At 41.0% G+C, this 288,358-nt stretch overlaps 2 protein-coding genes across 2 annotated transcripts; one reads left to right on the forward strand and one right to left on the reverse strand.

Moving 5' to 3' along the window:
* Positions 1 to 62,938: 62,938 nt before the first annotated feature.
* On the reverse strand, positions 62,939 to 157,543 carry LOC136872800 (uncharacterized). Its single transcript, XM_068227427.1, has 5 exons — positions 157,417 to 157,543; positions 149,880 to 150,019; positions 109,083 to 109,290; positions 93,558 to 93,785; positions 62,939 to 63,902 (listed from the first exon to the last, which is right to left on the reverse strand). Exons 1-5 carry the CDS (start codon positions 157,541 to 157,543, stop codon positions 63,748 to 63,750), a joined length of 858 nt encoding a protein of 285 aa, XP_068083528.1. The 3' UTR covers positions 62,939 to 63,747.
* A 71,910-nt stretch (positions 157,544 to 229,453) lies between these two features.
* On the forward strand, positions 229,454 to 238,773 carry LOC136872796 (hemolymph lipopolysaccharide-binding protein). The gene is made up of 3 exons (XM_068227542.1): positions 229,454 to 229,575; positions 231,917 to 232,144; positions 238,316 to 238,773. Exons 1-3 carry the CDS (start codon positions 229,467 to 229,469, stop codon positions 238,471 to 238,473), a joined length of 495 nt encoding a protein of 164 aa, XP_068083643.1. The 5' UTR covers positions 229,454 to 229,466; the 3' UTR covers positions 238,474 to 238,773.
* The last annotated feature ends 49,585 nt before the right edge of the window (positions 238,774 to 288,358 follow it).

The raw sequence follows: 288,358 nt of genomic DNA on the forward strand, positions 1-288,358 counted from the left end.
TTAAAAGAACTGAAGAATACCAGTGAAAAGTAACACTTTTCCATGAAGATAATTTTGTAGAGATCATAAGCAGTGTGACGTTCTTGAGCACTCTTGCTGCCAATATGTTAGATCTTGAGGTTAAAAAGGTTCTTGAAGGATGCAGCATAATTTACAATTATTGCTAGGCAAGGAATACACTTGTTTCTAGGCAACGAATAACATGATTTTGTTTTCGGTACTTCTAAAGTTGGATAGTGATATACATAACAATTCCTAGAGTATATTGTAAGAAAGGAACTTATCAGTATTGATATTGATTTATGAGATCTATAGAAAAATGAAAATTTGTTAGAATATGTTTGTGGGTTACTGTAGTCACGTCCTAGTTTGTGAACCATGGGCAACAGCTGAGTGGCCTAGTAAGTGGTCCTGAGAGTCGGGATACCAGTTGCTATGGATTGGGAGTGGGCATCTCGGACATATTCTGAGTCGTGGCCCTCTTTGTGCTCAGGCGGCTAGGACTATACAATTCACCGGTGGTCCATAACCCGTTAGAGGAGAGATCCTCACTTGGACTATGCGCAAGTAGGGCAGCATCCTGCTTCATGAATTTACCGAGCTCAGAACACTTTAAGCAAGCCTCGCACCTATGGGAGTAATGGAGTCCCACTCCCATTTGACAGGCGAGGGACTCCTTGGAAACAACTTGGCGAACGAAATGGAATTCGATGGGGAGCTATCAAAATTAATGGGGCTTATGGAAGAAAGAAGGTAGAACTTGCTGAGTCAGCAAAGGGGATGCATCTGGATGTGCTAGGAGTAAGTGATATTCGGGTAAGGGGAGATAAGGAGGAAGAGATAGGAGATTAGAAAGTGTACTTGACGGGTGTTAGAAAGGGAAGGGCAGAGTCTGGGGTAGGGCTCTTTATCAGGAAAACCATTGCACGCAACATAGTTTCTGTTAGGCACGTAAGTGAGCGAATGATGTGGGTAGATTTGTCAGTAGGAGGAATTAGGACAATAAATGTGTCCGTGTATTCACCATGTGAGGGTGCAGATGAGGATGAAGTTGACGAGTTTTAATGAAGCATTGAGTGACATCGTGGTCAGGGTCAACAGCAAGAATAGAATAGTGCTAATGGGCGATTTCAATGCGAGAGTTGGGAATAGAACTAAAGGATACGAAAGGGTGATTGGTAAATGTGGGGAAGATATGGAAGCTAATGGGAATGGGAAGCGTTTGCTGGACTTCTGTGCTAGTATGGGTTTAGCTGTTACGAATACATTCTTCAAGCATAAGGCTATTCACCGCTACACATGGGAGGCTAGGGGTACCAGATCCATAATAGACTATATCTTAACAGACTTTGAATTCAGGAAATCTTTTAGGAATGTACGAGTTTTTCGGGGATTTTACGATGATACAGACCATTATCTGATCTGTAGTGAAGTAAGTATCTCTAGGCCTAGGGTAGAGAAAGTGAAATATGTCTGCAAACGAATAACGGTAGAAAATCTCCAGGACGAGGAAATTAGACAGAAGTACATGGATATGATTAGTGAGAAGTTTCGAACAGTAGACAGTAAGCAGGTTCAGGATATAGAAAGTGAATGGGTGGCATACAGGGATGCTGTAGTAGAAACAGCAAGGGAATGCCTAGGAACAACTGTGTGTAAAGATGGTAAAAGGCGAACATCTTGGTGGAATGATGAAGTGAGAGCAGCCTGTAAACGTAAAAAGAAGACTTATCAGAAATGGCTCCAAACAAGGGCCGAGGCAGACAGGGATTTGTACGTAGATGAAAGAAACAGAGCGAAACAAATAGTTGTTGAATCCAAAAAGAAGTCATGGGAAGATTTTGGTAATAACCTGGAAAGGCTAGGTCAAGCAGCAGGGAAACCTTTCTGGACAGTAATAAAGAATCTTAGGAAGGGAGGGAAAAAGGAAATGAACAGTGTTTTGAGTAATTCAGGTGAACTCATAACAGATCCCAGGGAATCACTGGAGAGGTGGAGGGAATATTTTGAACATCTTCTCAATGTAAAAGGAAATCATCATGGTGGTGTTGCAAACAGTCAAGCTCTTGGGGAGGAGGAAAATGATGTTGGTGAAATTATGCTTGAGGAAGTGGAAAGGATAGTAAATAAACTCCATTGTCATAAGGCAGCAGGAATAGATGAAATATAGTGGGAAGGCAGGGATGAAATGGCTTCATAGAGTAGTCAAATTAGCGTGGAGTGTTGGTAAGGTACCTTCAGATTGGACAAAAGCAGTAATTGCACCTATCTATAAGCAAGGGAACAGGAAGGATTGCAACAACTATCGAGGTATCTCATTGATTTGTATACCAGGCAAAGTATTCACAGGTATCTTGGAAGGGAGGGTGCGATCAGTCGTTGAGAGGAAGTTGGATGGAAACCAGTGTGGTTTCAGACCACAGAGAGGCTGTCAGGATCAGATTTTCAGTATGCGCCAGGTAACTGAAAAATGCTACGAGAGGAATAGGCAGTTGTGTTTATGTTTCGTAGATCTAGAGAAAGCATATGACAGGGTACCGAGGGAAAAGATGTTACCTATACTGGGGGACTATGGAATTAAAGGTAGATTATTAAAATCAATCAAAGGAATTTATGTTGACAATTGGGCTTCAGTGAGAATTGATGGCAGAATGAGTTCTTGGTTCAGGGTACTTAGAGGAGTTAGACAAGGCTGTAATCTTTCACCTTTGCTGTTTGTAGTTTACATGGATCATATGCTGAAAGGTATAAAATGACAGGGAGGGATTCAGTTAGGTGGAAATGTAGTAAGCAGCCTGGCCTATGCTGACTTGGTCTTAATGGCAGACTGTGCCGAAAGCCTCCAGTCTAACATCTTGGAACTTGAAAATAGGTGCAATGAGTATGGTATGAAAATTAACCTCTCGAAGACTAAATTGATGTCAGTAGATAAGAAATCCAACAGAATTGAATGTCAGATTGGTGATACAAAGCTAGAACAGGTCGATAATTTCAAGTATTTAGGTTATGTGTTTTCCCAGGATGGTAATATAGTATGTGAGATTGAATCAAGGTGTAGTAAAGCTAATGCAGTGAGCTCGCAGTTGCGATCAGCAGTTTTCTGTAAGAAGGAAGTCAGCTCCCAGACGAAACTATCTTTACATTGGTGTGTTTTCAGACCAACTTTGCTTTATGGGAGCGAAAGCTGGGTGGACTCAGGATATCTTATTCATAAGTTAGAAGTAACAGACATGAAAGTAGCAAGAATGATTGCTGGTACAAATAGGTGGGAACAATGGCAGGAGGGAACTCGGAATGAGGAGATAAAGGCTAATTTAGGAATGAACTCGATGGATGAAGCTGTATGCATAAACCGGCTTCGGTGGTGGGGTCATGTGAGGCGAATGGAGGAGGATAGGTTACCTAGGAGAATAATGGTTTCTGTTATGGAGGGTAAGAGAAGTAGAGGGAGACCAAGACGACGATGGTTAGACTCTGTTTCTAACGATTTAAAGATAAGAGGTATAGAAGTAAATGAGGCCACAACACTAGTTGCAAATCGAGGATTGTGGCGACGTTTAGTAAATTCTCAGAGGCTTGCAGACTGAACGCTGAAAGGCATAACAGTCTATAATGATAATGTAATGTCAGAAATAAAAATAAAAACAGTGAAAAATGGTAAGATAAATAATACTATGAGGCTCACATTGTTTAGCTTGCAATGAAGTATAAGAGGAAGGAAGAACAGAAATTGAGCACATGTGGGGGATAGGAGGGGGGGAGGATAGGGAGTAGGGGAGTTGTTTAAGGTGGATCAGGGAGTGTTGTGGTAGGGGCAAGTAGCGCGAGAAGGTGTAGTGTATAACGAGTTGCAGGAATGTGAGCGACTGATAGGGGACTTGAACAATGTAGTGAGATGGACAGCAGACAATGGTAATAATGTAAATGGGATGAAAATTCAAGTTGTAAGTTTCACAGTCCTCCGAGTTTTAATTATTGTGCTGTTGGGGTGATAGTATTTCATTGGGAACAATCTAGGTACCTAGGTGTTAAGATAAGGAATGATCTTCATTGGGGTAATCATATTAACGGGGTTGTTAAGAAAGGTTACAGGTCTCTTCACATGGTTATGAGAGTATTTAGGGGTTGTAGTAAGAATGTAAAGGAGAGGGAAGTCTCTGGTAATCACCAATACTACTTGATAGGAGAATTGAAAAAATCAAAGGAAAGCAGAATGATTTGTTCTGGGTGATTTCCGATAAAGGAGTAGTGTTACTTAAATGTTCCAAACATTGGGCTGGAAAGACTTGGGAGTAAGAAGACGAGATTCTCGGCAATGTGGTACGTTTCGAGCTGTCAGTGGTGAGTTGGCTTCGAATGACATAAGTAGGAGAATAATCTTGAGTGGAGCTTTCAAAAGTAATAAAGATCATAATATGAAGATAAAGTTGGAATTCAAGGGGAGAGATTGGGCAAATATTCGTTCATAGGACGAGGAGTAGGGGGTTGGAATAAATTATGACGGGAAGAATTCGATAAATTTCGAAGTTCGTTGAAATTATTTGAGAAAATGCTAGGTACAAAATTATAAATAAATGTAAATGTGAGCCAAACAAATCATAGGGAATCTGCCACTTGGGCGAACGCCCTAAATACAGATCATTGATGGCTAAACAAGTCCATAACAAAAGAAATGCAGTGCAGTCGAACGACGACAGGTGATGAATTAAATAATACCTACGTAAGGAAATGAAGTGTTAAAGGAATTAGTAAAATAACTAACGATAGCAGAAGTAAGGATGACACAAAATGCAGTGTTTATACATAACAGGATGTAAAGGAAGACAAAGAGGAATTGGGAAGAGGATTCATAATCCAAGAAAAGAAAATCAAAACCCTGAAATTTGCTGTTGATATTGTTATTGTATCTCAGTTTGCAGACGATCTAGAAAATTTGCTGGAAGGTATGAACAGAGATCTGGTGAATTAGTGCAAGATGAAAATAATTAAGTCCTGAACAAACCTAACTGAGCGCAGTTGAACGAAGTTAAAAGAAATATTAGATTACGAAGTGAAGTCTTAAAGGAAAAAGATGAATGTTTCATTTGCTAGTTTGCTTTTACGTCGCACAGACACAGACGATGGGACAGGAAAGGCCTAGGAATTGGAAGGAAGCGGTCGTGGCCTTAATTAAGGTACAGCCTTGGTATTTCCCAGGTGTGAAAATGGGATACCACAGAAAACCCTCTTCAGGGCTACCGACAGTGGAGCTCGAACCCACTATCTCCCGATTACTGGATACTGGTGGCACTTACGCGACTGCAGCTATCGAGCTCGGTGATGAATGTTTCTACTTGGGAAGTAGAATAAGCAACGATAACAGAAGTAAGGAAGAAATAAAATGCAGACTGGCACAACCAAAGAAGGTCTTTCGTATGAAAAAGAAATTTGATCACTTCGAACATTGATACAGGAAGTACAAATACTTTTTCAAGACGTTCGTCTGAAGCGTGCCATTGTATGGAGGATAAATAGCTAATAAAGAAAGGGATTACAAGCTTCCGATAGGTGGTGTTATACAAGATGGAGAGATCTAATCACTAATGAAGATATAAGTTACTAAAGCCATTCGATGAGAGGAGATCGACCTGGCTAAAGATGACGAATAGATAGAAGGATAGAGCACATGTTAAGACACTCAGGTATTGTTTAGTTGTTTTTTGGGGAAATGGTAGACGGTAAGAACGGTATGAGTAGCCCAAGTAGATTAGAGTGGATGCAGGATGTAGTAGTGACATAGAAATGAAAACCTTAGCACAGGATTCCGTGGCATTGAGATGCGCATCAAAATAGGCTATAGACTGAAGACTCAAACATCAACAATATATAGTTTCGCATGTGATCTTCTATGCAGTTAAATCAATTTTGGTGAAACTGCACTTAGTCGTAGTTAAAATTAAGCTGATAATCCACTGTAGCTATCGTTGCAGACCGTATTTCGTCCACCAACGTTTTCATCGCAAATCGTGTTCATTCGACGGATACATACTCTTACGTTGAAGAGAGCGGGATGTTGACACTTTGAAGATTAGGCGCCAGTCTCTAACAACAACACTGGACAGCCTTACGTGTAATATTGCCTCAAGATGGAGCACGATATTAGTTTAGGGGAACATTCTGAAGGGAACCGAAAGAGGCAGAAGAAAGAAGAAAACGCACGGCAGCTAAAATCCGAGGTAAGGTGTATGAGGTGCAGAAGCCATGGCAATTGGTTTTAAGATAGAGGTCTATAGCAGTGAACTGCTTTATTAGACACGTTATTTCAAGCCTAGGTCTTATGAAGTATTAAATGGCAATAATAATAATAATAATAATAATAATAATAATAATAATAATAATAATAATAATAATAATAATAATAATAATAATGTTATTTGCTTTACGTCCCACTAACTTCGGTGACGCCGAGGTGCCGGAATTTAGTCCCGCAGGAGTTCTTTTACGTGCCAGTAAATCTATCGACACGGGGCTGTCGTATTTGAACACCTTCAAATACCACCGGACTGAGCCAGGATCGAACCTGCCAAGTTGGGGTTGGAAGGCCAGCGCCTTAACCGTCTGAGCCACTGTATTCAAATGGAGACGCAATGTTCACACTCCTCATTCCAGTATTGGTATTTGTTTTACTGAAATTGTTACAAAGACACTTGCATGAGCACATTTGGATCCGGACCGAGGGATAAACAAAACGTGAAGTTTGTCAAAGGTGAGAGTGAACCGTTAACAACGACCGTGTAAATTTGTAACTTAAAAAAACTTCTAAGCCTAAATTATGATACGATTATATAGGAATTTGACAAATTACATGTCTCACTATTGCGTCAACTGAATAACCTTATTGTGTGAATCAAACCGTGTATTGTCCAGAACGTTTTTACAATTTTCATGAAAAATAATTTTGAGGTGTTTTAATTTTCAGTGGATTCTTGATACACGCCTGACAAAGTTGCACTTCCCTTTGAGCAGAATAGCAGAATTCCGTTGTTTGGTAGCAATCAGTTTTTTATATTTCCTGTCAAATTCTGTTCTGTGGACATAGCACTCTTTACAACAGTACTCCTCATATGATACTGAAGGACATATTAATAGACTAAAATGACTAGACTGTTATAGAATACCATTCGCCCAGTGATTTACACGCATGGAATTTGCGTATATCCATAGGCTTGAACACTATCTGAAATTAATCAAATTGTGTCCAGTAGAACGTGCAGACACAATCTCTACTGGGAACGAGACATTTTGTAGCTAAAATGGATTCTGATTTTTCTGTGTACTGTGCAACGATGTAGTTGAGTAATCGAGTGCAAGAATGATATAAATTTTACAGGAAGAAGGTTGTGGTGTTATGGCTTGAAGTTTACCATTGCTGAAATATTGAAAAAATATATTTCAGTGTCTATAACTGCAATGTAGCACGGATAGAAGCAATTATCAATCTTGGACTGTGTAATAATTGAGGCATTTTTGAAAACCAGGGTTTTTCAAATTAAGAGAGTATAACTTGTAACTAATTAGGTACTTTTTTCGTATCGCACATGTTTAGGATGAGTGTGAAAATTTTGTTTTTTGAAGGCGAATATTTGAGATTCCCGAGGCAATTTTACTTATCAGTTTCCAATAAATTCCGATGAGCCGAAAATATTTCTGGTTTTTCACTGGCGGGGGAAAAACAATCTGGCTGAGGGGCGGTATTCGACTCCCGTCAGAGAAGAAACCCCCTCTTCAATGAGGCAGTGGAGTTTAATTTTGTGTCGGAAGACTATTGGTGGAGTTGTGTGGGGGGGGGGGGTGAAACTTCCTTCTTAAGAAAAAGCCTCTTTCAGCGGTTATATTTTGAGTGCAATTGGTGAGAACGAGGTATTAAATTTGGAAAAGGCCGAAAATCAGTTACGATTTCCCGTCAAAACAGGTCATAAGTGAGCCAAAGGAATCTTGTAACGTGTGTTCGGCGTCTTGGTTCGTATGACCCGTTTTAAGAGTAGAATGTCAGGGTCAATTTAATAGCTTAGGGGTATTATAGTTTTGGTAATCTTAACAAATTTTTTAATCTGAGATCTAATCTGGATCTCATATTTCTGGAGTTGTGTGTCCGAAACAAGATGAAAATAAATCCCACTAAAACTAAGGCAATTATTTTCACCAAGAGTCGGCCTAGATTTGGTTAACTTACTATTAAAATTGCCTCTGTGTCTCGGACAAACGAAATTAAACATATCGGATTAACTATGGACAGAAATGTGTCCTGGAGATACAATAAAGATTAAGCCGTAACACGTGCCTCGGCTTGGATGAAAGCTCTTGAACCTCTGCTGGGAAATAAATATATATATCTACAATTACTAATAAAAACATTTACCTAGCATGTATTAAGCCCATGCTGCTATATGGTTGCTAAACTCCACTTTAAAAATGTCAAGTTTTCAAAATAAGACACTTAGAATGATGACCAAAACACCAATACTGAAATCTAACAGGAAGAGATGAACCGAACTTCGTATTTCGGCTATTAGATCTCTAATTAACAAAATAGTTAAGATGAAGACTTTGCGTTTTTGTATTCCATGCTTGGAGTTACTGCAGCAGGCATCCAACTGGTAAGTCTGCACCAATGACCTCCCCATGCTCCTAGAAGAACTCGTAGCTACAATACTACCTGTAGGTGCTACTGCAGTACTGGCTGGCATTTCTTCCTCAGGCCATTTGATAGTGCTCAGTGTTCTGAGAAGGACAGCTCTAGTTGCATCACACTTCTCACTCAAGAGTTCGACCATCAAGGAAACCCCGTTCCTGCCAGATTCATCAGATTGTACGTCCGCCTGGAACAATTGTGAACAGTACAGTGCTATTACACTACAATACCTTACCAGAAAAGAAGAAGTAGATACACCGCTCCCCCTTCATATATCTGAGAGTGATGTTGAGAAAATACTAATCAGTTATATTTATATACGCGGTCCCTCGCCTGACAAATTTTCCTTGTAAAACATTCCATAGTGGGAGAAACAATTTGTTAATTATTCTCAGTGGATTAAGGAGTGAACGTTTTCAGACACATCGGTCACTAGCGAAGAAGTTAATGGGTTGAAATGTGGATCCCGTGGGGTTTATAAATGATAAGTATACAGTGGTAAGTCAAGAAAGAAGAGTACTTAAGAAACCATGTCAATTTATTCGAAGATAAAATTATATCACCTGGAGAAAATGGAGGTTTCTAGCCTTTTACTGGGAGCTCCACGTGCCGTACCAAGGTTTCTTGAACGTAATCAAATTTATACAATGACCACACAATACCAAGTTTCTCCGGCTTACCCTCCTGTCTTACAAATTAAGTTGTAGTGGCAGTGGTAAAGAAATCATGTCATATCTTGAATCACCATCTCAGTACAAAAGTTTGAGTACGATTTGCTACAGCTGTTAGTGAGTATACTGAGTTCTATGGTGCTACATTCGTTGGAAGGCTGTTTTGTAAAACAAAAATTGGTAGGAATAAAAGTCAACATTTTTACTGATTTATTTATTGGATGCAGTAGATGGAGGGCCATTTTACACTAATAATATAACAAATTGAAATAATTATAAAAAGATAGCAATTGGTATAAACAACAATATCAAGTATCAATAGTCAATTAACAACAATAATAATGTAACAACAATGGCAACCATAAGTAGCAAGGGTCGGTTACAGAGTTAGCAGGAAGGAAGGGCGGAAGGAATGGGAAACCTAGAGACGACTTCAAAAGGAAGCTTTTAGTTTTGTGTTTGCAGGATGTGAATGGTGTGAATATGCCGATATCGGGTAGTTAGTAAGCAAGAGCTGACAGACGGTAGAAGACAGAGCGTTGTTGTAAGTTTAGTGCGGATGGGATACATCATGAGTTGCGTGTTGGGTGGGAGAGAACGTGTATAGGAAAGTACGTTGGAATGTATTGCATTTAGTACAGCCATTCATTATTTTATGTAGGAAACAGAGGTCGTAAAAGTGCAAACGGCTTCTCAGGTCAAGTAGTTCAAGATGTTAGATGCAGTTGTGTTCTCAAAAACAGGATTGCGAGTCATACCAATGAAAAAATAAAAAATCATATTTAGGTGAAGTATATTTGCGATAGCAAATAAGGACCAAATCCAAACCCAAGCCCCATTGCACTACAGCCATTGAATGGCCTTAGCCTACCAAGCGACCGCTGCTCAGCCCGAAGGCCTGCAGATTACGAGGTGTCGTGTGGTCAGCACGACGAATCCTCTCGGCCGTTATTCTTGGCTTTCTAGACCGGGGCCGCCATCTCACCGTCAGATAGCTCCTCAATTCGAATCACGTAGGCTGAGTGGACCTCGAACCAGCCCTCAGGTCCAGGTAAAAATCCCTGACCTGGCCGGGAATCGACCCGGGTCCTCCGAGTAAGGGGCAGGCACGCCACCCCTACACCACGGGGCCGGCTATAAGGACCAAATAGGGGAACAAAAGTCAATAATATTTTAAGAATGGTCTTCACAAATTAACTAGCAAAGTCGACTTACTTGAAACTAAACAAGACGAAACCAAAAAGCATGTTAGATCCAACTAGATAACGCGCACACACAGATCATTCGCATAAGCCGCGATGTTGCCGAAGTCAAACAAGTCCTCGAAAAAGAAGTTCAGGAAGTAAAAGTTACAATTATTGGACAGGTCAGGACCATTAAGGTTGATCTTCAGGGAGAAATTGAGACACTCAGTAATAAAGTATCTCAAATCGAAAAGGATAGAGCAGTGCCAAATTTTCAAGGTACTAGCGGAGAAACTCCTAACATTTCTCCTATCATAAGAATGTCAGATGACAAACACGCCATGTTCTCTGGGAAAGAGGAGTATACCGCGAAGGAATTTCTCCTTAATGTTGAAGAAATGTTTTGGAAAATCAAGTCAGACCTGACAGCAAGTTACGAATAGCTTCCCTACTTTTAGAGGGAAGAGTGCTAATGTGGTACTCAGCGTTCAGATTTAATATTAAGACGTACGATGACTTCAAAGAAGCATTAATGAAGAGATTCTGGAACTCGGAAATTCAGCATTTAATCAAGCTGCAACTATATTAAAGAAAGTACAGTACGGATATCAATTCCTCACGTTACTCAGAATTTTCATTCCTCAATTAAGGAAAATGCAGATCTTCGATCCGCCTCTACCCGAGCATGAGTTAATTCAGGTAGTGGCGCTTCAATTTCAGCACATGTTCAAGAAATTCTCGTACTAGCTAATGTTCAAGATTTAGAGCAGCTTGACGATGTTCTGATGAAATTACACAGTGCTCACACGCAGAACCCAACGAAGACTAATAAATTGAAGGATGTCACGAATATCCACATGGAAATAAAGTCACAGCCGAGGTCGAACCCCGAACCTCGCGAAGAAATGGAACAGAGAAGAGATCCGCCCTCTCACTTCCGAAGATTTAAGGCGCGTACACACTTGTGAGCATGTTGCGAGCCGAGTGGCTCATGAGCTGCTCACACTACCATGCTCTCAAATGTGTGCGGGGTACTGAGAGTAAAGCGAGCATGTTGTGAGCCGCTCACTGCAAGCCGACTGGAGTCGGTTTTCTAGGCGAGCAAAAGGGATGCTCGCGCTCAGTGTGGACGGCCAAGGAACGTCCTAGCAAGTGTGTACGGCAAAGTGAGCGTGGCGGCCTGGTCGGATGAAGATGTGCGTACGCTAATAGACACTTATCGGACACATTCTGTTTTATGGGTCCCGAAAAATGACGATCACCTGACAAAGAATGTGAAAGAGGATGCATGGCGGGATATTAGTACAACAATTGGACAACCCGCGGATGAATGTAAGAAGAAAATTATTTCTTTGTTGGGATAACACCGGAGGAAAAGGAGCAAAGAGAAAAGCAGTCGCACCGCTGGAAGATGTTAGCTATCGTATTTAAATAAAATGAAGCTTCAACTTCCTTTTTGTACTTGATGTATTCATTTATTATCTTTTTTAAGTAACAATTGTTGTAAACAAGTAATGATATAATAAACAATAAATATCAAAAGTGGACACATATTGCAATTCAATAGGTAGTATTTATACAATACCGTATTCAATCATACATATTTTGCACGATTTTTTAAAAGGAGCTACGGAAATTTACAAAACCTATGGTTTGCGTATGAAGCTTTGGTTCCTCAGTGAAAGTAATAAACCAAGACAGACGCAAAACACAGGAAGTATTTTTCCTTTTCTTTATCTTTTTCAAGCGTACGTATTTTGCTATGGCAGAGCTCTATCTTTCGTGCACTAGTCAGCTATTTCGTCTCTAATATTGTTTACGTAAGCAGAAGATCTCCTAGGAATATTTCGTAGCTGTCTCATGGAAGTCATCTCTTCATTGCGTCTCCATGTTCCGTCAATAATCTCCCCGTTCGCTTCATGGTCTAGTGAACCGGGTGTTGTGTGTAAGTTAGGGGAATGAATCCTCAGGTAATTATGCAAAACTACTACAGACATAACAATGATTTCGGCTTTAGGGGGCTCCAAAAGCATTCGTTTTCTTAAAACTCGAAACACTGAACTTGATATACAAAGGCTATTTTCCACTACTCTTCGAGCTTTGCTCAATCGATAGTTGAAGATTCTCTAGTAAGTTCCAGAGGTATGATCTCCCGGGTATGGCTTCATAACATTTTTGCTGAATGCAAATGCACTGTCACCTACGAAAAAGTATGGCAACTTCATTTGACGACCCGGAAGTTCCTCTGGTAATGGCAGACATCTTTGCATGGAATTCACAGTCTGATGCTGCAAGGAAATGGCGAGCAAATGGCTCAAGAAGTGCTCGCGAGCCGCTCGGATATTTATTTTCCATGAGCGACTCATGAGCCGCTCGGCTCCCAAGATGCTCGCAAATGTGTACGCGCCTTTAGAAGACACCCATATGTGCGTAGAACACCCAATGAGCTTAAGCAGACTTGGAAAAGTGCCCAATAAATAAACTAACCCAGACCGAGGTACACAAAGGGCAGAAATTGAAAGAAGGTGGAGGGACACTCGTGACTATATCCAGCGTAGAAATCAATACGAAGGATTACTAGGTGCCGCTTCACTGGAGTACCAAGAAAACACTGGTAGACGGAATGAGACGTCCGGGCCAAATCTTGATTCGAAGGGCGTGATAAAAATTTTGAATTTCCCAGCAATAATATTGCCTGAGAAACCGACGTGGAGAAGAAATCTTTTGCATCACGAATATTAAGTATTTTCACTACTATATGAAGATCCTACAATTATAAACCCAAGGATACAACCCAGTGTCGCAGATGTTAATGTCACGATAGGCTCAAGCTTCATTAGTCTGCGATAGATTGATTAATGATTTAAAGAAGGCAGAGGATGTACGGTTAATGGCAGTCGCTCAAGTTAAGTTTAAGGGGATTGTACGTGAGAAATTTTTCAAATGTAAGACACAGGAGTTCTTGATATTTGAAATTGGAAGTGTCCACTTTGAACATGTATTTCTCGTAATCACACAGATGAGATTTGACGCTGTTGGGGGACTGATTTTCTGGTCAAGTATGGTAGTATCATTGACTATCTTGCCAACACCTTGAAATTTTTCAATATTTACTCTGTAGAGTTACAGCTGCTCAATAGTGAGGATGTGAAGTACTAGGATCTAGATGCCCCTATAATTGATGCCGAAGACTATATGAGCTATGCTCCGCCTGTCGAAGAAGATGGAGACCAGATGAAGAGGGACTAGTCGAGGGCCGGGAAGCGCCCATCATCTAAGGTGAGTTTGACTTGGGTAATACTGACTTCATGTTTTCTGCCAATGTAACTGAAAGCCCAGAGTTTTATTCCCAGGTGGCAGAGGCGACCCAGATGTTATTTAAAGAACATTCAAACGTCTTCAATGACAAGCCTGGTGTGATTGAAAATTTTCAGTATCACCTGAATGTCAGGGATACCTCACCTTATAGAAAATGACCTTATCCTGCCCCGAAAAGCACTGGACGGAAACTAGGACTGTAATCCGGCTGATGGAAAATGATGGCATTATTTGAAATGTTCTACTCCTTATTTGAAACCTCTGGAAATTGCACGGAAACTGGAAGGAATCTACAATGCAGCTAACTTAAAGAATTATTACCATCAGGAACATTAAGCAAAAGGAAACCCCGATCGGATTTCCTTTTTCATGGAGAGAGGGGAAATGTACCAGGAATGCTTGCCCGAGACAGAGTCGTACTACGCGCCAAGTGCTAACATCCAGCAACGTGGAGCTTGTGACGTCACGTTCTTCAGAGCACGGTCAAGGTCAAAATATGTCGGCCGGGAGAACATTCCAAATATTCTATTATTAATAACTTTGTTTGGATTAACGTACGAGTAAATGAACAATGCCGTCGTGTGGACCAACTTTTTGTGATCATCATTCCCAAGTTTGAAAGAAATCCATCGAAGATTAAGATAGATATTTAATGAAAGAGAATAACCTCAATTCTCCAGGATTTAGTATAAAAGGGAGGCATATTTGCTTGTAAAATCAGTCTAATTTGTACCACAGTCGAGGCCGCACGGTCGGCTGATGGTTATTCCCCGCCGCCGTGATGTAAGTCACCAGTTCGATTCGCGAAAAGAGTTTTAAAGACCGCGTGACAAACTCTAACTCTACAACGCCTCGATCGGACTTAGAAATTTCAACACCGTTTGCGTGTGATAGTGAAAGTTCCACTACAAATTAAGACGTGTTAATCTAGGTGCATTTCAAGTGATTAACTGTTTATGTGATTAGCACAAGAGCAATTAGAAATTGTATATTTTCTCTCACGAGTACGATTCCCTTTACCAAGTGATTTAACATATTTCAGTGTTTCAATTTAAAGGGTGATAGAATTTTCCTGTCAATGAAACGTCAAACTGAACATCCACATTATCAAGTGATTAAACACAACCGAGTGTTTGACATTCAAAAGGTGATGGAATTTTTCTAACGTCAAAGTGTGCATCTACTTTACCAAGTGTTTGAATTCAAAAGGTGATAGGATTTTTCTGACAGTAAAACGTCAAACTCTACGTCTACTTAACCAAGTGACTTGCATAGCTAACGGATTTAAGCATTACAATCGAACATAGATTTTTCCCCAAAGTGAATAACGCTCTCGGTAGGACTTGGTCACGACTTTGCGGTTTAATAAACTTTGTTTTACGTGTAAAAACACTTCTTGCTTCTTAGGATAGGACTTGTATCTCTGAATACGTCGAACTCAGAACAGTTCTCGAACAGGCTGTGTTTTCGTTTCAATGTTATTATTTGTGAACGGGGCTAAATTCACAAGATCGAATTCTTTATTTACGATTTATTACTAGTGATTAATTCAAATAACTGTGTAAACTTGAAAGAAATCACAAGTGAAGTACTTTATATTCCTATGTTAATCTTCAGCCGATGTTGTTAATACACTGACTGACAGAGCAAATGCAACACCAAGAAGAAGTGGTCAAAACTTTATGCCAATTGCAGGGTAGACTGACGTCACTGAGGTATGCTCATGATGTGAAATGCGCCGCTGTGCTGCGCACGTAGCGAACGATAAATGGGACACGGCGTTGGCGAATGGCCCACTTCGTACCGTGATTTCTCAGCCGACAGTCATTGTAGAACGTGTTGTCGTGTGCTACAGGACACGTGTATAGCTAAGAATGCCAGGCAGCCGTCAACGGAGGCATTTCCAGCAGACAGACGACTTTACGAGGGGTATGGTGATCGGGCTGAGAAGGGCAGGTTGGTCGCTTCGTCAAATCGCAGCCGATACCCATAGGGATGTGTCCACGGTGCAGCGCCTGTGGCGAAGATGCTTGGCGCAGGGATATGTGGCACGTGCGAGGGGTCCAGTCGCAGCCCGAGTGACTTCAGCACGCGAGGATCGGCGCATCCGCCGCCAAGCGGTGGCAGCCCCGCACGCCACGTCAACCGCCATTCTTCAGCATGCAAGACACCCTGGCTGTTCCAATATCGACCAGAACAATTTCCCGTCGATTGGTTGAAGGAGGCCTGCACTCCCGGCGCCCGCTCAGAAGACTACCATTGACTCCACAGCATAGACGTGCACGCCTGGCATGGTGCCGGGCTAGAGCGACTTGGATGAGGGAATGGCGGAACGTCGTGTTCTCCGATGAGTCACGCTTCTATTCTGTCAGTGATAGTCACCGCAGACGAGTGTGGCGTCGGCGTGGAGAAAGGTCAAATCCGGCAGTAACTGTGGAGCGCCCTACCGCTAGACAACGCGGCATCATGGTTTGGGGCGCTATTGCGTATGATTCCACGTCACCTCTAGTGCGTATTCAAGGCACGTTAAATGCCCACCGCTACGTGCAGCATGTACTGCGGCCGGTGGCACTCCCGTACCTTCAGGGGCTGCCCAATGCTCTGTTTCAGCAGGATAATGCCCGCCCACACACTGCTCGCATCTCCCAACAGGCTCTACGAGGTGTACAGATGCTTCCGTGGCCAGCGTACTCTCCGGATCTCTCACCAATCGAACACGTGTGGGATCTCATTGGAGGCCGTTTGCAAACTCTGCCCCAGCCTCGTACGGACGACCAACTGTGGCAAATGGTTGACAGAGAATGGAGAACCATCCCTCAGGACACCATCCGCACTCTTATTGACTCTGTACCTCGACGTGTTTCTGCGTGCATCGCCGCTCGCGGTGGTCCTACATCCTACTAAGTCGATGCCGTGCGCATTGTGTAACCTGCATATCGGTTTGAAATAAACATCAATTATTCGTCCGTGCCGTCTCTGTTTTTCCCCAACTTTCATCCCTTTCGAACCACTCCTCGTTGGTGTTGCATTTGCTCTGTCAGTCAGTGTATTTGACTGTGATAAAGTGACATGTTTATTATTTCTTCCTAAGTGGCTGATACATCACAGGTTCAATTCCATTTCAAGTTACAGGTTCAGGTAAATTTCCTATTTAACTCGGTCTAGTATTATCGAATGTGTAAACTTACACTTCAGTGACATTCAATGCTAATTCTCAAGTGCGATTAGATTTCAGGGACATCATTACTACTAATAACTTTGTCTGTGCAGAAGTAGAATGCCTAAGCGGGTACATTACGGGCAAAAGTGCATTGTCGCGTTCCATTTTTTTCAAGTGCTCCTAGATCTTGGAGACTTTCTAGATCTTAGAGATCTTTCAGAAATTCGAGATCTTCCAGACCTTCATGGGAAGAAGACGCAGTTGTGAATGAATATTGCAAAACCGCAGTGTACCAGTACCAGCCCAATCCTGGGAGGGCCATCACGATAAATTCTATACTGATGTGATGTTGAATTTTAACATTATTTTGTGAATAAACTTTTCAACAATTTTAGGAAAAATTCCCTCATACTTATTTATTGCTAACCTCACCTCTGTAACACTTCATATAGAGAGTGGACACACCCTGTGTCAGTCTCATGCATTGTTAGCCTACTTAAACAACATTCACTGTTACAGTACAAATGTTTGAGTACGAATTATTTGTTTATGAACTACCTTTGCATCCATGTGAACGGCACATCGAATATAAGGGGCGATCGAAAAGTTTCCATTCGACGGCCGTACAGTCCTGAATCGGGATGACAATCTGGCAAAATCGCCGAGAGCATCGTGGCACTCCTCCCACCGACGCACCAGGTTGAAACACCATGACCTGCTGCGTGAAGAAGTCCGTGACCATCTGCTGCACATCGTCCACTTCAAGCCCGTTTTGAGAGGACCGAAGGGCGTGTTAATTGAGATCAGGACTAAAGGAGGGTTCTGGAGTTTCTCACAATTTAGTTGGCGAACTTTCTGCGTAGCCTCCCAGATTGACCGGCGTTTTGTGCCGCAACGTGACCCGCACGGAACTTGGTACATCATTCCACAACGGTGGTTTTCGACAGACATGCAGCATCATACACGGACTTCATTTTCCGATGAATATCCACCGGTGTTTGTCCTTCGTCAGCCAGGAACAGAATAACAGTACATTGGTCCTGTTTGGACGCATTTGGTAATAACATTCCTACAGTTCACGTGGTCGTATTTAACGCACGCACCTCAGCGCGACACGGCTGCCACACTAATCCCTTTGCCCACATGCCTGTGCATACATACCCGCATTGGAGTCACGCAACGTTGCTTGTCCGCTGCTCACCGCCTTCAAACGGAGACGTTTTGATCACGCCTTGTATATCCTGTGGATTTCGCTATAGTGATTGATCGAAAAAGGTTAAATTTAATAAGTTTCCACTCGGCCTGCTTCATGTAGACTCTTTCAATTCATATTCAGTAGGTATTTATGGATTATAATATTTTCAGAATAATCACATTTTCACAACTCAATCCGTTATTATTTAGTTACTAACTGATCTGACAAAGTTCAATCTGTAATCCACTGTGGATAAACTAACAGGCTGTACAAACACCTACGTTTTTCATTTACCACTCATGGCCCTTTAGGGATGTCGCCGAGGTGGCAGAATCCATACCAATTGTTCATCTAGCCTTTTCTTAACTGATTTCAGCGTAGCACTTTTACATTCTCACCTCGCACATTAAAATCAATAAACAGCTCCCTCGCTCTCATCTCTGTTACTTTTTATTCTGGATCTTTTACTCTATTATTTTCCTATAACTATACGGCTTTGTTGATAGAAATCTGTCCTACATATCTGTCTACTCATTGGAAGCACTGTACTGCCATGTCCCCTCTTGCTTACTTCAACAATTGTATGCTAGAATGCGAGAGGGAGATAACCCACAAATTGTTGAAAAATGAGTTGTTGACGTATTTAGCTATTACAATTATATATTTATTACTCCCACAATACGGGGTGAGTCCTCTGCGCCTGACGTTTCTGCTTTTAGATATCCCAACGCACGTCAGTGGGATTATGGTGGGCGATTTTTCTTTGCCGTATACCAAGCTACAGTCGCCTTTAAAGCACTTACTGCGTCATTACTGCACGAATTTTGCAAAAACATGTATGCGACAGGTATTTACACAATACATCAAACTGTCAAAGGATTATGTAAAATGTACGTGCCAATTATAAGCTTTCCGTTGGTTATGAAATTATCGCTAAAAGCGATGGCATACTGATAGCTGCTAGATAGATCGTATTCACATAACAGAGTCTACAAATGGTGAGCTAATGGCATAAATTACTGCAAGTCTCCGCGTAAAGATTAATTTTCTTAAATTTTATTTCATTCAGTTTTCTTTTACTTCCGTAAGTTCAGATTTCGTAAATACGCCGTCACGATTTTCATCCTAATAAATAGTTGTTTTAATGAATATTTTCTGAAATTCTTATTAATGATCCTTAAATTCCAAGTTAGTGTGTACTTAATGGTTAGTGTCCCATCACCCCACCTCTGGGAGTATTTAATCTCTCATTACGTACTTTTATTATTATTATTGGCTGGCGCTCATGAGATCTTGTTTATGGAGAAACATTGAGAGATTATTATTTTATATTAAAAGAGAGATTGCGAGGAGGGACGTTGTTTTACACCAAGTAAGCTTTCTGATAAGCTGGAGGCGACAGTCGCCGTGGTGTAGTGGACTAACTACAAATGTGTTGACGCAAGTTGCGTTGGTAGGCGGATTCGAATCCCGCGAGGGATATATATCTTTATTCACATTTTAAACTTTGACAATCAAATAATAGGCCATTCGTGCCACATTCCATCACGTTGAATGTGTAGTGGCCGGACACTTGGGGTAGTCTAGCAGTCCTGTTCATTTCTTCGCTATGTATTCAACAGATGAGTATGTTGACATGCTCCTCATCTACGATGAAGCAAGACAGAACGCCTAGGAAGCACAGCGCCTGCACCAGGAAAGATTTCCACACAGACAGGCCAAAATCAGCCAGTCGTCTGTTGTTAGGATATTAATACCAGTTTTTCGTCCGTATCACCTGCAACTGCATCAAGAACTCCACGGACGAGATTTCGAAACTCGTGCTGATTTCTGTGCGAGGATACTGACGCAAGTGGTAAATGATCCAGCGTCTGTATTTCATATTTTACTTTCAGACGAGGCATTATTTCATAATAACGGCTCTTTGAATCGTCATAATATGCACTACTGGAGTGTTGAAAATCCCCACTGGGTAAGGCAGGCAGCATTTTAGGCACGATGGGGAATAAATGTCTGGTGTTTTATATAAAGGTGATCACCTAATTGGACCATATTTCTTTGAGGATCATTTTACAGGAGCCCGGTACCTACAGCTTCTTGGAGACCAACTACCATTGCTGCTAGAGGATGTGCCCCAGCGTGAGCGTGTAACCATGTGATATCCACATGACGGAGCTCCCACTCAAATGTGAGCAGATGTACGCAACTACCTGAATGTGACACATGGGTAGGAAAGGGAGGGGACCTGTCACGTGACCTGCTAGATTGCCCGATTTGCCACTGGACTTCTTCTTGTGAGGTTATTTGAAGGATGTAGTTGTGACGTTTGGAACATCACACCATGTACTAAATTGGCGAACTGTGTAATTAATTGGAAATATGTATATGTTTAATCAGTGGTACGTCATTTTGAATTATTATGTTTATATGTAGGGTTTTTAGTCATCCATTTCACAACATCATTTCATTTCTTTGTACTACGGCTATAACGTATTCTGAACGAACGACTTCTTGACTAAAGTATTACAACATCATTCATATTAATAGCTTGCAGTAAATTTCCAATAGCCGAGGTCAGGTGACCGGATTCACCATGCTAATTTCAGTCCATTACCAGGAAATGTACGTCATCAAGCTTGGAAGAGGCCTTACCCCTTCCATACTCTGAAGAGACAATTAAAGCCTTGTTAACGCATACTTTTCCAAGTTCGCTACATGTCGCTTGAATTGCAGGGGCAAGTTCAACCTATGTGAATGGACGTTATGAAGCAAGATGATGTATATACACCAATGGATAGAAGAAGGGATAATACATTAGATCTTACTGGACCATGTGATATGATTGATGGAGGGTGACTTTGGAGAATATATACATCAACGACAGGAGATGGAGGGAATTCTATCGGACAATTCTAATCTATTATCGGAGGAGGACTTTACGCCTTGACATCGGAGAAGGTCTTAACTGCTGAAGATCTTAACTTAGTTCACTTCGCATCTGAGTAGATAAATACACAAAATTATGCTTGTTACGATATTTTGTGGATTTGCAGAGGTGAAAGAAGGTGCTGGGTGGAATAGGTCTCAACTTACGAAATTAAAGTTAATTTAAAACTTTAACCAAGGTTATATTTTCTTTTCAAAATCAACAGATAACAACAATAGAGTAACAGGTACCAAGTAGCAGGAAAACAATTTCAGAAATTACAATAGTTACAAGATTTGGGCTTCGAGCCCCAAGATTAATTTCTGAGCTCTCAGCTCACCACCACAATGGCTAAAGGGCAGAAAACCCCTAAGTACAAGGAGCACTTGCTCCTAATTACAACGTTAAGAAAAAAGAGCAGACCCGCTCTCAAATTGACAAGCCTCTCAAAGGCTACAAAAAAAACTTCATTTCTATCTGCCCTTAAGGCACACCAAGAAACAGGGGTATTTGATACCCAAACTACAGGGCCTTTACATGAGGAAAATAAAACATCAGATTAAGTTACTGGCCCATAATACAAAATAGAACGGAGGCGAAGCTTGCACTCCTAATACACTTTTGAAACCTACTTGGCACTAGGCCGCTTATGCAAGGGCTAATCCCATACCAAGGAGGTGACACGATAAGAAAACTTTATTACATTACGAAGAGAAGAAAACCGGTTATGAAAACGTAGTCACCTCAAAACAATATGAGTGGGTGCTCGAGAGGGTTAGGCATTCTCTATCCCAATTTATAGTTAAAGTGACGACATTTTACCAAGTGTCCTATTACATTTTAAAGATAGGTTACATGAGAATAGTTTCGAACCTGCCCCGAGGGTTAAACTGCTTAGCTAGCAAGAAAGAAAGTTATTAAACGGCCATTACCTTGTGGATGAATTGCTGCCCGAAGAAAGAGGCGCTTCCCGCCCTCTGCTACATAATCACACACTAAGCAAGATGTCGATGAAGTGGCACCGAGACAAGAAAATCAGCAGTTTAAATACCCTCGAGACCTTTCAAGAATGAGTACCCACACCCCTTCAACTTTAAAAGATAGCTTAAAGCAACATATCCATATCGGAGAAGACATACGTTATTGGTCAAAAATTAATTAGAGAAATTCGGGATTGGCTAAATTCAAAACAAGCGGGTAGAAATGATTAATGTTGCCAACCCACAAACCACAGAACAAAATTTAGTAAAGACAAAACTTATGAATACAAAATGTCTTCAAAAAACAGTTCCTTCACTTCGCACTAGGGTGCACAATTATAGTTCTTAAATAGTGCCATCTAGAAGAGAATGTCCACACTTCTTGTTACAGAGCAAACAAATACAAATCGAAATAGACATAGTTCAGAACACTTAAAAATTTACAGTAGAGACATCTTCCGAGAAACCTTTGATGTAATACAGATTTTAAAGTTCAGAGTTTCTCCTGTAGAGAGGTTTCAACTGGCGGAATATTTGAATTCGCGGCGTGGAGGTGTACCGCCCGCTACAATTTTCATTGAGACCTGTTTAACTCAATGACGAGAGTTAAAGTCAACGAGAGATAGGTTTTGACTGGTGTAGGGCAGGGGAGATTTTGTTATGTATTTACAGTTAGGCTACTGTTCTGTAACACGGAAGAACACAAGTGTATTCTCTCCATGAAAGTAACCCAAGGGGGTTTTGCTATTGATATTAGGACTCATTACAAATTTATGTAAGGAGTACTGTAGGATGTGTTAAAGACAGGAAAGTCGTAGTACAACTAGTGGACTATGCACGAATCAGAAATAGGACTGGTACCAACAACGAGAGATGACGACGCCTGTACGAGAGGTCCATCAAACATCAGCTGCTACATAGATCGTATTCACATAACAGAGTCTACAAATGGTGAGCTAATGGCATAAATTACTGCAAGTCTCCGCGTAAAGATTCATTTTCTTAAATTTTACTTCATTCAGTTTTCTTTTGCTTCCGTAAGTTCAGATTTCGTAAATACGCCGTCACGTTTTTCATCCTAATAAATAGTTGTTTTAATGAATATTTTCTGAAATTCTTATTAATGATCCTTAAATTCCAAGTTAGTGTGTACTTAATGGTTAGTGTTCCGTCACCCCACCTCTGGGAGTATTTAATCTCTCATTACGTACTACTATTATTATTATTATTATTATTATTATTATTAATAATAATAATAATAAGAATAATAATAATAATAATTTTCAACTACCGTTTGCAAGCCATAAGCTTGAAGGCTGGCACCCATGAGATCTTGTTTATGGAGAAACATTGAGAGAGTATTCTTTTATATTAAAATTAAGGTGACCCTCCACGTCACATATTGTTACACATATGTACAGGCTCATGTAGGATTCGAATCCACCTACCGAATGCAGCTGTATTAGCAGCATCGCATTTAACCTATGACACACGGTGACTCCAGGGAGTAGGTTTCCAAAAAGCCAACTAGAAGCACTACTACTTCAGCTTCACAAATCCACACACGTTTTCTGTCAGTATGCGATCGCTTTTAGCGTTCATTTCATACTGTACTGAAAGCTGATTATTGGAACGTACTTTTTACATAGCCGTATGACATTTTGATGCATACGGTACTTGTTCCTGCAAATGTAATGGCGCAGTGAGTGATTAAAGGCGATTGGTGCTTGGTATACAGCAAAGGTGAATAGAGCATAACGACACCAGTGACGTTCGATGGGATGCCTAACAGCATAAAACGTCGGGCGCGGCTGACCCACCCGGTATATGAATACTAATTATAATCCACTTTTACTCTTCCACTGTACAAAAGAAAGATTTTTGGAATATCTCTTATGAGCAATTTTCAGCGCGAGAGGGAGCTAAGCCACGCGGTAACATTGCGCCAGCTAGTGGTAGCCAATAGCACACGCGCTTGCTGTCACATATCTTAGCGTTGACATCACGACTGACAGTGAAAGATCGCTGCTTAGTGTCGGTGTGACTTGAACTCCAGACACCGATAGTAAACCTTAAATGTAACAAAAAATTCATGTCGAAGTACATCTGAACCGAACTGGATTTTAAAGCAAGAAATTGATTAAAACTCGTCTGTTGTAAAAGTGACCTATTTTTAAAAGTTATGTTTCAGATTTGGCGAATTGCAGATTATATTTTTCACATAAATAATAGGCATTATAATATGATTTAATTTTTTCTATGTTCTTTGGACTATAAATAATTGTTCATGAACATAAATTGCGACTGTTAATGTGCTCAGTTTCATTCAAGAAAGACAAAGGCAAAACTCAGTTCCATGTCTGTGGGGTTAGCTCTCTCTCGCATTACAGTACTCAATAATATTGGCTATTTTTATGTCTGTTAACTCATTCGTCCGATTAGATGTATATAATTGTCACAGCCTTAGCGATATATCTAATCTTAGTGTATGATGCAGCTCTTACCATTTTTGTATGCAAGTTTCTTAATTAAAATGAACAAATTACAAGGTAGGTTGCAACTGATACACCAGATATTATTCTCTGTACCAGTCTCATACATTTGTTTCCTTCTTCATCATCTTATCCCGCTTCAGGCGGGGTCAATGTTTCTGGCAACTCTTTTCTACATTATCCTGTCCCACACATCACCGTCCCCTAATTTCTTATCCTCCAGATCTTCTTATACATTGTATTTCCACCTCCTTCTTGGTCTCCTACAGTTTCTAGTCTCATGCACAGTCGTATCCATCACTCTCCTCCCTACATAGCTTTCATCCCTTCGCATAATGTGTCCACACCATAGCAGTGTTCTCTCCTGTACTTTCTTAGATACTTCTGTCACCTTAGCTGTTTCCTGATTTTCTCATCTTTGATGCGGTTCGTTCTAGTGAAACCACTCATCCATCTTAGCATCTTCATTTCTGCAACATCCAATTTAATAATTTGTGCCACTGTTGTTGCCCAAGTCTCTGCACCATGCACCATGGCTGGTCTCACTGCTGTCTTGCAGGCTTTCCCTTTAACCCATTGTTTTTACAGAATACTCAGTGATAGGTAATTTATGGAACATTGAATAAAATCATACCCCTTAACATTCAGCTATTGCTTTTCTACGCTTCTAAGCACGAATAAATTAGTAATAAAGGCTACATAAAGCAATGAATTAAAACAATAACAAGATATGTAGGAGGATTTGCTTGAGAAATTATATCATCTACAAAAAGGAAACTAATAATTTGTAACTTAAATGCTGTATAATCATAAATATGGTATATACTCTCTGCGCACTTTTTAGCGATAGATTTGTGTACGGGTTTGAGAAGTAAGGAGGGAGCTCTTCCGGTTCCGTTAGTACTGCCAACTGAATGGAAATGAAATCTGAATTGAATCGATAACATGATCGATCGATATGAATTTTCTAAACCTTTGTTATTTTAAGCCAACAACTGTGTCACATACACATTATATAACATTATATAACATTTCTCGATGCGAATCTTATTCCTAGAGTGAATTCTATAGTTTGGCTTTGCTGTGTAAATATCAACAGTACTAGTACGTAAAGTGTACGCCAGACGTCGCACAGCGATGCATAAGCGATTCATAGTTTGTGTTTCAAAGATTGCCAGTACGAATCTCGAAGATTGCCGAGGTCGACCGCTCAGCACTAGGGTGTAAATCTATCGCTAAAATGTGCGCAGATAGTACAGGTTCCCTCATACAAACTCAGACCGAATGCACGGTGTCTGTCCTCTGAGTCACGGCAGGTGCCTCAGCCGAACTTATCTCGCGCGCGGCCGCTCTGCTTTCAATGCGTGAACAATCTTATATGAAATCTTACCTTATTAAAGGATGCTGGGAGTGTCGCACATCCTGGGCTACACAGGCATTGTATCTGGTAACTACATCCTGGCTGACGCGTTTGAGTTCTTCCACTGAAATCTTTCTGATTTCATTCGTAACAGTTTCCCCCAGTTTCTCCAATGTGTGAGGATTTTTTCTATACACTTTTTCTTTCAGTTTACCCCACAAGTAAAATTCACACACTGTTAGATCTGGAGAATGAGGGGGAAACAGACCAGCACTGATCACTCTGTCTGCAAACACTTCCGAGATTGTAAGAATGAAATCTTTTGCGGTGTGAGCACGGGCTGAATCTAGTCCAAACCAATCACTCGATTTATCTGCTCCCGTTAACTGATGGAAGAAAGGCGTCAAAATATCATCTTGGTGCCTCTCTGGATTTACTGTCGTCTCGAAAAAATAGGCGCAATTACTCGTCTACACTAACACCACACCAAACACCAAACTTCATATCATAATGAGGGACTTCGTAAACACTATTAAGATTTTCTGCGCTAAAGTAGCTTGAGTTATGACTACTCACACCACTATTTAGATGAAACTCGTACATTTACATACGAAAATTCGGTATTGCAATGATAACTGTCTCAACATATTAACAGCTGTGTTCAGACTGGCGACTCAAGCTTGTCAGGTCGAACACGTGCTGGCTGCTTGCAAGGTCAGGTACTGAGCACGCGCCTTCCCTACTGCAGCTGCCGGAGCGGAAAGCAAAAACACCGTGCATTCGGTCTGAGTTCATATGAGAGAACCCTTGCGCAGCATTTGGTATTAATAAATATTATGGTGGATTATTTTGGGTCTTAGGTACAAAACAGAATTCAGAGTCTTTAAAAAAAAGCCAGGTTGTGTTACACAGGCACTTATTTCGTGTTCCCTTATTATTAGACCTGTCAAGGCCACATTCCCTACTTCCTGGAAGGGACTGATGACTCAGACGACCGGGAAACTCCCAGATGGTCTGGAGGGCACGGGCGGCCTTTCCGTGTATTGTTCTGTTCCCCAGGTGTTCTGCAAGGTGCAGCAAGAGTGTTCCGTGCCTAGCCACATCGCGAATATTCCAATACACATCACCCGAAGTATTAAAAGGAGGCTACCCGCGTACAGTCAGTCAGTGTTTGGCTCAGAGCTGGAGTCAGTGTGTGGGGGTGTTGGCTGTCGCCAGTGTCCAGCTGGAGTCTGAACGAGGAGCTGTTGTCGAATGTGTAGCTGGACTGAGGGCGGCTGTATTAGTAGTTGACTGCCGGAAGTGAGAGTATCGTCGCGTACGTAGCGGAATATTCTGTGTACTGCCTTAGAGTACTGTGTATGTGTGTGTATTTCTGTGGCATGAGCACCGTCGTTAAGTCAGTGACTGGAGCAAGTATCGTGAGTGTGATTGGAACAGTGTTAATGGTGGTTGTTATGAGGAGTATTGTCTTGCTGTTTAACACTGTTGAGCTGTTGCACTTTAGTTGTTCACTGCTTTTTACTGTGTGAATTGCTAGACTAATTCTGGAGTCGAACCAAGGAACAGACATGTTGTGCCGTGTGACCAGTAGCCCAGTGTTCAAACCTAGATGTCTGCATGGGGCGGCTGTTTGGGGTGGCTGGACTTGGAGAAGTGAAAGCAAGGCGAGCATTTCAATCAGGATTACGTCCCTCAGAAACAGCAACGAGCCGGACTTCCTGCTGTGTGAAGAGGATAATGACTCCTAAATATTATTATGCCATCCTGAAATAAATTAGACTAGTGCTTTTACGGTGCTTTCATTGACTCTCTTTATGTACAAAATACAGTGAAGAATAATATATGCATATATATTGTGTATTTGATATTAACAGTAACGAACCATCAGGAGCACAGTATACTCACCGCTACAAGCCGATGACCAGACTCATTTCTCCAGCTGGAAACAGAGAATTTCAAACTCGGTAATCGATCACACTGCCTGGAGACGGCACTAGACTCCAGAATCATCGCAGACAGAGTTATCAAGAACAGCATACTGATACCTGTTGGTAACACCTTAAGAAATAAATTTCATAATCAATCCGTATTGTGAGCCTCAGCAAGATATAAGGTCTTAATAATTGAGTAACTGCATCTTTACAATAGAGTACAATATTATTCCTTTTTAGTTTATTTTTTAAAGAGGACATATTTACCATTACAAATATAAACACATGACATTATTAATACTAAAAACAATGACTTATCCTTAAAATGATTAAGAGTCAAGATGACTCAATCTGTTTTATGTATACACTGTTTTGAAAACAGTTAATGTTGTTAAGATATATGGATTTATTTGTCATCAGCAGGTTATTTGCCCAATTAAGGACGATTCAATAAAACTTAATATACAACAAATACATCTTCAATAAATAACACTAATTTACTAAAATTTCCTAAAATTGGTCCTAAGACCAATTACTAAATGATGAAACTCCCATGGACACACGAGCCGGCCGGACAAAAGAAAGAAAAAAGCAGGGCGGAGAAAATCTTTCATACACCAATAATATATGGATCGCACGAATTGTCGGGCTACATGACCAATATATTGAGTAGTTCCACATAGAAAAGCAAGCCCTATTTAACCAGATACATATGTATTCGGGCTTACAACTTAAGATAACATCGACCTAATTTCATGATTTCATTCCGATTTTTTTTTTTGGCTAGGGGCTTTACGTCGCACCGACACAGATAGGTCTTATGGCGACGATGGGATAGGAAAGGCATAGGAGTTGGAAGGAAGCGGCCGTGGCCTTATTTAAGGTACAGCCCCAGCATTTGCCTGGTGTGAAAATGGGAAACCACGGAAAACCATCTTCAGGGCTGCCGATAGTGGGATTCGAACCTACTATCTCCCGGATGCAAGCTCACAGCCACGCGCCTCTACCCGCACGGCCAACTCGCCCGGACATTCCGATTTTAGAAAACTCTGATCATAATATTCATTTTTATTTTTAGTATCAAAAGTCAATGGGATTTTCATTATTTAGTAATTGGTCTTAAGACAATTTTTAACAACATGAACTGTTTTTAGAATTGTGTTTACATATGACAGATTGAGCCATCTTGACTCTTGAACATTTTAATGATAAGTCAATGTTTTTTTTGTGATAAGAATATCATGCGTTTGTCATTATAATATTTTTAGGTTGAAGATATCTCACAAGGAAGATACGAAAAAAGTCCCTTATTTGAAATAAAGCAAGAAGGAATAACATTGTCCTGTATTGTAAAGGCGGAGTCACTGAATTATTAAGACCTTCTATCTTGTTGATAACATTGACGTCTTACTAGGAGGTGAGAGAATGGAACTTAAATCGTAAAGCAGAAACGTTTAGGTTATAGGAATATTACCAAGTTATACGCATCAAAAATAATTTTGAATCACCCCTGTTTGTCGTTTGGCCCGAGCTATGCAGATCGGAAGGACGACCCTTACAATGTTTATTAATATACTCGCAGCTGATCTTACCCCAACTCACAAGCAGAACACCACACACAAAATTATTTCAGCTATAATAATTTCGTGTGGCTATTTCGAGCCGAGGTCAGACTTTAAGGCAGACCCTCCGATGAGGGTGGGCGAAAACTGCGTGTGATTGTGGTGGAGGATAGTGTTATGTGTGGTGTGTGAGTTGCAGGGATTTGGGGGACGGCACAAACACCCAGCCCCCCGGGCCATTGGAATTAACCAATGTAGGTTGAAATCCCCGACCCGGCCAGGAATCGACCGCGGGATCCTCTGAAATGAAGACCAGTACGCTGACCATTCAGCCAACGAGTCGGACATTATTTCAGCTGAAGTTGTAGCACTGATGTGGAAGCATTAGAGGGGTGTGTTATTCAGTAGAGTGAGCGTCTGGTATGTGCATTTTCGACATGTGAACGCATACGCATAATCGCATTACGTCAAATATGGATGCTCAACAAGTGCTCGACGTGTGAGCCATAATCAATATTGGAATTTGCTTCACGTCTCACCGATATAGATACGTCTTATGGCGACGATGGGATAGGAAATATCAAGGACTGGGAAGGAAGCGGCCGTGGCGTTAGTTAAGGTACATCCCCAGCATTTGCCTGGTTTGAAAATGGGAAACCCCGGAAAGCCATTTTCAGGTCTGCTCACAGTTGGGTTCGAACCCACTGTACCCCGGATGCAAACTCACAGCTGCGTGCCCATAACCGCACAGCCAACTCGCCCGGTAGTTAGGAAATTATACTTCCTTGTTTTGTATTGTACCTTTGATCGTAATATGCACAAATTTTGTAGAATACTTAACGTTTGTAACACATTTATTCGACAATAGTGTATAATACCAGTAACAATGAGTCACCTCAGTTTACAACGAGTTATCTTTGCACTAAGATAAAATAGGCTTAAAATTTGTGAGTTTTGATTTATTGAAACTTTATTTAAACATTTTTATTTAATTTTGTACGTGGTCCTGGATCAGTCCGGAGGTATTTGAAGGTGATCAAATACTCCTCAGCCTCGTGTCGGTAGATTTACTGGCACGTGAAAGAATTCCTCCGGAACAAACTTCCGGCACCTTAAAGTCTCCGAAAACCATCAAGGAGAATTTAGTGTGACATAAAGACAGTAACAGTATTAATTTTCTTCGTATTATTTTCTGTGTTTTAGTAGAATACATGATTATAACCGAAGCTTCGGTATCGGTTATAGAGTACGATTCTGTAGTTACTGAAAGAAGAAACCAATTAAAGTTAAGAACGAACATCTAAGTAGTTCGTGGTTGGCAGTTCAGAAGTATATAGCCGTTAAACCAGGGAGGAATGCAAATACAATCTATTAAACGTATAGTAAGTTATTGATAGGTTTTACATTGTATTCGAGAAGGTGGGAATTTTTAATTTGAAAGGAGAGTCCGTATCATATTTGTTACCCCACTACTCTGATACAACAGAAAGTAAATCTCCGTCACAATCAGAGAGTATTGCATCACGTTAGTACCGACACACCTGGTCTATTCCCTAGACGAGGAGATTTTCTATTCTTTTCTTTTTTGTGACCATACTCATAAGTCTCCAGAAATAATTACTAACAATGGATGTTAATTAATATTTTTTCTGATTGTTTTCAGTTAAGTCTAGCCTTTTCTATAAATACTCACCAGGAAATCCAGAGATGATAACTGCAGAACATGACGAAGGCTCTCAATGTTTCATCTTATATATTGAGAACAGTGTTTCTTGGATGTTCCCCAGAGAGCGCGAGAGGGAACATCATTGGCTGAACTCCTTATCACCGTCATATGAGAGCTAGATCATAGGGTGTTCATTTTCTGAAGCAATGAGTTTCATGGTTATATGCATATACAGTATATGTACTAGGTGGATCAACTGCCCCTATCCATATAGATTTATGCGAGTAGTATAATAAGCGGGTTCGGCCGCCTCCTCCTCCTCCCGCCGCATCCTCCGCCTCCTCCTCCGCCGCCGCCGCCGCCTCCGCCGCCGCCGCCCGCGGGAAATTTGAATTTTGGCGGGAAATTTGAATTTTGGCGGGAGATTTGAATTTGTAAACAAAGCCACGTGCTTTTGGACAGCTGTCATCGCCAACAACGCAACGCTAACCTCACTGCTGCCATCTTGACGGGCCTAAACCTCACTAGTGCCAACTTAACCTCACTAGCGCGAGGTAAACAAAGCCACGTGTTTTTTGACAGCCACGTGCTTTTTGACAGACAACAACGCATCGCCAACCTCAGTACTGCCATCTTGACGGGCCTAAACCTCAGTAGTGCCAACTTAACCTCACTAGCGCGAGGTAAACAAAGCCACGTGCTTTTTGACAGCCACGTGCTTTTCAACAGATTTGTAAACAAAGCCACGTGCTTTTTGACAGACAACAACGCATCGCTAACCTCAGTACTGCCATCTTGACGGGCCTAAAACTTAGTGGTACCAACTTAACCTCACGAGCATGAGGTAAACAAAGCCACGTGCTTTTTGAGAGCCACGTGCTTTTTTGACAGCTGTCATCCGCCATCTTTAAACCACAAAGCACTGTGCTGCCCTCTATATCGCAGTAGCTGCAAAATTCGTCACCTGTCATCGGCAGTGCTACCATCTTGACGGGTCTAAACCTTAGTGCTACCAACTTAACCTCACTAGCGCGAGATAAACAAAGCCACGTGTTTTTTGACAGCTGTCATCCGCCATCTTTAATCCAGAGAGCACAGTGCTGCCCTCTTTAGCTACTTACCTTTGAAATGTGGTGGCGGATAATTTGAAAAATGCTTTTCGACAAGCAGCCATCTTTAATCCAGAGAGAACAGTGCTACCCTCTATGTGGTGGCGGCAAATTGAAAAATTCCACGTGCTCTTGTTTGGAAACAAACTCACGTGCTTTTTCGACAGCTACCATCTGCCATCTTTAATCTATAGAGCACAGTGCTGCCCTCTTTAGCTACTTACCTTTGAAATGTGGTGGCGACAAATTCCACGTGCTCTTGTTTAGTAAACAAACTCACGTACTTTTTTGTCAGCTGTCATCCGCCATCTTTAATCTATAGAGCACAGTGCTGCCCTCTTTATCGTAGTAGATGTAAATTCGTCACAGCTGTCATCCACAGTGCTGCCATCTTAACGGGCTTAAACCTTAGTGCTACCAACTTAACCTTACTAGCGCGAGATAAACAAATCTACGTGCTTTTTGACAGCTGTCATCCACCATCTTTAATCTATAGAGCACAGTGGTGCCCTCTTTAGCTACTTACCTCTGAAATGTGGTGGCGGATAATTTGAAAAATGCTTTTTGATAGCAGCCATCTTTGAGCACCGTGCTACCCTCTTTTGTGGTGGCAGGCAATTCTACGTGACAGCAGCCATCTTTAATCATGAGAGCACCGTGCTGCCCTCTATGTGGTGGCGGCAAATTCTACATGCTCTTGTTTGGAAACAAACTCACGTGCTTTTTTCTGACAGCTGTCATCCGCCATCTTGCATCACAAACCTCAGTGCTGCGCTCTTTAGCTAGATACCTTTGAAATGTGGTGGCGGCAATTTGAAAAAAATCTATGTGCTCTTGTTTAGTAAACAAAGCCACGTGCTTTTTATGACAGCTATCATCCACCATCTTTAATCAATAGAGCACGGTGCTGCTATCATGCAGGCAATTTCATCACCTGTCATCCGCTATCTTTTAATGAACAGAGCACCGTGCTGCTCTCTGTAGTAGCGGGCAATTTGAAAAGTTCTGTTAGCTGTCATCCGCCATCTTTAATCAAGAGAGCACCGTGCTGCCATCTATGTGGTGGCGGCAAATTCTACGTGCTACGCACAGCTGTCATCCACCATCTTACATCGCAAACCTCAGTGCTACACTCTATGTGGTGGCGGATAATTTAAAAAGAAAAATTCTACATCAGTCCTCTCTCGACGCTAATTGCACAAGATGGTGACTATACATGACTCCTTAAAGGTGCTTATGCAAGATGATCGCTATACATAGACGCCCTTGGGATGCTTGCGCAAGATGGCGGTTATACAAGGCTCCTTATGAGGGATGCTTGCGCGAGATGGTGGTTGCTCTTATGAGGCGGCTTAAGGATCCATGACTAGAGACGCCCTAAGGATGCTTGCGCAAGATGGCGGATGCAAGATGGCGGCTATACATAGCTCCTTATGAGACAGCCAGTACTCGATACAACATGTGATCAGAACATTGATTGATGTGTTCAGAACACTGTACTCGATACAACATGTGATTAAAACATTGTGTGGTGTGTTCAGAACACTACATAAGTAGAATCGAACGCTGTATTAGGGGATACCTTTGTTTAGATTGAAACATAACAAGACTAGAATTGAACACTGCACATTGATTGATTGATGTGTTCAGAACACAAAATAAGTAGAATCGAACACTGTACTCGATGTCGTTAACTTCAACATGTGATTAAAACATTGTCTGGTGTGTTCAGAACACTACATAAGTAGAATCGAACGCTGTACAACATGTTAGGGGATACCTTTGTTTAGATTGAAACATAACAAGACTAGAATTGAACACTGCACTCGATGTCGTTACATGCGATCAGAACAATGATTGATGTGTTCAGATCACGAAACAAGTAGAACCGAACACTGTACAACATGTTAGGGGATACCTTTGTTCTAAGAAGATCAGCTTGAAACATAACAAGACTAGAATTGAACACTGCACTCGATACAACATGTAATCAGAACATTGATTGATGCGTTCAGATCACGAAACAAGTAGAACCGAACACTGTACAACATGTTAGGGGATACCTTTGTTTAGATTGAAACTAACAAGACTAACACTTCAAATGATTTGCTTAGTACGAAAATAAAAAAATCTATACCGCGTAGCTAACTCGTTCATCACACTGCTAAGACGCTTAGTAATTGTGAATACACTCATACGAAAATCAAGAAAGCACACTGCGTAGCCAACTCGCTCGGCTCACTCGCTTAGTAATTGCAACACACACGGATAAGAATGTTCCGAGATACTTACATGTTTTTTAAGGGAGGGTGAAAGATCATAAATTATATGTACACATGTTGTCTCCTCCAAGTTGTAAGATGAAATAGACGCAGTACTGCGAGTTTCCGCTCTAGCTGGCGAACGGAAGTAGCATGATATCTCAGCAAAAAATAAAAATACGCGTGAGCTTGCAAGTCAGACACAATGATGGATACCGCGATTCAAATCCTAGTAACTTATGCCGTCGGGAAGGGTATCCGGCGAGCATCTAGCTGTAAATCCCCGATTCTCGACAGATTCTTAATCCCAGTTCTTTGACGTCAGGAAGGGCAACCGGCTGTAGTGATACAGCGATTTAAAATCTAGCTGTAAAACCCCCGATTCTCGACAGATTCTTAATCCGAGTTCTTTGACGTCAGGAAGGGCAACCGGTCGAAAACAGTAGTGTAAGAGGCTAGATACTGCCAGTTTTGCGTCAGGAAGGGCAGCTCAACAAATTCTTGCGATTTAAAATCTTAGTCGGGAAGGGCATCCGGCTGTAAAACCCCTGATTCTCGACAGATTCTTAATCCGAGTTCCTTGACGTCAGGAAGGGCAACCGGTCGAAAACAATAGCGTATGATGTGAGAAGTTAGATACTACCAGTTTTGTGTCGGGAAGGACAACTAGTCTTAAAACAAAACAGATTCTTAATCCGAGTTCTTTGACGTCAGGAAGGGTAACCGGTCGAAAACTATACTGTATGATGTAAGAGGCTAGATACTGCTAGTTTTGCGTCAGGAAGGGCAACTCAACAAATTCTTGCGATTTAAAATCCTAGTCAGGAAGGGCAGCCGGTCGTAAAACTATGGTGTGAGGCGGGGTGTGCAAGAAAGCCAGCATTAAGTAAGGGCTGTTGATAGGGGGAGCGTTAAACCTTGTGCAGGCTCCTTCGAAAATGATTTTTGAGTACAAGAGTGTTGATGGTGATTCATCTGTCGGATGGAGGCGTTAAGCTATGTGCAGGCTTCTTCTAGTCGGGGTACGCGATTCAAATCCTGGTAACTTATGCCGTCGGGAAGGGCATCTAGCTAGATCATGTTATGACGATCGCGCAGGTCCCTCGCCTAACATTTACGGCTTCCAGTTCGAACCCGCTATCTTCCGAAGTAGCGAGAATGATTGAAGAGTGTTTGAGGGTGATTCATTTGTTGGATGGAGGTGTTAAGCTGGCTTCTTCGGTAGGAGTAGGCTATGTCGGGATATCGATTTTAAATCCTAGTCAGGAGGGGCAACCGGTCGTATAAAACTATGGTGTGAGGCGGGGTGTGCAAAAAAGCTAGCAATAAGTAAGGGCTGTTGATGGGGACGTTAAACCTTGTGCAGACTCCTTCGAAAATGATTTTTTGAGTACAAGACTTGACGGTGATTCATTTGTCGGATGGAGGCAATAAGCCTTGTGCAGGCTTCTTCAGTGGGAGTAGGCTATGTCGGGATATCGATTTAATCCTAGTCAGGAAGGGCAGCCGGTCGTAAAACTATGGTGTGAGGCGGGGTGTGCAAAAAAGCCAGCATTAAGTAAGGGCTGTTGATAGGAGGCGTTAAACCATGTGCAGGCTCCTTCACCAGGAGAAGCCTACATGCCGGTACCGTGCAGGTTCTTTCGATAGGAGTAGGCACTGTGTGTGTTTTAACCTCTCCGTACAATCATGATAGTTTACGTTAGGAACTTACATAGGCTAAATGCTACACATTCTGTGGCAGAGCCGGGAATCGAACTCGGACCTCCGAGGGTAGCAGCTAATCACACTAACTACTACACCACAGAGGAGGACTATTTCAGAATATTTTACAACCTTAATTGGTACTGTGTTTTAAGAGCTTGAATGGTACTCAGCTAAGAAGACCTTCGCGAGTTACAAGCCGCTTATCAGCATGCAGTGTCCTCGTTCAAGGCCGAGCCGGAAGATACGTGTACAATTTCAGCTAACACACGCATTCCGCTGCTCGCTCTGCGCTGATACGACTTCATGGACAGTAGAACAAACCCATAGCCTACAGTATGCATGCCTCTCACCCGGTAGTCTCGGGTTCGATTCTCTTGGGAATAAAAATGTGTTTAAATCGCAAGAATTTGTTGAGTTGCCCTTCCTAACGTAAAACTAGCAGTATCTAACCTCATACACTATAGTTTTCAACCGGTTGCCCTTCCTGACGTCAAAGAACTCGGATTAAGAATCTGTTTTGTTTTAAGACTAGTTGTCCTTCCTGATGCAAAATTGGCAGTATCTAAGCTCTTACATCATACGCTATTGTTTTCGACCGGTTGCCCTTCCTGACAACTCGGATTTAGAATCTGTCGAGAATCGGGGGTTTTACAGCTAGATTTTAAATCGCAGTATCACGAACTATTGTTTTACTGCTGGATGCCCTTCCTGACTAAGATTTTAAATCGCAAGAATTTGTTTTAAGACTCAAGTCTTGTTATGTTTCTTTCGTAATCTGCAAGTCTAAACAAGCATATCGCTGCACACTCTTGCCTTCACGATGCGTGTTCGATAATTGTTTTCAACTAGTTGCCCTTCCTGACGTCAAAGAACTCGGATTAAGAATCTGTCGAGAATCGGGGGTTTTACTGCTAGATTTTAAATCGCAGTATCACGAACTATTGTTTTACTGCTGGATGCCCTTCCTGACTAAGATTTTAAATGGCAAGAATTTGTTTTAAGACTCAAGTCTTGTTATGTTTCTTTCGTAATCTGCAAGTCTAAACAAGCATATCGCTGCACACTCTTGCCTTCGCGATGCGTGTTCGATAATTGTTTTCAACCGGTTGCCCTTCCTGACGTCAAAGAACTCGGATTAAGAATCTGTCGAGAATCGGGGGTTTTACTGCTAGATTTTAAATCGCAGTATCACGAACTATTGTTTTACTGCTGGATGCCCTTCCTGACTAAGATTTTAAATCGCAAGAATTTGTTTTAAGACTCAAGTCTTGTTATGTTTCTTTCGTAATCTGCAAGTCTAAACAAGCATATCGCTGTACACTCTTGCCTTCACGATGCGTGTTCGATAATTGTTTTCAACCGGTTGCCCTTCCTGACGTCAAAGAACTCGGATTAAGAATCTGTCGAGAATCGGGGGTTTTACTGCTAGATTTTAAATCGCAGTATCACGAACTATTGTTTTACTACCGGATGCCCTTCCTGACTAAGATTTTAAATCGCAAGAATTTGTTTTAAGACTCAAGTCTTGTTATGTTTCTTTCGTAATCTGCAAGTCTAAACAAGCATATCGCTGCACACTCTTGCCTTCGCGATGCGTGTTCGATAATTGTTTTCAACCGGTTGCCCTTCCTGACGTCAAAGAACTCGGATTAAGAATCTGTCGAGAATCGGGGGTTTTACAGCTAGATTTTAAATCGCAGTATCACGAACTATTGTTTTACTGCTGGATGCCCTTCCTGACTAAGATTTTAAATCGCAAGAATTTGTTTTAAGACTCAAGTCTTGTTATGTTTCTTTCGTAATCTGCAAGTCTAAACAAGCATATCGCTGTACACTCTTGCCTTCACGATGCGTATTCGATAATTGTTTTCAACCGGTTGCCCTTCCTGACGTCAAAGAACTCGGATTAAGAATCTGTCGAGAATCGGGGGTTTTACTGCTAGATTTTAAATCGCAGTATCACGAACTATTGTTTTACTGCTGGATGCCCTTCCTGACTAAGATTTTAAATCGCAAGAATTTGTTTTAAGACTCAAGTCTTGTTATGTTTCTTTCGTAATCTGCAAGTCTAAACAAGCATATCGCTGCACACTCTTGCCTTCGCGATGCGTGTTCGATAATTGTTTTCAACCGGTTGCCCTTCCTGACGTCAAAGAACTCGGATTAAGAATCTGTCGAGAATCGGGGGATATACAGCTAGATTTTAAATCGCAGTATCACGAACTATTGTTTTACTGCTGGATGCCCTTCCTGACTAAGATTTTAAATCGCAAGAATTTGTTTTAAGACTCAAGTCTTGTTATGTTTCTTTCGTAATCTGCAAGTCTAAACAAGCATATCGCTGTACACTCTTGCCTTCACGATGCGTATTCGATAATTGTTTTCAACCGGTTGCCCTTCCTGACGTCAAAGAACTCGGATTAAGAATCTGTCGAGAATCGGGGGTTTTACAGCTAGATTTTAAATCGCAGTATCACGAACTATTGTTTTACTGCTGGATGCCCTTCCTGACTAAGATTTTAAATCGCAAGAATTTGTTTTAAGACTCAAGTCTTGTTATGTTTCTTTCGTAATCTGCAAGTCTAAACAAGCATATCGCTGCACACTCTTGCCTTCACGATGCGTGTTCGATAATTGTTTTCAAGTAGTTGCCCTTCCTGACGTCAAAGAACTCGGATTAAGAATCTGTCGAGAATCGGGGGATATACAGCTAGATGCACTTCTTATATTTTAAATCACGAACTATTGTTTTACTGCTGGATGCCCTTCCTGACTAAGATTTTAAATCGCAAGAATTTGTTTTAAGACTCAAGTCTTGTTATGTTTCTTTCGTAATCTGCAAGTCTAAACAAGCATATCGCTGCACACTCTTGCCTTCGCGATGCGTGTTCGATAATTGTTTTCAACCGGTTGCCCTTCCTGACGTCAAAGAACTCGGATTAAGAATCTGTCAAGAATCGGGGGTTTTACAGCTAGATTTTAAATCGCAGTATCACGAACTATTGTTTTACTGCTGGATGCCCTTCCTGACTAAGATTTTAAATCGCAAGAATTTGTTTTAAGACTCAAGTCTTGTTATGTTTCTTTCGTAATCTGCAAGTCTAAACAAGCATATCGCTGCACACTCTTGCCTTCACGATGCGTGTTCGATAATTGTTTTCAACTAGTTGCCCTTCCTGACGTCAAAGAACTCGGATTAAGAATCTGTCGAGAATCGGGGGATATACAGCTAGATGCACTTCTTAGATTTTAAATCACGAACTGTTGTTTTACTGCTGGATGCCCTTCCTGACTAAGATTTTAAATCGCAAGAATTTGTTTTAAGACTCAAGTCTTGTTATGTTTCTTTCGTAATCTGCAAGTCTAAACAAGCATATCGCTGCACACTCTTGCCTTCGCGATGCGTGTTCGATAATAGTTTTCAACCGGTTGCCCTTCCTGACGTCAAAGAACTCGGATTAAGAATCTGTCAAGAATCGGGGGTTTTACAGCTAGATTTTAAATCGCAGTATCACGAACTATTGTTTTACTGCTGGATGCCCTTCCTGACTAAGATTTTAAATCGCAAGAATTTGTTTTAAGACTCAAGTCTTGTTATGTTTCTTTCGTAATCTGCAAGTCTAAACAAGCATATCGCTGTACACTCTTGCCTTCACGATGCGTGTTCGATAATTGTTTTCAACCGGTTGGCCTTCCTGACGTCAAAGAACTCGGATTAATAATCTGTCGAGAATCGGGGGTTTTACTGCTAGATTTTAAATCGCAGTATCACGAACTATTGTTTTACTACCGGATGCCCTTCCTGACTAAGATTTTAAATCGCAAGAATTTGCTTTAAGACTCAAGTCTTGTTATGTTTCTTTCGTAATCTGCAAGTCTAAACAAGCATATCGCTGCACACTCTTGCCTTCGCGATGCGTGTTCGATAATTGTTTTCAACCGGTTGCCCTTCCTGACGTCAAAGAACTCGGATTAAGAATCTGTCGAGAATCGGGGGTTTTACAGCTAGATTTTAAATCGCAGTATCACGAACTATTGTTTTACTGCTGGATGCCCTTCCTGACTAAGATTTTAAATCGCAAGAATTTGTTTTAAGACTCAAGTCTTGTTATGTTTCTTTCGTAATCTGCAAGTCTAAACAAGCATATCGCTGTACACTCTTGCCTTCACGATGCGCATTCGATAATTGTTTTCAACCGGTTGCCCTTCCTGACGTCAAAGAACTCGGATTAAGAATCTGTCGAGAATCGGGGGATATACAGCTAGATGCTCGCCGGATACCCTTCCCGACGGCATAAGTTACCAGGATTTGAATCGCGGTATCCATCATTGTGTCTGACTTGCAAGCTCACGCGTATTTTTATTTTTTGCTGAGATATCATGCTACTTCCGTTCGCCAGCTAGAGCGGAAACTCGCAGTACTGCGTCTATTTCATCTTACAACTTGGAGGAGACAACATGTGTACATATAATTTATGATCTTTCAACCCCTTTAAAAAACATGTAAGTATCTCGGAACATTCTTATCCGTGTGTGTTGCAATTACTAAGCGAGTGAGCCGAGCGAGTTGGCTACGCAGTGTGCTTTCTTGATTTTCGTATGAGTGTATTCACAATTACTAAGCGTCTTAGCAGTGTGATGAACGAGTTAGCTACGCGGTATAGATTTTTTTATTTTCGTACTAAGCAAATCATTTGAAGTGTTAGTCTTGTTAGTTTCAATCTAAACAAAGGTATCCCCTAACATGTTGTACAGTGTTCGGTTCTACTTGTTTCGTGATCTGAACGCATCAATCAATGTTCTGATTACATGTTGTATCGAGTGCAGTGTTCAATTCTAGTCTTGTTATGTTTCAAGCTGATCTTCTTAGAACAAAGGTATCCCCTAACATGTTGTACAGTGTTCGGTTCTACTTGTTTCGTGATCTGAACACATCAATCATTGTTCTGATCGCATGTAACGACATCGAGTGCAGTGTTCAATTCTAGTCTTGTTATGTTTCAATCTAAACAAAGGTATCCCCTAACATGTTGTACAGCGTTCGATTCTACTTATGTAGTGTTCTGAACACACCAGACAATGTTTTAATCACATGTTGAAGTTAACGACATCGAGTACAGTGTTCGATTCTACTTATTTTGTGTTCTGAACACATCAATCAATCAATCAATGTGCAGTGTTCAATTCTAGTCTTGTTATGTTTCAATCTAAACAAAGGTATCCCCTAATACAGCGTTCGATTCTACTTATGTAGTGTTCTGAACACACCACACAATGTTTTAATCACATGTTGTATCGAGTACAGTGTTCTGAACACATCAATCAATGTTCTGATCACATGTTGTATCGAGTACTGGCTGTCTCATAAGGAGCTATGTATAGCCGCCATCTTGCATCCGCCATCTTGCGCAAGCATCCTTAGGGCGTCTCTAGTCATGGATCGTTAAGCCGCCTCATAAGAGCAACCACCATCTCGCGCAAGCATCCCTCATAAGGAGCCTTGTATAACCGCCATCTTGCGCAAGCATCCCAAGGGTGTCTATGTATAGCGATCATCTTGCATAAGCACCTTTAAGGAGTCTTGTATAGTCACCATCTTGTGCAATTAGCGTCGAGAGAGGACTGATGTAGAATTTTTTTTTTTAAATTATCCGCCACCACATAGAGTGTAGCACTGAGGTTTGCGATGTAAGATGGTGGATGACAGCTGTGCGTAGCACGTAGAATTTGCCGCCACCACATAGATGGCAGCACGGTGCTCTCTTGATTAAAGATGGCGGATGACAGCTAACAGAACTTTTCAAATTGCCCGCTACTACAGAGAGCAGCACGGTGCTCTGTTCATTAAAAGATGGCGGATGACAGGTGATGAAATTGCCTGCATGATAGCAGCACCGTGCTCTATTGATTAAAGATGGTGGATGATAGCTGTCATAAAAAGCACGTGGCTTTTTTTACTAAACAAGAGCACATAGATTTTTTTCAAATTGCCGCCACCACATTTCAAAGGTATCTAGCTAAAGAGCGCAGCACTGAGGTTTGTGATGCAAGATGGCGGATGACAGCTGTCAGAAAAAAGCACGTGAGTTTGTTTCCAAACAAGAGCATGTAGAATTTGCCGCCACCACATAGAGGGCAGCACGGTGCTCTCATGATTAAAGATGGCTGCTGTCACGTGGAATTGCCTGCCACCACAAAAGAGGGTAGCACGGTGCTCAAAGATGGCTGCTATCAAAAAGCATTTTTCAAATTATCCGCCACCACATTTCAAAGGTAAGTAGCTAAAGAGGGCACCACTGTGCTCTATAGATTAAAGATGGTGGATGACAGCTGTCAAAAAGCACGTGGATTTGTTTATCTCGCGCTAGTAAGGTTAAGTTGGTAGCACTAAGGTTTAAGCCCGTTAAGATGGCAGCACTGCGGATGACAGCTGTGACGAATTTACATCTACTACGATAAAGAGGGCAGCACTGTGCTCTATAGATTAAAGATGGCGGATGACAGCTGACAAAAAAGCACGTGAGTTTGTTTACTAAACAAGAGCACGTGGAATTTGTCGCCACCACATTTCAAAGGTAAGTAGCTAAAGAGGGCAGCACTGTGCTCTATAGATTAAAGATGGCAGATGGTAGCTGTCGAAAAAGCACGTGAGTTTGTTTCCAAACAAGAGCACGTGGAATTTTTCAATTTGCCGCCACCACATACAGGGTAGCACTGTTCTCTCTGGATTAAAGATGGCTGCTTGTCGAAAAGCATTTTTCAAATTATCCGCCACCACATTTCAAAGGTAAGTAGCTAAAGAGGGCAGCACTGTGCTCAAAGATGGCGGATGACAGCTATAAAAAAAGCACGTGGCTGTCAAAAAAGCACGTGGATTTGTTTATCTCGAGCTAGTGAGGTTAAGTTGGTACTACTGAGGTTTAGGCCCGTCAAGATGGCAGTACTGAGGTTAGCGATGCGTTGTTGTCGATGACAGCTGTCAAAAAGCACGTGGCTTTGTTTACAAATCTGTCAAAAAGCACGTGGCTGTCAAAAAGCACGTGGATTTGTTTATCTCGCACTAGTTAGGTTAAGTTGGCACTACTGAGGTTTAGGCCCGTCAAGATGGCAGTACTGAGGTTAGCGATGCGTTGTTGTCTGTCAAAAAGCACGTGGCTGTCAAAAAACACGTGGCTTTGTTTACCTCATGCTAGTTAGGTTAAGTTGGCACTAGTGAGCTTTAGGCCCGTCAAGATGGCAGCAGTGAGGTTAGCGATGCGTTGTTGTTGATGACAGCTGTCAAAAAGCACGTGGCTTTGTTTACAAATTCAAATCTCGCGCCAAAATTCAAATTTCCCGCCAAAATTCAAATTTCCCGCGGGCGGCGGAGGCGGAGGCGGCGGCGGAGGAGGCGGCGGGAGGAGGAGGAGGCGGCCGAACCCGCTTATTATACTACTTATGCGGACCGCAATTTTTTACACTTTCTGAAAACATTTATCTACACGCAATAAACACTATAAAATGTATAGGTTTGTACTTACAGCCCACACAAAAATAGGAAGATGTAGTTCCATAATATTATTAAGTGAGGAAAGCCAGGAGTGCACTCTCTGAATGATCTGATACATATATGTGTGAAAGGTGTGAGGTGATTTCCGTGGTTTACCATTTTCATACCAGGCAAATTAAGGCCATAGTCACTTCTAAGCACTCCTATCTCTTTCCTATCCCATCATCGCCATGAGACATGTAAAGCAAATTGTTAAAGGAACAAATGTAATGACCTGTAATATACACGTCTCGTGACGCGGTGCAGTATATAGTAGATGGTAAGAGATGGCGTACCAGTATTACCGTATTTACGTGAATAAACCCCGCAACCGAATAATCCCCGCACCCTATGTTTAGGAAGGCTCATTTTGAAAAAATAAAAGCCAACATTGACGCAAATAAAACCCGCAACCCCAATTTCATTCCTCAATTTTTTTAAACTATGCGGGTTTGTTCGCGTAAGTACGATATATGTGACTAGTTCGAGACCGTGGCATGGGTACTCTTTTTTCTGTTGATTTACTTTTAATATTGAAAATATTTCTTAACATACAAAGTAGGGGTCCCCATTCAACGAAAGATCGTAAAATTAAGCAATTTCCTCAATGTGCTGAAAGTTGAACGGCTGAAGGTCCCGGAAATGTTTCAAATTTTGAGTCTTGGATAGCTATACCGAATTGAAATAAATCGGAAATCACTTTCGACCTAAATGCAGTTCCGCAGAAAGAGTATAAAATCGCTTTGTTTCTTTACGCGTATTCTTTGTCATTCAAATCCTAGCCAAATTAACCTATTTACATAATTCTTTCTGTAATGAGTTCCTTAGTTCAATACCCTCAGGAAATTTTTTATTCTTGAAAAATATCCACACCGAATGCAGTTATAAGGGCTTAAGTGAAATTCCGCATTGACTGACATTAGTGCTCGTAGTGGTGATTAAGTCGAACAATGCATTGACACACATTAACGTTCGTAGTGGTTGAAAAAGGCAAACTGTTACAGGGTGCGAAATCGCAGGGGGAAGGGAGGGATTCCCCCCCCCCCACCGACGATTTTATCTCAAAGGTTCCCCGCCTTTCCAGGAGGGGATCTATCGTTATAAAATAACGGGGAAAATGTAGAAAACATGTAATTTATTACTGAAATGAATCAGTATGCACTGTAGGGTTCACTGTGCATATTTTCGTAAAAACATCAGCAATAATACAAACGACTGCCAGACCTTGAGCAAGAAAACAACGCAGCAGTGGCAATCCAGACCTGCAGCCTATTTTTCAAGTTTTACTCTGGCAAGTCCATCTGAAACCCGGGCAAAATGTAACTTACTTGAAGCTCTCCTCTCTTGTGATTGCTGTAAGTATCTCGAGCTTACACAACTCCTGTACTTCTTGAGGAACGTATATTTCCGATAATTTTCCAATAGGACATGTTCACTTTAGGAGTGTACAAGCTGACAAATTCGTTCAGTCAGCAGAGAAAGGTTCCACTATTAAAACAAATCTCGCGCGGTCTAGCGTTTCTTACGAAGAAACAGACTCTCATAAACTTCTCAGCTGAATGGAATAACTCTCTAATGTTTATCATTCTTGTTATAACAAAATTCAAACAAGAAGATTTAAACTGTACATTTTTCTGGGGGAGGGAGAAATTAACTTACAAGGGAATTTTATACCCCCTCTCTTGCCCTATGTTCCTTCTGCCCACCCCCACTACCCCACCATTTTTTTCTGATTTCGCACCCTCAACTGTTAATCATATCGACCTCATAACAATCATTAAGAAAACGATTTTAACATTTAGGAATAAATAAAGAATATATTCCCACACTTTATTATATTTTATTTACATAAAATTTGTAGCTCCTATCCCTAGGATGTTTTCAACATTTAGTTGATTACCTGTAGGGTTAGAAGTGTGGGTTTTTTAACTTACCTTATGTACATGATATTTCCTCTTGCATTCACATTTTCAGTAAAAGGAAGTGGCCCTAAGAAAGGCCGATATGTCATCAGGATCAGAGGAAGATAGGATACATTGTTAGGCGAACGAAACTGCACTAACAATGCTTAGTTACATTAGCAAGAGCTCGAAGTGCTGTCCTGCTTTATTTATGAACCTCCGGCCACGCTCCTCAATGGATAATCTGGTATTTTGTAATACAGCCGGTGTTATTGGTCTGCAGGTTTTGACGATGAAGTGTCGAAGGCGTCGGGATTTTCTAGTTTCTGGATGTTAACGGTTTATCTCAAATGCCTCCAAAGGAAGAAGTCTAATGGGTTTATATCCGGTGACATGGTGGGCCAAAAGACAGTTCCTTCTTTTCCTACACATTTTTCTGGATGTAACACATTCAGAACGGCTTTTCATTCAATGTGGTGGAGCTCCACCCTGCCTCCAGTATATGTTGGTACTAAATTGTTGTTTGTTTCACACTTAAACTGGGTCATCTGACATGCTATAATACTTCTTGGTTTAGTCTACAGATTTTCTGACGTTGCAGATGTAAAGGTTCTCAGAACCGTCTACGCTTCCTTTGTCTTAACGACTGTCGAAAACGCCTCCTCAGTGTGATCCATGTTTCTTCTTCTTCTTCTTCTACTTCTAATCCCAGCAACCTTCACCGTGTACAATCTTTCTTCTTCTGTGCAATCGTCAGAGCCAGAGTCGCTGTCTTCTGTCTCAATGTGAGCACTAACCAATTGCTTAGGAAACTAAACCTCAAAATTCTTTCTGCTCTGAGGAACGGTTTCTTTTTTGTTATAATTTGCTTTACGTCGCACCGACACAGATAGGGCTTATGGCGACGATGGATCGGAAAGGCCTAGGAGCGGGAAGGAAATGGCCTTGGCCTTAAATAAGGTACAGCCCCAGCTTTTGCCTGGTGCGAAATTGGGAAAGCACGGAAAACCATCTTCAGGGCTGCCGACAGTGGGGCTCGAACCCACTATCTCCCGCATAAAAGCTCAGAGCTGCGCGCCCGTAGCCGCACGGTCAACTCGCCCGATCAGAGGAAAGTAGCCGACCAAAAGGTAATAATACAAAGCTTCTAATGGTTTATTATGTCACCTTATTTAGTATCCTTATTACCGCTCCACGTCCCTTTCCGTAGTACCAGAATAAAGAACTCTTCCATATTCCATTCTCCTGCCTTTCTCTTACCCAAAGGTAAGGAACCTAGATATCTTCCTATCCTATCCTTCCTTCTGTCGTGGTATTTCTCATTTCTTCTTTCTGGTTCCTTCCTGTCTGTTATGTTGTAAGTGATGATTTTGTTTATGCTTTTTTTTCTAAATATGTAAAATATAGTATTGTACATTTTATATTGCGTACAGTTGTGTCCTTTGTAAATGTTTCTGTATTCCTTTATTTTGGATTAGTAACTATTGTATATATATTTATTGCCCCCTGTATTCCCGGTCGGCTCAGCCGCAGAGCGAAATTCCCAGACGTGGACCGTTCGCTGTCAGGCTTTGAATGCTTTTAAAAGGCAGGAAAAAGATAAGGACTGACGACAATCACAAAAAAAAATTAAAACAACAGGTTTGACATTTATTTAAAACTAGCACTCAAAACACAAATTTAACCAATTTTAACAAAAAATCTTCATGGATTTTTACTCAAAATGTCTTCTCTGCTAGTTGCCTGAGATATAACACCATCGTTCTCCGCTCATACAGAAACATGAATTTAACTGAAATACATAATAAATACTTATTGGCCTACATCGGGCTTAAATAGAGAAATTAAATTATGCTGGGAGAATCTCCTCTTAATAATGGTGGGATTATTGACAATTTATAAGAAAATTAAATATATATGAACTTTCCATGGCTCGAAAATTTACACCTATACCATGCTAGGCTATCCTAGGCTATCTTATACTTTCATGTGTTATTGGGATAACATCTGCATTTCCATAAAGAAACTTCATGTTTTCTGACGAAATGAATTAATTGTGGCGTCATTAATTTCACAAAAATATGTCCGAAATATTGTAACAAAGTCGTCGTTCTCGCGGATAAGTTTCATTAACATTATTACATTTATCTAGTGCCAGTTCCCCTCAACTATGCTTCAAAATATTTATAATAACATTTTACTAAAGCATGTCTATTTAAGACTTATCTCCACTAAATTACATTCTCATAATTGTTATTTCCACGAAAGTCCTTCTAAATCTCACTGAATAATACGTGTTATTAATCAATTCACATTATCTGACGCCTCAAAAATGAAATTAACAACTTTACAAATTCGGGTACCTTTGAACTCACTTATGAAGTATTACACACTTCTTCATTCGTGACTGGTACTTTAATGTTACTTTTATGTAAATTTTAAATAAAATTCACTAAAGGCTTAAATCAACACAAAATAAATCATCGTAAACAACGGTGACGATAACCTGGGCCCGACAAGTTGAACACGTGGCCAGGTCAGAACCACATTTCAATAATCAAAGAAACAAATGTAATTAACTACAACACTCATACAAATGATACACGAAATTATGTACATATATTACAAGCGGATTCTAGAATTTGGCCTTGAAATCTCCCAAATAGGTCACATGATACAGCTGACTGGTCGATTGAAAAATCAATACCGCTCCCCCGGCCTGTAAAAACCGGTTGTATGCATGCGAACACGACTGTGTAAGAATGTACTTGAAATATATCACCCTTAATAAAGGAATGATAGCCTCTTATTTCCACACACAATAAAATGTTCATTGTAGGCCAAATTTGAGAATATATATATATAAAGAAGAACGACAGAAAGAAAGGCAGAAAGAAATACAAAAGACATAACTGAACCTTCTCCAAGTGGCAAAATCTCCAGTAGAAGCGGGAGTTCATGGCGTAGACATTGCAGGCCGAGTTTGCTTATTAAGTGACCCTGAAATAAATACGGTCCGATAGGGCCATCACCCAAGATTCCTCGCCATACATTCACTCTCCATTACACTTGTGTTTGACCGAGATGAAACTGTTGTTTTGTTTCCGATCTAACCTTACCTCTGGTGGTCGCATATGATAACCACATAATAAAGTACTTTCGGAGGACCACTTAAATGATATTAAGAAAATACAGTATGTAAAAACATAAAGAGCACACAAGTCACTTATTTATTCAGTTGTACGTGAACAAAAAACACACTAGTACTGTAAGTATTTCTTGTACATATACAATTATATATTTACACATGAGGTACGCACTGACACTAAAAAACACCAGAAATATTCTTTATACTTGAAGACGTAATTGTTATTGTGCCAATGGTTTGGCTGCACTTGAAATGTTAGCACTGTTGTGCAATTACATTATTTTATGAGACTGTTGTCTCCACGTGTTACTCGCGGCATGTCTGACGCGCTTCTCTGTTCCCTAGCCAGTCACTTGCGCCAGAAAACAGTCCCGGGAGCGAAGTGCTGCTCTCTATACACAATTTCAACAAATACAAATGAAATACTACAATAATGTTAAGTTAAAACACAAATATGTTATAAAATTACTTAAATATAATTGTTAATGCGATATGTGCAGTAACATACCGGCCCACTTAAAATGTGATCATATTTTACAAATTCAATGCAGTAACAATGAAATTAAATACCCTGAAAATAAAACAAGTAATGCATTGAGGTCTGTCTCAAAAAAACTGTCAAGGCAAAGATAAATACATATGCACAAATACACAAGAAAATATTGACGACGCACTACACTGAGGTCACTAGTCAATTGGGAGTGGGCATAATTTGCACACAGGTCTCCTATAAACTCCTGCGGGTGTACGGACATCAACGACTCTCACCAACCCGTCCTTGCCTGGGAATGTTTGCCCAGTGATGCCTAATCTCCAGTCCAATGGTGGAATGTTGTCCTTCTTAATTAGGAGAACATTTTCTGTAGATACACTGGGCTGGGCTGACCTCCATGTCATGCGCTGCTGCAAGCTGCCCAGATAGTCGAATGACCACCTGTTCCAAAAATGTCCCTTCATTTTTGAAGATGATTCCACCTGGAAAGCCTTTAAGTATTTGATAAGGTTAGGTCTGGTTCAGGTATGGCCATCATGGGTTCTCCTATCAGGAAATGTCCGGGTGGAAGATAGCAGGTGGCATTTGGGTTATTGTTCAGGAGAGTGATTGGACGTGAATTTAAAATGGATTCAATCTGACAGAGAAGAGTAGCCATTTCTTCGAATGTCAAGTGAGCGTGCTTTGTAACTCTAGTAAGATGGAATTTCATAGATTAGACCCAAGCTTCCCAAAGACCTCCAAAATTTGGTGCTCGTGGAGGAATGAATTTCCAGGTAAATCCTTCTTGGATTCCAACATTATCAATCTCACGTTGGTGTTGTTCTGATTGGAATAATTCGTGAAGTTCTCGAAGTTGATTTCTGGCTCCGATGAATGATGAACCATTGTCACTGCGAAGTTGAAGTACCTTTCCTCTCCGGGCTATCATTCTACTTAAGGCAGCAATGAAGGCTTCGGTGGTTAAATTGCTTACAAGTTCCAAGTGAATGGCCTTGGTGGCTAAGCAGACAAAAAGTGCAACGTAACATTTTACTCTCGTGTTACTACGTGGAGAACCCTGTTTAATGAAGAAGGGTCCCGCAAAGTCTACACCGCTATATAGGAAAGGACGAGTGGGTTTAACTCTTTCAGCAGGCAGCTGGCCCATCAATTGCGATGAGCTCTCGGCCTTGAACCTGTAACATGTCACACATTTGCGAATGACACCTTTGACAGTTGTCCTGGCGTGAGGAATCCAATACTTCATTCTAAGTGATGCAACTAGTAGCTGTGTGCTAGCATGTAGTAATCTTAAGTGTTCGTCACGAATAATTAATTTCGTGACATGGTGATGCGCTGGTAATATAATCCGATGTTTCTGGTCATATGCTGCGTCTGCATTACGTAATCACCCGCCCACTCTGAGACACTCGTCTTTATCAAGAAATGGGGCGAGAGATTTTAACTGACTTATCTTGTCAACTTCTTTTTTCAGTTGAAGATATTGAATTTCCTTCTGAAATTCCTGGTGTTGAATATATCGTACACAGCAAAGTAGCGCATTGTTGCATTCTTCCGTGCTTAGATTTCCTGTAATCTTCGCATGAGAGTGCTGTAGATTGTAGATGAATATTTTACAGTACGCAAAGACACGTTTCATTCTTGATAAGGAGGAAAACCTTGTAGTGATGTCTTCATTATCGCAGCTGTTGATTGCACATGTAGTGGGTTTGGCTTCAAGTGCTTCTGAGGTACATTCTGCAGTACTGATTGGCCATAATTCTTGAGGCTGGCACAACCAGGATGGTCCATGCCACCAGAGGTCATGTGATTTTAATGCTTGAGGCTCGCTTCCTCGTGACAATATTTCAGCTGGGTTCTGTTGTGTAGATACATGATGCCATGTGAAGTTTTCAGCCGTGTCCTGGATTTCAGACCCCCGGTTGGCGACGAATGTTTTCCACCGTGTCGACGGTGACGAAATCCATTGTAAGACAATTGTTGAGTCTGTCCACGCATGAATAGAACTCATATCCAGGTTGAGACTCGTGAACGTTCGCTTAAGTAATCTTGCTAACAGGAGAGCGTCGCACAATTCTAAGCGTGGAATTGACAATTGTTTAAGTGGGCCGACTCTTGGTTTAGAACACATCAAATTGCATGAAATAAGCCCTTGTTCATCTGTGGCACGAATGTATACGCACGCCCCGTAAGCACGTTCAGAGGCGTCACAGAAACCATGTAATTCACAATTTACAACTTTAGTCTTACTTAAAATGTACCTGTCAATTTTTTTATTGTTAAGTTCTGGTAATTGCGAGTATATTGCATTCCAAGTGTTAAGGAGCTGACTTGGCAGGTCTTGGTCCCATTTTAATTGAAAAATCCAGAGTTGTTGCATGAAGACCTTGCATGAGAGAATAACTGGACCCAATAAGCCCAGAGGGTCAAAAATTGCAGCAATAGTTGAGAGTACACTTCTCTTGGTTGCATGGGAAACCCCTTTAACAGTTATGTCGAATTGAAACTGGTCCGTAGAAGGGTGCCAGAGTATTCCCAATGTTCTTACTGTGTCTGCATTGTCGAGTTGAAGTGGTGATTTGGTTTCTCTATTTTCTTCTGGTATTTTTGACATCACCTTACTGCTGTTAGAACACCATTTCCTAAGTTCAAATCCTCCTCTTAACAGTAATGTCTCTAATTCTTGCTGTAAGCGAATGGCTTCCGATTCAGTATTGGTTCCGGTTAGGAGGTCATCAACATGCTGCTTGTGGAAATTCCTTTGACTCGTCATCGGCTAACTGTTTCAAACACCTCACAGCGAGAAAGGGAGCACTTGCCGTTCCGTAAGTAACTGTCGTGAGTTCATAACACTGGAGTGGTTCGGTGCTAGTGTTTCTCCATAGTATTCGTTGTAGTTTCATGTCCTCGTTGTCAACATGAATTCGTCGATACATTTTTGTAATATCTGAGACAAGAGCAATCTTGTGTGATCTGAAACGTAGTACAATAGAATGCAGGTCGTCTTGTATGGTAGGACCTACGAGTAACTTGTCTTTCAAAGATACGCCACTGTCAGTTTTAGCAGACGCATCAAAGACAACACGAGTTTTAGTGCTGGTACTTGTCGGTTTGAATACGGCATGATTTGGCATGAAGTATCCTCCATCTTCAGTGCACGTGGGTACCGGTTTCATGTGCCCAAGTTTCAGATACTCATTCATGAATGCTGAATATTCTTCTCTTAATTTGGGATCACGATTAAGTTTCTTCTCAATACTGTAGAATCTCACTACTGCCTGTGGGTATGTATTTCCTAACTGCGATGAAGTCTGTTTAAGTGGCAGTCGAACTCGGAACCTTCCCGTAGCATCTCGCGTTGTGTTCTTAGTGAAGTGTTCTTCGCAATCACTTTCTTCTTTGGTGATTGGTGGCTTATTCAGTTCTTCTATTTCCCAGAATCTTTTAAGTTGTGTGTCTAATTGGTCTACCTGGATGAATAGTGATGTTGCATGTTCCCCTTGGTGTTGGTGTATGGGTGCCTGGCCAGCTACTACCCAACCCAGTTTCGTATTCTGCAATGTTGGATACCCATCACGAGTTTTCTTGCCCTCCAATATAACATTAAAGAATATGTCTGCACAGAGTAGCACATCGATCTTACTTGGAATGTGGAAATTTCTGTCGGCATATTTTATATTGGTGGGTAGATTCCATCTTGAAATGTCGATTTTTCTACTTGGCAAATTGTTTGTAATCTTTGGTAGCACTAAGCATGTGGCATCTATATTGAAAGGGCTGACCACAGATTGCAAATGAACTGTGATGCAGTGTGGGGTTTGAACTCCTGCACCGTTAATTCCAGTTACTGGTGTAACATGTTTTTGCTTCCTGAGGCGTAATACTTGAGCTAGTTCTTCGCTCACGAAATTCGTTTGAGAACCTGAATCCAAAAGACATCTAGCCTCATGCATATTACCGTGAATGTCCTTAACCTTGACTATTGGTGTTGATATCAAGACTGTAGACAGATCGGATTCCTTGACAGCGCAGTGAGTAACATCTGTTGAACCGGTTGTGTGATTAGCTACTGACTGGCGCGAGCTGTGTACCCTCTCTGTTTCCCGTGAGCTAAGCATTGGCCTGCTGCGGTCACGTCTGGTGTCATGGTGCAATAGTGAATTATGATATTTTCCGCACATCTTGCACGAGTCTGATTGGCACTGATTGACATTATGATTACTGCCCAAGCAGTTAAAGCATAATTTATAATCTCTCACAACATTATGTCTCTCATGGACATTAAGCCTTTTGAAGGACTCACACTTATATAGGTAATGTGAGCCCTTGCAGAGTACACATTGGTAATTAACACTAGCATGCACATTGCTTACTTGATGTTTGGGTGTAGTTCTAATTGACTGTTTAATCTGTTGAACTTGAGTACCTGGCTTGATAGCCTCAAGTGCTAAACATCTCTTTACTAAAAATGTCCACAACACCTCCAGAGATTCTAACTCAGAACCTGAAGTGTGTATTTCCCATGCCTTCCTAGTCGCTGGGTCTAGTCTGTTGATTAATAATTGTAACAATAATAAATCTTCAATTTAAACATCTAAGTCAAGGGCCTGTAATGCCTTCACATTGGCCTGACTTGTGTTTATAGCCTCTCTGAGAGAATTGGCATTCTCTTTCTGGATTGAATCTTGCTCTAATATCCGTTTAATGTGAATTGACGAAATTAATTTCTTGTTTTGAAAACCGTCGATTAACCTTTGCCTAACTATGCTGTAGTTTTCAGCAGATAGAGGGAGACTTTGTGCAATTGAAAGAGGTTCGTTTCTTAAACTGCTAATTAAGTAGTGAAATTTCTGTATATCGTGCAAATCTTGATTATTATGGATCATAGATACAAAGGAATCGTGAAATCCTCTCCAATCTTCATACTCGCCTCCAAATGGTTTCAGTGTAATAGTAGGTAATTTGATGTGCGCCCCATTGTAATTATTGCTTGCTGAGATATTCCCTTGACTGGAGTGTCTGCAAAGACCTGTTAATTCATGCTGGGTGATTATTCTGTCTATGTCGACCTTTATCTGATGATATGCGTCTTCAAATATTTCTCTATCTGCTTCGTATGTTTCTCCCTCCTCACTGATTTCTAGCTGGGATTGAATGTCCTCATACTTTTGTTTCAATTCCTCTAAACTTTCTCTACGAGAAATAATAGCCGCAATTCCCTGCTCAATGTTAAACCCATCTACGAAGTTTTTAATTCGTGTTACGCTGCCATTTATTACATCTCGTTTGCGTATTAGAATTTTAATACTCTCCTCTGCCATAATGAAAGGATAGGAATAAAGATATGAATTGGATCTGACCTTGTAAGGTGTGGGAAGTAGTTGTTGTCATCAAGGAGCCATCTTGACATGACTCAGGGTTGCTACTGCCAACAGTCCACAGGTTGTACGTTCCACAGCGCGGAAGATTTGACCGGCGCGGATGGTATCTCTGATATAGCGGCGTGAGTTCGCGCGTAAATCAGCCATGTGGCGAATTGCGTCATAAATTGCACCACGATACATCACACAATATTGTCGGGCTAATCCAGTCACTGTAAATGAACTATGTTTGTTGTCACATAAAATGAAAGCTCGAAGTATCCGTCCCGGAGGACCAAAATGTTTGATCGAGATGAAACTGTTTTTTTTTTTCGATCTAACCTTACCTCTGGTGGTCGCATATGATAACCACATAATAAAGTACTTTCGGAGGACCACTTAAATGATATTAAGAAAATACAGTATGTAAAAACATAAAGAGCACACAAGTCACTTATTTATTCAGTTGTACGTGAACAAAAAACACACTAGTACTGTAAGTATTTCTTGTACATATACAATTATATATTTACACATGAGGTACGCACTGACACTAAAAAACACTAGAAATATACTTTACACTTGAAGACGTAATTGTTATTGTGCCAATGGTTTGGCTGCACTTGAAATGTTAGCACTGTTGTGCAATTACATTATTTTATGAGACTGTTGTCTCCACGTGTTACTCGCGGCATGTCTGACGCGCTTCTCTGTTCCCTAGCCAGTCACTTGCGCCAGAAAACAGTCCCGGAAGCGAAGAGCTGCTCTCTATACACAATTTCAACAAATATAAATAAAATACTAAAATAATGTTAAGTTAAAACACAAATAAGTTATAAAATTACTGAAATATAATTGTGAATGCGATATGTGCAGTAACAACTTGATAGGTTGCGTTTCCCACTCATTGGGGATTGCCAGCACTCCAATATTGGCGGCTGACTGTACCAATATTGTAGAATCACGATTCAACCGAGAGTGGAATTTCCGAAAGAATTCTGCATCTTTTCCAGAACCCTTAATAGCCAGTGACATAAATTCAGTAGTGTTTCGAAAGTCCGCTCTTGGAGCTCTTGATTTAACTGTAAATGGTAGAGATTATATTTATGCACCTACTATTCGTAGTACGGAAGCCTGGCTGATATTGTCTGTGTATTCGTGTATGACTATTGCGAGCTGTGTCCATAACAGCCTCTTCATTCTCACCGGACGTTATGGTCTTCTGTCGGACAGGTGGTACCCCTGTTTTTCATAAATATCTTTAAACACGACGCAAAGCTTTTGCAGTCTGACAGGCTCCAAGCATCTCAGATATAGATTGGCCGCTCACATAACCACCTAAAATTTACTTTTTCAACAACGAAAAGTTATGTATCCTTTGTGTGTATCAATCTTTTATGTTACCTCGCTTAGGGCAGTGAAGCTCAAAGATTACTGGGTGATAACCATTTTGACTTTACCTCTAAAGTAGGCAAGAAAAACTATCATTCTCTTTTAAAATATAGCGCTAATAGTAACTGTGATTTTTTGCTGATAAACCCTTAAAGATGGATAGATACAAATACAGATTATAATCTAGAATCTGACCTGTTGTTCTGCTTATAATCTGCAGGTCTTTCATGTTATGTTAAATGAAGCAACGATGAATCAAGCTGCAGTGAATCAAGTACACCTCATTCTCATTCTCACATAATGCACATAAATGGTGTTCCGACATAAATTATCACTATTGTCCCACTCCGGTAGTGCAAAAAAAGAAGGGGAGAGGGTGAATAGGTAGGGTTGAAGGCCACTCCACTACCGAAAAGGAGGGGAGGCGGTGAAGGGGTAGTGTTGAAGACCACCCCGGTACTGAAAAGGAGGGTAAGGGGTGAAGGGATAGTGTTGAAGGCTACTCTAGTACTGAAAAGGCGGGGAGAGTGTGAAGGTGTTGTGTTGAAGTCCACTCCAGTACCGAAAAGGCGGGAAGGTGGTGAAGGGGCAGTGTTGAAGACCAACCCAGTACTGAAAAGAAGGGTAAGGGGTGAAGGGGTAGTGTTGAAGGCCACCCTAGTACTGAAACGACGGGAAGAGAGTGAAGGAGTAATGTTGAAGGCCACTCCAGTACTGAAAAGGCGGGGAGGAGTGAAGCTGTTATGTTGAAGGCCACTCCAGTACTGAAAAGGAGGGGAGAGTGTGAAGGTGTTGTGTTGAAGGCCACTCCAGTACTGTAAAGGAGGGGAGAGTGTGAAGGTGTTGTGTTGAAGGCCACTCCAGTACTGAAAAGGAGGGGAGAGTGTGAAGGTGTTGTGTTGAAGGCCACTCCAGTACTGAAAAGGAGGGGAGAGTGTGAAGGTGTTGTGTTGAAGGCCACTCCAGTACTGTAAAAGAGGGGAGAGTGTGAAGGTGTTGTGTTGAAGGCCCCTCCAGTACTGAAAAGGAGGGGAGAGTGTGAAGGTGTTGTGTTGAAGGCCACTCCAGTACTGTAAAGGAGGGGAGAGTGTGAAGGTGTTGTGTTGAAGGCCACTCCAGTACTGAAAAGGAGGGGAGAGTGTGAAGGTGTTGTGTTGAAGGCCACTCCAGTACTGTAAAGGAGGGGAGAGTGTGAAGGTGTTGTGTTGAAGGCCACTCCAGTACTGAAAAGGAGGGGAGAGTGTGAAGGTGTTGTGTTGAAGGCCACTCCAGTACTGAAAAGGAGGGGAGAGTGTGAAGGTGTTGTGTTGAAGGCCACTCCAGTACTGTAAAAGAGGGGAGAGTGTGAAGGTGTTGTGTTGAAGGCCACTCCAGTACTGAAAAGGAGGGGAGAGTGTAAAGGTGTTGTGTTGAAGGCCACTCCAGTACTGTAAAGGAGGGGAGAGTGTGAAGGTGTTGTGTTGAAGGCCACTCCAGTACTGAAAAGGAGGGGAGAGTGTGAAGGTGTTGTGTTGAAGGCCACTCCAGTACTGAAAAGGAGGGAAGGTGTTGTGTTGTGTTGTGTTGTGTTGTGTTGTGTTGTGTTGTGTTGTGTTGTGTTGTGTTGTGTTGTGTTGTGTTGTGTTGTGTTGTGCTGTGTTGTGTTGTGTTTGTTGTGTTGTGTTGTGTTTGTTGTGTTGTGTTGTGTTGAAGGCCGCTGCAGTACTGTAAACGAGGGGAAGACAGTGAATGGGAAGTGGTGAAGGCACAGTGTGTATATTACCAGTACTCTACATCCACCACCGTGTCCGTTTCAATCACAAAAAACTTATAGCTGGTTGTCTACCTGCATCAATATGTTAAGCGAGGAGGTGCTTTGTTCATATCGGGACACTATTTCTGTGCATGCGTGTACCAGCATTCAAGGTCTTTAAATTTAGGTTAGGTGAGGACAGGAAAATACGGAAAGAGAGGTTAACGCTTCGGGTGTGCATCAGATATTAACTCTGAGGCCCCTCGGACCAAGACTCTTCTCTTATATACTTACAGGTTCCTCAACCAAAAACTAAACTGATATTCAGGTTAACAGCAGATAAAATTAACGATTAGAATGAAGTACTATCGAGATATTATTACCATTTTACTTCAACGAGAAACATAATTTGTCAACGGTACAGATATAATACACACGTACATGTTACATACAGCACAGAGTTAAGAAGTTGGAAACCTTAGATTTGAGGCAGCACAAACGCCTTCTGGGTTAAACATGTAAGCAACGAGCAGGTTTTACAATTGGAACGCAGTAAAAGAAACTCAAAATCAGAAATATATTCTTGGGTCATAAACTTCGAGGCGAGGCATACAAGGTTCTGCGATGGGGAAGGTGGTTAAGATGACTATCTTCCTTTAGCAGTATTAAAACTGGACTGGTATAAAGAATATATTTACTATTTTAACAGCTCTGCTCAAGCTTATTCATCTAATGTCATTCCACGTCATTTCTCCACTGAAAGCTCGAAAAATACCACATAGTCGAGCATGTCGTCTCCTTTCTCCCAATTCTTCCCAGACCAAAGTTCGCAACATTTCTGTAACACTACTCCTTTGCGGAAACCACCCAGAACAAATCGCGCCGCTTTCCTTTGGAACTTTTCCAATTATCGTATTGAGTGGACCCAGTGTGGGTCTCATACACTGGAACCATACTCTAGTTTCAGTCTTACCGGGGACTTATACGCCCTCTCCTCTACATCCTTATTACAACCTTTAAATACTCTCATAACCATGTGAAGAGATCTATAAACTTTCTTAACTACCTCGTTAATATGATTATTATCGTCTAGGGGCTTACAGTATTCCGTATGAGGTACCATCACCCCATCAACAGTGTAGTTAAAACTGAGTGAACTTTTCTTCTTGGTGAAATTAACAACTAGGCTTTTTAATCCCATTCACCATCACAGCATTGTGTAAGTCCCCCTGCGGTCGTTCATGATCCTGCAACCCTTTCACTGCTCTATACAGTACTGGCATAACATCAGCACAAATACACCTAGCCTTGTGTCTGATTTCAGTTGTTTACTCATATCATTTATGTACATACGAAAACATAAAGGCCCAACAACGCTGCATTGCGGGACCGCCCTCTTAGTCATTACAGGATCACATAACACTTGTATGTATATGTTCAGTCCCAAGCTGGTTTGATGCTCAGTAGCTCCACCCTTAGCTGTCATAGACGGCATAGCCCTACTAGGAAAGTGAGGAGTAAGGTAGTTTCCCTTTGCTTTCCTCACTGGGCCAAAATATATTATTACATAACAGCCTGCCAAACTCACTGAAATTCATCCACCAACGGACCCCATGAGCAACATTTACTCACCATACATAGCATGGAGTGGCCGCATGAGGAATGGCTTTGCTAGCATCGCTCATACCTGTCATTTTCAAATTGTCAAAGCCAAGGATAAGACTCGGACAGATCAATGAAAGTAACAAAATTGTTGTATAACATAACCTGCAAAGGTAGATTTTTTTTCTATTTGCTTAACGTCGCACCGACAGAGATAGGTGTTGTGGCGGCGATGGGATAGGAAAAGCCTAGGAATAGGAAGGAAGCGGCCATGGCCTTAATTAAGGTACAGCCCCGGTATTTGCCTGGTGTGAAAATGGGAAACCACGGAAAACCATCTTCAGGGCTGCCGACAGTGGGGCTCGAACCCACTATCTCCCGATTACTGGATACTGGCCGCACTTAAGCGACTGCAGCTATCGAGCTCGGTAGAAAATATTTCACCAACTCTAATTGTCTGAGGTCAATTTTCTAGAAATTTAGCAATCCATTCGACCACTCTTTTGTCTACTCCAATATCCCTCAGTTTCATCAGCAATCTCCCATAATCTACCATATGTAAAAATTGATAGGTCAATAGCGAGACAGTCCATTTGACCTCCTGAATCTAAACTATCAAGATTTAGTAGAGATGTGAATTATACATTAATCTCCTGTTATTTCAGTGGAGTCTGTCATGAAACACCTGAGGATGTATTTAGTAATTCAATATACTACCAATATATAAATTGCCCTGATAAAATTATTTTTTATTTCCAATATTAGTAGGTACAGCAGTTAAGGAGAGTTGACTGCATGCATACATGATAAAGACGCATGTCGTGATTAGTTACCTTGCAGGGAGTGCTCAAAGAAGTGAAGAGGAATCCAAACAACTTTCATTAAAGATTAAATACTCTAAAACGGATTAAAATTTTAGGCACAATGTAGGCTATTTAGTTATACTTGCTGTATGTTGACCAAAGTAGTGGTGGTGGTGATAATTGTTTTTAGATGAAGTACAACTGGACAGGCATGCTCTGTTAATAATCAGTGCTAAGAAAATATAAAGGTCATGAAATCCTTGAAAATGAAAGATTCCCTAGGATTCGCTTTCTTCATACGGCCGGCGTTGGAAATTAACAAGAGTTGACCAAGGAAGGTCAAATAGGATAGATGAATTTTTTGCATTTTGCTTTACGTCGCACCGACACAGATAGGTCTTATGGCGACGATGGGACAGGAAAGGACTGGGAATGGGAAAGAAGCGGCCGTGGTTTTAAGTAAGGTACAGCCCCAGCATTTGCCTGGTGTGAAAATGGGAAATCACGGAAAACCATCTTCAGGGCTGCTGACAGTGGGGTTCGAACCCACTTTCTCCCGGATGTGAGCTCACAGCCAAGGATAGATGAAAGTGAGGAGCCTGTCACAAGTAAACGGAAGCAATGCCAGGATTCAGCTAAGGGCCGCGTGGTAGCCAACCCATGCTCCCTATTTAAGAGAGTCTGGAGTCCCTTTAACTCGCCTTTTTCGACAGGCAAGGATTATCGCAGCACCCCCATCCACAGAGGGAGACTAAAGTTACAATGTGCTATAAAGTTAAAACTAAATTAGTAAGTTCGGTAATGTGAACCAAAGCAGATTTTTCAGTCAAAATTAAATGAAAAGGATGTTGGGTGGCTAAATAATGCCAAATAATAATGAGAAATGCAATTAAGAACAGAATTCAGTCCAAATTTTCAGCCAATGGTACGATGATAAACGGGGTTGAAAGTAAGGTTGTGAGTTTCACTAATAGGAAAAGTCCTCCCCGTTTTAATTACTGCGTTGATGGGGTGAAAGATCCTTATTGAGGACCGCTGAAAGTGACTACGTATTAATGTAAGGAAAGATCTTCAGTTAATTAATCACCTAAACGAGATTGTACGTAAAGGGTACAGATCTCTGCACATAGTTGTGAGGGTAATTAATAACCATATTAATAATATTAATAATAATAAACCCACTATCGGCATCCCTGAAGATGGTTTTCCGTGGTTTCCCATTTTCACACCAGGCAAATGCTGGGGCTGTACCTTAATTAAGGCCACGGCCGCTTCCTTCCAACTCCTAAGCCCTTCCTATCCCATCGTCGCCATAAGACCTATCTGTGTCGGTGCGACGTAAAGCCCCTAGCAAAAAAAAAAAAAATAATAATAATAATAATAATAATAATAATAATAATAATAATAATAATCAATAGGTCTTCACATCTCCTTCAAAAAAATTACAATTATGACAAACAGCAAACCCCCACATAAACACCTCAAAGTCGAAGAACAAAAGATTGAATTAGTTAAGCAATTCAAATATCTCAGAGAACGGATTAGTTGAAATGATGTGGACTGCAAATCAATGGCATCCGTGAAAAATAAACCTGAAACCGGCCTTCCGACTAGCAAAAGATACATATAACAAGAAATCCCCTTCGTGGGCTACAAAATTAAATATTATAAAACAGTGATTAAACCAGTACTAAACGCAGCAGAAAATCTAAACATGAATTTCAAAGACCATATGGAGAAACTCGAGCTAAAAGAAGGAACATTTTAAGAAAGATCAGAGAAAAAAAATTTCGGGATGACAATATAATACTCATCAACAACGAAACACCCTACAAGAAAATTGAAAAATTCTCAGATACTACGCGGGAAAGAAGAGTAAATTTTTACTCTCATCTTCTAAGAATGAACTCTAATAGATCAAGCAAACGAATCTTTGACTTCCTCCGTATCCGCAAAACAATACCCAACTGGTTTGACGAAATTGAAAAAGACCTAGTAGAATTAATATTTACAGAAATTCGCTACATAATCAAACATCTAAAATATTTATTTATTGGTGCCAGGGGTACCAATATATACAAGCAAAAGATAGTGATTATATGTACTGAATATGAAAATAAACTTGAGCAAATTAATCACACACAGTTACAAATTAATCACTTGAAAAAATGAAGTATAACACATGAAGGAACATAAATAAATAAATGTACCAAGATCAACAGCTATAGTAATAACTAAAGACGAAAATATAAGGTTACAGGACAAATCTATATTGAAAACCTAACCTATTATCTAGGAAGATGGAAGGAAACAAAGATAAGAAATAATGAAGAAATGCTGAACACTACGGGAAAGAACAACACGCAGTGAAATGATTGATTCAACGGAATCCAAAGAGGGAGAAACGAAAGAGGAAGGAAATTGTATTTTAAAAAATAATAAAAACAATAATTTGTTTTAATTATTCTGGAAACGTTAGACATGTACTTTCATTCTTACTCTTACCCAGGCTAAACATGCAACACTGTAAATAAAAACTACTGATGATAATAAGATGCAAAAATATTAAAAATAATAACAGCAATTGTATTAATAAAGTAATCAAAGCTTGAGATATTAAGGAATAATCATATCATATACTGTATAATAAATTATATAATCTGTATAAAACACATAGTACATGGAGATAGAACATTTGAATAACAAGTACTAGATACAGTAATTAAATAAAATTTAAATTAAATAACATACCGAAATATCGCTTTCGATTGAGATGTAAAGGGAAGGAATAGGAATAATATGAAGAAGAATGATCTGTGAAAGGATGTCATAAGTAGATGAGTCATTCATGTTTACCTAGTAATTCGACACAGACATGTTTTAAAGGTGAGTTCATTGACATGCTTCTGACCTCTACTGTAGGCCTCCGGTCATTCTGTGTACGGGAGGGGATAAACACATGGTCCTGCAGAATCCAGTATTTTTGTCATGGTCGGTAGAGAAGAGTTTGATGCGACACGGAGATGGGCTTGTTTAGAAATTTTAAGAATATTATGGATGGATGGATGGATGGATGGATGGATGGATGGATGGATGGATGGATGGATGGATGGATGGATGGATGGATGGATGGATGGATGGATGGACGGACGGACAGAAGTGCTATTTTACCGGAATGTTTATTATGATTCAATACTGATTGTTAATGTGATATTTGCAAAGTTAGCTGAATTATTGTAATGAATGAAAAGGATTCTAAAAATTTCAAAAACCATTCAATTAAATATTAAAAGAAGAACATGGACTATTGGCATACTACAGCACTGTCACGGAATATTTTCTAGCATGCTTATATCGAAGAATGTCGAATATTTTCTTTGTTATTTCACAGACTGAACAAAGGCTTCATGGACTGGTTTCTAAAAACTGCAAGGATAACTTGCAGAGGATATAAAGTATCTTCTTTATTCACCGTAATAAGTGCGGAAAGACTAATATTGTATCTTGATGGTAAAATATTTTTTTATTGAATACATATTCCTCAGTACACATTTTCTGAAAATTCTTATATCACCAGATCATTGTGCAGTTACAGCATTTGTTCGCAGATTACATCCTTTCTTGCATCACATGCTTTGTTGGACGTACCTCTACGGGATGATGAATTCAGTATCACACAATTGTCTTGATCGTTTGGATAGTTTTGTATCCAGCCGAAGAAGTCTGTTGAGTTCATCTTCTGACCTGTAAATGGAAGTATAAATTGTTACCGTACTGTAAGGTAGCGGTGAAATTTTTCATAATTACTGTGCATGAAAGGATGGTGAGTTCCGTATAGCTGTAGCTATAAAGTGATTAAAGCATCACGGCATGGCGGAAGGAAAAGAAAAAGGAAACTACAGGAACTCATTCACTGTTTGATTTATAATATATGAATTCTGTTTCTAACACTAAGGCTGTAAAATTACATAAATTTTCACTATCTGTGGAAGCCATTTAGTTGTCTCATCGAGCGACTGTGAAAGGAATTTACGAATGTGAATTTTTCTTTCATTCTGATTCCGAAATTCCACCAATGGGAGACCATAAGGAGACGACGGGACCCCGCTGAATCTGGAAAATATTCCACTTACATGAGCCACATTTTCTATTTTAGTTCCTTAATCTAACATGACTAAGGAACTGCTGCTCTCTACAGAATGAAATTGTGTAACCCTAGGTATGTTTTCTAATTCCAGCATAGCATTCCTCTTTCTTCAGTCGATATATTCCTCATACTGCGAATAGAATTCAATGAGTTATGGAGATGAGTAAAGTCGTGTTACCGAGGTAATACGCTAACTGTCAAAAAGAGATAATGTAGTAACAATAGTTGGAGGAAAGAAGACAGAATAAGCAACAAACATTTGATGAACATTCTTCTTGCTGACTGTTTAGAGCCTAGAGAGGTGAATTCTAAGGAAAGACTATGAAACACCATTGTGGAGGGTAAGATACATGAAGGACAAGGATGGTATAGAATTTAATGTCCTGGAACTCAGAGGTGCAGAAGAATAGAAATAAGTAGCCTTGGATTAAGAAAGGAAATTTACGGGAAGCGCTTGGGTAATCAGAGAGAGATCTTCGGATAAAACTAGCTTCTTTAAATGAAATACGTAGTAGAGACATTAAGTTCGTGGACTGGTGTGGAGAGTTTAAAAAGCAGGATGTTGTCGTGACAGTCCTTCTCTAGTCCCTGCAAGGGGCAGTTGCATGCATAAAGTATAAATAGAACCACAGTCTCTGTTGTGAAGGGTAGTCGAAAGTCAGCGGCGGAACTTGAAAATGTAGTTTGAGCTACGGATACATTTTAAGTTCTGCTAAAATATTAGGCAAAACCGCTAGGAAAACGTTTGAGATGATCAAGTTGAAATCACCCAGATCACCACGATAGGAAAAAGACGGGAAAAGACTGGTCAAAGGAGTATGTGATTCTCGAACTGTTAGTGCCAGACCAAGGACTTATCGACTGCAGTAAGTACACACGTGTATACTGTGTTGCCTACCTGTATGTGCCAATCCAACAAGTTATTGAGTGTGAACCATGCTGCCTACACAGTAGGAGCCAGTACACGAACTTATTGACTGCAGTATTATATTATCACACTGGGAATTCCTTCGATTATTTCTAGAGTTAGGGGATATTTAACAAAATTCACTATTTTGTCCAACTAAATTATGGTCACTGACAACGAAAATGTCTTAAGGTGTTACTAACATTTGAAGAGAATGACTTGAAAATCCTTTCAAAGTAATGTTCTCGACTCTGAAGGATGCTATTCACAGTATAGCATTGTACTTTTCTCGTATTGATATTTTTTTTGCTAGTGGCTTTACGTTGCACCGGCACAGATAGGTCTTACGGCGACAATGGGATAGGAAAAGCGTAGGAGTTGGAAGGAAACGGCCGTGGCCTTAATTAAGGTACAGCTCCCAAATTTTCCTGGTGTGAAAATGGGAAACCACGGAAAACCATAATCAGGGCTGGCGACACTGGGATTCGAACCCACTATCTCCCGGTTGCAAGCTCACAGTCGCGCGCCCCTAAGCGCACGGCCAACTCGCCCGGTCGTATTGCCTACAACCCATCCTCCCTCTTGATACTATCTTCCTTCTCTTTCACCGAGAGTCGATATTTGAAAGTTAAGACTATGCTAAGCACAATTACTTATCTTCCTTCGCATGTCCCGGTAAAGGTCAGCTGTACAGTGTGGGGCATGGTGACCAGTGGTTCATTACAGTCTATGAATTGGTGATACAAACTCCAACACGCCGGAAAGGAAATCAGGGTCGTATATTAAATAATTGACTAACTAATAAATACATGAGTAAGTGAATAAATAAATAAATCTATAAATAAATAAATAGCTATTGTCAGAGAATATCGAATGCAAGTTCTCAATTTGGATGAGATAGCAGTGAAAACCGGCCTGCAGATATCGTTTGAAAAGACCAATTTCATGACCAACATTAATAATAGAATTTAATGCAGCCAATGGCGAAGAAATAAATACAATATCGTACATTGCTCCTTCGCTACAAAATGATGTCAACGACGTTGCTCTTTCCGTACACTCTCGAAGATGGTGTTTCTTGCACAATTTGCAAGTACAGTCATTAGTAGGGTCGTGATGTCTTGTCGCATATTTTGTGATGGAATCCATGTACAGCGAATCGCGTCATGATATGTCGCAGGTCGTAATTTCGACGTTGCCAATTTTGAGTCACCATAGCATCCGTGATGTAAAACGTGCTCCATATTTCTTTCTTCTTGTCCTGTACTTCTTTTAAGGCACTCTGATACACAGGTGTAGAATTTAATAATATCCATTCTCGAAGATCCTCTATAAAGAACCTTTCTCTCACCAGCTCATATGGGCCGATGACCTCGATGTTAGGCCCCTTTAAACAACAAGCTTTAAACAACAAGCACCAGCTCATATACCAACCGTGAGGGGGTAAATTTAGATACGCTGAGTACTCTTTTTAGATACATTGCCTTGATCTTTTCCAATTCCAGAAGATTGCTGTTAGAAAGATGGTCCCATATTAGATGTAATCCGTAACTCACAATATGCGAGATCTTCACTCTAAATAGCTTTATCGTTGTATCCACAGAGAGGTTCCTTATGTCTGAAATGTCGTGCATTGCTATTATAGCAGTTGCGACCTTGTCCTTGATGTGAAGTGTGTATGTGGTTCCTGTAGTCTGTAGCGTCATTCCGAAGTATTTAAAGGATGCGACCGTCGTTAATCTTTCGTTCCTATAATAAATTGTGTCATGTGATGGAATTCTTCCCCCTCTTCTGAATGTCATAACATTCATAACTACTGTCTTATTCGCATTCAGCTGTAGGTAGTTTCTGCCGACCCATTCCACTAATCTATTGAAGGCTGCTTGCAGATCTGCATGAGATAATGACGCAATCGCCATGTCATCCGCGTAAACATATATTTTTACATTACTGGAATTTACTGTTGTTAATGCGTCCATGGTCGCTATGTTAAACAGGATCGGACTCAGTGGGTCCCCCTGAAGCACTCCAGTCGTTTGCTCTATTGGAATAGATTTTGTCAGATTGTCATCAATCTGTACGTAGTTTTCTGCGAGTATGTTTCGTATCAGAACTATGAGATATGTATCACTTTCCAAGACATGCTCCAGTCTTTCCAACAGTAACATTCTATTGATTGAGTCAAAGGCCTTTGAAAAGTCTATGAAAGCTACATGTAATTTTCCTTTTGGGTTTCTCGTCGTTCCCTGTATGTCATCTTGTAGACACTTAACTGCTTGTAGAGTAGATCTTCCCTTGAGAAAACCAAATTGCTCCTCGGGTATTTTACAGTCCACGAGGTCAGTCAATCTATTTGCGATAAGCTTTGTCAGTATCTTGACCAGAATGCATTCTAAAGCGATACCCCGATAAGTATCGGGGTCTCCAGTATTTCCTTTCTCCTTGCAAAACATTTTTAGAGTGGCGTAACTCCATCTGTCAGGGATGGTTCCTCGTATAGAGCAATGATTCATGATGGCTGTCCAAACCGCGTTGAGCACTGTTAAGGTTTGTTTAAGATGTTCATTGAAAATATTATCTGGACCACAAGCCTTTCCATCTTTACTCTGCAGAATGGCCGCTTCTACTTCGTCCTCTGTGAACAGCTGGATATTTAAATCTGTTTCATTAGTATTTCTCCTAATCGGTCGGGAGTCCCTTGCTTGCAGTACCTTGCCAAAATGTGATGTCCTTGTTTCCATTGCCATGTGCCTCGGAAATTTCGGTTGCAGAGCCTTATATGGGTTTTCTCCTGCCTTTCCTACCAATTGGATTTCCATTTGACGCTGATACGCTTCCTTAACTATCTTCTTGTTAAATCTCCTTAATGTCGAATAATTTTGTACGTTTGTGTCAGTTTTTGTACGAGTCACTGCATCAATGGCATTTCTTCTTGCCTCATAGCAAGTAGCATTAAACCATGGTTTAGCTCTGCGTTTATGTGATATTGCTAATTCCTTTGAATTTTCTAACAATTTTTCCATTCTACGCATTACTTCGTTCAAATCTCCATGTTGTATTATGTTTAGTAGATCCGGTGCTTTTGCTACTTCCTCTACTAGACGGTCACTATTAATCGTTCAGGGATTTTTCTTTCGTTGTGGTTGGAAGTCTACATTGTTTCTTACGTCCGTGATGAAAGTCGTCTCGACTGGTAAGTGCTTTCTGATAATTACATCTTGAAGTACTATATGTTTGATGAAGTGAGGTCCCTTTATGTTTAAAAAGACAAGATCTATTGTACTGCTCCCATTATGTGAGAAGTATGTGTGTTTGTCTGGATCATTGAGAAGGGATAAACCCTCTGCTTCCAGAAAATCTAGTATGAGTTTTGTCTTTGTGGACTCACGATCTATCCTGCAGTTCATATCACCGGCTAGTATGAGAGACTCGTTCTTATTTATATTAAGGAAGGCGGTGCTTCACTCCTCTATAATAGTCCTGTCGTGGGTGTCTGGTGGAAAGTAGACCCCCATTGTGGTGCACTGTGCAGTTTTAACAACCAATACATTGTCTGTTTTATAAGTCAGTTCAAAAGGGCGATATACTTGGGCACATGTGTTGGCGACGCAAGGATTATTGGGGCGCCCAAAGGGAGGAATAACGTGCCTTATGAACCCAAGTATGACCAACATTAAAGAAGCTCCAAAATACTTAATGACAACAAAGGACAATAAGATAAATAAAGTTGTTAAATTCAAGTCCCTTGCTGAGATACTTCAGCCTAACGGGCTCGATAAAAAAGGAAACTCTAAGAGAGCCATAAAAGCACATACAACAAGAGAGCGATTTCTATTAGAACTAAACTATTACACCATCCCGTATGCCTGTATGTTTCATAATTCTTAGGATTGACAACCAGAAACAAACATTGTTATATCTAGAAAGAAAGAAAGATTTTAAGAAAAACTCTTGGATCAAAAAGATGTGCCGACAGATACCGATTGCGCACTAACAAAGATGTATATTAAACGTGCAGCAGGATTTAAGATACAATACGCAAACGAAGTGTTAAATTCGATGGAAATATTTCAAGAATGCCCAACGGCAGACTGACTAAGACTTTTTTAACTATTTGAACAAGCCCAATAGGAAAGGCAACTCTGGTGACAAATTGCTTGTTACCACCAAGAAGGACGTGCAAGGAATGAACATCATGGATCAAGACATCCACAGCAGAGCCACTTCCAGGAACAAGATACATAAATAAAAATTGTGTTCCTTACATACATCTCAGCGTTCAGTCTGCAAGCTTCTATGAAATAAACAAACATCTCCACAATATCTGTAACTAACTCTGCGGCCTCAATTTAATTCTACACCTCCTATTACTAAATCATTTAAAACTGAAAATTTACATCATCAATTTAGTGTCCCTCTTCTACCCTCAACCTCCCTGATCGAGCCCATTACTCTCCTTCTCCATTCGCCTCAGATCACCCAATCCTAAAGCCGCATTATGCGTACAACCCCGTCTATCGACTTTATTCCTAACGTGGCTTTCATCTCCTTATTTAGAGCCCCAACCTGAGTGGCTTAGACTGTTACGTCCTTTCTGAGTCCTAGTTGGTAGGTTCGTTCCTGGCTCAGTCCGGTGGTATTTGAATGTGCTGAAATATGACACCCCAGCGTCGTTAGATTTACCAGCATGAAAAAGAACTCCTGTGAGACAAAATTCCTGCAACTCGGCATCTCAGTAAACCGTAAAAGTAGTTAGTGGGGGCGTATAGTTCCCGTATTTCCTCCTGATTCATACAGAATTCTTCCAGTTAGATCATTATCGCTGGAGAAATATATATATATATATAACACGAAAATAAACATGCTGTGAAGAAAACTAGTCTAAGTCTTACCGGTACTTCTACTGCACTGAACATGTGAACACCCCTACACCACGTCGCGGACAGCCAGCAACCTCTTACAGGCCACCAATCACCCGGCTAACATTCACCCTAGCCTGCCCCTCTCCACTCCTGACTACCGAATCCAGTAGCAAAGGAGGCTATCATATAAAATTCTTGCCAGTTCAAGTCTCTGAACCTACCTCATAAATTCCAGCTGAATTGACGCTCACCGGCCTTACGGATCGCCACTAAGAGCTGGTTTACATTCGCTCTTCACGTTCGTCCCCTTGTATCTTCCAATGCTCCTACAATCTTTTCAGATAGGTATTTCTACTGGCTAAATATCTACTGTCTAAAATCGTGTGGAAGAAGAACCATTAGCATTAAATGAATCGCTGATTCCAGAAACAACACTTGTCCACAAATTGTCGATTTTGAGTTAAGGGTGCGGCACTGTTCTGTGAGGATAGCTCTATCGGTTGGTAAAGTGAAATAGCACTTGTTCCGCAATCGATATCGGAGTTTTGCACCAGCATAATTTACAAAGTGAGCACAGAAAGAGCAATTGTCGTGGAGAAGTGTTGTTTCTATACTCAGTGTTGGTAGAAGTTAAATAAGTGAGAAAGAGCTCTCGCACTGATTCTCCTGCGGCGAAGAGAGTAAACCGCATTTAGCTCATTATCGTGCAACATGTCTTCTAATGAATCAATGCGAGATTGCTGGACATTAAAACGAAAGGAGGGAGTGAGGAATGTGGAATGTCAACACGAGAAGATTAAAAGGTTATGTACTAAAGGGCAGGAGCACGAGAACTTCAGTGGGAAAATAGTGCAGAAGAAACAAATTGGTGATGATTGCAAGTACATAACTCTAACCATTATACGTTTTATGTACACTTTTGCGTTGATTAGTAATAAGAAAAATGCTGGCATTGCTAGTTCACATAGAATATTTTTCTCACTTTACAGATGTTCTCGACGGGTCATTTAAGAAAATTAATGAAAACACAAGGATAGAGATCTTCGCTCATTTTTATGAAATGCGCTCAAAGAATGCACACAACTGTTATCTCCAAGGACTGATTACTGTCGAAGGTATTGAAAGAAGACGTTCGCTAAAAGGAGAAAATGATTTTAATAACTGGCTTAGACAGCGAAATTTCAGGTATTCTGTGAATTGTAATACCGGAAAAGTGGCGTGACGAACATGAGATTAGCAAACTACCCGCACTCGGCAAGACACCTACCGTTCAGGCAGTGCGAAAAGTGGTTGAGAAATAAATGCTATTGTTGAACATATTTACTATTACCCTCAAAAAGTAACCCATTGTGGCTATCGAGAACGTCATTATTTGTACGAACAGCATAATGTGAAAACTATGTGTGAACATTTTCAAGTGAAATATGCCGACATAGCTGAAAAATACGAGTATTTTATGAAAAAATTCAGCGAGAGATTTTCACTCTGTTTCGGGCACCTGCGCCAAATGTGAAGAACTGTTAACTAAAACGAAAAATACAATGCTTAGTGACACAGTGAAACGGGTAGCTGCTGCAGAACTCGTCGTGCACAAGAGACGGGCAGCTAAGATTTATTTTCGCATTAGTGAAATTATAGAGAAATGCATTGATAATGAGGAAGTATCAGGAATTGCTATTGACTTCATGCAAAATCTATGCCTACCAACCATACTAGTTCAAGTTCGTCAACTTACTGCGAATTTCTTTAATATACACTACCTGAAGACGGTGATTCAAAATTCTACGTTTACCATGAAGGAACAGTAAAAAAAACGATTGTGGTGTGTTCATTATTATTAGATTTCATGACAAACAATATCCCAAAAAGCATTAAATATTTGCATGTCTTTTCAGATGGTTGCACACGGCAAAATAGGAATCATACCGTCGTAAGGTTTTTCCTGGCTTAGGCAGCCTCAGAGCAATTCTTCACTATTAATCCTTTTTCTATTAGTGGACATTCATTTCTACCCTATGACATGGAATAAGCGGTAGTGAAGAGAAGAATTCGCTCACTCGATAGAGTGTACCATATCAAGCAATTTGTTGAAATGATTGCAAACGCAACTTCAAACGTTAATAAGTTCCAAGTGAAGGTAATTTCACTAAGCGATATTCTTTCACTCAAAAACTGGTGGCCTAGATTTTACGAAAAGAATATCCTCCATCCGTGGAGTCCCAGTAGTATGGTGTCCAGGGATCAGAAGTAGTCATTTGTGGTGTCCAAATTCTTTGAATATGAATACAGAAGTAACACTTCTGGTACTGTGATTGGAAAGGTATTTATCCAAAGTACTGTCATGCACACTTTCCATCCTGGTATTGACTGTAACTCTTCAGTTCCATTTCCCGCAGGAAAAGCATGTAACACATGTGTGCCACTAAGTTCGGGACAAATTTCTGACATCAACGAATTAGTCAGCTATGTGGGAAACGACATGGAAAGAAATGTGATTGTAGCGGGAGATCTGAATTTGCCAGATGTCAATTGGGAAGGAAATGCGAACGACAGGAAGCATGACCAACAAATGGCAAATACGTTAATATGGGAAGGACAGCTGATTCAGAAAGTGATGGAACCAACCAGAGGGAAAAATATCCTGGATGTCGTGCTGATAAAACCAGATGAGCTCTATAGGGAAACTGAAGTAATAGATGGTATTAGTGATCATGAAGCTGTTTTTGTGGTAGTTAAAAATAAATGCGATAGAAAGGAAGGTCTTAAAAGTAGGACTGTTAGGCAGTACCGTATGGCTGATAAAGCAGGTATGAGGCAGTTTCTAAAAAGTAACTATGATCGGTGGAAAACGGTAAATAAAAATGTAAACAGACTCTGGGATGGGTTTAAAGAAATTGTTGAGGAATGCGAAAACAGGTTTGTACCTTTAAGGGTGGTAAGGAATGGTAAAGACCCACCTTATTATAATACAGAAATAAAGAGACTAAGAAGGAGGTGCAGACTGGAAAGAAATAGAGTTAGAAATGGCTGTGGAAGTAAGGAGAAATTGAAGGAACTTACTAGAAAATTGAATCTAGCAAAGAAGGCAGCTAAGGATAAAATGATGGCAAGCATAATTGGCAGTCATACAAATTTTAGTGAAAAATGGAAGTGTATGTATAGGTATTTTAAGGCAGAAACAGGTTCCAAGAAGGACATTCCAGGAATAATTAATGAACAAGGGGAGTGTGTATGTGAGGATCTTCAAAAGGCAGAAGTATTCAGTCAGCAGTATGTAAAGATTGTTGGTTACAAGGATAATGTCCAGGTAGGGGATGTGAATAATAATAAAGAAGTATTAAAATTTACCTACGATATCAATGGCATTGACAGTAAGATACAAAAGTTGAAAACTAGAAAAGCGGCTGGAATTGATCAGATTTCTGGGGATATACTAAAGACAATGGGTTGGGATATAGTACCATATCTGAAGTACTTATTTGATTATTGTTTGGTCGGAGGAGCTATACCAGATGAATAGAGAGTTGCTATAGTAGCCCCTGTGTATAAAGGAAAGGGTGATAGACATAAAGCTGAAAATTACAGGCCAGTAAGTTTGACATGCATTGTATGTAAGCTTTGGGAAGGCATTCTTTCTGATTATATTAGACATGTTTTTGAAATTAATAACTGGTTCGGTAGAAGGCAATTCGGTTTTAGGAGAGGTTATTCCACTGAAGCTCAACTTCCAGGATTCCAGCAAGATATAGCAGATATCTTGGATTCTGGAGGTCAAATGGACTGTATCGCGATTGACCTGTCTAAAGCATTTGATAGGGTGGATCATGGGAGACTACTGGCAAAAATGAGTGCAATTGGACTAGACAAAAGAGTGACTGAATGGGTTGCTATATTTCTAGAAAATAGATCTCAGAGAGTTAGAGTAGGTGAAGCTTTGTCTGACCCTGTAATAGTTGAGAGGGGAGTTCCTCAGGGCAGTGTTATCGGACCTTTATGTTTTCTTATATATATAAATGATATGAGAAAAGGAGTGGAATCGGAGGTAAGGCTTTTTGCGGATGATGTTATTCTCTATAGAGTGATAAATAAGTTACAAGATTGTGAGCAACTGCAACGTGACCTCGAAAATGTTGTGAGATGGACAGCAGGCAATGGTATGTTGATAAACGGGGCTAAAAGTCAGGTTGTGAGTTTCACAAATAGGAAAAGTCCTCTCAGTTTTAATTACTGCGTTGATGGGGTGAAATTTCCATTTGGGGATCATTGTAAGTATCTAGGTGTTAATATAAGGAAAGATCTTCATTGGGGTAATCACATAAATGGGATTGTAAATAAAGGGTACCGATCTCTACACATGGTTATGAGGGTGTTTAGGGGTTGTAGTAAGGATGTAAAGGAGAGTGCATATAAGTCTCTGGTAAGACCCCAACTAGAGTATGGTTCCAGTGTATGGGACCCTCACCAGGATTACCTGATTCAAGAACTGGAAAAAATCCAAAGAAAAGCAGCTCGATTTGTTCTGGGTGATTTCCGACAAAAGAGTAGCGTTACAAAAATGTTGCAATGTTTGGGTTGGGAAGAATTGAGAGAAAGAAGAAGAGCTGCTCGACTAAGTGGTATGTTCCGAGCTGTCAGCGGAGAGATGGCGTGGAGTGACATTAGTAGACGAATAGGTTTGAATGGCGTTTATAAAAGTAGGAAAGATCACGATATGAAGATAAAGTTGGAATTCAAGAGGACAAACTGGGGCAAATATTCATTTATAGGAAGGGGAGTTAGGGATTGGAATAACTTACCAAGGGAGATGTTCAATAAATTTCCAATTTCTTTGAAATCATTTCGGAAAAGGCTAGGAAAGCAACAGATAGGGAATCTGCCACCTGGGTGACTGCCCTAAATGCAGATCAGTATTGATTGATTGATTGATTGATTGATTGATTGATTGATTGATTGATTGATTGATTGATTGATTGATTGATTGATTGATTGATTGATTGATTGATTGATTGATTGATTGATTGATTGATTGATTGATTGATTGATTGATTGATTGATTGATAGAATTGTACATTCCAGATAATTTTCAGGCATTTTACACCACACTCTACAATTGGCCAAATGTTGAACGCGGAGATAGGGACCGTGAGTTGATCAAAGGATTGCAGCACAGGGGTCTCTTCCCGCATTGCGCTCACTTGTTTCTCTCCCTGTCCGCCTTCTGCGTGACGTCATGTGGCATGAGACACCGGTCGCCCGTCCTGCTGACACGTATTACCACTTCAGTCTAAAATGGTCATAACTTCTGAACTATTCATGCAAATAATGTCCTGACAAGGTTATTGTAATCCCTATAAAATACTGGAGGAGGTCAAACAATTTATTTTGATGTGAAACTCGAGGATAATATCGAAATATTTATTTAATTTTAAGGAGTTACATTTTTTACCGCGGACTGTAGCATAAAATCGCTTCTAGAGGGCAGCCGGTTGTAAATAGGTTTGTGCCATCCCGGACTTTTTTGTAGAGGATCCTTTGCTCTACATTTCGTACGCTTACACTTGGGGTCTATCGTTGATGGTTCACGCAGCGTAAGCCAAGAAAGCAAGTGACCGACCGACCGACATTTTTATCTCTTTCTACGTATTTACTGTATATCGGATCACGGATATATAGTTTTATAGTGGTTCATTACGTGAACAGTGTCCGTGTTGTCAGTATCTGAAGTAGAACCACTGTACTGGCAGTCAACATATTATGGAAACGTGCGTGGCGCTATAAATTGTCGGCACGTAAAAGAACTCCCGTGGGACAAAATTACGGCACCTCGAGTCTCAGAAAACCGTAAATGTTAGTGAGACGTAACACAAATAACATTATTATTATTTCGCATACTATATAGACAACAACGACAACAACCATCATAGCCAGTTAGTTTGCTACTGTGATGGCATAACAATACTTCCTCGTCAGCAATGCTTGGTTATTGAAACACTTTGTAATAAACTCTTGAATATCTCCATTATTACAGCTCGTACGGTAAAAAGGTGTCAGATATAAATGACTGAATGAAAATCATATTTTCTATAATTATTGTTATGTGCTAATAGCCGGGCTGAGTAGCAACTCAAATGGTAGATCGCTGGCCTTCTTAGCCCAACTTGCCAGGTTCGATCCTGTTTCAGTCCGGTGGTGAAGGTGCTCAAAAACATAGTTAGTCGGACATAAAATCCAATAACATTAACATAATTATGTGCTAATAACTTATATTTCTGAATATATTTCGAAGGTCGTGAAATAATACAGTATCCGTGATCCGATATACAGTAAATACGAAGAAAGAGACAAAAATGTCGTGCGAGAAGAGACCTGTTACTTGATCTCGGTTATTTCGAAAGGGGGCCTCACACATCCCAGTCATGAGTGGTTAAAAAATATAGCCCAGTTCGAAATTTCATTTGGTGTGTTTCACGCTAAGACTGTATTCAGATGCAAAAAAGTGAAAACTCTTACTTCTATTATTAAGTCAAAATTTCCAGTATTCCATGACAAAATAAATTGTCTCTACGTAAGGACCAGGACATTTATTAGGATATGGCATTTTAATGCAAAGAGTAAGGAGCTAGCACTGAGAAAATATGCCAATAAGAAGGCTAAGCTTTGGGCTGGTTCATCAAGTAATTAAGTCTCCTGACACGTACGTTTTAATAATTTAATATAATCCCATAAAGATGTCGATATGATGCATATTTTCCTATGCCATTTAATCTAAATATTAACTTCATCAGGAAATAAATTAATTATTTTGAGTTGCATGGCAATATTTTATTTCTTATCGTATTATATGTCATGTATTTGATAGTTGATGTTCTACCTGCTCAGCATGTGACGAAATTTAACGCATTTTCACGGTTTTAAATCTATTGGAAGTGCCGTTACTTATCGAATCGGACTAAACCAGACTATTATTTGATGAAAGATTGAGAAGATGTTTCACAGGCACGAGAATTCACAGGCTTGCTGTACTGCGACTGTGTTCCTTACTCGCTATCGTTCATACCGCGTGACGTCAGAGCGCTCCAGCCAATGGAAGCTTCAACCGCCGGAGTAGCTTACCTTATATTCTAGTTACCTTGTGATGGCAGCGTAATGTAAAACAATGCGAGGACAGATTTAGTTTAAAATATGACTGCGCAACTTCATATAGTTCATAAAATTAAAAGTTAAAAATTGAAAAATTTGCGTATAATATGTGTACTATGTTTCTGCTATTGTGCATTATTCAATAATATAATATCATATTAGACCAATATTAAAGACACATTAATAAGTGAATGATTTCTGTATTAAAGATGGTACAACGCTGGTCCAAGTCAGAGTCCCCACCAACTGAACTCGAACTACGAGCCGTGCGCTAGCGCACAGCTGGCTGAGCAGCAGGCAGAGTACTGCGTGGAACGTGTGACGTCACATCCCGCCTTATCTTGTCACAGTTGGATTACGTCAGCCGGTAGAACATTCGAAACTTTCCATTGCTAATAACTTTTTGGGTCAAGATAAAATTAAGAGCAAAACATTACCGTGTTAATCAATTTTATTTCCCCATTTTCACCTAGATGGAAGAGAATCCGACCAGAAAAAGGGCGATATTCAACAGGATATGATGACTTAAATTCCCACGATTCTTGTATAAAAGAAGTGCCAGTTAGCAGGTCAAAGTCAGTCATGTACCAGAGTCGAGACAGGACGGTCGGCTTGACCCGTTACGTAGATCAACCCAAAAAACTACGATAACGGCAGTAAAATAAGGTCAAAACAAACTAGCAGGTACAAAAGAGCTAGTTCGTCAAGAAAATAATAAACAGGAAGCGTAAACAGACACTCTCAAACATCACCAAAACCAACCAGAAGGAGACTTACCTTAATAGATGGAAGAGTGTCTCTTAAAAACCCGCGGAAAGAAAAGCAGGAACCTGGTATCGAATTGCTAGCTTTCTAAAATAATAACACCAATCCTTTGGTGAAAAGGTATAAATAGAATTTATTAAATAAATAAAATGATTTAAAATGGTAACAGAAAACGTCCACGTACGAAAATAGAAAATTAAACAGTTAAAATTAAATTAAGTTATCACACCCAAAGAAAATCAACGTGATTAATTGTGGTCGACCGCCGCAAAAGAAAATGAATTAATCATAAGTTAAATTAATGGCATGGGGGCCCCATGATACTAGAGAAAATAGGATAATTAAAATCATATTTGTTTATAACAATTCTCCTTTTTTGAAGAAAAAACTACTTTAACCACCGAGTTCTATCCAAGGGCAGGGATAACCAGGAGTCCAAGTAGAATAATCACGACAACACTTCACACAGGAGGTAAATAAAACAGAAAATAAATTTTGAAAATCACAAACGCGAGCAAGAAATTAAATAATGGCAAGGAGAAATCATTCAATTAAATAGAAACGTCACGCAAGATAGTAAGTCCAGGGGAAATCATAAAAAACCATCATCCACCATCAGATTATTTATAATCAACAATCACCATCATCAACCGTTGTCATAGTAACCCACGAACGCCATGAACAACGCAAAACCAAACGTAACAACGGTAACAGAAGCCCGAAAAAGGAAAGAGAAAAGCATATTTTGGTCGAAAGGACCAAGAAAGAAAAGAAAAGTATTAAAACAAGACCGGGGAAATGAAATAAAACTACAGTTTCCTTGGTTAGAACTAAGTGGTTCGAAACTCAACCTAGTTGGGGTGAACTGAAAACCAGTATAAGAAAATAGTACTCTATCATCTACCTTTTTTTTAACAGTTTAGATCATAATTTACTTTCACCCCACAACAATATCACAAGATTTTAAAAACACATACAGCACGTGATCAAACCATATGCACTACAATAACAACTAACCCGAAAGTTTTATTGAAAAACAGATCATTAAAATTTAGCCGAGAATGACCAGTCCAACGCAATAAGGATTTAGACACACGACACCTAGCCAAATAGTTTTTCTTTGTTTTGTTTCATGGACGCCGCAGCGCCATTTTGTACTCACGTATGAATGCAGATTAAATTAAATAAATAATCCATACAGTTTGTGGACGTTCCCATGATGAATACACACAACACAAATCCTGAGGGGTAGAAGGCGAACCCTCTCACGTGTAATATTTATCCGTTCTCCATCTCACAGGCTGGAAAGTGCTCTTGCACGAGACACCAAGTACACACACGATGCCTCTTCTTCAATTAACAATCGCTTAATGGCTGCTCGCCCTGAGCAACGAATAGCCTCCGGTACTAGGGAGCTCTAATTGGTTAGGAGGCGGAGCATCGTAGTACGAGGACTCCGAGTAGAGATCAGCACATACAACGTTCATTTCTTTCCTTAAGTTCGATCGAATAATATGAGCGCTATCCCCAGAGAAGTTGTGAACTAAATAAAACCTGAAGAAATAAGGAACAGAATGGAAGATAATTCAAGGAAAACTTAGAGTTAGTATGATACAAATTTCCATGCCGTTTAGGCCACATCTAAAACGTTTGGAGGAGGAGAAGTAAAATAATGACATCTCGATGTCAGGCTGGTGGCATTATCCGTCGCAAAAATTACGGTTTCGCCGAATATCAAGTGTTTGATGAAGTTCTTCGTACTGTGCCAGGAATGCCCACGGCCTGGCACATTGAATTCTTAATTCGTAATTTATTTGCGAAATGAAGGTGCTAGCACATGAAGTCAGCGTGCAAAGCGAATGTTTTAGACGCAGCTGCAAGCTATGTGAGTGTGAGAGAGAGCGCTACGTCGCAGCAAGCCGGATGACGTAATCTCCACGTGCTGGAACATTTTATATATCTGCTAAACCCTTTTAGCTACGACATACTGGAGCATTGCAAGTGAATGTAGGATGTTAAAAGGTTTGTTTTTTTCACCTATTCAATACATATATACAATACAATATATATACATTCCACGGAACAATATCATTTTGTCTCACCGGCATTTCACACCGATGTCTCCACATCACAATCGATGCTACTGAAGTCAACTAAAAGAATAAGCAGAAGTTTCAACCCACAACATTTTTCCTAATTAGCAATTACCCACTTTAACTGTTACCATTGTTGTCGTTCAAACGCACGGATTACCCATAAATCTCCAGCCACACTGACCAGTCTCCGTCCCGATCTCGGCGCTTCAACTGGAAAACTTTCAGCTTGATGCCTATATAACCTCATTTGGCTATAAAAATTTCCCCTACCCCCGGTGATTTTTAACTAAAATAATCTGCTCTACATATTTCTGAAATGTCAATGCTAATTCTTTCTTCCAACCTCTAAAACATCAGGACGCACTTGGTACTAAAATTTTTTATCCTTGCGCACCAGCTGCTCTTGTGTAAATATGTATATAATTGTAAATTCTCAACTTTCAATTAGATAATGTAATTACTATATAGTTACCAATCATTAACATTAGTTTTTATTACAAACATTTACGCTGAATGTTAAATGTAAATATTTTTAAAAAACTTTATCTCAACTGTTCAATTGAACTATGTAAATACTGCATAGTTACCAACCTTTGACATCAATTTTTGGTTACTAACATTGATGCCAAACACTACACCTTTTCTCCCTTAATTGTTTTATTGTAAATATTTTTTAAACTTTTTATTTTCATATGATTGCGTCAACTGTTTCTCCAGAGCACCACTGCAGAACTCTACTTTGTTATTTTTAGGCATTGGTGCTGACTTTTCATCTAAACCTACATGTTCAACCATCACTTTTGTGAAAATTTTTCCCATACTTAATTTTTATATGTTGTTAATAATATGTATTAATTTGTACATGTCTACTACCAACCAGTTACCTGATTTTTTACCTTGAGGTGATATTTTGACTGATGATGCCCTCAATGAAGGGCGAAACATGTCTCAAGTGGAATCTACAATAAATTCCTAATTTATAAAATTTATATGTATTGAATAGGTGAAAAAAACAAACCTTTTAACATCCTACATACTGGAGCATACCATCGTGAAGCCCTATTTTAAAAGTAAACTGGCCAAAGTTTCAAGAAAATCGACCTACAGATTTCCAAGATATTAAGATGTAAAGGAAACATATATTATTCCCGAGAAGCAGAGAGCCAGCTTCGCTTCGAGTATATAAGAGCCTCAACAAGTTGCAATCTACAACTTGACTATGACGGGTTGTACGGTCACCGCGTGCAGGTGTCGAACCTGAAACTCTGTCGCGTTACACGAAGTTAGTCGTCGAACTTATAAAGTTTCTGCAGCGCTACGAACTTGGAAATATCCGGCGTGTATTAAGACGGTAACTTATAAAATTTCTGCAGTACTACGGACTTAGAAAAATCCGGCGTGTATTAAGTTGTACCGGTGCTCTATTATTCTCGGTAACTTGTAAAATTTCGGCAGTGGTAGGGACTTAGAAAATATCCGGCATGTAATATTTACGATAATTTATAAAATTTCTGCAGTGCTACGGACTTGGAAAATTCCAGCGTGTCCTAAGTCGAACTCTAATGTTTTCGGTGACTTCTCCGAACTAAGTAAAATTTCAACGTGTGCAAGAACGAGTGTTCGACATTGGATAGTGACTTATCAGAACTTAGAATATTTCGAGAACTCGGAACTTAGTAATTGTCGTAGCCGAGTGGGGACAATTCTCCCAAATATTACTTATATTTGAACAGTGATACCAAATAACTTAGTAAACCATAAGGACAGTTCATGGCATTTCCATAAAATATTAACCAAAGTGAAGTAAAATAATACTTAATATCCCCTTAATATTTATGTTAGTAATAACTGAAACAGTTAAATACATCTTGCGTGTGTAGGGCATGGACTGAACTAACACTCGACATTCCGATAAGCTTTGAACTTATGCTTTCATTTCGAACCTAGTACAACATGTTCTGAATACCAGAAACATTATTCTCTTGTGTAAATAGTCTGAATTATATGACCAGTGTTTTCAAAAATTCGTATTACTTAAGAAGTGTGACTGCTTAAAAACTGTGGAAACTTCGAAATGTGATGTGTGTTTCAAAATCATAGATGTTTCAGACTGTGATTTAATTCATTCAAAAGCCATAATTATATCTAAGTATGATTGTTGCTTTGAAGTTACGTAATAGACTGTGATTCAAAGTGCAATTCTGGGTACTATTTACCAGTGACTTGCTAGTTTTCACTTAACCACATAGTGCTATTTTTTAACACTCGCAATCAATCGTCAATTGAACTTTCTCGTGTGCCTTCACTATTAAGTGACACCAGAAATCTTGACCGAGTGTTTAATCCCCATATTAACTTAACACCTGACTCGACGTGGGATATGGTACGTGATACAGCGAGGGAAATGAAACGTGGTACAACGTGGGATGTGGTACGTGGTACAACGTGGTGCTGACATCAATGGAGTTCCAGATGCTGTTCGTAGAACCGCATTCACCAGTTCCAGCGTCATAAACATTTAGGTGATATGAGTGCATTTAGCATTAGATTTTCAAACTATTAAAGGCAGTGATTATTTGAAACCATTCACAACACTAGACATTTGCGAACTTCCTGAACAAGCACTTTATTATTTTCAGGTCATTCTTTTCAAGTGCTACTGTAACTACAAGTGTTACAAGTGCCGATTTACTTTCAAGTGACAATTAATTTCAAGTTATAATTAATTTAATGTGATAATTTAAACAGACTTTAGGTGCTTTAAAGTAATTTCATCTTAAAGTCATTCAAATAATATTGTGAAGTGAATAACTTAGAAAAGACTGCAGACATTACCAGTGGACGATTTAAAAAGACTGTAGGCCTTACATGAGAATAATCTATAAAGACTACAAGTGTTTTTCCAGATGATTTTAGAGACACATGAAACGATATTTAGTTCACGAATTTCATGAAGAAAATTTCATTTTTCAGTTTCAATTTCTTGCATGAATTTTCAGAACTCAAATTTTGATTGACGTATTCAAGAATAAACATGACAGAAGATATTTACAATTCATTTCTCAGTTTCAATGCAAGATTGTAAGTAAGTTAATGCGCCCACTCATTTTAATTAATTTTAATTTTGCAAAATAACATCTATTATTTCGCTCTGCGAACTACTTTCTCTGTACCGGCTCCTAAGAATCGATCACTACCTGAGACCTTTCTCATGCTCCTTATCCCAACAACTTTTCCTGGTACATTACTTAGAAAACTTTAACTCCACGGTAACATGAACCGGACATATAAATTTTCAGTGTTGTCAATTCGCGAGTGATAAAAATTTTCTACGTGAACTTGAACAGTGTAATTTAACTTGGATTGATTTCCAAATGACAAATCATTTCTTTTAATCAAGTTATGTGTTTCTGGGACTTGTATTATTTTCTACCCAATGTTTACGTTTCAAAGTGATTGAAATATTTCGCTAAGCGACTTATTGCTTACATTTCAAATTGATCATAATATTTCTTCGAATGATAGACTTCGAAGAGTGCATTAAAATCTAAGTTTTCATCGAGTGGTTGAAATATTTTGACAAAGTATAACATTTTAGTTGAGATTAGGATTTCTCTAGTGATAGACGATTGAGATAGTACTTTGAATGCTTCACTGAACTTGTATTTTAGCGAAGTGGAGATTATCTCATATACTTCCAAGACATCCCATAGGTTCCTAGCTACGAACAGTATATTTGAACTTGCTGTAAACAGTATTTAATATTCGTGCAGTCGAACCAAGGACAGCCTATAAACAGACTTAACTCCATTTGTGTTACGATATAATTTGTGATTAACTAAAGTGAACGAGACTAATTTCACTGGATGAATGTTTTCGTTTTTGAAGTGATCACCTTCAAAATTGTAAGAATTTCAGTAAACTTATGAACAGTCACCGAGTGACAAAACTTTATTTTACCAAGTATCGCGTTATTTGTGTTACTTCCTAAGTCGATTCCAGTGACATTCGACAGTGCAAAATTATACAACTATACAATTTTCTGAGTGGATATTCTGTGTTACGAATTCGATTCTATTTGACATTGGACTCAGTATACTAATATTTCCAGAAGCAATGTGTAGTTGCGTGTTCAATTGTAGTGATGCTCTACTGTATTCAACTTCTTTCAAGTGCTTAATTTCAGAACGCGAGTCAGATTATATTAATATTATTGAAATTGTTCACGTTTGTGGATTACTGTAGTCACGTCCTAGTTCGTGAACCATGGGCAACGGCTGACTGGCCTAGTAAGTGGTCCTGAGAGTCGGATACCAGTTGCTATGGAATGGGAGTGGGCATCTCGGACATATTCTGAGTCATGGCCCTCCTTGTGCTCAGGCGGCTAGGACTATACAATTCACCGGTGGTCCATAACCCGTTAGAGGAGAGATCCTCACTTGGACTATGTGCTCGTAGGGTAGCATCCAGCTTCATTAATTTACCGAGCTCAGAACATTTTAAGCAAGCCTCGGACCTATGGGAGTAACGGAGTCCCACTCCCTTTTGACAGGCGAGAGACTCCTTGGAAACAACTTGAAGAACGAAATGGAATTCGATGGGGAGCTATCAATATTAATGGGGCTTATGGAAAAAAAAGAAAGTAGAACTGGCTGATTCAGCAAAGAGGGTGCATCTGGGTGTGCTAGGAGTAAGTGAAATTCGGGTAAGGGGAGATAACGAGGAAGAGATAGGAGATTATAAAGTGTACTTGACGGGTGTTAGAAAGGGAAGGGCAGAGTCTGGGATAGGTCTATATCAGGAATACCATTGCACGCAACATAGTCTCTGTTAGGCACGCAAAATGAGCAAATGATGTGGGTAGATTTGTCAGTTGGAGGAATTAGGACTAGAATTGTCTCCGTGTGTTCACCACGTGAGGGTACAGATTAGGATGAAGTTGACAAGTTTTATGACGCATTGAGTGACATCGTGGTGAGGGTCAACATTAAGGATAGAATAGTGCTAATGGGCAATTTCAATGTGAGAGTTGGGAATAGAACTGAAGGATACGAAAGGGTGATTGGTAAATGTGTGGAAGATATGGAAGCTAATGGGAATGAGAAGCGTTTTCTGGACGTCTGTGCTAGTATTGGTTCAGCTATTACGAATACATTCTTCAAGCATAAGGCTATTCACCGCTATACATGGGAGGCTAGGGGTACCAGATCCATAATAGACTATATCTTAACAGACTTCGAATTCAGGAAATCTGTTAGGAATGTACGAGTTTTCCGCGGATTTTTCGATGATACAGACCACTATCTGATCTGTAGTGAACTAAGTATCTCTAGGCCTAGGGTAAAGTGAAATCTGTCTGCAAACGAATAAGGACAGAAAATATCCAGGACGAAGAAATTAGACAGAAGTACATGGATATGATTAGTGAGAAGTTTCAAACAATAGACAGTAAGCAGGTTCAGAATATAGAAAGTGAATGGGTGGCATACAAGGATGCCGTAGTAGAAACAGCAAGGGAATGCCTAGGAACAACTGTGTGTAAAGATGGGAAAAGGTGAACATCTTGGTGGAATGATGAAGTGAGAGCAGCTAGTAAACGTAAAAAGATGGCTTATCAGAAACGGCTCCAAACAAGGGCCGAGGCAGACAGGTATTTGTACGTAGATGAAAGAAACAGAGCGAAACAAATAGTTGTTGAATCCAAAAAGAAGTCATGGGAAGATTTTGGTAACAACCTGGAAAGGCTAGGTCAAGCAGCAGGGAAACCTTTCTGGACAGTAATAAAGAATCTTAGGAAGTTGGATGAAAACAAGTGTGGTTTCAGACCACAGAAAGGCTGTCAGGATCAGATTTTCAGTATGCGCCAGGTAACTGAAAAATGCTACGAGAGGAATAGACAGTTTTGTTTATGTTTCGTAGATCCAGAGAAAGCATATGACAGGGTACCGACGGAAAAGATGTTCGCCATACTGGGGGACTATGGAATTAAAGGTAGATTATAAAAATCAAAGGCATTTATGTTGACAATTTGCCTTCAGTGAGAATTGATGGTAAAATGAGTTCTTGGTTCAGGGTACTTACAGGGGTTAGACAAGGCTGTAATCTTTCACCTTTGCTGTTCGTAGTTTACATGGATCATCTGCTGAAAGGTATAAAATGGCAGGGAGGAATTCAGTTAGGTGGAAATGTAGTAAGCAGTCCGGCCTATGCTGACGACTTTGTCTTAATGGAAGATTGCGCCGAAAGCCTGCAGTCCAATATCTTGGAACTTGAAAATAGGTGCAATGAGTATGGTATGAAAATTAGCCTCTCGAAGACTAAATTGATGTCAGTGGGTAAGAAAATCAACAGAATTGAATGTCAGATTGGTGATACAAAGCTAGAACAGATCGATAATTTCAAGTATTTAGGTTGTGTGTTCTCCCAGGATGGTAATATAGTAAGTGAGATTGAATCAAGGTGTCGTGAAGCTAATGCAGTGAGCTCACAGTTGCGATCAACAGTATTCTGTAAGAAGGAAGTGAGCTCCCAAACGAAACTACCTTTACATCGGTCTGTTTTCAGGCCAACTTTGCTTTACGGGAGCGAAAGCTGGGTGGACTCAGAATATCTTAGTCATACGTTAGAAGTAACAGACATGAAAGTAGCAAGAATGATTGCTGGTACGAACAGGTGGGTACAATGGCAGGATGGTACTCGGAATGAGGAGGTAAAGGCTAATTTAGGAATGAACTCGATGGATGAAGCTGTACGCATAAACCGGCTTCGGTGGTGGGGTCATGTGAGGTGAATGGAGGAGGATAGGCTACCTAGGAGGATAATGGACGCTGCTATGGCGGGTAAGAGAAGTAGAGGTAGACGAAGACGACGATGGTTAGACTCGGTTTCTAACGATTTAAAGATAAGAGGCATTGAACTAAATCAGGCCACAACACTAGTTGCAAATCGAGGATTGTGGCGACGTTTAGTAAATTTACAGAGGCTTGCAGACTGAACGCTGAAAGGCATACCAGTCCTTAATGATAATGTATGTATGTGTGTATTAACATTAATTAATTCTTGGAGTGCACGATCTGTAAGTGTTGCAAACAATTCTGAGGCCGATTCTATAATCATTTTCAACTGTGCGGAAGCTGTTTGTATAACTCAAACACGTTCAGAGCAACAAGTGCGGAGTATATAAGCTTGACCAACACTCATATCACGTGAACTTCCAGACCATCCAGAATTTCTAGAATATCTAGACCATCCAGAATTTCTAGAACTTCCAGATCATCCAGACCGTCCAGATCTAAATCGCAAGGCGTCCCACGGTCGAACGAGAACCGCAGCCGGACCACAACGCATTTTGCCAGCCCAGGGCGAAGATAAGGCATATCCAGTATATCTTCTTCACAGAACATTTTTTGTTAATAAATTTATCAGCTCTCTTTGAATTCCATTATACTTATTTCAAGTAAACCTCTCCCACTCTGTAACACTCCAGGTAAGCACACGCCTTGCGTTTGTCTTATGCCCATCTAGCCACCAAGTGCAGAATTTACGGTTGCAATATATTTCAGAAATTACACTTGTCCTGACATTTCAACATAAAAAGATACTCCCCTTTGTGCAAGGTCCCTGTTATAGAACACAAGTACCGTTGATTGCGACTGTGAGATCACAGCATTAGCTTTGCTGCAACTTTATTGAATTTCGCTTAAGGGGAGTACGTACCTCAATTTTTGCAAAAATTTGCGAATTTAATTTTAATGCATTTTAATATTTTTTGGTATGTGTACAATAGAGCACCATTTTTTATTTCAGTGAAATCGCGTTACAAGTGCCCATAATTTGGATATTGCATGGCCCCTCTCATTTACAAATGCCACGCCCTCCTCTGACTGTAGGCTGGGTTTTACTTCTTGATAACTTTCAAGTTCTGGGAAATAAAAGTCCATTAGTGAACCGCATAGACTATGTTGGAGCTTCTCATCAGTCGAAATCTTGTGAAGAAAAGTTGCCCACAGCAACAGAAATATCCAAAATAGCACAAACGGCATCATTACCGAAACTTGCCCAAGATTAGACAGAAAGAGAGAACAAACTAACATGAAGTTTTCCAAGAATTATACCGTATGATGTACAGATAATATCTAGGATCTGAATACGTTTAGTCCATCCTCATAATTTCTTACAGATAATCACTTTAATCCAACTTCAAGTTATAGCAATATTAGGCTAGATTTTTGTTCAAGGTTTTTATGTTAGCATATTATTTCGGGTTACTGAGTTGCTTGTCGTAGTTCTTGGTGCACGTATAATAAAGACAAGGAAACCTACAAACACCATGGACTTCCAGGAGGAGTGATGCTTCTGATTAAACCCATTTATAAGGATCTTGCCCATCCCACGAGTCTTTTAACAGTGTTATTTGGAGCCGTGTACCGGTACCTAAAAATATTTTTGTTGGATATAAAACCTTAAAATTAGGAGTACATGATGCTGTTTTATCATTTAATATGGGAAACTTAGGCAGAATTAAAGTTCTAGAACAGCTGGAGATCCAACCAGTGTGGAATTCGCTCAGTGCGCTTCAAGCTTTTGATGTTCGTCGGACCGAAATGGAGGATAAAAAAATGTTCATAGTGGAAAACAAGATAAGGAAGTCAATGAGAGCAATGAAAAGGAGTCTGGAGGACAAGTAGGATGAGGAATATGCAGCAGGAGGGTTCTAGACTACATCTCAAGTAAGATTTATGTCAGCTAAACTTTAAAGTTAATTTTCTCTGCTTTTGTTTTTTTCTTTATATAGGTACGCTCAGTCGAAAAACTATAAAAGGTAGAAATCTGAAATAATTATCAGTGATACTTCCATACCTTCTCTCTGAAAAGCTACCAGGTAATTTTAAATATGTTAATATATGAGACCAGAAAAAAATATTATTACTCAAATTTTTCATGAACATTTTCTACATTTGGAAAAAAATCCTAAAACGTAACCATACCATCTAATCCTAAAACTAAGGACAGCAATGTAAAGAACAACGTTCCTACAATAACACTATAAAGATTCAAATCTGTAGGACAAAGGACCTTTTACCTGAGCGTACGTAAAATGGAGAAATTACCATTGACAGCATAGGCAGTACGTACTCCCCTTAATGTGCTATCTTCTGGGAGGAAAACATCATCAGATACTTACACATAGTCCAAGTGAGACACATTTCTCTAAAAGGTTAGAGACCACGGTGGATTGAACAGTCCTAGCAGCCTGAGCAGACGAGCGGGCCATGACTCAGAATATATCTGAGATGCTCACTTCCATTTCGTGGCAACTTGTATCCAGACCCTGAGGACCACTTCCTAGGACACTCAGCCGTTGCCTGCGGTGACAACAATAACCCACACCAGGCACTACGAAATATAGTTTCCACTAGGCACGCAAATGAGCGAAGGATGTAAGTAGATACAAATGTTGGAGGAATTAGGAAGAAAATTGTCTCAGTGAATTCACCATGTGGGGGTGAAGACAAGGAGAAAATTGGCAAGTTTTATGAAGTATTGCGTGACTCCGTATATAGGGCCAAGTGCAAGAATAGGTTAGCGCTAATGGGCGGTTTCAATACGAGAGTTAGATATAGAATTCAAGGTTACGAAAAGGTGATGGGTAAATATGGAGAAAATTGGGAAGTTCATCGGTATGGAAATTATTTACTGGACTTCTGTGCTAGTAATGGAATAGCAGTCACGAATTATTCTTCCAGAACAAGGCTATTCACTGATACAGATTGTAAGGTAGGGACACAAGATATTTAATGGAATATGTGTAAACCGACTTATATTTATGTTAGGAATGTGCGGATTTTTCGCAGATTTTTTAGGATAAAGACCACCCTGTGATCTGTAGTGAACTAAGTATCTCTAGGCCTAGGATATAGAAAAATTCATCTGTCTGCGGATGAATAAGTATAGAAGATTTCCAAGATGAGGAATTAGACAGAAGTACATGGATGGGATTAGTGAACACCTTCAAACGTTAGACAGGCATCATGTTCAGGATATAGAAGGAGAATGGGTGGCATACAATGATGCTGTAGTAGAAATATCAAGGGAATGCCGGGGAACAGCTGAGTATAAAGATGCAACAGAGGTAAGAATTAGGTGGAATGATGAATGATGAGGGAAGCTTGTCAAGGTAGAAGTAAGGGTTATCAGAAATGGCTACAAACACATATTAAGTTAATAGCATAAACTACAATTTTTCCTCGTAATCACCCCTTACCCAATTCCTAGCACATCCGTATGCATCCCCGCTTTTTTTGGCTCAGCCAGTTCTACCTTCTTACTTCGATAAACCGCAGTGATATTGATAGATCTCCATTGAATTCAATTTCCCTTGCTAATTTGTTTTCTAGGACTCCAATGTGTATCAAATGGAAGTGGTACTCCATCAGACTCTTTAATCAGAGGCTTGCTTAAAACGTTACGAACGTGCTCAGCAAAACTTCTGTGAAGTTGGATGCTACCCTCCTTACACATAGATCCAGAGGGGATCCCTTCTCTAAGTGATAAGGACCGATAGTACGTTTTACCGTCCATTCCACCTGAGCGCAATGTCTGTCTGTCCCGCCACGACTGAGAGTATGTCCGCTTATTCCATAGCAACTGGTATCCCGTCTCTTGGACGACCTACTAGGCCATTCAGACGTCGTTCCTGGTTAATGACCAGCACGTGATTAGAATAATCCATGAACTGCGTAAATTAAAAAATTACACCATACAATCTGTATGCAATAGCATATGATACTGTCAACCATCAAATATATCTAGACAAAGTCTAAAATCTGACGAAAGATAATGGTTTAACTAGAATCACTGTTACGATTCTACGGATCCGAAATTTTTTCTTCGACTTTCAAGGACAGCGTAGCCGTTCTAGAATACAGAAAATGGTCTACCCCAAGGAAGTGTATTGGCTCCGTTATTTTAATATTTAGACGAATGATAATCCAGTATTTTTAAAAACCAGAAGCTTCCTGTATGCTGATGACCTCGCCCCGGCCAAGCAGAGTTTCAAATAGTTGAAACAAATGTTTAATGCCCTTGAATTCTTGTCAAGCTATTACAGTGAAAACTAGTTAAAACCTAACCCTACAAAAACTCAGCTGTGTGCTTTCCACCTGAAGCACAAGGAAGCTCATCGTGGACTCAAAATAATATGGTCTGGTATCAAATTACAGAACTGAAATTCTCCAAATATCTGGGCGTATCCCTTGAGAGAACTCTCACATTTAAGAAGCACTGCATGAATTGCAAACTCAAAGTGTCGGCAAGGAATAACCTACTTATTAAATTGGCTGGTTTACAGTAGAATAGTCAACTGCAAACCCTCCGTACATAAGCAATGGTACTTTGTTATTCCGTCGGAGAAAACGCATGTCCTGTTTGGTATTCATCATCCCATGCGAGACAGGTGGATGTGGCCCTCAATTAGACATGTAGCCTAGTGACTGGCTGCTTAAAGTCTACGCCAGATGACAAATTCTATTGTCTTAGAGGGATTGCTCCACCTTGGATTCGAGGGAAAGTACCTGCAGGGACTATAGTGGATCAACAAAGTACTCAACCCCTGCATGGCCATACACCTCCAGTCAAGATACTGAAGTCATGAACGTCTGAGGAACTAACGGGATTATGTATCACTGCAAGATTACAGCTTTGTTAAACCAAGGTCCCGTCATACCAGGACAGATGACAGTTGCAGAACGTTTGCCAAATGCATGTCATGAGGAGTTCTTGAAGAGACTGAGGACGGGAGTGGGCATATCCGAAGTCAACCAACATCAAGTGTGACTGTGCAGCGCATGCTTCAGTGTTCACTGTGCCCATCTTCCTGCACTAAAGAATATCTTTTTCATGCAACATGGTGTGCACCTGATGTTGCTAGTTTCTGGTCGAGATTGGTGTGAAGTTCTTTGATATTTATCTGCGTTTTAGTTTGTTATGTACAGTAGTTGAGTATACATAATTGAACTGTGTAAATGATATTTCTGATACGATAGCAATAATAATAATAATAATAATAATAATAATAATAATAATAATAATAATAATAATAATAATAATAATAATAATAATAACAATTACCAACTACAGTCCATTGAGAATAGGAACGAAATCCAAGGGGATCGCAACAGACTGCTTAGCATTTGCCGATGATATTGCTGCTCTCCCAAACGACATAGAAACCGCTAGAGCTCAAGTTGAAATTTTAAAGGAAATTGCCGAATAAACTGGTTTGCAGATATCGTTAGTGAAAACAGAAGTAATGACTAACATCAAAGAGGCTCCACCAAAACTCCATACAAAATACGGGGACATCACCCGAGTAGACAAATTCAAATACCTGGGTGAGATCATCATGAAAAATGGACTGGGCAAAGAAGCACTTCAGGAGCGAGTACGCAAACTGGAAATAGCCTACCAAACATCCCGCACAATCTACAACAAAAAATGCCTTTCCCAGAACACCAAGATACGCCACTATGAAACAGTTCTGAAGCCAGTAGTTCTATATGCAGCCGAAACCTTGTCTCTAAATGCCAACAAAGGACTCCTTGAAGAACTGGAGAAAAGAGAACGCAAAATTGTGTGAGGAATCATGGGATCAAGGTACAGAAATGGAATCCATCAAAAGAGATCCAACAAGGAAGTCTACAGCAAAATAGAGAAAATTACCGACACAATCAGAAAAAGACGGGCACGATTTTACGGTCATCTGAAAAGAATGGACGGAAGAAAGTTAACTAAAGAAATCTTTCACTTTTTTTATTCAAACCCCAAACCCACAATTCCCTGGTTTAGAAATACCAAAGAAGACCTGCAAATGTTACATATCTCAGCTGAAGACGCCCTTAACAGAGATCTCTTCCGCAAGAAAATATTGACGAACGGGCTAAACCGAGACGAGCAACCGAAGAGAAGACACGGTGCCCCTTGGACAGAGGAGCGTAAGCAGGACCACTCACAAAGAATGAGGGAAATTTGGGCTTTAAAGAAAGCCAAGTTCAGTGTCAAATGCAACAAGACTTAACGTGGTCCTTGATGGCCCCAGCGAATTATATATATATAATAACAATTGCCATTGATGATTTCACGACCCGTACTTATAGAAAATAAGGTGAAATTATAGTCACTAGCCTGCTTTAAAAGGTCAGTGCTGAAGTTACCCATGATTATAATGTCATCGTATGCCGAGATAAGATTTGCTAATGCCTCTTCAAAATCATCAATGTTTCTTGTTTTAGGCGGCTTGTATACAATCCCTATTAATATGTTTTTATGGCAGTCTAATTCTACAAACATAAATTCCTTGACACGGCATAAGCCCAAAAGCGTATATCATGTCAATTATAATAGTAGTAATAATAATAATCTGTATGCAATGACCCATTGATCAGATATTATATTCTATACCCAATCGAGCGGTATCTGACTTACCTAAGACATTAATCCAAGGTCCAGAGGAACTCTCACGATGTACTCCAACCCATGGACAACATCCAGACCACCCGTAGACAGTGTCGATCTCTTCCTGAGACTCCACGAGCAACATACGCGTACCTTCCTTCCGGCAAGCCTCTACTCCATCTTTCCAGGTCATTTGGCATGGAAGTTTTTTGTAATATCCAAAGCCAGGAAAATGACGGTAGCCAGGTAGAGGCAGAACTGTTGATGAAAAGAGAGAATCAATGCGAGGTCACTGAAGGCAAATGAGTGATTTCTAATTAAATACAACAGTGAGCCAACATATTTGTCTCTAATATCCCCAATTTCAAAGTAGCTGAGCTGCTCCTTCATAGAAAGTCGTACTACTCAATTATGTCGTAATCACTATGTTTTATTTCTTTAGAGCTTCTTCCATCGCCTTACTGATCATATAAATATTTGATATTACATCCTGTAGAATTTAGTTCCACGTATAATTCCTGTAACGTTTTTCTCATCCGTGCTGCAGACCTGTCCTTTCGTTGAACGAAGCACGAAGAAGGTCGTAGTATATAAAGCGTGTGCAATACAGTCGTGTCACGTACAGATGTTCGGAAACAACGTAAACATGGTATATGAGCCTTAGAGGTTTGGTGATACTGATACGTAATTTTCAAAAATTACGTCGTTATCTCGAGCCGTTGTCACTTTGTCAGCTGCTGAAGTTAGCCAATCAGATCGCTTCACGTGCGACTTCATATGGGCTGCACGCGGTAGTGTTGCTAAATCTGCAGGTGGCTGATGACGGGCTTGAGAGTGCCAATAAAAGCAATAAACACCTCCAGGGGAGGGACTTGAACAAGGACTAAGGTGGCCTTGGCTGAAACCCACGGTGTGTTAGTGTTTGACGCTCATTTCTCGGTACGGCTCACAAGCCCGACCAAGGCACGTGCAGTTTTAGCAACACCGCCGCGTGCAGCCCATTTGAATTCGCCCGCGAAGCGATGTGATATGGCGAGATATCGACGTAATTATTTTCATATTACTGATCAGTATGACCACGTTATTTCCGACCATCCTGTATTCACATACATATGGCAAGAGTGTGCACGTTCGCAAATCAGAACGGATCCCTAAAACATCCAATCACAAATAATAAAAGTAACTTTGTGCAGAAGATGGTGAACTACGTAAAACGTGGCAGAAAACCCTTTCGTGACTAAATTAATTCCATTAATATTTTTAGAGAAATTTGATGCTAAACATCAATGAATTTAACTATATAATGGACAAGGACATTGTCTACATTTTTCTATGAGTCGTTTCTGAAAAACAGTTAGCAGGAAGAATATGTCCCGGTGGTCTCCCCTGTGCTATAATGCTGTGATCACATTAGCATTTCAAATTAATAATCATGATAAGGAGATGCTCAGAAATAAACAATACTAACACAGTAATATATATACATGTATTCTTAAACATAAATGAATACATTTTGTATTCTTAAATATAAATCAACAGATTTTGTAATTTTAAAAAAGGCGGCGGGGGAGAAACAGCTTTACACACTGATCGTAACCAATTTTCTACTACAACCATAATGTTTATAGTCTTACATAATGATAGTCTGAATGTTTTGGTTTATTAGGTAGTTTACTGTCCATGAAATTGAGCAAAACAAGAAACTGCACAAAGTGGTACTCGACAAGCCAAACAGATAATCTTGGAGCGTTTCTCCTCATTTTCGTAATGCACTGCCTGCGTCTACACCAGCCATTGCCTTGTGCTGGATTATGAATATCTACTTGTGTCAGATGAATGTCACAAGGTAGTCCAATAACATCCCACTTTGGTGCCTTGAATGCCACTCCATCTCCCCGCTTTATTGAACTGTAGCCGTCAATTAGCTATCGAGCTAACCCTTTCCTAAATGTCAGCTGATCAGGGACTCCACGTTAGTTGAGTCTCCACAGTAGAAATGCATTGATTATAGCCATAGGAACCAAGAAATAAAATATTCGATGCCATCATTTGATAGATCGTCTCCCAACTGCATATCTTTCTCTAAACTGATCAATCGATCTACTCCACCCCGTAACGGTTCGAATCCCATTACAAGCATGCATCTGTATTATTATTATTATTATTATTATTATTATTATTATTATTATTATTTTATTTATATTATTGTTATTTTATGTGTATTATTATTATTATTATTATTATTATTATTATTATTATTATTATTATTATTATTATTATTATTATTGTACCGGGCGGTACACCTCCACGCCGCTAATTCAAACATTGCGCCAGTTGAAACTCCTCTACTGGGGGAAGCCTGAACGTTAACAACCACATTAATTCTAAGATTTCTCAGAAGATGTCCCTACTGTCAATTTTGAAGTGTTCTGAACTATGTCAGTTTCGATTCGTTTTTGTTTTCTCTGTAGTAAAAAGTGTGAACATACTCTTCTAGATGGCACTACTTAAGAACTACAATTGTGCACTCTAGTGCGTAGTAAAGGAACTTTTTGAAGAAAATATTTAGTCATAAGTTTGTTCTTTGTTAAATTTCTTTCAGTTATTTTTTGGGTTGGCAGTATAACCCTTCTCTTTCCGCTTGTTTTGAATTTAGCCAATCCCGAATATCTCTACTTAATTTTTGACCAATAACGTATGTCTTCTCCGATATGGAGATGTTGCTTTATGCTACCCAATAAAATTGAGGGGGGTGTGGGTTCTCATTCTTGAAAGGTCTCGAATGTTCCACGAGGGTATTTAAACTGCTGATTTTCTGGTCTCCGGGCCACTTCTGTAACATCTATCCTAGTGTGATTATGTAGCAGGGGGCGGGAAGAGCCTCTTTCTTCGGGCAGCAGTTCATCCATAAGGTAATGGCCTTTTAATAACTTCTTTTCTCGCTAGCTCAGCAGTTTAACCCTCGGGGCAGGTTCGAAACTTTTATCATGTAACTTTCCTTTAAAATGTAAAAGACACTTGGTATAAATTCTGTCTCTTTAACTACAAATTGGGATAGAGAGTGCTTACCCTCTCGAGCTCCCACTCATATTGTTTTGAGGTGACTACGTTTTCATAACAGTTTCCCTTCTCTTCGTAATGTAATAAAGTTTTCCTATCGTGTCACCTCCGTAGTATGGGATTAGCCCTTGCATAAGCGGCCTAGTGCCAAATAAGTTTAAAAAAAAGTGTATTAGGAGTGCAAGTTACGCCTCCACTCAAGTTGGTATTTTGGGGCCATGTAATTGTCCTGTTTCTTTACTGAATAGGCCTCAGTAGATTGGGTATTTTTACCCCTGTTCTTGTGTGCCTGGAGGGTAGCTTGAAGGTGGAGTTTGGTGTGGCCTTTGAATAGGCTTGAACTTTGAGAGCGGGTTGCTCTTTCTTAAATTTGGTTTCTGTGTGCCTCGAACAGGCTTAACTGGGTAATTGGGAGCTAGTGCTCCTTGGCATGATTGGGGTTTTCTGCCCCTTTGTTGAACTTTGTACATAGGTAAAGTTGGGCTCATTGCTCAAGGATTGCGTGTCTGGGGGCTCGAAGCCCAAATCCATTAACTAATTGCAATTGTACATTCTTAATTTGTTGATATGCTACTGAGTACCTGTTATACTTGTTTTTTCTTGATCTTAAAAAGAAAATATAACCTTTGTTAAATTTTAAATTAACTTTAATTTCGTAAGTTGAGACCTATTCATCCCAGCACCTTCTTTCACCTCTGCCGGTCCACAAAACATCGTAACAAGTGGTAGCAGAGCGTGATTGAATGGGTCTCAATTTAGCCCCCTTTGACGGCTAAACATTGTTTTTAATTCGAACTCTAACCATTTTCTCAGCTGCTGGAATTTTTAATTTTTATTTTTTCAAAACATTTTCTGTCATCATGTCCGGCCCTCGCGAGGTCTCCATCCTTTCTATTTGCGTAAAGAACAATTTATGAACTATCTCTCCGAAACGTTCAATCTGAAGGCACGGTTGCGTTGGATGCTAATAAATTTAAAGATTCCCTTGAGTTGCCTATTATCACCCCAACGTTGGGAGAGAAAGAAATTGACGATGCTCTCTCCACGATCAATGACAATACTACTGAGCTAGCAACTGTAGTAAGTTTTTTCGAAGAAGGGAACCCATCCCCTAACCAACTTAAACGTGTGCAAGCTCGACTATTTCATTTTTATAATAGGCTTAATGATCTCTTGTCTCTCAAGTTGAGTGACATTCAGGGAAAGGAGGCTAGTGCCCTCATTGAAAACATTTCTAAATTGTCCAGTACTGTTGGACACTTGTTATCGGGGGTAACGCCTCCCAAAACTGACCCGCCCCTGGCGGTAAACACTGTTAGCGAGGAAACTTCTTCCAAAGGGGAAGAAAATGGAACTACAACAGTTACTCAAAAAACCACTCCCCCATTAGAAACTGAGTCCGATCGTCGCACGTCCATTCCACCCTTTGTGTTAAATAGGGCACCTTCGGAATCGGCTTCTCCGCCACTTAGGCACCTTTCTACTATGTCACCTGGTTTCAGCAGTTTACCCCATCCATTAGCTATGTTACTTAGAGGTATTTCCAAGTTTTCTGTTAACTCCACTACTGATGTCATTGCTTTCTTAAGGTTTTTAGTTGAATTACAAGATCATGCCCTTGTTTTTTCTCTGTCTACGTGTCAAATCCTTCAGATAATTTACCCTTATTCCATTGGTGTTCTCTCCGACAAGATAGTTAGGGCAATCGCTGAACAGTCATCCATAGAAGACTTCCATGCCCATCTGTTGTCAAATTTTATCCCCGCTCGAGCTAGGTCATCGCTCATTCAAAAGTACTACTACCGAGTACAACGGTTGGATGAGAATTTGGCAGACTTCATACAAGACATCAAGTTTTACACTAGGGTGTTTGCCCTACATTTCCCTGAAGATCAAATTGTTCAGGCTATTGTAGAAGGTATTTCACCACCTTACAGATCATACTTGTGTTTTGCATCGCGTCCGCAAACTTTCGCTGAGTTAGAGGCTATGGCTGTCCCAGCCGAAGGAGTCAGATACGCCGATACCTTGCGTGTCGCGAAAGAACCCTCTCCATCCTCTAGTAGCTTTCGGCCTCGAACTCGCCGACCCATCACACCCCGTAAATGTTACGCTTGCGGTTCGCCTGACCATCTTCGCAATAAATGTCCATTGATCAAATCTAGTAGGACAAATAATGGAGCAAGTTCATCCCAAGGTTGCTTTAAATGCGGCGCGTTTTCACATATTGCCAAGAACTGCCCTAATGCTAACAGCGCTCCCTCCTGCTCAACTTCTGGTGCAACTTCCACCAAGGCCAATAATAATAAGTGACTAGGGGCTTCGGCTGAGTCGGCGAACCCTTCTTCTCGAGGCTCAGCCCCAAATAATCATGTCGAAATTTCAGGGAAAACTCTGTCTTCAAATTTATCTTTTGAAGGTCCCAAAGAATGTCTTAGGATTGCGGCGGATACCCCCGCACCTGTTCCTTTTCTCAAAATTGAATTAAATAATGAACCTGTAACAGCTTTATTATATTCAGGCAGTGTGTGTTCTATTATTTCGGCTGAATGGTAATCCAAATTGAAAACTGTTTGTAAACTTCCTGACTATTGCTCATCTTCAGTTCAATATGTTTCGGCTAATTCTTCTCCATTAGAAATTTTAGGTTTTTTATATGCCAAAATTCGGATTTCTAAATTTACTTGGAAAGTTAAATTGTTTGTGGCAAAGCACTTGTCCTGCCCCATTATATTAGGAGCAGATTTCATGTCCCCCACTGGTCTGGTGCTCGACCTTCAGAGTAGGTCGTGCACATTCAAATTTGCTTCTAATGGTAAAATCTCTTTGTTAAAGTGTAGTTCTGTATCATGTTCATCTATTTCGCCTACCCAGGATGAGATGTTGTTAGATCTTAGACATCTACCTGAGGAGCAGGCTGAGAGTATCCGTAAGCTGTGTCAGTCGTTTCCAGAGGTGTTCTCGAATACTCTGGGTGTTACTGACCTTATTGAATACAAAATTGAGGTCACGGATTCGATTCCTGTCCGTTTTCCACCTTATAGGCTATCTCCACCTAAAATGAAGGTATTGAAAGAAATCATCGATCAAATGTTAAAGGATGGTATTATTCGGCCCCCTAAGTAGGCGTATTCTTCGCCTATTTTTCTAGTCCCGAAACCCCAAGGTGGCTTTAGGCCTGTGAATGATTATAGGGCTCTCAATCGGAAGGTGGTGTTACAATCTGTGCCCCTTCCAGACCTTCACTCTTGTTTTCCATGGTTTCAGAAGGCTAAGTTCTTTACCGTCTTGGATCTGAATCAGGTCTAAAATCAAATTCCTCTGGCTGAAGATATCTAAAAATCTTACAGCGTTTGCCACGGATTTGAATTTGTATGAATACAAGCGCGTACCTTTCGGGCTCCCCACGGGAGCAGCTGTACTTACGAGACTGCTAGATAGGGTCTTCTCCGACATCAAATTTGAGTACTTGTACCACTATCTTGATGATGTCGTCGTATTTTCGGAGACTTTCGAAGAACATCTAGATCATCTGAAAGAAGTTCTCAATCGCCTTCGTAAGGCTGGGTTAACTGTGAAGTTGTCCAAGGTCGCCTTCGCTAAGCCTTCCATGTCATTCCTAGGGCATATTGTGTCGCCCGATGGTGTTGCAGTCGATCTTTCTAGAACACAGGCTATCCGTGATTTCAAGCCTCCCAAGGACATCAAAGGTATCGCCAGGTTCATTGGTATGGTGAATTTCTTCAGGAAATTTATTCCAAATTTCGCCAATAGAGCGGCGCCCTTGAACTTACTACGTAGGAAAGGCGTCAAATTTGAGTGGGGACCTTCTCAACAAGCCGCTTTTGAAGATCTGAAATTAGCTCTCTGTAATGCCCCTGTTCTGGCTATGCCCGATTTCTCGAAGAAATTCATCGTCCAAACCGACGCGTCGTCGTCGGCGGTAGCTGCAGTCCTTCTTCAAGAGACTGAACTAGAGAGGCGACCCATCGCCTATGCCTCTAGGACTCTATCGGCTCAAGAAGCCAAGTATTCCATCTATGAGCTCGAAGGTTTGGCAGTCTTATTTGCTTTAGAAAAGTTCCGTCTCTATCTGGAACATGTCAAGTTCGACTTGGAAACTGATAACCAAGCCTTAAGCTGGGTCTTAGGTAGGCCGCGTCGTACTGGTCGTATAGCCCGGTGGGCCATCCGAATTTCTGCCTTCCAATTTGATGTTAGGCATATCAGAGGTACTGAAAATGTTGTAGCAGACGGACTAAGCCGTATGTTTTCCAATGATGTAGAGACCCATGAACTGGTCGATAGTTCGTCACCTCCCGAGTCCATACGACCCGAGGTTTATGCCATCCTGACTGATGCTCCCATGTTGTTTAGGGGTATTGAAAAATATCAACTTGAAGATCCAGTGCTGGCTCCCATTATGGAAACCCTTTCTTCTGGGGAACATGTCGTCCCTTATGTATTGAGGAATGGTGTTTTATGTTGCCCGTCGAGGCATGATAAAAAAATGAAAGTTGTAGTTCCAGCTGTTCTTGTACCAATGATCTTCAAGTACTACCATGAGACCCCATTAGGGGGGTATTTAGGCATCTTCAAAACCCGAGAAAAGATTCGTGAAATGTTCATCTGGAAGGGTATGGACGGAGAAATCCGTGAATTGGTAAAATCTTGTAAATCATGATGGCTTAGTAAACCTACCATGTCAACTAAGCAAGGACTTTTGTCTTCTCATCAAGCGTCGAGCCCCATGGAACGTCTCTACATCGATTACGTAGGACAATTCCCCCAGTCAAAGGGGAATGCCAACAAGTTCATCCTTGTATGTGTAGATGGTTTTGCAAGATTTTCTTGGTTATTTCCAACTAAACTGGCTACCGCCCAGTCCACCATTACTTGTTTAAATTCCATTTTTGCTTCTTTCGGTCCGTGTCAATATATTGTGTCTGATAATGCTAAAGCTTTCACATCAAACCTCTTTCGTAAATTCTGTTTTGATCTGTCCATATCGCATGTAACAACATCTGCTTACTATCCTCAACCATCTCTAGCAGAACGGGTCAACCGTAATCTGAGATCGGCCCTTATTGCCTATCATCACGACGATCATTCCAGGTGGGACACATCCCTGCATTGGTTAGCTTTTGCTTTGAATTTGGCGGTTCATGAATCCCATAAATTTACTCCAGCTTCTTTGATGTTCAAGTTTGTTCCAAACACGCCGCTCTCTAACCTTTAGTATCTGAGTGACATTCTACCTGAGACAATAGATCCTGATAATATTAAAGATCTTTGGAAGGAGGCTAAAGCCAATCTTAAAGTGTCTCATGAAAAGGTTAGGGAAAGATATGATCGTGGACGGAGACCCACCCATTTGAAGGTAGGCGACCAGGTTATGGTCAAGAATTTTGTTCCCGCGGGCAAGCTTGCCCCCAGATTTCATGGGCCATGTATTATTCTTGATTTCCTTACACCCGTTACTTTATTATTAAGCAATCCAGCCACCGAGAGGATATTTAGGGTTCACCTGTCGCAGGTGAAACCGGTGTAACTTCAGCGCTAACTTAGCGGGTTTTTAAATTTTTGTTACATTTTGAAAGAATTCGGAAGGTTATATTTTTTATGTTTCATTTTTAGGCATTCTGCCCCTTGAATTAGGTCTCTTGTATTAAAATATTCTTTGTACAACCTCCCCCGACCAGTTAAACTGCTATCCTGTCCTCGCAATGGTCATTATCATGCTCCCGTCTCCTGCTCAAACACACCAGTGGCTAATTGAAATGAAATAAAACCTCCACGCCGCTGGCCCCTTTGCCTCACCACAAAGACTGTACCCTAAAATCATTATGGTCCAACAAAAGTCTGCCGCCGAGATCTTAATGTTTCAGTGCCCCCGCAACCGTGCGGCGCCGTACCGCTCCTGTAGTAGAGAACGGGCCCGATCTACTCCAGTGAGGACAAACAGTGTACGGCGAGCCGGAGCCCTCCTCCCGGCCAAGGCTGATGTGCGGCGCTCCTCCGGCAAACTGCCCGCGGACTGTAAACAATCGTCGCATGTGCGGCGTGCTTCACCACCACTACCCCTCTCATAGTGCGGGAGAGCGGTATCTCAGGGTACTTGAGGGATCCGAGCGGCCTCATCTGGACACAAGCTGCTGCGGCTGGTCTTGCCATCAAGTAATAGGCAACTAATGTACTTATCCAGCTACATGGACATTCCATATCTACAATTACTACATTTTTGGATTGGACTGCAACATCTGGTGGACTTAGAATTTTTATTTTCCTTTCAAGAATTAAAAGTTTTTCTTTCTGAATTCAACTACTACAGTATAAAGACATTTAATCAAAAGTTACTACAAAGAATTTTGAAACTGGATCAAACCACCTTAAGAAAACCTTTTTGTGAATCCTTCTGCAATTAATTTCTATATCAACATCATAACTTGGACCTTGTTTTAAAACAAAATTTGGTGTTCTTCTGTGTCACCCCTTGGAAGGACTTTTGGGGGGGGGGGAGGCCTGTACCGGGCGGTACACCTCCACGCCGGTAATTCAAACATTGCGCCAGTTGAAACTCCTCTACTGGGGGAAGCCTGAACTTTAACAGCCACATTAATTCTAAGATTTCTCAGAAGATGTCCCTACTGTCAATTTTGAAGTGTTCTGAACTATGTCAGTTTCGATTCGTTTTTGTTTTCTCTGTAGTAAGAAGTGTGAACATTCTCTTCTAGATGGCACTACTTAAGAACTACAATTGTGCACCCTAGTGCGAAGTGAAGGAACTTTTTTGAAGAAATTTTGTAGTCATAAGTTTGTTCTTTGTTAAATTTCTTTCAGTTATTTTTTGGGTTGGCAGTATAACCCTTCTCTTTCCGCTTGTTTTGAATTTATCCGATCCCGAATTTCACTAATTAATTTTTGACCAATAACGTATGTCTTCTCCGATATGGAGATGTTGCTTTATGCTACCCAATAAAATTGAGGGGGGTGTGGGTTCTCATTCTTGAAAGGTCTCGAATGTTCCACGAGGGTATTTAAACTGCTGATTTTCTAGTCTCCCGGCCACTTCTGTAACATCTATCCTAGTGTGATTATGTAGCAGGGGGCGGGAAGAGCCTCTTTCTTCGGGCAGCAGTTCATCCATAAGGTAATGGCCTTTTAATAACTTCTTTTCTCGCTAGCTCAGCAGTTTAACCCTCGGGGCAGGTTCGAAACTTTTATCATGTAACTTTCCTTTAAAATGTAAAAGACACTTGGTATAAATTCTGTCTCTCTAACTACAAATTGGGATAGAGTGTGCTTACCCTCTCGAGCTCCCACTCATATTGTTTTGAGGTGACTACGTTTTCATAACAGTTTCCCTTCTCTTCGTAATGTAATAAAGTTTTCCTATCGTGTCACCTCCGTAGTATGGGATTAGCCCTTGCATAAGCGGCCTAGTGCCAAATAAGTTTTTAAAAAAGTGTATTAGGAGTGCAAGTTACGCCTCCACTCAAGTTGGTATTTTGGGGCCATGTAATTGTCCTGTTTCTTTACTGAATAGGCCTCAGTATGTTGGGTATTTTTACCCTTGTTCTTGTGTGCCTGGAGGGCAGCTTGAAGGTGGAGTTTGGTGTGGCCTTTGAATAGGCTTGAACTTTGAGAGCGGGTTGCTCTTTCTTAAATTTGGTTTCTGTGTGCCTCGAGCAGGCTTAACTGGGTAATTGGGAGCTAGTGCTCCTTGGCATGATTGGGGTTTTCTGCCCCTTTGTTGAACTTTGTACATAGCTAAAGTTGAGCTCATTGCTCAAGGATTGCGTGTCTGGGGGCTCGAAGCCCAAATCCATTAACTAATTGCAATTGTACATTCTTAATTTGTTGATATGCTACTGAGTACCTGTTATACTTGTTATTTCTTGATCTTGAAAAGAAAATATAACCTTTGTTAAATTTTAAATTAACTTTAATTTCGTAAGTTGAGACCTATTCATCCCAGCACCTTCTTTCACCTCTGCCGGCCCACAAAACATCGTAACAATTATTATTATTATATCTGTAACTCGTATTTTTGTTTGATTCAATTCTGTAATCTGATTTTGCTATGTATTAAATAATTATCGTTTGTTTCATTGTAGTTAATTTATTGTGCGTATATATGTGTGTTTGTATATTAGCGTTAAAACCATGTAGAGTGAGAGTTGCTGCCTAACATCAGATATGGATATGTTTTGTGAAACCTTTTGACATTACAAAATATGGTGTAATAATGTTACAGTAACTGTAGATAACTGTAACTGTAGATAATATTTAGGGAGTTCCTAATGTTGCCTGAGGGTATTTCATCACATTCTGTAACATTTGTAACGGGGTGGGAGTTACATCATATACTCTTTTAGAAATGACGTGTGTGTGACAACTTATGTCTATATAAAGGGTTGTATCCTATAGGGATAGTACAGTTGGAGAGTTCAGTTAGTTGGAAGGAGTTGAATGGATAGACTTGCCAGTAAGTCAATTGGAATCAGTTGGAAGGAGACGGATGGTATACAATGAGATAGTCAGTCGTATGGAGAGTGAGGCCACAGTTGGTCTGAAAAAGGTATAACAGTCACATGGATACTTAGTCGTCAGTGACCAAATGGATTAAATTTTCGGAGTGTGTTTTCGTGCATCTGTTCGGTCGAGTTCTTGTGTTACTTCGGTGACAGCCGAATACTGAGTCGTCGTAATGCAGACTAACAGTTGTCAGTGCATTGTAAAGTTGATTGTGAAGTGTGAATATAATTTCAAGTCATGCTATATCTCGTTTGTGAAACTAAGATATTAACCGCGTGCAGTGCAGTCGTGTTTCGTAGAGGATGTTCGGAAACAACGTGAACCAGCTATTTGAGCGTTAGTGGGTCCTGGGAGTCTGTCCACATTGTGAATTACTACCCAACTCACGCCATACTGTAGGCAGATCAATAATAGCTAACGCTTTGAGAGGAGAAGGTTGTAATTTATATGATGAAGTATACGGTCTCCCCAACAGAGCTACCGACGCATTAACATTATTGCTTTCAAGCCATCCTGTTCTGAAGGTTTCATCATTGATCCAACACTTAGATTTGAGACCAACAAAACCAGCCAGAAGAGGTCGATGTGGAGAAAAAGAAGAATTTATGAAGAAACGGTGGACTTCCATAAGCAAAATATACTGTAAGCTCTCATCCATCTCTGTAATGGGCTTGATGTTAGGTGCTCGAGGAATCATACCTAAATGTTTTGTCAACTTCTGCAATACCTTTAGGCTGAATAGAGATTTTACGAACAACGTCGCCGTTACTACTCTCTTCAAGAACCACACTTGCGGACCTCAAATAAATGTTTTTTGTGCCTAGCTCTTTTGCCTACATTTAAGCTCATACGATCTCATTATCTACTGTACCTATATCCATTGTTGTTGTTAACGTACTCTTTGTCCTTGGGCATCCTGCACCTGTTGTGGGAAGATTGTATAATAAAATAATAATTTTAAAAATTACGTCGATATCTAGAGCCGTTACCATTTTATCAGCCGCTGAATTTAGCCAATCAGATCGCTTCGCGGGGAACTTCTGATGGACTTTGAGAGGCAGTGATGCTAAATCTGTACGTTGCTCATGATTGGCTTGAGAGCGCCATGGAAGAAAAAACTTCTCCAGGGGAGGAACTTGAAGAAGGACATCCCTGCTGACAGGTTCGGCCCACAGCAAGCACACTACGGTGACATTCTCTGAAACCCACGGTGTGTTAGTGTTTGATGCTCATTTCTCGGCATGGCTCACGTGCCGACCAAGCCACGTGTGCGTCGTATAGCCCATTAGAATTAACCCGCGAAGCGATTTGATTGGTTAATTCAGCAGCTAATAAATTGCAATCGGCGCGAGATATCGACGTATTTTTTTTAAATATTGCTGATCAGTTTGACCAACGCTGTAACTCTCACGTTTTTTATCGGCCATCCTGTATTCAGATACGTAAGGCAAGAGTGTACACGTCCGCAAATCAGAACGGCTCCCGGCGAGAAATTTGCGCAATTCTGGAGACAGCCTACTTTTAGATGCGCAGTGAACACATTCGTGAAACGATTTTCCAAGAATAAATGTAATTTTGTGTAGCAAATAGTAAACTGTGTAAAACATTTTTAAAGAGTTATAACACAGTTACACTGTAATAACTGTGAGACAAAACTGCAAAGTTATTGCAAGATTCGAAAATGCACGTGCACTCGAGGACAACCAACACCGTCGCAGTCAAATCGCGTGAAGTACAAGGTGTTTATTTCAGGGGTCGCCTTCGGCTAGCTCGGACAATAAGAGCAGATCTCTCACGAATTCAGTCCTCGATAATAACAATGTGTGAGTCATCAAAACCTTTTCCTCCCAAGAAGGTACAGAAGCCGCCGTCTACCTAGAAGACCTCTCCTTTTTGCAAGTAATAAGGCACAACTACAGACATGGGCAAAAGAACTTTGCCATTGAACTCTCAAAGCCTGACTGAAGATCACTTCGCCGGATGAGTTGAAGTACCAACTGGTACACGCCGTTATCAGGGTACAAGTGTATCTCCAAGAACATGAGGCAATGGTCCTGTCTAACTCGGATGGTGTAGTTCAGTCTGCCGATGGTAGCATCCTCGTGTGGAGACTGTTCATTGGGATGAAATGTTGCCACTGGAACATATGTCCACGTCCCTCATCGGTGAAAAATACACGAACAAGCTCTCAGAACATATCCAGCCATTAGTTCACCTTTTTATTTTTGCTATTTGCTTTACGCCGCACCGACACAGATAGGTCTTATGGTGACGATAGGACAGGAAAGGCCTAGGAATGAGAAGGAAGCGTCCGTGGCCTTAATTAAGGTACAGCCCCAGCATTTTCCTGGTGGGAAAATTAGAAACCACGGAAAACCATCTTCAGGACTGCCGACAGTGGGGTTCGAACCTACTATCTCCCGAATACTGTATACTGACCGCACTTACGCGACTGCAGCTATCGAGCTCGGTAGTTCACCTTCACCACACTGCAAGAGACCCCTCTGCCAACATTATTCACTCATTTATTGGACCAGAAATGTGGCTGTGTACTTCAGTTAAAATGGCTTGGGAGTGATGCTGTTTGCGTTGAACCCAAATTCATCTAACCTCAGCCCTATCAAGCACACCTGAAATGCTGCTAAGAGCGATTTGATTGCTCTGGAGGATGTTCCGATAAATGTCCATGCATTATGGAAAGCTGTACAGCGGTCGTGTATCGGGACGAATTCCCAACCCTACCATTGTCTTGTCATTCCCATGCCTCCTCGTATCTCCGCCATCATCAGGTCCTACACGCTACCGGATAGGTTTCTATAATTTAATTGCTCGTGAGTATATTCTACACCTTTAGACATAAGCTTGCTCTACCTGACACAAAGTCAGTAGATGACTTCGACCAAAATCAAACGTACGATATCACAGAAATGCAAATAACTTCCTCAAAGGTGTGTTATGATATTTCATTGCACAAAATCGTAGTGTGATTTATTAAGAAGGAAAACCCTTGGAAGAAGCAACTACCATTGTGTATGGCGGGCTGTGAAAAAATATTACAGAGATACAAAATGTACGGCTGAATAATTTAAGCATTTGCGATTTCGAATGTTAATATGTGAACAAATCAGTCACTGGCAGTTACGCGGAAAGATCTAGTCTACGTGCTTCGGTGTTAAAACAGCTCTGAATGGCGCAACAACCGCAGTTGACTTCGAACCGTTGATGAGTGCATCGCCGGAATAGGAGTTCGATAGAGCACCGGCAAGCAATAACAGCCTCCGTAAAACAGTACTAGTGAAATTATCTAGCACAAGGTTACGGTCGAGAAAGTAGCATTATAAGAGTTACCTACATAGGTACTCTGTAGCTTAAATCACCAGAAGAACAAAAGCCGTCTAGAACGCTAGTAAGAGTCATTACTATAAACAATGAAAAACTCATTTATGAGACACATTTAGAAATTGATTAATGATTTACAGGATGACGCCTCCTCTAAATTTGTAGACTTATATTATATTTCAGGAATATAACTATACGTATTATAGCTATACTTACCGCAGGCAGCAGCTGAATGAGACATCTGGACCAATGGTACCGCCTATTACCTACAGATATTTGGAAAAATGACACCACGTAACGACCTTAGAGATTTCTGGTCAAATGTCATCATATAACTCCTAGAGAGTTGTCTGGACCAATGACACCACCTAACTACCTTAGAGATTTCTGGACAAATGTCATCATATAACTCCTATAGAGTTGTCTGTGCTAATAACACCACCTAACACTTAAAAATGTGTCCAGCCTAATGTAATGATATCACCCAATTCTTATAGAGATATCTGGACCAATGATATCTCCTAACCGCCATAGATTTCTATGGACCAATAACGCCAGCTGGCTACTGTAAACAATATTTGGGCCAATAATCGCATCCTACTGCTTTGGAGATACAACCTGTTGGTGCTACAGTAGAGCTGACAGACGTTTGTTCCTCAGGCTGCGTTGGTGGTACATTATAGCTGACTGACGCTTGCTCCTCATGCTGTCCAGCACTACTCAGTGTCTTGAGGACGACAGCCCTGCTGTCACCGCACTTCTCGGACAGCAGTTCCACGGTCATGTAAACACCATCCTTGTCTGATACATCAGACAGCACATCAGCCTAGAACATGATAAAGTGAAACACGCCGTTATTTTTGCCACGTGGCATCACAATTAGTAATGTTACGGAGATATCCGTGGTAGGTAGAGGTGAAAGAAGGTGCGGGTGTGAATGGGTTTCAAGCTACGAAATTAACGTGCAATTAATTTAAAATTTAACTAGGTTATATTTTCTTTTCAAAAACAAGAGATAACAATCATAACAGGTACAGAGTAGCAAAAATGTAGGTACAAGATTACTGGGTTCGGGCTCAGTGCCCTTACTTCATAACTCTTGGGCAATCAGCCCCGCCTTACTCCCAAAGAAAATTTTAGCCAAGGGGCAGAAAACCCCATTCATGCCCAGGAGCACTGGCTCCAAACATTACACATAAAGCCTGCACGAGGTATACAGAAACAAATTTCAAAGAGCGATCCGCTCTCAAAATTGTAAGCCTATCACAAGGCCACACCAAACTCTACCTTCAAGCTGTCCTCTAAGGACGTATTTACAGGGGTAAAATACCCAAACTACGGAGGTCTATTACATGAAAAGAAGGTTGATTACATGACCGCTAAAATAACAATTTGAGAGGAGGCGAACTTGCACTCCTAATACACTTTGTTTTTAAAACCTAATCTGGCTCTGGGGCCACTAACGCAAGGGCTAATCCCATACTACAGAGGTGACTTAGAGAAGAACACATTACATTACATAAACGAAGAATAGTTTGAGAAAATAAGTTCACCTCAAAACAAATGTGAGTGGGAGCTCGAGAGGGTTAGCACTCTCTATCCCAATATGTAGCTTTACAAGAAAAGATGAAAAGAGTAATTACATTTTAGGAAAAGGTTACATGATGGAAATGCTTCGAACCCGCCGTGAGTGTTAAACTGCCGACCTAGCAAGAAAAGAAGTTATTAATAGGCCATTACCTGGTGTTGAACGGCTGAAGAAGAAAGGGGCGCTTCCCGCCTCCTGCTATGTACTTAATACACTGAAAGATGGAACAGAAGTGGCCCGGAGACCCCAAAATCAGCAGTTTATATCCTCTCGCGGAAGATTCTAGGCGTTAGGGGAAAGAAAACACCCTCCCACAAAATCTTTATTGGTTCGGGAAAAGAAACCCCTACATAGAGGAAGAAGAAACACATTATTGGTGGAAAATTAATTAAAGAAATTCGGGATTGGCTAGATCCAAAATAAGGGGAAAAAGAGGGGTATACAGCCAACTTAAACAATAACAGAAAGAAATTTAGCAAGGAACAAACATTTGAAATAAAAATTTCTTCAACAAAATAGTTCTTTGATTTCGCACTAGGTTGCACTATTGTAATTCTTCAGTAGTGTCCTCTAGAAGAGAAAGTTCACACTTCTTACTTCAAGCGAGACAAAAACACATCAAAAGTGACACAGTTCAAAAACTCAAAATTTTCCACGTGGTGACATCTTCTGAGAAAGTAGAGAATTAATAGAATAGATAAAGTTCAACCTTCCTCCAGAAGAGGAGTTTCAACTGGCGCAACTTTTAAATAAACAGAGTAGAGGTGTACCGCCCGGTACAGACCTCCCCCCCCAAAAGTTCCTCCAAGGGGTAACACAGAAGAACATAAGCTTTGTTTCCAAAATAAGGTCCAAGTTTTGATGTTGATATTAAGATTAATTGCGGAAGCATTTATAAGATTTTAGTAATTTGGTTGGTTGCAATTTCAAAATTTTGTTGTTGCCGGTGCAGTAAAGTTTTTCTGTTGTAGTAGTTGAATTTCTGAAGATAAACCTTTAATGCTTAAAAGTGAAGAAAAGTTTTGCAATGTTCACCAAATATTGTTGTTAAATTCCCAAATGTAATTATTGCTTATGGTGACTGTCCATGTAGTTGATGTAGATTGAGTCGGATGGCCAGACCGGCCGTTGCAGCTTGCGTCCAACGGAGGCCGCTCGGACCCCTCAAGTACCCTGAGATACCGCTCGCCCGCACTATGAGGGGAGCAGAGGTGTTGAAGTACGCCGCGCCCGCGGTGAACAGATACAGGCTGCGGGCATGTAGCAGGTCGTGCGCCGCACATCAGCCTTGGCCGGGAGGTGAGCTCCGGCTCGCCGTGCACATGTCGTCCTCGCTGGAGAGGAGGGGGCCCATCCCCCTCCCCAGTCGCTGCACGGCGCTGCGCGGCTGCGGGGGCGCTGAAACATTAAAGCTAGGCGGCAGAATTGTGTTGGACAATCATTTTCTTTGAGGGTACAGGCTTGTAGAGAGAGTGAGGGGCCAGCGGCGTGCAGATATTCATGGTATTCATTAAGCCACTGTGTAGAGTGGAGCAGGAGACGGGAGCGTGGTAATGGCCGTGGCAAAGACAGGATGGCAGTTTAATGGGTCGGGGCAGGTTTCACAAAAGGCTTACATCTAAAACCAAAATATTACAGAAGGGGCAGAATGCCTTAAAGTGAAACTCAAAAAAAAAAAAATATAACCTTCATATCCTTTCAAAATAATATGAAGCAAGTTAACACAGAAATTACACCGGTTTCACCTGGGACAGGTGAACTCTAAATATCCTCTCGGTGGCTGGATTACTTAGCAATAAGGTAACCGGCGTAAGAAAATCGAGAATGATACAAGGCCCATGAAATCTGGGGGCAAGCTTGCCCGCGGGAACAAAATTTTTGACCATAACCTGGTCGCCTACCTTCAAAGGGGTGGGTCTCCGTCCACGATCATACCTTTCCCTAACCTTTTCATGAGACACTTTAAGATTGGCTTTAGCCTTCTTCCAAAGATCTTTAATGTTGTCCGGATCTATTGTCTCGGGCAGAATGTCATTCAGAGACCAGAGGTTAGAGAGCGGCGTGTTGGGAACGAACTTAAACATCAAAGAAGCTGGAGTAAATTTGTGAGATTCATGAACCGCCGAATTCAAAGCAAAAGCTAACCAATGCAGGGACGTGTCCCACCTAGACTGATCTTCATGATGATAGGCAATAAGTGCGGACCTGAGATTACGGTTAACCCGTTCAGCCAGAGATGGTTGAGGGTAATAAGCAGATGTAGTTACATGAGAGATGGACAAGTCAAAACAGAATTTACGAAACAGATTAGATGTAAAAGCCTTAGCATTATCAGATACAATATATTGGCACGGACCAAAAGAAGCAAAAATAGAATTTAGGCAAGTAATGGTGGACTGAGCGGTAGCCAGCTTAGTCGGAAATAACCAAGAAAATCTTGTAAAACCATCTACACACACAAAGATGAACTTGTTGGCATTACCCTTTGACTGGGGGAAGGGTCCCACATAATCGATATACAGGCGTTCCATGGGGCGCGACGCTTGATGAGAAGACAAAAGGCCTACTTTAGTGGACATGGTGGGTTTACTGATCAAACAAGATTTACAAGCTTTTACAAGTTCCCGAATTTCACCGTCCATACCTTTCCATATGAACATTTCACGAATCTTTTCACGAGTTTTAAAGATTCCAAGATGCCCCCCCAATGGGGTCTCATGATAGTATTTGAAGATCATAGGTACAAGAACCGCTGGAACAACAACTTTCATCAACTTATCATGCCTCGAAGGGCAACATAGAACACCATTCCTTAGAACATAAGGGACAGCATGTTCCCCAGAAGAAAGGGTTTCCATTATCGGAGCCAGCGTCGGATCTTCACGTTGGTATTTCTCAATATCCCTAAAAAGCATGGGAGCATCTGTTAAGATGGCATTAACACCAGATAGTATGGACTCGGAAGGTGATGAACTGTCGACCGGTTCGTGGGTCTCTACGTCGTTATGAAACATACGGCTGAGTCCATCGGCGACAACATTTTCAGTACCTCTGATATGCCGTACATCGAATTGGAAGGCAGAAATACGGATGGCCCAACGGGCTATACGACCTGTACGACGCGGCCTACCTAAGACCCAGCTTAAGGCTTGATTATCTGTCTCCAGATCGAATTTGACGTGTTCCAGATAGAGACGGAACTTTTCTAAGGCGAATAAGACTGCCAAACCTTCAAGCTCATATATGGAGTACTTTGCTTCTTGAGCTGACAATGTCCTAGACGCATAGGCGATGGGTCGCCTCCCTAGTTCAGTCTCTTGAAGAAGAACTGCAGCCACTGCTGACGACGATGCGTCGGTTTGGACGATGAATTTCTTCGAGAAATCAGGCATAGCAAGTACAGGGGCATTACAGAGAGCTAATTTCAGATCTTCAAAAGCGGCTTGTTGAGAAGGTCCCCACTCGAATTTGATGCCTTTCCTACGAAGAAGGTTTAAGGGCGCCGCTCTATTAGCAAAATTAGGAATGAACTTCCTGAAGAAATTCACCATGCCAATGAACCTGGCGATACCTTTAATGTCCTTGGGAGGTTTAAAATCACGGATGGCCTGTGTTCTAGAATGATCGACTGCTACACCATCAGGTGACACAATATGCCCTAGGAATGACATAGAGGGCTTAGCAAAGGCAACCTTGGACAACTTAACAGTTAACCCAGCCTTACGAAGGCGATTGAGAACTTCTCGCAAATGATCTAGATGTTCTTCAAAGGTTTCGGAAAATACGACGACATCATCCAAGTAGTGATATAAGTACTCAAATTTGATGTCGGAAAAGACCCTATCTAGTAGCCTAGTGAGCACAGCTGCCCCCGTGGGGAGCCCGAAAGGCACGCGGTTGTATTCATATAAATTCCAGTCCGTGGCAAACGCTGTAAGATGTTTAGACTCTTCGGCAAGGGGAATTTGATTATAGGCCTGATTCAAGTCCAAGATGGTGAAGAACTTGGCCTTACGAAACCATGAAAAGCAAGAATGAAGGTCGGGAAGAGGCACAGATTGCAACACCACCTTCCGATTGAGAGCCCTGTAATCAATGACAGGCCTGAAGCCTCCTTGGGGTTTCGGGACTAGAAAAATAGGCGAAGAATACGCTGACTTAGAGGGCCTAATAATACCATCCTTCAACATCTGATCGATGATTTCTTTCAGAGCCTTCATTTTAGGTGGAGATAGCCTATACGGTGGAAAACGGACAGGAATTGAATCCGTGACCTCAATTTTGTATTCAATAAGGTCAGTAACACCAAGAGTATCAGAGAACACCTCGGGAAACGACTGACACAATTTCCGAATACTATCAGCCTGCTCCTCAGGTAGATGTCTAAGGTCTAACAACATCTCATCCTGGGTAGGCGAAATAGATGAACATGATACAGAATTACACTTTAACAAGGGAATTCTACAATTGGACGCAAATTTGAATGTGCACGACCTACTCTGGAGATCGAGCACAAGACCAGTGTGAGAAATGAAGTCCGCTCCCAATATGATGGGGCAAGACAATTGCTTGGCCACAAACAATTTAACTTTCCATGTAAACTTAAAAACACGAATTTTGACCAGTAAGGAACCTAGAATTTCTAATGGAGATGAATTAGCCGAAACGTATTGAACAGGAGAAGAGACATAGTCAGGGAGTTTACAAACAGATTTCAATTTAGAATACCAATCAGCCGAAATAATGGAACAAACACTGCCTGAATCTAAGAGAGCTGTTATAGGCTCGTTATTTAACTCAATCTTAAGAAAAGGAACAGGTGCGGGGGTATCCGCCGCAATCCTAAGACACTCTTTAGGGCATTCAAAAGATGAATTTGAAGGCTGGTCGTTCTCTGCATTTACAACCTGTTTACTAGGGGCTGAGTCTCGGGAATATGGATTAGTCGGCTCAGCCGACGCCACTAGTCACTTTTTATTATTGGAATAGCTGGAATTTGCACCAGAAGTTGAGCAGGAGGGGGTGCTATTTGAGTTTGGGCAATTCTTGGCGATATGTGAGAAGGCCCCACACTTAAAACAGCCTTGTGATGACCCTGCTCCATTCCTTGTCCCACTTGACTTGATCAGATGACACTTATTCCGCAGATGGTCAGGCGACCCGCAAGCATAACATTTACGGGGATTGACTGGTCGGCGAGGTGGAGGCCGAGTGTTACTAAAGGAAGGCGGGGGTTCTTTCGCGACACGCAAAGAATCGGCGTATCTAACTCCTTCCGCTGAGACTGCCAATGCTTCAAGTTCCGAGAATGTTTGCGGGCACGCCGCGAAACACAAATATGACCTATAGGATGGTGAAATACCTTCCACAATAGCTTGTACAATTTGATCCTCAGGGAAGTGAAGAGCAAACACCCTAGTATAAAACTTAATATCTTGGATGAAGTCTGCCAGGTTTTCATCCAAGCGCTGTACCCGATAATAGTATTTCTGAATAAGGGAGGACCTGGCCCTAGCCGGGATGAAGTTAGCTAGCAAATGGGCATGGAAATCCTCAATAGAAGATTGCTCAGCGATGGCTCTAACTATTTTGTCAGATAGAACACCAATAGCATAAGGATAGATAATTTGCAAAATTTGACATGGGGAAAGAGAAAACACAAGGGCATGATCCTGAAATTCCACTAGAAATCTTAAAAATGAAATTACATCACTGGTGGTGTTGACGGAAAACTTAGAGATACCTCTAAGCAACATTGCCAATGGATGAGGCAAGCTGCTGAACCCTGGTGACATAGTCGTTAAAGGTTTCAATGGCAAAGAAGTTAATTCAGAGCGGATGTTACTCAATGACGCACGGCGTTCAGATTCGTTGTTCGATGGGGCAGAGATAGTTTGAGCAGCAACGGTTATCCTATTGACTTCTCCCTGAGGAGGCTCTTCCTCGTTACCTACATTCACCGTGGCGGGTTGATCAGTTTTGGGAGGAACTTCGCCGGTTAGCAATTGAGTGACCTTATTAGACAATTCAGAAATAGTTTCAAGGAGCGTATTAGCGTCCTTCCTCTGAACGTCATTCACCTTTAGAGACAACAGATCATTACCTCTATTTGCAAAGTGATACAGCCTGCCTTGCACACGCTTAATTTGATTGGGAGACGGATCGTTTTCATCAAAAAAGCTGACTACAGATGCTAGCCCAGTAATATTTTCGACGATCGTGGAAAGAGAGTCATCAATTTCTTTCTCTCCCAAATTGGGGATGGAAATGGGCAAATCAAGGGACTCTCTAAGCTTGTTAGTATCTATTGCAACCGTGCCTCCAGATTGAACGTTTCTGATAGTTAACTCATATATCAACTCCTCTTTGCGCAAGTAGTTAAGGAGGAGAACATCGCGAGGGCCGGGCATGATGACAGAACAATTTTGAAAAACTCAAAAATTCCAGCAACTGAGAAAATTGTTAGAGTTCGAATCAAAGCAATGTTTAGCCGTCAAAAGGGGCTAAATTGAGACCCATTCAACCACGCTCTGCTACCACTTGTTACGGAGATATCCGTGGTAGGTAGAGGTGAAAGAAGGTGCGGGTGTGAATGGGTTTCAAGCTACGAAATTAACGTGCAATTAATTTAAAATTTAACTAGGTTATATTTTCTTTTCAAAAACAAGAGATAACAATCATAACAGGTACAGAGTAGCAAAAATGTAGGTACAAGATTACTGGGTTCGGGCTCAGTGCCCTTACTTCATAACTCTTGGGCAATCAGCCCCGCCTTACTCCCAAAGAAAATTTTAGCCAAGGGGCAGAAAACCCCATTCATGCCCAGGAGCACTGGCTCCAAACATTACACATAAAGCCTGCACGAGGCATACAGAAACAAATTTCAAAGAGCGATCCGCTCTCAAAATTGTAAGCCTATCACAAGGCCACACCAAACTCTACCTTCAAGCTGTCCTCTAAGGACGTATTTACAGGGGTAAAATACCCAAACTACGGAGGTCTATTACATGAAAAGAAGGTTGATTACATGACCGCTAAAATAACAATTTGAGAGGAGGCGAACTTGCACTCCTAATACACTTTGTTTTTAAAACCTAATCTGGCTCTGGGGCCACTAACGCAAGGGCTAATCCCATACTACAGAGGTGACTTAGAGAAGAACACATTACATTACATAAACGAAGAATAGTTTGAGAAAATAAGTTCACCTCAAAACAAATGTGAGTGGGAGCTCGAGAGGGTTAGCACTCTCTATCCCAATATGTAGCTTTACAAGAAAAGATGAAAAGAGTAATTACATTTTAGGAAAAGGTTACATGATGGAAATGCTTCGAACCCGCCGCGAGTGTTAAACTGCCGACCTAGCAAGAAAAGAAGTTATTAATAGGCCATTACCTGGTGTTGAACGGCTGAAGAAGAAAGGGGCGCTTCCCGCCTCCTGCTATGTACTTAATACACTGAAAGATGGAACAGAAGTGGCCCGGAGACCCCAAAATCAGCAGTTTATATCCTCTCGCGGAAGATTCTAGGCGTTAGGGGAAAGAAAACACCCTCCCACAAAATCTTTATTGGTTCGGGAAAAGAAACCCCTACATAGAGGAAGAAGAAACACATTATTGGTGGAAAATTAATTAAAGAAATTCGGGATTGGCTAGATCCAAAATAAGGGGAAAAAGAGGGGTATACAGCCAACTTAAACAATAACAGAAAGAAATTTAGCAAGGAACAAACATTTGAAATAAAAATTTCTTCAACAAAATAGTTCTTTGATTTCGCACTAGGTTGCACTATTGTAATTCTTCAGTAGTGTCCTCTAGAAGAGAAAGTTCACACTTCTTACTTCAAGCGAGACAAAAACACATCAAAAGTGACACAGTTCAAAAACTCAAAATTTTCCACGTGGTGACATCTTCTGAGAAAGTAGAGAATTAATAGAATAGATAAAGTTCAACCTTCCTCCAGAAGAGGAGTTTCAACTGGCGCAACTTTTAAATAAACAGAGTAGAGGTGTACCGCCCGGTACAAGTAATATCTACATATTAAAAGAGTTTACTAAATACAGCTTTCGCAAATCCATCCGTCCGTTCTACTGGACAGATTTGCACCATTATTCTTTCATTCTCTCCGGAATCACCTGCCGGTGAATCATGAAATATTGTTAGGTTTCTGAGTTCATCCAACTTTGGGTAATCATAAAATCAAATAATTGATGATGATGATGATGATGCCTGTTGTTTAACGGGGCCTAATACCTAGGTCATCGGCCCCTAATGGTACGAAATGAGACGAAATATAATGACAAATTAAAAGTCCAATATCCTCCACTGACCAGAATTCAAAACGTTAGGACTAAGAATGAATGGATGGATATGAATTTAAAACAATCAGTGGATCCGACCCGCAGTTACTCACTTTCACAGAAATTTGCGTAAAACAATAGTATTACTGACCAAGGAACTGTTCCTAAAGCACAAGACTGAATCGATGATGCTTGCAGTCTAAAGGGGTCCAAAATCCAAGTCATCGGCCCCTCATAATGGTACTTGTCGCTAGGAAAGTAGAACCATGGTATTTGTCATGGTGCGGTACTAATCAAAAGTAGCGGGGGCTCGCGGTATTCCACACATTACGGTATTACTCACAGGTAGTGAAATTCGCACATGTAATACAGATATTGCGGCGGCATTTACAGGCAACGCAAACCTATGGTATTCATCACATAAGTCTACTAACCACAGGGACTCGTACTTTCCCGTGGTGTTCCTCATATAGTGGGTGCTAATCATAGGCAAGCCAGAGCCATGGTGTAGCTCACCCATGGTGTCGCTCATATAGTGGTACCAATCATAGGTACTGTAAAAGCCGGCAGTGCACTCTAAGTGGAGGCTGATCGCACGGTACTCCTGCGTGCTACTAATCACAAACCTATTTGGTACCTAACAAAGTGGTACTATACGCAAGTAAAAGCGACCCATGGTGTTCCACGCGTGGTGGTACAAGTCAGATGTAGTTCTAATACTATCATCCCTTGGTCGCCCTTTTAGTCGCTTCTTACGGCAGGCATGGAATACCGTGGGTGTATTCTGCGTCTGCGTCCACCACCCACAGGGGGTAAAATCAAATCATTAAATGATCACTCCAATAACTGCTGGCAAAGGCTCCTAACCCACAATACATTCTGTACTTAGCAGGTTGCTAAGCGACTAACACTTTCATTATTATACTGATATACATATGTGATTTTCATCCTACGTAATGTGACTGCATGCAGCCATGTTTGATTACTACCTGTCAAGCCAGACAATATACTCTTCCTCTGATCACAGAAGAAGAATATTCGCTGCTACGTAGGGCGTACTATATTTTTACACTTTATCTTTTCTACTCAAATGAAGTACATTACACATCAGTTGTTAGGTTCACTTTCTCAACATAATCTCTTTGTAACTGTATGCACACCGGGCGAGTTGGCCGTGCGGTTAGGGGCGCGCGGATGTGAGCTTGCATCCGTGAGATAGTGGGTTTGAATCCCACTGTCGGCAGCCCTGAGGATGGTTTTCCGAGGTTTCTTCATGTTCCCGAACAGGTGATGATCACTTGGTACCACGTCGGGAGAGTACGGTGGGTGTGGCAGCACCGTGAATCCCATTTGATCAATTGCAGCGGTGATCTATCGGTTAATATGGGGACGGGCATTGCCATGCTGCAGAAGCCATGTCTCATCACCAGTCACAAGCCTAGCCATGAAGTCAGCTTGATTTTGGTCATGGCGTTGCACACGTCCACACGCCTCTGCTTTTTCGTCTAGCCTAGGAACCCACCCAAGTGGATGACACCTTCTCCAACTGTAAGTGGCTGCAGAGTGTTTCGACTAATTCCCGTGGCTGCCTCCCTTTCATCGGATGGCCTGTTCGATCCGTGCAATTTGGCTGGTGTTGACACTGACACATTCCTTCCAGCTGGTTCCCTTGTCCACCGATGTGCGCCCTTTTTCCCAGTTTTTCACCCAGTTGTAAACTGTTTTCCGTGACGGCGGATATTCTCCACAGACCGCCACCAAGCGCTGATGAATTTCTGCAGTGGCCACACTTTCTTTCCATAGGAACCAAGTCGTATAGCGCTATCCCTGACGGTTGCTTTCCATGTTGCCTGCTCCTGCGCTGACAGTGTTGTTATATAATGGCTATGACGAGTGCATTCGTTGGCCTCTCTGCGCGTGGTGCTACCAAGCGGTGGAACAAGACACCAGTTATACGTTACCACCTTCAAAAGTGAAATGTGAACCATACGCCGACGTACAAAAAAGAAAGTGTAAATCTACATAGTTCGCCCCTCGTAGATACTCTCTGATTCTCTAAACTTTCCCAGCTTGCAATATATTCAAAAGATGGCAGAGCGTTCTTAAAAACTTACATGCTGATACGAGAAATAAACAGACCCCATCATGACCTCATGACATATTATCTGGGAACACATATTGAAGGATAACCTAGCCACACTACAAAGAGTGAAGGACGTGTATCTTAAAAAAGGAAACGCTCCTTCAAACTAACCTATGAGCTCACAAGACAACCCTTTTATATAGAAGAACTGCGATTAAAATATACCATTGCCTTCTACGACACAACAGCAAGCTTTACATCAAGAACTGTAGGATTAAAAAAAAGCGAAGACAGGGATAGATTTTTACCAAACAGACGACATGACGACGCCAGACTGGATTAATTCTAACTACGAACTGCCGCATACCATAACGCGCTTCTTGTTAAATGGTCATAAAAGCATTAAAAATGGCAGGAAAAGCAATATGACGACGACAGGCAAATCAAAATCAATCCTGGGGAGCAGTACGGGTCTTCTAGTGCTAGGAAATGTTGTAACAAACTGTTCGGGGGGAAAGAGATTCCTCGTTCGTTTCGAAATTAATAAATCTGGTGACTGTAAAGGTGATTGCTTGCCTATCGGATAATGGAGGGTGATCTTTTGATAATTTTCATTTACATGTGTATCATCATATTCGGTTTCACTACCACTCATAACAAACATCTACCAAGTTAAATACTGAGAGTGATTTATTTCTGTATCTATTCCGTCATGGTCCCACAGTCCATATCTTTCAATTGACATCTGTCATTTCTGTATGAAACCTAGGCCTTTATTAATTCATAGCAATCTATGTAAATAAAGTTGTAGGGGGTCCGATGTCTGTAATTTCGCTTCTTTTGCAAATTTTTTAGATATTTATCCGCTTTAGGTCAACTCAAGACCGAATAAGTGGTTTATATTTTTCGTGTCTGTTTGTTACACCATCACGGCAAAACGGCTGAATAGATCTCGACCAAACGTCATATATAGAGCATACTTTTCCAGGAGAAGGTTTTGGTATGCAATAATTTAAAAATATGTCAATAGAAGTGAGATTTATAGGAAAACCAACACGGTTTTCCTCCATTTTCTCTTATGCTATTGATATTCTGTGAAATCCGTGGATTGTATGTGAAACACATCTTCATTATACGCAACTTTTGTTATGTTCATAATTTAGCTTACACTTCAAATGACGGAGAAAATTACTCTGCATTGAGTGACCGACAGACCGACAACGAACCTACAAGTTACCATGGCAACGTGTCTGACTGCTTGCCAGCAGGAAAGTTACGTATTGCCATTTTCGTCATCATTCCTGTAAACTTGTGGTTATTATTATTATTATTATTATTATTATTATTATTATTATTATTATCATTATTATTCCTTTTTGGCCTGGTTTCGTATATACAACAGTTTTTGAAATTTGATTCATAATTTATGTAGTTGGCTGAATAAAACTTTAGAAATATTGAAGTAATTGTCATTAAACGGAAATACTTTGTTCTCAAAGGAATAGTATCATAACAGGAAAACACTATTGTAGAAATAAATATCTGACTGTTGATAGAGCTGGGCGCATGGATACAGAATAATTTACATGTTATTTCAAAAGTATTAAGCTACAAAGAATAATTCTTAATGAAACTTTAAAATGCATCCTTTAGATATTAAAATATGAATTACAATTCGGAGAAGCTGGAGATCCTAGAAAGGAGAATACTACGGATAATCTTCGGCCCAATCCAGACTGAAACCAACTGGAGACTACGGACCAAAAATAAAGTCTACAAAAATATAGGGAAAACTTCAGAGGAGGTTATCACTTCTCAGACATTTGTACAGAATGGACAAATACAGACTAAGCAAAAATTATTCGACTACCTGTGGAACAAGAAGATAACGACGGCATGGATTAAGGAAGTTCGTAAAGATTTAGAGAATTCCAACATCCAGGAAGTTCAGATGTTACACAGGAAAACATTTCGGACCATGATTCAAAATTTGGAAGGGTTTCAAGTCGAAAGAACTGCAAAGAGGGGAAGAGCCTGGACTGATAGAATAGAAGAAACAGCATAGCGCCCATATGAAGGAGTACTGGAAGAAGAGGAAACTTCAGACAAAGAAAAAATGAATTGCAGCGTGATCCTAAGTGGTCATTCGCAAATAATAGTACATTATGCAACAAGCCTATAACGCCAATAATTAAGACACGAGTTTTATAGTTTGTTTAAGAGTGTCTTAATTAACATGATAAGCGAGTTCTATACGACTGTATATGCTCGACCATTATTATAACTCTATCTTTTAACTATTCATAAATTTCTGTCGAGATATCGCTTGACACTTGAGTTCACTGAAAAGAGCGCAGAGCGCATGAGTGGATCAGAGACCTTGACAATGTCTCCTATCTGTGTCGGTGCGCCGTAAAGCAAATAGAAAAAAATTAAATGTAGGCTAACTTTACAGTCACCACATATATTATTCAAGACAATGACTATACTATTTTATGCCACATGTATTATAATATAAATGTTATGATAGGCCTAGCTACCAAGAAAGAATTTCTAACCTCTTCAATAATTGTGACTTGTAGGCCTAAACCACGTATAACTCTAAATTTTGAAGTCTTACATCAGGTAGTCAGACTCTGAATATAACAAATACGGAAAGGCCTATATACATACCGCATAAGCAAAATAAATAACATCTTAAAATATTGACCTAGTCTATTCTTTATTGAAATAATAATAATAATAATAATATCACTCTCCTTCATCTATCAGCTGACTGAGTACTTGGCTAAAACATGGCGGCTGGACTGGCCTTGGCCACACTGTACATATAGAGTCACTGTAATTCCATTCCTGACCCGGTCGAGTGACTGGAAACAGGCTGTAGATATTCAAGGGTCATATAAAATTGTGTGAGAATCCTTCACCAAGGTCAGGAATGTATCCTGTAGAAAGCCCATTGAGAAACCCAGCTCTACCCGAATACGAGCCATGCCGCCTCTAGCTCCGAGATGTAGATCGTACACCCTCCACTTTATTAAGGGATGTTATATTTCTCACTGTGTTATGGAAGACATGGCTCGTAGATTTTATCTCTGCATCAATCTCCTTTGCTTGCTGTAAGCTGGTCTCAAGCAGAACCCCTGGATCCTGGACGTACTGTAGGTACCTCACAGCTTCTAGTAGCTGCCTCTGTGGATCAGCGGTAGAGTGTCGGCCTCCGGATCCCAAGATAGCGGCTTCAAACCCGGCAGAGGCAGTCGGATTTTTGAAGGGCGGAAAAAAGTCCATTCGACACTCCATGTCGTACGATGTCGGCATGTAAAAGATCTCTGGTGACACATTTGGTGTTTACCCGACAAAATTCATTAAATCTCAGCCATAGACGCCCAAGAGAGTTTCGGTTTACTCGGTCTGCCGTCTAGTGGTGGCCTAGAGTAAAACGGAACGTCGAAATTGACGAGCAGACAGTTAGATGGCGTCAAATTGAAATGTCTGCACACGGTAGCTGAGGCCATACGATTACTATTATTATTATTTTACAGCTTCTAGTTTATCACTCCCCTGTTGGTGCCACATGGTGACACGCAGTGGACTTCCTAGATCGTAGCGAGGAGACCAAAGCTGCTCGAATACGATGATAGAGTTCACTACAGGTGCTGCATCCCAGTACACGAACATGCGGCTTTCATAGTGGCAGCGGTTGCTACCTAGAACTGTTATACTTCAACACGTCTTTGGAATGTTCGACCCACCGTTCGACCATTCTAGAGACGAAGGACATGTCCGTGTGCTCACGCAGTTATTAAGTTCTGGACGTTCAGCAAATACCACAAATGACTTTACATTTTATCTCGCGAATTTTGATGTCATTTAATAATTTGCTAGCAATTAAGGTGTGCTTGTTTATGTGTATAGTGTGTCCAGGATCATGGGTTGCTTGTTGACACAGTGAATTAGTGTGCACGATGTGGTAGTGCTATATGGTGATCCATCCAGATACTATCCAGGCCCAGTGTTGCTTTGTGGTTACAACGGCCACGCTACTTATTTATTGCTAAGGCTAAATAAGTAATTGCGGATATTATTTAATTACAGCATTGTTGGCAGCTGGTGGTACTTCACCTCGGCTGATGTGGTGCGACTAGCTTAACGGGGAATCAGTTGTAAAAACGACTCCTATCTGTTTGTTTGTTTCTTTCTTTCTTTCCTCCTTAAACAGTTTACCCTCCAGGGTTGGTTTATCCCTCGGACTCAGCGCGGGATTCCACCTCTGACTTGGCGTTGGGAATACAACTGGGAGGAGGACCAGTACTTCGCCCAGGCTACCCCACTTGCTATGCTGAACAGGGGCCTTGCGGAGAGATGGGACGATTGCAAGGGATAGACAAAAGTGGGAAGGATGCGGCCGTGGCCTTAAGTTAGGTACCATCCCGGCATTTGCCTGCAGGAGAAGTGGGAAACCACTGCAAACCACCTCGAGGTGAGAATCGAACCACCGTATACTCAGTTGACCTCCCGAGACTGAGCGGACCCCGTTCCAGCCCTCGTAACACTTTTCAAATTTCGTGGCAAAGCCGGGAATCGAACCCGGTCCTCCGGTGTATCAGCTAATCACGTGAACATGTACACCGCAGAGGTTGACTTTATCTGTGTTGTGAGAGTAACAGTTTGGTGTGTGTTAATTAATTACAGGTTACTTATGGCTATAAAAATTAAACCGAAAATATGTTTGAAGGAGAAGTAGGGGTGAAATGGGATTTTATCTGAATTTATATTAAGACCTAAAGGGTTATTTGATCCTGTTTGATGTGGTTGAAGTGTTAGGTCTTCATTATGACGGCTGTAGATTGTTTCATCAGGGTTGATGAGAATGTCCTTAATTAGGAATATGTATTTAGGGCGTCTGTTAATTTAATCTCGTTGGTCTGGTTCGTATTGTCCTACATTTTTAATGAGTGGTTTACAGTTATGTTGGGTATTGTTGTAGAAGTTTGTGGTGAGTGTTAGTGCGTAATCTAGAATGTAGAGTACTTGTGTGATGTCGTGTAGTTCTACTGTGGGGATGGTGTAGTGTTTAACTGCTAGGTGAAGTGCGCAGTTTTGAATGACTTATACTGTATTTTGTATAATTATAGTGGAGTGGGTAATAAAGCCCATGAGTGTAGTGTAGGTTTATTATTTTACATTTTACATTTCGCTGAGAGAGTGCTACGCTTATGTATGAGTGGGTATAGCATTAGAATATGCTGTCTAGATCGCTGTATTGTATAATCTGAGTGTTGCGTCTGGTGTAATTCCAGGATATTTGTGACTTGTGACCCGCTGGATAGGTTGGTTGTGTGGTGTTAGGTGTTGTTGAGGTTGTAGGTGTCTCCGAGTGAAGAGAACAGACTTCGTTTTGCGGGGATTGACCTGGATTTTCCATTTGGTGAGACAGGGTTCGAGCCTCTTTAAGTGTTACTGTACGTGTTGCTAAGTCTGGGTTGCGGCTTTTGGCCATATTGGCCGTGTTGTCGGCGTAGATGGCCGTGAAGGTTTTGGTAGTGCAGGGAATGTCATTAATACATTGTAGAAACAGGATTGCGCCCACAATCTCCACCTAGACGGCTTTCTTCCCTCAAAACCACTCAGTTAAATATAAATCAATATAAAATTAATAATACCGAGCTCGATAGCTGCAGTCGCTTAAGTGCGCCCAGTATCCAGTAATCGGGAGATCGTGGGTTCGAGTCCCACTGTAGGCAGCCCTGAAAATGGTTTTCCGTGGTTTCCCATTTTCACACCAGGCAAATGCTGGGGCTGTACCTTAATTAAGGCCACGGCCGCTTCCTTCCCACTCCTAGCCCCTTCCTGCCTCATCGTCGCCATAAGACCTATCTGTGTCGGCGCGACGTAAAGCAAATAACAAAATATATATATATAAAATCAACAACTGCATGCAGAGAAAATCCGTTTTAATTTTAGCCAGACATTCTCATGAGCTTCATAATGAGCTGAATTGTTTACGGCTATGATCACCCAGTAATGAGAAAATGTTGTTTCACAAACTTTACAACAACTTTCTTCACAAATATCAGATTAAATAAAAGCTTGGTATACAAATCAACAATAAGTTGCTGTAAGCCTTATTAAATTTAGTGAAGATCATATCAATACTTTTAAAGTAGTGAATTTTCAAAGTGAGCGCTCCGTTGGAAATGGAAGAAAAGACCGGCAATTGTTTTTTGTGTGTGTGTTCAACCTGCGTTGTGTTCAACCTGCGTTAAAATTTTAATTGGATACGATAACAATTTCTACTTCACATAATTAAACGTAGAATGAAATAAGCTAAATGTTGGTATAGCTTGTTTCTATGAAGGACAAAGGATAAAGGATATCTATACTTTTTCCACGATAGTAAGCCACTAGCGGGATGACGTCACTGCTCCGTATGCTCGCTATCAGGAACACGCAGCGCTTCTGGAAGGTTCGCAGAGTAGCGCGCTGTGGGGCACGACAACATGACGACCAGTTGGGTTGTCCCCATCGTCAAAGGAAATATTCAAAGCCGATAATGTAATATGCCTCTCGTACTTGATTCAAGTGTACGTCTTTTGTGACCTGTCCAGCCCACTTGACCATTCTTAGCACGTGTAAAAGGTTCATGATACAAGAAATTCGTTACAGACACGTGAACAATTCATTTTGATCTGCTTGTATATACGGCTTGGACATCTACAAGTTTGGTGGTGTATGGTATGCAAATGAAGTCCTCATGAAAGTACGTATATTTTCCTGTGTGTGTAGAACATGGCTCTATAAAGCACACTTAATTTAGCCTCCTTATTTCTTTGAAGAATAAACCACGTTGAGGCTGAACATACCTTCAAATTCCACTGCAGCAATTATTTCATAGCAGTCAACTTCCAAAATTACCTTCGATACTTTACGTAACATTCGATAGCAGGAAATCTGGCTGGTTTCATAGCAGTCATCATCGGAAATTATGCTCAATACATAATTACTCATTTCTTGACTTGGTGATACAACATTTAATGATCTGAATAATAATAACACTTAATATGGGGATATTAGGTCGCGAAATGTTAATAATCTGCTGAAGCGTTTCGATCCTCCGACCAGGATCGTCTTCAGAGCAAAAACAAATAATGTACTATAAACTGTCACTCCATAGTAACCAGATTCAGGACAGAGAGACTCTGTTAGAAATATAGTTCATTCCAAGGTCTCCAAAGTCAAGGAGAAAGATACTGGCGAATTAACTATGGAGGGCAGCCATAATCTACTCAGTATATAGCCGTCACCTCTGTTAAAATTATTCGGATGTTTAGCAATTTCTATCGCCTCACTAGGTATACAATGTTTCTCTTTATAAATGATAGAAGTTGCATCAAAAATGTTTTGATGGCCATTGTGTATGGCATGTTCTGCCACAGCAGACTTCTCTGCCTGGCAAAGACGTAAGTGCCTACGGTGTTTTATAACACTCGTTGCTACCTTCCTACACGTTTCTCCAACCCTTGTCCCGTTTCTCTACGGGCTCGGGTATGAGCTGAGATGAATCTTTCGTGGCGGGTTCTTATGGCCGGATGCCCTTCCTGACGTCAAGCTCATCAGAGGACTTAATGAGATGAAATGAAGGACGTGATGGATGGTAGTTGGAAGGGAGAAGTGAAACCCGATGCCGGCACATAGCCTGCTCCTATCGAATAGCACCAAGGGGCCTGCTCAAGGTCTTACGTCCCCATCCGCCAGACAAAACACCAACAGAGTCATATACCCTCGCTCCATATGAACACTGCGGAGAGGTTTGGAATTTAATCTAGGCTTTTGGCACACAATCTAGTGATTAGAAATTGTCTATCACCACCTCTCATACCCTGCAGCCTACATTATGATGGTGAAAATGTTTTCGAGCAACGGGACTCGATACCGGCTAACTTCGGTGTCAACGCCTTAATGATCACGGCCACCTGGCGAGCTTTGCTACATGTTTGGCCAAAATAAACCGATCCTCAGGAGCAAGGAATCATATATATTCCAGCACACTTTAAACCAATAGGTTCTTTTCACAGATTGCTTGTGATGATATTAGGCTTTGGAATGTTCTTGATATTGTGCCTTCTGAGAATATTGCCAATCCTCTCCGTGACAGATTGTTCGTACGGCAAGAAGGCCAGACTCAAAGGACGAGAATCATGTGACAATCTGTCTTTTGGCTTAGGATGTAGCAATTCGTCAATCTGCTTCCTTAAGTAGCAATTGCTCAGGAATATTATGGTTAAGAACTCAAGTTCACCGTTTACCTTATCCTTCTCACGAACTTCCCTTGCTCGGCTGATAAGAGTGTTGAGCACAGCACGCTTTTGGCAAGGATGGTGATGAGAGGACCCATGAAGATATCTATTGGTGTGGGTGGTTTTGCGGTAAACCGAATAAGCTAAAGTTCCATCTGATTTCCTAGAAACCAAAACATCCAAGAACGGCAAGTATCCATTTAATGTTTAGATGTATGCAGTTCAAGTGATCCAAAAATATGGATAATTCGTATTCACCGTGGGGCCAGGTAACAAAAACGTGTCATCGACATATTTCAACCAAATGGAAGGGAAGGCTGCCTTCCATAGTTAACTCGTCAATATATTCCTCCTTGACTCTGGAGTTCCTGGAATCTTTTAAATAAAGTTGTAGGGGGTCCGCTAGCTGTAATTTCGTTTGTTTTGCAAAATTTTCAAATATCTATCCATTTCAGGTCAACTCAAGACCGAATCGGTGGTTTTTACTTTTCGTGTATGTTTGTCTGTTTGTCTGTTCCACCATCACGTCGAAACGGCTGGATAGATCTCAACCAAACTTCATATTTAGAGTATACTCATCCCGGGGAAGGTTTTGATATGCATATCATTTTAAATTCTTTGAAAAGACGGGGGTTTTATAGGAAAACCACAACGGTTTTCCTCCATTTTCTCTTATACTATTGATTTTCTGTAAACTCTGTGGACCGTATGTGAAAGGTCTCTTCATTATAAACAACTTTTGCTATGTTCATAATTTACCTTACTCTTCAAATGACGGAGAAATTTACTATTTTCTGCCGATACCATGCTCTGCATTGAGTGACCGAGAGACCGACAACGAATATATGGGTTACCATGGCAACGTCTCTGACTACTTGCCAGCAGGAAAATAACGTATTGCCATTTTCCTCATCATTCCTTTAAATTCGTGGTTGTTCCTCGAGTAGAAAGCAAGAGAGTCGTCAATCGGCCATTCTGCGGGATATTGGCGGAATATCATTGGAGGTTATAACCGTCCTCGAATAGCTTAAGTAATAACACAAATATTCATCTTCTTATCTGATTACCTAAGAATCCCTACGCCTAAATTTCTCTCCGATTACCGCTTTCTTATATCCACAACTCACACCGGCATAATTTATTGGGGAGCATTTGATTTTCCAATACATTCACTTGGTACTTACATATTTGTCGTCATCCGGATGTCCTCAGTTATAATCCATTTTCTATTAATTTCAACTTACTAAACTGTATTATTTTCTTCCTTAATTACCACGTATGTATGCGAGTGCTAATCCCGAATGCTGGACACTCTTTACTTTGAGGAAAATATTCTAAGCTATGCAAATGTACAAATTTTGGCCCAGAAATATTCCGAAATATGGATGCGATTTTAACGATGGTTCAGATCTTCGTTTGGGGGTAATTGGTGGCTAATCAGTAAGTCGTATCACAAGTCAGAAAGCAAATGGCGTTTCATTTTGGAGAGATCTACAACTTTTGGCCTATGACTTCGTCGTATTTCTATCCCTGATACGTTAAATACAGATGTATTTCTCGATTTCAAGTTGATTTTGTACTTTTACACATATATGTTATCATTTGGCACACTTGTAGGAAAGGTAGAATCATGACATTCGGCGCGCACATTGACATGACCATTGGCCGTGTTATAGCCAAGTTTTATGATTCTAGCTGTCACATGAGTATCAAAAATATAAAGTAGTGTGTGAAAACTGTACAAAATTTCACCCCATTCAATGACTCTAACTCAATCTAACCCATAAATATAGGAGATACGAGAAGATGTCATAGGACCAACCATGTAGAGCACTGAAAGGGGCGTCTGATGGTGAAGTCCGTTTGTGGATATGTCGTACAGTTTCAAAGCAGTAACTATCGAAATAAACGTCTTCACTTCTAGAGTGTGTCTGTACATTGACGATTTCGGCGAAATTTCCGTACAGTTATCCGTTTCAGGTGTAATAATGACCATCTGCATATATTCAGTTTTGGTGTCTGTTTGTTTGTTTGTTTGTTTGTTTGTTTGTCTGTTTGTCTATAACTTGGAAACTACTGGATATATTTCCACCATACTTGATATTTAGAATCCACTTGTCCTTTGGTGGGTTTTAGGGCAAATATTGTTTCTAAATCCCTGAATTGACTGGGGGATTATACGAAACCGAAACAGTGATTTTGCATTCCCACAAAATATAGACAACCAAACTTAATGTAAATTTACCTGCCTTAATGGAAATTAATTTCTAAGCCTTTTTTCCTCATGTGCATCATTTCAATACGAGGATTAATAAGGGAGATATCATTAACGGACCGTTTTCCGGTACAAGTCCCACCGGACTTAACTCAAGAGCGGGTGCGTGTAAAGCGTATTTTTTACAACATGAAAACTACTGAAGATATTTGAGTCAAACTTTACATTAGCATCCACGTGTCCAACGGTAGGTGTTAATCGTCAATAACATTTCATGTTCCCGGAATGGACTGGCGGTTTATAGGGAACCGAAATGGTGATTTTACTCTTACACAATATATACAGTACAAGACCAACCTGACTGGAAATTGACCAGACGTGATGGAATTCCATCTCTAAAACTTTTTTTCATGTGCGTTAGCCCAAGAGGTGTTGTACGTGGAGCAGGTTCCTTATCTATGTAAATAAAATCGTAACGACTGTGTGCCTGTACATTGACTATTTTGGCGAAATTTTCGTACAAGTACACGTTTAAGGGGTAATAATGTCCATCTGCATATGTTTTGGTTTAGTTTCTTGAAAGTCCTAAGTTTTACACTCCTCAGATTGCGGCATAATCTGTCGAAGAAGGATATTGAAATTTGGCAAAATTATACGCCTGTAACGGACGGAAAAGTTCCAAGATCTTAAAATTTTTCCCTTTTTATCCCGAAGAATATCGAAATATGGAGGCAATATTAATGATGGTGCAGACCTTCGGGGAGTATTATCACATAACGGATGGCACAATCCCCGTTCAATTTGGAGTGATCTACAACCTTGGTCTTACGACATTTTGTCGTATTTCTATCCCTTTTACATTTGATTTTTCTCTATTTCTCGATGTTAAGTAAATTTGGACTTTTCACATACATAATTCATACCCTCCATCACTTATAGGAAAGATAGAATCATCAAACTCTACACGAAAATTGGTCCACCCAATAGCCATAAATGAGCCAAACGCTATGTATGTAGCTGTCACTTAATTATCCGAAAAGCAATGCAATGTGAGATAATCTTACACAAATTTTACCCTATTCCACGTTTCTAACTCAATCTGACCCATGAATAGATGAGATATCATAAGACCAGCAATTTAGGCCACTAAATCCGGCGTCTTATGGTACAATCCTTTCTCGATATGATGTACCGTTTAGCAGCAGTTAATCTGTAAATGAAGGTCTGCAATATTGTAAACAAGCACATACTTTCGTATGTCGAACTATATATATATTCAATGATGTCGATTTTGTAGCGATCGAGAAAGGGTATGTCTGCTATTGTAATCAGTACTCACCACACCGACTTTGACTGGCAGTAGGAATGGGGTCCTTCTCAATTTCTGTGTAACTGGCATTAATAAGGCAGGCCTACCATTGTAATGAATAATTCACTTCTCGATTTGACTTGCAGAAGGCAAGGGAGCATGCAGTTTTGTTCAAAACTCCCCTTACCCGATTGTGTTTGGCTGTAGGCAAGCGTTCCCGCAGTTATAAACAGATGTACCCATCTAGAATGTGACTGGCATTAGGCATACTGGCCTGCTGTTTTGATGGAAACTCACCAAGTTGATGTGACTGGCAGTAAGCTGGCTGGCAGTTGGAAAAGGGGCCTGTCATTATAATGATAACTACACAACTCAATTTTCACTGGTTGTAGGGAAGTTTCCTGCTATTATAATAAAAACTCCTCAATTTGTAATATGTCTGGAAGTAGGAAAGGGGGTTGCCATTGTAACGGAAACTCCCCAAATCGATTGTGACCGCGCAGTAGGCAATGGGGCCTGCAATTATAATGTAAACTTCCCAACTCGATTGTGAATGGCAGTAGGCAAGTGAGCCTGTCGTTATCATCACAAATCCGTAAAAAGCACTTTACATTGGAAACAACGTATGGGGACCACTCCATGCTGTTTCTCGAATAACGCTAAGAGACATGCTATTTTAAAACAATCTCATTTACTGCATGTGCTGTATTTACTTCAATATTCGTATACAATGCAGAGTACCGTAGCGAAGCACGGGTACATTTGCTAGTGAACTATATTTCTAATAGGGTTTCTCTATCTGGAGTCTCGTTACTATGGAGTGACAGTTGCCAGTACATAACTTGTTACTGCTCTGAAGACTATCCTGGTCGGAGGTTCGAAACGCGTCAGCAGATTATTAACATTACGTAACCTAATATCCCCAAATTAATTATTGTCATGACATTTAGCTGTCGTGGAAGTCTACATATTAATAATAATAATCTTATGGTCTCATCTACCATGTGCAAACAAATTACGTTAATGTCATCTAGCTGCTTGCTCGTCAATATCGACGATCCGTTTTAAGATCGATTCACACATCTCCATTTCCTTATCCGTTCTTTCCGAAATGAATTTATGACGTCTGTTCCCATGGTTCAGTTCAGTGCAGTTACGTGAGTAGTCTAGTGTTCCATGATGAGTTTTAGTGATGATCATCTGTCAATGATAGCTGTAATCTCGGATGCAGAGGAAGAAAGGAAGAAAGAGTGGGTTCATCCTATATGGAAACACAGAGATTTAGAATGAGAGTTTTCTACTCTCAGTAAGGTTTCATGGAGGACGGAATGAAATTTCACGGAAATTTTAGGATGAACAAAAATACGTTCAGTGTGCTGTTGAAGAGAGGTCGAACTTTCAGTAACAAGAAAGGGCACGTTTTGGAGACCTGCAATTACACCGAAGGAAATGCTAAAATGTCAAATTCTCAGAAGGCAATTTTTTACAACATTGTTAATTGCTATGATATTATTATACTCTACAGGCATACATGATTGTCTGTAATGTTACTAACTTCATTAAATTTGTATTAAATATCACACAGAGTTTTTTTAATCTGATAAGTAATGAAATGAATTAGGCTATCAACCCATTGATGTGTTTACAGGCAATCGCTTTTAGGTATATAATTTGTTATTATGATGATTGTTATCAGAGTCCCCTTGATTTGATTTTCAACAAGAACTGATGATGACTCCAAGGGAGTCAGAACCGGTCTTCTTATAAATTAATACATTTTACAATGTGTTGAATGGTGGAACATCCCTCAGACTCTACCGTATGTTATAATTATTTACGTTCATCTTCCATTTTCTCTCCTATTCAGTCCCATGCACGCTTCTTCACGCCACTCTCATGTATTTCGTATCAGCTAAATTATATGAAACAGAGTGTGCCTTCACTAATTCAGTCAGCAGTCCGTCCTTCATTTCGGGAAGTTCAGACTTGCGCAGACAACCACAGCATTCCAAGATATCTGAGAAGCGGGAAGGTGTGAAGGTAGAATCACGTCCGTGAAAACAAGAAAATATCGTTGTGACCAAATACGTTTTGCCGGCACGGATGACGGAGAAGCGCTGAAGGTCACGGAAGTGTTGGAACTCATCGCTTCCTTTTACAAGGCGACGATGATTTATTTTCACGTCACGTCACGGAGATGTGTGAATCGACCTTTACTCTGGACCTACTGGATGGAAGAATAAACCGAATATCTATTGAGCGGCCATGGCTGAGTTCCAATTAATTTTGTAGAATGAACACCAAATGTGTCACCAGAGAAAGACCTTTACTCTAGGCCGCCATCGTACGTCAAGGAGTGCCGAGTGGACTTTTTCTGCCCTTCAAAAATCAGGCTACCTCTGCCAGGTTCTAACCTGCTATCTAGCGACTGCCCTCGCGAAAGAACTACATAAAGTTGGAGATTAATAAAGCCTAGCTTTTTCAAATAAAGACAAATCTCGTCAAAAGTTTGATTCTGAGAATTACAGATCGTCATTGAGATTTTTGCCTGCAGTGTTGCCAACCTCCGAAAATTAAAAGACCGTACACTAATTAAGTAATCGTAAAACCATACAGTACTAATATTCACTCAAATACGCTAGAATCCAATAGAATGAATGCAATAATAGCAAGTAGCAATAATATCTAATAGAAATACTTCACTGAAACGCATTACTAGAAGTAAGAAAATGCAACATAAACACTTTGGCCTTTCTTCACAAGTTGGATCAGGACGCAGCCACTTGCTACATTGTCTATACTCTCCCATTTACATTTTTGCGTGTCGAAGGACCTGTTTCATTTTTAGAATCAGAAGTTAACCGCATCTTTACTTAAGTAACATTCGAAAAAAACACCAAAGGAAACAATATATACTTAATTAATACATAGTAAGGCAACCTATAAGAAATTGAAACACTTCACTGTCACGCAAAATAATTTGTAAGTGCATCACAATATTATACATAAGTTTGACGAAATCACGTTATCTATCAAATATACAACTAGAGGCCACATGTTTGATGTTACGCCACACTTCACGCTGGTTAAGAAACGGTTGACGGAGTTCGGTGTGGGCTCATTTACGTGTGTCCTTGTGAACAAATACACGACTGCGACATTCACAGCCGATAAAGTCTGAAGTAGCGTAATCCCGGCCAGAAAAATCCCACGTTTCAGACTATTCAGATCACCTCAAAGGTGAATCACAACATTTAAATAGAGGCTACGTCATGTATATCCAGGAAATGAAGTGTGTTCAAACAAAAAAAGATATGTATACAAAATCTGAATATTTCCAATAATAAAAAATGTTAATTTAAAAATGTTGCTGAACCGTAATAGCGCGTATGGTTTAACATTCGAGACAGTACACCGTACATAAAGGGTTAAAAACCGTTAGTGAACGGTTCAAACTGTAGGGTTGACAACGCTGGTTGCCTGGCTCCATGGCTGTATGATTAGCTTTCTGTACTTCGGTCCAGAGGAACTCGGGTTCCGTTCCCGGGCAGGTCGGGGATTTTAACCTCAATTAGTTAATTCGCCTAGAGCTGGGACTGGGTGTGTTTGTGGTGTTCATTATTAAAAACCATCTTAGGTAGGACCCCAACCTCACGAACATGTAGTTAGCCTGAAGCAGGCCACACCTGAAGCCATAAGTCATTATTATTGAAAATGTAAAACATATTTGAAACGACCTTGTTAACTTAAAAGGTTCGCTCACATCATATATTCTTGGTACGGTAACAGTTCCCTTACAAACAAAATCTTTGACAGTTGCTTCTACAATGTTATGCTGTAATTCTGCAAGTAAAATTCTTATTTCATTTCACTTTCTCAGTATCGTAATTACAACACATTCCTGCTGAAGTTTGTGGAGGGCATTTCGGTTTGCGTTAGGCTGATAAACAATTCTTCAGCGTAATTAAACTTTCATTTTCTCAGTAACGTAATTAGAGCGTCTTCCAGCTGATGTTTGTTGAAGGCATTTCGGTTTGCGTTAGGCTTTTAAACAATTCCTCGGGGTAATTAAATTGAGCATATACATGGTTGTTTACAATACCGTCCACCGAACCTCGTAGTAAAACTTAAGGGGAAATGGAATCACCTGTCTTCACAAAGTTATGCCTAATACAGGGAACATTTTCTTATAAACCACTGCGGCCACAAATCTAAATGTTTGACATTGCATACAATTGCATGCAAACATCTCTACAGCAACAATAATTTTTTGTGAGTACTATTCCTGAGTGGGATATTAATTTTCTGTGGGTATGAACTTTTCAACATATTTTATGAATATTTTTCCCTCTAAAACTCTCATTGTGGTAGATTTTGGAATAAACCCGTTTCAGTACATCTGTAGTACCGTAATGAACAGGTTATGAAATGTTGAGAAGAACAGAGTCAGTATAATTTGAGATGTAATTCCTTGAATATGAAAATTTTAACTTACGGAAAACTGAGCTCAGAGTTAAAACATCCCTGTTGCACAACCTCCACTTCCTTCGTCATCTTCAAAGGCATCTCTTGGCACTTATCCTATCTTGGCTTGCTCTTCTGGATAAAATCGTCACCGTACGTCGGCATTTCTGAGTCGGAGCTTATCTGAATCCAGCATAGCATCAACTGTCTAAGAACCAGCATTCAACCCTAATTTTTCAGGACCTGACACTTGGTAATATTCCCTTCGTTGTATGCTGCCACTGTCCTGAAAATTGATTTCCTTTCACTTCTGCCAATTCATACGCCTTTTAAAAACGTCACCACTAAATCTAGGCGTTTCCACAGAGTACTAAACTACTGATACTGCCATAACATAAAATTCGAAACAGCCACAAGGGATAATCCAACAAAATCCAAGGGAAAAAAATATATATATATAAACAGAATAACATCACATGCACGGCACCAACTATTGAAATCAACAATCATTTACCACATATTAACATCCCATTGACAAGGTGCAGCTTTGAAGTCACGAATGAAGTGAGACAGCTATGGAGTCATCATTGACGCCACGCTCACGTGTCAGATAAATGGAAAAATAAAATAGTTACCATTACTGTACAGTCATGTTCAAGGTGTCATTTTAAAGAGTCCGGTGTAAAGAAAAATTTAAGACAGAAAACAAAATTTGAACTTTTTCACCCAAAATCCGATTTCATTTCCCCTTAAAGTGTCGTATATGATTGTTGATTTTAGTTAGTTCAGAAAGAGAGAGAAAATCCACTTAGGATAGCTGCCCTAATTCTAGGGAAACCACAACGGTTCAGTCTACTGATTAATCCGCAAGGACAATAAGAATACACTTTGAATTAATTTTCATTGGAATTTTTAAAAATGTGGCAATATTTATTAATTTTCGGAAAGCTACTCCCTTCCCCTCACCCAACGGAGGAATTATATTTATTCAAATAACTTTTAAGTTATACACATAATTTTGTACTATTTGGAATGAATGTCTCAAAATCGTAGTTGATATTTCATGCAGAGCAAGTAAAAACCTTTTGAAATATTCACAGAGTTGTGATTGTTCCGCGCACATAAAACAACATATCAATAACTTCCCAGTTATTAATTCTTTACTTGTGCACCAAGTCACGAAATCAGGGCTCAGAGTGCCTTAACTTTTCAGTAACTTTGAGCATACAAACCGCCCAAGCGTGGCACCAACATCAAGCTCTGAGCGATCAGCTGATGTATGCCAAAACAAGGCGGTCTTCTTTGAGCAGAGCATCACGGAGTGTTTTTAAACCCCCATTTAAGTGTGCTCCTTATGATTAACTGATTTAAAACTGATGTACTTCACTTATCACATTTACGAAAATATAGAAGATGGTGATAAATGCAATGTCCAAGGACAAGTTCGGCTCTCCAGATGCAGGTCTTTTGATTTGACACCCGTACGTGACCTGCGCGTCGTAATGAGGATGAAATGATGTTGAAGACGACACATACACCCAGCCCCCGGACGAGCGGAATTAACCAATTATGGTTAAAATTCCCGACCCTGCCGGGAATCGAACCCGGGACCCCTGTGGCCAAAGGCCAACACGCTAACCATTTAGCCAGGGAGCCGGACGGTGATAAATGCAATTCCCTTGGAATATATCATTTCCTTCTTGTACGAAAAGTGTTAAATATCATTATATGTGTGATATTTCGATGTGTTTACATATCAGTTAAACGACGCGGGGGAGTGAATAGACGACGTAGTTAACCTATTTTAATTACTTGTCTCCCAGTTTCATAAGTTGAAATTCCTCCGTAATATTTGTGTAAAGTAGTTCTTTTTAATAATGCAGATATTTATCTGATTAAGTCTTATAAATCGAGAAACGTGGCCAATAATTACGCAGCCGTTCCCATTAAAACATAGAATAATTATCGTCAAAGAAAATTTGAAGGTACTAATATACTACTTAATGCAGCTGATAACCTTGATGTTCTGTCCTTAAGAACTGCTATCACCACCACTATCACACTTACTCACAGACCTTCACATCTAGCTTGTAGATATACCGTACAGGTATACAGGTTGATAATTATTGTTTTACAGGGCCTAACCTGTAGGTTATCAGCCACTATCAGATGTGAATAAGCACACACACACACACACACCACAAGCTGTTTAACATTTCTAAATGCTCAGGCTACTGTATATCAAACTACCGGTACAAGTGAGTTAAGGAAGCCTAATGAGATGCACCATGCACAGAACTATCATTAAAACTGTAACAATTTACAATATGATGAAAGACAGGAAGTATTATCGGCACACTTTATCTTGGTGCATTTGTGTACGGGGGTGAGGAGTAAGGAGGGAACTGTCCCGGTTACGGTAGTGCAGCCAACTGAATGAAAATGAAACCTGAATCGAATCGAGAATATGATCGATCGATATGAAGTTTCTAAACCGTTATTATCTTAAGCCAATAACTGTGTCACATACACATTATATAACATTTCTAGATGCGAATCTTGTTCCTAGCATGAATTCTATAGTTTGGCTTTGCTGTGTAAACAACAACAGTACTAGTACGTTAAGTGTACGCCAGATGTCGCTCAACGATGCTTAAGCGATTCATAGTTTGTGTTTCAAAGGTTGCCAGTACGAATCTCGAAGATTGCCGAGGTCGACCGATTCAGTACTAGGGTATAAATGCACCAAGATAAAGTGTGCCGATAAAATAATGTAGGCTACAACCCACCAAAACAGCCAGTCAATAAATGTACCATACAATTCGGAAACAAATATTTACATGTAAGTCATACACCATTCTTCTCCAGGAGCGTTGTTAAACCATAGAGAACTGTACTTCTTGAAAATATTGTCCAGGAGTTCTTTAACATGCCAGTAAATCTACCGACACGAGACTGACGTATTCGAGCACCTTCAAATACTACCGAACAAAGCCAGGATCGAACCTGCCAAGTTGGGGTCAGAAGGCCAGCACTCTACCGTTGAAGCTACTCAGCCCGGTCCTTTACATTAAATAAATGATGTTGTTGTTAATTGATTTGAGGGGCTTGGGACATATTGGCCATCATCCAGGTATACTTATGTGTTTCTTGAGTTTGTCTGATAACCTAGCGTGTATAACTAGCTTTCAGGTTCTAGGATTTAGGTCGGTGCCCCAGGAATTCCAATTGGGTACCATCTCGGCAATTTCCTCTAAAGGGTGTGGGAAAACCCGGGAAAACCACTCTCAGGATGGCTACTGTCAGGACCAGGATTCCAACCCTCTATTTCCAAGCATCCGGTTCAGACGCACAGTCATGGTGCGCGACTTTACGGCTGTGCTGTGGAGTCCAGAAATATATTTCGAAAATGTTCAAAGTAAGATAAGTCCACTATGTGAGTCCTGGAAGGGATTTCTGTCTTTGGTCTAAGTAGTATAAGTCAGAACTAAATTATATGTACAATATTTCATTTCGCCCTAATGGTACGCCGGCACCGTGGTGTAGGAATAGCGTGCCTGCCTCTTGCACGGCGGCCCCGAGTTCGATTCCAGGCCAGGTCAGGTATTTTTACCTGGATATGAGGGCTGGTTCAAGGTCCATTCTGACTACGTGGTTAGAATTGAGGAGCTATCTGATGGTGAGATAGCGTCCCCGGTCTAGAAAGCCAAGAATAACGACCGAGAGGATTCGTTGCGCTGACCACCCGGCACCTAGTAATCTGCAAGCCTGCGGGCTGGGCAGCGGTCGCTTGGTAGGCCCTTCAGGGCTGTAGTGCCATGGGGTTAGTTAGTTAGTTCCCTAAAGGTACAAGTAAACGTGTTAATATCCATATAGTGGACAAGAGTACAAGACATATGCTTACTCGCTTTCTCTGGCTGCCCAGATACGGTATGCAATCATGTCACTGTCTTTTCAGTTACAGATTTTATTCCTTACCTGTGAAAAGGTATTTTGCTCCCCTTTTTAAATCTCTGACTGCAATAAGCAGAGCAAGATATGACCATTTTTGCTATATTCCGGCAAACTAACGTCCTTCCCTTATCACATTTACGAAAATACCTGCTTTTTTTATGTTTGCAATACATTACAAATATACAGAAAAAGTCTCGTATATCGACAATGATTACTTGAAATTTCGCACTTACGCCGACAGCCGGAGCATATCAAGACCGACTCCAATCCTCAGACCATAATATCACAAAAACATGGCGGCCGAAGTAGCCGGATTGCCGGATTGCTCGGATTGGCTAACGCAGAAGTATCGCGTAAAATGGAGGTAATTTAACATGATAAATGTAACATCATAGGAAAAATAACTTTTTTACGTATGAAAACGCTTCGCCAACAAGCACGCACCATATATAATCGACTAGAATCACATAGGCTATATTCTACTAGAAAAGAGAACAACAAGTTGATAATTTAGAAATTTCATTTAGTCAAATAACGTTTTCTCTTAAATTTCACTTCGCTCGATGGAGGAAAATGCATAATAAAACTGTTATAATTACGGTATATGTATAACATCATTTTGAATGTTTCAAAATAAATTAAGGTGTGAATTTCCTCAATTTATTCGTTCTCGTAAGAATTATGAAACATAATTTGTTACCTTACTTTTTTTTGCTATGGGCTTTACGTCGCACCGACACAGATAGGTCTTATGGCGACGATGGGATAGGAAAGGCCTAGGAGTTGGAAGGAAGCGGCCGTGGCCTTAATTAAGGTACAGCCCCAGCATTTGCCTGGAGTGAAAATGGGAAACCACGGAAAACTATTTTCAGGGCTGCCGATAGTGGGATTCGAACCTACTATCTCCCGGATGCAAGCTCACAGCCGCGCGCCTCTACACGCACGGCCAACTCGCCCGGTACCTTACTTTTGAAGTGGTGGACAATTTCTTATGTCTAGCACCCAATGAAAGGGAAGTACACCCTAAATAATAATGTTATTGGCTTTACGTCCCACTAACTACTTTTTTACGGTTTTGGAGACGCGGAAGTGCCGGAATTTATTCCTGCAGTAGTTCTTTTACGTTGCAGTAAATCTACCGACACGAGGCTGACGTATTTGAGCACCTTCAAATACCACCAGACTGAGCCAGGGACGAACCTGCCAACTTGGGATCAGAAGGCTAGCGCCTTAACCGTCTGAGCCACTCAGCCCAAGTACACCCGAAATGATTATGTTAACCTAGTAAACGGCCCTGGTAATGCTAACAAAATATTGACATATGGCATAACAGCATTTTACACAATGATGGTAACCTTAGTAATGAAATATTCAGACACTTAAAGATATAATATTTTTCTATCCATTAAGGAACATGAGTGCAAAATCTCTATTCACTCTAAACATTGATATTTAACCATATGGACGAGTTTCAGTTCGGTGTAGTCTGCTTGATAGTGGATAAATCGCAAGGTGTTGGTAGTATTAAACCCTGCGTTACAAACCCAGCTAATCCCTCCAAGTCACTATTTCTTCTGTGTAACAGTATGCAGATTGCTCCACCTGTCACACTTAAAAGGTTTGTTATATTCTTATATTCCAAGATCTAATCAAACATTTCAGCAGGCAAGCACAAATTATTGTAAAATACACTTGCATCTAAATCACTCGACACTTTAAAGCGCATAGATACTGACGGAATATCATTACATCAATTTCATTCTATCTACATCATACTTTTCGAGGAACATGAAGAGGTTCACCGTTTGGAATTAGAGAAGTCTACCCTAACCTCAGACATATTCTCAAAATGATGTATGCACACTACAGTTTTGTCATCGGCTTCAAAATAATCACCATGTAACTTATATTCCAAACCCATGTCTCCCTTAATGTTTTATTCCGTAGAGAAATTAATAATAGTTGTATGAGAGGCATTGTCATAGTTAGACTTAAACCGGGTTCACAAATTGATCAAAACAAACGCATTCTCACATACTGTTTATAATTACAGATCCTAAGTGTCCATATACTCATATAAATATACTCGCACACTTATATTCTACAAATAAACTAACATCTATCGTCAAATTTAATTAAATTACACCGACTACATACGATAACAACAAACCAAAACAAACCCTCATTTCCAACATGTCCGCCTACTCGATTCGCCATCTTGGAACGATCGAGAATAGCATTAAGGTCTGAAGATTGGAGTCGGTCTTCAGCATATTCAGCATAAATACCCAAAGTAAACTGATATTTCTCCTGGCGCCGTGTTCTGCCGGCAGCGCCCTCTCTGTTTGTATGATCGAAGTTCTGTAACAACCTCCTTGGACTGCATTTCATCTCACTCATGATGCCTTTGTTAGATTTCCTATCAATGACTACAGTGTCCCCTAGTTTATTGTAACCTTCAGTTGACCTACAAGTTACTTCATAAACTTCAAACTGGTTTGTATTTCCGAAACAGTCAGCTATGGTATCCTTCTTAGTCTGTGGCAGGACTCTTCCTTCCTTTGAAGCGCTGCGTGGTGACAGGAGTAACGTCAGTGTCACCGTACAATATTGTTCAAATATGTGTGGTACTTCTGAATAGAATTTTGAAGGCGTCATAATTGTCATTCCAGCGTTGTCCTCTCCTACTTTTAAATTGATGATGATTTTTTTTCTCTAAGAATTCATAGTGCATTTCCTAGGTAATTTTCACCACTCTGAATTTGTTTATGTCAACTCCTACAACAGTCAGACACCGTGAACCGCTAGTTATTACCGAGAGAATGTAAATCCGCACCTAGTACGATCAATTTGCAACAGAATTTATCGATATGTTGCTCAGACCATTCAGACGTCAGACCTTCGCTAAACAATGCATTCACATGCATTACTGGAGTCTCATCCTTCATAACTTATATTGTATTCTAGAGGGTGGTTTCTTCAGATATGTTTGGCTTTACGCTGCAGGTATGATTGACAATAACAATCAATGCAGGATAAATATTTCTTTCTACAAGTAAAAGTGTGCAAGCTATTCCGGCAGACGATTGGTGTAGCTAGAAAACCTGTTTCCTCTGATAATACGTAGCAGTGTCTAGTGAAATGTTTTACCTGTCCCTGGTGGTAAATATGTAAAAAAGAAACCACTACTAAGTTAATGCACGTTCCATTTAACACATGAAGAACTACATCAGCAGCTAGTTTTTGTTCAACCTCTTGCGATTTCACTATGTCAAGGAATGCTTTTCTCGATAGCACACCTACAGATTTCCATCTGGTAACATAAGTTTCTTCATATCTGACCCTGAGACTTAAGGAGTTAACTGCTTCTACAGTACAACTACACATTGTTGATAACATTCTTCAGAATATAAGCGCAAAACTCCAAATATTGCAGCTCTTATTCTGTTGGTTCCAAGATTAGGGACAGTTATCAGGTTTTCCGAAACACATATGATTGCAAAGAAAATTTACAAGTAACTTACCATTTACGTAGAATTTGCTTCGAATAAAATACTAGATTAAATTTAACCTCCTCGAACAAGTCCACGTTTCACTAAGGACTTGCACAAAACTTAACTCAAGGTCTTTCTTCTCAGAATTTCGAGCCCGTTCTCCGTCGCTTAAACCAATTATCTTTCCCCATAGAGCATAATAAATTGTAGCATTCTCAAGATTAGTTTTCCTCCACGTTGAAACTCAGATTAAGTTCAAAATGAGCAGTTAGTGACATGCCATTGCCTACTGTTCCTGACATTTTTCAGGAAAATGCACAGGTGATATGAATACCGTATCCCATTTTTCTGACATGGTGAATTCACTGAAACTTCTCATTGCTTTCAGGGCAATTTATTCTCCATCTTCAAACTTCCTTAATGCTATGTGAACGCTGATTACACAATACAGACAATCACTCACACATTTTGTTATAATCTCAAACAACCTTGGGTTGATATCCTTATCATGTAATGCTATAAGTAAATGCTCGATGATAACATATATTGGGCATATTTTTGAACCTGTATCCAATGGAAGTATAAAACGAGCATGCGGATTTCAGTTATGTAAGTTATATACAACCATCACTCTACGGAAAGTGGATAACAGGATTAGAAAGGTAAGCATATTTTAAATGAATTCGGACACTGGAGATGACGTAGAAAGTTGTAAATGCAGCCGATTACTTGTGTGACTGCTTCGATATACAATAAATCCTTCATTGTGGCTGGGTCAATACTTTGAAATTCACACCCAGCTCTAAGTCAATAAAAAGAATTCAAGACTGCGTGTAGAGATTACCTGATTGTTCCGTGTGATTTGTGACGAATGATAGTTTGTGTGGTTGTGGTAGGTAGGCTGGTAACATTGGCATTTACTGTAGTGTAAACGTACGTAATATTTAGCTTTTAACTCATGAACATAGATCAGTATTTATGGCCACACTTGTATTTCCATTACCTTATTATGTATTGGGTTTTGTTTATGCATTGCTTATATTTTATTTCTATGTTACTTTTTATCATTATGACTTTTCTCTTTCTTTTTTACCTTTATGCTCCGGATTTCTATTTATCGTACTTGTTGAGCTTTCCATCTTTATTATGTGTTCTCCAAATTTGTTATTCTGCTTAGTTGTTTTATAACAGAGTGTTATTTCTTTCATATATGTATTATCTTGTAATTTACGTGGTTAAGTGAAAGGAGGGATAAGGTTCCATTAAACGAGCGGACATTGTAGTCATTGATATTAAATCTAACAAAGGCATCATTTTCGATCCAACATTCAGATTTGAGCGGGATGAAATGCAGTCCAAGGAGGTTGTTACAGGACTTCGTTTTTACGGGACAACAGTTCATAATAGCCTACGGGACGCAAAATTTTTACCTCAAATACGGGATGTCTTGTAAAATATGGGACAGGTGGCAACCCTAGTATACACTTCAAAACCTCGTTCAAGCGACCGAAGAAGGATTTGCTGTCGTTGCTGGTTGCATGGACATAGTGTGACCGCACGAAATATACTGTACATCTGTTAAATGCCGTGTATTTTGTGTGATTGTAATGTGTATGTTTATGTATATTTATATTGTATCAACGCTCTGACACGCAATAATAATAATAATAATAATAATAATAATAATAATAATAAAAATGACAATAGGGACTATAGGATTAAGGGTAGATTATTAAAATCAATCAAATGAATTTATGTTGATAATAGGGCTGCATTGAGAATTGACAGTATAATTTCTCAGGGTTTTTTTCTTTTGCTATTTGCTTTACGCCGCACCGGCACAGATAGGTTTTATGGCGACGATGCGAGAGAAAAGGCCTAGGAATGGGAAGGAAGCGGCCGTGGCCTTACTTAAGGCACAGCCTCAGCATTTGCCTGGTGTGAAAATGCGAAAACACGGAAAACAATCTTCAGGGCTGCCGACAGTGGGATTCGAACCCACTACCTCCCGGATGCGAGCTCACAGCTGCGCGCTCCTAACCGCACGGCCAAGGTACTTACAGGGGTTAGATAAGGCTGTACCTTTTCACCTTTACTGTTCATAGTTCACATGGATCATCTGCTTATTATTATTAAGCGTATGGAATTTACAGAATGGACAAGTATATACAATATTATACAAACGAAAAACCTGCAAAGAATACATGGTAAGTAGGGAACAATTACACATGGATATCTAAATTGTTTATCCACTGCACTAGGGATTCTGAGACATCAGCAAAGTCTTTCCGGTCTCCACCATAAGCACGCAGAGGGCATTCGTCCATTATATGATGCATGGTCTGGACTAATGCACCACAATCACACGCTGGAGAGTCCCCGAAGCCCCACTGGTGAAGGGAGAATGCAGATCTTCCACAATTAGTGCGAAACCTGTTTAGTGATGCCCACGTTCTTCTTGGCAAACTGAAACCAGCTGGGGCGTGGTTTGGATTAAATAGGCTTGGCCACTCCGGAGCTGTACGAATCCATTGCTCTTTCCATTCCTCTTGTAAATTGAAACCAGCATCCATTAGATTCTTAGCTGTTTTCATTGGTGGCTTACGGGATTTCAGCCTTTGTCTCCAGAGGTCTGCAACATCTCTGTGGATAGGTAGAGTTGGATTGGACATGATCTTATCATATTCTTGAACAAGGGCTCTTGAACGTCGCAGGCTTGGTGGAGCAATGTGGGACAGGACTGGCAGCCAGTGCGTTGCAGTAGGCTTCAGAGTACCAGAGATGATACGCATGGTGGTGTTAAGTTGTACATCGACTTTCTTCACGTGGCAACTGTTAAGCCATACTGAAGAGCAGTATTCAGCTGCAGAATACACAAGGCCAAGCCCAGTGCGCCGTAATGTGTCCGCTGAAGCACCCCATGAAGTTCCACACAATTTAAACAGAATATTATTACGTGATCTCAACTTAGATCCGAGGTTTACAAGATGCTTTCTATAAGATAGGGTTCGGTCTAGCGTTACCCCGAGGTACTTTGGATTAGGATTGTGCTTTAGCACTGAGCCATTGAAGCATACTTGGAGTTTTGTAGTAGCCAACTTGTTGTGGAGATGGAAGCAAGCAGATTCTGTCTTATTCATGCTGGGTTGTAGTCTCCAGTTTCGGAAGTAACAGCTAAGTGTATTCAGGTCAGACGTCAGGATGGCCTCGGCATGGCTGAGATCTGGATGTTGAATGGCAATGGCTAGGTCGTCTGCATAGGAAAATTTTAATGATTTTGTCTCAGGGATATCCTACATGTAGAGATTGAATAGAAGAGGTGCCAATACTGATCCCTGGGGAAGACCAGTCTTTTAGTTTCCTAAGACGACTAATGTCATCATACATGACGGCACGGAAGAGCCTTTCGGTTAGCATATTGTTGATCAGTGTGGTTACAGTTTTGCAAGGGATGACTCGTTGCAGCTTCAACATCAACCCTTGCCTCCACACAGTATCATATGCAGCCGTTAGATCTACAAAGACTACAGATGTTTTAGTACCCCTTTGAAAACCAGCTTCAATGTGAGTTGTTAGTGCTAGCACCTGGTCAACACAGCTTCGGTTCTGCCTGAATATAGCTTGCTCTACTGGGATCATTTCATTAATGGCCGAACTAATTCTATTGTACACAAGTCTCTCAAGGAGTTTATAGCAAACACTCAGCAATGCTGTTGGACGGTAGCTATCGACTTGGTCTTCCGGTTTACCGGGTTTCAGAATTGCAATGATCTTGCTTACCCGGAATTCATATGGCAGATGTCCAGACGATAATATATTAGAGTAGAATTTAGCCAACCAGAGCCTTGTGTTTGGACTACTATGTATCAGAAACTCAGGAAATATCCCATCAAAGCCAGCAGCTTTACCTGGTTTGAGGCTTTTAATAGCAGTATCTACTTCCAGATGTGAAAATGGTTCCGAGTATATGGAGTTCTCCTGCAAGTTGCTTTTCTGTTGTTTGAGCTGAAAGGTATAAAGACGCACGGAGGGATTCGGTTAGGTGAAAATATAGTAAGCAGTCTGGCCTACGCTGACGACATAGTCTTAATGGCAGATTGTGCCGAAAGCAGGCAGCCTAATGTTTGATGCAACGAGTATGGTATGAAAATTAGCCTTTCTAAGACGAAGTAGGTAAAAAAAAACAATATAATTGAATGACAGATCGGGAATACAAAACTGGAACTGGTAAATAATGTCAATTATTTAGGAAGTATGTTCTGTCAGGCTGGTAGCATAGTAAGTGAGATTGAATCAAGATGCATTAAAGCTAATGGAGTGAGCTCGCAGTTGTGAACAACAGTATTCTGTAAAAAGGAAGTCAGCTCCCGGACCAAACTATCATTACCTCGGTCTGTTTACAGGCCAGCTTTGTTTTATGGGAGTGAAAGCTGGGTAGACTCAGGATATCTTATTAATAAGCTGCAAGCAGAAGTAGCAGACACAAAAGTAGCGGGAATGATTGCTGGTACTAACAGGTGGGAACAAAGGCAGGAGGGTACCCGGAATCAGGAAATAAAGGCTGTTAGAAACGAACTGGATGCATGAAGCTGTACGCATAAACCGGCTTCATTGGTGTGGACATGTGAGTCGAAATGAGGACGATAGTTTACCTAGGAAAATAATGGACTCTGTTATGGAGGGTAAGAGGGTTAGAGGGAGACCAAGACGACGTTGGTTAGACTCGTTTTCCAATTATTTAAAGATAAGAGATATAAAACTGAACGAGGACAAAGAGAGGATTTTGGCGGCGATCAGTAAATTCACAGAGGCTTGCAGACTGAATGCTGAATGGCATAACAGTCTATAATCAATATGTATGTATGTATGTATGTATGTATGTATGTATGTATGTATGTATGTATGTATGTATGTATGTATGTATGTATGTATGTAGGTATGCATGTATGTGCGTGTAATAATAATGAACAAATCGCCTTTATCTGAGGATGTGATTCTTTTATAGCATGTGAATGTGATGAAATGAGCTTTGATTGACTCACGCACGTGCATTAGGTACCCCAAATCCCGTCCTCGCGCCTAATTTCGTCCCCCTAGGGATTTCCAGTTTGAACGCTAGTACCTAATGTTTAGCCACGCCCACACGTGTAACCTCATCCCGTTGTTTTATTGTGAGAGTGAGTTGTGTGCACCACGTTCAGTTTCAATATACAAGCAGGATTCATTTTTCATGCTAAGCTGAGTTAGTGCAGCATTCAAATTAAGAGCCTGTTATTCCCAGAGTGAGCTCTGATATGTGTACGATATACAGTACTGGACTGCATTTCAGTCGTGTGGTGTAGTTCCTGGCGTATAATCGCTACAGTGAGGTGGCTGGCGTGAGTTACTGTAGCAGCCTTCAAGTAATTCATTATAGGGAACGTATTTGGTAAGACAGAAAGGAAAAATATATTAAAATTAATTGTAATTTTCATAAATTTGGTGAGGGACGAAATTACGAACACATTTTTGGTAGTTTAGTTTTTATAGTGTTTATGTTTTTCTCAAATATTGACTACTTTACGTTGTAAAGTTTAATTGTAATTTTCACCTAAGTGGAGAATATATTCGATACTATACATACCAATTTCTAGCCTTATCCATAATATTCCTGAATTTCTACAAGTCCCAACCTGCTAAGGGGACGAAATATGGGTCCCGTATACTCACCGCTACAAGCCGATGACCCGACTCATTCCTCCAACTGGACACCGAGAATTTCAAAATTGTGGACCGGTCACACTGCGCGGAGACGGTCCATGACTCTATAATCATCGCCAGTAAAACTAGAGAGAGCAGCATGGTGTTGCCTGAAGAAAAATCAACATTGTTTTAATTAATATTGGTCAGGATGGAACTGAAATCCCTTCAATACAGCGGAAGAGAAGTCAGTGATACAGGTAACAATGATAAATCTCTGAAAAATCGTTCAGAACTTCTACATCAATTCCCATGATCGTCCTCGTTCAGTTGCCAATAGTTAACGCAAACCACCTGACTAAGCTGCCTCAGTGGTAGTGTCCGATTGATGATCCCCTATAAGGTAGTCAATATTCGAAGGACGGTCAAATATATTAACACCATATGTTATTGTTATGGGTATATTACAGATATCTGGAGAAGAACGAAGTGTCACGTGACATAAGTAAATTAGCGTCATTCCACTATAAATCCACTTTCGTTGCTAGATAGCATCACAATCAGAATGTCGAAATCGATAGCAATGCCAGCCAGATGGCACCACTTGAAAAGGTATGCGTCTCGGTAGCTGAGTCTATACGATTGTTTCTTTGTACCACCTTGCAGAATAATCAACAAATTTTGAAACTGAATCCGTCAATGTGTTTGAAGTTCCACTGAATTGTTAATAACGAGGAAATTCTGAGCACTGGGAAGAACCTAACACAATCTTTCATCTCTACAATGTAACTTAATCTGCGCTTACCTGGTCAGTAGCTACTGCCTCAGTCCAGGTATTAGAGAACTGTACGTAACGCCGATACTTGTGGTAATTTTGTGAACGAAATAGAGTATAACTGACTAGCAAGATGCCCGTGCTTCCTACAGCTTTTATTTTATTTTTCACAACTTGCTTTACGTCGCACTGACACAGATAGTTCTTATAGCGACGATGGGACAGGAAAGGCCTTGGGGTAGGAAGGAAGCGGCCGTGGCCTTAATTAAGGTACAGTCCCAGCATACTGTATGCCTGGTGTGAAAATGGGAAAGAATGGAAAACCACTTTCAGGGCTGCCGTCAGTGGGGTTCGAATACACTATCTCCCGGATGCAAAAGCTACGGTTTTGAAATTAAAGTTATCTTTAAAAGTCTCCAGTTTTGGAGAGTTCAACGTTGGGTGAACCTGTAAAACTCACCCTCAGTTTGTATATCAAACGATTTCAGAAACATTAATATATTTGTCATCAGGCCCCACCCCCGATCAAATCCCCTTAGGGGTGTATTAAGACTACTCCTTATTCAAAATATAAGACATAGATGATCAACAATCAGGTGAAATATCAACCCCTTCAAAGGGTTTCAGAGAAATTATTCTCGTCACGGAGCTTCACCAACGACTTGCCCCTCCAGTCAAAATCACTACACTACTTCAAGACCTCTTCTTACTTAAAACCTAAGAGTGAGGAGCACCACTCATGTGAAATGCAGGCGCGGTTCTGCCTTTAGGTCACATGGTCACGTGCCCCTCGACCGATTAAAACTATTATAAAAATCAGAACAACATTGTGCACGATTAGTGTCACGACCATCTTCAGTGAGTTCAAGAGGCTATGATTCACCGTGGTTGTTCTTGTTCTAGCAGCCCTGGACTAAACTAGGCAACATAGTAAAGGTCTAATCCTGGATGGGACCGACTCGTTCTTATACCTGAACATCATCCCCGCATTCTGCAAGTTGTGAGGGGTGAAGGGAGTTATGGCAAATTCCATTGACCCGGTCACAGTATTTCTTCGACGAGACACTTCAGCGCTAGTTCGTATTTTGAACTTACTTCTCCTACAGCCTACTAGATAGCACCCAGCTACTTTCTTGTCAACACATGTATTATTAACGCGCGCAAAAGTAGTGTTTATAGCAAACCTGTGCTTACCTTGTACGTCCGTTAGATTAATCGTGTCCATCGGTGTCGATGTTCATTGCAAGTCTGAAAAATGTGTGAAGATTAGTGTGATGTATCTGAGTGTATTCCTGTGCGAGCATAAGTGTTTTTAAAATGAATCAAGTGAGCTACTTAACCATACGTAAGGAAGTTACCTGAAGAACAAGATATGGCACTCCACAGACTTGATATATAAAAGGAAAGTCTCCCCCCGAAGATTGACGGAAGGAAACTACGTGAAATTATGAGAAATCGATCCTTTCAGTCGTGGTGTCAGCTACCACATAAAGGAAAAGGAGTAGTGTTATATTCAGACTGCCCGAAAGCAAACTCCTGGATGACTCATAAATCACCTCTGTCCTCCTCTGAATACATGAATGCAGTGAAGATGACATGCAACCTCACCGCAGTCAAGTAGGTCATTCAACACAACCCGTTGCCGCCAAAATGGCTGCAACGAGACAGAAACCCTTGGACATGTGTTGGGATTCTGCCGAAGCACTGAACTAATGCGCAACCACCACCACCACCGTGTAAGATCGTCGATTGCTCAAGGCTTGAGTCAGCGTGGATGGGAGGTGCACGAGGAGGTTCACCGCATCTCTACCGATGACTCTAATCGGAGGGCGGACATCGTAGCCATCAACAGAGAGGTGGTCTTAGATCCCACCATTCGCTTTGAAAGGGACCTGGATCAGGCTCGGGATGTGGACCTAGAAAAGCAAGCTATTTATATTCCATGCTTGCCTTACCTTTCATCTAAGTATAAAATACCTATCGATCGGTGGATTGTCAGAGGCCTGCTATTCGGAGCAAGAGGCGCCCTCCCTAGTCAGACATCGAACTTCCTACAAAACTTGAAAGTTCCATTCTGTGAGTTAGAAAAAATAGTAATACAGATACTGAGGGACTCCGCAAATCATTCATTTCCATCTGTACCTGAGAACGTGATTGACATTTCTCCCCCACTAACCCCGGGAAAAAAGAAGATAACATCTTCAACGATTAAATCTTCATTTCTGGATATTTTTAAACTCCATTCGAATTGAAACTGTATTACGGATCCAAATGGTCACCCTCATTGGAGGACGGACGATTTATTTCTTTAATAAATCTCTCTCTCAAACAAATTCGCTTAATTACGAAAACAGATTATTAACTAAAGAAATGGGCCGACCAATACCAGAGCTTAGCATAAATCAAGTGTTCAAAGATAAAAATAGAACCTACAATCACAGTTTTATATGCAAAAAATAAAAAGGTAAGATTAATTTAATTGATTTGATTCCTAGTGTTCCTAATATGTTGAACGTGCCCCACCTATTTTTATCATCACGAGCCGCCACTGGTGAAATGTTTAACTTTGTAAGTTTAACTCTTTCATAGAAATGAATATATTTGACATGAGGTCTCACACTGCGCTCTCCCCCTCCCCACCATCCCCACTAATGACCAATATTCAAAATCCCTTTGGGACGTATTGTTTTAAAACCACTTGTTATTTTAAATGTAAGAATGAAGAGCGCCAATGACGTGAGTTATTAACTTCGTAAGTCAAACGGTTTCAGAAAATGTAATATTTTGTTATCAGGATTCACCCAGGTCAGAACAATTCACGAGCGCATCGTTTTAAGACCAATTCTTACACACAATTGAAGACAGCGAGGAGGAAACATCATGTAAAATTTCAACTTTGTACATCATGAGGATTCAGAGAAATTATTATTTTTCTCATCAGGCCTCACATCCAGGTCAAAACCCCTTACTGATGCATTGTATTAAGAACGCATCTTACTTGAAAAGCAAGACAAAAAGGAGGAATCATCATGTGAAATTTCAACTTCGTATATCAAACGATTTCAGAGATATAAATACTTTCGTTTTCGGCTCTTAACTTCCATTTAAATCTTAAGGGCTGAATTTTTTTCTAAAATTATCTTATTTCATTTCTAGTACATAAAGGAGGAATCGTTCAGTGAAATTTCAACTTTGTCCCGTGAACGGTTTCGGAGTAATGAATATTTGGGTTTTCAGGGTTTTATCCCCGTTTCACCCCCCTTAGATGTGGAATTTTTTGAAACCCTCCCTTAGTAGGTGCCCACATTGTAGTGGAAATGTATCCCCATAAGATTTCAGATTACAGTACCCTGCAGAGTACAGACCTGCCAGATTTGTTCAAGGATATCAGATTCACACTTGCCTTATTAAGGAAGATACCATATTATTGTAGGGGAACAGAAATGCGACTAGCCCACACTGGAAGTTCCTATGCTTTATAAATTGCGATCGCGGAGATTCTTTCTAGCTAATGAAGACACAGTGGAAGCTCCCTACTTGTACAGTAAGTGTGGTCGCTTTACGGAGGAGTGTTCTGATAAAGGTGATCAGTAGGTGAAATGAAGAGGGCAATTTTATATATAACCAGCATTTGTATCTGTTCTTCGCACGTGAATTTGCAACGGATTACATGTTTCCTTCAGGAATGTATGAGAAGTAACATGGCTCTATTCACAGGTTTAATGCGATATGTTAAAATATTTCCCCACGAAAGCGCGTGGCAGTAACGCGAAATATGATTAAGCTGAACAAAGTCGAGGGAGAGAGAATGAGGACGATTTCTGAATTTATTGTACGGAACAGTCCTGGTTCGTAGTTGTGCGAAATTCTCCGTGGTTCTCAGGTTGCATATAGTATCTCTGACCACTGGCGTGGCGGTCTAACGTTGATGATACCTCCCTTAATATCTGCCCTACCGAAAAGAATAAAATGGCTCTAGAGTTTTTTTTTCTCGTTGCCCACCTTGCACGAGATGTACCACGGGACTTGGACTAAAAATACCATTTTTTGTATTCATCTGCGTTTTTATCCGTCGTACGATAAATACGTGCATGGCATAAAGGAACGTAAATGACCTCTCCTTAAACGTTTGTAATATACAGCCTTTCGATAAACCTAACGTTCACGAAAATATTCGAGAGTAATCTTCCTATAAATACCAAATCCATGTGATTACCACGACATCATATGCATATGAATATACAAACAGATAGATAACCAGACGGGCAGACACCAAAGGGAAAAGTTCTACCTCATTTTCCTCGATGTTCAGTTACATTAGGTGGGGCGAATTTTCAAGCCGAGCGAAGCATAATGCGTCGTTTGATTTTCTCCTGTTATGGAACATTCTGCGAGAGTGTCCGTCACTGGCAGTAGAGTATGAAGCCCGTGGAAAATAATAATGTTCTCCGTCGTTTAAAGAGTAAGCGAAATTTTTCTCATAACAACAATATTATTTTAAATTAAGGCGTTTCGCATATACTGTAGCCTATAGATTTACAACAGTGTAAGAGGAAATCGAAAACAAACTCTTCTGTTCTTCCTATAAACCCTCAGACTATTGAGTGGTTTTAAAATGATATGCATATTGAAACCTGCTCCTGGATGAATAGACACCAAATACCAAATTTGGTTGAGATATAATAAGTAGTGTAAGATAAAATTGAAAATAAATCTCTTGTGGTCTTTCTATAAATCCTTAGTGTATTGAGTGGATTTTAAATTATATTCATATTTGATCCTGCTCCTGGATGAGTAGATCATAAATATGAAGTTTGATTGAGATACAATCAATAGCGTAAGAGAAAATTGAAAAAACCCTTGTGTTCTTCCTGTAAACCCAGTCTATTCAAGGATTTTTAAATGATACGTATATCGAAACCTGCCCCTGGATAATTAGACTCTATATATGAAGTTTTGTCGAGATCAGACAATTAGACAAACAGACACGAAAGCTAAACACTACTGATACGATCTTGAGTTGACCGAAAACGGATAAATATATAAAAATATGGCGAAATAAATGACATTACAGACAGCGGACTCCCCACAACTGTATACATAAGATTATAAATACAGTAGCCTATATCAATGATTAGCGTAGAAGTACTAAGACACACGTTATAACCGCTAACACAAAAATCACTGGCAATAATTGCACAAACACAATTAATTAATGACATTTATTTTATAATAATTCCCTAAACATCTGTTGCTTGGAAAAAACAGTCCAGCCGAGTGAGCTGGCCGTGCTGTTAATGTTATGCATTTCAGCGTTTAGTCTGCAACCCTCTGTGATTTTACTAAGAATTTGGCCGCTTTCAGTTCTATAACTTTTATCTTTAAATCATTACAAACTAAGTCTAACCATCGTCGTCTTGGTCTCCCTCTATTTCGCTTACCCCCCATTCTGCTAGGTAACCTATCCTCCTCCATTCGCCTCACATGATCCCACCACCGTAGTCGCTCCATGCGTACAGTCTCATCCATTGAGTTCCCTCCATACATTGTTCTCACCTGTTTGTACCAGCGATTACACTTGCTACTCTCATGTCTCTCACTTCGAACTTATGCATACGATAACCTGAGTCCACCCAGTCTTCACTACCGTAATGCAAAGTTGGTCTGAAAACAGACCGGTTTAAAGATAATTTCGTCGTGGAGCTGACTTCCTTCTAACAGAATACTCTTGATTGCAACTGCGAACTCATTGCATTAGATTCGCTGCACACTTCCTGGGAAGACACACACATCCTAAACTCTTAAAATTATCTACCTGTTCCAAGTACGTATTCCCAAACTTACATTCCGTTCTCTTAGGTTTCTTACCTACTGATATCACCTTAGTATTGGAAAAGTTAATTTTTATTTCCTACTTATTGCCATTAAAGCCAAGTCGTCGACATGCTTACTACATTTCGATATAACTGAATTCCTCCTGGTCACTTTATATCTTTCAGTACATAATCCATATAAACTATGAACAACAAAGGTGAACCAAGAAAACATTCTAGCATCAATTCTCGCCGTTGCCCATTTGTCAAGATAAATGCCTTTGGCTGGTTTTAAAAACCTACCCTCAATCCCGCAGTCCGCTGTAAGGCGAACAACTTTTCTCTGGTACTTTGGCGTGTTTTCTAGATATACGGAACATAAAAATGGCAGCTTATTCCTCTAGTATCGTTCTTAAAATCACCTGTCACATATTGGCAATCTGATCTTGACAGCTCCTCTGTGGTCTGAAACCACACTGGTTTTCATTCAACATACTCTCAACTACTGACCGAATCCTCCCTTCCAAACTGCCAGCGAACAACTTATCAATGAAATACCTCCACAGTTGTTGCAGCACTTTCTGTCCCCTTGCTTGCAGCTATTGCGTTGGTCCTATCTGAAGGTACCTTACTAAAATTCCATGATAACCTTAATTTTCTATTAAGCTATTTCATCCCCGTCTCCCCAATACACTTCACCATTTTAGGTCTAATTTAATCTATTCCAGTTGCTTTACGACAATGGTGATTATTTACCATCGTCTCCAATTCTTCAAGCCTAATTTCACAGACTTTTTGTCCTCCTCCTGATGAGCTCGGGTTTTCGCGACATCGACAGAAACATTCACATTTACGTTGAGAAGATTTTCAAAATACTGCATTCCCCCGTCCAGTGATTTTCTGGGATCTATTATGAGTTCAACCGATTTACCAAAATGAAACCAGAAAAATATGCAGTCCAATCCAACACCTTACTCACCAGTAAATTCACGGAAGTTGAGAATGGAACATAACAAATATCTACTGTGCCTTATTTTATATAACGATGACGGGAAGTCTTTAGGATTCCCTGTGAGAAGCGAGAGAGCATTGGATGAGCGGGACATTTTATCGTGGCCATATGATAACGAGGTCAGAGTGTGTCCACATTGTGTCATCCTTGACACTGTAAGCGTCATGACCATGTAAATATTCTATTGATATGAAATTGCAGCAAGAAGAGCGAAACATCCCCCGCTCAGAACGTGTAGTCAAAGTCTCCCAATATCCGTAACACGGGCGCTAATTGAGGACACAATTAAGTGGAAAAAATTCCAGCACTCAGGTAAGGGCCCCGTGGTCACCAATCCGCTTCTGCATGTCACCTCTTTGGACAGGCAGGAGATACCGTGGGTGTTATTCTACCACCGCACCCACAGGGGGTAAAGATTATGAAACCAAACTGGTTCGAAGTGGTTTACCACAAGTGTTATAGCACTCCTATAAAAGTGAGACACGATAAGTGTAGCCCAATATTCACAAAATGCCTAAGTATTCTTCTTCTACTTTTATAATCTGCTTTACGTCGCACCTTCACACATAGGTCTTATGGAGACGATGGGATAGGAAAAGGATAGGAGTGGGAAGGAAGCGGCCATGGTCTTAATTAAGGAACAGCCCCAGCATTTGCCTGATGTGAAAATGGGAAACCACGGTAAACCATATTCAGAGCTGTGGACAGTGGGGTTCGAAGCCACTACCTCTGGAAATCAAGTTCATAGCTACGTGACTCAAGCTACTTCTCTTCTTCTTCTTCTTTCGGTCTTCTTCTTCTTCTTCTTATTATTATTATTATTCATCTTCTTCTTCTGCTTCTTTGATGACGAGGTTGATGAGGAATGTGATGAGTATCATTTTGAATTATTTTCTTGCCAAAAGCCAAATGAAGACTAGCCCTACAAATTGCGATCGTCAGTTTTCAAACAATGTTGACATAAACATTATGTAGATGTAGGTTTGTACCATTCTGTGGGGGCAATGTGCTGCATCCGCGCTATCCCCTGCCTCACCTAAGAGGGGATAAAAGGGACTCTCGATTTCGGAGCGTTGGTTGACGACCACGAGGCGCTTAGCTGTGTCTTGTCATTGCTTTCACTTACTTGTACTGGGCTTCTATGCCAAACAACGTCCCTTGGTCAACTCTTGTTCTTTTCTGCCCCCGACAGTTTTAGAGATTCGAGGCTTAGGGAGTCTTTCATTTCTACGAACTTCGTGGCCTTTGTATTTCTTTGACCGATACCTTCATTTTTCTAAGTGTTGGATTCCTTCCATTCTTTTAGTTCTGATTAGTGATAATAGCGGATGGTTGTCCAGTTGTACTTCCTCTTAAAACAATGATCAGCAACACAACAACCACTGCCACCACTCTGTACTATTTAGCTGCATAAACTCCATAAACTAGTTAGAGTAGCTAAGAACATCACTCGAGTTGTATATGTGAAGAAATTACTGCGTGAATAGATAACAACAGTTGGCAAATATAATTTAATGCACTCAACTAACGAGGCATTCAATGTTTGTCAACATGCTGGGGTATTCTTTCAGAAACGTAGTGAACCATTCTGTTTATTGGGACAAATGTATTAATTTGAGTATTGGATATTGGAATCACACTAGGCCACCCACGAAGCCAATGTCTTACAGTATATGTCATAAAGGGGTCCAGAAGAGGCGTTCTTGTGTGAAGTGTGTGCGAGTGTCATTATGAGAAATCTCCAGAAACCCATTAAAAGGAGTTATGTCCCAAGCCAAGCCTCTTGATGAAGATTGGGGACGCTTCCCAGATCCCGGCTAAACTTATTATAGGAGGGAAGAAAGAATTAAATTAATATCTTTGGTTACGGAAGAGTTGCATTGGATTTGAGACAAGAATTGCAACCTGGATAATTTCTGCTTTATTTTGATATGCATTAGGGCTGCATTCATTAATGCATTCGCTAATTAGAGCTCATGATATATTTGATGTGGGAAGACTTCGCGGGCGCGCGAAGATTGCACGCAGTCAATCGGCTTGATGACGCGATCCGGGATTATAAAATAAGGCCACCGGGCATATCAGAGTCATTCTTGGACCAAAAGGCTGCTTGAACGAATCGTCATACTGCGTGTTGGTACTGAGAACAACGCTTTGTCTTCGAGCTACACCTACTACCCGTACTGCTATTTCTGCAAGGAAGTAAGTAATCAACTTGAATATTCAGATGAATTTAAGATTTTACCTGTGAGAATATGCTATGGGGAGATGAGGTACTGCTTATAAGAGACTAATGAACTAGTAGCTTCATATTTCTATGAGGTCAAGTTATTACGGACGAAAGGCTAGAATTAATATTGGCTCAGGTTAGGAATTCTGAAACTATTTGTTGTCCGTGTGATAGGGTGAAAGAACAGTGACTGAGAGGAGTGAAGAAACTATTGTGTACCAGGTTAAAACTCTGAACGAGACTTGGTCAATGTGACGTGTGAGACACGATAGTAGTGGAGACAGGCATCGAGTTTGGACAGTCTGTAATATATGAATTTATTTTCAGTTACCCCAGCATCAAGTCAGAACGAGTGTTTGACAGCATCATTGCAAAGAAGCCACAACCAGGAGCTGAAGCCAACACGACAACGGGCATCGATCCAGGAACATTGGGAGCACCTGATCAGCACGACATCGAAGGGGACACCTTCCAACTACAGAGGGAGCTGTACGAAGACGCCACACAAGCAAGAATGTCTCCAAGTGGTCAACAGTATCTGATGCCAGCTCCGCAGTCTATCATGATGTGGTAGATCCAGTGGTCCACAGGGATGGTCGCTCCGCTATGTCCCCGATAAATAAGGTCAGAGCTTTCCAATTCTGTTTCAAGCATGTCATTTAAATTTAGATATGAATATGGGGGCCATCAGTCAACAGATTTGTGGTATTAGGAAAATTTTCCTTGTAATTTAGAGCTAGGCCTCAAACTCGAACCCCGTACTTTAAGGTAGATGTTATTTGTAGAGTCCTTGTTAGCGAGTTCATATTTCATTTTGATTGCGTTATTTTAACGTACGTGTTTTTGTAAGGGTCTGATCGAACTCATTTGGTCATAGGAGGTTAGTCTAACAGATAGGTACTTTTATTAGATCGCATTTAGGCATTTGTTTCTGCAGACGTAGATGTGTATAGTTGTGACCTAGACGTGATCAGTAATTCACCCAGATTCACTGATAGAGCGAGCGAGTCCGAATATTTAAGAGATTTGAGCCCATGAGAGGCAGAAGTAAAATTTGCAGTTGACATGAGAGAGCCCAACCATTGAGAGTTTATTGAATAGATTTTGGAAATGCCTAGTATGGCCATGTAACGATCGCTTAATGATTAGTGTTTTGTAGCACCAGGATTTAGCCCATGAGAGGCATAAGTAAGATTAGCGAGATTGCTGGAGATATTGAGACGAGGGCAGATAGCCCAGGTATATTTAAATGAGGGCTTTAGCAGCTGACTACGTGAGGTGTTCTTTTGAAAGGCAAGAATTTAGCCTGTCGCCCATTTGAGCTCATAAATTAGGGGGCTGCCGCAAGTGAAGTGGTGAGGGTGGAGGTCGTTGAGCTTGACGTCACAGGCTTGTGAGTTGGTTATTGACGTCTGCAGTTTGTCAAGGGTGCCTGGGGGGAAGAAACGACCTTCATGTTTTGAAAGCAGGGTGTGATCTTTTTTTATGTCCTATTTGTTTTACGTAAAATTTTAACACTGACCCGTTTTATACTGACACCCATGTATATGTTGATTGGGTCCTTTTATATGGTTTGCATAGGTATCTTGGACGCCTTACTCGTCATGGGACTAGGGTTCGTGACCGAGTCAGGTCATTGTAAAATTTGTGGTGATTTTTGTTTGCACCGGGGTTCGACGGCGCGAGGCATTGTATATTTTTATGGGAATCACTGTGTATGAGTAGGTAAGCAGATATCCATCTTTCTAAACTTCGTTACTTACACGATTGTAACATGCTTGTTGCAGTACCGCTGTTCGTGAAGGCAGTGAACTGGTTGTCATCGGCTCAGCGTCATTTTACCCTATCATATTGAAAAGCTCTTTCATTTGTAAATAATTCAATTTTGTGTAATAAATCCCTATTTGTTAAACTTTGAATGCAGCGATGTTTTCTGTTTGATATTTTATGTTATTTGATTTAGCGAATTCTTACCTGAGTAGGCACATGTCCTAGTGTTTTATCTTTATGTTGCCCCGTTATACCCATGTTATCCCTGAGAAGAGCGCTTTCCCGGCTGTATGAAGAGGACTGTGTTCAGGTAAGACTATGTGCACCAGCTCACGTCTGTGAGAGTTCGTTCACTACTGTACTCTGGGTTCGAGACCGGCCTTCGCCTGGACGGAACTTTAAAGTGCAGTAGGGCACATAGTATAAATGGCGCCCAAAGTGGGCCCTCGATATTGCTGTAATGAGGGCTACCCAGACAGTGTAAATAAAGCGCCATAGTATAAATGGCGCAGGCCAACGTGTGGCTCGAGATTTCTGTAAATAAGGGCTACCCCGACAGAGTAAACATAGCGGCATAGTATTAATGGCACTAGCTATCGTGTTGGCCGAATTTTCGTAAAGGGCTAACCATAGCGCCACGGTATTAATGACGACGAGTAACGAATGGCCCGATATTTCAGTAAAAGGGACCATAGCGCCATTGTCTACATTGTGAACTTGGTGTGGCTAACTGAGGACCCGATATTGTAGTAAGGAGGGTCATACAGCTTGTTGTATTATGCCGGCAGGTGATGCTTGATATTTGTGTAAACGAGCTCACACAACCAAGTGGTATTTTACTGATTTTCCCCATAGAATAGGGCTATAGGTCATAGCTTGTGTCTATGAAAGCAGAACCTGATATTTCGGTAAAGAAAGGTCGTGCAAGTCTTGATTTCAGGCATATGTTATGACCGCTGCATTCAATTATGTGTTGTGCAGATATACCAAGTTTGGTCTTTGATCTGTACTGTTAGCTGTGTGATATATTTGGAGTATGTTGTTAAACTTGTGAGGTTGAATGACTGCCAGTTCAGAGAGGTATTTTGTGATGTTATGTCTTTGGTCTTACCATTAGTAGATGGATATTGCTGTTGATGGTGTTTAGCGAGGATGTGCTGATTTTGTGGTTTCCTTGAAGTGATGGATGATATTCGTGCGGGGATTTGACCTGCAAGGTGTTGTGTTTTACAGGTGTATAATCGGATAGCTTGGATTTGTGCATGTTGTAGTTTTGCTGTTTTTATGACATTTTGTGGGAGAATTTTATGTTTGTGTTGTATATATATTTTGTATCATAGTGTTGTACTGACGGTTACCCTATGTTTGAATGACATGATATTAGATTGAGGTAGCCAATTTAGGCTTTGAAAGTTCGAGAGTTTAGCAGTAGGAACATTTTGATAAATTAGAAAGTGTAGGAAATTTATAGTATTTGAAATTTAATCGAAGACATACGGAGCGGTTTTTCCCGCCGGACGTTATAACGAGTGAGTTGGATGTCGGTAGACATGGGAGAGGTGCTGAGGCACCTGAGCGAACAGCTTGTGGCGCTTAGAGAGGATGTAGGAATTATTAAAGGACAAACTGATAGGAATAGTGAGCTATTAAATGAACAGGGTGCCAAAAGCGAGGTACAGTTTGTGGCACTTGGTGAACGTTTGAACGAACAAGTGACTAGGAATCGTGAGCTATTGGTTCAGAACGGTGAGCGTTTGAACGACCAAGTCAGTGCTCAATTTAAAGAACAGGAAATTAGGAACTCGGAACAAGTAAAAGAACTTAAGGAACACTTGACCGAACAATTAGTACTCACAGAAACCCGGGTAGCGACCCAAATCACGGAGCTAAAGGAACACACTAGCATTCGTTTGGAGCAATTGGCCTCTGAAAATGAAGCGACTAGGGAAACCATAGCAGAATTAGATACCAAAATAGAGAATGTACGGCTATGCTGTGTTACCACGACCGAGAAGTTGAGTCAACAGGTTGGAGAATCGCACAGAACGGTAGAAAAGCAAATTCGGGAAGTAAAGAATAGTATCGAGGGAATAGAACAGCGCATGGAAGAAAAAGATAAGGAGACTCAGTCCGAACTGAGAACCGTTAAAGAAGACCTGGTAGCAGCAATAGATCGCATAGATTATACCCAAGAGAGGCTAGAAAAAGTAGAGCAGAAAGTAGAAGACAGTATGGAGGCGAGGACTCGAGAAGGAGTTGGGAGGAAAGAGCAAACCACGGAAGAGAATAAGGAAGGTAAAGTCGGCGATAAGGTGTCCGAGGATGAAATTATCGAAGAAGTTCAGCAGTCTGATTCACCGGTTGAACCGCCAGACATCGATGTGGCGCGAATGGAGCAATCAGATACAAACAGTCCAATGGTTCAGGAGGCAGAAGCAGAAAGGGAAGATACACCAGGAAACGAGAATATTACCGTAGCCTCAGAAGAAGGATTGAATGACACAGCAAGCACGGAGGTGGAGACAGACCAAGGCAAGGAAGCTGGGGAAGTGGCAACTTTGGTGTGGCTACAGAAGGGAGAAGAAATACAGCTAAAGAATCTCAGGGTGCAGAGATCTGGCAACATAGTCCTGTCAGGAAGGGCCGAGCTCAAGTGCTACGCGACGACGTCTGAGGGTAAAGACCTCATAAATTCTGCGATGGAAGAAGAGAGTCAGGAATGTGTAACAGTATCCAAGGTCGAGGCAGATGATATAAGAAGGAAAAAAGCAAACAACGTTAATGGGATTTCTGTACAAATAGAAATGGGAGACCCGACCGGGGGCGCACAGATTAATCAAAGGGAAACGGTTGGAAAGTATCTTCAAGTAATAGCAGCCGGAAATGAAGGAGACGATCAATGGTATAACCAGCATTCGAAGCAAAATAAAGTAAAGAGAACTAGGTCATACAAGAGACGCAAGAAGAACCAAAAATACCGATACCAGTTTGGGTGGTTCGCAAGACAAGTAAGAATACGCCGTAGGTGGAAGACGAGAATCGGCAGAAGAAAGAAGAAGCGGCGAAAAGAAGATATGAAAGAGGGACGAATGCTTAAACCAAGAAGCTACGTGGAACAGTTGAGGAGAAAACGTACTGTTGCGAAGAGGTGGCTTTCCGCGTGTCGTGAAATAAGGCGGAAGAAAATTGACTGGAAAACCGAGAGAAAGGAATATCTCTTAATCCACAAAATAAAGAGCGGAACAGAGAGAGGGAACCTCTCTAACTACAGAAGTAAACAATCACGTAGTGCCAGGAACCTCTGCAGGCTAGAAGGCAGCATGAATGAGACAGGGTGTGAAGAAAGTTGCGGAACGGCCGTGAGACAGGGAACTTCTGTAAGCTTGACAAATAGAAGAGCCATTTAGATGAACACCACTGTATATAAGTAGTATTGTAGGATATACTGCCCGAGAGAACATTATAAGTGGAACACTGTAGTGCCCATTATTACAGAGTGTATTAACACAACTAGACACGAATCGACCGGTATGATTCCAGCATGGATTCACAATAATGAGCTGCCTAAGCGTCCTTGGGAAAATGTAATTCCGTGCCCGAGGGACCCTCAACTAGCACGAGAGATATGTGTTAATAACGTTGCGGAACACTTAAAAGCACAGGCTGAGAAGCGGCTGCGAAGAACTAGGAATAAACGATTTCATAGACCCCTACAAGTGGGCGAGTTGGTGTTAGTTAAGACACCCACTGTCTCTAACCCTACGGAGAGATACTACCATAAGTTCGCTGAGCTATACACTGGGCCGTATAGAATAATTCATAGTTATGAAAATAACTCATACAAGGTACAAAGCTTGGACGCTACAGTGACTAAGGTCTTTAACTCATCAAATCTTAAGCCTTTTTTCCAACCCGGCCAATATCAATTAGACAATCAGGAAGAAGAAGAAGAAGGAGGCGAAGAAGAGGAAGAAGAACTTGAGGAGGAAGATACCGAAAATATGGCCAGAGAGGAGGTTGTCATCCCGGAAGAAGATGAACATGACGGCGAAGAAGAACAACCAGAGGTAACCTATGGTGAAGACGAAGAAGAAGTAAATATGATTTCTCCAGGGAACCAGAAACAGCTATCTGAGCAGCGCGAAGAAACGGAGTGTCAAGACTGCGAGAGTAACCACCGGAGATTTCTAGCTCTGCTGGATGCCTATTACCAAGTTAGGAAGGATAGGGAGGCTATCATGTCCGTAGCTGAAGATAGTCCCGTGCCATGAAGTTTTGAATATTGACAGCATATATGATTGCAATGAGGAGATGATCTCGGCATTTAGGAAAATAAAATTCTTGACAAAATTTTATTTTGTCGTTCACGGGGGCTATGAACCATTCTGTTCATTGGGACAAATGTATTAATTTGAGTACTGGATATTGGAATCACACTAGGCCACCCACGAAGCCAATGTCTTACAGTATATGTCATAAAGGGGTCCAGAAGAAGCGTTCTTGTGTGAAGTGTGTGCGAGTGTCATTATGAGAAATCTCCAGAAACCCATTAAAAGGAGTTATGTCCCAAGCCAAGCCTCTTGATGAAGATTGGGGACGCTTCCCAGATCCCGGCTAAACTTATTATAGGAGGGAAGAAAGAATTAAATTAATATCTTTGGTTACGGAAGAGTTGCATTGGATTTGAGACAAGAATTGCAACCTGGATAATTTCTGCTTTATTTTGATATGCATTAGGGCTGCATTCATTAATGCATTCGCTAATTAGAGCTCATGATATATTTGATGTGGGAAGACTTCGCGGGCGCGCGAAGATTGCACGCAGTCAATCGGCTTGATGACGCGATCCGGGATTATAAAATAAGGCCACCGGGCATATCAGAGTCATTCTTGGACCAAAAGGCTGCTTGAACGAATCGTCATACTGCGTGTTGGTACTGAGAACAACGCTTTGTCTTCGAGCTACACCTACTACCCGTACTGCTATTTCTGCAAGGAAGTAAGTAATCAACTTGAATATTCAGATGAATTTAAGATTTTACCTGTGAGAATATGCTATGGGGAGATGAAGTACTGCTTATAAGAGACTAATGAACTAGTAGCTTCATATTTCTATGAGGTCAAGTTATTACGGACGAAAGGCTAGAATTAATATTGGCTCAGGTTAGGAATTCTGAAACTATTTGTTGTCCGTGTGATAGGGTGAAAGAACAGTGACTGAGAGGAGTGAAGAAACTATTGTGTACCAGGTTAAAACTCTGAACGAGACTTGGTCAATGTGACGTGTGAGACACGATAGTAGTGGAGACAGGCATCGAGTTTGGACAGTCTGTAATATATGAATTTATTTTCAGTTACCCCAGCATCAAGTCAGAACGAGTGTTTGACAGCATCATTGCAAAGAAGCCACAACCAGGAGCTGAAGCCAACACGACAACGGGCATCGATCCAGGAACATTGGGAGCACCTGATCAGCACGACATCGAAGGGGACACCTTCCAACTACAGAGGGAGCTGTACGAAGACGCCACACAAGCAAGAATGTCTCCAAGTGGTCAACAGTATCTGATGCCAGCTCCGCAGTCTATCATGATGTGGTAGATCCAGTGGTCCACAGGGATGGCTGCTCCGCTATGTCCCCGATAAATAAGGTCAGAGCTTTCCAATTCTGTTTCAAGCATGTCATTTAAATTTAGATATGAATATGGGGGCCATCAGTCAACAGATTTGTGGTATTAGGAAAATTTTCCTTGTAATTTAGAGCTAGGCCTCAAACTCGAACCCCGTACTTTAAGGTAGATGTTATTTGTAGAGTCCTTGTTAGCGAGTTCATATTTCATTTTGATTGCGTTATTTTAGCGTACGTGTTTTTGTAAGGGTCTGATCGAACTCATTTGGTCATAGGAGGTTAGTCTAACAGATAGGTACTTTTATTAGATCGCATTTAGGCATTTGTTTCTGCAGACGTAGATGTGTATAGTTGTGACCTAGACGTGACCAGTAATTCACCCAGATTCACTGATAGAGCGAGCGAGTCCGAATATTTAAGAGATTTGAGCCCATGAGAGGCAGAAGAAAAATTTGCAGTTGACATGAGAGAGCCCAACCATTGAGAGTTTATTGAATAGATTTTGGAAATGCCTAGTATGGCCATGTGACGATCGCTTAATGATTAGTGTTTTGTAGCACCAGGATTTAGCCCATGAGAGGCATAAGTAAGATTAGCGAGATTGCTGGAGATATTGAGACGAGGGCAGATAGCCCAGGTATATTTAAATGAGGGCTTTAGCAGCTGACTACGTGAGGTGTTCTTTTGAAAGGCAAGAATTTAGCCTGTCGCCCATTTGAGCTCATAAATTAGGGGGCTGCCGCAAGTGAAGTGGTGAGGGTGGAGGTCGTTGAGCTTGACGTCACAGGCTTGTGAGTTGGTTATTGACGTCTGCAGTTTGTCAAGGGTGCCTGGGGGGAAGAAACGACCTTCATGTTTTGAAAGCAGGGTGTGATCTTTTTTTATGTCCTATTTGTTTTACGTAAAATTTTAACACTGACCCGTTTTATACTGACACCCATGTATATGTTGATTGGGTCCGTTTATATGGTTTGCATAGGTATCTTGGACGCCTTACTCGTCATGGGACTAGGGTTCGTGACCGAGTCAGGTCATTGTAAAATTTGTGGTGATTTTTGTTTGCACCGGGGTTCGACGGCGCGAGGCATTGTATATTTTTATGGGAATCACTGTGTATGAGTAGGTAAGCAGATATCCATCTTTCTAAACTTCGTTACTTACACGATTGTAACATGCTTGTTGCAGTACCGCTGTTCGTGAAGGCAGTGAACTGGTTGTCATCGGCTCAGCGTCATTTTACCCTATCATATTGAAAAGCTCTTTCATTTGTAAATAATTCAATTTTGTGTAATAAATCCCTATTTGTTAAACTTTGAATGCAGCGATGTTTTCTGTTTGATATTTTATGTTATTTGATTTAGCGAATTCTTACCTGAGTAGGCACATGTCCTAGTGTTTTATCTTTATGTTGCCCCGTTATACCCATGTTATCCCTGAGAAGAGCGCTTTCCCGGCTGTATGAAGAGGACTGTGTTCAGGTAAGACTATGTGCACCAGCTCACGTCTATGAGAGTTCGTTCACTACTGTACTCTGGGTTCGAGACCGGCCTTCGCCTGGACGGAACTTTAAAGTGCAGTAGGGCACAGTAGTATGGGTAATTACTTCCTAAATAAAGGAAATGCTGAAGATAATTTACTATAACTCTGTTTAAGTATATTAAGTTCAGTATTTCATGTAATCATCATACAACAGAGGGAACGTGCAGACTTCTATGTTTCTGTCAATAATATTACGTATTTTACATATGATAATGATAAGAAACACAGTAAGACCAAGTTGTATGGAAGTAAAAAGATGTACATGAGCCCTTCTGCTGATTCTTGTTTCTCAAAAAATGAAATTCAAGTTATGATAATTATCTTCCTATTCCCATAGCTGTGGGTGTATTCATGTCACGTGTTATACAGTTTGGCCTATATATGCAGTACATGAGTAATATAAGCAAATTAAATTCTACATGAAAAATCGTTAGTTTACATTTATTTCTATGTCTCGTACCTAGATCCTCCAAATTCGAATACACTTGCCTTTGGTTACGCTCACTTAAAGACTCAACATGGCGGCTCCATAAGTAACATTCATGTCTTGACCTCCCTAGACGGACCTTGTCTGCACACATAGGTCTTATGGAGACGATGGGACAGAAAAAGGATAGGAGTGGGAAGGAAGCGGCCGTGGCCTTAATTACGGAACAGCCCCAGTATTTGTCTGATGTGAAAATGAGAAACCACGGTAACCATATTCAGGGCTGCGGGAAGTGGGGTTCGAACCCACTACCTTCGGAAATCAAGTTGATAACTACGTGAATCAAAACGTGTCTGCACCAAGGTCTGTCTAGGAAGGTCAAGACACGAATGTTACTTATGGAGCCGCCATGTTGAGTCTTTAAGCGAGCGTAACCAAAGGCAAATGTATTCGAATTTAGAGGATTTCGGTGCCGTACATTGAAATAAAAATAAAATACCAACTATTTTTCATAAAGATTTAAATTGAGCATCTACTGTTCATGTATATATAACTACTAGCTCTAGTACCCGGCGTTGTCCGGGTAGCTTTTGAATGTTTACCTTTAGTATTTGTATTACCAGTTAGTTAAGTGTGAGGTGGATGCTTATTGATTTATTTTGAAGATATTGATTTTACGACGTATTATGTAGTTTTAGACTTATTCAGATGTATCTGATTTCAAGTTTTAGATTATTTAATTTTCGAGTAAAACCTTGTCCTTGTTGTAGCTAGACTTGACTGGGAAGTATTTGATTCTTTCCAAAAAATAAAAGTAATAATTATATGTATTTACCAGTCGCACCGTACGTAATGATGTACACGATTTCGGCAGTCATTGAGACTGTCACAATCAGCCTAGTGACACCAAAAGCAGTGTATTCAACACTAATCTCGGTCATTTTATACTGTATACTTTTAAGCCGTTCTCAGCTCCTGTCTCAATTAATACTGAACGTGGGCTTAAACGGTATCAAGAGCGTCACAGTTCGTATAATAGACACATAAACAATGGCTTTTGACATTAATATCTGATATTTTCCATCAAATTTGCACGTCAGTCCCTCTCATTCCCCGCCCCCAACGGAGGCTCTGATTCTTCATCTCCATAGTATTTTTCTAAGATGGTAAGTCATATGTGTACCAAGTTTCGTTGAGAGCAACTCTGGAACATACCCACATACAGCACATCCTTAATATCCGTTATATTTACATTTATTTTCACCCCCTCTCAAGTGATTGCGGCTGAAGTATGACTTCACCATCCAGAGTGTCACAGATCAACTCTGTGACCTCGTAAAGAACGTATTCGTTATTAATATCAGTAGAATTCGTTTATTTTTATATTTCACCATTTCCCGCAGGTGTGCTAGAGGTGTTTTACCCCGACAGTATTTTTTTCAGATAGCAAGTCATATGTGTACCAATTCTATATGAGGGCTATGGTGGATGAAAAATACATCCGTATTTTTGGTCATTTTGAACATTTTCCTTTCCAACCCTTCTAATATCCATGCCGATAGGGGATGAACAACGACAACCGGAGTGTGATTATTCATCTCAGCGACCTCGAAAAGTATCGCTGTACCTTAATTAAGGCCAGGCCCGCTTCCTTCCAATTCCTGGGCCTTTCCTATCCCATCGTCGCCGTAAGAAATGTCTGTGTCGGTACGACGTAAAGCAAATTAGCAAAAAAATGGAAATGTATGGATTCGACACGATTTTCTATTATTTTTGTTACGGAGTTTTGTGGATTTGCAGAGGAGAAAGAAGGTGCTGGTTGAAATAGGTCTCAACTACTGAAGCATGAAAGATGAATTAAAATTTTAACAAGGTTATATTTTCAAAACTTAACAATAGTAGTATAGAATTTTGTCAGCGAATAACAACACGTTACATCAGGTACACTATTTACTGGGCTACGGCCCGAATTCATTAACTCTCGAGCTTTCAGCTCACAATCACAGATCTACAGGGCAGAAAACCCCTAAGTACAAGGAGCACTTGCTCCTAATTACTATGTTAAAGAAAAGAGCAGAACCGCTCTCAATATTACAAGCCTATCAAAGGCTACAACAACCTTCACTTCAGACTGCCCTCAAGGCACACCAAAAAACAGGGGTATTTAATACCCAACCTACAGGGCCTTTATATGAGGAAAACAAAATGTCGGGTCAATTAAATGGCCCAGAAAACCAAATGGACTGGAGGCGTAGCTTGCAGTCCTACATGAAATTGCCAAAAACCTAGGTGGCACTCGGCCAGTTATACAGGGGCTAATCCCATACTAGGGAGGTGACACGTATGAGAAAATTTTACCACATAAAAAAAGAGAAGAACAATTATGAAAACGTAGTCACCTCCTTTTTACAAAATGAAGGGGAGTTCGAGAGGGAGAAGCACTCTCTATCCCCGCTTTACAGATTTGTACTTTATAGATAGACAGAAAGGAATTTACATTTTAAAAGGTCGGTTACATATTAAAGGTTTCGAACCTTCCCTGAGAGTTAAACTGCTGAGCTAGCTAGAAATGAAGATGTTAACAGGCCATTACCTTGTAGAAGAACTGCTGCTTGAAGGAAGAGGCGCTTCCCGCCCCCTGCTACATATCCATACACAAAAAAAGATGTTACTGAAGTGGCCTCGACCCCAGAAAATCAGCAGTTTATATACCCTCGTGGAACATTCGAGACCTTTCATGAATAATAACACCCTCCCACAAGCATTTATTGGTCAGCCAAAGATTACATGTCAAAACTGAAGAAGAAAACTAGGATTGGTGGATAATTAATTTAGAAAATACATGATTGGTTACATTCAAAACGGGCGGAAAGAACTGATTTATATTGCCAATCCCCCAAAGCCACAGAACAAAATTTAGTTAAAATAAAACTTAGGAATACAATATGTCTTCAAGAAGGTCCATTCCATAGCACCAGAGTGCACAGGTATAGTTTTTATGTAGTAACATCTAGAAGAGAATGTCCACACTTCTTGCTACAGAGCAAACAAAAACACCTCGAAAATCACATAGAGCCATCTACGGAGAAACAGTAGAATTAATAAAGTTTTTCAAAGTTTGGGCTTTCTCCTGTAGAGTAGATTAAATTGGCGCAATATTTGAACTAGCGGCGTGGAGGTGTACCGCCCGGTACAATTTTTATATATCATTCCCCATCGTTCCCCCACCCCGAAGAAGGCTAAAATTGGATATTAAAAAGGGTTAGGTGGGGTGTCTCATGATACAAAAAATTCGGAGTGCCGCTATTCATCTCAGTGACCCCAAAAAATGTGGATTCGACATTATTTTCGACAATGTTTATGTATCACTACCCCCACGCCCCCACCCCAGGGGAGTTGAATTTGGACAAATAAAAAATACAGAGTCTGACTATTCATCTCAGCGACCCCGAAAAGGATGGATTCGACACTAGTTTGGAATATTTTATATATCGCCCCCTCGCCCGCTCCCCAATGGGTACATGGGGTGTCCTACCCCCAAGTGTTTTGTCAAAACAAATCCGGAGTGTAACCATTCACCTCAGCGACCCCGAAAAGTGTGGATTCGACGCTATTTTCGGTCATTTTGATATATCACTCTACCCACGCCCCCACCCCAAAGGGGGCTGAACATGTACTTCAAAAACTCCGCGGTGACACTATTAATCTTGGCGACCCCAAAAAGTATGGATTCGACACTATTTTCGATAATCTTATATGAGCGCCCCCCTCGCCCCCACCGCAAAGGGTGCTGAACTTGGACTTTAAAATCTTCCAGAGTGTCACTATTCATCTCAGCGACCACAAAAAGTATGGATTCGACACTTTTTCAAATATTTCGAATGTCACCACTCGCCCCCCCCCCCTCGACTGAATGGATACGTGGTGGTGTCTCACCCCCACGCGGTTTATCAAAAGAAATCCGGAGTGTCACTATTCATTTCATGCGACCCCGAAAACGATGGATTCGAACCCATTTTCGGTTATTTAATTTAACACCCCCCTCGGAGGCCTCCACCCTAAAGGGGGCAGAACTTCGACTTTAAAAAATTCCGGAATATCACTATTCACCTCAGTGACCGTAAAAAGTATGGATTCGACACTATTTTCGAATATTTTAGATGTTACTCCCTTTACCCCACGCGGTTTGTCAAAAGAAATCCGGAGTGTCGCTATTCATCTCAGTGACCCCGAAAAGGATGGATTCGACACTATTTCCTATTACTTTGATATATCACTCCCTCCTCGCCCCACACACAAAAGGGGGCTGAATTTGGACTTGGAAACATTCCGGAGTATCTCTATTCATCTCAGCGAATCCGAAAACGATGGATTCGACACTATTTTCGTATATTTTTATGTGACACCCCTCGCCCCCCACCTATGGGTACATGGGGTGTCAGCCCCACGCGGTTTGTCAAAAGAAATCCGGAGTGTCACTATTCATTTCAGCGACCCCGAAAAAGATGGATTCGACACTATTTCCTAATACTTTGATATATCACTCCCTCCTCGCCCCCCACCCAAAAGGCGGCTGAATTTGGACTTGGAAAAATTCCGAAGTATCACTATTCATCTCAGCGAATCCGAAAACGATGGATTCGACACTATTTTCATATAATTTGATATGTGACCCCCCTAGCCCCCAACCCCTAAGGGTACATAGGGTGACTCCCCAAGCGGTTTGGACTTAAAAAATATTCCGGAGTGCCAGTATTCTTTTCAGCGACCACGAAAAGTATGGGTTCGACACTATTGTCGAATATTTTATGTCACACCCCTCGCCCCCCACGCCCCTGTTGGGTACGTGAGGTGTCCCACACCACGCGGTTTGTCAAAAGAAATCCGGCGTGTACTATTCATCTCAGCGACCCCGAAAAGGATGGATTCGACAATATTTTCGATTATTTTGATATCTCACTCCCCTTTGCCCCCCACCCCAAAGGGGGCTGAATTTGGCCTTTAAAAATTTCGGAGGGTCAGTATTCATCTCAGTGACCCCAAAAAGTATGGATTTGACACTATTTTCGAATATTTTCAAATGTCACCCCCTCACCCCCCCCCCGGCCTTAAGGGTACTTCGGTGACTTAACCCAACGCGGGTTGTCAAAAATATCCGGAGTGTCACTATTCATCTCAGCGACCCCGAAAAGGATGGATTCGACATTATTTTCTATTATATTGATATATCACTCCCCCCTCGCCCCGCAAGCAAGAGGGGGCTAATTTGGACTTGGAAAAATTCCGGTGTATCACTATCCATCTCAGCGAATCCGAAAACGATATATTCGAAACTATTTTCGTATATTTTATATGTGACCCCCTCGCCCCCCACCACTAAGGGTAGTGTCCTTGGGGTGTCTTATGTTGGTTGGTTGGTGATTATTGTTTTAAAAGGAAGTACAACTAGGCAACCATCCATTTATAACACTAATCAGAGGGAAAAATGGAAGGGATCCGACACTTCGAAAAATGAAGATATCGGCCAAAGGAAGACAAGAGCCACGAAGGGCGTGAAAATGAATGACTCCTTAGTCCTCGCAAACCTAATGGCGTCGGGGTCGGAAAAGAACAAGAGTTGACCAAGAGTGGTCGGATGGGATAGATGAAATTGAGGAGCCTGGCACAAGTAAGTGGAAGCAATGCCAGGACTCAGCTAAGGGCCCCGTGGTCACCAACCCACGCTACAAAGTTCAGAGCCCCTGAGGCCCCTTTTAGTCGCCTCTTACGACAGGCAGGATATACCGTGGGTGTTATTCTACCGCCCCCACCCACAGGGGGTTTGGGGTGTCTTACCCCCACGCGGTTTGTCTCCTGATTCTAAGTCGTAGGTGTACCATGTTCGGTGTAAATCGCTCCAGTGGTTTAGGAGGAGATGTAATACACACACACACATACATACACACATATATACAATGACATTTATATATATACTAGCATATGTACCCGTGCTTCGCTACGGTATTCTACATTGTACACGGATATCGAAGTAAATTACTGTACAAGAAGAGAATAAGAATTTTTAAATTGCATTTCTCTTGGCATTAATCCGAGAAAAAGCATAGGGAGATCCACAGACGTTGTTTCAGATGTAAAGTGCGAGTTGCGGTGTTGTGATGATAACGGCAGGTCCACTTGTCTACCGCAATTCACTATGCGTAACGTCGGTCACATTTTTATGGGTATTTTTTTAATAATCCGGGGCATCCTTGCAAAGGGCACCTGTATCTAATGATAAAGAGAATCAGGTAAAAGAATTTTGAAAAAATGCACGCTCCCTTGCCTACCTCTAGTAAAATCGAGAAGGGAATTATTCATTACAATGGTACACAGGCGTTGAAGGAGGACCCCTTTCCTATTGCTAGTTAAAGTCGGTGTGGGGAGTACTGATTACAACAGCAGACCCTGCTGAGGGTCACTATTGATTTGTAAAGTATTAATTACAATGTAAGACACACCCCTTTCTAGATCGCTACAAATCGACTTAAATGAATAAATGTAGATCGATATACGGAAGTATATGCATGTTCACATACATTTACAGAATAACTGCTGCTAAACGGTGCATCATATCGAAAAACGGATTGTACGAAAAGACGCCTCTGGCATCATTTAGCGATCTAAATGGCTGGTCGTATGATATCTCCTCGTATCTCATCTGTTTAAAGGTAAAATTGTTTTAGAAACTTTAAATAGGGTGAAATTTGTGTAAGGTTTTCACACAGTGAATTACTTTTCAGATACTTATGCGACAGCTTCAAACATAGAATTCGGCTCACATATGGGTACTGGGTGGGCCAATATTCGTGTAGAATTTGATGATCCCATCTTTCCTATAAGTGAATCAAACCATCAACTCTACGTGTACAAAGTGCAAAATTTACGTAAATCCAGAAATAGAGCCAAATTAATCGTATATGGGATAGAGATACGACAAAAATTCGTAGGACCAAGGTTGTAGATCACTTCGTTTTGTGATACGACTTACCATTTAGCCACCAAATACCTCGAAAGGAAAGTCTGCACCGTCATTAAAATTGCCTCCATATTTCGATATTTTTCGAGGGTAACAAATAAAATTTTAAACGTCTCGTAAATTTTCCATCGGTTACAGGCAAAAAGGGATATTTTTGCCAAATTTCTATTTTCTAACTCCTCTGGTAGATTGTGCTGCCATCTTATTATGGGGGAGGGTGTTAAAAATTAGGACTTTCGGGAAACTTTTAAGCCCATGAAACCTAGTTTTCAATAAATATCACCACCGACTATGTTCTTATGCAGATTTGAAACTCCCAGCGTGTCCCCCTCAGTGAATTTTGAGACTTTTAGATTTTTCTAGGGATCCTGAAGTCATCAGCTTGTCTGGTGCTAAGTTTTAAGATTCTAAGGTGCCTAGAATGGTCTCATTTACTCACGTCTGTTTTCATTTTCATACCAAAACTGACTACAATTTATTATGTGGTGGTGGTGGTGATTATTGTTTTAAGAGGAAGAACATCTAAGTAACCATCCTCTATATAACACTAATCAGAGGGAAAAATAGAAGGGATCCGACAGTTCGAAAAATGAAGATATCGGTCAAAGAAAGACAAGGGCCACGAAGGGCGTGAAAATGAAAGACTCCCTAGCGCTCGAAAACCTAATAGCGTCGGGGTCGGAAAAGAACAAGAGTTGACCAAGGGAGGTCGGATAGGATGGATGAAAGTGAGGAGCCTGGCACAAGTAAGTGGAAGCAATGCCAGGACTCAGCTAAGTGCCCCGTGGTCGCCAACCCACGCTCCAAAGTTCACAGCCCCCGGGGGCCCGTTTAGTCGCCTCTTACGACAGGCAGGGGATACCGTGTGTGTTATTCTACCGCCCCCACCCACAGGGGGGTACAATTTATTAATATGGATTATATTTCACCCGCTTCCCTAGTGGTTCTAGGGGCGTATTAGTCCCACAGTATGCTTTCCAGGTAGTAAGCCATACTTGAAATTCATACCGGAACATACACACGTCCATTATCTCGGTCATTTTTGATAATTTATTTTTTCACCTTTTCTCACCCCCTGTGTCAAAGAAGGCTGAAGATGGCCTTTAAAATCCGGAATGTTACTATTCATCTCAGCAACCCGGAAAACTATGGATTCGGCAGTATATTCGATTTTTATTATATCTCACTCACCGCTCCCCCTCCCCAAAGCGGGCTAAACTTTGAGTTTTAAAATCGTGAGTGTTACTATTCATCTCAGCGACCCCGAAAACTATGTATTCGACACCATTTTCGATTATTTTTATACCTCAATCCCCCCTCGCCCTCCACCAAAAAGGGGGATGAACTTATAAAATATCCGGAGTCTCACTATTCATTTCAGCGACCCGACAACTATGGATTCAACACTATTTTTGATTATTTTTATATATCACTCTCCCATTGCCCCCCACCACGAAGGGGGCTGAAATTTTAAAATTCCGGGGTGTCACTATTCATCTCAGCGACCCCTAAAAGAATGGATTCGACACTACTTTCGATGATTTCTATATCTCAGACCCTTCGCCCCCCCCCCTCCTGACCACTAAGGATTCCGGGGGTGGCCTACCGCCATGTGGTTTGTCTACTGATACTAAAATTTCGAAATGTACAATTCACCTCGGCGAAATCGAAAACTACGTATTCTACACTATTTTCGATTAATTTTATATATCAATCCCCCCTCGCCCCCGATCCCAAAGGGGGATACACTTGGACTTATCAAATAACCGGAGTCTCACTATTCACCTCAGCGTCCCCGACAACCATGGATTCGACACTATTTTCGATTATTTTTATATATCATTCCCCTATCTCCCCCACCACGATGGGGGCTGAAATTGGACTTTAAAAAATTCCGGAGATTCACTAGTCATTTCAGCGACCCCAAAAAATGTGGATTCGAGAGTACATTCGATGATTTGTATATTTCAGCCCCTCGCCCTCGCTCCTAATGTTTCCTGGTGTGTATTACCCCCACGTGGTTTATCTCCTGATACTAAAATTCCGGAGTGTCACTATTCATCTCAGCGACCCCGAAGTATACGTATTCGACAGTATTTTCTATTATTTCTATATATAACTCCCCCATCGCCCCTAACGAAGAGGGCTGAACTTGGACATTAAAAAATTCCGGAGTGTTGCTATTCATTTCAGGGAGCCCGAAAAGTATTGATTCGACACTACCTTCGATTATATATATGTCTCACCCCCTCGCACCCCCGCCCCTAAGCGTTCCTGGGGTGTCCTTACATCCACATGCTTTGTCTCCTGATACTAAAAATCCGAAGCGTACCATTCACCTCGGCGACCCCGAAAACTATGTATTCCAAACTATTTTCGATTAATTTTATATATCAAACCCCCCTCGCCCCCACCCCGAAGGGGGATAAACTTAGACTTATAAAATATCCGGAGTCTCACTATTCATCTCAGCGACCCCGACAACTATGGATTCGACACTCTTTTCGATTACTTTTATATATCACTCTCCCATCGCCCCCTACCACGAAGAGGGCTGAACTTTGATTTGAAAAAATTACGGAGTGTGACTATTCATCTCAGCGACCACGAAAAGTATGGATTCAACACTACTTTTGATGATTTTTGTATCTGAGCCCCATTGCCCCCCTGGCCATAAGGTTTCTTGGGGTGTATTACCCCCACGTGGTTTGTCTTCTGATACTAAAAATCCGGAGTGTCATTATTCATCTCAGCGACCACGAAAACTGTGGATTCGACACTATAATCCATTATTTTTATATATTACTCCCCCATCGTCCCCCACCCCGAAAGGGGTTGAACTTGGACATTTGAAAATTCCGGAGTGTCACTATTTGTTTCAGCGAGCCCAAAAAGTATGTGTTCGACACTACTTTCGATGATTTTTATATCTCACCCCCATCGCCCCCCCCCCCGCCCCTATAGTTTCCTGGGCTGTCTTACCCCCACGTGTTTGTCTCCTGATACTAAAAATCCGGACTGTACAGTTCACCTCAGCGACCCCGAAAACTATATATTCGACACCATTTTCGTTTAATTTTATATATCACTCCCCCCTCGCCTCCACCCGAAAGGGGACTGAACATGGACTTTTAAAATAATCCCGAGTGTCACTATTCATCCCAGCGACCACGAAAAGTATGGATTCGACACTTTTTCAAATATTTTATGTCACCCCCTCGACCCCCCTCCCGCCTCAATGGGTACGTGGTGGTGTATTACCCCCACGCGGTTTGTCAAAAGAAATCCGGAGTGTCAATATTCATCTCAGCGACCCCGTAAAGGATGGATTCGAACCCATTTTCGGTTATTTAATTTAACACCCCCCTCGGGGGCCTCCACCCTAAAGGGGGCAGAACTTCGAGTTAAAAAATTTCCGCAATGTCACTATTCATCTCAATAACCGTAAAAAGTATGGATTCGACACTATTTTCGAATATTTTATATGTAACCACCCTTGCGCCCCCCCCCGCCCCCATGGGTACATGTGGTGACCTTCCCATGGCGGTTTGTCAAAAGAAATCCGGAATGTCGTTATTCATCTCAGCGACACCGAAAACGATGGATTCGACACTATTTTCGTGTATTCTGACATGTGAACCCCCCTCTCAACCCCCTCCCCTAAGGGTACATGGGGTGTCTTACCCCACGCGGTTTGGACTTAAAAATATTCCGGAGTGTCAGTATTAATTTCAGCGACCACGAAAAGTATGGATTCGACAGTAATGTCGAATATTTTATGTCACTCCCCCTCGCCCCCCACGCCCCTATGGGTACGTGCGTTGTCCTACCCCACGCAGTTTGTCAAAAGAAATACGGAGTGATACTATTCATCTCAGCGACCCCGAAAGGGATGGATTCGACACTATTTTCGTATATTCTGACATGTGAACCCCCCTTTCAACCCCCGCCCCTAAGGGTCATGGGGTGTCTTACCCCACGCGGTTTGGACTTAAAAATATTCCGGAGTGTCAGTATTAATTTCAGCGACCACGAAAAGTATGGATTCGACAGTAATGTCGAATATTTTATGTCACTCCTCCTCGCCCCCCACGCCCCTATGGGTACGTGCGTTGTCCTACCCCACGCAGTTTGTCAAAAGAAATACGGAGTGATACTATTCATCTCAGCGACCCCGAAAGGGATGGATTCGACACTATTTTCGATTATTTTGATATCTCACTCCCCTTCGCCACCACCCCAAAGTGGACTGAATTTGGTCTTTAAAAAATTCCGGAGTGCCAGTATTCATCTCAGCGACGCCGAAAAGTATGGATTTGACACTATTTTCGAATATTTTTTAATGTTACCCCCCTAGGCCCCCGCCCCTAAGGGTACTTCGGGTGTCTTACCCCAACGCGGTTTGTCAAAAAAATCCGGAGTGTCACTATTCATCTCAACGACTCCGAAAAGGATGGATTGGACATTATTTTCTATTATTTTGATATATCACTCCCCCTCGCCCCCCAAACAAAAGGGGGCTGAATTTGGACTTGAAAAATTCCGGAGTATCACTATCCATCTCAGCGAATCCGAAAACGATGGATTCGACACTAATTTTGTATATTTTTATATGTGACATACTCACCCCCTCGCCCACCGTCCCGATTGGTACATTGGGTCTCTTACCCCCACGCGGTTTGTCAAAAGAAATTCAGAATTTCACTATTCATCTCAGCGAATCCGAAAGCGATGGATTCGACACTATTTTCGTATACTTTTATATGTGACCCCCTCAGCCCCCGCCCCTATGGGTACATGGGGTGTCTTACCCCGACGCGGTTCGTTAAAAGAAATCCGGAGTGCCACTATTCATCTCAGCGACCCCAAAAACGACGGATTCGACACTATTTCCTATTAATTTGATATATCACTCCCCTCTCGCCCAAACCCAACAGGCGGCTGATTTGGACTTGGAAAAATTCCGGAGTATCACAGTTCATCTCCACGAATCCGAAAACGATGGATTTGACACTATTTTCGTATATTTTGATATGTGACCCCCTCGCCCCCCGGCCCTAAGGGTCTTATTAAACGCGGTTTGAAATTAGAAATATTCCGGGGTGTCAGTATTCATCTCAGCGACCACGAATAGTGAGGATTCGACACTATTGTCGAATATTTTATGTCACCCCCATCTCCCCCCACGCCCCTATGGGTACGTGGGGTGTCCTACCACACGCGGTTTGTCAAAAGAAGTCCGGAGTGTTACTATTCATCTTAGCGACCCCGAAAAGGATAGATTCGACACTATATTCGATTATTTTGATATCTCACTCCCTAAAGGGGGCTGAATTTGATCTTTAAAAATTCCAGAGTGTCAATATTCATCTCAGCGACCCCAAAAAGTATTTATTGGACACTATTTTCGAATATTTTTAAATGTCACCCCCGTCGGCCCCCCCGTCCCTAAGGGCACTTCGGGTATCTTACCCCAACGCGGTTTGTCTAAAAAATCCGGAGTGTCACTATTCATCTCAGCGACCCCGAAAAGGATGGATTCGACACTATTTTCGATTGTATTGGCATATCACTCCCCCTCGCCCTCCGCCCAAAAGGGGGCTGAATTTGGACTTTGAAAAATTCCGGAATGTCACTATTCATCCCAGCGACCCCGAAATGTATGGATTCGACACCATTTTCGAATATTTTAAAATGTGACCCCTCTCGCCCCTTCCTAAGGGTACTTGGGGTGTCTTACCCCCCACGCGGTTTGTCACCTGATACTAAGGCGTAAGTGTACCAAGTTTGGAGTAAATCGCTCCTTTGGTTTAGGAGGAGATGTAATGCATACATACAAACAAACATATAACGACATGTATATACTAACTGTAGTACCCGGCGTTGTCCGGGTAGCTTTTGAATGTTTACCTTAGATTTGTATTACCAGTTAGTTATGTGTGAATTGATTTTTATATCATTCCTTTGAAATGTTGATTGATATTTTTAGATCTATTATGTAGTTTTAGTGTTATTTAGATGTGTTTTATTTCAAGTTTTAGATTATTTAATTATTTAGTTAAACTTTGTCCTCGTGGAAGCTCGAATTGGCTGGGAAGTATTTGATCCTTTCAAAAAGAAATTAGTGATAACTATATGCATTTACCCGTCGCGCTACAGATATCACGTACACGATTTCAACTGTTATTGCGACTGTCACCAATCAGCCTTGCGACCCCAAGAGCCGTGGATCCAAAACTAATCTCTGTCATTTTAGACTATTTACTTTCAAACCCCTCTCAATCCCCCGTCTTAATGGAGGCTGAACGTGGACCTAAACGGTATCCAGAGCATCAAAATTCGTATCAGCGACACATAAACAACGTATTCGACGTAAATATAGGTTATTTTCCATTATATTTTCATGTCATCCCCTCCCATTTCCCACCCCCAGCGGGGACTTAACAAAAGTCCGGAAAATCACTATTCATCTCAGCGACCATGAAAAGTATGGATTCGACACTACTTTGGAATATTTGGTATGTCAGGTGGTGGTGGTGATTATTGTTTTAAGAGGAAGTAAAGTTAGGCAACCATCCTCTCTATATAACACTAATCAGAGAGGAAGAATGGAAGGGATCCGATACTTCGAAAAATGAAGATGTCGGCCAAAGAAAGACAAGCGCCACGAAGGGCGTGAAAATGAAAGACTCCCTAGCCCTCGCAAACCTAATAGCATCGGGGTCGGAAAAGAACAAGAGTTGACCAAGAGAGGTCGGATAGGATAGGTAAAAGTGAGGAGCCTGGCACAAGTAAGTGGAAGCAATGCCAGGACTCAGCTGAGGGCCCCGTTGTCGCCAACCCACGCTCCAAGGTTCAGTGCCCCTGAGGCCCCTTTAAGTCGCCTCTTACGACAGGCAGGGGGTACCGTGGGTGTTATTCTACCGCCCCCACCCACAGGGGGATATGATATGTCACCCCCTCCTCGCCCCTAAGGATACTTGGGACGTCTTATCCCCATGCGGTTCGTCTCCTGATACAAAGTCTTATGTGTACCAAGTTTGGTGTAAATCACTCCAGTGATTTAGGAGGAAATGTAATACAAACGTGCATACCCACATACTGTACAATGACATTTATATATATATAAACTAGCGAATGTACCCGTGCTTCGCTACGGTATTCTACATTGTATTCGAATATCGAAGTAAATAGTGTACATGCAGTAAATAAGATTGTTTTAAAATTGCACGTCTTTTAGCGTTATCCAAGAAACAGCATGGGGAGGTCCCCGTACGTTGTTTCCAATGTAAAGTGTTTGTTACGGATTTGTGATATAACGGCAGGCTCACTTGCCTACTGGCATTCACAATCGAGTTGGGAAGTTCACATTATAATTGCAGGCCCCATTGCCTACTACGCGGACAGAATCGATTTGGGGAGTTTTCGTTAAAATGGCAGCCCCTTTCCTACTTCCAGACAGATTACAGTTGAGGAGTTTCTATTATAATGGCAGGCAATTACCCTACTATCACTCGAAATTGAGTTGTGCAGTTATCATTATAATGCCAGGCCCATTTTCCTACTGCCAGCCAGCTTACTGCCAGTCACACCAAGTTGGTGAGTTTCCATCAAAATAGCAGGCCACTATGCCTAATGCCAGTCACATTTTAGATGAGGACATTTCTTTATAATGGCGGGCACCCTTGCCTACTGCCAAATACAATCGGGTAGGGGAGTTTTAAACAAAACTGCATGCTCACTTGCCTTCTGCATGTAAAAATCGAGAAGGGAAATATTCATTACAATTGTAGGCTTTCCTTACTAATGAGAGTTACACAGGAGTTGGAGAAGGAACCCTTTCCTACTGCCAGTCAAAGTCGGTGTGGGGAGTAATGATTACAATAGCAGACCCACCCTTTCTCGATCGCTAAAAATCGGCATCAGTGAATATATATAGATCGACATACGGAAGTATATGCGTGTTTACAATATTGAAGACCTTCATTTACAGATTAACTGCTACTAAACGTACGTCATATCGACAAAGGATTATACCATAAGACACGCCGGATTTAGTGGCCTAAATGGCTGGTCCTATGATATGTCATCTATTCTTGGGTCAGATTGAGTTGGAAATGTGGAACAGGGTAAACGTTTTGTAAGATTATCTCACATTACATTACTTTTCGGATACATACATAGCATTTGGCTCACATATGGCTACTGGGTGGGCCAATTTTCGTGAAGAGTTTAATGATTCTGTATTTCATATAAGTAATTGAAAGTATGAATTATGGATGTGAAAATTCCAAATTGACTTAACATCGATTAATAGAGAAAAATCAAACGTAAAAGGGATACAGATACGGCAAAAAGTCATAAGACCAAGGTTGTAGATCATTCCAAATTGAACGGAGATTGTGCAATCCGTTATGTGATAGGAATTTCCGAAGGTGTGCACCATCATTAAAATTGTCTGCATATTTCGATATTCTTCGGGGATAAAAAGTGAAAAATTTAATGATCTAGGATGTTTTCCGTTCGTTACAGGCTAAAACGTATAATTTTGTCTAATTTCAATTATCTTCTTTTTCTTCTGGCAGATTATGCCGCAATCTGGATTTTGGGCGAGGCGGGTAAAAATAAGGACTTTCAGGAAACTAAACCAAAAAAATATGCAGATGGTCATTATTACCCCTTAAACGGAAAGCTGTACGAAAATTTCGCCAAAATAGTCAGTGTAGAGGCATACAGTCGTTACGGTTTGATTTATATAGATAAGGAATCTGCTCCATGTAAAACACCTTTTGGGCTATGTCCGCTGGACTTAACCTGCAAAAGTGACCATTCATGATATCTCCCTTATTAATCCTCCTGACGAAAGAATGCACATGAAAAAAAGAAAAGGTTTAGAGGTGGAATACCATCACGTTTGGTCGTTTTCCAGTCAGGTTGGTCTTGTTCTGTATATATATTGTGGAAGAGTAAAATCACCATTTCGGTTCCCTATAAACCGCCAGTCCATTCCGGAACATGAAATGTTATTTACGTTTAAAACCTACCTTTGGACAGGTGGATGCTAAATATAAATTTTGGTTCGAATGTCTTCAGTAGTTTTCAAGTTGTAAGGAATACGCTTTACACGCACCCGCTTGTGAGTCAAGTCCGATGGGACTTGTACCGGAAAACGGTCCGTTAATGATATCTCCCTTATTAATCCTCGTATCGAAATGATGCACATGAGAAAAAAGGTTTAGAAATTAATATCTACCAAGGTAGGTAGATTTCCATTAAGTTTGGTTGTGTATATTTTGTGGAAGTGCAAAATCACTGTTTCGGTTTCGTATAAACCCCCAGTCAGTTAAGGGATTTAGAAACAATATTTGCCCTAAAACCTATCAAGGACAGGTGTATTCTAAATATGAGTCTTGGTGGAAATACATTCAGTAGTTTGTAGCACTCGCGTACATACGGCGTAATTAAGGAAGAAAATAATACAGTTAAGAAAGTTGAAAGTAATAAAAAATTGATTATAACTGAGGACAGCCGGATAACGACAAATATGTAAATGCCAAGTGAATGTATTGGAAAATCAAATGCCCCTCAATAAATTATGCTAGTGTGAGTTATGGATATAATAAAGCGGTAACAGAGGAGAAATTTAGGTCCAGTGATTCTTAGGTAAACAAATAATAAGAAGATGACTAATGGTGTTATTACTTAATCTATTCGAGGGCGGTTATAACATCCAACGATATTCCGCCAATATCCCGCAGATAGGCCGATTGACGCCTCTCTTGCCTTCTACCCAAGGAACAACCACGAATTTAAAAGCATGATGAGGAAAATGACAATACGTTACTTCCCTGCTGGCATGCAGTCAGAGACGTTGCCATGGTAACCTGTAGGTTCGTTGTCGGTCTGTTGATCACTCAATGCAGAGCATGATACCAGCGGAAAGTTGTAAATTTCTCCATCATGTGAAGAGTAAGGTAAATTATGAACATAACGAAAGTTGTTTATAATGAAGAGACGTTTCACGTACGGTAAACGAAGTTTACAGAAAATCAATAGTATAAGAGAAAATGGAGGAAAACCATTCTGGTTTTCCTATAAACCCCCGTCTATTCAAAGATTTTAAAATGATATGCATTTCGAAACCTTCATCAGGATGAGTATACTCTGAATATGAAGTTTGGTTGAGATCTATCCAGCCGTTTCGAAGTGATGGTGGAAACACCATTCTGGTTTTCCTATAAACCCCCGGTCTATTCAAATGTTTTAAAATAATATGCATATCGAAACCTTCCCCGGGATTAGTATACTCTAAGTATGAAGTTTGGTTGAGATCTATCCAGCTGTTTCGACGTGATGGTGGAAAAACCATTCAGGTTTTCCTATAAACCCCCCGTCTATTCAAAGATTTTAAAATGATATGCATATCGAAACCTTCTCCGGGATGAGTATACTCTAAATATGAAGTTTGGTTGTGATCTATCCAGCCGTTTCGACGTGATGGTGGAAAAACCATTCTGGTTTTCCTATAAACCCCCCCGTGTATTCAAAGATTTTAAAATGATATGCATATAGAAACCTTCCCCGGGATAAGTATACTCTAAATATGAAGTTTGGTTGAGATCTATCCAGCCGATTCGACGTGATGGTGGAACAGACAAACAGACAAACAAACAGACACGAAACGTAAAAACCACCGATTCGGTCTTGAGTTGACCTAAAACGGAGAAATATCTGAAAAATTGGCAAAACAAAAGAAATTACAGACAGCGGACCCCCTACAATTTTATTTATATAGATACCCCCATGCCCCGCACCCCATAGGTGATTGAACTTAGAATTCAAAAATTCCGGTATTCTACACTGTACACGGATTTCTATGTCAATTACTGTACACGGATAGAATAAGATTTTTAAAAATTATATGTCTCTTAGCGTTATCCGAGAAGCACACGGGGAGGTCCTCACACGTTTTCTCCAATGTAATGTGCGAGTTGCGGAGTTGTGATGATAATGACCTGCCACCTTTTTAAATGCAATTCGCAATCGCGTTGGGAGATTTTACTATAACGGCAGGCTTACTTGCCGACTGGCATTCACATTGAGTTGGGGAATTTTGATTACAATGGCAGGGCCCCTTGTCTACTAACAGTTGGGGAGATTTCATTATAATGACACACACTTTGCGTACTCTAATCCACAATAAGGTTTTCATTTCATTTCATTATAAAGGTAGCCCTTGCTTACTGCCAATCACAATCGAATTGAGGAGCTCTCATTATAATGGTAGACATATTTTCCTACTGTCAGTCACGGTAGAGTTGGGGAGATATTATTCTAATGGCAGGCCCCATTATCACTGCAGATCACTGTCGATTTGGGGAGTTCTCATTATAGTGGCAGGACCCCTTGCCTACTGCCAGTCACAATCGAAGTAGAAAGTTTACATCATAATGACAGGCCGCCTTGCCTGCTGCCAGTTACAGTTCAGTTGGAGAGTTTTCATTATCATGGTAGGCCCCATGCCTACTGCCAGTCACTGTCGATTTGGGGAGTTTTCACTATCATGGCAAGTCCCATTGCCTACTGTCAGTCACAATCGAGGAAGGCAATTTTCATAATAATGACAGGCCCACTCGCCTACTGAAAGTCACAATCGAGTCGGAGATTTTTATTCCAATGGCAGGCCCCCTTGCCTACTGCCATTCACAATCGTTTTGGAGAGTTTTCATTATGGTGGCAGGCCCCCTGGCCTACCGCCACTCACAATTGATTTGGGGAGTTTTAATTATATTAGTGGTAGGCCCCTTGCCTACTCTCACTCACAGTGGTGGTGATTATTGTTTTAAGTGGAAGTACAACTAGGCAACCATCCTCTATATAACACTAATCAGAGGGAAAAACGGAAGGGATCCGACACTTCGAAAAATAAAGATATCGGTCCAAAAAAAGACAAGGGCCGCGAAGGGCGGGAAAATGAAAAACTCCCTAGCCCTCGCAAACCTAATAGCGTCGGGGTCGGAAAAGAACAAGTGTTGACCAAGGGAGGTCGGATAGGATAGATGAAAGTGAGGAGCCTGGCACAAGTAAGTGGAAGCAATGCCAGGACTCAGCTAGGGGCCCCGTGGTCGCCAACCCACGCTCTAAAGTTCAGAGCCCCTGGGGCCCTCTCACTCACAGTTGAAGGGAGTTTACTTTATAATAACAGGCCTCCCTTGCCTACTCTCACTCACAGTTCAGTTGGGGAGTTTTCATTATGATGGTAGACCCCATGCCTACAGCCGGTCACTGTCAATTTGGGGAGTTTTCATTTCAGTGACAGGTCCCCTTGCCTACTGCCTGTCACAATCGAGGTAGAAAGTTTACATTATAATGGCAGGCCACCTTGCCTACTGCAAGTCATAGTCGAGTCTGAGAGTTTTTATTCAAATGACAGGACTCTTGCCTACTGCCGGTCTCAATCAAACTGGTGAGTTTGCATTATAGTGGTAAGCTCCGTTGCCTACTGCCATTCACAATCTTATTGGGGATTTTTCATTACGCTAGCAAGCTCACTTGTCTGCAGCCAGTCATAATTGATTTGGAGAGTTTTCGTTATAATGGCAGCCCCCATGCCTACTGCAGGTCACTGTCGATCTGGGGAGTTTTCATTATAGTGGAAGGCTCCCTAGCTTACTGCCAGTGGCAATCGAGGTAGAAAGTACGCATTATATTGGCAGCCCCCTTGTCTACTGGCAGTCACATTTGAGGAATGGAGTTTTCATTATAATTTCAGGCCCCTTGCCTAATCCCAGTTACAGTTCGGTCGGGGAGTTTTCATTATGATGGTAGGCCCCATGACTACTGCCACTCACTGTCGATCTGGGGAGTTTTCATTATAGTGGAAGGTCCCCTTGCCTACTGCCAGGCACAATCGAGTCGGAGTTTTTTATTCCAGTGGCAGTCCCCCTTGCCTACTGAAATTCATAATCGTTTTGGCGAGTTTTCATGATGGTGGCAGGCCGCAGACCTACCGAAAGACACCATCGATTTGGGGAGTTTTCATTACAATGGCAGGCCCCCTTGCCTACTGCCACTCACAGTTGAAGAAGGAGTTTTCATTGTAAAGGCATGCTTGCCTTGCCTATTGCCAGGCACAACTCAATTCAGGAGTTTTCATTATGATGGTAGGCCCCATGCCTAGTGCCAGTCACTGTTGATTTGAGAAATATTCTTCATAGTGGCAAGTCCCCTTGCCTACTGCCTGTCGCAATCGAGGTAGAAAGTTTTCATTATAATTGTAGAACCACTTGCCTACTGACAGTCACAATCGAGTTGGAGATTTTTATTCCAATTACAGGCCCCCTTGCCTACTGCCATTCACAATCGTTTTGGAGAGTTTTCATTATGGTGGCAGGCCCCCTGGGCTACCGCCAGTCACAATTGATTTGGGAAGTTTTCATTATAATGGCAGGCCCAATTGCCTACTGCACTCAGAGTTGAAGAAGGGAGTTTTCATTATGATGGTAGACCCCTGTGCCTACGGCCGGTCACTGTCATTTGGGAAGTTTTCATTACAGTGGCAGGTCCCCTTGCCTACTGCCACTCACAATCGAAGTAGAAAGTTTATATTATAATGGCAGGCCGCCTTGCCTACTGCCAGTCATAGTCGAGTCGGGGAGTTTTTAATCAAATGACAGGACCTATTACCTACTGCCGGTCTCAGTCAAATGGGTGAGTTTTCATTTTGGGGGTAGGCGTCGTTGTCGATGGCCATTCACAATCGTTTTGGGGAGTTTTCATTACGGTGGCAAGCTACCTTGCCTACTGCCAGTCACAATCTACTTGGAGATTTTTTATTATAATGGCAGCCCCATGCTTACTGCCGGTGAATGTCGATCTGGGGAGTTTTCATTATAGTGGCAGGGCCCTTGCTTACTACCAGTCACAATCGAGGTAGGAATTTATGTTATACTGGCAGCACCTTGCCTACTGTCAGGCACGTTTGAGGAAGGGAGTTTTCATTATAATGGCAGGCCCCTTGAATACTGCCAGTTACAGTTCAATTGGAGAGTTTTCATTATCATGGTAGGCTCCATGCCTACTGCCGGTCACTGTCAATTTGGGGAGTTTTCATTTTAGTGGCAGGTCCCTTTGCCTACTGTCAGTCACAATCGAGAAAGAAAGTTTTCATTATAATGGCAGGCCCACTTGCCTACTGACAGTCACAGTCGAGTCTGATATATTTTATTTCAATGGCAGATCCCCTTGCCTACTGCCATTCTCAATCGTTTTGGGGAGTTTTGATTAAGGTGGCAGGCCCCCTGGCCTACCGCCAGTCACAATTGATTTGGGGAGTTTTCATTATTATGGCAGACCCCCTTGCCTACTGCCACTCACAGTTCAGTTAGGGATTCTCCGTTTTGATGGTAGGATGCCATGCTTAGTGTCAGTCACTGTCGATTTGGGGAGTATTCTTTATAGTGGCAGCTCACTTTGCCTACTGCCAGTCACAATCGAGGTAGAAAGTGTTCATTATAATGGCAGGCCCATTTGCCTACTGACAGTCACAATCGAGTCGGAGACTTTTTATTCCAGTGACAGGCCCCCTTGCTTACTGCTAGTCCAATCAATTTGGGGAGTTTTCATTATAGTGTCAGGCTCCATTGGCTACTGCCATTGACAATCGTTTTAGGGAGTTTTCATTAAGGTGGCAGGCCCCCTGGCCTACCGCCAGTCACAATCGATTTGGGGAGATTTCATTATGATGGCAGGACCCCATGCTACCTGCCGGTGACTGTCGATTTGGGGAGTTTTCATTATAATGGCAGGCCCCCTTGCCTACTGCCAGTCAAACTGAGGTAGGGAGTTATCAATATAATGGCAGGACCCCTTACCTACTCCCAGTCAGAACCGAGTTGAGGGTTGATTCCAATGACAGGCCCCTTTGCTTACTGCCAGTCACAGTTGAATTGCGGAGGTTTCATTATACTGGCAGACCCCGATACCTACTGCCAGTGAAAATCGAGTTGCATTTCAACTGCAGTACAACTGAGTTCAAGGCTGCAATGACAGACTATTCCAATGCTTGTTTGTAAACAATATTTTTTGTCTTTCCTCCTGGTGCTAGAATAAAGAGGTGCTTGGGTGAGCCAACCCTGGAACATGCAACATAAAGCTGTCCGTGGGAAAAACAGGGGGATTCTAGGTTTACCCCACACCACTTGACTGATTGTCCTTGGGCCTTATTAATTGTGATGGCAAAAGCAAGTCTAACAGGAAATTGTAATCGCTTGAAACTGAATGATAAATCTGTTGGGATTAAAGGTATTCGAGGAATGAAAACGTCTTGGCATTTGTCTTTCCCTGTCAATATTGTAGCTTCTATGATGTTAGCTGACAGTCTTTCCACACTGAGCCTGGTACCGTTGCAAAGTTTTGGTGGGTCTAAATTACGTAACAGCATAATGACAGAGCCGATTTTAAGCTGAAGTTGATGTGGTGGCAATCCAGGAGGGTTTAGCGAGGTCAAAAACTCAATGGGAATATTCACTACATCACCATTGTCCACTACTGTGTCTATAGATTTATACTCAGTGATGGAGCCTGGTATCATATCTTTAATCCGGTTGTTCATGTCATCAACAACATCGTTTCTGGCTGCATGAATGGCTCTTTCACATAACCATCCGAGTTTTTTGTAATTTTCGGCCATGCGCGGATAAATTTTGTCGATCAGTTCCTCAACCGTTGCAACCTGAGTGCAAAAATTATCTGGAAAGATAATTTCTCCGTTTGATTCAGTTGGTAAAGTACCTTCACCGACTTGTTTAAATGTGTACGCAAAATGACGGGCAGTCTCATCTCCAAACTGCCGAACCCTCATGTTTGTTTTTAACGTGAATCTTTTAACAAAATTCCACAGAGGCGACGTCTTAAGGCAAGCATTGAGCTCGTCCGCCGGAGTCGATCTTGGTATGACTGGGAGTCACCAGCAACAATCAGCAGAGAACATCCCAGCAAGCGAGCAGGTCCCGGAGTGTCCTATCAAGGGCTCCTTATGAGCCATTGTGCATTCATCCCACACAATAATTTTGCACGTTTGTAGCACTATTGCCTGTCCACTTCTTTTGCTAATATTACAAACGGGATATTCATCCACATTTATTTTTAGAGGCAACTTTAGTGCCGAATGCGCAGTCCGTCCACCATCCATGAGAGTAGCCGCTATCCCAGAGGAAGCCATCGCAAGTGCTGTATTACTTTTCGATCGAATTTCGGCTAGTATCTAATAGATTGGAAAGGTTTTTCCTGTTCCTCCCGGAGCGTCTAGAAAAATTATACCCCCTTTTTCTCTGTTCACGCATTGCATGATATATTCATAAGCCTTCCTTTGATCATCCATCAACAATGGTTTATTAAATTCAACAAATTTTACCAACTCTGCTGTATTGTAATTCTTTTCACGAAGAAGGTCTGCATTATATGCGCTCTCAGGATTTCTTTCCGGAGCCTGAAACCCCAACTGTGACAGACTTTTGCTACAGATTGATAGACATTTTTCTTCTAGTATAATGAGAACTTCGTTAAATATTTCTGCAGAGAACTGTATGACATCATTGACGTTGTTTCGCCGAAATCTTACAAGGATGTCTTCACTCATACTTTCACGGAATTTATTCCATAAATTACTGGGATTGGATGGATTACATGTAGTAAGTATAACGGCAAATAAATTGCGTATTTGCTGAGGAGCTGATGTCAACGTTGCTTCGGACATTGTTTTGTCCCAGTGTTCGTCATCTTCCAGTAAACCAAGTTTCTGACAGGCTTCCCTGAACGTGTTATACACATTACCATTTACAGTTTTAAGCATTTCGTAAGATGTGGGTCCTTTGATTGTATGAAGCAACATTCTTAGGAAAAAGCATTCGGCATTATTTGGATGAACAGAGTAAACACGTCCTATAACCTCACTCGCTACAACATCACTGCCCAAAACACTTTTTTTTCTTTTAGAAAAACTTTCCTTCCTGAATCCCAGGTATAGTAGCGAGGAACTTCCGAATATAACAATGTCCTTGCAAATGGATCATGTTCATATAACTGAAAGAAGGCTGTCAAGGTTGTCTTTGGCGGCTCAGCGGCAACTGCTTGTGCATTTTCTCTCGTGAAATAGACTCTTTGGCCGTTCTCTAAATGCACGCTAAAATGAACGACAGTAGGGTACCTCTCATGAATGGGAAAACTTAGTACTCGCCAAACTGCCTCGTTACTCCTAATGTATCGTCCCAACTGATAATGTGATACCTCATCATGCTCATTTCCCTTCGCTAAACCGAAAACAGCCATATCACTACCCTTGTTGATATATTTGCATATATACTTTATGGATTTGACTGAATTGCAGTATTCAACATTTATATGAGCTTGGAACATTTTAGAAAGTAGAGGGGAATATGGAACAACCCACATGTTGTCGATCTCAATTTCCTCACCTCGAATAGTTAATTTTGCTGTGTATCCACCATCTTGTGGACTCCTTCTCCTATACTTCGGGTATCCATCATCTCCTGTTTGCGTCTCCTTAATCATTTGTCTAGGATATTTCTTGCTACACCTGCCGTCTTTCATGCAAGGTGCGTTCAGGTTAATGTTTCCACATGGCCCATGTATCATGTTTTTTTTTTTTCACTACATCGGAAAGAAATTGGTCCACTTGAGGATTTGGCAACTCTGCAGAAATAACATCGTCTATTTGGGTCGGATGAATTTTATCTTTCAGCCAGATTTAGTTATGAGAATGCGGAAGACCCCTTTTCTGCCATTCAATAGAATACATCCAACAGCTGGTTTCTCCATATACGTGGCTCTTGGTCAATACATTGATTAATTTTTGTTCTTTTTGTCGAAAAACCCTGGCTAATAAGTCATGACGATCAGTGGATGTCTGCCCATGACTTAATTCTTCCTTTATTTCTGGCCATGCTGGATTACATGTAAATGTACTGAATAGGTCAGGACGTCCGTGTGATCTGACGTAGGTCATAGCATCTTGTGCTTACTCATGCATTTGCCTGGGACTCCTTGTGAAAGTGGCAGGCAAAATCACCATTTTCCCAATATCGTCGACATTCCTCTCGCTGGCATCGGCGTCTCTTAAATGAATGTATTCTTCACTTCGAAGTTTATTTTGATTTAGTTTTATGTAAAGAAGACGCTCCGCTTCAATTTTAGCGTAAACATCGACAATAAACTGATGAAATAGCTGTCGAGCCATTAAAATGTGATTAGATGTGTTGTTTCGGATCATTATCCTGTATGCATAAAAGTTCATCATAGAAATTTTCTTGTTAATTGTCGACTCTGTATTCGGATTATATTGCATGATGTTAAAGTGATATCCGTCCGCACCCTGCCAAAATATAATAGGATACTGGAGAGCATCATAAGACAGGTGCGTCTCTGCAATGGGTTGTAGTGGGCCACCTCTTTTATGAATGACTATATCCCTTCAGTCACAGTCACTCGCTGCTATGATTATTGACACCTCATTTATTTGGGGACGGTTGAAGCGTCCCTCATGCTCCCCAACTGGTCTTTTATCGGCACGGATAACTAATTTGCACTCATCCGAAGGCATATCCTCTAAAGCTGTCTTAAATATTTTTATAAGCTGATTATGTGGTCGAAACATTCGTTGAAGATTCAATACAATACCACGTCTCACTCCTTTACATCGTTGATCAGCTTCCAGTTCTTCGTCTCCCATGAAATAAATTTGTAAAAACTTTGCGTTTTCACTTGGAAGTGGGAGAAGTGAGCCTGCTTTGTGGTATATTTGACCCTGCACCTTGAAAGTGGTTTCAAATCGACTTTGTTGAAGATGGCATGAGGTCCCGAATGAAGTCTTCTGAAAACATGAATTGTATCTCCTGATATTTTTAAGGAAATGTTTTGACTCTGAAGTAGTCCCAGACATGTAAGATAGTAATGGCTCTGGTGGCGTTTCAAGTGCTGGTAGATTGACTTTCCCGTTGCAGCAGCACATGCCCGGAGGTTCGCCTTTATATTTCTTGGCAAAACAGTACTTACATAATTGGTCCATTCCTCCAATTAACACACTGTTATGTTTGCTGTAGTCTTTCCTAGGATCGTAATGAAAACCTTCAAGAAATAAGCTGGAATGCCATTTAGCCACACGCGATGCGGTTGTTTTCTCCCGCATTTTGTGAAGGTGACGTTCACGTTGATCTTGGGATTCATTTGATCGCGATGTGTTAGCTCTCTCCCGCATTTCGTGAAGACGACGTTCACGTTGGTCTTGGGATTCGCTTGATCGCGATGTGCTAGCTCTCCCGCATTTCGTGAAGACGACGTTCACGTTGGTCTTGGGATTCGCTTAATCACGATGTGCTAGCTCTCCCGCATTTCGTGAAGACGACGTTCACGTTGGTCTAGAGATTCAGCCGCTCGCAAAGTTGTGGCACGTTCCCGCATAGCCCGAAGCCGTTTTTGTTGTTGAACATCTGTTTCGTCTGCTCGCAGAATCTTTGCTTTCTTTACACTGGGTTGAATTTGGCCGATTGACTTACGTTTCCTTTTAGGCATTGTTAGATCAGTACGGTATAGTTGATATACTTCTCAAGGATATGTGTGTCCAAACTATCTCTAAACACTATGATCTAAAATCACTCACTATGAAGAAAATGTGTTGTATGGTTTCTATCTGAAATTATCCACTTTCAACTGAGGTTTATACTTCGTTTTTCGATCTTAACACGTGCTCCTGTGTACTTGAATGAGCTGCCATATGTGTTTAGACACGTTGATGAATGCTTATGTAGATGTGAGAGGACGATAAACATATTAATAAGAACAAATGCGGTACTAAAACCAGGCCTTGAATATCTTATTTTTAAGAAGAATCAACGGCAAATTCACGGCCGACTTGATGCATTGTTCTAGCCAGCTGGATTACAGCGTAGGTTTGGGCGGCCATGATAACTTAGACATAGTTCCATTGCGAACGGTAGATGGCAGATGCGTTACACGTTAGATCATCGCTCTCGATTGCACCACCGGCTGCTCGATACGCTTCGAGTGGCCGCTTCGGATACATATCGAACATGAAGTGGACTGCACAGTCATAGTAGAAGGCGATGTTTACACATAGTTCCATTGCGAACGGTAGATGGCAGACGCGTGACACGGTAGATCATCGCTCTGGACTGCACCACCGCCTGCTCGGTACGCATCGAATGGCTGCTTCGGATACATATCGAGCACGTACTGGACTCAACGAGCTAGAATAACGTAGAGGGGCTATATACCTGACATCAGCGCTCCCTGCTCGAAGCAAGTTGATAAGGGGCAGCCATGTTAACGGTTGTCAAAACAAAGCGAATTGGCGCGAGAGCATATGTTGAGGTGACAGGGAGATCGTGCATGCCAATTTAATTCCCTAAGTTTTAAGAAGTGAAAACATAGATTCTTGCTTTCAAGAATGCCAGCCGTAAGCTCAGCGTATGGTTGTACTAATCGGAGTAATAAAACCAAGGATATATCGTACTTTAAGTAAGTATTACTGAATTATAGCCGACATTCCTTTTTGTAATTTCTGTTTGTAATTAAATCCATTTTATTGTTTACTTAGCGAAAGTACGGATAGCCACGGTAATTATTTGTCGAATTTTGTTTCAGATTTCGTTTAAAGAACAAGGAATTAACCGAACAATGCGTTGTGAGGGCGAAAAGAGATAAATGGTATCCCACTCAATTCAGTTGCTTATGCTCTGTACATTTCCAGCCCTATTTAATTTTCATTCACATTTACAAATAAAGGAAATGGAGCGCCCACCACCAAGAAAACGTAACCACAAAAACTCACTTGAATTTCGTTCAAACGCACACCAAGTATGATAAATACAGCATTTTACTGCTATTTTGGAAATGTATACAGACTTTATTGTAGATGTCTGTTGCCTTGGTTTTTAAAACTATGCCACACTTCATAATGGACAACTTTCAAGGTTATCTTTCAGCTAGTAATCCCAGTATGATATGGTAATGGGAGAAACATGATATCCCCCCTATATTATAAAAAATAATTACACTAAACGATTATTGTGGTAAAGTATTCGTGGGCCGCCTCTGTGGTGCACTGGTTAGCGTGAGCAGCTGCCACCCCTGGAAGCCCGGGTTCGATTCCCAGCTCCGCCACGAAATTTGAAAAGGGGCACCAGGGCTGGAATGGGATTCTATCAGCATGGGGAGGTCAACTGAGTAGAAGTGGGTTCGACTCCCACCTCAGCCATCCTCGAAGTGATTTTCCGTGGTTTCCCACTTCTCCTCCAGGCAAATGCCGGGATGGTACCTAACTTAAGGCCACGGCCGCTTCCTTCTCGCCCCCACAAGGCCCCTGTTCAGCATAGCAGGTGCAGCCCTCCCTCAGAGTTGTATCCCCCGACCCAATGTCTCACGCTCCAGAACACTGTCCTTGAGGTGGTAGAGGTGGGATCCGTCGCTGAGTCCGTGGGAAAAACCAACACGGGAGGGTAAACAGATTAAGAAAGGAACACAGTACTCATGAGGATGCAATAATTTTAAAAATATGAACAGAATGAGGTTGTAACCTATTGTAGGTCCCTATGATTTTAAGGTTTCCTGTCATAAGTATTTATGTCCATCGTTTTTATTCTAATTTACGCTTAACCACAACAGCCAAGCAGGGTAACGCTCTTGTTCCGATTTCGAGGCCTATTCGTATGTCACTGTGCAATGATTTCGAACTACCCTACAATCAACTGATCGTGATGTTGGCCTCGTGCCGCAATATGATGAAGTGGCGGTATTCACTTTCATGCTTCAAGCTTTCGGCAACGGTCTTTAATTCTCCCCCAGCGATTCTAAAATGCTTATTTTCTACACTTTTCGTCATTTAAAGGCCATGCCCCCTTGCTTGTGTGACCACAGGAAACATGGCGGACGTTCGTTCTATTAGGTTCACCCAGGCAGCGCTTCCGCCTCTCTATGTTATTCTAGCTCGTTGAGTGGACTGCACAGTCATAGTAGAGGGCGATGTTTACACATAGTTCCATTGCGAACGGTAGATGGCAGACGCGTGACATGGTAGATCATCGCTCTGGACTGCGCCACCGCCTGCTCGGTACGCATCGAATGGCTGCTTCGGATGGATATCGAAGCTGGCAATGGACTGCGCAGTCATAGTAGAGGGCGATATTTACATACAGTTCCATTGAAAGCGGTAGATGGCAGACGAACCTGCACAGCTACGAATTTATACATGAGCGGCCACACCAAGAACGATGAATGAAAGGTAAGTTGTGCGTATTTATATTGCAGCGGTGGATAGTTAGACGTGCTAAAGTACATGTTAATGTGAGCAGCGGGCCCGAAACGTGGTTTGCGAGGAGATGTGGGATAAACATGATATACGTAACTCTATGTATTTAGGTGTCGTGCTATAGATATGATGTACCCGATTCCAACTGTTACCGGGACTCTTAGCACCAAGGCCGCACACCGCTGGCTGCGCAGTAGCGAGTGATTGGGGAAGAGCTGTCCATGCACCTACCGCCATGTTGAGGGTACTTCTCAGCACACCGAGATCGTAATACGGAATTTTGCAATAACGTACATTGCTCACGCATGAAAACACGAAGCAGAAGGTTCTTACACAATTTTTAGTACCAGTACAGTTGCTAGGAAAATATGTATGCGTATTCAGAATAGTTGTTTAGTTCTTAAGGAGTATCACCAATGAATAGGCAAAATGCCAGGAATAAGAAACGTAGGCTAGACATTCAAAACACGTTTTCTGAATCCACCAAACTATAGCCTGCTTAATTCAGTTCAAAGGGCCCCGGATCGAAGATTTTAATATTGTCTGGTTACTTTCTGTAGGTCACGGGATGGGTGTTTGTACATGCATCATTAAACATCTTAACGTACACAACAGAACACAAAACACTACAAACCACTACAGAAACACCACATAGGGTCGACTTCACGAAAGGCATCCGCGCGTAAGTGTCGGCTAATTCCATACAAAGTTCCGACCCTACGTAATTGGGGAAAGGTACGAATGAAGAAGAATAAGAAAAATTGTACCGCCAGACTTTCTCACTTTAAAAATTGACGATTAATGTAACTGCTATAGAAGATATAACGTCTTATTCGGTGAAAATATTTAGCAATATACGTATAATTAATTCATCACGTTTAATACTACAACAGATCCGTTCAGTAAGCGACACGATTCAATAGTAAAACATGCACGTAATGTTAAACATTACCACATGCTATCCATGCTTCCGAAGGTAAAGCGCCCACGACACGGGCTTGCGTGAAGGTGTTCAATATGGAGCATAATATCAGCGCGGTCATTGAGTCCAAATAAGGAATATTGGAGTATTAGGGCCCATTCAGTGAAGGAACCCCAAAAACTGTGGATTCAAAAGTTATCTAGGTCATTTTGGACATTTTGTCTTTTCTTCCTTCTAACCTCCCCCATGCCGATGGAGGTTGAACTTAGTCTTGTGGGGCATCCAGAGTGTCACAGTCCATCTCAGCGACCTGGAAAAGTATGGATTCACCACTATTGTCGAATATTTTATATATCATCCCCCTCGCACCCTACCCCACGCTGTCTGTCAAAAGAAATCCGGAGTGTCACTATTCATCTCAGCGACCCCGAAAAGGATGGATTCGAAACTATTTTCGATTATTTTTATATCTCACTCCCCTTCGCCCCCCACCCCAAATGGGGCTAAATTTGGACTTTAAAAAATCTCGGAGTGTCAGTATTCATCTCAGCGACCCCGAAAAGTATGGTCGGCACTATTTTTTCCAATTTTTTATATGTCACCCCATCGCCCCCCCCCCTACTAAGCGTACTTCGGGTGTCTTACCCAAACGCGGTTTGTCAAGAAAAATCCGGAGTGACACTATTCATCTCAGCCACCCCGAAAAGGATGGATTCGACAATATTTTCTATTATTTTGATCTATCACTCCCCCCCTTGCTCCCACCCAGAAGGGGGCTGAATTTGGACGTTAAAAATTCTGAGGTATCACTATTGATCTCAGCGACCTCGAAAAGTATGGATTCGACACCATTTTCGAATATTTTTTAATGTCACTCCCACTCGCCCCCCACCCGCCCCTAAGGCTACTCGGGTGTCTTACCCCCACGCGGTTTGTCAAAAAAATCCGGAGTGTCACTATTCATCTCTGTGACCCCGAAAAGGATGGATTCGACATTATTTTGATATATCATTCCCCCTTGCCCCCCACCCAAAAGGGGGCTGAATTTGGACTTTAAACATTTCCGGAGTGTCAGTATTCATCAGCGACCCCGAAAAATATGGATTCGACAACATTTTCGAATATTTTTAAATTCGCCCCGCCACGCCCCCCTCTCTAAGGGTACTTGTGGTGTCTTACCCCCACGCGGTTTGTTAAAAAATCCAGAGTGTCACTATTCATCTCAGCGACCCGAAAAGGATGGATTCGACACTATTTTCGATTATTTTGATATTTCACTCCCCTTAGCCCCCACCCCAAAGGGGGCTGAATTTAGACTTTAAAAAATTCCGGAGGGGGATGAATTTGGACTTTAAAAAATTCCGGAGTGTCAGTATTCATCTCAGTGACCCCGAAAAGTATGGATTCGACACCATTTTCGAATATTTTTTAATGTCACTCCCACTCGCTCCCCGCCCCTAAGGGTACTTCGGGTGTCTTACCCCCACGCGGTTTGTCAAAAAAATCTGGAGTGTCACTATTCATCTCTGTGACCCCGAAAAGGATGGATTCGACATTATTTTATATTATTTTGATATATCACTCCCCCCTTGCCCCCCACCAAAAAGGGGGTTGAATTTGGACGTTAAAAAATTCCGGAGTGTCACTATTCATCTCAGCGACCCCGAAAAGTATGGATTCGGCACCATTTTCGAATATTTTTAAATGTCGTCCTCCGCGCCCCCCCCCCCAGCCCTTTAGGGTACTTGGGGTTTCTTAACCCCACGCGGTTTGTTACCTGATACTAAGTCGTAAGTATACCAAGTTTGGTTGAAATCGCTGCAGTGGTTTAGGAGGAGATGTAATGCATGCACACACACATACAATGACATTTATATATAGATAGATAGATAGATAGATAGATAGATAGATAGATATAGATAGATAGATAAATGTATAACACTCAAATGATATAAATACATTCACAGCTATTTGAATAGGAAGATAATTAACAGAGCCTGATTTTTTTTTTTTTATAGAAACAAGAATCAACAGAAAAGGTCATGTCCTACACTTTTACTCCCTTACAACTTTGTCTTACTGTGTTTCTTATTAATATCATCTGTCAAATACGTAATCTTGTTGACAGAAACATAGAAATCTGTACAGTATCTGTGTCATATTATGATTACCGGTACATGAAATACTGAACTTGAAGTACTGTATTAAAGTACTAAAAGACAGTTTTAATAAATTACCTTCAGCGTTTTCTTTATTAAGAAAGTAACTACCGATACTGCGTTTCTAAAAGGTTACCCCGGTATGTTGACAAACACTGAATGCCTTTTGAGTTGAGTGCATTACATTATGTATGGTAACTGTTGTTATCCATTCTTGTGGTATTTCTTTGGGTTCTAAGGCAAAAATACTCTGCACATGTGCAACAAGAGTGATGTTCTTAGCTACTCTTAACTAGTTTATTGATAACCCATGCAGCTATATAGTACAAAGTGGTGGTGGTGATTATTGTTTTAAGAGGAAGTACAACTGGGCAACCATCCTCTATAAACACTAATCAGAAGAAAACAAACGGAAGGGATCCAACACTTCGAAAAATGAAGATATCGGCAAAAGAAAGATGAAGGCCACAAAGTGCGTGGAAATGATAAACTTCCTAATCCTCGAATGCGCTAATGCCGTCGCGGTCGGAAAAGAACAAGTGTTGACCAGGGGAGGTCGGATGGGCTAGAATCGGTGAGAGCCTAACCCAAGTAAGTGAAAGCAGTGTAAAGACTCAGCTAAAGGCCTCGTAATCACAACCCAAATTGATTTCCCCCTGTGGGCGCGGGCAATAGAATAACACCCACGGTATCCCCTGCCTGTCATAAGATGTGAATGAAAGGGGCGTCAGGAGATGTACTCGGACTTCAGAGCTTTCCAAATCGAGGAAATTTTACAACTGAAGGAGAAAGAATAAAGAAAATATAGGCTATTGAGAAATGTGAGATGTAGAAAATCTTGGGATAGTGTCGATTTTATGAAAAAAAAAATAAAAAAATGGTCGTGTTGTGTTTATGAATCGGAAGGATATTATTGAATGATTGTTAACTGGGTGAGCCGTAATGAACTAGCTGAACGGAAAGTGAAAGTATATTTCGCGGCCAAGTGAGCCGCGAGATAATGTTACGGCAGGTTATACAGGACAATGAAAGATACGCCGCCGGGCCATTCAATGATTTAGCGTCCGGTTTAAGTAAGGCAATTCCGTCCCACATGCAGCTATTTCAAGTTCGCTCTAATAATTATTTCGCGAACATCATTAGCTGTTCCCATCACTGTCGGCGAGAAATAAGGAATTTGGAAACGTCATCTAAACTTACAGCCACGTTTCTTTAGTAGAGGTTTCAGGTCGCAGATCTTGGAAGATTATCTACAAGAACGTGGGTTCGAACACTGATCCGTGTTTCGTTCTTGTCTCTGATTTCAGATTCCTGTGCCGTGTTACTGATGTTTATTTTTCTTGCCATGCTATTTGTGATCATTTCTATGTGCTGCGTTTGTTTATGTGTTGAGCCTAATGCGTTGAGATGACGCGTTTTAACGACGTGACTTGGGTCAGATATGTATATATATAAGTTATTCTTGTATGTGAGGGACAAACTTTAAAATTGTGTGGCGTACTACTTTTCATTAGATCATTAATATGTATTTCAAACGATCAGGACGACTGAATTTCTTTGACGGGTATTAATCCTACAACCATCTGGAGAGTTTTAATATCGAACTCGTACTTCAGGTGAGCGATAAACTCATAGTTTAATGGGGCATGATACCCCAATATCTCTTCTCCATTTGTACAGTGCTGTGATTTTTCAGTCATGGTTTCATTTGCCTTAATTAACAAATGATTCTTAACCTGTTTTCACATTCAAATAGATAAGGATGAACCTTCTCCCTGTACTTTTAAACATAAGAGGTTGTTATGTATTTGCTCGACATCTGCACAACCCAGGCATATGAAGGCAGAGAGCAGTTCGGTGTGCAGTTAAAAAATTTGTTCACAGACTACCGACAGAATTCTTTTACATTCATCTTGGCAGACTATCTACAAGAACGTGGGTTCGAACACTGATCCGTGTTTCGTTCTTGTCTTTGATTTCAGATTACTGTGCCATGTTACTGATGTTTATTTTTCTTGCCATGCTATTCGTGATCATTTATACTTGCTGTGTCTGTTTATGTGTTGAGCCTAATGCGTTGAGATGATGGGTTTGAACGCCATCGTGATCTTTACCGTGACTTGGGTCAGATATATATAAGTGTTGTATTGGAAGAATACGTACTTGTGTTAGGGTCTCGCTTCGAATGATGCTTCGTATTATCATGTGTCTAAATGTATTCCTATATGTGAGGGACAAACTTAATAATGGTGCGGCGTACTACTTTTCATTAGATCGTTAATATGTATTTCAAACGATCCGGACGACTGAATTTCTTTGACGGGTATTAATCCTACACTCACCTGGAGAGTTGTAATATCCAACTCGTACTTCAAGTGAGCGATTATCTCATAGTTCATGGGGCATGATACCCCAGTATTTCTTCTCCATTTGTACAATGCTGTGATTTTTCAGTCATGTTTTCATTTGCCTTAATTAACAAATTATTCTAAACCTGTTTTAACATTGAAATAGGTAAATACGAACCTTCTGCCTGTATTTTTAAACATAAAAGGTTGTTATGTATTTGCTCGACATCTGCACAACCCAGGCATACAAAGGTCAGGGAAGTGAGCAGTAATGTACAAATGTTTATTGAAAATCGTTTAATCAGTACAAGTTTTCTGAGAGCTCTCATGTCAATAGTTCGTTGTGCAGTTACAAATATTGTTCACAGACTACCGATATTTCGACTTTACAGTCAAAGTTTTTTGTCCCATAATTGGGTGCATCATGCAGATACATACAATTACCCTCTCCTTTAGGATAGCCTGGGAGCCAGCCAAAGAAGTCCGTCGTGTTCATCTGCTGACCTGTGAATGGAAGTATAACAAATTAGCGCACAAGGTATAAGGACTGGGGGTTGTATACTGCTATAGAATAAATACGTGATTAGAAGGCCATCGTATACCGAAAATCAAATAAAACGAGAAGTTCAGGATATGTTGTCGTCAGCTACTGTGCACATTTTCTTTCTTCAGCTCCAAAGTTGGGAAAATTAATGGGAATTGTCACAATCATTGGCAGCACTTCGGTTGTCCCCTAAAATGATTGCGGAAGGATTTGAAGTGCGCTGACAATCAATCTTTATTCTTACTCTCTGGCAATGACCGTACACCACTTAAAAATATCTGTGAACATCTTGACTGGTTCAATGATCTTTGAACTATCTCGATATTTATTTAATTCCCCCTGCCCCTTACTTAAATATGATATTATTACTATTTTCTTCCGAAGACAAGATACATTACAAACATTCCATGTTATTCCTACTAATCTATCCCTGTCTCTCCAACGTATTTCACAAGTTTGGGTCCTGTTGCTTTACGACTCTTCAGTCTATTTACCTCCATTTGTATTTTTAATGCTATCGTTGTTCTCCTCAACAGACACTCGGCTGTTCCTGACTTAAATTGGAAGAGTTCCGTTTAATTTGGCAACTTCAGAAAATTCTTCCTCACCTCCAGTGATTCCTGGGACCTACTGAGTTCACCTGACTTGCAGAATATGTTATTTGTTTTCCTTTTCCTACCCTTTCTAAGAACCTTTAATTCTATCCTGAAATGTTTCCCTGATGGATAACTAAACAATTCCAAGTAATTAACTAAATCATTCCACAATTTAATCTTGGGCACTAAATTCTTTCTACGTTGTTCAATTGCATGCCATTTGTTCTTTCTTCTATGCCCTCATTGTGTTAAGTGCAATTTTTGGATCGTTGCGATGTATTTCTGTGTCGACCTGGAGGTTCTCGACGCTCGTGCTTCTGCAGACATATGTCACTTTCCCTAGACCCAGGCCTTGTGATACTTAGTTTACTGATAAAAACACACTGGCTTGTACCATCGATTAATACCCAAAATACCACACAATTGCAACAGATTCTCGGAGTTCAAATTCGGGTATGATTTAGTTCATGGATCTGGAGCCTATACGCTAATCCCACCTAATCCCATATTAGCACAGAAGTCCAATAAACGGTTACCATTACTACTAGTTCCACATCTTCTCCAACTGTACCCAGCACCGTAAAATGTCCTTCAATTCTATTTTCAAATGTCGACTTCGACCTGTCTGACCCCGACATGGCGAATATTAACTCAGAAAATTCACGTATTATTCCCGTCAACTGTGAATCTACAAATACTATTTGCGCATTTTCGTATTTAATTGAAACAACTTCGCGTTCTAAGGTATTCGTAATCAGGGGGCTTATCCCTCGCCCTGTATCTCAATTTCTGACACCTGTTCATTACATGCAGTAGTATAAACTGCTCTCTTCCGCGTCATCGCCGTACACACGAATATCATTAAACCCTAGCCCATCAATATGCATCCTCATTGTTGACTCACCCAGCCCTACGCTCTTTTTTTCAATGATCTCCATTAATAGTTATAGCTCCACATGGAATTGCGTTTCGTTTGTTGTTTCCGTGGAGTCCGTTGTATATCACAAGGAAGTGGTATTTCGTCAGTCCCATAGGTCCGAGGTTTGCTTAAAAAGGTTCTGAGCACGCGCGGTAACAAATTGTGAAGTTGGATGCTACCCCACGTAAACATAGTTTCGGTGAGTAACTCCACACTAAAGGTAGGGGATGGCCAGTGGTTTGAACAATCCTAGTTGCTTCACCACAAGAAAGACAGCGACTCAGAATATGTCCGAAATCCCAATCTGATTTCAAGCAACTGTATCCCAGCTCCCAGGACCGCTTACTTGCCACACAGCCATTACCCATGGTTCATTACTAGCACGTGACTGCAGTATCCCACGATATGTACTACGTTAATTTCAAAGAAATATTCAAGAGAAAATCTGTATACCATGATCCATTCACCAGATATTGTTGTCTACACCCAGTCGAGCAGAGTCTGACTTACCTAAGATATTAATCCAAGGTCCAGAAGAATTTTCACGATTTACTCCAACCCATGGACAACAGCCATTCCACCCGTAGACAGCGTCAAGCTCTTCCTGAGTTTCCACGAGCAACATTCGTGTGCCTTCCTTCCGACAAGCCTCCACCCCATATTTCCAGTTCATTGAGGTTGAAACCCTTTTGTAATATCCAAAACCAGGAATATGATGGTAGCCAGGTAGTGGCGAAACTGTTGATGCAAAGAGAGAGTGAATGAGAGGTCATTAATAATAATATATTTATAATTAAACAAAGTAATGAAACAATATATTATTTTTAATGTCTTAGAAGTAAATGAACTCCTCCTCCTTTAAAGAACGTCGTACCACTAGTTACCCCGTAGTCACCGTGTATCACTCAGATTTCTTATTATCATGTAATAAGGTGAAATTTTAACGTTGCCATTTTATAAATGAAAGGCTGAATAAAATAACCACTTTACCACTCCTCTGTCTAAAATACAAATGAATCTGATATTTTGAAGGCAAAATCGTAGGTACGGTGGAATCAAAAATTTAAATTTCCACCCGCATGAATATGTTTAAAATTAACTTTAATTCTAGTCAATAACTTAAAGGTAACAAACATATACGGAAAATATTTAGAAAATGATTTTCATGAAAAGGCACTGTCATTGTGCCAGACAATTGCAGCTACGATTACTTCAATTCCGCCGAAAACACCTTAAGAGTTGTGACAACATTAATTAGCGATTTTTAGCAGCAGGTAGTATCCGTTGCAATATTCCTTCAGCTTGTCAACTTGTATGATTCCGAGAAACAACATTAGCTACAATGATTGCCTGATTCTTGAACATTTTATTGTTGTCTATATTCATTCCGCTAAATTTTCTGATTTCACATAGGTAGCATAATTTCTGAAGCATACGAATGTTATACACTTTATTTTTTTGTACAGTACGTCCGGGTATGCTTCACACTTAACTTTTGAAGGTGGTGACGTGTAACTGGTGTCTTCTTCCACCGTTTAGTAGCAACACACGCACAGAGGCCAACGAATGCACTCGTCATAACCATTACATAAGAACACTGTCAGCGTAGGAGCAGACAACATGGAAAGCAACCGTCAGGGATAGCGCTATACGACTTGGTGTTTCATCGGCGCTTGGTGGCAGTCTGTGGAGAACATGCGCCGTCACGGATAACAGTTTACAACTGGGTGGAAGTTTGGAAACTGGGCGCAGATAGGTGGACAAGGGAACCAGTTCTGGAAGGAATGTGACAGTGTCAATACCAGCTAACATTGCCCGGGTCGAACAGGCCATCCAAGGAAACAAATGTATCACATTTACGGAAATGGAGGTAGCCACGGGAATTAGCCGAAACACCTGCGGTGGACTGTACACGGCCACTTACAGTTGGGGAAGATGTCATCCACGTGGGTGCCTAGACTCTTGTCTGCAGACGAAAATCAGAGGAGTGTGGACGTGTGCAGAGAACGTTTGCACCGCCATGACCAAAATCCAGCCGACTTCATGGCTAGGCTTGTGACTGGTGATGAGACATGGCTCCATTACCATGAGCCCTGTTTTCCAACCTTCCACCCAGCTGTAAACTGTCTGCCATGGCGGTGCATGTTCTCCACAGACTGCCACCAAGCGCCGATGAATTTCTGCAGTGGTCACGCTTTCTTTCCATAGGAACCAAGTAGTATAGTGCTGTCCTGACTGTTGCTTTCCTTGTTGTCTGCTACTACGCTGACAGTGTTGTTATGTAAGGGCTATGACGAGTGCATTCGTTGGCCCCTGTGCGTCTGCTGCTACCAAACTTTGGAACAAGACACTAGTTACACGTCACCACCCTCAAGAAAGAAATGTTAGGCATGCCCGGACGTACAAAGAAAAACGTAAAAAATATAGTACGCCCCTCGTATATTTACTTTATAATTTCATTACAGATTACACAGAAATCAATTTGATGGAACTCTACCAACATGAACAGCACATAGTAAAATTGTAATATAACACTTACCACCTAAAAAATCAATTTTCAACCAGCAATAACACGTTACGATGAAGTCAACTCACAAATAAGAAATGTAAATATTTTTATTTACACACCAAGATTTTAAATTAAGACACGGAAGATATTGTATATCAAGACAGTTATTTTAATTATTTCTTATTAACATGCTACTAGAACGTCACAATAAGACTTTAATGTGCCAAATGTTATAATATTTTAACTACCGGTATTATATTATTTAATGTAACATATTTGTTATGGTTGTATCCGCTAAAGATGGTTCTAAAATGATTCGAAACATTTATGATTAATATAGAAACGTCATATTTAAAGATGAAATATAACTTACTATATTGTATTCAATAGTAGGATCCATTATACATTTATATTATAATTACAATGTCCATAGCATATTGGTAGACTTTGTTCAGATTTTGAAGGTAGACTGCGAAGAATGGTGGTTTACATTCATACGTTATAATGAATTGAATAAACCCGTGACATTCGTTTCACCAATATTGTGGGGCAGTATCCAATCTGATGAATTAGTAATTATGCGCATGAACTAATATTTTACAATTGGAATGTACAATGAGCTGTGTGTTATCTCAATTCTCATCACAAAACTTCACGTTAGTTTTGCTCCTTACTTCTACCGACGGTATTCTGTAGGACGACTAACATTACACTCACATCATGAGGAATCGATTCTATTAACATTACTGTGATCATTAAGCAAAAGATCACCGAAGTTTTCTAAATCTCGGTTACCGGAGAATCTGACATTATACATCTAAATACATTACGGTACGACAACAGAAAAATGGTAAATATTTAGTGAAATTTACTGAAAATGGAAACAAGGGGAGAGATTTTATCGTGAGCACGTCATTGTGAGAATCTTCCTAAGTTATAAGCGGGCAGCTTCTCCCCTTCTCGCGCTTCTCTGCTTCCCTCTTGAGCTAACTGTGTGAGTTACAGTTCATGTCCTGACTTACGTATTTCCCGGTCAGTTTTCCCTTCTATTTGCCTTTTTACATACATTATTCTAGTAATGAAATCATTAACGACGAACTATGTGTCCAATTAGATTTTTTTAGTTCTTCTTCATCAGACTTATTGTCTCTTGCGCTTGTTAGAATACCTTAGCTTTGCTGTCCAGCAAATTTTAAGCATACTTCTCTCAAACCAAGCCTCAAAGGCAGGAAGCCCTTCCTTTGCCTGAGCTCCTGTAAGCAATGGTACAGTTCTACATACAATATCATAAAATTATATTTCTGGATGTCAAGAAATTATTCTTTTTAATTGAATCTGTTATTAGCGTTTGGAATCCCATATATTATTTCCTTACGGCTTCTTCCAACACATACGAACTTACTAATTATATAAAATAATTTTACTTCCTGTAGAATTCCGTGTCCAAGTACAATTTGAATACGTTTTTCCTCCCCCCTCCCCGCACCCTTGTAAGCCGGTACTTTCTCTGGGCGAGACGAAAGTAGCGATGAATGAACATGGTCATAAAATATAAAGCTTGCCGAGTACAGCCAAGTTGCAAGAGTGTACGCGTCCGCAAGTGAGAACAGTTCCCCAAAATATTGTACCGACAGCAAATTATTCACTTACATCTAAGAATTTTTGTGTAGAAAATAGTGAACTATATATAACACGATTAAAGAGTTGCAATACAGTCATACGAGATAGCGAAATAATATTACGAGATTCTAAAATATACGTGGATTCGTGAACAATCAGCACCATCGGAGTCAAATTCCATAATGTACAAGGTGTTTATTTCGGGGAGCACCTACGGCTAACTCGGATGATAAGAGCGGATAGGTGGGTCCAGTTGAAGCATATCACTCGCGAAATCAGTGTAGATAACAACAACGTGTGAGCCATCCAAAATCATTTTCCCTGAAAACGGTACAGAAGCTTCCTTCCAATAGAGGACACCTCCTCACATGGGCAAAGGAACATCGCCATTGAACACTAAAACACTGGCTGAAGATCACTTGGATGGACGAATCGTGCTAGCAATTATGTACGCCGTATTCAGGATACAAGTGCGTCGCCAAGCACGTGAGGCAATGGATCTGCCTAGCCAGCAGGCTGCAGTTCAGTCTGGTGTTGGTGGCATCCTCGTGTGGAGAGAGTTCACGCGAGAGGAAATGTTGCCACTGGAACATATGTCTACGTACCATACAAAATGTACGGCTGAATAACAAAGAGTTTATGACATGTAACTTTAATCTGTGAACATTTCAGACACAGGCTAGGTGCTAGGAAAGCATTGGTCTATGTGTTTGTGTGTCGAAATAACTCGGCATGGCACAACCACCAACAGTAGACTCCGTGTTGAAGCGTTGACGCGTGTATCGCCAGATTAGGTGTCCGGTAGAACAAAGGCAAGTGATGTCAGTCAGAAGTGTACTGTCGTGAAAACAGCGTAACAGGCGTTACCTACAATAGCACTCTGTTGACTTGATCACCGGAAGAATAAAGGCCGCCTACAACGTCAGGCTATAGACAATGAATTACACATTCTATGAGAAGAATTTAGAACTTGAGCTGTGATTTGCATGATAAATTCTGCTCTAAATTTGTACATGGACATATTATAGCTATATTTACCTCAGGCAGCAGCTGATGGAGACATCTGAAACATTGACCCCGCATTACATCTACAGATATATGGACATATGGCAACACCTAACTAGGCCTACCTTAAAGATGTTTGACCATTGTCTTCATATAACTACTAAGGAGATGACCAGACCAATCGAAACAACTAATTGCCTTAGTGATATGCGGACCAGTAACATCATCTAACGACTGTGGAGATATATTTACAAATAACACCATGTAATTCTTATTGAAATTCCTAGACCAATTCAAGACTTTTATAACAACCGGTTACACTTATAGAGATATCAGTATAAATCACAACGCCTAACTGCTATAATATTATCAGCACCAATAACACCACCTGATACTGTAAAGTTATCTGGACTAATAATATCACCCAACTCTTACAAAGATAACTGGGCCGAGGACAACTCCTAACTGGCATAGATTTCCAAGGACCAAAGAAACCAGCTGGTTCCCTTAGATACAATCATGTCCAATAACACCACCGAACACCTATGAAGATACTACCTGTTAGCAGGACAGTAGGTCTGACTGATGCCTGCTCCTCAGGCTGTCCGGTACTACTCAATGTCTTGAGGATGACACCGCTGCTATCACCACACTTCTCGGTCAGCAGTTCCACTGTCAAGGAAACACTATCCCTGTCTGACGTATGCGAGTGCACATCAGCCTAGAACATGATAGAGTGTAATACACTGTATCTATTACTTGGCATTGCATATAGTAATATAAATATTTTACGTGTAAGGTAATGTAGTGAGGAGTTGTTTGGGAGGAACTTGACTCTTGGTCCTTATAAAGAAGATAGGGAATGTGCCACGCGGGCGACTGCCCTAATTGCAGATCAGTGGTGATTGATTGATTGATTGATTGATTGATTGATTGATTGATTGATTGATTGATTGATTGATTGATTGATTGATTGATTGATTGATTGATTGATTGATTGATTGATTGATTGATTGATTGATTGATTGATTGATTGATTGATTGATTGATTGATTGATTGATTGATTGATTGATTGATTGATTGATTGATTGATTGATTGATTGATTGATTGATTGATTGATTGATTGATTGATTGATTGATTGATTGATTGATTGATTGATTGATTGATTGATTGATTGATTGATTGATTGATTGATTGATTGATTGATTGTAATGAAAGCCAAGAAGACTTAACAACACCAATCATGTCAATATTGTGGAGTCCACTACACATCTGTTATATTTTAAAAATCCAATATGTATCCTAACAAGGCGACTGCTCCCTTATGCTAAATGGAAGATGATGATGATGATGATGATGATGATGATGATGATGATGATGATGATGATGATGATGATGATGATCTGCTAATTTTCATTTCTAATATTTATCATCATATTCGGCTTCACTAACACTGATACGAAGAATCTACTCAGTTAAATAAAGAGAGTGGTTTTACTCTGTACATATGCTGTACTGGTCAGTTAGCATCTGTCATTTCTGTGTAAAACGTAGACTTCTATTAATTCATAGAAAACATTGCTAGATATAATCTGCATGCAGTATTCTAGTAATGTAATCTTATTTATGAGACAGTGATGTCCAGGAGTCTGTTATGGGTTAGTTAGAGTAATACATTTTAAGAGCAGGTTAGTTGGAAAGGGGAAATATCCTGTTCTCTCATCTATTTTAATGTTTGCAACTTGTGTAGTTTATGTTAAAAATGGAATATGTTGTGCTCCAGAGTGTGTGGCATGTACCTCGGTGAATGACTGAACACCCAGGTAAATTTACCAGTTATATCAATATCAAGTCATAGAATGTAATTTCACGTCGCTTTACTTGTTATCTCATGACGACGTCTGCGATTCACTTGCGGCTGCAAATAGGATTCTTTACTGTTATGGGGAGGTTGAAGTTGAAAATTACCAATGAGGTACTAACCTTCTCTATAATAGCGGAAAATATTGAATAGGTGGTGCAGAGGTGTTCCCTGACGGATATGAACTGGTTTGAGGTTACTTGAGCAATAACAGCTCATGGTCACTTCTGTGTCCGCACTCGCGTGATCACGCGAGGTGTTAAGTGACACCTAATCTATTCACTCATATAATGAATATTTTAATCCGTTATAATTTTTGTCTCCTTTCCCTCTGTATATTTTATTGCATTTTAATGGTGATATCTTTAACTTCGTTTTGCAATACAATTAACAACTAACTAGACTCTAATAGTAATTATTGAGATTTGACAGGACAATATAAAAAATTAAATGTATATTTGAACAGATGGGCCTACTCACAAACCTAAATCAGTTAAAATTTTGAGTGTTAATGAAGTCCGTATCCGGCTTACGGTCCTAAACGTAATTAGGGCTGACGTATTTATACCTCGTGCATTGTATTATTAATTATTATGAATTACTTTCATTTATACAACTCTTTCATAACACTTTTAATTACTGCCTATCGAAACAGCTTTAACACATTTGGCACGTCTATGTGTTTCAGTGTTCCAGTGCATTTTTTCCAGACACATGCTGTTAATACACTAGCATATCAAGCCAAAAATGTATACAAGTTAAGTGGTGAGCGAAAATCAAATGAAGGCATAAAAGAAGTACAGTACATCAATGTTTCTATGGTAGTAGAAAATTTGTTAAGAAAAACAATTTTGCCTTTTGTATTCCTTTGAATAACTAAACCACGAATGAAGCTGAGCAAGCTTTCATATTCCAATGTTGCAATGTTCTGCTAAGTCATTTTAAAGCAGCCAGGATCGAATACGTAATTAGTTATATCCTGAAATGACGACATATCAGATATTAAGCTCAATGATTGCCGTCGTGAAATAATTTTCTAAATTTGGCCATGCAAAGAGGAAAAATTTCACAAAGAAAGACAGATCTCGTCAAACGCTTGAACCTGAGAATTACATATCGTCATTCAGAATATTATACGTATTTTAAACTGACTTCGCTTACACTTTAAATGTATGTATACTCGGTATGAGAACAGCTTCCTTAGTGGTGGATCATTCAATGTTTGAAAATATTAAAATGAATATATCTGTCCTGTGTACATTCATGTTAAAGATAAACGTATCAATTTCCCAATGTGTTTTGGTAATGAATAATTTGTGCCTTGATATTCCTGTACTATGGAGGCAACCCTCTCGTTATTTCACGCCATATTAAAAAATTATTCATTGAAATATATAAATACAGTACCTTGTAGATGTAACTAATGATTTTATACTCACCGCTACAAGCCGATGGCCTGACTCATTCCTCCAACTGGACACCGAGAATTTCAAACTTCGGGACTGGTCACACTGCGTGGAGAGGGCACAGGCCTGCGCAGCCACCGCGAGCAGAACTAGAGAGAGCAGCATGGTGTTGCCTGAAGACAGATGTTTCACTTATCATTGGTCAGGATGCGTCTAAACCCCACAGAAGCGAAGTTGTCAGTGATACAGCTAACTATGAATATTTCCAAAACATTCTCAGCATTCAGAAGCTGCCTCAAACATCATGTATAAACATCTCGATCAGTGTCCGCGTTTGTCCTTGTGCCGTAGCACATCGTGTGGTTGTTGAGGTGTGACCTTCGCACTGTCAAATTGTCAGTGTTTATTGCACACTACCAGGCTGAGCTACGTTGATGCATTACCGGTAGAGTGTTCGATATATTATCACAAGTTTTCAGGTTTGATCCGGGCCGAGGTAGTCGATATTTTTAGGACGGTCTAAGACCTTGTCCCCACAAATCATTGTTAATAGCAAGTTAAAGATCGCTGGTGGCGAAATTTGTCACATGACAAAATTAAGTTAACTCAGCTATGGTGTTCGTTCCTTTAGAATTCCGCTTTCATTCGTATATAGCAGCACAATCAAAATGTCGAAATTGGTATTTGGGTTCCGAGCTTCAGTCTGAAGGAAAGGATCAGGTCCAATTACGAGGTCTTTTCGTCGATTTAAAGGATGCACGTGTCTCGATTGACCCAGTGACATCACTGCATGTTCAAGCAGAGTTCGGAGTGGGAGACACGTTCAGTAATCTGATCATCCAGATTCTCATCAAGACAGACGGGAAAGTGAAATTCATGGATGAGATGTGGCAGACATTGCAAATCAGAACTGTCAGACAAGGCTATGAAATCTCTACACAGGGGAGGAAAGAACGGAGTGAGATTGCTATACGTTAGGTCCCAAGCTCGAAGTAGTGAGTGTGTCGAATGTCTGGCTTTTACAGATGTCTTGGCCATTTTTGCCAACATCATTTCAGCAATCATGAACATCAACTACCTGAATTGTCTGAGAGAATAGGCTTTCAGATATCCTTCGAGAAAAAAATACACGTCAAATATCAGTGTTGGACCAGAACTGATGTTCAATAATAGTGGGAAAACTAGACTGGTAAGGAAGTTAAAGTACGTGGACTAAATAATCCACCGGAACGGACCGTAACATGACGCAATATATATCAGGATAGCGAGTTCGGTCATATCAGCGGATGAAAACCATCTCTAACGAAAGGAATAAGAGTCAAGTATAGACTCCATTCACCGCTGATCAGCATTTTGAGCGGGTGACAGATTTCCTGTCAGTTGTTCGTCAAGACCTTTCTTCAAAAATGTCAAAGGAGTAGGAAAACTTGTCGTATATCTCCCATTCCAATCCCTAACTTCTCTTCCTATACACGAATATTTTTCCAAATGTTTACTCTTGAATTACAACTGTACCTTCATATTGTGATCTTTCCTACCATTGCAAGCTCCACTGAAGCTGATTCGTTTACTAATGTCATTCCATGGGATCTCTCCACTGATGGCACGGAACATACCGCTTAGTAAGGCAGCTCGTCCCCTTGCTCCAGAGTCTTCCCACACAAACGTTTGTAATGTTCTTCCTAAGACTATTCAGTCGTTGGAACTCACCAGAACAAACATTTCTGCCTTCCCTTGGATCGTTTCCTATTCAGACATCGAGTTATCCTTGTGCGGGTCCCTTACAGGTGGTGGCGGTGGGGGTGGTGGGGGTAGCCGTGATTGTTTTAAAACGAAGTACACCTGGGGATAACGTCTATTATCTCTCTAGCACAGTGAAAATGTATCTGACACTACGAAAAATGAAGGTACCGGGCAGCGAAACGCAAGTTCCGCGAAGGAGTGATAATAATACCGTCGGCGATGGAAAAGAGCAAGAATTGACCAAGTGAGTTCGGATTGCATACATAAAAGTGAGTTACTGGGCACAAGTAACTGGAACTAATGCTTGTACTCAGCTAATGGTGAAGTTGTCGCCAAACCACGCTCGCATTAAAACACTCGTCGGGCTGAAACACATGCATTGGAACCATAATCTAACTGTGATTTTACCAGAGACTTCAACGCTCTCCCTTTTAAACCCGCAGTACCCCTAAATACCCTTGTAACTAAAGTATATGAAGGTATCTGTAATCATTATTTGGGATAGTGTAAATATGTTTATCCCAATGGAGATCTTTCGTTATATTTGTACCGGGAGGTATACCTCAACGCCGCGCATTCAAAATTAGCGCCTAAAATAACTCCTCTATCAATCAAAAGTGAAACCAATAATTAGAACTTTAATCAAAAGATATCAAAACCGAAATATTATGTAATTTTGTTATTGTGCAGTTTCCTAACCTGAGTGAATTTCGCCTTGTTTTGTTTGCCCTTCATCAAGAAGTTTGGATACATTTCTACAGATGACACCACTAAAAATTTTATGATCATCCCCTCTGGTGCAAAGCGAAAGAACTTATAATTTAAAGAAGTTTTGTATTTCTAGGTATTGTAATTGATTGATGTTCATTTATTTCGTTTTTCTTTCCGCCAGTTTTGAATGTGGCTGATGAAAAATTTCTGTAATTGTTTTTCAACAGTCTTCTTGTTTGATTTTGAGTGTTACTTCTGAATTTAACCTATAAAATTGAGAGGGTGTGGCTAGTATAGTCTTGAATGATCTCGAACTTTCCCTGAGGGTTTATAAACTTCGGCTTTTCACATTTCTAGGCTAATTAATCCTCGTCTATCTGAGTGTGTGTGTTAAGCAGGAGGCGGGTGGCCTCTTTCGTCGGCAGCAGAACATCTATAAGATAATGGCCACATAACTTTATTCTTTCTTGCTACCTCCGCAGTTTAATCCGAGGGAAAGGTCCGACTCTTTATTTATGTAACAAACTTTTCTAAAATGTAAATCTTCTTCTCGCTGATGTAAAAAGTTCATAAAATCTTTAACTATAAATCGGGGATTGGGAGTGAATTGCCCTCTCGAGCTCCCCTTCATCTTGGTTTGAGGTGACTACGTTTTGTAACTGTTTTTCCTTCTGTAATGTGTTAAAGTAATTTCTATACGAGTCACCTTGGTAGTGAGGGAATAGCCCTGTTTCATCGTCCTAGAGCCCTTTAGGTTTTTAAGTTTTCATTATCTTGGAGCGCAGTGAACGCCTCCATTCCTTTTGTGTTTGGGCCAGTTATTTAACCTGTTCGTTTCCATGAAGGCCCCGTAGGTTGTATATTAAATAACCCTGTAAAAAAAATTTTAATTTGTAAATGGTGGTTGAGAGACCAGAGAATGATGTAACGTTGCGTTCAGTGGGCAGTAAGAAACTGAGAGCCTGTTAGCTCTTTTTCAAGTTTTGTAATAGTAACGAGTGCCTCTGGAAGGCTAGATATTGTATTTTGGGAGCAATTGCTTTTGATTTGGTGGATTTCTGCCCTTGACTTAATGGTTCCCAATTTTTGACTTAAATTGTGTGAACTGGATCCGGTACCTCCGGAATTGTAAAACTAGAGGCTTGAAGCCCAGAGTCTGTAAATATCAATAATCTTGGATTTTCCCAATCTTGTTTAATGATTGCTATTTGTACCTGTAATATTGTTATGAAGAAGATTGTTAAGTTTGTTTTCGGAAAAGAAATATAACCTTTTAAAATTTAAACTCAATTTTTGATATTATAGATAGACCCATTCAAGTCCGCACCTTCTTTCACCTCTGCGTTCCACAGATACCCTGGAATAATATTAATCGCCATGAGGTACTGTCACCCAATCAAAACAGTAATTAAACTGGCAGCACTTATTCTCTTAGTAAAACTCGTCTCCTCTCCATCTCATTACATTGTCGCGGTTATTTTGTGCTCATTCATAATGCTGTAACTTGTTTATTACTCTATACATTATAATATCATCAGCAAAAGTCCTCTTCTGTGCTTCCCCTTTCTTACACATACCATTCCCGGCAAAATATGTCGTTAAACTTTACCAGACTTAGGCCTATTCTCATAAACAGTAACCATACTTTATTTTGCAGGTGCATCTTACAGTTTCTGCGGACGGAACCGATTTCCGGAGAGAAATCGTCTACCAAGGGAATAATAAGTTATAAATGACGATAATTGTTCGTCCAGCAATACATGAAGAGTTGTACCCCTGAATTCCAGGTGTTTGATTAAGGGTACATAACTCTTTAGTCGCCTAATAGGAACCCTGCTCTTCCTAGCAACATACTACACGTGTACTAACAACATTCATTTCACTTTTCAGGTTCTATAAACTACAGCAAGGATTCAAATTTCAAATTTCTAACGTTCCACTCTCCGACTTGCAGAATGTTACATATTAGCAAAGACACGCTTTATAGTCTCTAACAAATAAAGCAGGTGCTTGTGGGAGTAATTTTTGTTTTAAGGGGAAGTGCAACTAGGCAACCATCCTCTGTCTGTACTAATCAGAGAGAAAAAAGTGGAAGGGGCCCGTCCCTTCAAAAAATTACTCCCTAGGATTCCCAAACCTAGCATCGCCGGGTTCAAGAAAGAATAAGGATTGACCAAGTGAGGTTCGACAAGACAGATGAAAGTCAGGAGCCTTGAACAATAAATGGAAGTAATGCCAGGACTCAGCTATGTGCTCTATGTTCGCCAAAGCACACTGGCATGTTAAGAGATGCTGGGGAAACTTCCATTCACATCTTACTACAGGCAGGGGACACCGTAGTTGATATTATTCTGCTCCCACCCACATGGGGTACACCAAAGTACCGTATTGGCAATAATTGCACAAATATAATGAATAAATTAAACTGCTATATAATTCCTCCCTGAATGTTTTTGCTCGGTTAATAGATTTTAATCCAATTATACGTCACTCACCAGTAAAATCCATGAAGTTCAGAAATGGACATAACAAACATCTGCGAAGTGTTATTTTATATAATGACGACAGAGTCTTTGGGATTCACTGCAAGAAGCGAGAGAGCATTGGATGAGCGGAATGTTTTATCTTACGTTAACGAGGTCAGAGAGTGCATCCTTGTCACTATATGTGTAATGGTCATCTAAATAACCCGTTTACATTAAATTTTTCTACAGAAATGAAAGCGTGCGGGACATGAAAGAGCTAGTTTTTGTTCATTATCAGGAAATTCGCACAAGGCGCATGTACAGTAGGTTATTCTATGCTCAGTTCAGTCAAATACAGCGTCCTTCGCTATTTATTTTGTTGACAAGTTTTGGGACAGTGTCCTCATCCCGATGTGGTGCAGGCTATTTTTAGACACAAGCCGAATGGTTGTGAGCTGCAAGCACCATTTCAACCACTTATCAGCCCTCCTACAATTCTTAAGTTGCTGGCAGTACAGGGAATCGAACCGGGGCGACAGCTATTAACACTAACCGTTACGTACGGAAATCTTTTAATGGAAGCCCTGTATATAAAAGTGAGTCACTGAATGTTTCTGTTTCATATCCGCTATTTGTCCGCTCGATCGTTGTTACTGCATCAGTAGAAGTCTTCCCATATTCCATCCTTCTTCTCTCTCATTTCTTCCAAAAGTTCCTTTTAGCTCCTTGTACTGGGCAGATTCATCCGTAGTCGTAAGTCTTTTACAAAGGAAGTCTCTTAAGACATTTCATATACTAAACGAGATAGTGCAAATTTAGTTTCACGGAAATATCTCTTCAGGTTTATTCATTTCACTCTCTCTATTTCTTTCAAATCTTGCTTGCTAAGAAACAGCGGCGTAACTGAGAACGGACGGGCACCCCCGCAAAGTAATACCTTGAGCCCCGCTCCTCAAATTCTGACATAGTGCCAGAATTAATTTTCCTACATTAATCACCCTTTCAATTACATTTTCCCCAATATCAGTTACAGAATCACTCTGCTTCTTCGAAATGTCACTTACGCAAACATTGCATTCCTCTGACTGCTGTGTTTCATTCTCATTCCAATTTTCAACCGACATTTCGGACTCAGTTTTATTACAATACCTCTTTTAGAACCTCCAACTACACATTTAAAGAAACAATAACATTTTTCACAGATTCCTCCTTTTACGTGTTCTCTTGCGGATTTGGAAACCACTTAAATACTTACATGTACAGCTACTTGAACTACACACGTCACCAAGTCACAGACTGAACTGACCGCAACTGACTCTGAATTACCATCCTGATCTCATTAATTGATGGTCGGATTTTTCCATTTATGAATGATGCAATGTGATCTAGTGTCAGTTTCGAGTTCAACAATAGGGAAGAGATGACCTAATCCGAGCCTACGACCTGCACTAATTGTGGGAAAGTACCAGGGCGGACCCACTGTAGCAACATAGCAACGCGGACTTACAATAAGGTTCAGAGTGTTCATATTCTTGTGCTGGTGTGTGCATGACCCATCCCAGACCAACTCACCTGCCAGTTAATACACAGCTCGTGATTCAACAAACTGCATCAACCCCGCGTCGCACCAGTATACGTAATGTTCTAACATAAAGATGCAATATCGTGTGAAATATGAAACACATCTGTAAATATGTGATTTTTAGATATCACTTCGAAAACATGAATAATATTTTACATTGTAATATTTAATTGGGCACAGAATGGGCTCGATGACTTCGTTTCAATTATAAACTCAATTGCGTATTCAGCTATAAGTCTACTCTACTGTAGAATTGATTAGAGGGCCCCCTGATCCCTTGGGTCCCCTGAAGCGGCAACCCATAAGTGACTACTGGTGTTATTTTCATTTTGGATAACATTCTGTCTGTTTCCAGTGAGATCTGATTAACGTGTCTGATGCCGTTTATCGATATAGGCTAATTCTCTTTTCAACATGTTCTGTGAACACTTTTCCTCCAGTCTACATGGTTACACTCAAGCATTTATATTTATCAACTACGGAGATATTTGTGTCATCACATATTAAGTACCTCTGCTTTACGCCTCCCTTTCTGAATACCATAGTTACAGTCTTACTTCTATTTATTTTTATTTTCTTTGGACCATTTTGTTAATTTGTTCAACGATTCTTGTAATTTGTCAGGTATTTTGATATGAACATACTGACCGCACAAAGTAATAACATGGCTTGATCTGAAATGGGGGCGCTAATTGGAAAACAGATTTTAGTTCTAGCATGGATGCGTCTAAGAGCAATTCAGAGTTGCAGTATTGTTATCAGAGAATATGCTGTTTTCTTAATTTTGTAGGAGAAGGGGAAAAATCCCCCTACGATTTTAGTTGTAACTACATTTTTATAAAGTTAAATATTAAACATTTATATAGCTTCAGTTAACCTGCTGTAATTAGGATCGTCTTAATTGCAGTTTGGATTTGCAGTGTACATATTTAATTAAGTAGTGTGTCGCTTGTTTTTTCTTGTATATTCCCTGTGTAGTTGTTTTGATATGTCCAAGAAAGAATGTGGAAGAACAGAGTGAGGGTAGTGTAAGACAATAACAATGAGCTAAGAGGCCAAAACACAGTATAAGCCAACAAAATTGCGTCTTGTAGTTTAAAAGAAATGCTTCAGAAAAGGAAATTGACGACGTTGTAATCCGTACGGAAAAGTAAACTGGAGTGCTCACAGCAACTGATGAACGAAGTACACAAATGTTCACGCTAGCTCACCAATGATGCTACAGTATTGAAATATTGAAACATATTCTGTAGACAAACAAATATATTGTGCTGCATCGCGATAATCGACTCATCAATAAGGACGCTAAGAAGCCAGAAATGAATTCAGAATACAATTCAACCTTAGGGACAGTAAGATATCTGATGTAACAAGTACATGCGCATGCAAGATGAAGATAAAATGATAACAAGTTAAGATGTTTTGATCAGCCGGCTTATAATGCCTATGTATTTTGGACATCGATACAATACAACAGTAATGCAATCAATCGATCAATCAATCAATCATTGAAGAAATGAACTGGCGAAAGGGTGTTAGTGCCGGCAGTGTCCGAAGACATGTTCGGCTCGCCAGGTGCAGGTCTTTTGATTTGACACCCGTAGGCGACCTGCGCGTTGTGATGAGGATGAAATGATGAAGATGATACATATACCCAGCCCCAGTGCCAGCGAAATTAACCAATGTTGGTTAAATTTCCCGAACCTGCCGGGAATAGAACCCGGGACCCCTGTGACCAAAGGCCAGAACGCTAACCATTTAGCCATGGAGCAGGAAAATCAATCAATCAATCAATCAATCAATCAATCAATCAATCAATCAATCAATCAATCAATCAATCAATCAATCAATCAATCAATCAATCAATCAATCAATCAATTAATTAATCAATCAATCAATCAATCACCATTGACTCCATTTAATGCAGTCACCTAAAGGGCATATTCCCTATCAGTTGTTTTTCTAGGCTTTTCTTAAATAAGTTCGGAGAATTCCGAAATTTATCGAACACCTTCCTTGGTAATTTTTCCCAACTCATAAATCATATTCCTCTAAAATATTACAGTATTTACCTCAGTTTGTCATCTCGAATTCCAACAGTGCTTGTATTCTGATCTTTCCTACTTTTAAAAGCACAACTCAGAATTATTCCTCTACTAATATCATTCCTGCCATTCCTGAAATATCTTCACTGACAGATCAGTTGAGGAGTTCGACTCCTTTCTCCGAGGTCCTCCCTGGCCGAATTTTGCATCTCGTGTAGGGAATCATCCAGAACAAATCGAAAATTTTTCTTCTATACTTCTTTTTTACAGTACAGTTTATGTGATTTGAAAAGAAGGAAACGATTAATTGAGGACCCTTGTAAATTACTTGTAAAGGAACACAATGCAGTAATAAATCACTTCCCAATTCAGTAGAATTACATTTTTGAAGAATGTTATAAAACATTTATAAGTGGCTGTCCGAGTCTACAAGTGCAGATAAATTGCAAAACGCGCAAGCTCCAACTTCTGTGCATCAAACACACTCTGGAATACAATTCTCAGTATAAAATAAAGTGTTAATTGAATGTCTTAATGCTTTCAACATTTCGGCTCCGGGGTCCTCAACCGGAGGACCCTAGTTCGTTTCTGCGCCTCGTCAGGGATTTTTACATGACCTAACAATTGTTGCGAGGTCCCGTCAGTCTATGTGATTACATATGAGGATCTATTTGACAGTGAAATAGCGGCTCCGGTCTAGAAAGCAAGAATAACGGTCGAGAGGGTTCGTCGCACTGACCATGCACACCTCGTGGTAGGCATTCCGGAGGAGCAGTGGTCGCTTGGTAGATCTTGGCCCATCACGTCTCTAACACCTTGGAGATTTAAATGCTTAAAAATATAAAATAATAATTTTGAAAACTGTGTTCGAACACTTACGTGAATATTTAGGAGTATGATATTTTATTGTAATCAAATAACAGTCACATTTACTAGAATGGTATTCTCAACTAAGAAGTGTATTTAAGCTTTGCAGTCGATGAAATTAGTTTATTCTTTATTTCTGGAAACTTAAAATGTGATTTAAAATTGTTTACTATGAAACGTTTAATAAAAAGAAAAATAATAAAAACTGCGCTTTAACACTTGCGTAAACTTTTAGAATATATTTATAGACGATTACTTTTTGTAAAAATGAGGAAACCAAAAAAAAACAAATATATGAATTATAAGAGAGCAATTTTACTGATCCCAACAGTACAGTGAAGTTAAGAAGATCTTCAGAGTTAAAACAACAACCACCACCAGCATCACTACCTAATACCAGGTTATTACGTGGTGACTTTCTAAAAATTAGAATTCTGCTTCTCCACGTCAGGTCAAGGGTTCGGTCAACCCATACCGGGTATTGAATCCAGCTTAAATCCTGGGACAAGGACGGCCGGTCAAAGAGCATATGACCTCACTATCGCACGGCCACGATAATCAGTTCAGCTACAACTGTTCTCTCTCGCGTGCTGCGGGGAATGTCTAATGCCCGCTGTCTTCGGTATATAAGATAAGAAATTATGAATTTTTGTCATGTTCCGCTGCTACCAGCACTGAATTTCCTGGTGAGTACTTGTAGATGTAGTACGAATTTTTTTCGGAATATTCGCTTTGTACAGTTTTATTGAATTATTTTGTTAGTAGTGATTCGGGATGTCTTATATAAGCCGGAGAACGAAATACGTTTCGACTAGAGACTTGGTCAGGTATCTCAGTACTCATGTTGCTGACCGGTAGCGGCGGGGCAATTCGCAGAGGAGAAGTGAGTTGTGTACAGCCAAATATGAAACTGTCCTCCCGAAGTACAAACGTATCCAGACACCTGTCTGCACCTACAGTAGAGGTTTATCTTACACACACAGTATTACCTACAGTGAGAGTAACAGGTTCTGTCAAGAACACATTGCTCTGGTTGTCGCTACTTAGCTGGCCATGTGCGATTGTGATGTCGTGTTTATGTGTGAGGAAATACACGGAGATATTCGTTGCTAACTGTCCACTCAACCTGTGCACCAGAAGCACAGGTGATAACTCTCATAAAACTGCTGCCAATGCATTTCTCTCAGCAATAGATGCGGTGCGATAACATATTAACACATATATTACACTAACACCCCTAAGAGAGATCTTTCACTGTTTCCCACATGATCTTCCAAACACTGAAACAATAAGAAGAAGGAAACAGTTCTTTGAATTTTAGAGTTTTCCATACAGTTTACCAAGTACTCTTTGTATGTGAAGATCTTCAAGGCAGGGTGGTCAAATACTAGAGAGTTTCAGCATTTTTCTGTATTTCTTGTGGGGCTACGCAACGTTACCCAGTATATACCCAAATAATGAGTGGTCACGAAAAGAGTTCATGTCCCGTAAGGCAGCACGAGAGGTTTATCAATCAATACTGATCTGCATTTAGGGCAGTCACCCAGGTGGCAGATTCCCCATCTGTTGTTTTCCTATCCTTTCCCTAAATGATTTCAAAGAAATTGGAAATTTATTGAATATCTCCCTTGGTAAGTTATTCCAATCCCTAACTCCCCTTCCTATGAATGAATATTTGCCCCAGTTTGTCCTCTTGAATTCAAACTTTATCTTCATATTGTGATCAGTCCTACTTTTATAAACGCCACTCAAACATATTCGTCTACTAATGTCATTCCACACCATCTCTCCGCTGACAGCTCGGAACATACCACTTAGTCGAGCAGCTCTTCTTCTTTCTCCTAATTCTTCCCAGTCCAAACTTTGCAACATTTTTGTAACGCTACTCTTTTGTCGGAAATCACCCAGAACAAATCGCGATACAGTCCATTTGACCTCCAGAATCCAAGATATCTGCTATATCTTGCTGGAATCCTACAAGTTGAGCTTCAGTGGAATAACCGTTCCTAAAACCGAACTGCCTTCTATCGAACCAGTTATTAATTTCACAAACATGTCTAATATAATCAGAAAGTATGCCTTCCCAAAGCTTACATACAATGCATGTCAAACTTACTGGCCTGTGATTGTCAGCTTTATGTCTATCACTCTTTCCTTTATACACAAGGGGCTACGATAGCAACTCTCCTTTCATCTGGTATAGCTCCTCCGACCAAATAATAATCAAATAAGTACTTCAGATATGGTACTATATCCCAACCCATTGAAATCTTATCAATTCCAGCCGCTTTTCTAGTTTTCAACTTTTGTATCTTATTGTAAACTAGCTGTAGTACCCGGCGTTGCCCGGATAGTTTCTGAATATTTACCTTTGAGATTTGCATTACCAGTTAGTTATGTGTGATGTGAATTTTTATAGAATTCCTTTTTGACTTGCAGATTGATATGTTAATTTCTATTATGTAGTTTTAAAATTATTTAGATGTTTTTGATTTCAAGTTTTAGATTATTTAATTTTCGAGTAAAACTTCGTCCTTATGGAAGCTCGAATCGACTGGGAAGTATTTGATCCTGTCAAAAATTAATAAGTGATAACTATATGTATTTAGCCGTCGCACTATAGATACGATGTACAGGATTTCAACTGTCAATGAGACTGTCCCCCTCCCGCCCTCCACCACTAAGAGATATAAAATCTTGATTGCCATCAATCATCTCAGTGACCCAGAAAACTGTAGATTCGACACTGTTTTCGATTACTTTTATATCACACTCCCCCTCACCCACACCCAAAAGGGGGCTGAACATGAATTTTAAAAAAATTCCGAGTGTCAATAATTATTTCAGCTACCACGAAAACTATGGATTCGATAATATTCTAGATTATTTTGATACCACCCCCTCGCCCCCTGCCCATTAGGGTGCTAGGGGTGTCTTACCCTCACGCGGTTTGTCTCCTGATACTAATTGATAAGTGTACCAAGTTTGGTGAATTTGCTCCACTGGTTTAGGAGGAGATGTGTCATTTAAACACCCACACCCATACACCCACGCACACACATACATTAATTTATATATAGTAAGAAGAAGAAGATAATATTTGTATATGTAGTTTTTCTATTAATTTCATATCTCACCCCCTTCGCTCCCCACTTGGATTTGCAAAAAATCCGGAGTAATACTATTTATCTCAGACACCCTGAAATCTATGGATTCGAAACTGTTTTTAATTATTTTTATATCTCAACCCCCCCCCCCCCCCCTTTTGCTCCCCACCTATAAGGGGACTGGACTTTAAAAATTCTAGAGTATTACTTTTCAACTCAATGACTCCGAAAACTATGAATTCGACACTATTCTCGATTATTATTGAAACTACCCCCCCCCCTGACTCTCACCCTTAAGGGCGCTAGGGATGGCTTACCCCCCACAGTGATCGTCTCCCGATAGTAAGTAATACATGTACCAAGTTTGGTTGAAATTGTTCCAGTGGTTTAGGAGATGTATCATTTACACACACACTTCCATTTCTATATATAGTAAGATTTTTATACTCGTACTTCACCCCATTTCCATCCCCGCCCAAAGGAGTCCTATGAGTGCCTTACACAACAGTATATTTCTTCCAGATATTAAGTCTTATTTGTACCAATTTTGGTTGGCAGCTATGCCCAAACGTACATACATAATCTCACTGCTCTAGAATCCTGGATCTGACGTTGCCATGGTTACGACAGTTCATTTCTTTATCCGATTCCTAGAGCAGGGGTAGTGTGGTGCCAATATCTCCCTAACGGTTGGTTTTAGGGCCTTAAAACATGGTTTTCGGGCCCGTGAGTTTTGTTCTTTGCGTCAAGAGGATTAAATTGAGCTTTGTCCCGTCCTTATGCGACAAATTCGAGATTTTGCCTATAATAGTATAAGAGAAAACGGTTCCCCTATAAAACCACCGTCTTTTGAAAGAGTTTAAAATGATATGCGTATCGAAACCTTCCCCGGGATGAGTATACTCTAAATATGAGGTTTGGTTGAGATCTATCCAGCCGTTTCGACGTGATGGTGGAACAAACAAACAAACAGACACGATCAACTTTATTTATAAGAAGATGTCATTGTTATCATATGTAAATTTTAATATTTCTTTAGCCTTAGTCTCCTCCTCTATCTGGACATTATCCTTGTAACCAACAATCTTTGCATACTGCTGACTGAATACTTCTGCCTTTTGAAGATCCTCACATACACAGTCCCCTTGATCATTAATTATTCCTGGAATGTCCTTCTTGGAACCTGTTTCTACCTTAAAATACCTATACATACCCTTCCATTTTTCACTAAAATTTGAATGATTGCCAATTATGCTTGCCATCATTTTATCCTACTAAGAGTGAACTTACTAATACAGTTAGCTCCATTAATATCTTTGAGTACAAAACCATGCATCTGGCCCGTCCTCTTCAAGAAATGCACTTCCATCCTGACTAACAATCAGTGAAGCTAGATTAATTTTGTCTTCAGGTGACGCCATGCTGCTCCTACTAGTTCTGTTTACGATGATCCTGGAGTCTTGGACCGTCTCCGGACAATGTGAACCATCTCCAAGTTTGAAATTCTCTGTGTCCAGCTGGAGGAATGAGTCCGGCCATCGACTTGTAGCGGTGAGTATACTCTGTTCTTATTTGTGATGTATATGTTCTGTTATTGAATGTTCTCGGCGTATCACCCAGCTAAAGTGAAACAATGCTAGAAGTTACGTGTAAGAATCAGTCGCGCGGTTACGCGTAATGATCACTGGTGTATATGACGGTGTAGCCAAATAACGCCCTTTGATGGATTTCACTGAGCTAGTATTTGGCATAAACAAAAATTTCTGCTTGGGACTCCATCGTATTAAAAGATATACAATATAAAATTGTTGTTATTGATTGTTTCATGTGACGTTGGTGTATTACCATATGGATGGCAGACTGCATGTCATTGAGGTTCCTCGGAAACGTAAAATAGGGACACCGACTGATGTTCTAAGAAGTCGAACAGAGCAAACATCCTCTAACAACACTAGTCATAGTGAAATAATGTGAGGTCTAATCCTTGTAAGGATGAAGATATTGGCAAGAAAAGATATGGGCCACGAAGGGCGTGAAAATCAAAGACCCCCAGGCCGCGCAAAACTCTTATCATCAAGAACAAGAATTAACAAAGGCTAGAGGTACAGGACCAATGCCAGGCTGAGATTTTGGAGCTGTATTCGCCAGCGCACGGTCCCTTGTTGACATGTCCTGGACCTCCTTTACATCGCCTCTGACAACTGCTAGAGGATAACATGGTGATCTTCTATCGCACCCACAGGAGAGAAAAGGGAGTGTTAATTGAATGAAAGTGAATGATTCGGAACGCCTTTATGAACGGAACAACTTGGAAGTCGTAATAGTAGGAAATTTAACACGCATATCGTATAGAAAAATATTGGTTGAGTAGCCGGACGAATGTTTCAGACACACTCGGTGCAGTACGTAGCTTCCGACATCCAGGTTGGGGCGCGTTTTGTTGACTAGGGTGAATGGTTTATTTCGCGGTCATAAAACTCAGCGAAATTGATGAGGTTTCCCACAACATCACTCTCTAATACCTAATAGTACAGCAGTGGTCATGTCAATATAAATATTGATTCCCCTTCTTCGTTTATATCGCAATTCCTTGTCGTGTATCAAAACGTTTACATTTACATTTATGAAGGATGGCGTTTCCCTGACGGTAGAAATGTTCACTGACGACTGTGATGACAGCAGAGCACTCATCCTCAGAACACTGAGCAGTAATAGATTGTCCGAGGAGGAGCCACCTGTCACCACCACTGTAGCACCAACAGGTAATACATTATTTAGGAGGAGTGTGATGACAGCAGAGCACTCATCCTCAGAACACTGAGCAGTAATAGATTGTCCGATGAGGAGCCACCTGTCACCACCATTGTAGCACCAACAGGTAGTATATTCTCTAGGAGGACTGTGATGACAGCAGGGCACTGAGCAGTAACAGACTGCCCGATGAGCTGTCACCTGTCACCACCACTGTAGCACCAACAGGTAGTATATTCTTTAGGAGGTCTCTGACGACAGCAGAGCACTCATCCTCAGAACACTGAGCAGTAATAGATTGTCCGATGAGGAGCCACCTGTCACCACCATTGTAGCACCAACAGGTAATATATCGTCGTTGCCGGGAAGAAACCTCCTATGTGAAATATTTTTGCTTAGAACTTTGGCCGATAATGTTCTGTCATCTAAGGTGCAATATTGTGTGGCAGTTGTCAAGGCATTCTCGCTCTTCATAACGTATGTGCTGCTTGTCAGTATATCTCCAAAAATAGTATCACATAGGAGGTTTCGTCCCGGCAACGACGATATTCTTTTTGACGACTGTGCTGCCAGGAGGCCAGGCAACCCTGTAATTGACGCGTTGTGTAACCGTAGCTATAAAAAGGAAACCCAGAGTCTTCTTAATTCCTGTCTTACTAAACACATGTACTGATTTAATGGTTTAATTTTCTTATTCCGTAAAGGTGGTTTATGCAAGTAACACAAATATTGTACACTTGTAAAGGGGCACCCTTCTCAAATATTTTCAGATTTCGATGCTTAAAATTCTCATCAACAGTATTTTTAAAATGAAATATACACCTTCGTTGGCTATCCTTCCTTCACAAAAATCAAACGGATACGTTTCAGTTTTAAACGCTATGAGTTAGCACTCTCAAATATCCCTGTTGTTTCAGATCAACAGGTATGTGGTTAATTATAGGAGTGCTTAAGGCTTAAATATCTAGCCATAGAAGTTGACTGAATTTATTGAAATATACTATTTGCAGCTATTAAAATTTCACTCATGTTTGAGTTTACCAACCGTCACAGCCTGAACTCACTAATGTAATCGTACACATTATCTTGTGCTCTCCAACATGACCTCTCGTAACACAGCATCATTCACAGGGGTGGTCTTTATTCAACTCACCGCACTTCCCGTAACCAGGACCATCTTACTGGCTATTGACTAACTGGCTCACGACTCTCTCGTAACTCACACGCGACTGACTCGAGACTGAGTCAAACGACACTGATTCCACAAGTCAAGCGGGACATTTTCGCATTTTATATTTCGAGAACATTTTAAGTGCCTTCTCTGTTGTTACTTACCTTCCAGGGTTTCAAGGTAGTTTCCGTCTCGCGACTCTCAAGAATTCACCGGAAAGATTGATTTACTCTCTGCTGGTCCCGCATACATTTTCGTCGTTGAGCCGGGATTACCATCTCTCACCAGCATTGCATCCTCCTTCTATACTCTCGTCCTACTTTCTCAGTTAATGTGTGAATGTTGAGCAGCAGAAGCGTATAGTAACGTATACCGTAAAGCAATTGTTCGGGAGAAATGATTAAATAAACTACACAAGATGAGGAATTCGTATTTTACATGATACTGTCTGTAGTCTTCCGCTAAGGGGAGAAGGACAGACATTACTTGATAGTCCGACACTCACCTCCATTCCAGGCAACAATTCGTTCCTATATTATTTTAGAAAGAGTACGGCAAATTATTACTAATATCTACGTACAATCAGTTCTGTACAAGAAATGTTATTGTATAGCTTCAAATAATCGTAATTACTGAAATGATACAAACACATCGGCAATTAAAAACTGACTGCGGAGGCCTTCCATGGAAACGCGAATTGACGCTCATTTAGTATTGTATTTTTTGTTTCTGTTGTGGGAAACCTTATATCAGGAAATGTGTTGATTGACAGCGATTTTCTTTGAGTACTTTCATTCCATTTTCAGGATCTTAAATGATCTAGGAAGATGAAAACAGGTGATTTTAATTCGCTATTTAATATTCAATTTTTTAACATTTCTGGCATCATTTTCAGTACACAAATTCCCATTTACTACTGATATTTTGTCATATCAGTTTTTATCCCAAAACTTCCCATAATCAGCATTCAGTAACTGATGATGATAGTATATCTTTAAGATGTATACTGAGTGGATAATGTTTGGCAAATTGTTTCTATATCAGAGGAAGGTAATTTTTATCTAAGTGAATTGTAACGCAACAGCGAGAGAAATTCAGTATGAACACTGAAACTGTAATACAATCGTATTCGGACATTTTAACATTCATGAACATTCATGTATTCTCTTTTTCATCATCAGTTGTACCACTACCGGGCTACCGTCACTTTCCCGGTTTTGGATATTACAAAATTATTCATAATAAGATGAACTGGAGAGATGGAGTGGAGGCTTGCCGAAAGGAAGGCACACATATGGTGGTCCTGGAGTCCCAGGAAGAGCTTGAGACTCTGTACAAGTGGGCTGGATGTTGTCAGTGGATTGGAGTACACCGGGAGAGTTCTTCAGGACCTTGGATGAATGTCTTAGGTAAGTCAAACACCTCTTAATTCCGTATGACACTAATTTCTAATTACTGTAAGACGTGCTTCTTTTCCTGAACAGCGCACATCTCATGTATCCAAGATTTAAAATTCACCAGGCATTATATTGTGTTCGTTTTCAGTAATAGCCGGAAGAACATTTCGGTTTTATTTAATTGTTTTATCTAGGGTCATTAATCTGTAAAGTAGACCATCTTCTGTTAACAGTGCTCTTTAGACCTCCACCACTACACAGAACACTACTGTGACCGCCCTTCTCTCTCACACTCACATTCCACAGTTTCATCTCTCCTCGGAGCATTTAACAGTCTCCGTGATCAGAATTAGGAGTTAAATTCACTTCGTAATTTCTTTAATTAGATGTAATCATAGAAAATCATGCCAGTGTCAAACATGTCATACGAATGGGACGGAGAGGTTTATAGACGCTAAGCTGCCCTTGCAGCGATGGAGTGAACGTGAGTTTTTGTACCACCCCCTTTTCGTAGATAATAAATTACTGAAAGGAACACACATAAACATTCGCAGCAGAGACATGCTCATAATAGTGCCATGCGATAACAGGGTACTATGGCGTGAATCCTCGACCAGAGCGAACATCGGCAACAGTTCGGAGTTGAACTGGCGTCTCCTAACTCGAGGATACAACTACCTAGGGAAACCCAAGGTACCTAATGGAGGAAGGGATGCTTAACACATAAGATATATTGATTTCTTTTTTAAGATTAGGGCGGGCCATATTGTTGAACATAAAAAAGGGATGGAGTACGTACTTTCAAACATACATATAGTTTCTGAGTGGAGTGGAATTCAACATGTCGCAGCAATATAAATACGATTCGTGTAATATATTGCAATTTTCTACATCTCGTTTAAGACATTAATGTTCCTTCTCGATTGAAAATACGTCCATCAATACGTGGGCTGAAAATTTCACACTTTCTTTAGGAAAGTGATATAGGCCAAAAGTATAATATATTGTAAAGATGAGCCCAATAAACACGACCACTTAGAACGAAGTCGATTCTTACAACAATTCAGTTTCCCTCGAGAACCAATATCAATAACATGAGGGAAAGTTGACGAAATAAAATGCCCCAGACGCAAAAGAGATCAAGGAACTGTCATGGCAATGTCTACATTAAAAAATGGAGGGCCGCCTAAACATAGATAGGACAAGGATAAACATGAAGTGTTACCATAGCTACGAATGGGAAAGTCAAAATAAGTGGACAGAGAAATGACACTCATAAACAAACGTATGGATACATAAGAGTAAAAGGAAATGAACTAGAAAAATTTATTTTGTTGGTTGTGAGTGTTGTGCCATTTCACCGTTCTATAGTTGCAGCATTAGGAACAAAAATGGCGTTCCAGCCATTAAAAGATCAATATGAAAACAATTAACATCGGTACGAGCCGAAAAGATAATCTTTTCAACTGGTAGTCACCGAAAGAACCATTCTTAGAAGGCTGTGAGAAAAGAATGACAGAAGCGGATTATTTAAACTAATTATTAAAAAAGAGACTTCCATTAGAACACTAGACTCAATCCAGCACTGCAGCAGATAGGACGGAATCGAGTAAAGAAACAAGCCAGTTATCTGATTTTATGATCAATTATTGGAGGAGAATTAAATCCGCAGCAGCCCGCTCAACGTCAACTGTATAGATTGACATATATACGCGAAATTTAAGACCAGCGATAAGGAATCGTCAAGTCTTGTTCAGTTACTACGTCACGGTTGGACATGGAAGCATTATATTTTGTCCGATACTGCACATCGTAGAGAGCGGAATTCAACCGGCTGTAAAGTGCAATTCTAAAAAGCACGGAAAAATTACATTCGTCCAACAAGCAAGAGAATTGACAAATAATATCACATTTAGAGCTGTTATAGCCAAATTAGACGGCCCAGAGCACATATATTCCTATATCATTGGCAGTACGAAACGAATTGCAGCATGTCAATATTAACTAATGAATTGTATTATTCTGTTCCTGGCGTACTAGAGACCACTATGATGTTCTAAAAGACCAAGGCAGAGACTACTCCGACTATGGTGGCGCTTCACGAGATTGATGATCCAGGAGGGTTGGTAATCAGCTGAGAGGACGAGATGGACCCGATTACCTAAGCAGAACCATCTTTATTTACCATTTTCAGCAATCATAGTTACTTTTTTTAAACTCCCTCATGAGTGTTTTATCAGCCATATGGTACTGCCTAATAGTCCTAATGTTAATACCTTCCATTCTTTCACATTTATTTTTAACTACGACAAAAACAGCTTCATGATCATGAATACCATCTATTACTTCGGTTTCTCTATAGAGCTCATCTGGTTTTATCAGCACCACATCCAAAATATTCTTCCCTCTAGTTGGTTCCATCACTTTCTGAATCAGCTGCCCTTTCCATATTAACTTATTTGCCATTTGTTGTTCATGCTGCCTGTTGTTCGCATTACCTTCTAATTGACATTTGGTAAACTGAGATCACCCCCTACAATCACGTTAATATCCTTATCGTTGGCTTCTGGCACGCTAAAATATACATACATATATTAGCGTTACAAAACTGTGACTTTATACTGCTATATTTTGTATCCCAGGTTTCCGATGGAAACTAGTAGGACAAGGTAAATGATACCTAGCATATTTTGTGACAGGTATTCTTCTTTACCAAGTAGCACAATATCTATACCCATACTCCTTAAAAAATTAAAACCTACAACCTGTTTTCCATTCATTGACCAGGTCAGGGATGTAATGAATTAAACCCCCCATCTTGCAGCGAGGATAGGATTTGTGCCGGCTGCCGAAGCCTGTAGCACTCCCCTCGGGCAATGATTAATGACTGACAGATGAAACGAAATATTAATGGAGAGTGTTCCTGGAATGGAAGATGACACGGAAAACCGGAGCACCCGGAGAAAAACCTGTCCCGCCTCCGGTTTTTCCAGCACAAACCTCACATAGAGTGACCATGGAACCCAGTGGTGAGAAGCCGACGCACTGCCTCTTGAGCCACGGATGCTCTTATTATACCCATACCCCTTACGTTCTATAAATACATATGTCGTGTGTGTAGATCTCATTTATTCTAAACCAGAATATTACATCTGTATTCAAACTATGTATTCTTACATTCGCTTCACTTGTATTCGGAATATATGAAATGCTGCAGTTATGTTGGGAAGGGAATAACAGATGAAGATAGGGCGTATCCAGAGATGGGGGTGGAACAAGGAGTCCAGACAAACCAGGAGTTTTAACGAATGTACTTTTACTATGCATTTTGTTTATAATGTATATGAGGTGCCTAAAATCAAACATGGACATGCGCCACCTATATCAAAATTGAGTTAAGGATTGATCCTTATAGCATTTGTAATGCTCTTTCTGAATTAGTGGTCTGTGTCTTTCATAAACGAATATTTGAACGTAATTTTTAAGATAGAAATATGCAGTTTCTTTCATATTTGGACACCTCCAAACGTAGTTTATATCAAAAACGGACATGAACGTTTCAGCCAATCATATTGCTACAACTGACATCAAACTGTAATGGCGACCAGGGAATTTTTATCGACATCTAAAAGAGGAGGACTATTTTTTTTAATGTCCTATGATTGCCAAAAGGACTTTGTTTTGCCAAAATTACGTGATCAGTCGGCTTATTATTCCAGACAACACTACTGTTCCAATCTGTCTGTTGTAATAGGCACATCTCAAAGCAAACTGCGCCGTGATAATGTGTCTGATTATACGTGGCTGGAGAATGAGGGAAAGAAATCATCAAACGAAATAGCATCAGCGGTTGTCAATGAGTTACGATCTAATGATTTACAAGGCTTCACTTCAGTCAAGTAGATTGCTGATGGCTGCGCCGGCCAAAATAAAAACAGTAATATGTTGGCGATGTGTGCAAAGTGTCTTACAGCGTATGCACCATCCTCTGTTGACAAATTAAAACTGGTATTTCCAGTTACTGGACACTCATATTTGCCTCCAGATAGGATTTTTGGACTCATTGAGAAAGAACTAAAGAAGATGACGACCATAGTAAGTCCTGATGAATATCTTCAGGTGTTCAAAGTGTACGGCACAGTAAAAGTGATTGGACAAACCTTGGAACGTCACTGAATTGGAAAGAACAAGCACAGATTTATCTGAAATCTGATAGTCGACTTCATTTCAAGATTTCACAATGTAAAAGAATTGTACAGAGGAGCACGAAAGGAGGCAATGTTGTAGTTAAAGGTCAGGTAGGCTACTATTTGGAAACAGGTATTGAGCGTAAGATCACGAAAGCATGATAGGTAAATCTAATGTTAATTAATCCTTTGCTTCTGACATTGGCATGAATGTAATTCCACAGAAACTTAAAGATCTTGACAAATTACTAGGAAAGCACTTCGGAAAAGATTGGAAATTGATGCCTCTATTAAGTGGTATGTCGAAGTCATCAATAAGAACATTTGTAGTGAAAATGAACAAGCTGTAAATGATTATTTATGAATGTGATTGTTTTGAAGACCCTTGTGATGACCCAGAGGTTATTTGCCCAGAAATACAGTGAAGCAAGAACTGAAATGAATGTTAAACATGTTAACAAAGTACAAGAATTAAGCGTATTCATTTTGGCATTAACATGTGTTATGTTGCAAGTATAAATACTGTGCAATATCTTGGCAGCCAGTACATTGTATAAGCAGCATTTCAATACAAATAATAAAAAGCTGAATACGGGTTGTTTCTGTTATACTGTACGCGTTTGGCTGCCCTGAACTTAATCTGCAGTCCTGTTTAATACACGGCGAGTTGGCCGTGCGGTTAGGGGCAAGCAACTGTGAGCTTACACACTCTCGGCAGAACTGAGGATTGCTTTCCGTGGTTTCATATTTTAATTACATTTCTTTACTTCCGTGTCATCCTGCCACTTTTTTCCAAATATTGTTATAGTTTGTTTCAAAAGTGGACAATGAGGTGCCTAGTATCAAAAATGGACAAAAGCCAATCTCGGTTTCAGAAATGGACATCGTCATATTTGAACGGGTTTTACATTGACTTAGACTGAAATTCCTAAGTGTCGACCATGATTTTTTGTTCATAGGGCTGGAAATATGACACACAAAAATTTTCACACATATAACGGGGGTTTAACATAGAGAAACAAAAATATGGCTCTACTGAAAAATTAACAAAATGGCTTTTGTCCATGTTTGATACTAGGCACCTCATATTATTATTATTAGCTTCCAAAATCCTCACGAATCCACCACTCTTACTAGGAGCCAAGGCCACTAATTTCCTTATTATATATTTGATACCGCCTATTTGGACACCCACCAAAATAAAAATCCGTATGAACACCTACCGTAATTCCCCCCTCCCCAATCTGAAATTCTGGCCACGCTACTGATTACCCAGTGTAAGGTAAATACATGTGGAGGCACATTTGTCATTGCTTCCGGTCATTCCTCAAAAGAAACTATTTACAACTCATTCTTCGGGTTGATGCACGTGACAGATTAAAATTAGTGTGCATTCCCTTGGAAGAATTAAGCGTATTCATTTTGGCATTGACATGTCTTATGTTGCAAGTACAAACACTGTGCAATATCTTGGCAGCCAGTGCATTGTATAAGCAGCATTTCAATATAAATAATAAAAAGCTGAATACGGGTTGTTTCTGTTATACTGTACGCGTTTGGTTGTCCTCCACTTAATCTGCAGTCCTGTCTAATACACGGTCATAAACTATCCCTGACCGGGTGAGTTGGCCGTGCGGTTAGGGGCACGCAACTCTGAGCTTACCCCAATGTCGGCAGAACTGAGGATTGTTTTCCGTGGTTTCCTATTTTCACACCAGGCAAATGCTAGGGCTGTACCTTATTAAAGGCCACGGCCGCTTCCTCCCCAGTCCTATCCCATCGTCGCCATAAGACCTATCTGTGTCGGTGCGACGTAAAGCAAATTGTAAAAACTAAATCCCTGAAGAGCATTTTACTGATCTGTTGCGGTGTTGTACTTCTACTCTATTGTGTTGTTTGCTGTTAGACATTCGATCATGTGCCAAAAACATGGAAGTTAGGTCAAGATCCACCCCCTAATAATGAGGTTAGTAACAGAATTTACTTTACTTCACAGACCAGAAGATGAACTCCACAGACTTCTTCGGCTGGCTTCCCGGATATCCAAGATCTGGAGAATATAACTGTGTAATATTTAATGAATCCAACAAGAAGGGGACGAGTAACTATCCGTGTAGTGATTCAAGAAAGGTTATTTGTGAACAAACACTGTAGAGTGCAATAGATGGAGCAACGTTATGTGTTGCGTCCTAAAACATGTAATAAAGAAACTGCATTCAATAATAATTGTTATTTCATAATGCCGTGGTGCAGTGGCTTCCTGCGTTAATTTGACTAGTAATAATTTAGACGAAATTTTAGTCGTGAAGAAAAAACTCGTGTTAATACTCATACGGCACGTATGATAACTTCTTGAACTTACTATATATAATTGGTAGGCTTATTCTTCTACCATTTATTTGAACAATCTTGTTGAAATCCTTAATGGAGGAAAGTAGCTTTATCTATGGCAAGCGTTGGAACTCCATTTAATCTGTTTTATTCCATTATTTTTCCATAAGTACTCTTTTGTGTACTGAAATTACTTTCAGATTCAATGTTGCAATTGAATATATTTACTGTTTCTGATTTACTTTACAATCATATTGATGTGAAGCTTTAGCACACGTGTTAAGCTGGTGTGGTTGGAAGAAAGAGAAGTGAGAAAACTGCTAAAATATAAATACTAAAAACTGAATAGGGTTGTTTCTGTTATACTGTACGCATTTGGTTGTCCTCCGATTAATCTGCATTCCTGGTTAATACACGGTAGTAGTATAATTGGACAGTTCGGCGTCCACCACCTCCTCCGGCTCCCAGAGGCCACCTCCACCACCACCACAGCCAGATGCCTCCCAGAGGCCACCTCCACCACCACCACCACAGCCAGAGGCCTCCCAGATGCCTCCTCCACCACCACCACAGTCAGAGGCCTCCCAGAGGTCTCCTCCACCACCCGCGGTAAATTTGAATTTGTAAACAAAGCCACGTGCTTTTTGACAGCTGTCATCGACAGCAACGCATCGCTAACCTCACTGCTGCCATCTTGACGGGCCTAAACCTCAGTAGTACCAACTTAACCTAACTAGCGCGTGGTAAACAAAGCCACGTGCTCTTTGACAGCCACGTGCTTTTTTGACAGCTGTCATCCGCCATCTTTAAACCACAGAGCACTGTGCTGCCCTCTTTATCGTAGTAGATGTAAATTCGTCACCTGTCATCGGCAGTGCTGCCATCTTGACGGGCCTAAACCTTAGTGCTACCAACTTAACCTCACTAGCGTGAGATAAACAAATCCACGTGCTTTTTTCACAGCTGTCATCCGCCATCTTTAAACCACAGAGCACAGTGCTGCCCTCTTTATCGCAGTAGCTGCAAATTCGTCACCTGTCATCCGCAGTGCTGCCATATTAACGGGCCTAAACCTTAGTGCTACCAACTTAACCTCACTAGCGCGAGACTAGAATCGGTAAACAAATCCACGTGCTTTTTTGACAGCTGTCATCCGCCATCTTTAATCTATAGAGCACAGTGGTGCCCTCTTTAGCTACTTACCTTTGAAATGTGGTGGCGGATAATTTGAAAAATGCTTTTTGACAGCAGCCATCTTTGAGCACCGTGCTGCCCTCTTTAGCTAGATACCTGTGGTGGCAGGCAATTCCACATGACAGCAGCCATCTTTAATCAAGAGAGCACCGTGCTGCCCTCTATGTGGTGGCGGCAATTTGAAAAATTCTACATGCTCTTGTTTGGAAACAAACTCACGCGCTTTTTTGACAGCCGTCATCCGCCATATTTAATCAACAGAGCACAGTGCTGCCCTCTTTAGCTAGATACCATTGAAATGTGGTGGCGGCAAATTCCACGTGCTCTGGTTTGTAAACAAAGCTATGTGCTTTTTTGACAGCTGACATCCGCCATCTTTAATCTATAGAGCACAGTGCTGCCCTCTTTTTCTACTTACCTTTGAAATGTGTAACGTCACAGCTGTCATCCGCAGTGCTGCCATCTTAACGGGCCTAAACCTTAGTGCTACCAACTTAACCTTACTAGCGCGAGATTTGAATCGGTAAACAAATCCACGTGCTATTTTGACAGCTGTCATCCGCCATCTTTAATCAACAGAGCATGTATTTGATATCCTCTCCCCTCTTATACTATTTATTGTGCCTGTTTTTTAATGCTTTTCAATTTTGGTACATTATTGTGTTTTTTCGCCCGTTGTTGTCCCTTTCGGCAAATAATAATAATAATAATAAATTATTCCTAAAAGATGCTCCCAGGGTAAAGGAACTATTTCCGCCCTGGGAACGGCCCGGCCTGTGCTGCCTCCCCTTTGCCTTCCCTCCCGTACCCCTGCGGATGCGCCGAGATCCTTACGCAGACTCGCCGTGTCGCTTCGCGTCACGTGGTCTCGTGTCACGGCTACTCTTGGCCAGGCCGTGCGGCCTGGCTGGGAGCAAGTGTCATTCTTGCCTCGCTCTCGGACTTGAGCATCTCACGCACCGCCTTCGAACCCCGGACCGCTAAGGGGTATGGGAGGTAAGCCCCCTGAATTTGGTTAACAAGTATTAGGCTACGGGAGGACATTATTTGATTACAACCACTGAATAGGCGCTAGAGTTTTTTCAAGTTGTTATAAAGGCACAGTTACCTCTAAATTGTAAAGTATGTGTGAACCTCTTGGGACCGTTTATTGCAGTCTTACTGCAAATTAATTTATTGGGCGCTTGTGCCCTTAGTGGTTGAAAGTATATATATGTATATGGTATCGTGGTATGTCATGTTAAGGGAAAATTGCGCTCCTCCTTGAGCCACCTGAGGTGGCGGTTTATCAATAAGTTTTATCCAGAATTGCCTTTTACACTGTTTTTGGGGTGATGAACTGTGAACAGGGGCTGGATCCCTGTAAATTACAATTGAGCACGTGTCGGAGGAGCCTGGGTGATGTTCGTGTTTAAATACTTTAATCTTTTTTTACTTTTCTTGGTGTTTACCTATTTGTTAAATAAATTTGTTAATCTGATTTCCTCGGCTATCTGTGTTCTTGCCCTCTGGGTTGTGCTATATTCTCGGGAAGTCCAGACCCTATGGAGACCGCACCTTCTGTAGGTTTCGCCAGTGAAAATTCACGGTACAAAACTGGTAGCAGAGCGTGGTTGGATCTGGACTTGTTTTCGATTAGCCGAGGAATTTGAGCCCTAACATTCTTTCCGTTTCCGGGATTTCTCTAGTCGTTGTGTGGTTTATATCAATTCAACCATGTCCATTCGAGACATACCTTATCCGGGTTCCCTGCGGAAGGAGGAGCTTTTGTATGAACTTGGGATACGTAACTTAGAGTCTAAAGGCACCGTCAAGGCCGATGAAATTTTGTTACGGAATAACTTAAATAGACCGATTACGGTACCCCATTATGCTGAAGGCGAGGTCGCTAGCGCGCTGTCCCTTATTCAGGCTAACCTTTCTAATATTGCATCTGTCATGGATTTTCTGGAGAATGACGTGGCTTCTCCTCATCAACTCAAGAGACTACAGGGTAGATTAAATCACTATTGTCAACGAGTGGAAGATCTCCTTTCCTTGGACTTGAAGGAAGAGATATCGGGTCAGGTTCTCGAATTAAAGGACACATCAGCTGACCTTTTTGAGAAGGTGGAGGCCTGGTTGGCAGGGCTGTCCATTAAATCTAAGCCCGTTCTTCCCCCACCTGCCCAGGTGGAAGGTGAGTTGAATCAATACTCTCGTAGCGGTGAGCTTGACGAGGAGAGAGCTTCGCTTCCACCGCGGCAGTTTGTTCATTTAAATGCTCCTGCTGATTGTCGCCCGTTGAATCAACAGTCCACTGTGCCATCTTTGAGCTCTCCCTTTTCGAGTATGCCTCATCCTTTGAATATGATGTTGAAAGGTGCCCCTCGTTACTCAGTAAACTCGGCAAGCGATGTGGTTTCTTTTCTTCGGTTTCTGGTTGAATTTTTGGATCATGCCTTAGTCTTTGGGTTAACGCATGCTCAAATTCTACAGATTATTTACCCATATACGATTGGGGTTTTGTCAAATAAAATAGTAAACGCTATGTCGAGTCAATCCTCACTACATCAGTTTCATGCTCATTTATTGGCTCAGTTCATTCCTCCTAGGGCTCTTCATTCGTTAGTCCAGAAATTTTATTTCAGAGTGCAGCGCCTGGATGAGTCTCTATCGGAGTTTATTTCGGATATCAAGTTTTATGCCAAGGTTTTTGCGTTGAATTTCACTGACGAGCAAATTGTAGCTACAATCGTGGAGGGCATTTCTCCCTTATACCGTTCATGTTTATGCTTCGCGTCCCAGCCTCGTAATTTTGAAGAGTTGGAAGCGATGGTTGTGTCTGCGGAGGGTTTTCGGCATGCTGATTCACTTCGAGTTGAGAATACTTCTTCCTTGTCCTGTGATAATTCTGGTTCTCCGTTGGTTAATAAACCTGCCTCATTAAAAAGATGTTTTGGTTGCGGGGCTTCCGATCATCTTCGAAATAAGTGCCCTGCTCGTTCTACTGGCGCACAGGTGTCGGGTGCCAGTTCGGGCACCAGGGTTCAGTCTAGGCCTTCTAATGTTGTATGTTTCAGGTGTGGGGTTCCTGGCCACGTGGCGCGGCAGTGTTCGCGTAAGCCAAATGTTAGTTGACTAGATCGGGAAGTGGGAAGTGTTGGCCTCCCTGATCTAGCGCCTGTAGAATCGGGTTATGCTCGCCCTTCTTCCCGCGAATATTCTCTCGGGTGTCCTGATCAGTGTTTAGCCATATCCACCGAGGTCAAGGGATTAGCCCCCTTCGTCAAGGTAGAGATAAATAATGAACCGGTATCGGCCCTTTTGGACTCCGTTAGCGTAGTCTCGTTTGTCAGTGAGAAGTGGTTCGCTCTCAATAGTTCTGTTTGTAAATTTTCTGATGTACTGCCTGTATCTCTGTCGTTTGTTGCTGCAAATTCTTCCAGAGTGGAAGTTTCCGGCGTAGTAAAGTGTAAGGTTCGACTGGCTAATTTCTCCTGGAAATTTCCCCTTTATGTAACTAAAAATTTGCCATATCCTATTATCCTCGGCTCTAATTTTTTTGCACATACTGGGCTCCTTTTGGATATGCAGGAGGGCTCCTGCTGGTTTAAATTCTGTAAGGCTACTAAGATACCCTTATTTATGTGTAATTCTTCTTCTTCATGTGTTGTCTCACCTCCTCAGGACCAAATGGCATTAGACCTTAGTCATTTGCCCGAGAATCAAGCGGAATGTATTAGGGAAATATGTGATGACTTCCCGGACGTTTTCACCGAAGAATTGGGGATGACGAACCTTTTAGAGTACAAGATCGAGGTCACGGACTCGGTTCCGGTTAGGTCACCGCCCTATCGCTTGGCTCCTCCCAAAATGCAAGCGTTAAAGGAGATAGTCAATAAAATGTTGGATCAGGGCATTATTCGGCCGTCTACTTCTGCCTACTCCTCCCCCATCTTCCTTGTCCCGAAGCCTCAAGGTGGTTATCGACCTGTTTTGGACTATAGGGCTTTGAATAAGAAAGTCGTTTTGCAGTCAGTTCCTCTCCCTGATCTGCATTCTTGCTTCTCATGGTTCAAGAAGGCTAGATATTTTACAGTTTTAGATCTAAATCAGGCATATTACCAGATTCCGTTAGCTGAAGAGTCTCGTCATTTGACTGCCTTCGCTACGGACTGGAATCTTTACGAATTTTGCCGTTTGCCCTTCGGTATTTCGACTGGCTCTGCCGTCCTCACTAGGCTGCTTGATCAACTGTTTTCTGACATCAAGTTCAACTATCTTTATCACTACCTGGATGATGTCGTAATTTTTTCCGAAACCTTTGAGGATCATCTCCGCCATTTGAGGGAAGTGTTGTCCCGTCTTCGCAAGGCTGGTCTTACGGTCAAACTTTCTAAGGTTTCCTTTGCCAAGCCCCAAATGTCCTTCTTGGGACATATTGTGTCATCCAATGGCGTCTCTGTTGATCATTCTCGTACCGAGGCCATTCGCCAGTTTAAACCTCCTCTGGATGTTAAGGGTGTTGCTCGTTTCGTTGGGATGGTGAATTTTTTTCGAAAATTCATTCCAAATTTTGCCAATCGAGCAGGGCCTCTTAACGCCCTCCGACGTAAAGGGGTTAAATTTGAATGGGGGCCCTCCCAACAAGCTGCCTTTGATGATTTAAAGTTGGCCATATCTAACGCTCCGGTGTTGGCTATGCCTGACTTTTCCAAGCCTTTCATTGTTCAGACTGATGCGTCGGCGTCTGCCGTTGCGGCCGTCCTGTTGCAGGAGTCGGAACTGGGGAGACGTCCCATTGCATATGCTTCTAGGACCTTGTCTTCTGTCGAAGCAAAGTATTCTGTATACGAGCTAGAAGGATTGGCGGTATTGTTCGCTTTAGAAAGGTTTCGTATTTACCTAGAGCATGAAAGGTTCGAACTCGAGACCGACAATCAGGCTCTGAGTTGGGTTTTAGGGAAACCTAGGAAAACCGGCCGTCTGGCCCGTTGGGCCATTAGAATTTCAGCTTTTCAGTTCAGCGTACGTCATATCCGTGGTTCGGACAACGTAGTCGCCGACTCTCTTAGTCGCATGTTTTCGGATCAGCCTTCTCAGGAGGGCGAATCGTCAAGTTCTGAGGTTCCCTTGTCTTTACCCTTAGCGGGGGCTATCTTGTCTGATACCCCATTACTGTATCATGACGTGGCTAAGTTTCAAGTGGAGGACCCTATTTTGGGACCGATTGTTCAAGATCTTAAGGAAGGGAAAATTATTGATCCTTATGTGTTAAGGAATGGCGTACTGTGTTGTCCCGCCCGTCACGATCATAAAATGAAGGTCGTTATTCCCTCAGTCTTGGTGCCTATGATTTTTAAATACTTTCACGAAACTCCTCTTGGTGGCCATCTAGGAGTATTCAAGACCAGGGAGAAGATTAGGGAAAATTTTATTTGGAAAGGGTTGGACGCTGAAGTACGGGAACTTGTTAAAGCATGTAAGGTTTGTGCGCTCAGTAAGCCTTCTCCTAACACACGTGTAGGCTTGCTGTCTTCTAGCCAAGCTACCCTCCCTATGCAGCGGCTCTATATCGATTATGTAGGTCCCTTGCCGAAAACTAGGACTGATGGTAATAGGTTTATCTTCGTCTGTGTGGATGGGTTTACCCGTTTTTCCTGGTTGATTCCAACGAGGCTAGCTACTTCCGAGACTACTATTAGATGTTTGAAGTCTATATTTTCGTCCTTTGGTCCTTGCCAGTACTTGGTCTCAGACAACGCCAAGGCCTTTACATCGAACCTGTTTAAGAAATTTTGTTTCAGCTTGTCCATTTCTCATGTTACCACATCCCCCTATTACCCACAACCTTCTTACGCCGAGAGGGTTAACCGAAATTTGCGGTCTGCTCTCATTGCATTTCACCACGACGATGTTTTGAGGTGGGACACGTCGTTGCCTTGGCTTGCATTTGCTTTTAATTCTGCGGTACACGAGGCTCATCAATTTTCCCCCAATTCTCTCATGTTTTCCTTCGTTCCTAACTCTCCGCTCACCAACTTGTGGAATATAAATGAGTTGTTGCCTGAAAAGATTGATTCCCCTAACATCAGGGCCGTTTGGAGAAAGGCCAAGCAAAATCTGAAGGTCTCATATGAGAAGAAACGGGAGCGCTATGATAAGGGGCGCCGTCCTACCGATCTTGCCGTCGGTGACAGGGTCTTTGTTAAGAATTTCGTTCCTTCTGGGAAACTCGCTCCTCGGTTTCGCGGGCCCTGCGAAATTATCGATTTCTTGACACCAGTCACCCTGTTGGTGAGAGATCCGGACACGGAGAGAGTGTTCCGAGTCCATTTGTCCCAGGTTAAGGCTGCCTAGTGCTATCTAGGTTTTGTGGCATTTTGTTTGCTATGTGTATTGTTTTTTTTTGCGCTCATTCTTTTCCTTGTGTTTTCCTTCCCTCCGGTTCCTTTGACACGTGTTCTGCCCAAAGAGGAGCTATTTTCTTTGGATTTAAAATTTTAGTGGTATGTTTAATGATTATGTGAGTCCTCCCGGAGTCCCGTTTCTCCCTTATCACTCCCATACCCCGGTCCGGTTCTTCGAACCATCTCTTACTTGCATCTCCCCGATGTGCTGGGCATCTATTCGACACAATTGCTGGCGCTTGATTTGTTTTACAGTGTACTGGAGTGACTATCTTCGCCCGTGCCTGCATGGGAAGGGCTGCCTTGGTGTGCCTCGTCTCCAGTTCCCGAGCCCTTCGGCCTTGCTCTTGATGGACTATCTTCTGCCAGCCTACTGCTGACCTAGTTTGTGCAGGTCGCTACTGCCTTTCGTCACGTGGCGTGTGTCTGCCACGAGAACTGTCCAGCTGTTTGAGAAGATATTTTTGGTTGTATTGGTGATGGTGTGTGAGGCCGGTCTGGTCTCGAAAATTGACTGAGATGTCACTTGGTGAAGCTATTAATTAAATAACTGAATTAAGCTGAAGCTGTTACTTGTCTACATCCCGGGATATTATGACAAGAACTTTCGTCTATAATACTATAAGAATTTCCGTCTATTATACTACAAGAACTGTCGTCTATTATACTACAAGAATTTTTTCTATTGTACTCCAAGTAATTTATATAGCTTATTAATTGTAAGGCAAGATTTTTATTATATTATTAGCTTATGAGCCACTGAATGGACTATACTGCAAGAGTATTTTATTGATGAAAATTTATTGTTCACCCTGGTTGGTGCTTTAGGGGGGGGAGATCTGAGCCATGTATTTGATATCCTCTCCCCTCTTATACTATTTATTGTGCCTGTTTTTTAATGCTTTTCAATTTTGGTACATTATTGTGTTTTTTCGCCCGTTGTTGTCCCTTTCGGCAAATAATAATAATAATAAATTATTCCTAAAAGATGCTCCCAGGGTAAAGGAACTATTTCCGCCCAGGGAACGGCCCGCGTCACGTGGTCTCGCGTCACGGCTACTCTTGGCCAGGCCGTGCGGCCTGGCTGGGAGCAAGTGTCATTCTTGCCTCGCTCTCGGACTTGAGCATCTCACGCACCGCCTTCGAACCCCGGACCGCTAAGGGGTATGGGAGGTAAGCCCCCTGAATTTGGTTAACAAGTATTAGGCTACGGGAGGACATTATTTGATTACAACCACTGAATATGCGCTAGAGTTGTTTCAAGTTGTTATAAAGGCACAGTTACCTCTAAATTGTAAAGTATGTGTGAACCTCTTGGGACCGTTTATTGCAGTCTTATTGCAATTTAATTTATTGGGCGCTTGTGCCCTTAGTGGTTGAAAGTATATATATGTATATGGTATCGTGGTATGTCATGTTAAGGGAAAATTGCGCTCCTCCTTGAGCCACCTGAGGTGGCGGTTTATCAATAAGTTTTATCCAGAATTGCCTTTTACACTGTTTTTGGGGTGATGAACTGTGAACAGGGGCTGGATCCCTGTAAATTACAATTGAGCACGTGTCGGAGGAGCCTGGGTGATGTTCGTGTTTAAATACTTTAATCTTTTTTTACTTTTCTTGGTGTTTACCTATTTGTTAAATAAATTTGTTAATCTGATTTCCTCGGCTATCTGTGTTCTTGCCCTCTGGGCTGTGCTATATTCTCGGGAAGTCCAGACCCTATGGAGGCCGCACCTTCTGTAGGTTTCGCCAGTGATAATTCACGGTAGCTACTTACCTTTGAAATATGGTGGCGGATAATTTGAAAAATGCTTTTTGATAGCAGCCATCTTTGAGCAACGTGCTGCCCTCTTTAGCTAGATACCTGTGGTGGCAGGCAATTCCACGTGACAGCAGCCATCTTCAATCAAGAGGGCACCGTGCTGCCCCCTTTGTGGCGGTGGCAAATTCCACGTGCTTTACAAACTCACGTGCTTTTTTCTGAAACCTGTCATCCGCCATCTTGCATCACAAACCTCAGTGCTGCGCTCTTTAGCTAGTTACCTTTGAAATGTGGTGACGGCAATTTGAAAAATTCTATGTGTTCTTGTTTGGAAACAAAGCCACGTGCTTTTTGACAGCTGTCATCCACCATCTTTAATCGATAGAGCACTGTGCTGCTATCATGCGGGCAATTTCGTCAGCTGTCATCCGCCATCTTTAATCTACAGAGCACCGTGCTGCCCTCTATGTAGTAGCGGGCAATTTGAAAAGTTCTGTTAGCTGTCATCCGCCATCTTTAATCAAGAGAGCACCTTGCTGCCATCTTTAGCTAGATACCTTTGAAATGTGGTGGCGGCAATTTGAAAAATTCTATGTGCTCTTGTTTAGTAATCAAAGCCACGTGCTTTTTTTGACAGCTGTCATCCACCATCTTTAATCAATAGAGCACTGTGCTGCTATCATGCGGGCAATTTCGTCAGCTGTCACCCGCCATCTTTAATCTACAGAGCACCGTGCTGCTCTCTGTAGTAGCGGGCAATTTGAAAAGTTCTGTTAGCTGTCATCCGCCATCTTTAATCAAGAGAGCACCTTGCTGCCATCTTTAGCTAGATACCTTTGAAATGTGGTGGCGGCAAATTGAAAAATTCCACGTGCTTTTGTTTAGTAAACAAACTCACGCGCTTTTTGTCAGCTGTCATCCGCCATCTTTAATCTATAGAGCTCAGTGCTACACTCTTTAGGTACATACCTTTGAAATATGTTGGCGGATAATTTAAAAAGGAAAATTCTACATCAGCCATCTCTCGACGCTAATTGCACAAGATGGTGGCTATACATGACTCCTTAAAGGTGCTTATGCAAGATGGCCGCTATACATAGGTTCTTATGAGATGCCCTTGGGATGCTTGCGCAAGATGGCGGTTATACAAGGCTCCTTATGAGACGCCCTAGAGATGCTTGCGCAAGATGGCGGTTGCTCTTATGAGGCGGCTTAAGGGTCCTTGCACAAGATGGCTAGAGATGCTCTAAGGATGCTTGCGCAAGATGGCGGACGCAAGATGGTGGCTATACACGACTCCTTATGAGACGCCTTAAGGGTGCTTGCGCAAGATGGCTGCTGCTCTTATGAAGAAAGCTAGCTTAGAGGCTAACGTGTCGTGCTAGTTCGATTCATTAAATTTGGGGCTTAAATGCATAATGTTAAATATCTCGAAAACGGCGCATCGTAGAGCAAAACGGACAAAAGTTTTCTACCCAATAGCTCGGTTCGCAGTATGGGGAACAAGTAAAACATAGTCTAATGATGAGATCAACGGTTCGGTTCTAACTTAGGCCCTTTGGCATTAGCTCTGTTTCAGCTCGCAATGAAGCAAGTCTTCGTAACATGATCAGGTCTAGCTATGGTAGAGAGTATAACGTACCGTGCAGGTTCGATTCATTACATTTGGGGCTTAAATGCAAAATGTTAAATATCTCGAAAACGGACAAATTTTTTCTACCTGATACCTAGGTTTGCAGTATCAGGAACAAGAAAAACATAGTCTAATGATGAGATCGACGGTTCGATTCCTACTTAGGCCCTTTGGCATTGGCAGCTATCTATTTCTACAAGATGGCGGCTATACATAGCTTCTTATGAGACAGCTTAAGAGCGCTTGCACAAGATGACGGCTGCTCTTATGAGACGCCCTAGGGGTGCTTGCGGGAGGTAGCAGCGACAAGACGATGACTATACACAGCTGCTTATGATACGGCCTAGAGGTGCTTACACAAGATGGTGGCTGCTCTGATGAAGAAAGCTAGCTTTGCATCGTGCAGGTATTTTTACAGCACTAAACCTCATACCTTTGAAATGTGGTGGCGGGTAATTTGAAAAATTCGACGTGCTTTTTCATATGCTGTATCACACCTTTACAAGCACCTGAGTAAAATTGTAACCAACCGCCTCACAAGAGAACTGGATTTTTATCAACCTGCCGAGCAAGCGGGATTTCGTAAAGGTTTCTCAACTGTTGAACACATCCAGACTATTCGTCTTCTCCTTGAGAAAACCACTGAGTACAACATCAAGATTCATCTGGCCTTCATTGATTATAAAAAAGCTTTTGACTCAGTGGAGATCTGGGCAATCATGAAGGCACTTCAAAATGCCATGATAAACTCAAGGTATATAAAACTTCTGGAAAACATTTATGATCAAGCAACAATGGTAGTCAGAGTGGACGAAGACCTCATCACCAATAAAATCCCAGTTGGCAAAGGAGTTCGACAAGGTGACACAATCTCTCCAAAGCTGTGTACCCTTGCCTTGGAAGATGTATTCAAAACCCTTCATTGGGATAATAAAGGAAAAAAACCAACGGGTTATATTTGAACCACCTGCGTTTTGCCGATGGCATTGTGCTCATAAGTGAAAATCTAGATGAGCTAGAAAGCATGATCCAAGAATTAAAAACTGCTTCTGCTAAGTTTGGTTTGGAAATGAACATTAATAAAACGAAAATTCTAAGCCCAGAGAGTCGACCACTTAAAATGGGAAACCAATATATAGAAGCTGTCGATGAGTGCATCTATCTTGGACACAAGATAAAACTTGGAAAAGACAACCAACGTGCAGAAATTCCTCGCAGAATAGGTATGAGTTGGACTGCATTCCGAAAACAAAGGTTCATCCTCACCAACAAGGATGTTCCAATTAACCTGAAGACCAAGGTTTATAATACGTGCGTGCTGCCAGTTACAACTTACGGTCTGGAAACGATGACTCTGACGAAGGAAAGTGCTCGTAAGCTTCAGCGAACACAACGAGCCATGGAGCGACAGATGCTAGGGATCAGCCTTAGGGATAAGATCCGTTCAGAGGACATCAGGAGAAGAACTAAAGTAACAGACATCCTAGAGATAGTAGCAAGACTAAAATGGCAATGGGTAGGACACGTAGCTCGACAAGACTACAACAGGTGGACCTCTAGGATTGTTCACTGGAGACTATGGGGACACAAGAGAGGCATTGGGAGACCCCTGAAGAGATGGCTCGACGACATAAAGCTGTTGGCTGGAACACGCTGGTTCCAAGTGGCTCAAGACCGAAGACGATGGAAGCACATGGAAGAGGCCTATATCCAGCAGTGGATTGAAATAGGCTAGAAAAGAAGAAGAAGAAGAGTTAAGGCCTCCTCTTATGTCAAGGCATAGCTCTATCGAACAAGTTTAAACCTGCATCGGAATAGCTAGAGTAAGCACGTGCTGCAGTGATGACGTCATTAAGCATGTTTAGACTTGCAAATCACAGAAGAAACGTAACAAGGCTGGAATCGAAAACTGCACTCTATGCCGTTAACTTTATCGTGTGATCGGAACATTGATTGAAGTGTTTAGAACACTAAATAAGTAGAAGCGAACACTGTACTCGTACAACATGTGTTTAGAACATGTCAGGGGATACCTTTGTTCTAAGAAGATTAGTTTACCGCACATTCCTTGTAGGGCTAATAGGCTAAGGGGCTAATGGGCAAAAGGGCTAATGGACAAAAGGGCTAATGGGCTAAAGGGCTAAAGGGCTAAAGGGCTAAAGGGCTAAAGGAGCAACAACCTCATTGATCGCTATCAGCAAGAACGCTTGTACTTTGTTAAGTGTAGAAAATTAATCTTTATTTGTAAATGGTTTCATGTTCAGAACAAGGAATGGAACCTAGGGGTTACGTCTTACCTAATAAAATCCCCGAGGTGCGATGAGTTACGTTTTTCGAACTAGTGTTTGGAACACTGAACTTTTCAAGATGATAGCAGAGAGTTTAGCAATGTTCTGTTGTTGGATTAAAATTCCGCGCTACAACATGCATAAGGTGGCAGCCTTGAGGTTTACTGCCGTAAAGATGACAAGAGTGAGGTTAACAATGTTCCGTTGTTGGATTTTAAATTCCGTGCCATAACATGCATAAGGTGGCAGCCTTGAGGTTTACCGCCGTATAGATGGCAGCAGTGAGGTTAGCGAGGCTCTATTGTCCTTCAAAGTGAGGTTAGGGTTCGTCAAGAAGACAGCTGTCAAAAAAGCACGTGGCTATGTTTACCAAACAAGAGCACGTGGTCGTGACGTCACGGTCACGTAATCAATCCTTAGCTCGACGTCGTTAAGAGCAGCATTAAGATTAGCTATGCTTAAAAGTCTTGGGAACAGAGCAGCAGTATGAATTGCCATGTTTCAAAGCGTGTACACATCACCTATCGATTTTACATGCATCGACAATCGTACTAAACTTCATCCGCTAGATAGTGCTGCTATCTTAGCATAACCTATACCCATAAAATTAAAGTACAATGAATAGCCATGTTTCAAAGCGTGTACACATCACCTATCGATTTTACATGCATCGACCATCGAACTAAACTTCATCCGCTAGATAGTGCTGCTATCTTAGCATAACCTATACCCATAAAATTAAAGTACAATGAATAGCCATGTTTCAAAGCGTGTACACATTACCTATCGTTTTTGCATGCATCGACCCTCGTACTAAACTTCTTCCGCTAGATTGTGCTGCTATCTTAGCATAACCTATACGCGTGACTTTAAAGTACAATGAATAGCCATGTTTCCAAGCGTGTACACATTACCTATCGACTTTGTATGCAACAAATATCGTACTAAACTTCTTCCGCTAGGTTGTGCTGCTATCTTAGCATAACTTATACACATGAACTTAAAGTACAAAGAATAGCTATGTTTCAAAGCGTGTACACATTACTTATTGATTTTGCATTCATCGAATCTCGTACTAAATTTATTCCGCTAGATTGTGCTGCTATCTTAGCATAACCCATACCAATGAACTTAAAGTACAATAAATAGTCATGTTTCAAAGCGTGTACACATCAACTATCGAATTTGCATGTATCGACTCTCGTACTAAACTTCTGCAGGTAGATTGTGCTGCTATCTTAGCATAACTAAGACGCATTAACTTAAAGTACAAAGAATAACTACGTCTCAAAGCATGTACACATAACCTATCGATTTTGCAAGCATCGACTCTCGTACTAAACGTCTTCCGCTAGATTGTGCTGCTATCTTAGCATAACCTATACGCATGACCTTAAGGTACAAAGAATAGCCATGTTTCAAAGCGTGTACACATTACCTATCGACTTTGCATGCAACAAATATCGTACTAAACTTCTTCCGCTAGATTGTGCTGCTATCTTAGCATAACCTATACCCATGAACTTAATGTACAATGAATAGTCATGTTTCAAAGCGTGTAGGCATCAACTATCGATTTTGCATGTATCGACTCTCGTACTAAACTTCTTCCGCTAGATTGTGCTGCTATCTTAGCATAACCTATACGCATGACCTCAAAGTAAAAAGAATAGCCATATTTCAAAGTGTGTACACATTACTTATTGATTTTGCATGCATCAAATATCGTACTAAATTTCTTCCGCTAGATTGTGCTGCTATCTTACCATAACCTATACCCATGAACTTAAAGTACAATGAATAGTCATGTTTCAAAGCGTGTACGCATCAACTATCGATTTTGCATGTATCGACTCTCGTATAAAACTTCTTCAGGTAGATTGTGCTGCTATCTTAGCATAACTAAGACGCATGAACTTAAAGTACAAAGAATAGCCTTGTTTCAAAGCGTGTACACATTACCTAATGATTTTGCATGAAACGACTATCATACTAAACTTTTCCCACTAGATTGTGCTAAAATCGTGTAAGTGTGCTGCTATCTTAGCATAACCTATCGATTTTACATGCATCGACTATCGTACTAGACATCTTCCGCTAGAGCATGTAGCAATCGCTTTTGTGTATCCCTAACCCATGTGCACGAAATTAAAGCACAAAGAAGAGCTATGTTCTAAAGCCTGTACACATCACCTATCGATAATGTATGTATCGAATATCGTACTAAACTTCTCCTGCCAGAGCGTACGACTATCGCTTGTGTGTGCACGAACTTAAAGCATAAAGAATAGCAATGTATAAAAATCTTGAAAACAAAGCAGCAGCATTACGTATAGTCAAGTTTAAATGCGTGCATACATCATGTATCCATGATGCACATAGTACTAAACTTATTCCATTAGAATGTACAAAGTTCGAATGTGTTTGTGCTGCTATCTTAGCATAGCCTATGTGCATGAACTTAAAGCATAAATAATAGTTATGTATAAAAAATCTTGTGAACATAGCAGAATGTTTACTACGTAGGTGTAGACATTGAACATTGCATGCTGAGGCAGCATACTACGTGACCGTGACGTCACGACCACGTGCTCTTGTTTGGTAAACATAGCCACGTGCTTTTTTGACAGCTGTCTTCTTGTCGAACCCTAACCTCACTTTGAAGGACAATAGAGCGTCGCTAACCTCACTGCTGCCATCTTTACGGCGGTAAACCTCAAGGCTGCCACCTTACGCATGTTATAGCACGGAATTTAAAATCCAACAACGGAACATTGTTAACCTCACTCTTGTCATCTTTACGGCAGTAAACCTCAAGGCTGCCACCTTATGCATGTTGTAGCGCGGAATTTATAATCCAACAACAGAACATTGCTAAACTCTCTGCTATCATCTTGAAAAGTTCAGTGCTCCAAACACTAGTTCGAAAAACGTAACTCATCGCACCTCGGGGATTTTATTAGGTAAGACGTAACCCCTAGGTTCCATTCCTTGTTCTGAACATGAAACCATTTACAAATAAAGATTAATTTTCTACACTTAACAAAGTACAAGCGTTCTTGCTGATAGCGATCAATGAGGTTGTTGCTCCTTTAGCCCTTTAGCCCTTTAGCCCTTTAGCCCATTAGCCCTTTTGTCCATTAGCCCTTTTGCCCATTAGCCCCTTAGCCTATTAGCCCTACAAGGAATGTGCGGTAAACTAATCTTCTTAGAACAAAGGTATCCCCTGACATGTTCTAAACACATGTTGTATCGAGTACAGTGTTCGCTTCTACTTATTTAGTGTTCTAAACACTTCAATCAATGTTCCGATCACATGATAAAGTTAACGGCATAGAGTGCAGTTTTCGATTCCAGCCTTGTTACGTTTCTTCTGTGATTTGCAAGTCTAAACATGCTTAATGACGTCATCACTGCAGCACGTGCTTACTCTAGCTATTCCGATGCAGGTTTAAACTTGTTCGATAGAGCTATGCCTTGACATAAGAGGAGGCCTTAACAGCTTATGAAAAAGCACGTCGAATTTTTCAAATTACCCGCCACCACATTTCAAAGGTATGAGGTTTAGTGCTGTAGAAATACCTGCACGATGCAAAGCTAGCTTTCTTCATCAGAGCAGCCACCATCTTGTGTAAGCACCTCTAGGCCGTATCATAAGCAGCTGTGTATAGTCATCGTCTTGTCGCTGCTACCTCCCGCAAGCACCCCTAGGGAGTCTCATAAGAGCAGCAGTCATCTTGTGCAAGCGCTCTTAAGCTGACTCATAAGAAGCTATGTATAGCCGCCATCTTGTAGAAATAGATAGCTGCCAATGCCAAAGGGCCTAAGTAGGAATCGAACCGTCGATCTCATCATTAGACTATGTTTTTCTTGTTCCTGATACTGCAAACCTAGGTATCAGGTAGAAAAATTGTGTCCGTTTTCGAGATATTTAACATTTTGCATTTAAGCCCCAAATGTAATGAATCGAACCTGCACGGTACGTTATACTCTCTACCATAGCTAGACCTGATCATGTTACGAAGACTTGCTTCATTACGAGCTGAAACAGAGCTAATGCCAAAGGGCCTAAGTTAGAACCGAACCGTTGATCTCATCATTAGACTATGTTTTACCTGTTCCCCATACTGCGAACCGAGCTATTGGGTAGAAAACTTTTGTCCGTTTTGCTCTACGATGCGCCGTTTTCGAGATATTTAACATTATGCATTTAAGCCCCAAATTTAATGAATCGAACTAGCACGACACGTTAGCCTCTAAGCTAGCTTTCTTCATAAGAGCAGCAGCCATCTTGCGCAAGCACCCTTAAGGTGTCTCATAAGGAGTCGTGTATAGCCACCATCTTGCGTCCGCCATCTTGCGCAAGCATCCTTAGGACATCTCTAGCCATCTTGTGCAAGGACCCTTAAGCCGCCTCATAAGAGCAACCGCCATCTTGCGCAAGCATCTCTAGGGCGTCTCATAAGGAGCCTTGTATAACCGCCATCTTGCGCAAGCATCCCAAGGGCATCTCATAAGAACCTATGTATAGCGGCCATCTTGCATAAGCACCTTTAAGGAGTCATGTATAGCCACCATCTTGTGCAATTAGCGTCGAGAGATGGCTGATGTAGAATTTTTCTTTTTAAATTATCTGCCAACATATTTCAAAGGTATGTACCTAAAGAGTGTAGCACTGAGCTCTATAGCTTAAAGATGGCTGATGACAGCTGACAAAAAGCGCGTAAGTTTGTTTACTAAACAAGAGCACGTGGAATTTTTCAATTTGCCGCCACCACATTTCAAAGGTATCTAGCTAAAGATGGCAGCAAGGTGCTCTCTTGATTAAAGATGGCGGATGACAGCTAACAGAACTTTTCAAATTGCCCGCTACTACAGAGAGCAGCATGGTGCTCTGTAGATTAACGATGGCGGATGACAGCTGACGAAATTTCCCGCATGATAGCAGCACAGTGCTCTATTGATTAAAGATGGTGGATGACAGCTGTCAGAAAAGGACGTGGCTTTGATTACTAAACAAGAGCACATAGAATTTTTCAAATTGCCGCCACCACATTTCAAAGGTATCTAGCTAAAGATGGCAGCACGGTGCTCTCTTGATTAAAGATGGCGGATGACAGCTAACAGAACTTTTCAAATTGCCCGCTACTACATAGAGGACAGCACGGTGCTCTGTAGAATAAAGATGGCGGATGACAGCTGACGAAATTGCCCGCATGATAGCAGCACAGTGCTCTATTGATTAAAGATGGGGGATGGCAGCTGTCAAAAAGCTCGTGGCTTTGTTTCCAAACAAGAGCACATAGAATTTTTCAAATTGCCGTCACCACATTTCAAAGGTAACTAGCTAAAGAGCGCAGCACTGAGGTTTGTGATGCAAGATGGCGGATGACGGGTTTCAGAAAAAAAGCACGAGAGTTTGTAAAGCACGTGGAATTTGCCACCGCCACAAAGAGGGCAGCACGGTGCCTTCTTGATTAAAGATGTCTGCTGTCATGTGGAATTGCCTGCCACCACAGGTATCTAGCTAAAGAGGGCAGCACGGTGCTCAAAGATGGCTGCTATCAAAAAGCATTTTTCAAATTATCCGCCACCACATTTCAAAGGTAAGTAGCTAAAGCGGGCACCACTGTGCTCTATAGAATAAAGATGGCGGATGACAGCTGTCAAAAAAGCACGTGGATTTGTTTACCGATTCTAATCTCGCGCTAGTGAGGTTAAGTTGGTAGCACTAAGGTTTAGGCCCGTTAATATGGCAGCACTGCGGATGACAGGTGACGAATTTGCAGCTACTGCGATAAAGATGGCAGCACTGTGCTCTGTGGTTTAAAGATGGCGGATGACAGCTGTGAAAAAAGCACGTGGATTTGTTTATCTCACGCTAGTGAGGTTAAGTTGGTAGCACTAAAGTTTAGGCCCGTCAAGATGGCAGCACAGCCGATGACAGGTGACGAATTTACATCTACTACGTTAAAGAGGGCAGCACAGTGCTCTGTGGTTTAAGGATGGCGGATGACAGCTGTCAAAAAAGCACGTGGCTGTCAAAAAGCACGTGGCTTTGTTTACCACGCGCTAGTTAGGTTAAGTTGGTACTACTGAGGTTTAGGCCCGTCAAGATGGCAGTACTGAGGTTAGCGATGCGTTGTTGTCTGTCAAAAAGCACGTGGCTGCCAAAAAACACGTGGCTTAATTTACCTCGCGCTAGTTAGGTTACGTTGGTACTACTGAGGTTTAGGCCCGTCAAGATGGCAGCAGTGAGGTTAGCAATGCGTTGTTGTCGATGACAGCTGTCAAAAAGCACGTGGCTTTGTTTACAAATTCAAATTTCCCGCGGGTGGTGGAAGAGACCTCTGGGAGGCCTCTGGCTGTGGTGGTGGTGGTGGAGAAGGTATCTGGGAGGCCTCTGGCTGTGGTGGTGGTGGAGGTGGCCTCTGGGACGCATCTGGCTGTGGTGGTGGTGGAGGTGGCCTCTGGGAGCCGGAGGAGGTGGTGGCCGCCGAACTGTCCAATTATACTACTCACGGTTATAAACTATACCTGATCTCTCTCCTCACGGACAAGTTGGCCGAGCGGTTGGAGTCGCGCAACTTAGAGCTTGAATTCGAGAGGTAGTGGGTTCGAAATGCACTGTCGGAAACTCTCAACATGGTTGTCCCTTGTTCCCATTTTCACACAAGTCAAATGGCACAGCAACTTGAAAAACATCTATAAAATAGTGTACTTGAAGGAAGATGAAATTTAACGTGGTTCTTGATATCTGACTTTAGCCATAGACATTTTCTCACTTGCACTGAGATTCCGGCAACAGCAGCCATATCGAGAATCCAGTGACTACACAACCAGATATCGCTCCTCGCAATAAGCAAATATATGCCTGAATTTGCAACCAATTACTTCAATGTGCTCCATGAGTTGATTTTTATTTTATTTTTTTACAATATTCTTCACGTCGCACTGACATAGGTCTTATGGCGACCATGGGGTGAGGAAGGCTTGGATTGGGAAGGAAGCGGCCGTGGCCTTAATTAAGGTTCACCCACAGCATTTTACTGGTGTGAAATTTGGAAACCATGGAAAACCACCTTCAGGGCTGCCGGCAGTGGGGTTCAAACCCACTATCTCCCAAATACAAGCTCACAGCTGCGCGACACTGAGCGCAGCGCCAACTCACCCGGTGAGCAAATAAATGATCAAAACTCGGAGTATCCTGCGTACTTTGATCTCTCTACAAGAGACCATAATTTGTAGAATACCGACACTAATTAAGGTCCATAAAAGTAACCCCTAGTAGATAGTGTCCACCTCTTCTTGGGACTCCACGAGCAACTCACATGTGTCTTCCCTGCCCTGGTCTCAACTACTTCTCTCCAGTTCACTCTTATTGGGGACTGAATGGTCAGCATAATTCAGAGCGTCCCGGGTTCGACCACTGGCCAGGTCGGAGAGTTTAACCTTAAATCACTTGGCTCGGGGACTGGATGTTTGTACTGTCCCCGTAATCCCTACAACTAACACAACCCACACAACACTACCCTCCACTAAAATAACACGCATTTCCTATACACTGCAGATGCTGCCCCCACCTCCTCTGAAGATCTGCGTTACAAGGGCTGCACCAGCCCAGAAATAGCCGAAGGAAAATATTTAGCTTTTAGGGAGAATTTTGTAAATTCATAACCGGGAAAATGGTGATACCAATGGAGAGAGACAATTGTAAATTTAAATATATTTAAATATATATTGAATGGTAAATTCTTCATAAAAATGATTCCCCTCAATTGTATCTTATTCACTGCACATCTTAACGGTATAGTAGCATCCTCAATTAATGAGCGCTGATAGTTTAGTTTAGCTTTTTACTCTGTTATATATAATTTCAGGAAATAATTCGAAGTTGATATCAAGGTAAGCAAGGTGTTAATGAGGGAGGAAAGAAAATTCAATGCATCACATTTGCTGGTCCTAGCAGAAACTCAGAAAATGATGAATATCATGCTGGGAAATTTGAACTAATCATGTGTGAACTTTGGAATGAAAATTAACAGAACGAACACTAAGGCAATGATCACGAGTAAGAAGAGGCATGCAACAGCAAAGACAGTTCTGTCAGGTGAAGAAATAGAACAAGTGTCTGCTTTCAGATATTTAGGAAGCAGGATCAGAATGGATCAATATTGTTTGGATGAGGTGAAGTACAGAATCGCAATGACGAAGGAAGCATATATAAAGCAAAGGGTACTGATGAGTGGGCCACTGAATACGAACCATAATTAATGAGGTGCTTTTTATAGGTCTGAAACTTGGACTTTGGGAAGGGAGGAAGAAAGAATATTGAAAACTTTTCAAATGTGGGTATGTAGAAAGTGGAGAAGATCAATTGGCAAGACAAATTAATTAAGGAAAGTATTGGAAAGAGTAGGTGAAGAAAGCACGACAATTCTAGAAACCGTACAAAAGAGAAAGAAGAATTGGTTAGGTCACTGTTTACGAAGGGATAGTTTATTAACACAGGCAATGGAAGCGAAAGTTGCAGGGAGAAGGTTTAGAGAAAGAAAGAGTTATCGGATCATAGACAATGTGAAGATTAGTGGAAGATACTGGAATACATAAAGGATAGCTGAAGGCAGATCAGCTTGGAAAACGCATGCGAAAACCTGCTGACATGCAGAGAACCGATGATGGTGAGGCTATGGAGCCGTGAAACACCGTTATACAATTTATAGCATAACTAGCAAATGTACCCGTGCCTCGCTACGGTGTTCTACTGTACATTGTATACAGATATCGAAGTAAATACTGTGCGTGCAGTAAATAAGATTGTTTTAAAATTGCATGTCACTTAGCGTTATCCGAGAAATAACATGGGGAGGTCCCCATACGTTCTTTCCGATGTAAAGTGTGGGTGGCGGATTTGTGATGATAACGGCAGGCTCACTTGCCTACTGCGCGGTCACAATCGATTTGGGGTCCTAATTCCAGACAGATTTCACTTGAGGAGTTTTTATTATAATAGCAGGCAACTTCCCTACTACTAGTCAAAATTGAGTTTTGCAGTTGTCATTATAATGACAGGCCAATTCTCCTTCTGCCAGCCATCTTACTGATAGTCACACTGAGTTGGTCAGTTTCCATTAAAATAGCAGGCCACTATGCCTAATGTTAGCCACATTTTAGATAGGTACATTTGTTTATAATTTCGGGCACCCTTAGCCACAGCCAATCACATTCGGGAAGGGGAGTTTTGGAGAAAATTGCACGCTCCCTTGCCTTCTGCAAGTCAAATCGAGAAGTGAATTATGCACTACAATGGTAGGCCCTCCTTACTAATGCCAGTTACACAGGAGTTGGAGAAGGACCCCATTCCTATCGCCAGTCAAAATCGGTGTGGGGAGTACTGATTACACCCTTTCTCGATCGCTACAAATCGACATCAATGAATATATAGAGATCGACATACAAAAGTATATGCATGTTTAAATTATTGCAGACATTTATTTACAGATTAACTGCTGCTAAACGGTACGTCATATCGACAAAGGATTGTTCCATAAGACGAATTATTTAGTGGCCTAAATTGCTGGGCCTATGATATTTTCTCGTATCTCATCTATTCATGGGTCAGATTGAGTCATAAACTTTGAATACGTTGAAATTTGTGTAAGATTATCTTACATTGCCTTGCTTTTCGGATAATTATAGACATAATATTTGACTCACATATGGGTATTGGGTGGGCCAATGTTCGTGTAGAGTTTGATGATTCTATCTTTCCTGTAAGTGATTGAAAGTATGAATTATGCATGTAAACAGTCCAAATTTACGTAACATCGAGAAATACAGACGAATCTAACGTATAAGGGATACAGATACGACGGAAATTCATAAGACCAAGGTTGAAGATCACTCAAATTGAACGGATATTGTGCCATCCATTATGTGAAAGGACTTCCCGCTTATCCCACGAAATACCTCGAAACGAAGGTCTGCACCATCATTAAAATTGACTCAATATTTCGATATTCTTCGGGGATAAAAAGTGAACAATTTAACTATCTTGGAAGTTTTCCGTCCGTTACAGTCTAAACCGTATAATTTTGACAAATTTTTATTTTCTTGCTCCTCTGGCACATTATGGCGCAATCTGAATTTTGGGTGAGGGGAGTAAAAATTAGGACTTTCAGGAAAGTACACCAAAAATATGCAGATGATCATTATTACCCCTCAAACGTGTAGCTGTATGAAAACTTCACCAAAATAGTCAATGTACAGACACATACAGTCGTTACGATTTTATTTATATAGATAGATAAGGAATCTTCTCCACGTACAACACCTTTTGGGCTATGTCCGCTGGACGTAACCTGCAAAACCGACCGTTCGTGATATCTCACTTATTAAACCTCCTATAGAAAATTTACACGAGAAAAAATTGTTTTAGAAATGGATTTCCATTATGGATTGTAGATTTCCATTAATTTCGGATGTACATATTTTGAGGCAGTGCAAAATCGTGGTTTCGGTTTCGGATAAACCCCCAGTAAATTTAGGTATTCAGAAATAATAATGGCCCTAGGACAGGTGGCTTCTAAATATCAAGTTTGGTAGAATTACATTCAGTGGTTTTCAAGTTATAAGAACTCACAGATAAGAACAAACAGATAAACAAACAGACACTAAAGCTAAGAAGTATGCAGATGGTCATTATTACTCCTGAAACAGATAACTGTACGGAAATTCCACCAAAATAGTCAATGTACAGGCAGACGGTCATTACGATTATATTTAGATATATGGAAGATAAGCATGGGCACGTTCGTAAATGCAAACCTTCATTTCGAGATTTACTGCTCTTAAACGGTACAACATACCAACAAACGGTTTGCACCCTCAGACGTCCCTTTTATCGCTCTACATGTTTGGTCTTCAATCATTTTCTCGTATCTCCCATATTTATGTGTTCGATTGGGTTACGATATTTGAATGGGTTTACATTTGGGTACTTTTTTTTAACATTTTTCACATAATTATGTGGAAGCTAGAATCATGAAATTTGGTTCGCATATAACCATTGGTTGTGTCAATGTGCGTGCTAAATTTTATGATTCCTTCTTTCCTATAAGTCTGTCAATCTAAGTAACATACGTGTAAAAAGCACAACATATACTAACAATCGAAATATACAGCCAAATCTACCCTATAAGGGAGAGAGAGTGACGACAAAATGTCACAGGACCAAAGTTGTAGATCACTCCAAATTGAACGGAGATTGTGTCATCCGTTTTGTGATAGGACTTACAGTTTAGCCGCGAAATACCTCGAAACGAAGGTCTGCACCGTCATTAAATTGCCACCATATTTCAATATTCTTCGGCGTAAAAAGTGAAAAATTATAAGATCTTGAAACTTTCCGTAGGTTACGGGCTAAACACGTATAATTTTGCTTAATTTCAATTTTCCAACTCGTGTGGCAGATTGTGAGGCAACCTTGATTTTGGGCGAGGGGGGTTTAATTTAGGACTTGCAGGAAACTATAGCTAAAAAATATGCAGCCGTTATACAATGTGCATAGTATACATGTAATCATTAGTTAAACATCACATAACACTAAAATGAATTTCCTTAATCTTTATATTATTGTATCCTCATTGATGATTAGGTACTAAACATTAGTTTTATTAAGTAAGTGATATCTGCTTTCTGATTAAACATTTCCTTTTAAATACCACCGCATTGCCTATGCCTCTAATTTCAGCTGGGATTGAGTTGCAGGTATAAATGAATGATTATATTCGTTGCTGTGGTGAGTGGAAATGGATAAGAGAGATCGTGTGGATGACCTTGAGGGAGATGCACCTGACGGAGGGAGGTATTTAAGGACTGTTCTGAGATAGTCTTGGTCCTGGTCAGGGAGAAAGCGTCACCTTCCTTACGGGGAGAGGAATAAAAAACGTTCCTAGGCCCAGGCCTACTCTGATTTACTTGCTTGCAGAACACTGTGGGGGAAGGGAAATGGCGTGATATTTACGTCGTTTGATCAATCATAGACATGACGGGTGTGACAGGAAAAGGCTAATACGAGTTTCGACCGGGATATTAGTAAGAATCGAGACCAAGTACTGCAGGCTCTCTGTAGTCGACATGGATGTGTTTTGTTCATACTATTATAAACCACATCCATGCTGTCAAATATTGGAAATGTTACACTCGGAACTAATAATTTTGTTGTGTTCCCTAGGAGGAAGTCCCTCATCCGTTTCTAGACAATGTACGCTAACGAAAAAGTACTCTTTGACAAATTATTGTGACATGCTCGGAACAACTTAAAAATATATCGAATACTACTCATGGTTCTTTACAAGATCACTTAATATTACTGGTATTTCACAGAATGTAACACTGGGATTTAAATATTCCCTTATACTTCACGTCATTCTGTATACACCTCCCGACACCTCTATTCAGCTTACTGCACCTGTTACTCCTAATTAATGCATCACTAATCACTCAAGGAAGGGATTAGCGATAGAATGTTGCAGCCACCACTCAGAGAACAGTATGGCATGCATTTTGGATGCTGAGAATATTTTAGAAAATTCTGTAAAATACGGATTCCTTTACATGAGCTATTTGTAAGGAGGTTGTGTAAGACGCTGAGAGATGCTTGGGAATTTGGACTGGAGAGGCTGAAACTAGAAGCATTTGTTTCCCTGTTGCTTGGTGCTGCAAACTTTATATTTAACTATAGATATAAGAGTAAATACTAAAAGTACATACATTATCATTATAGACTGTTGTGCCTTTCAGCGTTCAGTCTGCAAGCTTCTTGAATTTACTAAACGTCGCCACAATGCTCGGTTGGCAACTAGTGTTGTGTCATCATTTAGTTCTATACCTCTTATCTTTAAATCGTTAGAAACCGAGTCTAACCATCGTCGTCTTGGTCTACCTCTACTTCTCTTACCCTCCATAGCAAAGTCCATTATTCTCCTAGGTAACCTATCCTCCTCCATTCGCCTCACATGACCCCACCACCGAAGCCGGTTTATGCGTACAGTTTCATCCATCGAGTTCATTCCTAAATTAGCCTTTATCTCCTCATTCCGAGTTCCCTCCTGCCATTGTTCCCACCTGTTTGTACCAGCAATCATTCTTGCTACTTTCATGTCTGTTACTTTTAACTTATGAATAAGATATCCTGAGTTCACCCAGATTTCGCTCCCGTAAAGCAAAGTTGGTCTGAAAACAGACCGATGTAAAGATAGTTTCGTATGGGAGCTGACTTCCTTCTTACAGAATACTGTTGATCGCAACTGCGAGCTCACTGCATTAGCTTTACGACACCTTGATTCAATCTCACTTAATATATTACCATCCTGGGAGAACACACAACCTAAATACTTGAAATTATCGACCTGTTCTAGCTTTGTATCACCAATCTGACATTCAATTCTGTTGAATTTCTTACCTACTGACATCAATTTAGTCTTCGAGAGGCTAATTTTCATACCATACTCATTGCATCTATTTTCAAGTTCCATGATATTAGACTGCAGGCTTTCGGCACAATCTGCCATTAAGACCAAGTCGCCAGCATAGGCCAGACTGCTTATTACATTTCCACCTAATTGAATCCCTCCCTGCCATTTTATACCTTTCAGCAGATGATCCATGTAAACTACGAACAGCAAAGCCTTGTCTAACCCCTGTAAGTACCCTGAACCAAGAACTCATTCTACCATCAATTCCCACTGAAGCCCAATTGTTAACATAAATACCTTTGATTGATTTTAATAATCTACCTTTAATTCCATAGTCCCCCAGTATGGCGAGTATCTTTTCCCTCGGTACCCTGTCATATGCTTTCTCTAGATCTACGAAACATAAACACAACTGCCTATTCCTCTCGTAGCATTTTTCAATTACCTGGCGCAAACTGAAGATCTGATCCTGACAGCCTCTCTGTGGTCTGAAACCACACTGGGTTTCATTCAACTTCCTCTCAACGACTGATCGCACCCTCCCTTCCAAGATGCCAGTGAATACTTTGCCTTGTGTACTAAGTAATAATGTTATTTGCTTTACGTCCCACTAACTACTTTTACGGTCTTCGGAGACGCCGAGATGCCGGAATTTAGTCCCGCAGGAGTTCTTTTACGTGCCAGTAAATCTACCGACACGAGGCTGTCGTATTTGAGCACCTTCAAATACCACCGGACTGAGCCAGGATCGAACCTGCCAAGTTGGGGTTAGAAGGCCAGCGCCTTAACCGTCTGAGCCACTCAGCCCGGCGCCTGGTATACTAATCAATGAGATACCTCGATAGTTGTTGCAATCCTTCCTGTTCCCTTGCTTATAGATAGGTACAATTACTGCTTTTGTCCAATCTGAAGGTACCTTACCAACACGCCATGCTAATTTTACTACTCTGTGAATCCATTTCATCCCTGCCTTCCCACTATACTTCACCATTTCAGGTCTAATTTCATTTAATCCTGCTGCTTTATGATAATGGAGTTTATTTACCATTCTTTCTACTTCCTCAAGCATAATTTCACCAACATCATTTTCCTCCTCCCCATGTGCTTGGCTGTTCGCACCACCACCAGGATGATTTCCTTTTACATTGAGAAGATGTTCAAATTATTCCCTCCACCTCTCCAGTGATTCCCTGGGATCTATTATGAGTTCACCAGAATTACTCAAAACACTGTCCATTTCCTTTTTCCCTCCTTTCCTAAGATTCTTTACTACTGTCCAAAAAGGTTTCCCTGCTGCTTGACCTAGTCTTTCCAGGTTGTTACCAAAATCTTCCCAAGACTTCTTTTTGGATTCAACAACTAATTGTTTCGCTCTGTTTCTTTCTACTACGTTCAAATCCCTGTCTGCCTCGGCCCTTGTTTGGAGCCATTTCTGATAAGCCTTCTTTTTACGTTTACAAGCCGCTCTCACTTCATCATCCCACGAAGATGTTCGCCTTTTCCCATCTTTACACACAGTTGTTCCTAGACATTCCCTTGCTTTTTCTACTACAGCATCCCTGTACGCCACCCATTCACTTTCTATATCCTGAACCTGCTTACTGTCTACTGTTTGAAACTTCTCACTAATCATATCCATGTACTTCTGTCTAATTTCCTCGTCCTGGAGATTTTCTACCCTTATTCGTTTACAGACAGATTTCACTTTCACTACCCTAGGCCTAGAGATACTTCGTTCACTACAGATCAGATAGTGGTCTGTATCATCGAAAAATCCGCGGAAAACTCGTACATTTCTGACAGATTTCCTGAATTCGAAGTCTGTTAAGATATAGTCTATTATGGATCTGGTACCCCTAGCCTCCCATGAGATGGTTGGGAGCTTATTTACACGAACGTCAACAACGTGTCATCAATCAAGGTGCATTTTCTTCGTGGCAATATGTAAAAAGAGGTGTCCCACAAGGGACAACCCTTGCTCCTTTGCTATTTTCTGTCTATATCAACGACCTAGCTAAACAGCTGACACATTGTAAACGTCACATCTATGCTGACGACGTACAATTGTACCTCCATGCAAAACCAACAGACGTTTTGACAGCAATCGAGAAAATTAACATGGATCTAGAGGCCATAAGTAAATGGTCTTACCAGCATGGACTTATTTTGAACCAAAAAAAGTCTCAAACTATAGTAATTGCCCACCCAAGACTTATTTCCGACAATTTCCGCATGTCCATCCCCGACGTACAACTTCAAAATCAAGTTTTGCCCTTTTGCAAGAGCGTAAAAAATCTCGGAGTAACCATTGACCAGCACCTCTCGTGGACGGATCAGATAATATCTGTGAGTAGACGAATTTTTGCTACGTTGCACACATTAAACAATTTCAAATTTACTTTTCCGTTCAGTTTAAAGAAGAAACTAGTTAACCCTCGTTCTTCCAATATTCGATTATTGTGACGTAGTTTACAAAGATGTAAAAACCGAGCTTCGAGATAAACTACAACGTGCACAGAATGCCTGTGTAAGATTTATATGTAATCTGAAATTTTCAGATCATGTTACCCAGTCTTACGTCGACCTCGGATGGCTACGCCTTGAAGACAGACGCAAGCTGCATACCCTGACGTTATTGCACCGAATCCTTACCCTACAATCCCCATCTTACCTGTATGAACGATTTCATAGCCTTTCTGAACACCATGATAAAAACACCAGAGCGCTGAGCTCGACATTGCTTGATATTCCTAAGCATAAATCCTCAACCTACAACAATTCCTTCACTGTTGTGGCAAGCCGTGAATGGAACTTTCTTCCGCAGGAGGTCAGAGGGATATCAAACCACGGAAGATTTAAAAGTATGTGTTCAAATTATCTGTATGAAACGAGCTCGTAGTGCGACAGTCTTCTTCTCTTCTTCTTCCTCTTATTATTATTATTATTATTATTATTATTATTATTATTATTATTATTATTATTATAATTCTTATTCTTCTCCCCATGGTCCTTCTTCTTCTTCTTCTTCTTCTTCTTCTTCTTCTTCCTTCTTCTTCTTCTTCTTCTTCTTATTATTATTATTATTATTATTATTCAATAGTGTTAGAAAGTACTCAGCTGTGGTTTCCTGCATAGTTATCCTTATCCTTATCCCCATTTTACAATGTTTTTCACCCACAGTATACACATGAAAACTGTAACATTCGTCAATGTGATATATTTCTAGAATTGGACAAATTAATTGTAAATATTAGTAGGTTTATCTATATTATGATTCTTCTTCTTCTTCTTCTTCTTCTTCTTCTTCTTCTTATTATTATTATTATTATTGAAATTGTAATTCGTTCTTTGTTGTATGTTAATTTCTTCGTAGGAAGCAAAATGTTAATTTATATTGTGTATTATAATAGTTATTTTTATGTACAGCAGGATAGCATAGTACCGTAGTAATTTGTTTCAGTCTATTTTTTCATTTATTCAGTATGTTATCTATTTTTATGTTAATTATGTATTTCACTGGTTAAGTGTAAGACAGGGACACGTGTCCCTAACTTTGCCAGTTAAAATAAATCATATCTATCTATCTATCATATGGTGAATACACGGACACAATTTTAGTCCTAATTCCTCCAACTGACAAATCTACACACATCATTCGCTCATTTACGTGCCTAACAGAAACTATGTTGCGTGCAATGGTATACCTGATAAAGAGCCCTACCCCAGACTCTGCCCTTCCCTTTCTTCCTCGTTATCTCCCCTCACCCGAATATCACTTACTCCTAGCACATCCAAATGCATCCTCTTTGCTGTCTCAGCCAGTTCTACTTTCTTTCTTCCATAAGCCCCATTAATGTTGATAGCTCCCCATCGAATTCTATATCGTTCGCCAAGTTGTTTCCAAGGAGTCCCTCGCCTGTCAAATGGGAGTGGGACTCCGTTACTCCCATAGGTCCGAGGCTTGCTTAAAGTGTTCTGAGCTCGGTAAATTCATGAAGCAGGATGCTACCCTACTTACACATAGTCCAAGTGAGGATCTCTCCTCTAACGGGTTATGGACCACCGGTGAATTGTATAGTCCTAGCCGCCTGAGCACAAGGAGGGCCAAGACTCAGAATATGTCCGAGATGCCCACTCCCATTCCATAGCAACTGGTATCCCGACTCTCAGGACCACTTACAAGGCCACTCAGCTGTTGCCCATGGTTCACGAACTAGGACGTGACTACAGTAACCCACAAACATGAACTAAAAGTAAATTTGAAATTATTTAGTTCTGATTTTAAAATCAGCAACTACAATCAGCAATTCCGGGATGCCTATCATAGATAGATTGAGCGATGCAGACCACAACATAAACATGAAGGACGAACCTCAAATTACGTGACAGCATTGGCAAGTCCCACCACCTTGCTGTGACACATAACGTTTCAGAAATCTAACGAGACCGTCCGTGGGCTTACGTCAGCCAGAGAGGGTAGGATATATAAAGCCAAGGTTCATAACTACTCGCATAACTTAATTGCTGCCTGGGAGACTGGTTGCCTCAGATCGAGTAGGGGTATTTCAGTTGCCTTCGCAAAGAATACTGCAATGCATTGGAAACATTGGTAAGCAGTACGGAGTGTACAGAAGACAACAACACGGTTCAACCAGGAAGTAGAAATAAATAACTTTACACACCGAGGAAGCTTCACTTTTAAGATAAAATTGAAATTAATGACAAGAATACATAATTATAGAAATTCTGATTAGAGGAAAGCTAGGTTCTATCTGGCGGTTTTTAGTTTATAGAATCTCGGCACATGGCTAGCGAATACGCTCTAGACCTTCGCGGTTTGACACAGGTATTTTCCGGGTTCTCTGCGTAGCATAAATCATGCCATCTTCCGTCAACACGTTCAACTCACTAAATTTACTGATAGTGTAGCAAGAGCGTCCGTCGGCTTAGGCAGGTGCACCCAAAACTGGAAGATCCGTGTTGCATAGCGGCCAAGGGCGGTGTCGAGGGACGCGTTGGCGAATGGAAGGCGGACAGCGATCGACTGTCAGTGGTGCGACGGCGGGTGGCATCACGTCGCCGGAGGCGGCTCTGGTGGTGGACGAGGACGTAGCCAGGGCCCACTCTAATCGGCCTGGCTGGAGTTGTGGAGGCCATCCTCGTCATCCGTGGCCGGGTTGCCGGCCTCGTCGTCAAGGGTGACTGATCGGGAGTCATCGCCAATCTCGTCGTTTTCAAGGACGTCCTACGGTGCCGATGGCTGTCGAAGTTCCTTTGGGTAGAATAGCCCCAGAGGCGGGGCTGACCGCAGTGAGTTGGCTTCCTCAGGATCGAAGGACTGCCAGGATTCCAACGTTGGAGCTGGATCATAGGCGACGTACTCCCTGGTCCTAGGTGAGGAAGACTTGGGCCAGGATCTCCCTCCGAGCAGGGAACCGTACGCACCCGATGGTGAGGCCATGGCATTGCTACGTCTGGTTCAGCAGAAGAAGGTGACGGCCAATCGCGTGACCAGCAGCCGAGTGACGACCCTCTCGGGCGAGCCTCTGTTTTGTAGATGCTGGAGACTCGCGTGTACTGAAGACAGCACGTCACGGGAGGGTGCATCCACCAGATTATCGGCCGACGCCATGGGTCGCCACGAGAGGACAATATTTCTCTCCGTACACATTTATTGATTAGATCACAACACAAAAGTTGCGTCTCGTTTGGGAGGCGCTAAGGCGCGCGCCCCACATGGGGTTCCATTAAATTCGGGAATTTTAATATTAAATGTTAACAAGGAAAATATTTTCCTATAAGATTATTATCAAGGGCGCGAGTTGTACTGTACTGCGGCCCGAAGCGCTGCTGACCCTACGCAGGAGGGCGCTCTCTCATAGCGGACCAAATACTCCGCGTCTCACTTGACTGGCCTTGAGGGAGCCAATCAGAGGCACAGTAGACATGTGCTGTTATCTCGTAGGCAACGGCTGTTCTAACGGAGATTCCGGCGCATTTCTGCCGCGGCCCATCATTGCAGCCAACCTACCCGAAACATTGGTGATTTGATTTCTATTTGTGCCATTTCTCTCCTAAAAGTAGGAACTATTTTACTGAGGCACTTACCTGAGTTAAATGTGCCGGCATATACTTAAAAAAACTCTGGTAATTTTTAAGATTATTAACTGACGAAACGAGTAATGACTGCAACTACCGTCTCCTCGCACTTGACTCATGTTGGCCACACTCACTGGAGAGCGCGATGTTTAGCTTTCTGTTGATGAATGATCTCGTGAGGTGACTGTGACAAGCTGAAATTAGGAGAAAGGTTATGATTTATATGTAGGCGTAGTGTTAGGTGTGCACTTCGTACAGTATGTTTACCGTCGAACATATTAAAGAACTAACGTTTTCTTCTCTTTCTATCGAGAAGAAAGTCAAAGTGAAGGAGTGTGGTAGGCCGACACCAGACTTCTCGTTGAAAAAACCGGAGACAAAGAAAAATGAAAATAGGGCTTTCCAAAGATAAATTAATTCTCCTGACGTATATAACAAGAACCCGCGGATATGTGCAAGTGGTATCTCAGAAATCTTTTACTGATTTCCTTGCCTGCTATTCTCCCGTTCTAAGAAAGGAGATAATGGGTCACCACAGGGGTGATATCAATAGTACCATCGACTTTGAAATGCTTTGAAATGTCTAAGTGATCACTACAGTGAAACTATTCGTAAACATAATTCGATCGTGGACAAGAACAGGCAAATAATAATAATAATAATAATAATAATAATAATAATAATAATAATAATAATAATAATAATTGCACATGCATTGCACTGTATAGTGTTCGAAGTGTGTATCTTGATAACATGGTTTGAAGAACTTGAAATATTTGTGGAATTATGAAACTAAGGCGCGCCCCCTACTGCTGATATCCACGAGCCGCCACTGCAATACTAGGCAAGTAAATATGGGTTAGCATGTAAGACAGCCCGAGCCCGGTCGCTAAGGTGTACTGGGCGACGGAGCTGTCTGTGAATACAATAAGAGAATTACAAGGAGCATATTCGAAATCAAGCAAGAAATGGTGAGCAACCAGCGGGGATGCGGCGGTCTCCGCAACGTTGATCCCATGCCTGACCTCGAACGCTTGGGCCCAGGCATGATGAAACAGGGCGCACACCTCGGTGATGCATCTGGCCGTAGCATCGGAGTAGAGATGAACCTCGTGACGGCCGGGTAGCATGCGTCGTGGCTTGACTACGAAGTCGGGAGAGAGCAGACGACGCACACAGGAGAATTCGCGTGCCAACACATGCTTGGGCAGGAAGGCCAGCCACCCTATGACCCATCCTAGCCATGAAAGATAGCCAGCCGCCTGTTGGAGCTGATATGGGGACATGGTCGGAAGCGCGCGGACAAGGAAGAGGGCACGCTGCTGAGTTGCAAAATGAACTGTGGTCCCTTGGCTCGGAATATCTATTGTTACACCTAAATAGGTGAGGAGGGGAGTCGGGTGCAAGATCGACTTGGATTAGTTGATCGTGATGCCAGGGATCACAGTCAAGAAAGTATCGACTTGGACTATAAGCTGGGAGAATGAATGAGCTAGTCAGCCAGACAGGGGATCATCCGGACGCCAAACTCTTGGGACAGAAGTTCTTGCACTGCAGTGGCCCACGTTGAATAATGGATGGGACCAGGCTATGCCCAATCGGCAGACGGATTCAAAGATACCACCGCCCGCTGCAAAGGATACCTGTACACTGATAATTTTGATTGTGTCCTTGAGTTTTTCCTTTTTACAAAAATTAAATTTATTTTCTGGTACGAAATAAACCTTACATTATGGGTTCTGTATGACCATTTTGATTTTCCCCAGCTCTATGGGATCTGTCGATTTCGTCCACTGGTAGTACCAACAAAGTTTCAAACCCAATATCGATAACAATATTTTTCGTGTTCTTGCCTGTAGCTTCTTCCACGCCAGACATACACAGGCACTCTCTTCTCTAATATAGCTCTAAACTGCCTGTTTTAATTTGCATTTCTCTTTTTGTTTGGTTATGCACCTGTCTCTTTCTTCCAGAGTACGCATTAGTTCCTCTGTCCCACTTGGATTCAGATTTATTGCTTCTTTCAGTTGCTCTACAACTGTATTCGTCAACTGATTCTGGATGAAGTTGGCAATCATGTGGAGAGCCTCCTTATTGCCCAGCGGATCCTGCAGGACTTACTTCACATTGGCGTCCATTGGAACCTGTTTAACCTTACGGGAGATGGTTGTTTTGGTAGATATTTTGATTTATATTGCACTAAGCATTTCGTGAACGCTCTGATGGTAGCAACTATACAAGTTACAATAATTTATCATTATTACGACTGACAAACTACTGAAGTTCACCTCCTAATTTCACACAAACCACGAGCATTGGTGTTTAGGTGTCGTATTTGGTTGTCCCCCTTGTTTACTGCCATTTTAATTTAAAGCTTAATAGTATGGTTCGCAACGAAATTAAAATTCAGTCAAGCTGATCTTACAAGGTTGCTTGCTCCAAAATTCAGAGCCCCTGAGGCCCCTTTTAGTCGCCTCTTACGAGAGGCAGGGGATACCGTGGGTGTTATTCTACCACCCCCACCCACAGGGGGCATAGAGGCTGATCCTAAAAGTGAAAACCATTAACTACTCCGGGCTAATTCTTAAAATCGACGTATGGATGGAAGCAGGTCACTTGCCGGTATGCACTGGGAAGAAAGGTATGCAGTGTTTCATCGTATTTTCATGCAATCGTACACTTTATCTTACTTTGTGTCGAGGAAGGGTTTACGTGCAACATGCATTGCCTACGAGAATACGATCAAATGTGATGAACATTAGATTGAGAAAAATGTATTCAGAGCAGAAACGAATTATGATAAAGACGACGCCGGCGATATAGTGGCTGTATATGACCTTCAGGCTATTGTAAAGTCCTCTAAGGATGATGTTTCTACATTTCATTATAAATCAAATCTAAACGTCTTAAACTTTAATACTTATGACTTCAAGACAAATGCCTATGACTGATATGTGTGAAATGAGTCAAGTGGTTATCGGGGAGTGAATCAGTTAGTTTCAAGCTTGTTAATGTATTCAAAACAGAAAGTTAACACAACCTGATAAATGTGCCGCCCAACAACAAAAATAGTTCCTGCATTTTTACGCTGCTCCTTCTCTCGGTATAAAATTCTTAACACACAAATATTTGATCAAAGGCCACAATAAGAGTGAACGAGGTTCAGCTCATTTCCTGACTGAGAGACAGGAGAGACGCCAATTGAGAACTGGACGTATCTACTGTATACTGTGTCGCATTGTGATTTTTTATTATTTTTTTTTACAATTTTATTAAGTTCGCACGAACACTGATAGGTCTTATGGTGACGATGGGATAGGGAAAGGCTAGAAGAAGTCGTGGCCTTAATTAAGATACAGCCCCAGCATTTGCCTGGTAAGAAAAAGGGAGACCACGGAAAACCATCTGGCGACAGTGGGGTTAGGACCCGCTATCCAAAAGGTTTATACGTGCTATTCGAGCTCCAAAAAAAAGGGTGAATCTTTTCATGTACAAGCAGTAGCGACCAATAGGGGGAGCGAGGGGGAGTAGTTGTCCCCCACTTTATGGAAAAAATACATTTTATTCTATTTTAGCCCCCTGAAACTTGGAATTATTTTAAAATCTGCAAACCCTGTTGGTTTTCAGCTAATTCTTTCATTTTATTCATTTAATGATTAAGAGAAATTCTTAGCGGTTATACGCAGAAAATGTCGTTCGTCGCAACTAACCGAATTGCACAGCGCTACAGCAAGTAGTGGAGACTGGCGGAACATTGTGTAACATGTTCTGTGGCGAAGGGGAGCAAAGGTATATTTTTGCAAGGTCACCCTCTTGCGCGCGCATTGGTCAGTCTGGCAGTCTCGCTCAGTCAATATGTCTATTCAGTTCTATCTACTCTATAGTCAAAAACTGCTATTTAATTGCAATGCATACGTAATTATTGTTCCCTTACTGTCTAGTACTAATATTACCTCATATAAGCTGGTATAGTATTAACCTTTATGTCTCTGTCGAAATTACCCCAGAGGGGATAAAAAAAATTAATATTTTATGGCTTCATTTTCAATTTTGACGTCACCTCCTCCCCCTCCGCTATATCGAGCAGACGTGGGGAATTTTTGTAGTCTATACAAAACTTGTTATTCCCAATTGCCACTACTGTGTACAAGAAGACACACATTGCTTGTGTGGTCGGTCCTCTTGATCTGACAACAATGAAACTGGCAGATATGAAAGTTATCACAGTTAAGAGTGATTCTCCATATTTTAAGGAAGTCATGAAAGCGAGTAAGAGTGATTCTCCATATTTTAAGGAAGTCATGAAAGCGAGTATTTACAAGAAGTAACACTAATTGAGAAGAGGAGGTTAATTAAAGAGCTGCCGTAAAACTTGTATATTTTTCAAACCAGGCCTAGGTCCTAAGAAGAAAGAAGACCTTCTGGATTTACTGGTGAAGAATTTTATTCCAAAGGCTAGCACAAGCACGGAAATCATCGTCAGTTTACTTGCGATTACCCACAACTGACACCTAAGTATTGTTTCTTAGGAGACATGGACACTGGTGGCATAAATGGCTCCAACTTCTGACAATGATGTCACATTTTTATTTTGGTTCGTACATCTTTTCTTTTTAAATTTGTTACGTTGCACCGACACAGATAGGTCTTATGGCGCAATGGGATAAGAAAGGACTAGGAGTGGGAAGGAAGCGGCCGTGGCCGTAATTAATGTACAGACCCAGCATTTGCCTGGTGTGAAAAGAGGAAACCACTGAAAGCCATCTTCAGGGCTGCCGGCAATGGGGTTTGAACCCACTCTCTCCTGAATATAAGCTCACAGCTGCATGACTCTAACCGCAACAATGATTTAAGTGTGCACGGGGCCTACTTTGAGTCTCATAATGTATTTTTGGGAAGAGCTAAATTAAATTTCGTACACTCATATTTACTGCAATGCTTTATTTTGTCAAATATTCAAACATGGTGTTGGTAAACGGGATTTTTTCCTTTTTGGAAATCGCAGCCCTTTTGGAACGTTCAAATTCTGCACCTGAAAGACAGTTTTTGAGATATGTCGTTGTTGTATTCAATGAGTGATATTTAATTACCGTAGCGTATTATGCTATAATTGAACAAAAATAGGTTTCATCATTAAAAGTTTTGTTAAAGAAGACATGAGCCAGGATGAAGAACTCGCACGTTACGGCGATTGTTCGCAAATCACATGAAACGACTCATCACATTCTCTGTTAGCAGTCCCCTGCGGGATTACATTCAGTGCCATACAATTACTTGGTCCGTCGAGTTCATCTGTTGACCTGCGAATGGAGGAACACTCAGTCGTTATCTCCGTTCCTGCTCGCATGTGAAATGAAAGATACGTTAGACAGTCAACTCATAAATAAATAATGAAGTAAAATTAAAGAAAATGAAAACTGACTTCGTATTTATGGATGTTAGATTGTAGTTCATTAAATAACTTTTTAGTTGAATAGGCAGTGCAACAATTGGAGACTGGAAAGACAACTACGATATCCTTACAAGCATTTCGAAACATCATATCTGAAGCCGACACTACCATAAATATTTTTAAGTCCACTTGAATGTGTCCGACTTTCACTTCAGCATGGAATGTGTTGTTCCACCCAAAATAACAGGTAATTTTCCCACTTCTTGCATAGACTACAGGAAATGGAATATCCCGCAAGACGTCGTCCTTGCCGATCGAGATTTTCATCTTCCCCTGCCTGTCCCACGAGGTGACTAAAAGCGAACCGAGGAGCTCTCAAATAGGGAGCATTGGTTGGCGACCACGGAGCACTTATCTGAGGCCTGGCATTCCTTCCACTTACTTGTGCCGGACTCCTCACTTTCATCTATCCTATCGACCTCCGTTGGACAACATTTGTTCTTTTGGGACCCCGAAGTTATTAGGTACCGAGGCCCAGAGAGTCTTCCATTTTCACGCCCTTCGTGGCCCTTCGTGGCCCTTCGTTTTCCTTGACCGATACGTTCATTTCTCGAAATGGCTGATTTTTTCCATTTTTCTCTTTGAATAGTGTTATATAGAGGATGGTCACCTAGTTGTAATTCCTCCTAAAACAATGCTCACCACGACTAAACTGTAAGGAATTCACATGCCTTTGCTGGCGGGACCTAGTGTTTACAGTGCACTATGTCTTCTGGTATGGGCTAGAGCAATTTTGCTACTTTCATTGATCTGTCTCAGCTTTATCCTTGGCTTTGACAAAATGAAAGTGACTGAGGTATGAGTGATGCTAGTAATGCCATTCCTTCTGCAGCCAGTCCCTGCTATGAATGGTGTGAAAATATTGCTCATAGGGCCGGTTGGTGCATACATTTCAGTATAATAATTATAATATCGTGTGGCTATTTCTAGCCGAGTGCAGCCCTTGTAAGGCAGACCCTCCGATGAGGGTGGGCGGCATCTGCCATGTGTAGGTAACTGCGTGTTATTGTGGTGGAGGATAGTGTTATGTGTGGTGTGTGAGTTGCAGGGATGTTGGGGACAGCACAAACACCCAGCCCCCGGGCCATTAGAATTAACCAATGAAGGTTAAAATCCCCGACCCGGCCGGGAATCGAACCCGGGACCCTCTGAACCGAAGGCCAGTACGCTGACCATTCAGCCAACGAGTCGGACATACATTTCAGTGGGCTTGGCAGACTGATATGTAATGGCAACTTCTGGCTCGTGAGGAAAGCAACGGGAAACTACCTCACTCCTCATTTCCATAGTATGTCTCTTCAGTGATGCCTAGGCCATCTATGACAGCTGATGGCAGAGCTTTTGAGGATCCAACCAGCCTTCGGGCTGAGGACTAAACATACATACATAAGGAATACGCGACCAGGATACCTTACACTTCAAGATACCCATTTAGGATGGACACTGAGTGGAGAATATTCACAGTTAGTGAAACAGAGGACACAGAAATATGTATTCATCAGAACAGAGTTCAACTTGGAGAGCCTCCCCATTGCACTTCCTGACTGTGTCTGTCTGTTAGGTCATCAGCCCAGAGGCTGGTTGGATCCTCAAATAGCACCACCAAAGGATATGCAGTTATAGGGAAACCACAAAAAACCAATGGCCGCACCAAAATGAGGCGTACTAGGCAAGGCGATGAGTGAGGTAGTTTGCCATTGCTTTCCTTACTGGGCCAGACTGTGCTATTGTAGCATAACTAACCCTACGAGCAACACCTTTCGTGACACTCAGATGCACAGGCCGTGCAGTGAATGGCATTACACACCACCACCCACACCCTAGCAACTTCCATACTATCACAGTCACCGGGCGAGTTGGCCGTGCGCCTAGAGGCGCGCGGCTGTGAGCTTGCATCCGGGATATAGTAGGTTCGAATCCCACTATCGGCAGCCCTGAAGATGGTTTTCCGTGGTTTCCCATTTTCACACCAGGCAAATGCTGGGGCTGTACCTAATTAAGGCCACGGCCGCTTCCTTCCAACTCCTAGGCTTTTCCCATCCCATCGTCGCCATAAGACCTATCTGTGTCGGTGCGACGTAAAGCCCCTAGCAAAAAAAAACATGAGACGGATACAAAAGTACTGTATTCATTAAGAAATGATAGCAGACAGCACTTCCTGACTATGAACTCAAATTATCCCCGATTAGTAGCCAGACCAGTTGGAAACACATCCAGAAATTGAATCCAAAATTCTGGCAGACCTGGTATAACAACTACATCAGTGCACTGCAACAACGTCCCAAGTTGTCGCAAAGACATCCCAAACTTCGCCCGGGTGACCCGGTGCTGATAAAGGATAACAACCTACCGCCTCTTCGATGGAAACGAGGGTTAGTGGAAGCAATTCATGCCGGTAATGACACCCTCGTCGGGGTCAGTTCTGTTGTCGTTACGCGCCCCATCAGAAAGTTGTGCGTAGTTCTTACAGTTTGTACGTGATACTAACTCTACTGAATAATCACATTCGTCAGTGCCTTATCATATTTGTTTCTTATAAAGGCTGGGCCTTTTGGTAGTCCGGTGTGTTAGAAAAACTGTGTATTGTAATTTTAGGTTAGATTAATTATTATTTTTAAGCCGACAACAAAAAATACACATGGTGTTCCAAGATGGAGATTGTGTTCATGTTAATTTTTCAATTGCCATGAATACAACATCCACCTGCTTCAAACCCACTGCCAAGTGGTCAAATATTGATCTCTATCTCCACCTCGAGGAATAGTACATATTCCACAAAACTTACACGCCAAACACTGAGTAGATTAAACCAGTTAAGATTTGGAGTGGACAGAACAGCGTCTACTCTACACAGCTGGGGATGGTCAGATTGGCCTTGTTCTGACTACGGTGAAGTTCAGCAGACAGTGAGGCATATCGTGCAAAAATTACCACTTCGAGCTTTCTCAGGCAACGTAGAAGACCTCAGTTCAAAAACACCCGAGTGAGTGGAGTGGATCCTCTCTAATAGTTCAGCCATATTCACTGTGCAAATACATTTCTATATGAATTGTTTAAATCAATTAATTTCTATTTCCCTTTCGATGTTGTTGTTCTTACTATGCTTCATATTAGGTGCGGAAGTGTTTTACAACCGGTTATCATGCATGTATACATCATCATGCATGTATATATCATATGCTAAATTAATTAATTAATTAATTAATTAATTAACAAATAAATAAATACAAATAATGAAGGGATACCGTAAGTAAATCCGAAAATATTTATTTTTTGAACCATTGGCTAGAAATAAATTGTCTTCATATATAATTGAATGTTTCGCACTTAACTAAGACATTAATCCAAGGTCCAGGAGAATTCTCACGATGTACTCCAACCCACGGACAACATCCAGTCCACTCCAACAGATTCTCAATCTCTTCCCAGGACTCCACCAGCAACATACGCGTGCCTTCCTTCCGGCAAGCCTCAACTGCTTCTGTCCAGCTCATTCCGTTGGAAAGATGTTTGTAATATCCCATACCGGGAAAATTACGGTAGCCGGGTAGCGGCATAACTGTTGATGTAGAGAGGGCATGATTGATAAACAGTCCCACTTAAATAAGATCATTTTGAGCTACGTTCCTTTCTCCTCTCTGCTTTGATATAGTTCACGTTGAAAAAGGTTCTCTCCCTTTTTTTTATAGAAACAGTCTATTAGCAATTATTCACTCAGTTACATGGCATTCACGATTCACTACATCTCGTAAGTATAAACTCTATCAATTTTTACTATTTGCTTATGGCAACGATGAGCTAGTGAGCCATATCATCATATGCCATAATTAATTATTCATAACACTGTGGAAATATTTTATTTAACGCATATTCAAGACACTGGTAATGAAGGCAGGAAGCCTGGAGAGCCGTGACATAGGCTAGGTGGACCCAGTATATTTCCTGTACGAACGAACTTTTCAAGTTTGAATTGAGCCGTTCGCTATGTAACCAGTCATGTAGACCCGTACTCTAGCTTTCAAATCCAAACTCCACGAGCTAGGGGGTGGTAATTTAAACGTGGAAAAGCACTAAACAGGTACATCAGGCTGACAAATATCGTTTTACCAAGACTGGGATCATTTGAATTTGAACCGATATGTCCGTCATTGAGCTAAGATACCACAGGTCCGAAGTGATAAGAAAGTGAGAACAGAATTATCATCTACCTGTAAGTGATAAAAATGGTTACTTATGCGCTATTATAGAAATGTTCATTTAAACGAGAGACCGTTCGGACTCAGTCGACGGTTAGGAGGCCAATCTCTATGTTTGTTGGGAATTACCTTCTGCAACGGGTGCTCTGTGAGACTATATAAGTGTCCGTAGAGAGGGAGGCGCTCTCATTCATTCGCTAGAAATCTCATCCAGTCGGTTGCACGCGGTGCGTGTCGTTTTCCGTGACAGTTGATATTTTCATTGTGTATTTCAAAGTCAGCTACGCGCTGTGTGCGCGTTTCAGAACGTAATAATTACTATCTGTTTTGTGACTAACAGTACTTCAGAGATAGTTATTTCTGTCTTGACTTTAATTAACTATTTTGGAACGCCAAGTGCGGCCTGGCGTATTTCAGATATTAATACATACGTTAAGCTGGAAAACTAGTACTCGATACCTGCGAGAGAAATTCCAAGTATAATTAACGCTAAACTTAAGCGAAAACTTTCGGTACGCTTTCGCGAGTCGCGAAATAACGTGTGCGTTTCCGCATATATGTAACCGCTGAGAAGTACTGAGGTCGACTGGGTTTTGCTCCTTAAATTAATGACGCCCAAGTCGGACAAAAGCTTGCGCGTAGGCTAAGCCAATTACAGACTAGCATTAAAATCGTTATCCTGTGCACGTTCACGCTAAGCGGTGAAGAAGAGGCCTTAACATATAGCATCATTGCAGACGTTTCCAGGCACGAGAGGAAGACAGCTATGGCAGTACCAAGATTCGAGACCATGGCTGTTCAACCCTTGATGAATGCTGTCATGATGGGCTAAGGCAAATCGTGACACAGCGGACATGCGATTCATTGCTGATGGCAAAAGTTAAGTTCCTGTGTCCACTTAAGCATGTTTTATGAGATATAAAAACACTAGTTTATGGATTCTCCTAATTAAAATTTCAGTGATTAAATGTAAGCCAGAGTGGCATTTGTTTTGTTCAGTTTTATTAACGTAAATGTGTTCAGGGCTGGTATGCATGTTTTAGCCCGTGTGAAGTGTATATATTTTTATTAGATGAGAAGAAAAGGTAACGATATGTTAGTGATAGATATATTTTTCTTTGTCTGCTTAGTGTATTCTATTTTTCTTCACTTTGTTTATGACAAAGATGTTGGGTAGAGTTCTTATAATATCAAATAGGCTGTACACTCCCAGCGTTGTGAAAATATCAGAACAATTAGTACATCATTAATTTAGGATGTCTGTCTGTGCACCAAGTATGGACCTTTCAGACACTACAAGATGCGCGGTATAATTTTGTGCACCGTTGAGATAAAGCAGGATCTTTTATACAAAGTATTGGGAAGGAGGCAAGTTCTGTCATATCATGGGATCGAACCAAGGATATGTGAAATGTGAGGTTAGATATGCCAGAGGTATGTTGATGGGGCTAAATATATGTGAAAAAGGCGAGAATGCGTATTTGCTACTGGGGGTTAATAAGCAAGCCGGTGAGTTGCTTATGAAAGCAATGACTATGCGTATATAACTGAGAAATTTTGTTCCTCGTTTGCGAGATGTATTGTCGGTGACAGGCCCGGCCAATTGTGTAAGCTACCCCAGTGAGCTGGCCCGTTTGACATCTGATGGCTGTGTTCCACTCTCTTAAGTGAAAGTGAATTTACAAGGGTCCGCTATGATTCCAAGAACTCTGCATTCCTTGCCCTTGTTGGATAGTGTTTGCGACCCTACAGCTGACCAGCCAACCCACGTGGAGATGGAAAGACGGAACTGTTGTGTCTTGTTCAGACGCAAGCCTACGCAGCCTGTGCATGTCGGGATCGATGCCCATATCTTGTTTTATGCATTTTGTATGTGTTTTTACAGGTTCTATTTGTGTGTGTATCTTGCTTGTTCATTTTCTGTCTTGTGTTGTGTAATTGGGATGTATTTAGCTCGCTGGCTAAATTGAAGGAATGCCAGTTCTGTCCGGTCCATTTGCATATGAGTACGGGCTCATAATTAGAATCAGTGATACATTTTGGAAAGGATGATCAGGACCAGTATTTTTTGTTTTTTGTCTAAATATCACGGATTGTAAATACGTACAGTCAGATTTTTACTAGTGTATTCGTATCGCTGAAGCATTAACTTGGACGATTAAGATCTGTGCCTGCGAGCAAGCGGACTTAGAAATTACCTGGCGCATTTACACCATCAAATTAGTTGATGATGATGATGATGCTTGTTGTTTTAAGGGGCCTAACATCGAAGGTCATCGGCCTCATCAAATTAGTAACACGAATACAATTTCCATGTATTAAATTTTGTAATTTTTGTTTTACGGGCTATTTACCCGCCTTTTCTCTTATAGTTACTTTTCTGTCAAGTGACTGATTTTTATGTGTGTGTCACATTTTTTAAGACCGGTTTGGTGTCAACTTTACATGAATTTAACCTTTCCCCTTATATTAATATGAAGTGAATTTATGTTTTTGGATAAATAAATCCGTCGTGCCCGTTAACCCGTGTCTCATTCAGAAGATATGCCTCCATATTTTCTGTCCGTATACTTTTAGCATGAGTTTAGTAATAGATTTTGTTGTGCCCACTTTTCGAACGTAATCGCGAGCTTTTACCTTGAGTATAGCCGGATTTTAAGGACAGGATATGGTGCGATAGGAAGGGGCTAGGAGGCAGAAGGAAAGAGCCGTAGCCTTATTAGGTACATCCCCTTTGTTTGCCAGTTGCGGAAACGCTACACCTCGGAAAAACCATCTTCAAGACTCACAGCTGCACGACCCTAACCGCACGGCCAACCCGCTCCGTATAAATGATTATCCTTCCTTGTAACATTTTCAGCCACGAATGAGACAATCCTCAGTTAGTTAATGATGATAAAGGGAAATCATGGGGTTCTTATTCATATGATCAAAAATAAGCGATATATGATAATTAGCCATTTTCATATTTCAACCCAAGTCTAGAAACCGTGTGCTATTGAGAACGTTAAGTAATGAATTATAAACATGTTTACATAATATCGTCGCTTCACCGGTAAAAGGTTGTAATCCACAAAGCTCCTTAAGACTGGTCACGCCTCCCAGCCACATATGGATATGCAGCCCATCAGAACAATGTCCGTTGTGTTCGTTTTCCTATGTCGTCGAGTAACCGAAAATGAACCTAACATGCATTATACAATAGGAGTGCGTAAATACGTAATGCAAGCATACATTCGTATAGAACGGTACAGTAAGGTTAATTTTCCTTTACACATAGGCATAGGAAAATGAACACAACAAAATTTGTTCTGATGGACTGCATAACCACATGTGGCTGGGAGGCGTGACCAGTCTCAAGGAGAATAATCGATGGGAAGAGCTTTGTGGATTACAACCTTTTACCGGTGAAGCGACGATATACTAGATGGTGAATTACGTGGACATATTCGTTGGTCGGGTTTTTTTTTTTTTTTTTTTTTTTTTTTTTTGCTGCATTACTTTTACCGTCCCCTAAGTTAATCCATTCAAAGCTTACCAATGAAAAAATATACAAATGATGTGATGATAATTAGTTTACCTTGAACACCTGCGAAAAATGCGTCATGCCAGTTCCATAATTGAATTGAAACAAGTTTTTATGTGATATATATAATAATAGTCTTTCTGTGCACTGTTCAGAATTTAAAATGAATGGTATTTCTGTATCGGTCATGTCCACAGTAACATAAAATGCACTTCTTAATTTTCCATCATCTAACTATCTGTCTCTCTGTATGTATGTACGTACATCGTGAACAAATTGGCTCAAGAAAATTTAATGAAAATCGGTATGTAAAGTTGGAGAATAAGTCGCTAAAATTTCGGATATAAATAATTGCATTCATCCTGAGGAAATGGTAGTTTAGTGGAAGGCCTAACATTTAATTCTCTAAAAAACCTATGTTATTTGTGCCCATATCGCTAAATACTACATAACTTAAGTTATATAGATATAAATTCCCGATCACTTATATATAATACATTTTACCTCAGCGGCTATGGTAACAGAAATGTTCATGAATTTCGATTGTTGTTGCTAATTCATTATCAGTGTTAAGCTTTGAGGAAATGAGTGACATAATTTAAAGAAAATCGGTATGTAAAGTCGGGGAAATAAGCACTACGGTTTAGGCTATAAATAACTTTATTCACACTGGATGAAATGAAATGGCGTATGGCTTTTAGTGCCGGGAATGTCCGAGGACATGTTCGGCTCGCCAGGTGCATATTTTTCGATTTGACACCCTTAGGCGACCTGCGTGTCATGATGAGGATGAAATGATGATAAAGACGACACATACACCCAGCCCCGTGCCAAAGAAATTAACCGATGATGGTTAAAATTCCCGACCCTGCCGGGAGTCGGACCACGCTGGATGAAATGGTAGTTTGGGCGGAAGGCGCCTGAAATTTAATTTTTAAACACCAATGTTGTTATGCAGTTTAATAAAATCTCATTCACAACGTGCACACAACTTCATCTGGAATTCTGTAAACAATGTACAATTCCATAGCGAGGCACGGGGTTACCAGCTAGTGTGTCAATAAGAACAGATTTCCATGATTTGCAATACGGAATTCACTACAACACAAGTCAGAATATCGCTTGCTTTTGTTGAGTACTGTCTTTAGTTTCTCATGTTTGTCTCTCCATCAGTCTATTGTATCAATTATTTTATTCGTTCCTTACGCTCAATTGTGTTCCTAGTTACAGAGAAGTTCTGGTGACAGTGAAGTGTAGAAATTATTTGGAATATCACATTATGACATAAATTTCTGCCTCTATCACATGAGTAAATTTGGAGGACAGAAACGTATCTCACGGTTATTTTTAAAAATCCAGGTGTATATTGATTTAACGAAAATAATACCAACTGCATTAGTTCTTGTATGCTTTATATGAGAGAGTGGTTCCACCTTTTCAATACAATGATAAACTGTTGCACAAAATTTATGTCACAACATGTTTAATTTGTTTGGGACCGGTTTCGACACATGTCTATGTCATCATCAGCCGACAGAAGAAATATGGCAAGAAGTACACAATTATCCACATATAAAAAACACATTAAAGGATAACTGTAACACATATAACACCTTCTTGAAGAAGTGAATATTTGGAGTTCATATAGTTTTTACACTCTTGCTGTGAGTGTTAAAAGAACTGAAGAATACCAGTGAAAAGTAACACTTTTCCATGAACATAATTTTGTAGAGATCATAAGCAGTGTGACGTTCTTGAGCACTCTTGATGCCAATATGTTAGATCTTGAGGTTAAAAAGGTTCTTGAAGGATGCAGCATAATTTACAATTATTGCTAGGCAAGGAATACACTTGTTTCTAGGCAACGAATAACATGATTTTGTTTTCGGTACTTCTAAAGTTGGATAGTGATATATATAAAAACTCCTAGAGTATATTGTAGCAAATTAACTTATCAGTATTGATAGTGATTTATGAGATCTATAGAAAAAGGAAAATATGTTAGAAATAAAAATAAAAACAGTGAAAAATGGTAAGATAAGTAATACTATGAGGCTCACATTGTTTAGTTTGCAATGAAGTATAAGAGGAAGTAAGAACAGAAATTGAGCACATGTGGGGGATAGGAGGGCAGTTAGGGAGTAGGGAAGTTGTTTAAGGTAGATCAGGGGGTGTTGTGGTAGGGACAAGTAGCGCGAGAAGGTGTTGTGTATAACGAGTTGCAGGATTGTGAGCGACTGATAGGGGACTTGAACAATGTAGTGAGATGGACAGCGGACAGTGGTAAGAATGTAAATGGGATGAAAAGTCATGTTGTAAGTTTCACAGTCCTCCGAGTTTTAATTATTGTGCTGTTGGGGTGATAGTATTTCATGGGGAAGAATCTAAGTACCTATGTGTTAAGATAAGGAATGATCTTCATTGGCGTAATCATATTAACGAGGTTGTTAAGAAAGGTTACAGGTCTCTTCACATGGTTATGAGAGCATTTAGGGGTTGTAGTAAGTATGTAAAGGAGAGGGAAGTCTCTGGTAAGACAGCAGTTAGAGTATGGCTCCAGTGTATGGGACCCTCACCAGTACTACTTGATAGGAGAACTGAAAAAATCAAAGGAAAGCAGAATGATTTGTTCTGGATGATTTCCGATAAAGGAGTAGTGTTACTTAAATGTCCCAAACTTTGGGCTGGGAAGACTTGGGAGTAAGGAGACGAGATTCTCGGCAATGTGGTACGTTTCGAGCTGTCAGTGGTGAGTTGGCTTCGAATGACATAAGTAGGAGAATAATCTTGAGTGGAGCTTTCAAAAGTAGTAAAGATCATAATATGAAGATAAAGTTGGAATTCAAGAGGAGAGATTGGGCAAATATTCGTTCATAGGACGAGGAGTAGGGGGTTGGAATAAATTATGAAGGAAGGAATTCGATAAATTTCCAAGTTCGTTGAAATTATTTGAGAAAATGCTAGGTACTAAATTATAAATAAATGTAAACGTGAGGTAAACAAATCATAGGGAATCTGCCACTTGGGCGAACACCCTAAATACAGATCATTGATGGCTAAACAAGTCCATAACAAAAGTAATGCAGTGCAGTCGAACGACGACAGGTGATGAATTAAATAATACGTAAGGAAATGAAGAGTTAAAGGAATTAGTAAAATAACTAACGATAGCAGAAGTAAGGATGGCACAAAATGCAGTGTTTATACATAACAGGATGTAAAGGAAGACAAAGAGGAATTTGGAAGAGGATTCATAATCCAAGAAAAGGAAATCAAAACCCTGAAATTTGCTGTTGATATTGTTATTGTTTCTCAGTTTGCAAACGATCTAGAAAAGTTGCTGAAAGGTATGAACTGAGATCTGGTGAATTAGTGCAAGATGAAAATAATTAACTCCTGAACAAACGTAATTGAGCGCAGTTGAACGAAGTTAGGTGATGCAAGAAATATTAGATTACGAAGTGAAGTCTTAAAGGAAGTAGATGAATGTTTCATTTGGTATTTTGCTTTTACGTCGCACTGACACAGATAGACGATGGGACAGGAAAGGCCTAGGAATTGGAAAGAAGCGGTCGTGGCCATAATTAAGGTACAGCCCTGGTATTTCCCAGGTGTGAAAATGAGATACCACGGAAAATCCTCTTCAGGGCTGCCGACAGTGGGGCTCGATCCCACTATCTCCCGATTA

Source organism: Anabrus simplex, chromosome 4 (genome assembly GCF_040414725.1).
Source record: "Anabrus simplex isolate iqAnaSimp1 chromosome 4, ASM4041472v1, whole genome shotgun sequence".
NCBI classification, from domain to species: Eukaryota; Metazoa; Arthropoda; class Insecta; order Orthoptera; family Tettigoniidae; genus Anabrus; species Anabrus simplex.

What these genes read in the sequence shown, in the direction of transcription:
- LOC136872796 (XM_068227542.1), top strand. Translation starts at nt 229,467, where the DNA reads ATGTTCACTGACGACTGTGATGACAGCAGAGCACTCATCCTCAGAACA. An exon ending in CACCACTGTAGCACCAACAG is followed by an intron (nt 229,576 to 231,916) that starts GTAATACATTAT and finishes TTTCATCATCAG; the next exon opens with TTGTACCACTACCGGGCTAC. An exon ending in ACCTTGGATGAATGTCTTAG is followed by an intron (nt 232,145 to 238,315) that starts GTAAGTCAAACA and finishes TTTACTTCACAG; the next exon opens with ACCAGAAGATGAACTCCACA.
- LOC136872800 (XM_068227427.1), bottom strand. Translation starts at nt 157,543, where the DNA reads ATGTCCCGCTCATCCAATGCTCTCTCGCTTCTCACAGGGAATCCTAAA. An exon ending in CTCTACTGTAGCACCAACAG is followed by an intron (nt 93,786 to 109,082) that starts GTTGTATCTCCA and finishes TTTCATCAACAG; the next exon opens with TTCTGCCTCTACCTGGCTAC. An exon ending in ACCTTGGATTAATGTCTTAG is followed by an intron (nt 63,903 to 93,557) that starts GTAAGTCAGATA and finishes TTCCATTTACAG; the next exon opens with GTCAGAAGATGAACTCAACA.